Source organism: Podarcis pityusensis (genome assembly GCF_964106645.2).
Source record: "Podarcis pityusensis genome assembly, chromosome: 13".
In the NCBI taxonomy this organism is placed as follows: Eukaryota; Metazoa; Chordata; class Lepidosauria; order Squamata; family Lacertidae; genus Podarcis; species Podarcis pityusensis.
In genome coordinates, this window is record NC_138038.1 from 37,510,672 (window position 1) to 37,717,145 (window position 206,474).

The 206,474-nt window shown below is 46.7% G+C and overlaps 9 protein-coding genes and 3 long non-coding RNA genes across 26 annotated transcripts; 7 read left to right on the forward strand and 5 right to left on the reverse strand.

The window, feature by feature from the left end:
* Positions 1–3,642: 3,642 nt before the first annotated feature.
* Positions 3,643–16,262, forward strand: UBE2S (ubiquitin conjugating enzyme E2 S). Its single transcript, XM_080976372.1, has 4 exons — positions 3,643–4,072; positions 10,137–10,284; positions 13,608–13,798; positions 15,741–16,262. Exons 1-4 carry the CDS (start codon positions 4,070–4,072, stop codon positions 16,029–16,031), a joined length of 633 nt encoding a protein of 210 aa, XP_080832498.1. The 5' UTR covers positions 3,643–4,069; the 3' UTR covers positions 16,032–16,262.
* An 8,032-nt stretch (positions 16,263–24,294) lies between these two features.
* Positions 24,295–36,711, reverse strand: RCVRN (recoverin). The gene is made up of 3 exons (XM_080977511.1): positions 35,926–36,711; positions 27,940–28,051; positions 24,295–25,257 (listed from the first exon to the last, which is right to left on the reverse strand). The coding sequence occupies exons 1-3, from the start codon at positions 36,304–36,306 to the stop codon at positions 25,169–25,171; spliced, it is 582 nt and encodes a 193-aa protein (XP_080833637.1). The 5' UTR covers positions 36,307–36,711; the 3' UTR covers positions 24,295–25,168.
* Positions 36,712–42,533: 5,822 nt separating this feature from the next.
* Positions 42,534–47,708, forward strand: LOC308460973. Its single transcript, XR_013978768.1, has 2 exons — positions 42,534–42,959; positions 46,413–47,708. It is a non-coding gene; the product is annotated as an uncharacterized lncRNA (long non-coding RNA).
* Positions 47,709–51,422: 3,714 nt separating this feature from the next.
* RPL28 (ribosomal protein L28) lies at positions 51,423–56,392 on the reverse strand. Its single transcript, XM_080977512.1, has 5 exons — positions 56,242–56,392; positions 54,535–54,626; positions 54,160–54,283; positions 52,073–52,191; positions 51,423–51,552 (listed from the first exon to the last, which is right to left on the reverse strand). The coding sequence occupies exons 2-5, from the start codon at positions 54,613–54,615 to the stop codon at positions 51,463–51,465; spliced, it is 414 nt and encodes a 137-aa protein (XP_080833638.1). The 5' UTR covers positions 54,616–54,626; positions 56,242–56,392; the 3' UTR covers positions 51,423–51,462.
* Positions 56,393–69,703: 13,311 nt separating this feature from the next.
* Positions 69,704–82,702, forward strand: LOC308461676 (germ cell-specific gene 1-like protein). 3 transcript variants are annotated; one of them, XM_080978793.1, is made up of 6 exons: positions 69,704–69,982; positions 71,207–74,291; positions 74,931–74,978; positions 77,164–77,316; positions 78,795–78,906; positions 80,458–82,702. In XM_080978793.1, exons 2-6 carry the CDS (start codon positions 73,982–73,984, stop codon positions 80,804–80,806), a joined length of 972 nt encoding a protein of 323 aa, XP_080834919.1. In that variant the 5' UTR covers positions 69,704–69,982; positions 71,207–73,981; the 3' UTR covers positions 80,807–82,702. The 3 variants fall into 3 exon arrangements, with proteins under 3 accessions (XP_080834919.1, XP_080834920.1, XP_080834921.1); XM_080978794.1 differs by having other exon boundaries at positions 72,272–74,291; XM_080978795.1 differs by having other exon boundaries at positions 69,711–69,852; positions 72,272–74,291.
* Positions 82,703–83,608: 906 nt separating this feature from the next.
* IL11 (interleukin 11) lies at positions 83,609–153,933 on the reverse strand. Of its 11 annotated transcripts, XM_080977837.1 has the most exons (9): positions 153,910–153,933; positions 153,139–153,193; positions 149,193–149,399; positions 126,341–126,465; positions 118,684–118,882; positions 88,659–88,822; positions 88,042–88,128; positions 86,617–86,778; positions 83,609–86,213 (listed from the first exon to the last, which is right to left on the reverse strand). In XM_080977837.1, exons 6-9 carry the CDS (start codon positions 88,704–88,706, stop codon positions 86,049–86,051), a joined length of 462 nt encoding a protein of 153 aa, XP_080833963.1. In that variant the 5' UTR covers positions 88,707–88,822; positions 118,684–118,882; positions 126,341–126,465; positions 149,193–149,399; positions 153,139–153,193; positions 153,910–153,933; the 3' UTR covers positions 83,609–86,048. The 11 variants fall into 11 exon arrangements, 10 of the variants coding, with proteins under 10 accessions (XP_080833963.1, XP_080833969.1, XP_080833968.1 ...); XM_080977843.1 differs by lacking the exons at positions 149,193–149,399; positions 153,910–153,933 and adding an exon at positions 153,677–153,827; XM_080977842.1 differs by lacking the exons at positions 149,193–149,399; positions 153,910–153,933 and having other exon boundaries at positions 126,341–126,438; positions 153,139–153,827.
* On the forward strand, positions 116,426–122,658 carry LOC308461168. The gene is made up of 3 exons (XR_013978823.1): positions 116,426–116,879; positions 117,847–118,066; positions 121,731–122,658. It is a non-coding gene; the product is annotated as an uncharacterized lncRNA (long non-coding RNA).
* Positions 143,521–145,395, reverse strand: LOC308460964. Its single transcript, XR_013978767.1, has 2 exons — positions 145,183–145,395; positions 143,521–144,168 (listed from the first exon to the last, which is right to left on the reverse strand). It is a non-coding gene; the product is annotated as an uncharacterized lncRNA (long non-coding RNA).
* A 43-nt stretch (positions 153,934–153,976) lies between the features above and the next one.
* Positions 153,977–162,898, forward strand: LOC308461164 (uncharacterized protein). Of its 2 annotated transcripts, none has more exons than XM_080977835.1 (5): positions 153,977–154,131; positions 154,355–154,387; positions 155,797–155,922; positions 158,827–158,911; positions 162,270–162,898. In XM_080977835.1, the coding sequence occupies exons 1-5, from the start codon at positions 154,080–154,082 to the stop codon at positions 162,841–162,843; spliced, it is 870 nt and encodes a 289-aa protein (XP_080833961.1). In that variant the 5' UTR covers positions 153,977–154,079; the 3' UTR covers positions 162,844–162,898. The 2 variants fall into 2 exon arrangements, with proteins under 2 accessions (XP_080833961.1, XP_080833962.1); XM_080977836.1 differs by having other exon boundaries at positions 154,358–154,387.
* Positions 162,899–163,219: 321 nt separating this feature from the next.
* Positions 163,220–168,856, reverse strand: TMEM238 (transmembrane protein 238). Its single transcript, XM_080977849.1, has 2 exons — positions 167,881–168,856; positions 163,220–163,449 (listed from the first exon to the last, which is right to left on the reverse strand). The coding sequence occupies exon 1, from the start codon at positions 168,243–168,245 to the stop codon at positions 167,886–167,888; it is 360 nt and encodes a 119-aa protein (XP_080833975.1). The 5' UTR covers positions 168,246–168,856; the 3' UTR covers positions 163,220–163,449; positions 167,881–167,885.
* A 7,704-nt stretch (positions 168,857–176,560) lies between these two features.
* LOC308461628 (C-Jun-amino-terminal kinase-interacting protein 4-like) lies at positions 176,561–201,475 on the forward strand. 2 transcript variants are annotated; one of them, XM_080978691.1, is made up of 27 exons: positions 176,561–177,528; positions 179,590–179,710; positions 182,092–182,162; positions 182,265–182,353; positions 183,467–183,554; positions 183,721–183,829; positions 184,379–184,466; positions 185,002–185,108; positions 185,322–185,373; positions 185,957–186,109; positions 187,757–187,805; positions 188,010–188,143; positions 189,405–189,458; positions 190,105–190,272; positions 191,260–191,377; positions 192,035–192,118; positions 192,873–192,926; positions 194,609–194,759; positions 195,688–195,838; positions 196,720–196,800; positions 197,215–197,282; positions 197,373–197,521; positions 198,427–198,598; positions 199,367–199,477; positions 199,648–199,767; positions 200,080–200,196; positions 200,331–201,475. In XM_080978691.1, exons 1-27 carry the CDS (start codon positions 177,226–177,228, stop codon positions 200,429–200,431), a joined length of 3,063 nt encoding a protein of 1,020 aa, XP_080834817.1. In that variant the 5' UTR covers positions 176,561–177,225; the 3' UTR covers positions 200,432–201,475. The 2 variants fall into 2 exon arrangements, with proteins under 2 accessions (XP_080834817.1, XP_080834818.1); XM_080978692.1 differs by having other exon boundaries at positions 188,013–188,143.
* A 14-nt stretch (positions 201,476–201,489) lies between these two features.
* On the forward strand, positions 201,490–206,438 carry LOC308461629 (Golgi-associated RAB2 interactor protein 2-like). Its single transcript, XM_080978693.1, has 5 exons — positions 201,490–202,630; positions 203,307–203,461; positions 204,014–204,183; positions 204,297–204,564; positions 204,818–206,438. Exons 1-5 carry the CDS (start codon positions 202,612–202,614, stop codon positions 204,941–204,943), a joined length of 738 nt encoding a protein of 245 aa, XP_080834819.1. The 5' UTR covers positions 201,490–202,611; the 3' UTR covers positions 204,944–206,438.
* The last annotated feature ends 36 nt before the right edge of the window (positions 206,439–206,474 follow it).

The window sequence follows — 206,474 nt, forward strand, 5'->3', positions numbered from 1 at the left end:
TCTGTATTAAGCACCGTTAATATTTGAGATTATCTCCCCTGCTTCAAATATGACTGGTTGAGTTAATATCTATCTCCACACCTCATTCACATTCAAGATTATCTCCCTAAGCAAGCAATTTGCATATATCACCTCATTAGTATTCTTCAGCAGCTAATCTCAGCTCATGCTGTGCTGGGGATCACCCCCTCCCTAGTAATTCATTAACATTCAAGCTTACTTTATTATAGCAGGGCTGTCAGATAGAAGGCCAGGGATTGATTAGGCCTCATGGGGTCTCCAGCGTAGCCTGCAGCATCCTTCCACATTCCGCCCAATGCAATCACTTTCAAGGCCACAAGTGGATGCTCTTTCCGCTAGCTAAGCACAGGGACTCTTGGCAATGGCTGCTATTGCATCCCAGGGCATCAACCCCTCTTGAATTGCATTCATGACTATTAAGTAGTGAAGTGAGCATAGCACTGAGTAGCATTTGCTACAATCCGCAACCTAGTTCCTGCTTTCATTTATTTTTGTTCCTTTTTGTTCCAGTGCCCCACCCCCAACACTACTTGCTTTGAAAACATTTCTAGTTCACACATACAAAGGGCTTCACAGGAATCACTCACAAGGAAGTAGGCCAGCGGCAAGGAACTTGTGCGCCTTCAGATGTTGGTGGACTAGGTAAAGGTAAAAAGGCAAAGGACCCCTGGACGGTTAGTCCAGTCAAAGGCAACTATGGGGTTGCGGCGCTCATCTTGCTTTCAGGCTGAGGGCCCGTGTTTGTCCACAGACAGTTTTCCGGGTCATGTGGTAAGCATGACTAAACCACTACTGGCGCACGGAGGACTGTAATGAGTGCCAGAGCGCACAGAAACGCCATTTACCTTCCCGTCGCAGTGGTACCTATTTATCTACTTGCACTGGTGTGCTTTCAAACTGCTAGGTTGGCAGGAGATGGGACAGAGCAACTGGAGCTCACCTGTCATGGGGATTTGAACCACCAACCTTCCGATCAGCAAGCCCAAGAGGCTCAGTGGTTTAGACCACAGAGCCAACTCCCATCATCCCTGACTATTGGCCATGCTAGCTGATGAGAGTCAAGCAAAGGCTTGACATGTTTCCTGACATGTCCTAGTTTGGGGGCATAAAAATGGTGTCGGGAAATTTTTGCTGAATCAGCAAAATGTCAGGTGAAATGGATGTATGGCAATGTGATGGGAAAAGCAACAGAAACAGCTCAAAAAGCTTAACATCACTATTTTGGGGGGGAGAGATTTTCCTAAAACGGCTCCAGCAACACCTGGAGGACCAATGTGATGCATCCCTGAAGCAAACTACAGTATGTGCTTTTAAAATGCATATGGTGCAGGTGCCTCTCAAACTTGCCCCTTCAGCAGGACCATAGCATGGCGGAAAAGGGGTCTATCCCTTCTCCTCCTCCTCCATGGACCCCATTTGCTGTTAGCCATGGAAAAGCAAAATTTGCTAGCTAAGAAATGTAACAACTCAGGTTTTCTTCTCTGCAACTCATAGCAGCTCCCAATGAGCAATGTGGCTGCAGCTTAGGGGAATGTGGCTGCACCTCTTCACCTTCCATGGGTGCCCAGAAAAGGGCTTCTGATGTAGACCCCAGGGTCCAGGCGTGTTTGTATGGGAAGAGGTGGCCCGCCTGTGCTATTTCGGGGAAAAGGGCAGGCTATAAATTTAATAAGTAAACAAGGCTTTATAGATCAAAACCAGAACCTTGAACTGAGTCCGGAAATCTGATAATCCTGTATTCTACTGGTAAAAAGTGTCCTTATGCAGTGAAGGCAAAATGGTAGCTTTACATTTATGCACAAAAAAAAATGCAATCATCATCTAAGGCCTTTTTTCATGTGCCTCCTCCGCAAGAGGTCCAGAGGGTGGTAAAACAAGAACGGGCCTTTTCTGCAGTGTCTCCCTGTTTGTGGATTGCTGTCCCCAGGGAGGCTTGCCTGGCACCTTCATTATACACCTTTAAACACCAGGGGAAAACGTTCCTCTTCAACCATGCCTTGGGTGGATTAACATCCTATATTTTTCTAAATGTGTTTATGGGAGGTGAGGTTATTGTTCTGTTGTTGTTTTTATGTATTTTGTGTTAACACATTCAATAAATAACAATTAAACACACAAACAGTGGAATAATTAAAAGGGGGGGAGCCCAGCTCCCGAGGGGGAATTAAAGGATGCACAAGGGGTACACAATCCATAACATTCAGCAGTGTGGATGGGCACTAAGAAGACCCTTGTGGGAATCAGGTCAAAAGTGCACCTAGTCCATTCTGTTCTCATAGAGTCGCAACTATACACCTCTGGGAAGCCCACAAGCAGGATACTTAGTGTAAAAGCAACTATTCCCACTTGCAGGGGTGAAACTAGGCTTTATTTTACCCAGGTCAAAGACCCAGTTTGGCACACCCACCCATGTGCATTTGCATACACACTTCTTCCTCTTTGGCAATCACTCATAGCTGAGTAAGATTGTCTTCCATGAACATGGTCTTAACAATGAGTCCGTAAATGACTGTGGAGGCCAATTTTGGATCCACATGTCCTTCCACAGTGGGCACATAGGTTTCTGGGCAGGAGTTGATCATGGTGAGGGTTTGCCAAGCGTGCTTTCCTCTTAGCATGTTTCTCCCATTCATCCCACATTCAAGCTTCAAAGCCCACGACACCTTTGGTAAAGGCTGTTCTCCAACAGGAGCACTTGCAGGCCAGTGTTTCCCAGTTGTTGGTGTTTATACTACATTTTAAGAGATTTGCCTTGAGAGAGTCTTTAAACTTCTTTTGTCGACCACCAGCATTATGCTTTCCACTCAGGCTGGCAGCTCCTGTGGGGGCTTCACCCAGGGCAAAAAAGTTGTAGCTACTGCACTGCCCACAAACAAACCTTTGTGCCGATTCTCTGTCTACTCAGAAGTGAGCCCCATTACAATCACCGAGGCTTAACTCCCAAGTAAGTGAACATAGGTTTGCAGCCTTAATCACAAACGCCTTCAGAGAGCAGCTGCAACGATGTTTCCAGTGAGAAGGAAGTTCCTTCATAGATGGTGCTAATGGCAGCTGTCAAGTGTGCGTGTCCATGAACATTATTGAGAACAGGATGGTTGAGAACATCTCGAACTGGTCTCCCGAGCAGTCATTTCCCCTGTTAAGCCCCACCCGCTTCTTAGTGTATCCCGTCATTATGCATAATTATTAGACGAAATATATTTAACTTATTCAGCCCTAATTAGCTGCTTCCTGTCGTCAGTTGGGCGGGTTTACTTTTCTCATTTGGCCAATTAGGAACCTGCCCGCTTTGTTTGAATAAGGAAGAACCGGAGGCAGAGCTTTCCCCTCAGCCAGACACTTTTTCGTCGCCTATTGGCTACATCGCTACGTCAAGTTACTATTTCTCCGAGCCGCGTCTCTCGCGCACTCTCACATTCTATTGGCGAAACGGCGCGTCAATCGAAGGATTTGAAATTCGCCCCCACCCAGTTTCTTCCCGCAACCGTTAGCAGATAAACAAACTATCGTCCCTTTAAACGCCGCTTTCACCAAACGTTCGTATTCAAATCCGTCCAATCAGGCACTATAGCACCGCCTCTCCACTACGCCTCTCCTCATTGGCTGCCGGCCGTCGCGGACATTGGTTGTCAACGGCTCTCCGCGAGGAGAGCACCCGAGAAGGGAGGGGGGAGGAACGGACCCCCCTCCGTTCTAACGGGCCTGATTGGGCGGTTGGGGTTCCAAAGGGGTGTGGCTGGCTTTGGCCGAGGGTTATAAAAACGTTTGCTGGGCACCGGCCACCCTCATTAAAGTGAGGGTGGCATAAGCGAGTTGGTAACAGCGTGGAGAAGGAGGAGGGTGGGGGGAACATCTGGTTCCCCCCCGTAAATGCATGGGAAAGGTGGAACTTCTTAAACCCTAGTATCTAGCGTTTTCTCAATAGGGGTAGGGGGCTCCTGACCCAGGTTAGGAGTAGGCGCACGATATTTTAGGTGTAGACTAAGGTGCGTATGTGAGCCCTCTAAAGATTGTGCTATTCTACAATCCTCTGTGCAGACCCTACACAATGGTGAGTGGCTTTTGGCTCGTTTGCCCATGCCTAATTTGAAGTTTTCTCTTTGGTTCTGGGACCTACCAGAACTTGGTTGGGATTGGTGGCATGTGACTTTACTGCACAATACTGATCTAAGGTTCAAGGGATGGTTAACATGGGGATCTGTTCATATTTGTGTGGCTGTAGGCAAAATCCAGGAGTATGGAGTGAAACCTTTGGCTGCCTGTTTTCAGCTGGGTTCCAAGGTTATGGTTTTGTTTTGGGGAAGGGATCTGGGAGTGGGGTTCTGTGTAGGATTTGCTTGTAATAAGATACTTGGATTTAGCATTGGATATATGTCAGTGTTTGTGGCGCGAGTGGTGAGAAGCCTGTTGAAGTCCTGGTGTAGAGAAAGGGTGGAATTTCCTGATCTAGTGCCAGGCTTAGGGGTGTCATGATAGAGGAAGGATCCTAATAGAGGAGCTACTGATGAAATATGAAGAGAAAGTGAAACATTCAGAAGGAGCTTCTCAGTTCCTAAAGGAACTCATCTTATAATATGGTTAAAGAGGCCCATATTCTTTGGTGTGGAATGAGTACACTGGAAAGGCATTTAAAAATGGAGGTGCAAGTATAACAGATGTAGTGATGCCAGTTTCTCTGAGTATTTGTCTAAATTAAGCAGGGTGGGGAAGCTGTTATTGGACTCCTACTGCCACCATCTCTGACCATGTTGACTGGGGATGATGGGAGTTGGAGTCCAACAGCTGGAGGGCCGCAGGTTCTCCATCCCTGGTTTAAAATGTCCGACTTCATTAGGGTTTTATAAGTGTTTATGGGAGGAATAATTTTTGTATAGGAGGGGTGGGCAGTTACCCACACTGGAAGTCAAACTTGAAAAAAAACTTAATTCCCCACTTGCCACAATATTTTCCATCCTTTGTTACAACTTTGCTCCTCCTGTTTCCTTTCTTGGATGTGTGAGCTGTGGCATCCTTGATGCATGATCCATATGAAAAACACACATTATTGAGAGTATCAAGGTCTTTAAAAAATCCTCAGATATTTATTTGGGACAATAGATTCCTTACAGGGTAAATAATGCATTTTGATAATAGCCACCTTTTCTTTTTCTAGAATTTGATTACATTCCCTGTTTGGATCATATTTGTTGAGGCATATTTTATATTGTTTGATTTATAAGGGAAAGAAAGAATGTATTTCTTTCCAGTGCCTTCCAAAATACCTTGTATTTTGTTTGATTTCCAGGTGCAGGGCTAAAGGCCTATTCCTTGCTGCAAACACAGAAAGTAATCACTTGTACAAAATAATACATAATAGAAAAGGTGGATTGTTCTTTTTACATATGGGAAAACATATCTCAGACATTCTTTATTAAGGCTGGAATCCTGGGCATTGAACACCATGAGACTTGCTCCTGAATAAACATATAGGATTGTATTGGGAGGCATCTAGAGTTTGCTTTCTGAGTAGTTTTATTCTTTCGTAGTATGAGGATTTAGGAAGATACAGCAGTACTCTGAACAGTTTGTCTTCTCCTGCTCCCCCTTTCTCTCAAAGCAAAATCTTCCATGTTTGCAAACTCTTCTACTCAGTGGAGTTGTAAGAGTACTGCTTTAAGGTCTATAAAGTTGGTTAGCCTTTTAAAAACCTTTTGTCTTGATTTGTTCCAGTCTAGGCCTTTGGTTCCCTTGGGTATATGTTTCTATGTGCAGTGCTGCATACATGTTTTTAAATTTTCATTTTGTATTTGAGACCTGCGCAGTCCTTTGACCTCTTACATGCTTTCAGATGTGTTTAATTGTAAACTCTTTCTCATGGGACGAATCCTTGGCAAGCAGTGTTCTCTCCTCTTCCCCAACCCCACCCCCCAGCAGATGGTTTACACACAGGCAGCAGTTTTGTGTGCAGGGTAGGACTGAGCTTCCATGATAACTTTATTTTTTTGTAATCTATCAAAAACCATTAGTCGTTACTCAACACATAGTATATGTGTGTGTCAGTGAAGGTTAAGCACTTTGTAACTTAAGCAGAAGTGATGACTTTTATGGACGAAATGAAAATGTTCACGTAGAAAGCCATACATAAGTGGTGTGTAATATTTTTCTCCTTGTGAGTGTGTTCTTTATCTGTAAGCTCTTGAGTGTTGGTACTTTATTTTACAGTTACTCCAAAGAGATGCTAGGATGCCTCCTCTGATGTCTTCCTTTATAGCTAAGGGTGATGCATTTTTGCCATTTGGCATCCTTACTATTGGTTTACTCTTGAAATGCCCTTTTGGGGGCAGCATTCCCACTGTTGGTGCCTTTGTGTTTTAAGTTCCATTAGAATGAGCCTGGCATGGAATCTGATTTTTGTTAGCTTTGGAGGATTCCAAGAAAAAAACATCCAGCAACGTGGGACACATTGCTTTGATCCAGAAGGGATCAGAAATGGTATTGTGGAGTGTCCTGTTTAAGTGTGGCCTCCTCTGTACTTTTGGTAAAGGAGGCTGTGGATGTAGTTAACTAATGAGACTAGCCTTGCACAACTTTAGGTCCCCAGGTGTTGTTGGACTAAAATCATCCCTGGCCACTGGTCCTGCTAGCTAGTCCAACATAATCTGAGGATGCAAGATTGATAGAGAGTCTGAGTTAGACTGTGACCCAAATGGTTTATTTTTCAGTTTTGGGCTACATGCTTTTGTGTCCATGTACGCTACAGTAGTAAAACTTAGTTTCTATTGGAGTCAGAGAGAGAGATGGGAAAGAACTCCCCAGGGAGAGCTGGTACATGTTGGAGGCTAGGTCAGCTTGCTCCTTTTAAAATGGCAAGTGGGCAACCCCTTTAGCACTCTGAAAGACATATGTGGGCACCTTTAGGGTGTGTGCAGAATTGGTCTGAGAAGCAGAGGCTGCAAATAGCCACCCTAGGATATTGAACTGAGGTGGAGCGTTTGTAGAAATGACAATCAAGTAACAAAAATTGTACACCCACAAATACACATTGTGTCTGAGGGAAAAGTTAAGGCATACCTTGCCTAAAGACTTTGCATAACCTAAGTACAAAAGGTTTTCTTCCTTTGCAATTGTCCTGCTTTTGTATGTCAATGTTTGCTGGCAATGCAGGCCACTTAATTCCTTCTGACGGTGCAAATAAGGATCTACAGTTGACAGGTGTCAAAATATAAATAAATAGCAGTGGGGGGGGGCTGTTTAGATGAGGTGTTCTCAGGATTAGGGGGGGGTGAAAGGTGAGAGCAGACTCGCCTTCTCGTGTGTTTTCTTTCTCTCTATTTCACTCACTCACTCTCTATCTCTCTCACACACACACTGAAAAAGTGAATAACAGACCAAGAGATCCTGTGTTGTTTGAATGGGGAATCTCCCTTGCTTTGCCAGATTAAATCTCTGTTTTGAACAATTGTGGAATCCCTTGCCTTTGTCCATTGGCTTAGTAAGTGAGGAGAGTGAATTGGGAAACTGTAGGCCTGAGGCCTGCTCCCCATCTCTTTCTGGCTACCTCATGTGAGTTGGGGGTCACACACCATCTGAACAGCCCCAAAGAAAACTGTCATTCAGGTACCCGCTTAATTTGTGTGTGTCTCTGCTTGCTTTCACCCCCGTTTCTCACCTGAAATTAAAAACATACAAACCCGTGTGTGCAAAAGAGGGTTAGAAGAAGCCCAGCCACTCCAGATTTGCTGTGTTTGATAGCTGTGCTGCAATATTGGCAGCAGGCTTTTGAGAAGTCAGATTCAACTTTTGCTTTGAAAGCTACCTTGCTAGGGTATTTTCTCAATACATTATTACATTTTGCTCTTGCCTCTTCTCCAAGGAGTTCAAGGGCTGTGCCCATGATTCTTGTATTTCACTCTCCCCTGTTTTACCCTCACAATTAAACTGTGAAGTAGGTTGTTCTGAGAGTGTGTGATCGGCCCAAGGTCACGCAGTGGGCTTTGTGACTGAACTTGCCTCTCTGATCCTAATACAGCCCTCCCTGTCCTCTGTACCACACTCACCCACATTGGCTTTTCTCAAGTAGCAGCATTTGCCTTGGGGGTGGAAGGGTTTTACGTAGGATTTGACACTGTCCCCACCAATTAGTACTTTTGAATGCTGGGATTCTTGAGCCTACGTGACTTTGGCTCTTTGTAACATATCTAGCCTTGTTGTCTTGACAGTTATGAGAGTTTGTGCTCCACCAAAGGATTGCGAGCGCAGGGCTGCAAAATAGCTGCTTCCCATCCCTTCCTTCCTCAGCCCTGGAAGTTCCACTCAGGCAGTTTTGAGGAGGAATTGTCAAGAATTGCCGCTATGAGGGATGTAATATTGCTTTAAAATACCATTGGGCTTCTGATCCCTTTGGAAGCAATTGATAAATGAAACAAGATAAATCAATTTTTGCAAACAAGCTGTTCCTTTTTCTTTTACTCTGTCTAATTTGATGCGCCTTTGCTATTTGGGATGAGTGTGTTTTCATGTTACTCTTCCCATATGTGTTTATTTCTGCCTTGCAACGAAGACTCTGTATACAGTGTAGTTGCCCATGAGCTTTTGCGTGCATATATATATATATATATATATAGTGTTAATTTTAATTTTAAAAAGGGCTCTTCCAGTTTATAAAGCATCCCTGGTTCTTGCTTGCCATGTGCAGGCAGGTGAGTGGCTGTTCAAAAGTCCATTTTAATTTGTGCTGTTTTGCCTTGGATCTCTCTCTCTCTGAGTCTGTGTGTGGGTGTGTCTTTTCAGGCTAGAGGTACCGTATTTTTCACCCTATAGGACGCACTTTTTCCCCTCCAAAAATGAAGGGGAAATGTGTGTGCGTCCTATGGGGCGAATGCGGGCTTTCGCTGAAGCCTGGAGAGCGAGAGGGGTCGGTGCGCACCGACCCCTCTCTCTCCCCTGGCTTCAGGAAGCTATCCGCAAGCCTTGGGAGCCCGCGGGAGTTCCCGCCGGGCTCCCCTGGCTTGCGAAACGCTGCCTCTTATCCCGAAGCCCCGGCGCGCTGAGCAGTCGCGCAGGGGCTTCGGGTAGAACTGTGCAAGCAGCGGGAGCCCTCCCCCGGCTTGCGCAGCGCTGCCTTTTATCCCGAAGCCCCGGCGCGCTCAGCAGTCGCGCTGGGGCTTCGGGTAGCTCTGCGCAAGCCGCAGGAGGGCTTGCGGAGAGCAGCCTGTTCTGGGGGCTGGGGTTGGGGGAAGCTTGGGCTTCCCCCGCCCCAGCCTCGCGCCTTGGGGGGCGAAAATAATTTCCCCCCCTTTATTTCCCCCCCCAAAAAACTAGGTGCACCTTATGGGCCGGTGCGCCCTATGGGGCAAAAAATACGGTACATGGTTTTTAGTGGAGAGAAATTAGACTGTCTTTGGGTTTTGCAGTCGGGGGCTCATCAACAAAAAATTACTTTAAAAATAAGACACGCATAATTCTTGGTGAGTGAAGAGTTAATCAGAAGAAAGTGCATTTTGAAATGGATCCTATGTTTTGTCATCAACCTGCTGCATGAAATGGCTTTCAGGGAGCCTACTTGTGAGTAAACATAGGAAGCAGACCGCGTTGCTGCTTGAATTGGCAGGTTCTTGTGGGTTATGGGGAGATTACTTAGGAGTAAGCATTTCTAGTGGCATGCTGGCAGAAGACAGTGTTCCAGTGACATGCCTTGGAAAGCAAGTAGCTATTTAATGATTCACTGACTTTGCTGGGAGAAGACTAGGAAATGGAAGCTTATTTTGGATGGTGGTGTTTCTCCACAGGTGTGTGTGTGTGTGTGTGTTCCAAGGCATTGGAACATTGTTTGACCCAAGTAAGCACCTTTTACATGCACTATGCTTTCCTTCCCATTCCCTCCTCCAAGTAAATCTGAGTATTACTAGTGCCTAGAGCTGGCCTTCCTGTTCTGTGTTGCTGGAGGCTCTTGGGTAGATCTGTTGGTCACCCTCTATGCAACTTTTCGGGCATTCTGCAGCACATTGTCACTCCCAATTTTGGTCAGCCCTGCCCCCTTCAAGAGCAGTGGGTGGCAGATCCAGGCAGGGACCGTATTTCAGCTAAGAACCATATTCTTCTTTGCTTTCCCCTCTCCCACCCTTTCTGTCCTGCAGAATTCCAATGTAGAAAATTTGCCTCCCCACGTGATTCGGCTGGTCTACAGGGAAGTCTCCACTCTGACCTCAGACCCACCTGAAGGCATCAAAGTATTCCCTAATGAGGAGGACATCACAGATGTGCAAGTTACCATTGAAGGACCTGGTAAGAAGGGGCACATGGAGTTTGCTTTCCGAGACTCCTGTTTTAAAAAAGCATGTGGTTAGGAGGCAGAGGGCAGTCCCTGCATTAAGTACAGCAGAGCTCTAGCTTATGGGTTGTTGTGAAAAGGGCAACAGTGCCAGGTGGCATTGTCCAAGCAAGAATGGAAAGGTGACTCTTTTAAGGGGTTGTGGGGCTCTTCTCCACAGGCAGCCTAAATTTAGCTTCCCGTCAATATTCCTATGTTGTCCAGGAGAGCTTGTTCCCATCACCTGCTTCCAGGATGGGGAAAGGAGCTCTCTTCCGCACCTCCTGTGAGGGAATCCAGATACCTTTCTGCTGCTTATAGCGTGCAGGTATTTACAGTGGTACCTCTGGTTGCAAACGGGATCTGTTCCGGAGCCCAGTTCGCAACATGAGCAAAACGCAACCCGCGTGTGCATGGGTCATGATTTGCCGCTTCTGCGCATGCGCGTGACATCATTTTGAGCGTCTGCGTGAGTGGCGAAACCCGGAAGTAACCCTTTCCGGTACTTCCGGGTTGCCACAGGATGCAACCTGAAAAGATTTAACCTGAAGCAAACGTAACAAGAAGTATGACTGTATATTATATATATGTATGTATATATAATACATATATATATTTATATATTCATATATTCTAACCTTGTGGTTAGAAATAGGACAGTTGGGTGGGGTCTTGTAGGCGGGGGAAGCTCTGGAACCAAGCCTTGAGCCGTGGCTCAGTGCAGACATAACACTGAAGTGGAATACAGGAGGTCAGGACTATTGGGGTGTATCCAGTTAAATTATACTCTGAGTAGATGTGTTGAAATTAACGGGCCTGTGTTGATTATGCCCATCGATATCAATGGGTCTAGGGCTAACATTGGAGACAGCCCATTTGGCCAGTGTAATCTCTTTTAGCAGAAGAGAAGTTTCAATTCTCTAGGAATACCAAGTTCTCAGTTTCCACAGCCCGGCCATATACTTTCAGACTTCTAGCAATAAAACCAAATTAACCCCTTTCCCACCCTTGGTTCTAATAAATGTTCAGGAGGGTCCATATCTACCAAAGTTGAGGTCCACTGTTTTCAACTGGTGAATGAATCTTTGAGCCCCAAACTGGAAATTAAAAGGGAAAAGAAAAATCTAGCCCCTATTAAGCTTGTGCTGAGAGGAGTAAAAATATCTGCCTTGCAAGTAGACAAACTTGCCCTAGAAAAGGGCTTGAGGTGAAGGCTAAAAGAGAAAGAGAGGGGGGAAAACCAGACTTATTATTTAGCTCCTTTAAAAAAAGAAGTCAGCAAGCCTTCAGTATTCAGGAGAGTTGCTGGAGAAAAAGCAAAACTGGGCTAAATAATGCTAAAAAGGAAGCAAAATTAGGGTACACTTCAGTTTTTTTCCTTCAGTTACACACACGTGAATAATAATACTCCTTATTAAAAATTAGCCTTTCATTAATTTATAATGACAATCCCAAATTTCTGGATTGCTTCTTCTCTTTTTCCTCCTTGTACACTAAGAATCCTTCCTTATCACAGTTGGGTTGTAAATATTGTTGAGACCAAGAGGAACCTTGAAACTTTTTTGTATCTCTTTTGTACTCTGTCTATCTGATTTCTCAACCTCATTGCCCAAAGTGGAATCTTCTACAGTATCTCTAAACGTGGTGTTTCAGAGAGAGAAGAGTTCTCTAATGTAAAAGAGGTATGGTGGGCTTTATCTAACATTTGGGACATTCTCTCTTAACTGAAGAGAAGATTCAGTTTTCTTGAAATACCAAGTTCTCAGTTTCTACAGCAAGACCATATAATGTCTGTCTTCTAGCAATAAAACCACACCAGAAATAAAATGGGAAAACAGAAACGTTTTGCATTTTAATATAACAAACTCATAATTTTATCTGGGCTTATATAAACTTTAACTTTTAACTATTAACTTTTAAAATGTCATCTTTTTTTGTCTTGTGACCAACCAGAGCGTTCTAAAAGATAAACCTCTCTTCCCTGAGTTTATTCTGTGTATACTTAGGCAGCCACCAAATAGCATTGAAAGGCATCATTCACTTCACTCCTGCAGTGCCCATTTCATGTTTTATAACCCTCTTTCATCCCATATCCTATGGTTTATGATATTTGCTATGCTTTTCTATTAACCACTACATTCCAGTTTAATTAAAAATAAATAAATAAGGAACACAGAACATGCCAAGTCACAAATCACTGTATTAAGTTCTGGGACTTCAGATACAATACATGAAAAGAAGAACAGAGGTTTTCTCTGAATTTAAGCAGGGCTGAATCAGGAATAAAAGTTTATTCAACAGTAATAGGAGAAATTTCTGCTAATCTAGAGACGTGAGGATGATGATAATATCATCATCAACCATTGTTGCCTCAGAACACTGTCCAAGAAAATAATAATTCAGGATTCAAATTACGTTCCCCTTCTTTTCAGTGAAAATTCCACAGTCTTTGACAAGGCATATCATTTGTTGGGGGGTGTTATAATGCTGTGGTCTAAACCACTGAGCTTGCTGATCATAAGGTTGGCAGTTCGAATCCCCCCGATGTAGTCAGCTCCCGTTGCTCTGTCCCAGGTCCTGCCAACCTAGCAGTTCGAAAGCACACCAGTGCAAGTAGATAAATAGGTATCACTGCAGTGGGAACGTAAATGCGTTTCCATGCGCTCTGGCACTCATCACGGCCCTCCGTGCGCCAGTAGCGGTTTAGTCATGCTGGTCACATGACCTGGCATGCTGTCTGTAGAAAAACACCGGTTCCCTCGGCCTGAAAGCGGAGATGAGTGCCACACCCCATAATCTCCTTTGACTGAACTTACCTATAATGTGTTTGAGAGGGGGGAGCTATTGGATTGTTCTTGTTTTTATTTTGATTATGTATTCTGTGTTTTTATATCATCATTTTATCTTGTGAACCACCCTGAGACCTGCAGGTATAGGGTGGTATACAAATTTTTACAAAATAATTTGTTCCCAACGTGGTACAGAGCACCAACCACATCATAAAACAACACTCAGATACCAATAGCGTGGCCAGCATCTTTTTTAGCTCCCAAGGTCTTGTGGATCATCATGGCTGCTGTAGAAGATGAAATCTAGAGGAGGCCATATTGGCGTTCTCAAAAAATAGAGAAGGGGTAAAGGGAGCACTCCTTGGGATCAGGCAGACAAAAAAAGCAAAATAGTTAGCTGGACATCAGAGATAACTGAGCTGTGGTTTAAACCATGTGTGGGGTACAGTGAGTGGGAGATGCCATCCTGCGGTATTGCTGAGACAACCCTTCTCCTGTTCCTGCTGCAGAGGGTACCCCATATTCCGGTGGCCTCTTTCGCATGAAGCTCATCCTCGGCAAAGACTTTCCAGCCAGCCCACCCAAAGGCTACTTCCTGACCAAAATATTCCACCCCAACGTGGGGGCCAATGGCGAGATCTGCGTCAACGTCCTCAAGAAGGACTGGAAAGCGGAACTGGGCATCCGACATGTCCTGCTGGTGAGTGGTGGTTTTTACTGGGTTACATCCCAAAATGGTATGTTTGGGTCCTGAATTGGGTTGTAACCCAAAATTGTTAATATTGTTAATTCACCTGGTCAGACTTATTGTCCAGTACTTTTTATACTGAATGGCATTGGTGTGACAGGGTTTCAAGTAGGCAGATACATTTCTTTTGCCTGACGCCTAAGATCCTTTCAATGGGAAGTACCCGGGATTGAACTGCATGGGAAACGAGTCTCGCCTCTGAGCCGTGGTTTGCCCCTGTCATTGGGAATATGACCATTTTCTTATGGGTTCTTCCCCTGCAAGTGGATAGGTCTAGGCAACTCTCTTAATATTTTGGCAGTATGTTGAAGTATTTAAATTTAATGAATCAGTTAAAAGGGAGGTGATGAATAAGTTAAAAAATACCTTAGTCAGCGGCCATTAAAACTTGCTCCTTTCTAGGTTTTCTACCATCTTTCCAAGCTTTAAGTTAGGTAACTTTTGAAGCAACAGAGATAGGACTCTGTGGGAGCTTGGGATAGATGATGCCACAGTATTTAGGTGGTCCTGGGGCCCCAGAATATTGACTGCTTTTTCCTGGATTTGAATTGCAGCTCTCCATCATGGTGACTAAATAAAAAAACAGACTGCAATGCAGGACAGATCCTGTTGTCTGTTCCACCTCAGAATGTATGAGAGAAGAATCTTGCTTTGAAATCATCCACTTATAATATCCCTGCTAGTAAAACGCTTGCACGTCAGGAAGGTTGCTTGCTGCTTCCTTAGCTTTTTCTCTAATGCATTCACTTCCCACAAGCTTTGAGCTTTTGACAGGCACTTTCAAACCAGCAACGCTCCTTTTTCACAAGCACATATCTGTACCAAGGTGATAATAGAGTACCTTGTTCCTGGTTCCACTTTTTAATCTGAATCTGGTGTCGGGCTGAGAGTGAGAAGCTTCTGCAGGCAGAACTCTGAACTCTGCTTCAGAGTTATGCCCCATCTCTAGGACTGAATGATTTCCAAAGGGCAACTTACAACACATGAAAAGAGCCTTCCTCAGCTTGATGCCCTCCAGAAATTTTTGTCTACAATTTCCATCAGCCCCAACTGCTGGCCATGTCAGCTGGTGGGGCCAAAGGGAGCTGCAGTATGAAACATCAAGAGAGCACCACATTGGGGAAGGCAGCCAGTGTGGTATAATGGTTAGAGTGCTGGACTATGACCTGGGAGACCAGGGTTCAAATCCCCACTCAGCCATGAAGCTCTTAGCCTAACCTACCTCACGAGGTTGTTGTGAGAATGAAATGGGGAGAAGGAGAACCTTGTACACCACATTGACCTCCTTGGAAGACAAAGGTTGTATATATAAATGGAATAAATAAATAGAAATAAATCCAGGCAGTGTGTAAAAGGGTGCCTAGCAGCTTGTCACCCACTGACTGCTGACCGGAGTCAGTGCATCTTTCTCCTCACTTTAGCAGTCCAAAGACAACCGGTTTGTGAAGCAGATTTATTGCTGGGGTAGAGGGAAGCAGCAGCCAAGCAGTGGCTGAGACATTGCTGGTCTTCCTCCTGTCCTTCTACTCTTCCTGGGAGGGAGTGGGCACAACTTCCTGAGGCGCCCTTGTTTGGCTGGCCAATGGCAGAGCTCGCTGGATTCTTTCCTAATAATAATAATAATAATATATTACATCCTGCCCATCTGGCTGGGCCTCCCCAGCCATTCTGGGTGGCTTCTAACAGGATATAAAAAGCACAATAAAAATCAAACATTAAAAACTTCCCTAAACAGATGTCTTCTAAAAGTCAGATAGTTGTTTATTTCCTTGACAGCTGGTGGGAGGCTGTTCCGCAGGGTGGGCACCACTGCCAAGAAGGCCCTGTTCCTAACACTGATAATGTCTCTCCTTCCCCTGGTTCTGACTGCCCTCGCTCCTTGTTCCCCTTGTAGACCATCAAGTGTTTGCTGATCCATCCCAATCCAGAATCGGCCCTGAATGAGGAAGCAGGGCGCCTCCTGCTGGAGAACTATGAGGAATATGCCTCCCGGGCCCGCCTCCTGACGGAGATCCATGCCCAGCCTTCGTCCGGCCTGCGCACCAAGGACCCTGCCGAGCCTTGCTCTTCTTCGGCCGGTGCCTCGGGGGAAGGCCCCATGGCTAAGAAACATGCAGGCGACAGGGACAAGAAACTGGCCTCCAAGAAGAAGACCGACAAGAAGCGAGCTCTCCGGCGGCTTTAGGGGCCAGTGGGGACGGGGTGGGGTCTGGCGCACAGGGTGGGTGGGTGTGGTGGGCATTGGGGTTCCACAAGTACATTCTCCATTTCTCCTCTCTCTTCCTCTCCCACCTTCACGTTGAGGCTGCAGTCCAAGTCTGTCTCGCCCTTGTCAGATTTTTCTTCTTTTCCGTCTTTAAGTTATTTAAATTATAAAAGCAGGAAAATCTATTAAATGCCTTTTTTTTCTTAAGAAGGCTCTTAATGTTTGGTTGTGCCATCATCTAAAACCAGCGGCCCACGTTGAGAATGCTCTGCCCTTACCGTTAAAAAGGATGTTAATAGAAGCGCAGAGGAGCATCGAAATAAGAGGATCGGAAATGGGGAGCATCCTCCTTTTTGACGGAGGGCTTTAAAAAGAGGTTGCTGCTTTGCGGTTTGGGGGGGGAGATATCAAAGAAGAGACTTTATAGAGGTAGATAAGATTGTGAACTGTGAGGAGCAGGTAAAGGGAAAGAGGATTCTTTACTGTTGGACTTCAGGATTACTTTGCTGAAATTGGTTGATGAAGGATAACGAGAATGTTTCTCTGCACAACACATAATTAAGGAATTCATTGCTCCGAGTTGTGGTTTTGACCACTAACTTAGTTGTTTGTTTGTTTTCAAAAGGAAGCTGGGCAAATCTAAGCAAAGAAGGGTCTTTCTATGTGCGTGCTAGCCATGCAAGCTAAATGTGACCTCTGTTTAGAGGCAGTATGTTGGGGTGGCCATGGGCTTTCCTGGGAACATCTGGTTAGCTGCTTTTCAGGCCTTTGGTCTAATCCAGCAAGGACGTTCTTAAGGCAAGTCAGCAGAGCAGAGTGATCTCCCTCTATGTCCAAATGAATTCGCTCATTCAAAATACTGGCCTCTGCATCCCTTACCACCGCGACCCCTTAAACTGTCCTATGGCACCGGTGTTAAGCTACCTTGATGTGGGAAGAGGTGATGAATGCTGGGATTTGTTATGACACGAGGGGCATCTGAACTGTTCCACACATTAGCTGGCAAGTACTTAAATGATTTAATGGAACATGTGAATTTCTTCTCCCTCCATCAGTGTCCCAGTTGTATGCACTTGTGTCATAAAAATGCAGGTGCAGCTTGGGACAATACTAGTACGGTTGTCCTTACCCAGTTCTGTAGTTTACACACACACACACACACCCCTCAGCAGTACACAACATGCCAGCAGCATAAGGTAGCCCGCATGGTTTTTTAACGGCCTTGTGGTGCACCCTCTGGCTGGCACAGCCAAAGGTGTTTGACAGGTCAAGGGGCTGTTTGACAGGTCTCCACAGTTCCTTGTATGCTAATGTGCGCACACATTTCTCATGGGCTATACCGCATGGTGTGTGCTTCTTTGTGCACACAGAACTTTAACAACGGTCTTCCCTCCCACAACTGCCACCACAGGGCTAGGGGGGAAACAGATCTGGCTTTTTAGAAGTGTTTTACTTCCTCCATAGTTTTTCCTCTGTAGCTTATATTTACTATTTTATTAAATAATTTTTAATAATGTTTATTTGAAATATTTTCGTGTAAAGACATTTTGAGGTTCACCTGAAAAGCAGTATATAAATATTTTAAATATTTTTTGAATATACAGTACCGCTTTTCTAAAAGACATGGTGCAGAGTGGTGTACAAAATTAAAAACAGAAAAGCAATAAAGTTACAATTCAGTTGCAGTTCAACAATCTAAAACGATCGACAAACACCTGTTGCCAGGTAGGGGCTATGAAACGTCTTAAAACAGCACTAAAAGTATTTGTTAAGTCTTCAAGAGAAGGACAAGAACGATAAAGCCTGGCACCACCAACGGGAAGGCCCTGTTTCTGGCACTTGTCCTTTCAACTTTATGTGTTGGTGGGACAGCAAACAGGGTTCTTGAACCTGATCTTAATTGCGATGCAAGTTTATATAGGCATAGATAGTCCTTAAGGCAACTTGGTACCAGACAGGAATGTTTCAGTGTGAGTCGATGTCGTCCTTTTGGACTTGGGTTTAAACTTTTAGTTGGGAAAAGTCAAAGTGCTTGGTGAACTCTCTAAGTGGTTTGTCACCAAATGCAGGTCACAGATAAGTCATTCTGCCAATTCAAACTGGGTTCATCTGCTAACCTGCATAAACATTAGCTGAGCACATAAAGCTATATGGCAAATTAAGTAATCTGATGAACTCTTGGGTAAGCTTGATTTGGAGGTATGAATATAAAAAGTTCCTGAAATGAGGCTGAAAACCAGTCTTATAATGCAACACTGAAAGCTGAACAACTGAAATGGTCACTGGCTGGAGCACCTCTCCATGCGGAAAAGCAATATTGGGAGCTTTTCAGTTTGGTGTAATGGGCATTTATTTTTGGCATGCCTATGCTGCCCCCATTACCAGAGTCCTCTAGGTGGCTTGTTTTTTTTTATATAAAAAAGATGTAAACACAAAAAATAAGAATACAGCGTAAGAATAGCAGTGGGGACAAAATCTTAGTAAAGGTGGGCAGATGCTTTTCTCCAGGGAAATCCAGCAAAACTGAAAATCCAGGATGAGAGGAATACTTCAGATAGTCACATTTAACTGGCATTCATGGCCACAAGATATGAGTACCGCTAATTTAAGTGACTTAAAAGTGGATTAGAAAAATGCATGGTAGGTAAAGCTGATACTGAGATGACTAGCTATTCTACCTCCAGATTTGTAGTCTGAACCTCTGAATTTCCATTTGCTTTGGAGCAGTAATGGGAAGAGAGCTGTTGCCCCAGTGTCCTGCTTGTGGGCTTCTTAGAAACATACTTGGCCATTGTGGGAAGGATTCTGGGCAGGACTTTCCTTGCGTTATTACTGCATTTTGGATGCAGGAATATACTGAACCAGCGGAGGGCAGCACTGTCCTTGATTATCTTCCTGTTTTGTGTGTTTTAGCCAAGTTTCTTTGGATGAGCCGTACCCTAGAGGTGTAGGCTTCTCAACACATGAAGGAGAATTGCCTGGGGGTAGTGTGCCGTTCTCTCACCACACTTGGCAAGTTTCCTGTGTATAAATTTTGCTTTATGCGCAGATTTTCCAGAGCTGGCCCAGGACATTTTGCTGCCTGAAGACAGAGCAACAAACGGTTCCAACCCTGCTCCCCACTGTCACCCAAATCAAGGCACAGGGTCATCCAGGCCAGTCAAGTTAATTTTGGCATCTAAGGCCGAAAATCCAATATGAGCCTCTCCCCGCAGCTTGGCAGCAAAAATACAGTAATAAATAATGGACAATTTACTGTCCTTTTGAGATGCTCAAAAAATCTGCCTGAGGTGGCCACCCCAGTTGACCTAATGGTAGGACCGGCTCTGATTGGACGAATGGATAAAGGTGAAAACTTAACTTTGCACATATTTGGATCTGTCCTGAAATAGCTTGCTTCATTGGTTAGTTGGGTAAGGGCTGTTCTAGTTAATAGTTGTCTTAATTCAAAGCTGGAGAATATTCACACACTTATAAATTTCCCCATGATGAGAAATGTATCCTGCCCGTTCCCTCTCAGGCCCTGTCATCTATTCTCGCCACCTTGCTACATGGCACACAGTTAATAGGGGTCCCTGGTGGATAATTGTTTGGGAGAGGAATGGGCAAGGGAAGCTGTGGTTGCCTAGGGTCCTGCCTGCAGCAGGGGATTTAAAAGCATCCATGTTCTCTGACTTTGAACCTGACAGCCTTAATTCCCAGTTTCCCACCTCTTATCCCTCTTAGACTTGACTGCAAAGAACCACAAGTCTTGAATTCCTGGATCTTGGCCCCTTTTGCCCACCCCACCCCTTGTGTGTTTTCGTTAAATTCAGGTGGATAAATTAGGAATGATCACTGCAGATGGTGACAGCAGTCACGAAATTAAGACGCCTGCTCCTTGGGAGAAAGGCGATGGCAAACCTAGACAACATCTTAAAAAGCAGAAACATCACCTTGCCAACAAAGGTCCGTATAGTAAAAGCCATGGTTTTCCCAGTAGTGATGTATGGAAGTGAGAGCTGGACCATAAAGAAGGCTGATCGCCGAAGAATTGATGCTTTTGAACTGTGGTGCTGGAGGAGACTCTTGAGAGTCCCATGGACTGCAAGAAGATCAAACGTATCCATTCTTAAGGAAATCAGCCCTGAGTGCTCACTGGAAGGACAGATCGTGAAGCTGAGGCTCCAATACTTTGGCCACCTCATGAGAAGAGAAGACTCCCTGGAAAAGACCCTGATGTTGGGAAAGATGGAGGGCACAAGGAGAAGGGGATGACAGAGGACGAGATGGTCGGACAGTGTTCTCAAAGCTACAAACATGAGTCTGACCAAACTGCGGGAGGCAGTGGAAGACAGGAGTGCCTGGTGTGCTCTGGTCCATGGGGTCACGAAGAGTCGGACACGACTAAACGACTAAACAACAACAACAACAACAAAATTAGGAATTATGGAGAAGCATCCTTAAACAGAGTCAGACCATTGGTCTCTCTACACTGACTGGCAACAGCTTTCCACTGTATTGGGCAGAAGTCTCCAAAATCTACCTGGAGACGCTGGTGATTGAAGTTGGGATTTTCTGTGTACAAGGCAGATGCTCCACCACCCATCCTCTTCTGCCAGGAAGTTGGACACAACACTTGTTCTTTCTTTCTTTTCCCGACTCAGTTGAGCTAGTATTTAGCTTATTTTCAGCGATAGGCCTCAGGCCTTTGGCATGAGATAAGGCATAACGTGTATCTGAGCATGTGCAGAGTATGCTTTCCAGCACTGAGGAATCACGAAAAACTCTGAAATCTAGTTGCAGAGGCATAGTTTGGCCTGGCTTGAAGCTATATTTGAGCTTTGCTTGCCTTGATTTAGAAATTAAACTGCCACTTCAGATACAGGGATTGTTGGTGCCATTTTCCATTCTGCCCACCAGGTGGCACTACTTTGCCATGTTCAAAGCAAGAAGCGGGGGATTGAGTGCTGTTTTCATTGTACCAGTTTAGCTCTTTCTGTGTTTTCGTAATTGGTTTTGTGCTGATTCCTTGTAATTTTTAGCAAGGTCTTTACTGCCACCTGGTTGGTTTTGCACAATATGCTGGGGGTGGGGGAGAAGCGAAATTTCAGAGCTGGAGAGGGGCTCTTTCCAGCAGCAGCCGCTTCACCTGCTTCTAGTGTCCAGCTGATTATCACAAGCTCCTTACAACCATATTTACAGCATCCTTTCCACATGGGGATTAGTGCAGATCAGCACTAACTGGCTTGTGGTTAAAACTCCAGGGAGCAAGAGAGCGGGGAAAGAGACTGGTTATATAACCCCGCTTCCTCTCCCCAGCCCCAGCCCTCTTCCTAATCATTGGGCCAAAGTAAAGCTCTGGAAGGAACAAATTGAGTTAGAAGCACTGTTGTTGTAGTGGTAAATTCTGTCGGCAGGCACTCTTCACAGGCCACAACCCTCCTCTTAAGATTATACAACACAAATGAACTTGGGACCCATGCAGGCATTACAGCTGCAATAGCAAGCCAGCTGTTTTACCTCATCCCACTTTTGCCTTGCTAAACATCCAGCCTGATGAATTGTGTGGACGCAGAAGCTTCTCACTATTTTGTTATGTTTGGGTTGGTCGTCTTGAAGGGATTTTGGATTCCCACCCCCCAATAAAATTGGTAGTTGGACACATAGCTGTGGGGGCTATGTGACCTCCCCTTTCCCTCTGCTTACCTTATTTAGTGGATTTCTCTCTGAGGGGAAAAAGAAAAGCTTACTTGTCTGGCATCGGAAATAGTTTCTCAGGAGATGGTTTTCAATGTCCCTGTTGGAGTAAATGACGGTGCTTTGGCTTGGCCTTCTCCAAGAATGAAAGACAAGGAAAACCTGGACTTTTGCGTTTCCTAGGCCAGCATTGCTCCTAGACATCATCCCAAGGCTTTTAATGAGTGATTTAAGACAGAAATCCAACAGGCAAAGCTATATCCTGTGCGTTCAGCTAGGAGGGCTTAAAAAGAGAGAGGAGTCTAATGGCAACTTGATGGGTGTGCCTTGTTTTAGCGGCCTGCTCCTGCACGTTTAACAGAAGGCAGAAGAGAAGGTGGCATTTGCAGGTGAAAGTTGTCCTAGCACCTCCCTGCTAGGAAAAGCACAATGTACTAAATTCTGCTGTGTCGTGTATGGAAGGGCTTTTTCTTTTTTAAATGGCAACCTAAAGGGATCCTGGAAGCCAGTGTCTGCAGGGTTAAAGTGGGCAGGGGAGAAGATGGATGCCAAGACCTGAGTTCTCTGAAAATAGGAGTAAGGGGAGCTAGAGAATTGGGATTTGGTACTTTTCTGGTGTGCCTTTACCAGCTATGTGCCAAGTACAGTGGTACCTTGGTTTAAGAACAGCTTAGCTTATGAACAACTTGGATTAAGAACACTACAAACCCTGAAGTAGGTGTTTTGGTTTGTCAACTTTGCCTTGGAAGCACAACATGTTCCGCTTCCTGTGGAGTATGTTCCATTTGTAAATTGAGTCCCCCCGCTGCTATGGGAAAGCACACCTTGGTTTAAGAACGCTTTGGTTTTAAAACGGACTTCCGGAACAGATTAAGTTCGTAAACCAAGCTACTACTGTATATGTTTAGAAGGGGAAAATTTTCCTGCCCTCTGGTGTTGGCAATATTGGGGAACAGCTTCAGCTGCAGAATTGCTTGAGACAACTAATGCCTTATTGACGCTGGAGGCCTGTTCTGGGGTGGAGAAGCCCCTATAATGAAAATCCCTAGAATGTGCTGAGGAACGATTTCAAGTGTGTGGCCAGAGGCCTGTCAGCAATCCATGTACACAGGGAACATCAGGCTGTGAGGTTCAAGGAGCTTGTTGCGGACGGTTTTTTCTTCCTCTCTGCTAGAAGCTGGGGTAATCCAATGGTAGCTGAACCGTTGGGAGATTCAGGAGCGACAAAAAGAAGCAAGTCTCTGCAACAAGATGTAGCAGTCACCACTGCCAGTTTAGCTTTAAAGTTGATGGGATAAATTCATGCAGCATAAGGCTTTCAATAGCTACTAGTCATGATGACTATTTGTCTGTCTGTCTTTCAGTTATCAAAGGTAGGTGACCTCTGAGTTGCTGGGCTCTTAAGTAAAGTGGGGGCTATTGTCTTCCTGCCTGCTTGCCTGTGGGCTTCCAGAAACTTCTGGTTGGCCACTGTGTGATGGACTAGTTGGACTTTTGATCTGATCCAGAAAACCTATTCTTATCTTCTCATGTATCTTGTAAGACAGTTCTCAGGCCCGGTGATCTCCATTGCCCTCTGGAGAGCTTGGAACAGCACCATATGTTTTTCATTGATCCCGGTAAATCCCTGCTCCCCACAACTTAGATATATTTGAACATACTACTTGTGGCAAAGTATGTTTCACACAATGTCCTTTATTGAAAAACAGACACAGTACATAAATTTAAACACGTTCCCCCGTTAGTAAATTAACTACCTGCCACCCGCTCCCTAGAAAGTTACCCCCCCTTCTTTTGAAGAAATGAAATATTCTAGTGTCAGAGGAAGGAAATCAACAGAGATGCATAAAAGTCCACTTCTAGAAATGATGCCAACTCTAGATATCTCTGTTAGCCCACCCAGCCCTCTCCTCCGGAACAAGCAGAGGGGGAGGTGGGGGGCGGGATTTATAAGGTTTACATTTTAAATATACTTTTGGGAAAGGCGGGATATGGACTGAGAAAGTGTTAACCTTCAACAGGAGCAGAGGAAACAAGGGTGAATGTGCTGATTAAACGCTGTAGTAGCCATCCTGGGCTAACCTTTCAGACGACAAAAATGCAGGCTCAGTGACCCCAATCCAGGGAAACTGCAGTTCTAAGCCTGCTCACCTGGAAGCAAGTCCCATAGAGTTCAGTGTGGTATTTGCTTCCAAGTAAGTATGTTTATTATCAGGGCCTGCAAGTCACACCCCGCCCCCCGTCCTCTTGAAATATAGTGGGATATGTTAACAAACAGCTGTGAGCCAGGGGAAGCTGGCAGCTAAAGAGATACCTGTGCTACATGTTTAGCTGTTTTTACATTCTTTTCATCCGTCATGGCTTCCCCACAGAGAATCTTAGAAGTTGATTCTGGATGAGATTTACGAACTGGGAGCTAGTGAGCCAACTGACAGGCAGGACTCCTAAATGATGAGTAGCAGAGAGAACAGAGTGGTACTGGGTGATTACCCAGGATCCTTTGAGAGAGGGGAATGGGGTTTCATAGTACAGAAATCAGGGCACCTGTTTTGGTCTTCCTCCCTATTTTTCTTTTTAAAGGTGAGGGATGGGGAACTGAGGGCCAAATGTGGCCCTCCAACCCCCCCCCGGCCCTTAGGACTTTCCCTAGATCACACCCTCTTTCTCCAGGTCACACCCCCTCACCTGTCTCACGTCACACCCTCCTTGACTGTTTGCCTGACTCAGGTGTGTTTTTGAACCCTGACAATGCCTCTTCCTTGCCTGGATGGAAGATAGAGAGGGGTGTAAGTCTGTGTGGAAACTGCCCCACTGCACAAAGCCAAAATTCCCATTTCTTCCATCCATTTTTGCCATCGATATAATGCAGCCTTTGGGTTGGAAAACCTAGATTGCTTTTAACAGGTTATTTCTGGTCTCAAGAGGCCTCTACTGTCGATCCTTTTATTTATTAGCTTTGTATCTCAGCCCCCAGGGAGCACAGCGTGACCTCTGTAAGGTTTTCGCATTTTGTCACTGAGCTTCATGGCTAAGTGGAGATTTGAGCCTGGGTCTGTCTGCTCGAATCTAGGTCCTCATCCTTTTTCTCTTATTTCCCCCAGTTTCCTTTCCTTGTTTGTTTCTGTCCCTCCTCAACTCTTTACTACTACTACTTTTAAAAAAACAAAACAAAAATACCTGCTAAGGTAAATGGTTCTTATGGCTGCCAAGCCTACATCCCCCATTGGAAAAATCCCAGTAAATTAAAGAAGTGGGCTAGTAGGGATTGTATTGAAAGGGGCACAAACTTATTTTTGTAGTTGTACTTTTGCATGTTCACACACACACACACACACACACACACGGTTAGGGGTGTTCAGTGTCCCCATCTTCCCCATCATGCGTACATTTATTCTTACATCTCTGTGTTTTCTCCTCCTCCTCCAACCCCCAACCCCTTATTTTTTCTTTGGTTCGTACTGGATGAGCTTCATTATTGCATCGTTCTTCATCACCCCTTCAATAAACTCCTTTTCAGCAAGCTTGTCTGCAAAAGGAGAAGGAAAAACAACGCATGCATGTAAAATGTGAACGGTAGAATTACACACAAAAGAAGCAAACGGATGAGCCGAGGCGGCAAGGTAGTGGGGTGAACTGGGGGAGATTGTGAACCTCCCCCCCCCCCAGGGCTTTTCCCCAATTGGGGCGCCTGATTTTTGAGGAAGAGATGGGTACTGTGTGTGTGTGTGTGTGTGTGTGTGTGTGTGTGTGTGTGAAGTTCTTTAGCAGCACACTCATTTGTTTATATTATGGACATCCATGCAAAAATGGTAGTCCACAAAAGTTGTTAATAATGCTTTGGATTTGTATGGCACCTTGGTTTCCCTATCCTCAGAATTAAGAGCATTTGTAATCTGCAGGCAATCTTGTGCAGTAATCCTTGCAACAACTTGCAAGGGGAGTATACTTTTCCCCCATATGATGTGCATATATGTTAATGATGAGTGCTGTAATGCCTTTTGCGATTTATGTAGGAACTCACCGCAAGCTGAGTTAACAGTAAATCAAACTTTTATTCTTGATGAGGCCCTGCCACACCATAGTTCTGATTCAGCTCTCCAGGAGCTGGACTCCTGGGTTGTCGCTGTTTCTCTTAAAGGGGCCACAGGCCAGATATTTAATTGATAATAAATACATTACAGGTGCTATATTTCGAAGGTATGTCCCCACCCCACCCCTCTCTCTTTTGCAAGGCTGCTTAATTGCATAAGTAGTTAGAGATTTGTAGGCACACCAGAGGCCTGGAAGAAAATGTTTCCCTTCAAGTTTCTGAAATCTCCTTTTATGGTTGCCTTGAGGATTATTTCTCCTTTGTCAAAGGCCATCAGGCAAATGGCATTTATTTTTGTCTCCACAAGGTGGGCTATACTGTGTGGAAGGACCAGGTCTAAAGAGGAACACTGTGTGTGCGTGTGTGTGTGCGCGCGCGCACACACACACACACACACACACAACTAATATTCTTCTATTTATAGCACCGGTGAAGTAGTTGTCTATCTTTGTTCTGTGATATTTCTCCTTATTTTGTCATTCCCCCCCCCCAACTTGCGTGTGAATGCCTTGTTAAAAACTTTATGTGAGTTGATAGCTTTACTGCTTTTTAAAGTTTCAGCCTCGTCCCCGGTCTACAGAACATAAATCTCTATAAGTTTGCATGTGGCAGTGGATTCATCCTGTTTCTAATGCTCTCATGCACTGCACACAAATAGATGTGCGGACACATGAAAACAAAGGTGCCACATTCACTCCTCATTGAGCTGTTTTGGGTTTACACCCATTAGCTGTTTCCCCCTAAATATTTTTTGGTATTCTTGTAAATCTTGGGCTTCTTCAAGGTCAAACACCAGTGAAGGACTGAAGGTTCTGAGACATATATATATAATGCTAACTGAGAAAGAGGTCAATAACAGTGGGCTGGATCCAAGCAAAGTTAATTGCACAAGTTGGGACTAGCTTGTCCCACTGATTTCAATGGGACCCAAGTGTAACTCTTGCCAAAGACCACTGGGCCACCTCTCTCCATACTCAGTGGTGCTTCATGAAAGCCTGTGCTCTAGTGCTGAGCTACAGCCATTTAAAATCATTCTAGCCCACTGAGAGGCTCTGGATCCAACCCCATGTGTTCATATAGGCATAAAATACCGTATTTTTCACACCATAGGACGCACACACATTTTCCCTTGCTTTTTATGGAGCGAATGCAGGGGGGAGGCAGGCGGGAAAAGCCCCCAAGAGCCGCACACAAGCTCCGTGCGCTCTTGCGGGCTTTTCCACAGGAGGGAGAAGGGACTGACTGGCCGCATCAGTCCCTTCTCCCACCTCCCAGAAAAGCCAGGAGAAGCCGCAATCTCTTTAGAGGAGTTGCGCGGCTTCTGCGGGCTTTTGGAAGAGGTGAGGGAATCCCCCCACTTCCCAGGAAAGCCAGGAGAAGCCGCGATCTCTTTAAAGGGGTTGCACGGCTTCTGCGGGCTTTTGCGAGAGGTGAGGGAATCCCCCCACCTCCCAGTAAAGCCAGGAAAGCCCTGCGCAGCGTCTCCCGGCAAGGAGAGGCTGCACGGGGCTAAAGGGAAGCCAAAACAGCGAGCGGGATCTATCCCGCCCGCTGCCTTGGCTTCTTCCATAGCTGTGCGCAACCCCTCCGGCAAGGAGAGGCTGCACGGGGCTATGGATTCTTTAGCCCTGCGCAGCATTTCCCAGGAGGGAGAGGCTGCACGGGGCTAAAGGGGAAGCCAAAACAGCGAGCGGGATCCGTCCCACCCGCTGCCTTGGCTTCTTTCATAGCTGCACGCAACCCCTCCAGCAAGGAGAGGCTGCACTGGGCTATGACTTCTTTAGCCCTGCGCAGTGTCTCCCGGCAAGGAGAGGTGATGCGAGGCTAAAGAGGAAGCCAAAACAGCGAGTGGGATCCATCCTGCTCGCTGCCTTGGCTTGTGCCATAGCCGCGCGCAACCACTCCGGCAGGGAGAGGTTGTGTGCAGCCTGTACGCTGCTCTTTGGGGCTGGGGGGGGGAAAGATTTTTTTTCTTGATTTCCCCCCCTAAAAACTGGGTGCGCCCTATGGTCCAGTGCGCCCTATGGTGCGAAAAATACGGTAATCACCCCCCACCCTGTCCTCTTGTGGCAAGAAAAAGTGTGTTACAGACTTAGTTGCATGAAGGAAGGTCGCTACCTGTTTCTCCCTTGCCGAAATATGCCCACAGCTTGTTGGCCCGTTTCTGGGGGGTGTTTTCATCATCAGCCAGGGTTTTCTGCTCTTCTGGAGGAATCATCTTAAATATGGCCTGTTGGAACAAAAGGGGGGAAAGATCATAACGCAACCACTCGTTGGGCCTACTCTGAGCAGGACTTGGCTGGATACAACCCTTCTCGTGCAGGACAGGGTGCCATATATATATATATATATATATATATATATATATATATATATATAAAGCATCTTTACCCTTGCAAGCCAAAAAAGGTTCCCAGAACTCTTGGCTTAACAAAAACCAGAAGATGGTCCCTGGTCTTGGGTGTACAGTCTAAAAGACATTACACACAAGGTAAAAGAGATGGGGAGGGAAGAACTACGAGAGAAAGCAAGCTCAGGGGTTTAAAATAAACATCAGTTCAGGTATCCTCATTGAATGGTGATAGTTGACGAAGGGAGTTTCCGTTGCAAAGGTACTTGTCTGCTCGCGCAAAGTCTACACCCTTGTGCTTTGAGCAGGGTGTCAGGGATAACCAGGTAAGGCCCACTCCCTCAATCCACTTTGAGCCAAAGTTCCAGTTATCAGTTTCTGGAGCCTAAATGATGCACTTCATTTTTCTGTGGTTCATTCTGGTGGCTATTTCACCAGTGGGAAAGGAGGTGGAACATACTGTTATGAGTTTGTGGGTGCTAGCCACTTCTAATCCCTGGATACAGCAAGTGTTAAAAGTGAATTAAGGCAGGCTAGCCTCCTGGGTTGTTAAGAGAACAAGGGATGAAAGGGCTTGTGCTAGATGGCAAATGAATGGGGGTCCCCTCCAGCAACAGATAAAGGCAGGGTTTAGAGTAGAGAGGGAAGGAGTGATGTCACTGAGAAGGAAAGCAGCAAGCTGGAGAGAGAGGAGGAGAACAACATTAGAGAGCAACGTTTGATGTCTTTGTGAATTTAGGGCTTGCTTCTATGGAAGAAGCAAGACCCATTTGGCGTGTAAATGCTGTGAACCCCTCCATCCTAAATTCAGGTTCTGTATATAAGTAAATGAACCATATGTCATCAAGACACTGCCATCTCCACTGTGCTTCATTTCCAAAAGGAAACACAAACTCTGTGTGAGCGCCTGGAATCTTGCCCTGCTCAGAGATCAGGATGGCATGCAATACTACTGACTTGACATCCTTGACTTGCAGGCAAATATGTGAGTCTGCTGGTGGCATGAAGGAAATGTTATAAGCAGCAGCCTATCTGGAGTCTAGACATTTCCTGTTACATAATGGAAGCAGAGAATAAGGCTTCTAATGTAAAATCAGGCCACTTCGGGAGACAGCTGAGAATCCCAGCTTTAATTTCACAGTAGTAGTAGGTCTCTTGCACAGAAACTAATCTATTGATAACCCTGGGCAGTGCAATGTGTGCAGGGCTAAAACTGAATACACTAAGGCTGATCATTCTTTGTGGAGCCTTGGGTGGTATTCAACCAAATTTTACTGAGACTAGACCCATTGAAATGAATGGTCACAACTAAGTTAGGTCCATTAATTTCAAAGGGTCTACTCTAAGTAAAACTTCAATGAATACCACCCCTTATTTTCCCATCTGCAAAGTGGAAGTATCCCATGTGCCTGTTTCGCACACGTTTCTTGTAAAAGCAAACAAGGATTGTAAATCATATTGCACCTTTAAGAAGTTAATAGCAGCTACTATTTTATTTTTAACTCCATAACTCCATTCTCTTGGGGGTGTCTGGTGAGGTTAAATGTAGGATACTGTATATGTGTAGTGAATTAAAAAACCAAAATCAATCTACTGAATTGGACATATGTGAGAAGCTTTCTCCCCATGCATACCTTATTAAACAAAGCAAGTTTCTAAGTTTCTAGTCTTCCTGCTGAAAGAAACTGCCGGGAAATATTTCAGTGTGGCTAGTGAATGCTCCAAAGACAGAAAAGGACTGGCCAGAGCTGCTTCCAAGGGGTCAGAGAGAGTTTTCATTGCCCTTCACAGCCTCCTGTGGATTCCAAGGCTGCTATTGTCTATAAGAGCAATGAGGACTCCAGCTTTCATCAGCCCAGCTAGCATCACATTATTTTTTTATACTTATTAGTCGCTTTACTCACTAAAGTGACTCAAAGCGTTTTACAACACAGTATAAGCATTAAAACCAATTGCAGCAATAAGCAAACCAACAGAAGCCTAAAAGGTCACAAAACAGGGAGCAAGCTCTCCAGTCCCCCAGAAATGGCCATCAAGCTGGATGCCAAGGCAAAGCAGGAAAGGTGTGAGGGGGAAAAGCTGACTTCACATTGAAGCTACAAGGTTCGCACTGGTAAAAAACAGCAAGCCCATCTTTGTTATATGGTCCTAGAAGGGGCAGGGCTGAAGCGGCTGTCATGAAGAGTCCCTACAGGTAGAATTTCCCACATCACCAGTGAGTCCCATGTAGAATGAAAGAGCATTTTATAGTAACCGTCTCAGCATTATGGCAAAATATTGTCCAGTTTCCCTTCTTTCCCATAACTGTTAATCCATGCCTTTTCATTCTGAGGAAGTGTAAAACCCAGAACAGATCACAACCTGGCCTTTGAATGTTGCCTGTTTGTTTCCTTCCATTGCCTTCCTTGAGGACTAGACACCTGCCTTCAAAAAGCATGCCACAGCTTTCCCATCCCTGGTTTACAAACTTCCCCATCAGCCACCTTACCACCAAACCACATTTTTTTCCTTTTCTACCTAAGCCATTTGTCCTGCTAATTTTGCCAGCATCCTTTGATCAGCTGAGCGGGGGGTGGGGGGAGACGGTGCATAATAAACAAATTGCCTCGGCTTTATTTTGACATTGGCCTGCGGGCTGTTTCTTTCAGGAGGGATTCACGGGCATAGCATAACTTTTGGTTTCCACTATTAAAGTGGATTAAAGGGTTCTGTGGCCCTTGCCCACAAGAAATCCACTTAAAAAAAGAAAAAGAATCAAGCTTTTGGAGGTATGGAAAGTGACAGAAATGCATTGAAATGTATGAACAGGTGCCCAGTGGAAAGACAGATAAATGCCCTGCAAGCAAACAGATGAATGCTCACTGGCATATAACTGCCCTGCAGCCAAATCAGCATAAATGCTCAATAAAGACTGGATATAATCTAACCACCGTGTTAGCTTTGCACAAGCAAATCAGTATTGACTGCCCAGTAAAAATGAATGATTGATGTAAGATGCTGATTTCTGAGCATGGTGAATGTGCTGCCTTGTTTCTGATGTATGTTGAGCTAGACTCTCATCACCTCATCTCTCAACTGAATGCCTGGAAAGCCTGTTAGCTGCCATCGTGACACATGTCGAGACATGGCAGTGAGGAGTTGGCATTCCCCATAATGCTAAACGTTTGCATGGGTGAACCAGAAATTGGCGGACCACAGTGGCTGCTTGTGGGGAAGGAAAGGTCCCCTGCCCCTTTCAGTAACAGAATGGAGATTTGGCAGGCTTTGTCCAAAATTATAGCACTTATTACGAACAAAATTTGTCCATATTTTCTCATAGGAAGCTAAATTCCAGTGGAAGATGGTAAATTTCACACAAGTAACAAATCGTAGATGTATTCAGCACTTTGACTTGTACAACTTCTGTTGATATAGCACCATCTCTGGTAAGATTCAGACGCATATAATTTTAGCAGAAAGTTTGCTGTGGAAGTGACACAAGACAAACTACATTTAATTGAATAAATGTATTTTTGCTACTACTTCTTGTCTTTTCTTTTTTTAAGTGTATGGCTTGCCTAAAGTAAGGGAAATGGTGCACTGCCAGCCTCAGCCATGAGGTAAATGAGCAAATGGCAAACCTGCCCCCAAATCAAATGGTTTTTAGCACTTGAGGCAGAAAATCCCACATGTGCCTCTCGCTCTCCTTGGCGGTAAAAATACAACAACTATTTAAATAGCTAACAGTTTACTGTGCTTTCATTATACCCCAAATAAGCCTCCTCAGTCAGCCTGATGGTAGAGCCGGCCCTTCAGGCGACTGAATCCCTGATTTGTTTGCTATCTGATATGCCTGATAAATTGAGTGTAATGGTGGCAGTAGGGAATCCCTCAGGCTGAGGGAGAAAATAAAACACAATAAGCCCTAAGTTGCATGTACACCTCCTACTTTGCTTTCAATCTCCAGTCACTTTGATGACGTACAGCAAACAAAAAGGGTACCTGTCCCTTTTCAAGAATGGCTTTTCACACCTGCAGTCCATCTTACTCTGCAGTATATTTGGGTCTTCAGGAAGGGTGTGTGTGTGTCTGTCCATCTGTCTCTCCTTCCCTCCCCTTTCTAGTTTATTTTTTACCACCCCTGTTAAGTTGTGGGTGAACATATCAGATGACATAGCGATTCTTCAAACAGCTCTTGTTTATTCACAGGCCAGAACAGAAGTGAACTGAAGGGTTCAGCCAGCCTGCTTATATAGAGCTCAACTAGAACGCAACAGTAACCATTTTCTGTAACTATCCAATCACGGAACGTCACTTTCGATCCCTTATTTGCATATGTGGACCTGAACTATCTACAGTATCTCCCTGCAGGGCCAAAGTGGGAACTTCAGTACATAACAACCCCCTAAGAAGGATTTGGGCTAGTAACTAAGGGTTGCTTCCAGTCAACCCACTTTTCGAGTGTTCATTCATTTATTGAGTGGGGAGGTTACTTGACATTGCATCAAACCATTCCCCCCTCACTTTCCTTATGGCAAAAAGTCAGATCGTGGGGGTAGCCGTTCGTTGTACAAAACCTCCTAATCAACTATAATCAGACAACCCGAATCACACCTGAAGAAACAACGACAGCCCGCTAGGTCATATTCCAACTTCTCCTTTTCTCTCAGCCTCCGTTTACCCTACCTGTGCTATTCCAATAATCGTGACTTCCCTCACACAAGGTTGTTACAGGAATGACCAAACAAAGGAAGCCTTTCTTTACTAATCTATAAACGGAGGGACATACTTAGGACAGGAGACATGTTTATGTGGTGGCCCTTCTTCCTGGGAGACCTGTTTGCTAATGCTAGCTTACAAGGGGTCTGTGATCTGCTCACTGGATTTCAGTACGAAGTTTTGCTCAAGAGTGACAGATAGCGTTGAAGACCAAGAAGTCTAAGAGAGGCAACCCGAAGAAATAGGGAAATGAATTAATGTACCACAGAAATGGAGGGAAAACGAAGTTAGTGTACATGGATGGAACTCTTACTCTGTCTGGAAACAAAATGCAGATTTCTCTCTCCATCCATGCAGCACACATAGGAAAGGAAACTCCCGGTGTTTCACACAGCTGTTAATAACACAGGAGCCCGGCTAAGGAAAAACATGTGGCAACACTAATTTAGGGCCTCCACAGACTTCCTTTCTATTGAGTATTTATGTTTATCTGTGCTCCTGTTGGTATTGTGGCAGGTATGATGTGGCCCTGCTTTCAATATGCTTTGCGGCTGCAAAAGTTTCATGGTGGACATACTGCTTTGTATCCAATCATTGCATGTCCTGCTGAAATCCTGTAACTTATTTTACCGCAAATGCCCTGTTGTTGGGAGGGGCGTTTTCATTGTGCTACAGTGCGAAGGGGTGCTTCTCCAGACAGCAGTCATGAGCTAACCCTGCGGAGGCATTGCAGCAGTGCTGGATTTAGGGTGATGTGGGTGGTTCTCCCGCACAGGGCACCAAGACGAGGGGGCACAAAATAATAATAATAATAATAATAATAATAATAATGCCTATATTTCTACAGATACCTACTGAGAAGATCCATAAAAAGCTACTGTTACCGAAAGGAATTCATGTGAAAATAAGAAATATTTTGGGGAGGGTGCCAAATTTTGTCATCGCTCGGAATGCCGTATTACCAGAGTCCAACCCTGATTTCAGAACAATGAATAAAGCGGGATGGTGTGCAGAGTTGATCCAGTATAAATTCACCACCAATGTGCTATGGTTGCATCAATGACATGTTGCAAAATACATCCACACACAAAAACCCCACAGCCCAACCTGGAGAGGAAAGGGTTATGACAGTGTTTTTGGTACTCTGGAAGAGGAAAGGATCCATTCGCTGGTAATTTATTTATTTACTTTCCCCACAAAACGAGCTGGAATGTGGATGGATCTGGAGCACATAATTCTTGTGGAAAGGTCATTCAGAATTCCCTAAACAAGTAAGCCTCTGAAAACCAACACCAATACCCCATAGCGTTTACGAACCAGGACTTTTGGGTTCTTGGAGTGAGGAATGGGATATCTCTGCACCAGCTTCCCCAGCCAGCTGGTGGGATTTGTTGTACAAACATCTGCCCCGTTGCCATCCCTTTCAAATACCGTATGAATTTCTTCAGCCCTTGCTGAGATCTCCTCCAAACCTCTCCCCAGACAGACTTTTCTGCTCCTTGTCTCCCCTTTCCAAGGTCGGTGGAAGCTATTCCTCCGGACAAGACAGTTGAAGCGAGGCAAATACTGCACTGAGAGGGTCAGGGATTTAACTCTGCCTAATCCAACTTTAATCTCAGATTGCTCTGCCCTTCTTCCAAGGTTTGTGGCAAACACATCTGCAGGGGGAGCCTAGATCAGCGGAGGAAGGCTGGCAGCAAGGAATTATGGGTTACATATGGGTTACATACTGCGCACAGCTCTGTGAAATCTCAGAGGTGCCAAATTTGTATGGGCACCTTGGCATCTTCTAACGCAAGGCAGCCACTTTTCAGTTGGCTCTCAATTTAACAGTTTTTCTGAAAAAGGAATTTCCTCGCTATGGGAATAGCAGCATCCAAATACTTGCCTACACTCCAAATTTTATCCATTTCAGGCCTGTTTAACATGTTATGGATCCCACCACAAACTGAATAAAGGAAACTGTAATCCCCGCTCTGGTAAATACAGTATTGTTAACGCACCTGCAAAATTAGAATTCCCAGCCACCTTTGTGGGAAGCCATGATGGTTAAACTTGCTTCAAACTAGTTTATACAGTATTTTGTAATACAGATGTGTTTAGATTTGATTCTGGACCTGAGGGTGCAATTCTGGGGTTTTAAGAAATAGATATATATGTATTTCCCTCCCTGCTCAAAAAATATATATGTGAAAATGGCTTCCTATCTTCCTTAAAAGATGAACATTTGCTTGCAGGTATGAACCTGCTGAGGGCAGCTGAGGCCATGAGATAAAATTAGGAGAGGATTTGAACCTGTTTACTCTGCTGCCAATCCAGCTCATCCTGTTAAAGGAATGTAACAGGATTTCCCCTGCCACTGGGCAAGGCTAATTCTATTTTGACACAATGCAAAGCCTTCAGCTAAGGTAATCCGTTGTCATCCCATCACCTCAAGGTGGGTCAAGAGAAAGTCACATGACCAACCATTCCTGCTCCCCTCTTTAACTGGTGCAGCCATGAGTTTCAACATGTGAGGCACCTGCCATGGGAACACAGGATATGTTTCCATGTTGGGGGACAGGGCGAAGGAGGCTAGAGATGATTGAGGGAAGAGAGACCCTGGAGCTCAGCTAGATGGGTCCATGAATGGGTGGAAGAAGGGTAGACACTCTTATAAATTTCCATCGACTGCAGCAGGTTTGGGGTGAACAGAGTGCTGGGATAGGTAAGGCCCTGTTTTTCTGACCAAGAGTAGGCCTGATGCAAGGATAGACGGGACCAAAATGATCCAAGCAGGGGACCGGAAAAATAAAACCAAAACCTCAATAAGGATTTCAGTGCAGTGGTTCCTTCAGGTAGACTTCCGTGGCCTTGTCTCCAAACATATTATGTGTGAAAAGGGAATATTCCCCCCATGTAATTCCACAACCAATTTCAGTGCATCTGGTCTTGCAGTGGGGAAGCTCTCAGCCTGGGTCTTCCCTGTATTCCCTTGTTGTCGTCCCTACCCCCCACCTACAAGCCCCCTCCCAAAGTCCCCCCTATGTCTCGCCCCACACGCCTTCCTCACTCACCGTGACGATCTCAAGAACCTCGTTCTTGCTGATTTCTCCATTGCGGTCCACGTCAAAGAGCGAGAAAGCCCACTCTAGTTTAAGGTTGGTCTTGCCGGTGGAGGTGAGGTGGAGGGCAATGATGTACTCCCGGAAGTCGAGGGTCCCATCATCGTTGGTGTCGAAGCTTCGGAAGACGTGCCGGGCATACACCTTGGGGTCAGAGTTGGGGAAGAACTGGGCATAGATCTTCTCGAACTCGGACCTGCTGATGCGCCCGTCTGGGCACTGCTTCTGGAAGCTCTCGTACCATTTACACAGCTCGTCCTCCGAGTACTTGGTGTTCAGCTTGAGGTCTTCAAGGATCTCCTTGGAGAGGGCCCCACTCTTACTATTGCCCATGGTTTGGCTGTACGCTCACCCCGCACCGCCAATGCTCCGAGCTCGTCCGCCTCGTCCTGTTTCAACAGAGCTAGTGGAATGGCTGGTACCTCGGCACCTTCTTATATAGACTCCCTGAGGCGGGGGAAGAGGGTTGAGAGGACCACGGAGACCTGCGCTTGCCACACCTGGTGGCTGTGAGTGTGCATGCGTGCACACACACACACATTATACACACAAAGAGAGGGGCTATTTTGGTTGCACTGATCACATTTGCCCCCAAGCTCTTTAACGCAAGGCAAATCGGATTTAGGCATCATGGGCCTTTCTTGCTCCCTCCTTCTTGATTGCCCTCCTGGCCTCCCTCCTCTTAATGCCTTGCTCAGTGCTGTTTCCGACCATGTGCAAGCCTGGAGAGTGACTGGGGAGAGAGGATGCGGGAGGAGAGGGGTGTTGGGAAGAACAAAACCATGGCCAGAAGCAGCATACGGACTGGTGATTGACAGAAGGACAGAAGACACAGCCGTTGCTCTGTTGACACTTCCATCCTCCTGCAATATTCCCCACTGCTGGTGCTAAAACACACCATGTAGACTGATGGTATATAGATAGACTTTAGATAGACAGACAGACAGAGCATAGATCAATAAACCATCAACCAGACAGAAAGACACAAAGGCCAAATAATGGGAGGGAGCTAGGTTTCAATCATATGCAAATGTAGCTGGGAGTAGCCCCCCCCCCCAAAAAAAACCACACACAGTGGGACTAAAGTCAAAGCAAGCTTTTGCAAAGTAAGCCAGTGCATAGGGTTGCACTGTTAAGTATGTACCTAACTTTCCTATTATAATTATTGGGGAAGGAAGGAGTGGCTATTTGCAAGCCCAAGTTAAGCCACCTCTTCCCACCCTGATCATTTATTATATAGAAGAGCAGAGTGCTCTGTTTCTCTGCAAGGTGCTTCATCCTGATTTGTTTGCAGGAAGATTAGACGACGTCAGCTATTTAATGAGCATTTGTTCTGATTTGCTTGTGGGGAGGTTAGCTGAGGTTCCATCAATACAAACACCACCCCCACATTTTCCAGTGCATTTCCCCCTCACTTTTCTTACTGCAAAAAGTCCAGTCTTTCAGGCGAAGTGGGTTTGTTGTGTAAGACCTCCCAATCAATTGCACAACTTGAATTTGCTGGCATATGATCAAATTTATAATTGAGCAGCCTGGATTTGCTGGCATGTGATCAAATCCCACCTGGAAAAGGGGCAGTCTGGAAGTGCCCCTAGTTTCTTGGTTGAATAGCTTTCAAGCAGGTGGAGAGGAGAAAGGCAGCCATTATTATTATTATTATTATTATTATTATTATTATTATTATCTTCTCCATCAAGGCAAAGGCACACTCTGAACTGCAAAAAGGCACACCCAGATTTCAGACCCAAGCACTATCTGAAAGGCAGCGGGATAGACACTTATCATGATCTGGGTCCTGAACATCTCAGGGAACATCTCCCTTGTGAGTGTCCCTCTGCCCCCACCCCAAGCTTTACCTGCCACAGGCTAATGAGGCCCTAATCCAGGTACCATCTTTCAGCTCCCCTAGGAGCACAGCCTTTCCCACTGTGGCATCTGGGTTATAGAATTCTTGCCCTCGAGTGGGTGGTAAGAACACAACAGCCTGCTGGATCAGGCCAGTGGCCCATCTGTTCAAGCATCCTGGTCTCCCAGTGGTCAGCTACACAGGACCTGAGCACAAGAGCCCACTCCCCTCCTGTGGTTAGTAAATCCTTTGTCCCCTCCTTTCTGAAAGTCACTCAAGTTGGTGCCCATTGTGGCTCCTGTGGGAGGCAGCCCCACATCTTAGCTGGGAGGAAAACTTTTCTTGCTTAATTTTATAAAGTTCTACCATGTTGCCTTCTTGCTCGCCTTTTCTCTAAACTACATTGACCCATCTAGTTTAGTATTGTTTACACTAACTGGGACCTGCTCTCCAAGAATTCAGATTAAGGGGCATTCCCATCCCTACCTGGACATACTGGGAAATTGAACCCAGGACCTTCCGAACGTAAAGTAGATGTGCTGCTACTTGAGCCACAGCCCTTCCTTCCTAGTGTAGGGTTGCCTTAATTCAAAAAGTGAAGAGTTGTGGAGCTTTTTAAATTTTTAGTTCAATTTTGCTTTTTTGGCAAATTGCAAAGAACGACACTGCCAGACATGTTTTTGATTTCCGCCCAGACACTGCTTATGGCTGGCATATGGCAACCCTTTCCTAGTGTCTGCAAGCACTCCAGTTGGAGAACAGCCTTTACCAAAGGTGTCATGGGCTTTGAAGACACTCAAACTTAGGATGCAAGGGAGAAACGTGCTAAGAGGAAGGCACGCTTGGCAAATCCACACCGTGATCAACTCCCACCCTGAAACCAATGTCCCCACTGTGGAAAGACGTGTGGATCCAAAATTGGCCTCCACAGTCACTTATGGACTCATTGTTAAAACCATGTTTATGGAAGACAATCTTACTTGGCTATGAGTGATCGCCAAAGAAGAAGAAGAGGAAGAAGAAGCCATAGAGCCATAGATTCGCAGAGTTGGCAGGGACATTGCAGTTACTTTCAATTGCTAGGTTTAGTTGATTGCTATATGGTCTTAGACTTCTATGATTGTCAGCTTTTTAAATGCTATGTTAAAATTTCTAATTGTAAACTACCGTAGCATTAATCCAATACGATATAACATTATTATATTTCGCATAAGCTGTATATCCAGGGGGAAAGTTTGGATAGACTTTGGTGCTGAAGATGTCATACGCAACCCCTGGATAGGATGGGGGCAAGCATCAGAAGGAGTGTATATTTAAAAACAGAGCTCTAATAAATATAGACAAAAGTAGTGGGAGGGTGTGGAAAGGTTGACAAGAGCAAAAGGGGTGTGTGAATACAAACAAAAAGCAACGCAGGGGATGGACGGATAAGACAAAGCCAGGGTGGTATAGTGCTGTTTAGAATACAGAACAAAGTTCAGAGAGACCTGGATTCAAATTCCCTATCATTTGTGAAGCATATTAGGTGATAATCATCTCTACTTCTCCGCCTAACCTGGCTCATAGGGTTGCGGGGATAAAATGGCAGTGGGGAATGTTATTGCATGGAGCTCTTTGAAGGTAAGCTGGATGTAAATGGAATAAACATATTGGCAGACTATATGAGTAAGTGCAATGAAGAACTATTGGGTCCGACTGTTCATTGATGGATTGATGACATTTATATCCCACCTTTATTCTCCAAGGAGCTCAGAAATAATACCCACAGGTTCAGGTCCTGAAAATCAGATTTTTAATCTTATCAAAAGCTGCACACCACCAGCACAGGATAATGATGCCTGGCTGTCTCTTCCAGGTGAGGTGTTTTACTGAGCATTATTTGCCTGCTGGGAGGCTAGACAAAGTTGTGTTAGAGCAACTGTTATCTCACCACTGCATCCCCCCCCCCCCCTTATTGTAAGTGGGGAAGTGGTTCTGTTGCATAAGAGTGGGATCTTAATTCCACAATGTGGATCTGCTTATATGTGACCGAATCTCACTGGAAAGTAGAAACCGCCTGGAGATACCTTGGGATTCAATCACCTTTTTCTGTCAGGCTATTGATCTCAAGAGGACTACAAAAAGGCCTAGTGTTGGGCTCTCAGACTCTTGGTTTCCACTCAAGTCGTGGCTCCCTATGGCTCCTATCCCATAATGCCTCACCTGGAAAACCTTGGTGTTCCTTGTGGTCACTACCTGCTGTTTGTGTTCCCTCTTTCAAGAAGAGTCAGTCTTATGTTAATTTCTCTCATTCTTTAGGTCAAACTCCTCCCCAGGAATTCCTAGTTCCCAGCCTTCCCCCCCCTTCTCTAACCAGTAGGGAGCACTCCTTTCCCAATGGTGTTACATAGTCTCTGACCGCCTCATAACACCCACCCACCCCACTCTGGTGGCTAATTGCAATGGGCCATGGCTAATTTGTCTGTCCCTTGCTGTCCTCAGCCATATGTTCAATCCGCTTTGCCCATCCAGATCGGCCAGTAAAGCAGTATTAGTGTCAAAATTAATCTTGTCAGGATTCAATTGTGTGTGAGGGGAGGGAGAGACAGAGAGAGTGATCACCCCAAAACCTCAACCCCTCACAAAGGGAACGGGGAGAAGGCTTGCAGCATAAAAAAGATGGCCCCTTAGTGAATTTCTATTTCTGCTTTAGAGCAAGTGAGGTAGAACCACTAGGAAACAAAAGAGTGAATTGTCCTGCAAAGTAGCACCTGGAAACTGACTTAGGCTGTGTACCTTCAAAGCACATTCAATGCACAATCCCCCCCCTCAAAGAATTCTGGGTACTGTAGTTTGTTAAGGGTTTCTGGAAGTTGTACGGTAATTACTTGAGGGGCAAACTACAACACCCTAGTTCTTTAAGGGGAAGAATGTGCTTTAAAGGTATAGAGTGTGTGTGTTCTGCCTTGGGGCACTTCCTTAGGCTATCACTTTTCCCTGGCTCAGATTCGATCACATCCTGGGAAATTCAGGTTGTGTGGTTATAGTTGATTGGGAGGTCTTGTGCAACAAACTGGCTTCCCCGAAAGATCGGACTTTTTCAGATAAGGAAAGTGCAGGGTGGCACTTATTCTGATGCGACTGTCAGCTAATCTCCTCACAAACAGGTAAAAAGGAATGATAATTTAACAGCCAACATCATATGAGCTTTCTGTAAACAAATCAGGACAAACAACAATTTTTGGGGTGTCCTGGTCTTTACTTTTTAAAATATGGGAACCCTACAGATGTTCAAAAGCAGGTAGTCCAGAAGGGACCCATAAGTCCTCTTGGCCTTGTTATGACATGAGAGATGGAGACGGAGCCCAGGATGATGACCTGACTCTAGAACAGAGGGTACCCCTTCTCATATCAGCCTCTCCACAGTGTTGTGCAGTAAAGGTGGGCAGTCTTTAGCCTTGAGGTATGAGAGAGACCATGTACAGGAACTTGGGAAGCTACTGTATACGTGGTCAGACTCTTTGTCCATCTAGGGGCCCAGTATTGTCCACTCCAACTACTCTGTAGGTCCGGATCTCAGGCAGAGAGATAGGATTATGCCTTCACCTGTTGTCTCATCATCTTCCTTGCAGGGGCTCTGGAGCTCTTTCACATACTGTGTTCCACATACTAACCTACAGTCTTATGGCTGAGTCCTGGTTAGCGGGGCTGGAAGGATCTGTCAAATTTCTGTTGTCTCAGTTCTCTTTTTCCCGCCAACCTTAAATTCAGTACAGTGGTACCTCAGGTTACAGGCGCTTCAGGTTACAGACTCCGCTAACCCAGAAATAGTACCTTGGGTTAAGAACTTTGCTTCAGGATGAGAACAGAAATCGTGCGGCGGTGGCACGGCGGCAGCGGGAGGCCCCATTAGCTAAAGTGGTGCTTCAGGTTAAGAACAGTTTCAGGTTAAGAACAGACTTCCAGAACGAATTAAGTTCTTAACCCGAGGTACCACTGTACTCCAGTTTAGTGCAGCAATTTGTGATTTTTAAAAAATAATACTCATTAAAATCATTCAGATTTTAGTGCAACTCTATCCCGATAAGCACATCTTTGTATATGCAGTTTTGACTATTTGCAAGCAATTTCTCCCAGTATAATTCATTTTTGTTTGTTGTTTTCATGAATATATGCATTTTATGCACATTTCCCCCTAATACACGCGTTTCGGTAAGCATTGTTTGGTTTGGAGAACTACTGGTACATCGCAGAATTTGGATGAGTGCGAATTTTGGAGGGTGGCTATGTTTTGGTTCTCCTCTCGTTTCAGAAAGTGCAAATTGGATGAATTCGGCTTTAAATATGAACTGAATTAAAATTTCTCTCCCATCCAGCTCAGATTAAGCCTGGCTTGCATCATCAGAGCTCCATGGAACGAGGAATATAGGTCACATCTCCTTCATACGTTTAAACCACGCTGAAAGCACATAGCTTCGCACACACACATGCACAGAACCCTTGGAACTGTAGTTTTGTAAGGATGCCGGGAGCTGTCTCTCTGCGAAGGGTAAACTACAGTTCCCAGGAATTTGGGCAAGGGGAGTGAAGCCATGTGTTTTAAATGTATTGTGAGGATGTGGCTGTCTTCTAAAGCTGTGGTTTTCAAACTGTTTTTTCCCCCCTGGAGAATTCATGGAAGCTTATCAGGAGTTCCTTCCTAATAATGTGTGCCTGCGCGCACGCACACATATATAAATGACAGGTGACTGAATGGGTTCTGTTCATTTATTTATTTACAGCACATTCTGAATGGCTGGGTGTGTACCTGAGGCGTACAATGTGCTGTGTGCATGTCCCGTGTCCTGCATCCAAGTTTCTCCAGTGCCTACTAAGTTACAGGAACTCTCTAATTGCCTCCTTATCATTCCATCATCCGTGTCCCTGCATTGATAGACATTAAAATAAATGAGGGTGGGGGTGGGAACCAAATTTGAGGTCCTGAGCAGCCAGGCTGGCAGCAGAGGAGACAAACTGACCCCAAGAACACAGACTTGGGGTGGGGATTTTGCAGTGGAAGGAGGACAGAAACAAAGGATTGATCGTGAGCAGGCCTGGTACACTGAAGGAATGGGGAAATAATACTAAAAAAAGAACACTACCACCAAAACTCTTTTTTGAGGTAAGAAAGGGGTAACGGTTGAATTATCTTGAGGGGAGCAGAGTGAATGGCTCAGTCAGATCCATAGCTGTCAACTTTTCCCTTTTCTTGCGAGGAATCCTATTCGGAATAAGAGAATTTCGCTTACAAAAGGGAAACGTTGACAGCTATGGTCAGATCGCCCTGGAAGGAAGCATATTTTTAAGGGATGCTACTTTGGGGAAGCTCAATAGTTTTAAGGGTTGCCAACCTTTGAATCTCCCTCTGCAGCTACTGATGTGCATCAAGGTGATCAGGTTTATTCCATGTTATGAAAAAACCCTCCAGCTCATTTCTGCAGAAATGGGAGCAGTTTCCCCCCAGGTTCATTGGCAACCCTACAGAGTATACATTTGGAAATGAGTTGCTGTTTGCCAGACTTGTGCGTTGGGGTGCTGTGGGGTGGGAGGTTTGTGTGTGTGTGTGGTTGCGTGGGGCGTTGTTCATCTTGGGTTATTGGTTGCCAACTTACCACCAGTATCACACGGCAGCTCAGTCTGCATCAGTTGACCATTCTACACAGGGGTTGCCTGCCAATTTCAGCAGATCAGAAAAGGCTCAAGAGCAGGCCGAGCGAAGGGGATCTTTTAAACGTGCCAGTCTTATAGTCAACAAAGAAAACCTGTAATCAAACTGGAGAGTTTTTAGGAATATATGCAAGGTGCTTTAATCTATGCAAGGTGCCTCAGTGATCTTTTATGATTTCTGCTACCCTGACTGTGTTTTATTTCCTTACATTGTCAGTTTGTATTTAGAGATTTGATACGAATGTTAATACTATTTGTAGAGGAGCAGGGCAGGTTGTTGGGCTGGATTTTATGGTGTAGTAATGGTAACTCCACCTTTTGCCAAATAACTCAAGGCGGCTTTCCTCAAATGAAAGCTGTGTTGAATTCTTTGGCAATAGGTAAGGTCATAACTATAAGGAAACAAACCTCTATAGACTGGAGTGAGGCAGAGGGATGGAGGATGGGTGGGCGGACACAGAGATAAAAGAGCAATAACTGATGTCTCATTTTTGTTCATGGCACAAATAGATAATATATAGAAGTGTATTACATTCTGTATTCAGGTTCGGCAAATTTATAAAGGTTTAGATTAAACTTTATTTCCAGCTTTTCAGGGGACTCTGGTTTCAGATATTTGTAAATATCTGATTAGCAGGACTCAGGGGCTGGGCTTTGCTGATTGTGGCACTTGTGGATTCTACCCCCCAGGGAAATCCACCCAATTCCATCTCTGCTAAAACACTTTAAAAAAACCAAACACATCAGGCATTTACTGCTTTTATGCTGTCTCCTGGGCTTTAAACTTATAATGTCGCTGTGCTTTGTACTTTTGCCATTTGATTGACTTAAAATTAGTGTTTTTATTGTGGTTATACTGCCTGGTTCATTTTATAAAAAAAAAACACCTAGGAACTCTTTCAGCCAGAAGACAGGAATTCCCCAGGTGCCACAATTCCCCATCTCTGTATCTCATTGACACAAAGACGTTCCACCTATTGGTTCAGTCTGCTGGACAGCTGTTAAAGGCAGCTTTAAAAAGCTGGCCACTTTACGCAATTAATGATGCCAAGTGACCAATGAGGAACTGTCCTTTTACTTTGTGTTTTTAGTGGCTGTGGGATGTGTAGAACTTAGCAGAGGAGGTTTTGTGATGCATGGAAATAAAAATATACAGTCTGCTACAGCAGCAGCTTCAAAAACTGGCAACTACCAACTCATTGTTAGAAATCCTCAAGAATTTTACTCTCTCTGGACTGCAAACTCTTCAGCTGACCCCCAGAGCTGCTGGCTGTACATCAGCAGTTTGACTTGAAGCAGTTGTTGCCAGTTTAGATTTTAAAAAGCTTTGTCTTCTATAGCTCAAACTTATGTTAAAGGGAGAGGAGCATGGGCTAGGCTGTTGTTTTTCTGATCACTATGGCAACCCCTATTCCAGGGGTCAGCAAACTTTTTCAGCAGGGGGCCAGTCCACTGATCCTCAGACCTTTTGGGGGGGCAGACTATATTTTGAAAAAATATATATGAAGGAATTCCTATGCCCCACAAATAACCCAGGGATGCATTTTAAATAAAAGCACACATTCCACTCATGTAAAAACATGCTGATTCTCGGACCATCCATGGGCTGGATTGAGAAGGCGACTGGGCCGCATCCGGCCTCCGGGCCTTAGTTTGCCTACCCCTGCCCTATTCCTTTCCTAGCTCCTCCTGAAGTCCACCTTCTTTATATCTCTTTTTTTTAAAAAAGCACCTCGACACTTTCCCTTGAGAACGTGTTCCAGTCCTGGGCTCTTTGTCTCAGCTCAAAAGATTATCTTCATATGTAATCTAAAGCTGCTTTCTGGGCAGTGCAAAGCAATTCTGTCTCCTCTCATTCTCTCTCTCTCCACACATGCAACCTCCCAGATAGAGCCTGATAAGAATTCCTCTCTTCTTTTCCAAACCAACTGCTGACATACAGGACATCCTTTTCCACATGGCTTGGGGAATAAAACATTTCAATGATCAGCTAAACAAGAAGACGGGCATACGTGTCCTAAATGTGGTAGAAATGGTTTTGATGGTCTGGAAAACACACTCACAGCAGATGTGCATGGAAACCCAATCCACCTTAGAATGTTACATTTGTTTTCATCCTTGTGATGTAACATCTGTCTTCACCCTTACCAAATATCTTCAGACTGTTACCTCTCTCTTCATTCCTACCTAGTGTTGTATACAAGCACTGTGATAGAGAGCTGACACCTTTAAGTTAATGGACATGATGACGAAGGTCTATTAATTTCAGTGGCTGAGTAGAACTTGGTTAGATACAACCCCATATTTTTCTGTACAGTGGTACCTCAGGTTAAGAACTTAATTCATTCTGGAGGTCCGTTCTTAACCCGAAACTGTTCTTAACCTGAGGTACCACTTTAGCTAATGGAGCCTCCCGCTGCCACTGCCCCGCCAGAGCACGATTTCTGTTCTCATCCTGAAGCAAAGTTCTTAACCCAAGGTATTTCTGGGTTAGTGGAGTCTGTAACCGGAAGCGTATGTAACCCGAGGTACCACTGTACTTACAATAGTTTTCAGACTTGCTTCTCTACAGGCTATGTGTTTTTCACAGATATATCAGCACATTGCTGGATTATAGCAAGATCCATTCAGTCCAGCATTCTGTCTCCTAAATGGTTACCAGCCTCTCTCCGCCCCCTCTCTCCCCCTCCCTCTCTTCCCGTGTGTGTGTGTGTGTGTGTGTGTGTGTGTGTGTGTGTGCTTGTATGGGGATTTTCTGTCTGCTTTTCACCTTCAAGACTGGGGGTGCTCAAAGTGACCAACAAGGCAAAGCATATAAACTGAGAATAAAATAGTTAAAAAATTAAAATCCAAATCTAATCCACCAGGACTCTTATTATGCTCTTATTTCCCTGATTTTCCTCCCTAGGATGGATACTGCTGCCCCCCTCCCAACCGTGCCTTATGACCGTGTGAGGGTCAACATGGAGAGGGAAGAGGTTTTCCTGGAGCGCTCGGCCTTGCCCCTGGACCCCCGCCTCATAAGCACCATCACGGGAGGTGTGGAGGCCTCCTGCCGAGACTGCCTGCTTCCCTTTGGGCTGCTGATGAGCATCATTGGCCTGGCTGCCACTGGTGTGGCTGGTGTCCGTGACCCTCCTGGCTCTGTGTTGTCTGTCCTGGGGTGGGTCTTGCTGGGGTCCGGGGTCTTGGGGGTGGCTGTCAGCTGCTTGTGGCAGCAGTACAGGAGCCGGAAGAGGTGTGGCAGCTGGACTCTACTGATGGAGCCAGAAGCAAAGAAAGCTGTCATATGAAGACCTGAGACCAGATTTATCCTGTCAGCCAGAAGAACACTTCAGCATGGAGTGAGAATACAACCCAAAAGGCTGTTTTTCAAGGAAAACCCAATTTTGAACTGGTGACAGGTTCCAAAATCCATTGGAAAATCTCAATCCAAACCAGTCCAGGTTTTATAATCAGCCGGTTTCTACTTTGAACAAACGGCAACTGCATTCTGGGGTTTTCAACCTATATAAATTGGAAATCCATTCTGGGCCATTTCTTACCCACGTTTCCCTTCTAGTCTGGACACAGTTGGGGCTACTCCAACCATCCTTACCTGATTCTGACACGGTAAGACTGCAAGAAGTGACAATGTTTTGGAAACACTTCGGAATAATGTCTTACCTTTTACGCTGTGCCAGCACTTGGCAACAAAGTCCTAGGCCTGGGTGAAGAAAAGGATCCCTTTCCCAATCCTAATTCCTTGCAACTGACGAAGTGGAATGCAGTCTACAAAAGTTTACGTCTCTATAAGTTCCTAGTCCTTATGAGGCATGAAGAAAATCCATTGCCCTCCACCAAAACCTCATTCCTCACCATTATAAGGGCCAATAATTTGTTCACATCGGTAAGATGACTTATTCCTAGAAACCACACGCCTACCCCAAAATTGGACCTCTCTGCTTTCTTTTCTTTCTTTTTAAAGCACGTTTCTAGTTCCCAAGTTTGCAAATATTGGCTGAGGTGGATTTCCATGGGTAAGAGAGGGTGGTGTATTAGTATCTTGTGTAGCTCTTTGCACTTCTCTTACTTACTGGAAGCGGAGTATTGTATTTTAGAATTATTTCTGGTGCAGAACGAGTTGGTAGAATGCTTATCCAGCCCTACTTGTGCCATTCAAGACAAAGACAGAAAATATATATGCCTCTCTCTTTTCGTTGAACCCTGTTGGGTGCTCTCTGATAAAGAAGGGATAGCCTCCCTCCAAGTTTCCATCTTCTCAGGGCAAAGCACACAACTGTAAGCAACCAATTCCCTGCAATGGTGCTTCCACTTCTGAGCCATCTGCTCCTCCTGGCAGTATATTTTCCACACTGCAAATCTGGGGAGCTGGTCAAGGCTCCAAGGAAGACCAGGTGAGATGCAAAGGAATTCCTGCACATAGAAAATTAGCATATCAAGAAGAAAAGTAGGTTAGATCCTTTCCTTTCGCTATAGATTTCTATGTGCAGGGCATTCAGTCACGGGAGTCTTCATTCCCAGTCTGAAGTGGTATTGTCCAGTTTAGCATACAAATTACTGAAAACTGCATCTTTAGACCTCGTACAATCAATTTGGCCCAGACCCATCCAGCAAAGGCAAGGCCTCGAAGAGGAAAGGAAGGCCCCCGTTCCCAAACCCTGGACTGACTACGAGTGTAACTGCAGACAATATACTCTTGGTGGCTGGCTTGATCTCGGCCATCTCGGTGCCCATGTATAAACAGACCAAGCTTATCACTCCGGCCCACGGTGCCACTCCTAGGTCAGGACATTGTTCTGAGAGCAAGCCCCGGTTTCCTGCTAATGACACACCCCAGGCATAGTTGGGAGTTTGGTCTAGGAGCTGTCCGCTTTCAAATTGCATTAGGAAAGTCTCACACACACATCCTAGAGTTCACCAAGTCACAACATAGCATAGTACATTTTCATCCCCACATTATGCACTCAGTCTCAACCAAAGTCCATGTGCAGGTGAACATTGGTTAGCCCATGGCCAGTCTCACTGGAGTTTTGCCTAGACTTGCAAGATGGTCCTAAAGGGATGCCCTTTGCCCATGCGCAGATGCTAACTTTACAGAGATTAAGCGGCATTGCTACAACATGTCATTAATTTTATGCATCCTGCCACATTCCCTTCTATATTATATTTAGCTATGCGCCTTATTGCTTTTCCATAATCTAGTGATTCATTTATTTTCAATCAGCTTTATGTATTATCCTTGGAAAGACACAGTTAAAATACATTTTGCAGCCGAAAGCAAAGGACAAGATTTCTGTCACAACTACATCCCCACATGACACATACAGAAGCTGAGTAAAGGGGGCTGGGAGACAGAGACATTCATGTGGGGAGGAGGTTTTCTCTTCTCTGAGGGAAAAGGGCCAGAGGAGGGGTTGAAGGAAAAGGCTGTGGCAAATAACGCAGCCATTTCCAGAGACAGATTAGGTATCAAACACAAAGCAAAGTCAGTTCCTGCTAGTTGACTGATACAAGACCAAACTCTGCTTTCACCTGCTGCCATGTTGTGATTGGCTCTGTCCCTGCGGCACCATTTAGTGGCTGATGGGCCTCAGTAACTTTCAGCCTTCTCAAGTGGGCCCTGGGGGTAGAAAGTTTAAGAAGCCCTGACCTACAGGACATAGCTGCGGCCTTTGGCCCTTCACTGCTTCACCACCGGCCATGCAGTGCAAAACAGCCCACAGGGCGGTGGTCATGCAATAACTTCGGTTTGTTTGTTTTTGTCCGACAGAAACATGCCATGTCGATTGTCATGCCAATGAATATTGTGTATGAAGGTGCATCTAACATTTATACCCTCTGAAGATATTTACTTTGAGTTGTAAAGGTAAAGCTGCAAGGCTGTTGCATGGTTAAGCTGGGGGAAAAAAGAGTACCTATATATGGGTTTAGTGATGTAATGGTGGGATATTGAATGAAATAAAATATATGAATGAATTCCTAATACAGTGCTGCTGGGAAAAGGTCTTTTCCCCCTCCCAGAGGACTCTGTGCCAGAATTGGGACTTCTGGAGAGAAGGGGGAACCCTCCTCCCCCAACTCTGGCTGCCCGCTCAATTGTGGTGCCAGGAAGGGAGATGGCAGGGCAGGAAAGAGGTCAGGACATACGTCAGCCCAGGGCTTCAAATAGCTAGCTGGGGTTATTGGGAGGCCTGCCAATTGCCTGCTGGGCCTATTAGATCACCTTGCTTTGGCTCAGCAAGCACCACAGAGCTCTAACAAAGATAGCTAGAGCCACCTGTAAGGATAGGTGGATTTAGGGAAATGCACTCACACCTGGCCCTATGGCCATAGCCATCTCCTGAGATCCAATCACCTCAGTTGTGGACCTGCCAGAACCTCACAGCTTTCATGTGGAAGGCACATGCTATACAGAACAGTGAGGTGTTTTAAATCTGGACGCTTCGCCGCATTTCTCACCAGGGAATCAACGTTGCATGGACAGGTGAGGTTCATGAAGCATGCATGCGAATGCACATCCATTTCACACCAGGTCCGTCCTATTTCCTGTTCGGTCCCCTCCCTTCTGCAGCTTGTTTTCCCCAAACAAGCCTTCCATCAATCTCAAGCAGGTACTTTGGGATGTTCCTTTCTGATTGCCCCACTCCCTACCCCACCCCACCCTTTTAAAGCATGAGAATAGTAGCAGCAGTGCTTGGACTCCAGTCCCAGGTTCAAATCCCAGCAATGAAACCTGTCAGCCTAGTTTCCTCTCTCAGGATTGTTGTGGAGATAAAAGCATGACAAGGAAAGGAAGCCCTGGACCACCAGCACTTCTTGGGAGAAAAGAAATGCAGTAGAATTTTGTAAATATATATATATATAGGGCTAGTCTAGCCTCTTATCAAGTCTTTCTGCGGCTTCTCCAACCACTAAATGCAAGGGGAAAGGGAACAGAAATGTTTGTGAAAATATTTGATGCAACCCTGTGTCTACTTAGATGTAGGTCCTAGTGAATTCAGTTACTCTCAGGTAAGTGGAGCTAGAATTGCAGCTTATGCCTTCTCTCACCAGTGACTTTCCTAGCTTAACTACCGGATTCTGCAGGCAGCAGCCCATCATTGTTTTTGCCTGCATCGTTGCTCTCTCACACGACGACGCTCTGAACGAGCGCAAAGTGCAATGATCATTCAGCAGCCAGCTCTTATATTTGAGGCAGAGACATTAACACAAGAGCTGGTTTTCAAGTGCTTCTAAGCCTCACCTTAGAATAAAATTCATTGGTATTCATCTATCCCTTGGGACAAGAAAAAATGGATGTGTACTGGGTGGGAACAAGGAGTTTTCTTAGCTCTAAACTGCCATCTGTTGGTCATTGTCAAGGCAATTAAACAAGCATCTGTAAATCACCTCCATGACCCCCAATAGTGGACATGGAGACTTAAAAGACTGGCTCCTTTTATTTTCTCTCCCCACCCCATCCCATTTCCTCCTATGCCTTTCTTCTATTCCTTTTTTCCCCCACTACTGAATTTGTCTTGTAGCACCTTAAAGCCTACCACATGTATAGTGCTATATGCTTTTACAGAGGCCACTTCCATTATAGTCTCAGAGTGCTATTCTCAGCAGGAGTTATAAAAGAGTAAGCTTCCCAACAATTGGGACAAGAGAGTCCACAATGCAAAGTAGTTGTATGTGTATGAGAAACCAAGTTATCAAGCAAGGTAGGAGAGTATTTGGCCACTAATTTTTTGAATTGACTGGCCTATGATGTTCTCTTGGTGCAAAGGAATCTCTGCAGAACAGGGAGCAACACAGCCTCTTTTGCCTTTTGGGAGGAAATTCAGCAAAATGACAACTGCAGACCAGGGCTTGTATTCACTGGGGAAGAAACAAGCCAGGTTTCAATCTATTAACACCAATCAGCAACGCCATGTTCTGGTTCTAATCCTTTATTGGATAATCTGACAACTGTTTTATGTAGCCTTTGTAGCCCGAGTTCGCTTCTTCTTCACCACCACCGGCTTCTGGCTGCGCAGAATTGCACTGGCACGACGCAGAGCAGCCTGAGAGAGAGTTAAGAGGAGAAGTGAGCCAACAAGAGCCTCCGATGGAAAACTGAGGCTGCAAAGCACATCAGTTATTTCCAGGTTAAGCACCTCCAGCGGTTTCTTACAAAACCCAGATCCTGAAACACCTCATTTCTATACTGTTCCTCAAACTTGTAATACCCTCCTCTCCTCCCCGCCTCTTTTCAGATCTACCAACTTAAATGAGCAGAACCATCTTCACTCCTAAAGCAGGAGTGAAACAGAAACCCTTTGGCAATTTCTCAATGTCTTTTGCAATTCAAAACATGCTATCGTAACCCTGGTTTTACACAGAAGGGCGCTTTTCATTGACTGCACCACACTTTGAACATTCATAGCGTTAGATAGATTTCGTAAACATCTCAATTTTCACTCTAAAATGCCAGCTTACCATGCCATTTTGTTTCTGATGAATTGCCACCATATGCTCCATATGGAGACTAAATATATCCCAGTGCAAATCTACAGAGGGAGAAACCAAAGGGCCTCATCTTACCATGCGCAGGTCTTTGCGGTAGTTGTTCTTGCGGATGATGTGGCGGAGGCTGCTAAGAGTGGCACGGGCATTTTTGTTGATGGTGATCTTCTCGTAAGAGGTGGCTGGCTTCCGCTGGCCTGCAAGAGTGAAAGGTTAGGTCGCATGGATGGAACAAGAACCTAGAATCTCTAAGATGGAAGCAGCAATAGCAAATGACACACCAGTGCACTTAAGAGAAAAATGTAATAGTTTGGAAGTCCTTACCATCAGCCCCCGTCAGAATGGTCAATAATTAGAATAAAGGTAAAACGGTAAATGTCCCCTGGACAGTCAAGTCAGTCAAAGGCAACTATGGGGTGTGGGGCTCAGCTCACTTTCCAGGCCCAGGGAGCCGGCGTTTGTCCAGACAGCTTTCCGGGTCATGTGGCCAGCATGACTAAACCGCTTCTGGCACAACGGAACACCGTGATGGAAACCAGAATGCACAGAAATAACATTTACCTTCCTGCTGCAGCAGCACCTATTTATCTACTTGTACTGATGTGCTTTCGAACTGCTAGGTTGGCAGGAGCTGGGAAAGAGCAATGGGAGCCCACCCACTTGCACGGATTAGAACTGCCGACCTTCCTATCAGCAAGCCAAAGAGGCACAGTGGTTTAGACCACAGCGCCACCTGCGTCCCTTCAAAATAAGGAGAGATGTAGTCCAGCAACATCTGGAGATTCTCAGGTTCCCACATTATAGTCACCACGCGGGGTAGGCCAGTATTTTCACCCCATATTGCAGCTGAAGTTGAGAGACACAGTGGCCTGCCTAAGACCTACCCAGTAAGCTCAGCTTAATTTTTCAGCTCAAGACTTTCAGTCCAAATTCACGTTCTAGATGGCAGCACACACAAGTGAGGGACAATGGCTGATCTTAAAGGATGGGAAGATTCACAAAAGAGGAGATTGCCCTTCAGAGAAATTGGTCGCAGTCAGAATAGGGTTTTATATGTAATCAGCACCTTGAATTGCATGGGGAAACAGACTGAGAGCAAGTATACCCGGTGTTATTTATTTTCCGCCTTTTCCCTTGACAGGATTCAAGGTGGCTTACAGATAAAAACAAGAACCGCTAAAAACACAGAAATATTGATCATTAAAATACAATTAAACACTGAAAGAATTAATCCTATATACATCATAAAGGGGGGGGGGGTGGCCACACAATCGCAACAGCTTGCCCCAGTCAAGATTTCCGCAGCAGCCTTCTGCACCTATTGGTTTTTCTGTGGTTTTCAAAGGCAGCTCCACACAAATCGCATAGCAGTAGCAAAAGTGAGATATGCACGTAGGACCATACCCAGAACTGACTATCAGGTAAGGCACATCTGGCAAAGCAGCTGAACTTCGGCAAAAGTACTCCAAGCCACAGCAGATTTGTGAACATCCAACAAGCCGGATGCAGGAGATCTTGGGAAGCGCAACATCATCCAAAACAGGACAACCTCCTGTTCCTGAACCAATAGAACTCCTACCCAACAGCACTGTTGTCTTGTTCCGATTTAAATTTCAGTTTGTGTACCTTCATCCAGTCTGCCACTGGCTCCAGACACAGATTCAGAACTGTCTGGCCTCCCCAGAACAGGGTGGCATGGAACTAGAGAGATGAGTCTCATCAGCATATCAAAGTAAACCCACTCCCTGGCCCCAGATGATCTATCTCCAAGTGATATCATGTAGAGACGTTGAAGAGCACTGGTGATTTTATGACCCCACAGAGAAATATGCAGACCTTAATTTTTGATAACTTTTCCTGTTCCCCAAATCCGTATTTTCAAGGATTTAGAATTTCATTTTTAAACAATGGCTGGAATGAATATGGGCACTTGGGACAGCCAGGCAGTGTGGGCAAAAGGGGTAAGTCCCTCTCCCTCCAGCCACAAAACTGCATCCCTCTGGCACTCTACCAAATTTTCTATGGTCTGGTGGGACTGCTTCCACCACCCTATTGTAGTGCTTATTCACTAAACAGATCTTTTACACCCTGCTCACACTCTTCCCCCCAACCTCCGCCCCCTCACTCCATTCAGCATTATTTTGCTCTAAACTAGGCTAACCCACCTGCACGCTTCTTGAGGACCACAACAATGCCCTTTCCATCAGCTGCAGGTTCCACCCCAACAGTCTTGCGATGAATCAGTCCATTGTAGCGGAAAGAGTTGCGGGCTTTGAGGTTGTTTGGTTCCTTGGAAGAAACAAGAAAACATGTTACTAGGACTCCTGGGTTCCAAGAGGAAAAGAGGAGAGCTTAAGAATGTGTTTGAAAGTGAGGGATTCCTCCCCCCTTTTTTGCTTCAAAAAGGGAAACAGAATTGTTGGAAAATAAAACCTAGATCAGCAAAGTTCTTTAGGAAGGAAATAAGGACTAGAATTTTCAGCAAAGAGGGTAGAAGGTCAAGGCTCCCGATTTTTATTTTTAAATTGAGGGCAGCTCACCGTGCTATATATTTGCTTGTTCCTTTTGATAAGGAAACTCGAGCAGTTGCGCACTATCATCCATTGCAGATGGGCAGACATCGTGCAGAATCCTAGGGATGAGAAGACCAAGCAATGAGAAGAAAAAGAAATATGGCATTGTCAGAAGCCCAGTGAATATCCGTCTATGTCCTCACACTCTCCTGCTTTAGGTATTTCCCCTCTAATTTTATGCTCCTTTACACATTATTCCAGTCTTGACATCCTGGTACCTCTAAATGTCACACTCCTCTCCCAACACAATGAAAGAGACAATGTGCTGTTGTGGTTAGAATGCTGGACTAGGACCTGGCAGATTAGGCCCAAGTCCCCACTCAATGAAACTCAGTGGCTCACCTTCACTCACTCAATCATTCTTTCTCGCTCTCTCAGGCTAACCTCACTCACTTGTAAAGATGAACTGGAGGTGGGAGAAGTGTGTATGCCACCTTGATCTCCTTGGAGAAAAAGTGGGATATAAATGTAGTAACAAAGAGGGGGCTATGTTCATCAGATTCCTAATACAGCACACTACAATACAGTAGACAAAAGGCAATTATTAGGCCTCAAGAATAGGCTATTTGTTTAAATACTACTTCTTCTATCAGTGAGTGGTAGTAGTAGAATTCTGTTGTATCTTCTTCCCCCTGCTATGTCACAGCAAGTAGAGACACAGCCAATGATGGTAAGGGAAATATAAACTTAAAAGGAGGACAATAACATTGAGATCATGTGATTAGGAAGATGCCTGCAAATGAGTTGCTGTTTACCATAAGACATAATCTACCCTTATAACATTGTTAACCAGGGTTTCCCAAAGTGGTGGATACTGAGCACCCTGAGGTCAATGGGACTATGTAGAAGGTAAATAAAGACCTTGGGGTTGAAATGAAGTTTACAAGGGATAGTGCAAATGAACGAACAACAAATTACTTAGGAATCATGAACCTCAGATAAAAAGGGTGTGGGAATATAGAGTGCACCTCCCTCGCCATTGAGTTGCCTCTGTATTTAATAAGATATCTAATTTTTACATTTTGGGAATCCTAGAGATGGCAATTGATGGTTGCTAAATGTTGATTATATATCATTCATGCTTGATTTTATTTCATTTACATTTCTAAGAATTTGGGTTCGGGTGAATGACATATTTCAAAGCTCATCATTGGGTCAATGAACCCTGCATTAATTCTTACCACACACAGAGTCATATTATACCTTTGTAACATGCCACGCATTCATTCTAACCTCAAGCTAGCGAGGCACCAATGCACAGACTATTTCACACACACAAAAACCGGACTCAGGAGCTGACAAGCATCCTCAACACGGTAAGGGAAAGAGAGAGCCCCTTAACTGTTAAAAAATTAGCCCAATCTTAGCGCATACCAAAAGTAAAATGAACCTGCGCGCTGCCTCCGGGAATGAGGGTAGGAATTAGGCGACGCACAAGCCCTTTTTGTGCCCAGACAATTGAAATCAACCTACAAGACTGAAATGGAGGGACTGGCCACGTGACAGCCCCCTCCAACCCAACTTCCCCTCCCCACTATCTGGTAGGCCTCAGGCCCATACACTGCGGGAGAGGACCCCGAACCTGCCCTCACTGCCCCCAATTCTCTTCCCTCCCCTCCAACCGGGATAATCCCACTTCCCCCGTCCAGGACAAACACGAGGCCCACTCCTTACCCTCTTCTCGCGACGACAGCCGGAAACGGAAAAGGAGGTCCGGAGCCGGCGCGAGGGGGTTTTATACCAGCTCCCTCCCACCTCTCGGTGCTGCCCGCCTCTTCCGCTTTGCGGCGCAGGGAGTCTCGCGGGCACTTCCGGCCTACGTTCGAACAGCTTTTCCAACCCGACTGTAAAGCTATAGAGGGGCGGGGGGAGAGAGGGAGGTTTCGCCACAGAGATGTCGAGGGATAGAGCGGCACCATCATTGCCTTTCAGTTTTGAACGGCAGCCTTCCGAGGGCCTTTCGCGAAGCTTTCGGAAAATGGCGGCGTTCCTGTGAGGAGGGCTTCGGAAGAGCTCGGCGGCAGCTCGGAACCGCTCGGGTTTTCCTTCGGGCAGTTCTGCGTGACGTCAGGAGCGTTCCGAGAAGGCGGCAGTGGACGATCGAGCGAGAAGCCGGAGCCAATCGGAAAACGCCGGGAGCGCCTTTCGGAGGCTGTGCTCGGGCGGCTCAGTTCAGCGGCTGCTGCCTCTGGCGGAGGGTGGCGAGAGCCTGACTCACTTTTGCGCATTTTACACTAGCGTGGTGGGGGAAAGAGAGCGAGGGAAAAAAACCTGAATTGAGTTTTGAGGGACGCCGGTGCAGCTCCATTTGTTTTAAGCATTCATATACCACTTTTTAGATGTACAAAACTCCAAAGTGACGTAAAAAGGGTGAGTGGGAAGGGGATTTTTTAAAAAAAACACGCACACCATAGCTGAATAAACACAAATTGGGACAAAATAGAGACTTGCGGTACATCAGGAGATTAACAAATGTACTGTGGCATCATCTTTCCGGGGATCAGATGTGAAGTGACAAAATGGGTTGGGGTGTGTATATTTTTGCACATACCCTAGTAGCTGTAAATAAGCATAAGTACATGTACCTGAAATAACACAAAGGATCCCCCTTTTCTTCCCTACTTCTGCTTGCCCCCTTTTCTTCTGTTGTCTTACCTGTGATGAATTTTGTATTGCAAACTCCTTGCTGCGAGGACCTCTCCTCTTTTATCTTTTGAAAAGCAACGTGCATGAAGAAGGCAGGTTGTGTGTTGATAAAAAGCATCATATTTCTGGAGCCTGAGGCACCCACCATCTGAAAGTGCACACACTGAACTGAATGCATGAGTTGACGCTGAATCCCAGAAGATGGGAAGCCCTTTGGGTAGGCAGTTCCCAGGTTGGGGAACTGGGCAGTTTGCTTGTTCTGGACAGATGAGTAGTATTGGGCGGAGGGGGTGCTTATTGAGCCATTGTTGTCAATGGATGGTTCAATAAGTTTCTGCAGTGGCTCACTGCATCCCTTTTCCAGCTGAGGCTGGTGTGTGAGATACAGCCATCACCTGGACTGGGATGGCTTGATGACAGTGACCCATGTGTTGGTTAATCTCAAGATTTGACTCCTGGGTTGTGCACTGTGTAAGGCTGCCTTAAGGTTGGCTCAGAAGTTGCTGCTGTTGGACTTTCTTCGCCAACCGAGTTTGCGCAGCGACTGGGGCAATGGAATGAAAACTAGCCTGCAATATCTTTGCTTATTTTATTTTAAATAATAATCAAACACTTACAACTCACCACTCTACACCAGCGAGTACCACACAAAGCATTAAAGGTAAAGGGACCCCTGACCATTAGGTCCAGTCGCGGACGACTCTGTGGTTGCGGCGCTCATCTCGCTTTATTGGCCAAGAGAGCCGGCGTACAGCTTCCGGGTCATGTGGCCAGCATGACTAAGCCGCTTCTGGCGAACCAGAGCAGCGCACGGAAACACCGTTTACCTTCCCGCCGGAGCGGTACCTATTTATCTACTTGCACTCTGACGTGCTTTTGAACTGCTAGGTTGGCAGGAGTAGGGACCGAGCAACGGGAGCTCACCCCGTCACGGGGATTCAAACCACTGACCTTCTGATCGGCAAGCCCTAGGCTCTGTGGTTTAACCCACAGCGCCACCCGCGACCCTACACAAAGCATTAGGTCAACTTAAATACAGATTTCAAAATAATCAATTACCCATTCGATGCAGCAGATAAACTCCCCCCTGCTAATTAGCTAAATTGTTAAGATACTACAGGTGTGTTGAATTGTTAAGAGCTCACAGATGTGCTGCCATGCAGGTTATAATTACAAAGACATACCTCTGAGTAGCACCATTGACCACATCACTATTAAGCAAACCTAACAGCCACTTGTGCAAAACTCCGCTGTTTAGGTTGTTAACGGAACAGCCTCCTGTAATCACGAAACACTTCTGTCGATGGAGCAACATGATCTGCCAATTTATTTATTTAAGACATTTATATGCCGCTTAAATAGTTACATTTCTAAGCAGCTGTGCATAAAAACCCACAATCCACTGAAAACTGGGACAATAAAACAAACGAACAAAAAATCAGCATAAATCCATACACTTCTTTAAAGGTTCTGTTTGCTGACTTATAAAGCCCTGAACAATTTGGGACCTGGTTACCTGAGGTAACACCTGCACGGTCCTGGCTTTATCCTAAGCCCTCTTGGTTGATCTGATGGCAACCAGGGGAGGGCCTTCTCTGCTGTGGCCCCGAGTTGCAAGCGGTCTGATGACTTGTGTGTGTGTGACCACCCAGGTTTTTAGCAAAGGCTCATCCCCAGAGCCCAACAAATTCCACACTATCCAAGTTATGGCAGTTTGTGATGCGGGGCAGGGCAGGAAATGAGAGCCAATGTGGTGTAGTGCTTAGAGTGTTGGACTAGGACCTGGGAGACCAGGGTTCAAATCCCTACTTGGCCATGAAGCTCATTGGGCGACTTTGGGCCGGTCACTGCCACTCAGCCTAACCTACCCCACAGGGTTGTGGTGGGGATTAAATGAGGAGGAGGAAAACCATGTGCCCCACAAAGGGCAATTGAGCTCCTTGGAGAAAAAGGTGGGATTAGAAATGCAATAAATAAATGTTTGAAGCGCAAGCAAATAAACAGCAACATGTTCTTCATTAGCTGACTTAAGGTTCTGCTCCAACCTGTTAACTCATTGCTGTATCTCTTATTCTCTGAGAATGAAACAGCAACAACAGCCTATAACAGGATATTTTCATCCCTCCATACACCTTAGAAGTGACTGGTTACCCCCCCAGCTCACTTTGCAAAACGTCACCCCCCCCTTGCTTTGTTTCCCCCTCAGAACTCTCTGTGATTTATTTTCCTGCCTCTTGTGACTTTTGTTCTGCCATGGAGATGTTCTCCCCTTGTTTCTTTTATGCCACCTTGTGACTTCTTTTATCTCTCTCTTTCTGTGTAATCTTTCACACCTCCCAATGACTCTGTGTGTGCTTCCTTGCGGTCTCACGCCCTCCTCCTCTGTTTTCTATTTATTTTCTCCTCTCATGCAACCACTTCATGCTGCGATTTTTATTTTAAAACAAAATAAATCCCCCTCGCCCCCTAGAAACTAATTTCACACTTTCTTCTGCAATCCTTGCTGTGCAAATTGCTTATTTGCTGCACCTTTGAGACAGGTCCCGACAGGCACCCAGAAGCTGGCTCTGCGCCCTCTGCCGCAAGGGAAGCTCTGCAGCTGGCCCATGGACGGCTGCCCATTAGGGATAATGGGGCACTGCCTTACCAACCTTGCTTGCCATTGATGGGCCCCCACCTGCCTACCTTCTGACTTGCAGCCAGGTGGTAGTCCTATCTGTCAGCTTCCTGCTCCTTATTCCCAGTGCCTCCCAGAGTGGCTCCACCTACTGCTGCCCTCTCTGCCTTCTGCCCTGCCAGTCCCGCTGTGGCTTAGCAGATCCTGGAGGGAAGGAGAATGGCAGAGGGTCGGGTGTGTGTATATGGGCCAAACTGGCAGCAGGCAGAGTGGTGGGCTCTGGAGGTATAAGACTCTGCCCAGGGTATCCAAGGGTGCAGAGACATTCCCTAGTCATTGCACTCAGCTCAGCAGCTCTCAGCCAGCATGATGTAGAAGTCAGAGAGCTTAGACTAGCACCTAAGGGACCAGAGTTCAAATCCTCACTGGGCCATGAATTTCACAGGGTGACCTTGGTCCAGTCACAGTCTCAGCCTAACCAGAACAGGATTGTTCTGTGGATAAAATGGGGAGGAAGAGAACCATGTCTTGAGCTCGGAGGAAAGGCAGGATATAATTCGTTAAGTAAATGATTTTGGCATTAACCTCAGCAGAACTCCCAGCCGAAATGCTTGAAAGCCCTGTATCCAACCACTACCCCATCAATCAATTCATCCTTTGTGCTGGCAAGCCACTGCAGCATCACAGGGGCAGAGGACCATTTGACCCTTCCAGTATGTGGCTATGCCTGGTGATGTGGTGGCTGTAATTATTGTTATTTTCATTCATACCCTACCCATCTGGCTGGGATCCCCAGCTACTCTGGGCAGCTCCCAACAGAATATTAAAAACATGATAAAACATCAAACGTTAAAGACTTCCTGAAACAGGGTTGCCTTCAGATGTCTTCTAAAAGGCAGATAGTTCTTTATTTCCTTGACATCTGATGAGAGGGTGTCCCACAGGGCGGGTGCCACTACCGAGAAGGCCCTCTGCCTGGTTCCCTGTAACCTCACTTCTGGCAGTGAGGGAACTGCCAGAAGGCCCTCGGAGCTGGACCTCAGTGTCCGGGCAGAACGATGGGGGTGGAGATGCTCGTTCAGGTATACTGGGCCGAGGCTGTTTAGCCAGACCATCCTCCCTGCCAGGGAACAGATTAAAACTGCAAGTGAGGCATTAGCATGACCAGAACCATTTTGAATCAATTTATCCCACTTTGATACACACCCCGTTCTCTGAGTTTTGCGACATTCTAGGTGTGCACGAGGGCTTACCTATGTTTGGCTTCCTTTGGAAGGAAGCCACTGGGGGCTGACTGGTGTTATGTAATGTTTGAGTTTATTTACAAAAGTATAGGTTGAGCATAGGTGGTTTCATGGACTGCTTGGTCACAGAGGGATGCTGGGATGAACCATCTGGGGAACCACCAAGGGAAGAAGGTTCAGAGCCCAGGGAGTGGTGGTGAGACAACCATGAGTAGTCAGAGGGAGGACTGGGAAGAGGTGTCAGAAGCTGAAGAGGTACCAGGGCTTAGTGAGCTGGGAGAGTCTGTGGCAGAGAGGTCCAGAATCAGAGACAGAAGCTGAAGCAGGAGAGAAGGGAGGCCAAGAGGCAGAGATGAGTCAGGCTGGTGAAGAGTCATGGAGCAAGTCCCTCCCCATCTCCCAGAACCAGGAGAGGCGTGAAAAGAGCGGAGGAGAGGTTGGCTGCATGCAGACACAGTCTCTGATTGCTTGGGGAAAGCCCTGGAGAGGAGGGGACTTAGACGGATGTCGGGAGGCAGGGACTTTCAGTCTCAGCAACTGATCCATGGGGCAAGACCTACCAGGGATGAGCTGCTGTGCTCATTAAGCCTGTCACTCAGCCAAGTCTGTGCAGATCGTGTTCTTGCTAATAAAGAGTTAACTCCAACTGGCCTGGTGTGATTTACTGCTGGCTCGTGCCTGACAGATTGATCCTGACTGGTGGAGAGGCACACAGCTTAAAAAAGGGGTAACATGCCTATGGGCTGCATTTAGCTCCCCAATAGTTTTTTGTGATCCCCTCAACCCCTACCAATTTGTCATTTTATTTTTAAAAATGTGGCTGTCAGCTGCTTCTACCGTCGTGTGAACGTGGCCCCAGTTGCATTGGCCTGACTGGGGGACAGGAAGTTTCCCCAGTAAATGAATGCAGTTGATCCAACTTTGGGAGATCTGCTGGGCTAGCAGGCAGGACCACTCAGCTTCACCCTTTGATATCGGATCTGAATTCATCTGTGGTCCTCTTGAGACCACAGATTGTGCGCGTTTTTATTTTTATTTTAAGAGAGAGGGGGAGAGAGTTTGGTTCAGGGAGGACGGGGTAATTAACAAGCTATTGATTGCCCAGGCGGGCTGATCGATTGGGAAGGAAGCGAGGTTGCGCTGAGCACCGGCCGCACAGTGCGAGGTTGTTGGAGGGGGTGCAGATGGCATTGATGCTCTGGCTGCTGCTGCTGCCCCTTCTCTGGGGTGGGGGGCTCCCGTTTGAACTGCACGAGGCCATTGAGGAGCTGCAGAGCGAGAACACACAGCTCCAGGGCAAGATCCAGAATCTCACGGAAGCCCTAAGTGAACTCAGGCTCTTCGTATGGAACCGATCGCAGGGTGAGACCCCCCAAATCTGGATCATGACCCTTCCCTTTCCTGGCAGCACCAACACTCCTCTATTCCAACCTGTGTTCCCAGCGCTATCATCTCCTCTTTTATCTGATCCCATTCTTTTCAGTATAGGTAGATTTGTAGTAGCTCTCTGTTAGTTGCATGCAAAGCAAGTTACTAGTCCTTATCGGTATGTGGAAGAGCTTGGAAAACACTGAGCAGTTTCTGGTGAAAGATCGGAAGCTGGTACAGTGGGAGCAGATTGCGATATCTTGTGGTCAAGAGGACATGTACATGCTCCTTGTGACAAGCAGAAATATTTTGTCCGCTTAAGTGTGCCACATTTGGGGGGAATATCAGAAATGTGCTTCTTCAAATAGAACATTTTACTAGTGGCAAGAAAGCAACAACTTTGTGCTGTGTTTAGATCCCATGCTGAGCCGATGATGAATAAACTATGCGAAGTAAGGAGATATATATGCTAATTAATATGCTTTAAAAAAAAAAAAAGATTTATTGCAGAACTGGGGTGACCTTGAGATGGAAGCTCTGCTAACTGTGCTCATAATTAACAGCACTGATTTTGCTCACTAGGGAGGTGGGTTCACCTGCCTGCTGCAACTATCCAAAGGCCTCACCTTTGTTGACAGCAGATCTTAAGAATTCCAGGGTTTACAGTGATTTTGAAATCCTGAAAATGTTCCCGTTGGGGAGAGTGCTGCTGCATGTGATGATAAAGGCAAACCCAATGTATAAATATCAGAATGCAGCTCCTGTCAACTGCTATGATTAAGACTAGGTAATGACCAAGCTACGATGCCTTTCCTGGCTGATTGGAAAGCAATTTACTCTTTATTGAATAAGAGCAATCTATATGAAAATCTGTGCCCTCAAATATTTTCCATGTTGTTGATGTTTGAGTGATCCATATACATTAGGTCGCAGCGTGTGGGTACTGTAAATCAGTCCTTGGCTCTAGTAATGGGTTGGACGAGGGCCAACAAACAGAAGCTAAACCCAGATGCAGAGAGGAGGAGTGTGTGGGCATGTTATTGGTCTTCCCAAGGGAGTGGTGTTCACAGCACAGGGGGCTGGTGCACAATGGAACTGGTTGGGTGGGAGGCCCAACAGTAGGTGGCACCAGAGAACCAACAAGTTGTAGTTCTGCCCCATTCTCTTCCCTGCTGAGTCCTACTAGTGAGTGCAACACTGAGACTGAGGAGGAGGGAGCTGGCAGGCAGGGCTTGGGGGTTGGCTGTGAGCAGACTGAGTTTGGTGGAGCAGGGCCCCATCCACCCCTGAAATATACCCAGAGTCGAGAGTGGATTTCATGCTCTTTATTCAGCTCATAGTGGTGAGGAGGAATGAAAGTTCCCCCCAAATATCTGCTTTATATACATTATTTACACAATGGGCTGCACGTGATTGGCTAATTCCGGGATTCTCCTGTAGGCCAATCAGGTTGTGGATTCACTTCCACCTGGAGCTGGATTGGGTGGCTCTTGCGGACCAATCATACTGCTGCATTGTTCTAGGACCAATCAGACTGCTGCATTCTGAATCCTATTGTTCTAAGACCAATCAGACTGCTGCATTTTGGATCCTATTGTTCTAGGACCAATCAGACTGCTGCATTTTGGATCCTATTCAACTCAGTACATAACAGCCCCCATGGGCCAGCCTGCGCTGCGTTCTTCTTATTGATCCACAGCTGCACCTGTATGTAAACAGAGATAGCCTGGCCATGTTATCCCTGTGCTGGTAAACTCCAGTCTAGACTACTGTACATTGGGCTGCCATTGAAGGTTGTTCAGAATCTACACTTGGTGCAGAATGCAGATGCTACATTACTAACTGGGCATTGTTTTCATATTAAGTACAATGTTATGCCCACAACACTGCTCCTAGTCTATTTCCAGGCCCAATGTGACGTTAAGCTGTTCGACAGAGGGCTTCCTGTGAGGGTCTTCTTTGTGGTGGTGCCCCAGTTGTGGAATACACTCCCTGCAGAGGCCCACCTGGTCCTTTCAGCCCCAGACATACATTTTTTATTTTCCTGAGATTGTTTTCCTCAATCCTGCTTACTGTTTTATGATTATTTTGTGGCCTTTTAGCTTATCATCTTTAGTCATATTTTACTTTTTATGAACCATCCTGGGAATACAATGGAAGGGTGCTATTAAAATGCTTAAAAATAATTTATTTATTATGCCTTATTAGCAACTGACTGTTTCTAGTTCAGTTCACCATTAGCCATAAGAAACACCAAGGAAATTAAATGTTAAGTATCAAACAAGCGAGCGGCTTTAATATTAATAGTTATGTTCTTCTTAGTCAAATCTGTTCGTGACTCAGCTAGTGGTATTAAAAATGTAGCAGTGTTCCTCATATCTTTGAAATCATTATTTAAAGTATAAAAGCATAATTTAAAAGTATAAAATATCATTTGAAGGATAGATCGGATATAGAATTCCCTTAAAATATCTGTGAGGTATGCCTTTATCCTTACAGCCTGGGATTGTATATAATTGTCCAGTTATTTGGTATTTGTCTTTTTTCTTCTTTTTAAAGTATGCTAAAATAAATGATCAAAAAGAAAGAAAAGATCTGAGTCCCAGTTGTTGAGGAAGGAAGGAGATACACAGAGAATGGGAATGTGGCAAGCGAAACGCTTTGTACTCCAATGCCAGAAATGTACTTTTCCAAACTGAAGACCATTCACATCTCATCCACAGAAACTGGATACTCTGAAGTGATGTCTTAAAGACCTGGGCCAAACATAGTTTGATCTCAGTCAGCTCATACCCTCCAACATTTCTCTGGTGAAAATAGGGATGTCCCGTTCCACAATGATAATTTAACTATTTATACCCCACACATCTTCCTGGGTTTCCCCAGCGCTCTGGAGAGCTTCCAACATATATAGAAATGTAATAAAACAGTAAACATTTTTTTTAAAACTTCCCTATACAGGATTGATTGATTCAGATGGCTTGGGGGGGGGGTGCAGATCATACATTTCTCCAATGAAAAGAGGGACATCCTAAGGAAAATCGGGACATTCCGGGATCAAATCAGAAACTGGGACGGCTTCTCTAAATCAAGGATGTGCCCGGGAAATAGGGACACTTGGGGGGTCTGTCAGCTCCATAACCTCTTTCTCATGCCTCAGCCCTTGAAGTAGTTGTTATGTACTGAAGTTCTCACCCTGGGCCAGCAGGGGGATACTGTAGATAGTTATGCAAATGAGGGATCGAAAGTGACGTTCAGTGATTGGATAGTTTTAGAAAATTGTTACAGTTACATTGTACTGGAGCTCTACATAAGCAAGCTGACTGAACCCTTCAGTTCAGTTCTGTCCTGGCCTGTGAATAAACAAGAGCTGTTTGAAGAATCGCTGTGTCGTCTGATATGTTCACCCACAACATAACAGTAGTAATAAGAAAAGCAGCTTAATGGTATGTGTGTGTTGTGCATGCCTGAAGAATGGTTAATTTCACAACATGTCCTTTCCTTCAGGTTCTCATTCCACGGCTGAACACCTTCTCCGTGAGCACATGCCTTGCCGCCCAGATGCCCACTGGCGAAACATGGCTGTTCCCCGCCTTCCTGAGCCTTCCTCGTGGCTCCTTGCTGCTATGCTCTTGATGGCGATGTTGTCAAAAGTCATGGGCTGAAAAAAAACAACAACATTGGTGTGTGCGTATCTGTGCACAGTGCTCCTCTGCCTCTGCCGGGGGAGCTCGGGGCTTCCTTTCCCACCTTCTAGAAGGGAGATCATGCTTTCTGACCTTTTCTTGGACTTTGGCTCCTGCACCAGAGGGTTTTGGGTACAATTTTTATTTGTGCTATCTTGCCTGTTGATTCTGGATTGCTTCTAACCCAGCCAGGTGGGCGGGGTATAAATAATAAAAGTGTTGTTGTTGTTGTCGTTGTCATCATCAATGGACGACTTAATGTCTGTGAACAGGTAATTGAATGGGTGTACGCAAAAGCTCAATGGTTGCTGAGCAGTCCTAAGTGATCGGGGGTGGGGGCCTATGAAGGGTACTTTGAACAGTAAGTTTAAGATATTTCAGTGGATATTATCAATAAGTGCAGTCTTGAGTGTTGATCAAAATACTTTGGATACATTGACTTAGTTTTTGACCGAAAGGAGCTAACTTGGGGAGGGGATGATTAGAAAGGGGTTGGAGTCCTTGGTTTCTTGCAGTTTCTAAGCCTGGGGCTTAGATCGTAGATTTCTTGGCAATTATATTTTAATGCATCATTTCCCCCCCCCCCCCCGGTTAGCTCTCAGGATTTGCTATTTAAAGGGGAATTCTGTAGACGTCGCCCCACCAGACGTTGCTTTTTTCTTTCACGAGGAGGGCAATCACATTTGGGCAATTTCAGGTTAGCACAGTTCAAGTTGATTTGGAATGAAAATGCTTCCCTCTCTGTCACATTGGATTTATTTATTTTTTTACGCTAAGCAACTGGGTGTGAAAATGGGCCAGATTTCCTGATGCAACGTGGTAGGACCTGCCGACAAACAATTCAGAATGAACGCTCAGTAAACAGGCAGCATTCCATGCAAACCGATGAAGAGGAATGCTCCATGTAAGCTGTCTGGAAGCAACCTTACAGAACAGACACCGAAAGCAGCTTCAGGTTGCACTGGGGATAATTCTGGCACCTGACAATATGACTGAGATAAAGCAAGGCAGAAATGAAGATGCATACCCTTTTGCTAAAGTGGGCTTATTTGTGGTGTTCACAATTACTAAATTTATTGTGGAGGGGATTCATGGGTGGGTGGGTGGGTCTATCTATCTATCTATCTATCTCTATCTATCTATCTATCTATCTATCTATCTATCTATCTATCTATATCTATCCCCCTTTTCCAAGGAACTCAATACAGCATAAATCATTCTGCCCACCACCACCACTTTTTATCATTACAACAACCTTGCAAGGTAGGTTAGGATGGGAGACAGTGGCATGTCCAAAGCTTCATGACTGAGTGGGGATTTCAAGCTGGGGTGCTAAAGTCCTACACTGACACTCTAACCACTGCACCACTCTTCCCCCCTCTCTCCCTCAGATCTAATGGTAACCTTTTAAGAATACATGCTAATGCCTCTTGGAAGGAAGATTGTGGACTTTTAAAGCATGTCTTTAATAACAACCTGTTAACTGGAATTTTAGCAGCTCAAACTTTCTTCTTTATTTTATCTTCATTCCAGGAAAAGCATCATCCTGCTAAGTATTTGCCAGATGAAGCTGATCTTAAAAACGCTAGAGCAGTGCCAGGGGGAAAAGGTGGCAATCTTCCTAGAAGTCTCCCTCCTGGACAGTTCAGAGATGTATGTGGGAGCTTCTCAGTGCCATGGTAGAAATCCCCAGCTGGGAGGTCATGACTTGCCTGAGGATGGGCCTGAGCTTTGAAGTGGTGAATTTCTTACAGTGGATGTGATTTCCTTGGGAAATGGCTGCTGTGGTCACATCCATACCATACACAAAGCACAAATTTAAAGCTTCCCTCAAATAAGCTTGAGAACTGAAGTTTGTTATGGGTGCTGGGAATTATAGTACACTACAATTCCCAGGGTTCTTTTGGGGTGATGCAATGTGCTTTAAATGTCTGGTGTAGATGTCTATTTGAACTTTATTGACAAGCAGTTGTTAAAACTCTGAGGAATCTCCCATTGGAAACAGCTGGGCTCTCAGTACCTGAGAGCCAGCTGCATTACAGCAGCAAAGAAATGGATCCCTATATGAACAGCTCCTTGATCTCCCTCTCCATCACATATGAGTAGCACCATCAGGGCAGGATCCTCGCTCAGCAGAGGGAGCAGAAAGGCCCCTAGTACAACTGGGTCGGCTAAGCACATTTTGAAGTAATACACTTCACCAGCTGAAGAGGGTCTCTCTTCCCCCTCCATAACATTAAATCCAGAGCATACATGCCTCTGTCCTTGAAAAAATTTATTAGTGATTAGGAGCCTCATACCCAGAATTGCTTGGGAATTCTAATAATCCAAAAATCAGCGCTGTGAAACCAGTGGCTGAAATAAGTGCTATTTTGAAAGGTTCAGTCTGCTGTCTTGATTCAAAATGGCATCCAGTTGTATCCAGACCTATGCCTTGATTGACAGGAGCCAGAGTCAGGAGCAAGTCAGCAATAAAACACCCAGTGTCAGAGAAGCTAACTCTTTATTCAAAGAAATCAAAACAACACAGGCCTATCAATTGCAGCGACTCTTTGCAGTAGGTCTTGCCCCAATGAGGCAGTTGTGAAGACTGAAGGTCCCCACCTTATTATTATTATTATTTATTGAATTTATATACCCGGGGGTCTCAGGGCAGTACACAGAATAAAATCAAGATACAAAACCACAAAATACACCGCTCTCTAAGACTCCTCCCCAGATTCCTTCCCCAGCAGCCTAAGGCTCTGTTGTCTTGTCTCTCTTTGCTCTGCCCTCTTCATTCCTCTGTGTTCTGGGAGACCAGAGATGGGGAGGAGCTGGTCACAGACGGAGCAGGAAGATTCCCTGGCTTCTTCAGCAGCCTGCCTGCACTCTGCCTCTTGACCTGCCTCTGTTTCTGAACTGCTCTCTGCCACAGCTTCTTCCTGCCCACTAAACCCTGTTACCTCACCACGCATCGAGACCCATCACCAGTCCGCTGGCACAGAGCCTTCTTCTCATGGGGGCTCCTCAGCTGGTGCCTCCCACCACTCCTCTGCAACCAGTCAGTCCACATGACATTGATCTCAGGAACCATCATGCCAGATTTGGTTATGGTCTCTTAAGACGTGCACAGATGCATAGAGAACTGAGGACCAACTTTCCGAAATACATATAGTAGATGATTACTACTTGTGCCTTCCAAAGGGGAGAGGCTGAAGCTGCTGGTGGGGCATTCAGTGGGCTTCCCCCCATCATGTGGCACCTGTCTCCAAAACTGTTTGCCTACAGTTCCCTCCCTGCTCAACCCCAAAAAGCCTAGGGCAGGGAAGAAAAAGAAGAAGAATAGTGACCCATAAATCACAACAAGTAATGCCGTTAGACACTGGTGTTAACAGTAAGGAAGTGTCTTTTCCTGTGATAATTATAAGATGCCTGAGAACTTGAGGGTCCTCCTGGCCCCCAGCTTCTCCTTATTCTCTTAAACTCCCTCTCAATACAACAGCAACCCAGGAATCCAAAGGAACTTTAAATAGCTGTATAAAAAAGGGAATTCATGCAGGGGAGGGTCATAACCAATGAGACTGGTAGGGTGAAAGGCAAGGAGACAACCAGTAGAGGGAGCTAGAGCCAATGACAAGGGGAACCAGCTATTTTTGTCCCCACCCTCCTTCCTACTGGCCCATACCAGAGCAACACTGAAGAGAAAGAAGTTAAGAGTCGGGTGCTACCCTCTGGACTGGTTGTAAGTTGGTGGGTGACTGGGGGAGGGGGAGCAGTGCTCCAGTTACCCTAATGGACCAGTCTCCAGCGGCCATAACAGAGTGGATGCTTTGCAGGCAGAATGTCGCTGATCCAGTCCGCAGCGTCTCCAGGTAGATGTCTATCTGAAACACTGTGCAGGCAGTAACTGGACAGTAGATGGTCTGGCTTCTTAGAAGGCAGCTTTTTTACGCCGCAGATGTTTCTCAGCCTTGCTACACACACAGAACCACCTTCTTCACACAACACCATTAAAGATACAGAGGTGTCCGTCTGGTCATCCAATTGCTGCCTCTTCTAATCCTGGGACTAGATTCTATTCCCACCACAACCTTGGGCGCCCTCAGCCCACACATCCCTGTTTTCTGCTTGTTTTCTGCTGTTATTTCAGCAGGCGTACCCCTCCCCTCTCTCTGAGAACCCTGGAGACTGGAGTTCTGGCTCCCAGCCCATCCTGCTAGATCCTCTGTGTCCTAATTACTTTGCTGTGTTTTAAGTCCGTGCCGGCTGTGGTGCAAGTGGTTTGATTCTCTGTGTTGCTCTTAATGAAAGGGACACACAAAAAATCTCCTTATTGCCAGCTGGGAGTTAATCCCAAGAGACACAGGGTCCCAAATAGAAAGACTGTGAACCCGGGGCAGGGTGACACAGCAGGATGGGCGTGCGAGATGGGGCCACACAGGGCACAAAGGCGCACAGGAATTGTACGTGCAAAGGAGGAAATAGAATGTGCTGGGCAGACTGAAATTCTCTTTCGCTCTTCCCCTTTCCACGGGATCGCCATATCTCCTGCCTGTCAATTCACTAATCTACACCTCTTTCTCTCTCATATATAGACACCTGTAACATAAAGCATTTCTTTGTATTGGCCTGTCCACTGGTCAGTCTTTCTCTACCTTTCCACACCTTCCTCTCCACACCCACAATCCTTCCGTGCCAATAGATATTTTCTGTGGAGTGAAATATGACAGTGAAAAGCAAATTAATGAAAAGCTACAACTATGAACTTTTTTTGCATTTCTTTGGTACCATCTGCCCACAATATTTGTTTTGTTTGTTTACATACATTAATACACACATACAAGTGCTGAAGATCCAGATTTTGTTGTGGTGGTGGGGGAATATTTCACTTCTGAAATAATGATCTCTCTCTCTCTCTCTCTCTCTCTCTCTCTCTCTCTGTGTGTGTGTGTGTGTGTGTGTGTGACATCGATCAATCCACCCATTAACGTGCACGTCTTCCACTGTTGATCGATCCGTGCCCCATTATCCCCCCTCCATCTCCATACAATTTGCCTTCCTGTTGGCGTCCGTTCCCCTCTCTCCCCTCCAACAAGCCCTTGTCAGCCTTCCAGCCTCTTTGTCTCTCTCTGCCTCCGTGTCCACTCCATCCCCTCTGACCCCAGCTGCTCCTTCATCTCCGCATCCAATTTCTCATCCTCTCCTCCTGGCAGCCGGGCGATTGCAGAAAGGGAAGACCAAAGCGGAGATGCTCCCCCTCCCTCCCCCCTGCCCTCCCCCTTTATTAGATGCTAATCCCCACCACTTGGCACTGGTGCCCCCTTGGCACTAATGAAGAGGTTTTTTAATCAGCCGCCACCGCACTTCTCCGCCTGATTCCTATCCCCCGGGGACGGTGCCGCGCTGGAGGGTGCCGGAGCTCTCCGCCGCTTGCTCATTTATCACACTGCTTATGCCACCTCTCCACTCTGCACAGCCGGATTGGAGAGCACCTCCTGATTCTTCCCTCCTGAGCAGCATCTGGGGAGCATTTTCTCACAAGCTGCACACTGCGCCCTTGGGAGCGGCACTTTCCTTCGCCTGCAGAGGGGTCCTTGGCTCCTTTGAAACCTTTGGGGTGGACATGCGCTGGGTGCCGTCTCTTTGCTGAGGAAAGAACTCCAGACCTTCTCTCCAATGGCCGTGCAAGTGTGGGCCCCAAATCTGATGTTTGGGGGTTGATCTCCAGCCACCAGGTCAGCTGAAGAACTCGGGGCAACAACCTTACTCCAGCGAAACCTTCTTCGTGAATGATGTTCTTTTGAATCTGTTTGGCAGCCTATCCTGGGGGAAGAAAGAGGATCAAAATACTTGGGTGTTGAACATCAGGTCTTTTCTTCCACTTGGGTGATTTGGAACTGAAGTGGACACTTGTCTCCTTCTGTTGCTGCTGGATGGCATTTTGAGCTTTCCTCAGAACCCACTTTTTCAACTCCCTCTAGCAACAGACCGAAAGGCCCTGTTCTATTTGAACCCAGTGCTGCTTCCACGGGGGTTGAGATTCACCAGACAACTTTGACAAAAGTACCTCCAGAAAGAACCCTTTCTCTCTTCCTTTTCTTTTCTCAGCCTGTTATTCTTCAGCTTTGCACAAACTTTGGGTTTTTATCATCCTTTTCCAGGCAACTGTTTGGCCAGGCAGATCTCAAGACCCTGAAGAGAATCGGCACGGCAAACTTGTGTCTTCTTGCAATTGTAGTGTGTATTTGAACAATAATCACCCTGCAAACTTGCAAGCGTGAATTGGAGGATATTTTTGAAGGAAAGCGGCGATGGAGTCAGGACAGAAGGGAAGAGATTGGATTCCTTCGTGCCTGAGGGAAAGTGGATTAGAATATAATTCTTAAAGGAGGACGAACAAAAAGCCCTTGGAGCTGTCTGATCCCAAAAGGACACAGCTGACTGACTGGGTTTAGGGGGCAGAGACAGACAGGCCGCATCTGAAGACAGTTTCTAACAGAATTGGAGGGCCAGAAGGAAACTCTTAAATGGAGTGATCTGAATGAAAAATAGGGGGCATTTCAGAGGGCTAGTTGGATTTTTGAGTGAGCAGAACCTAGAACTCTAAGCATTGCCCCTTCACCACAAGTGACGGGCATTGTGGGTTGTGAAGACTGCGCCTTAATCTGGCTACTCCCAAAAATACCACTGAGGGGTACCAATCTAGAGGGAAAAGAGGGGTGCGCGAGATAACGGAACTTGCTAGTAGTAAGTCATTTTGGGGAGTCAGGGTTTCAGGCTGGGTTTTCCACTCCTTTCCTCCTTCTCAGGGGCTTGAATTTGAGGGGTGGACGAGGCCTTTGAAAGCTCACAGAGCTTTCCCCTCTTAGCAGACAAGCAGAACTGGCAAACCTCAAATCACTTCATGCCTCGTGACAAACTGTAGAGTTGTTTATACAGTCCCCTCTGAGCTGCTAGAAAAGGGGGAAGCTGGGTGTCCACATTTCTTGACACCCCAACCCTAATGGGGAGGTTTTCACTCTTTAAAACTATTTCAGAAGGGCTACTGTGCAGCATTTAGACTGCAGCAATTAGGCTAAAGTTTAGACTATTTCTACTCTGTCTGTTTGGAAGAGATGGTTTGCAATTCTTTGTGGACTCTAAAAGACTTTTTGCATTGACTTTAAACCCATCACTTTAAAAAACCAAACCAAACCTTAAGGGATTTAAGATTTTAATTTGGAAGATTGTTTAATCGGGGCAATGGCCTACAACAGCTTTTTAACAAGACTTTGAATGGGTGTTGTTAATAATTAATTAATATAGCTATAAAAAGGGGGAAGGTTAGCAGTGTGTGTGTTTTAAAGTTCTTTTTAAAGTACTCAGCATAAACTAGGCAACCTACTAATAATTACTTTTTACACAGATCATTAATCAAAATCTGGAAGGTCTAGGTAGGAATCATGCTGCCAAGCTCCTTTTGTGTTCATTAGTTCAAACTAATTTCTTTCTGAGACCTCAGGTATCTTGGGTCCCAGCACCCTCCTGGCTCTTAAGCACTCCTCAAGTAACTAGTCCCTAATAAGAACAGAACCCCAGGCTGAGTTCAAATTATGATTACACCATTTTGTGGTGTACTCCTTCATAGTGGGCATATTGGATGGGCCACAGCATATGAATAAGGAGGAGAAAATCATGATCAAAAGTGAGGCATTCTCTGTAAACGGAGGTTTGTTCAGAATTGGCTTCGCTCCACTGAAACAAGGAACCAGCAGATTTATCCAACAGTAGAACATAGTTTTCTGGGAATTGTGAGCGAATTCAAATTATTTGGGTGCAACTTCAGGCCGCAAAACAGACAGATCCTCACATCTCTTGGGAAAACAGGGACGATGATTAAACTGAGCCGAAGGTCCCGCTCAATGCTCTCCTTGGGCCTCAACTCTTTGGCCCTCTGCTTTTCCGTTTCGGCCTTCTGCACCAGCTATTGGTGTGAGGGGACCCACAAGGTGGTTAAGCCCCCCTGCCTCTCGGCCGTCAAGAAGGGGAACTGCGTGCCCATCAACAGCAACGAGACGATGGATGGGAACGTGACCATGGACCCCCACGTGGTCCAGTACATCTGGGAAACGGGCGAAGACAAGTACGCTTTCCGCTATTTCCACACGGGCTTCTGGCTCTCGTGTGAGGAGCATCACGGAGGTACGAAACCAGCCTACATCTCAGACGGAGCAGATTCTATGACGGCTGTTATTACTTTGACAGCTAGGTCACAAGCCCCTCTCCTGTTAGATAGACAAGAGAGGGAAAGGGAAAGAGTGTTGGCGGTGGGGATGTGGAAGGTGGCTGTCAAAGGGCAGCAGAGGAGCAGAATGAGATGAGGTCTCCATCTCTTGTGATCTAGGGCCAGTGGTCATGCAGAACAGACCGCATGCACACCATGCAGTTATAGCGCACAACTTCCCCTGAAGAATCCTGGGAACTGTAGCTTGCTCATGACACTTGGCATTGTAGCTCTGTGGATTCTTTGTAGGGGAAATGTGCTTTAAAATAGTGGTGTAGATCTGGATTCCTGATCCACCCCATATGTAGTTGGGTTTGTTCTACTCACCTCCCCCCACCCCCCGGTCCTGGGGCTGCATCCTGGCTCAAATGAAGCCACCTGCAGTTTAAAAGACAAGTGCGTTCCAAGCCTGGATGGGGAGTAAAGAGTGGGAAGCCCTCTTTTGCTGCGAGGGGAGAAGGAAATCTTGACAAACAGAAGAATGACATAATTGTTGCGATCAGCACCAGCCTTTGGATAAACTGACGCCGTCTTCTTTCATTGTTCCACCCTTTTAGAGGAGAAGTGCCGGAGCTTCATTGAGCTGCCCCCCGAGTCGGAGAAAGGTGAGATTTGGGGAGGGCAAAACAGGCCATCTTGTCTAAGGGTGCAAACACAAACGGGAAATGGCAGAATTAATAATGCTGTTTTATGTTGAGACATACCAGTGGCTCATCCGACTGAGTCCTGTCTGCTCCAGACATCCAAGCCTCCTCTTGTGGGAGCGGATGCCATAGTTTAACTGAAGTGTTTCTTCACAAAGGGCATAGTTAAACTATGGAATTCACTTCTACTAGAAGCAGAGATGGCTGCCAGCTCTGAACCTTTCCTCAGAGGAGAGGGCTAAACTTATGTACATGAAAGAGCTACCCACTTCCTGGACATGACTGGCTTTTGTAATAAAATTTGAACCCCCCCCATAAAACCCACCACCATAGTGGAAATGCATAGGGCAGAAACTGGACATTGGTAGTCAGCACAATATTTTTTAAACTTCTGTGCATTAGGTTTTCCTCTGGACCTCCTATTATTTATTTTAAATTATGTGCATCCCATAGTGCCTATAAAATATTATGATGTAGTATTGCATCTGTTGCCCACTGCTAGACGTATGTTTCACAAACACTCAGAAATCACAGATGGAACCTTTGACACGGGAGTGTTATTTAAAGCCTGGGAGCTAATTAAGTTATTGAAATTAATAACTCAGGCTGAACAATCCTATACTCCAGATACGGCAGGGGGCCACTTAGGTCATCATAATGACATGGGCATAACTCTCACCATACCCTGCAGTACTGGAGCAAAGGATGACATCTTTGAAATATCTTACAATATTGGCAACCAGTTTGCAGTTTTGGAATATGAGCTTAATGCTAAATACTTGCATTGGACCTATTTGTTGTGCATGAACGTTTTACTCCAGCATTGAATATTTTACATTAATTTCAATGACAAATAGGAAACCCAACCCCTGCTCTCTGTTTACCATACTTCTAATTGATATGCAGTGTTCCACAGCCCTTTAACTCACAGGGAAGGAGTACAGCTCAGTGGTAGAGCATCCATGGAGCAGAAGGCTCCAGGTTCAATCCCTGGTGTCCTCAGGTGGGGCTGGGAAGCCCTGCATAGCTACTGCCAATCAATTCAGCATAAGGCAGTTTTCTGTGTTCCTCTTGTTTCTCTTCTCTTCTACATCCCGGCTACAAAAGTTGGCTTTATACCAACCGTCATGTGTCCCCCACACCAAACAATCTTGTGAATCTAGTTGGTGAGGATTCCATTAGAGATCTTCCTCTATCCCCAAACTACAGCTTCCACGATTCAGCGGGGAGAAGGAACGACTATGAAATCAATTGAAGTCCGCAGTTTAAATGTGCCTACAAAACAGGTCACTGTGATACTCATTATTGCCGAACCAAGTAATGAGGCTGAGCACTATTTTTTCCTCCTTAGTTATTTATTATGTATGAACTGATTCATTGTAGAGTTAACTCCATCCCAAAGGCTTGCCATGTGTTATCAACATGTTAAAAACATCACAAGTGTTATAAACAGGAATTTAGGAAGCTGCTGCTGTTCGTCGAGCAGGTTTTCACAGGGAAAGCTCCAGGATGAAAACAAGAGTGCTTTGACATGGAGCGTTAATGCCCAGGCCTGTGCCTGGAGAAAGCGGGAAAGCCCTTATGCTGAGTTAAGCTGCTGGTCCGTCTAGCCCAGTTTTGTCTACATTGACTGGCAGTGGCCCTACCTGGAGATGCTGGGGGTTGAACCAGGGACCTTCTGCATGGGGAACAGGTGCTCTACCACTGAGCTACGGCCCTTCCCCAGACTCTGTGGGACATATAAAGGTAAAAGTAAAGGGACCCCTGACCATTAAGTCCAGTCATGGCCGACTCTGGGGTTGCGGCGCTCATCTCGCTTTATTGGCCGAGGGAGCCGGCGTACAGCTTCCGGGTCATGTGGCCAGCAGAACTAAGCTGCTTCTGGCGAACCAGAGCAGCGCACGGAAACGCCGTTTACCTTCCCGCCGGAGCGGTACCTATTTATCTACTTGCACTTTGATACACTTTCAAACTGCTAGGTTGGCAGGAGCAGGGACAGGAGCTCACCCCATCGCAGGGATTCAAACCACTGACCTTCTGATCGGCAAGTCCTAGGCTCTGTGGTTTAACCCACAGCTCCACTCGCGTCCTGTGAGACATATAGCTTGTTTATAATCTCCCACTCACCACCCATGTTACTTTCCAGGGGTGCTGTGGCTCTCTGTTGCCTCCGAATTCCTTTATATTATCCTGTTGACTGTGGGGTTCCTATTGATGTGTTTGGATGCCGTCTACTATGCCAACTTCATTGATGGGCTCAAGATCAATGCTTTTGCGGCTGTGATCACCGTTCTCTCAGGTATCTCGATCTACTCTGCACCTCCAGTAGTCAGCTACTTTCCCCACTAGGTTCCCACTAGCACTTAGACCTAACACTCATTTTGTATGGACTTCCTTTTTAAAAAAATCATTTTTATTAATTTTTCAATAAAAACACCCAATTAATATATCCAATCATAATCCAATTAAAATAAAATACTAAAATAAAAAAAGACCAAATTATAATTGTTGATTTTTCGGGGCTCCCCATAGTCTGGACCTCTGAAGCATATCTTCAAATCTCCGCCCTGCCTCTCCTCGTTTCCATATTTTCCACATCCCGATTTTAACGCTTTAAAGATCTCCGTCCCTGACTCTCCGATTCTCTCATTTTGTATGGACTTTCACCACTGACCCAAACCCCATCCATATAGTACTAGAGATCATGGTCCAGTCATTCCTGTATCATGTTCACATTATATCTAAATGTGTACAAGGAAGTCTCTCTTTTTAAATGAAAAGTATTTGGGGAGTGATTTTGAGTGGGGAAACAGGTGGCAGGCAAAGGTTGAAGCCCCAAAAATGAAAACAAAACCATGCAACCCCAAACTGTTCTAGTTTCTTTATACCCATTTGTGTGTAATGTGTCATCTTCCCCCCCTTGAAAAGGTTACTGCACATGCTTGGTGGGGCAAGCACTGGCCACTGCCTGCTTGATGCTTGTCCATGACAGGGCCTTCTCAGTGGTGGTGCCCTCCACCATTGTTGAGTTTGTGTCTGTCTCCCTCATTGTTGAGTTTCAAGAGGAATTTTAAAACATTCCTGTATACGCAAACATTTGATAGCTGAAAGATACGCTTCCTGGCAACCGTGAGATCACTGGCCGAAAGACTGTTTGCTACCCTGGGCTCTTTTGGGAGGAAGGATGGGATATAAATTAAAACCACCACAACATTTCTTATTCATATGTGGTGCCCAGCAAGGCACTCTGCCAGCTTTGTAAAGGGTAATCCGAGGTAGCTGGCCTCATTTCCCAGCATGTGATCAATAGTGTGTGTCCATTGCTAGAGGCAAACAATACAGTGAAATACTGAAGCCATGAGCTAAGCCGGGCCACAAATGCCTGTCAGTTCATGTATTCAGCAGGATCAAGCCTTGGTATAGCTTTCTCTAGAATGTACAATTTTAAGCTTTCAGGTAGGGATAGAATCTCAAGTTTGAGTGTTTTTCTCAAGGACACAGTTTCCCAAGCAAAGTAAAACAGCATTTCAGGGATTGGTCGGCCCTACCATTAGGCAAAGTGTGGTGACTGCCCGAGGCAGCAGACACCAGGATTCTGAAATGTACAGCCTTACACTTGTAAGTGAAATCTCTCAAGTCTGTCAAACTTGCTTTCTGTTGGGCTGCCATGGCTCTGCTCCTATTCAGCTCAGACCCCAGAAAGTGGTACCCAAGGGAAGTAAGCGCACAGTGGCTGGGCATATTCTGAGTATCTTTCTGACCACCCCTTCCCAACAGGGCTCCTGGGCATGGTAGCCCATATGATGTACATGACCGTCTTTCAGGTGGCTGTGAACCTGGGACCAAAAGACTGGAGACCTCAGACATGGTATTATGGCTGGTCATTTGGGTGAGTAAAGCCAGCATGGGAGAGGAGTGGGGTGTGGGTAGGGTAAATGCAACCCAGGACAGGGCTCCTACACCTTTAATTAAAGCATAGCATCAGGAATTTCACCAGCTGTAGCTTAAAGGTGCAGGAGCCCCCTTTCCTTTTGAATCCAGCCACTTTGGGTGTTGGCATTTGCATTTGAGAGTAGAGTTGTTGCTCTGTCCAAAGATGAAAGGAGGAGAGGATATGGGAAGGGAAGTGGAAAGAGGGGAGAAAGAGAGACAGAATGATGGACAAAGGTGGAAGAGAAGAAATATAAGATGGGAGAAGTTACTGGATGAGTGGACAGTAAATTATTGTGACTGAAAGCATTAGACCTGAGAACCATAGCTGTCAACTTCCAGATTTGAAAATAAGGGATCAGCAGCCTTGAAAACAAGGGATCAGCAGCCTCACCTGTCCCGGAGACAGTCTACGGGATATCTAACAATCCGGGATAGCAGCGGGAAGCAGTGGGAAACGGCGCTGAAATAAGGGAATTTCCTGCAAAAAAAGGGAAGGTTGACAGCTATGCTGAGAACCTGTGTTCGGGGTTCCATTCATATTAGGGTTATTTTGCAGTTCTGCTACTTCTTGCTTGCTGGTTGGGACTTGGGGCTCGACATGACACATGCCCCCATCAGTAGTAATGCTGCTCCTTCTGCCTCTTCATTCTGGGATTTTTCAGATTTTTTATGACAGCTGCTTGGGGGTCACCCAGCATGGAATCCAAGACTGAATCTCCCTTATTTATAACACCACCCCATGCTATATAGTAGCAATGTGCCCAATTTCCATTTTGTCCCCTCCCCCTGCCCCACTAAAACCCCTAAATTTGTTGCATTTGCATTTTTGCAAGCAAACCCGAATTTGAATCATTTGTTTGACACTCCCTCCTCCCACCCCAATTTTGTTTTAGCTCTGCTCTTTGGAGCAAATCTTTCAGCCTCTGTTTCCCCATCTGGTGTCCGACGTCATAAGCAAAGGAAGCCTATGGAACAAAAACCCATGGTTTGGAAATACCTAATCATATTTGGTTGGTTGGATTGTTGATGTCAAAAGGTTTCTGTGAGGGTGAAGAAGAGAGGGTTCGGAAGCACTGAACACACTGACTATGGGATGGCAGCCCATAACATCTCATTTATTGTTTGGTCTAGGCTGGTCCTCTTCCAGCTATCTAGACACCAACAGAAGGAGCGGTACATGAATGGGTACCTTTTTTTGCCTTTACCTTTCAGCGGTTCTCAACCTGTGGGTCCCCAGATGTTGTTGGACTACAACTCCCATCATCCCTGAGCTCTGGCCTTGCTAGCTAGGGGTGATGGGAGTTGTAGTTCAACAACATCTGGGGACCCACAGGTTGAGAAAGGCTGCATGACATGAATGGGTGAAGAATTGTGTAAGAACCGGTGTATACATGGAAAAGGAGTTTTGGGAAGTCAGTTATCATGGGGGAACTGGATAGATTTGGCAGTGCAAGAATGACCTTGAGACGCATCCCTTTGCACCCCCTCCCCAATTTCTCTCCCACAGCATGGCCTGGCTCTCATTCACCCTTTGCATGTCAGCCTCTGTGCTGACCCTCAATACCTACACCAAGACCATCCTGGAATTCAAGTACCGCCGGCGGATTTTTGAGAAGCACACGGCGTCAATGGGGAGCAGCAGAGGTCCCGGCTCACCCGCTCTGGCCCCTGACCTCGAACGCTTCCTCTGGGATAAATATATCTTCAGCGTTAGTGACTCTCTAGACTTCTCCCCTAGCCCTCCGGGCCCAATGGCTCCCTGCAGCGGGCGCAAGGCCTACGCGGGAGGGTATGCTGGGCTCGCAGGAGGTCACAGTGGAGATGCTGGTGACGAGGATGACGGGGAGCCATGCTAGAGAGAGAGAGAGAGAGAGAGAGAGAGAGGATGTTGGGTGGAGAACAAGACCTCCCACCATCACATCCCTTCTCTTCCATTTGCTCACCCATCCATCCGTTTGTCCCATCACAAATATGCCCTTCCCTCTGCTTAGGCAACCTATGGCCATTTCACAACCTGTGGAAACATTGGTTCTTTGAGGTTGCCATGACTTTTAGGTTGGGTAAAAGGGCGAGAGCAGACCTATGGATCAGGCCCATTTCAAACTGTACAAGCAGTTACTTTTTGGGGGGTAGGGCAGGGAAGACATCATTATTATTATTTTGGCAGCCCTACCAGGAGGCAAGAGGAGGCAGCTGCCTCATGTGTTGAGTTTGGGGCGGTAGAGTGGGAGGTGGGCAGGTCAAACGCAGAGGGTGAAATGTATTAGGAAGCCACTGTGGAGGAACCTCATAGGAATAAATGGAAGCTGTGAAATGATATTGTTGCATTCTTGTGGAGCGCTCCTTTGGTTCAACAAGGCAACACCAAGAGCTGGCCATGAGATTTTCCCCTCTAAGGCAAAGGACAAGATGGTCCCCGCCAATACACTGGCATTTGAATCATTCTTAAAAACTGAGGGGCAGCATCTGCCATGGCACCTGAGGAAGGCAACTTCAGGGATCACGATGAGGCCTGTCTCTTTACCTCTCAGAATCAGCTGCCCGAGGCGGCTGCCTCACTTTGCCCAATGACAAAATCCCAGAGGATTGTGTGTCCCGATTTTATTCCATAAATGCTGTTCGGATGTTTTCTTCTTTAGGCGCCAACATGCCTCTGGCATATGGCCACAGATCATGGGGGATACCTCTCAGATTGTGCATTGCAGTTGCTCGTGGGGAGTGTGGCAGGAGATCTTGGCCCAATCCCACTGTGACTCCGTGAATTTTGAGGCCCTCTTATGCTTTCTGGCATGTTCTGTGAGGGCTGTGGCTAGTTAGGAAATAGCCACTACGATAAACTTTCGGCCTTGTTATTTAGGTGCTGCGGCACCCACTTATGTTAGTAGAAACCAATAGGATTGCCTTCTGCTTGCGGCTGCAGTAGAATTGTGTGTATCCACCGTCAGTTGACACCAAGGGCTGTATATAACCATTTATTTATCCAAGGTTGTTTGCGGTGCATATTGGACTTGTTCCTCACTAATCCTGCATAGGGCCTGTCTATAAACAAGGTTACTAGTATATTAGTCAGCTTGCACTTCGCAAAGGTAGATACCGGGCTGCTTCAGTTCGTGTTTCATTCTTGAGAAGGAAAATTCCCACTCTCCTTCATTCCCATCAAATATTCCTATCTACAAATCCCAGGGTCAGCAGAAACTCCTGCAGCTCCCTGTTTTGTGGTGCATGTAGCTGGCTTATTCTCTCACTGCTGTTAGGAGGCGTTTTGAGCTAGTGTCATAAAGACTTCAGACTTTTCCCCAATAACCAAGGCCTGGAGCACACGTATACACTAAACCCCAGCTTTCTCTGTTGTGAAAGCGCCCTAACAACTCTGATAGCCTCCCCAACATCCTGAGGGGATGTCAGCGAGCGAGGCCCAAGTGTCTTTATGTATGTGGCGTGTACAATATGTTTGAGTAGTAAAATAGGTCTTGCCCTGCCCTGTTTTCACATTGCCCATTTCAACCAGGCACTGAACTGTTATGGCTCCTTTTCAAGGCTCTGGGCTCCTTCAGCGTCGTAGCCCTGGCCCCCCTGATGGCAGCCATGGCCCCTCAACACTGTCCCCACCCCACACGCCTTCCCCCCAAAACCCGTCTGCAGCTCTCCTGATTTATCTCATCGGCTTTGCTTCATATAATCTCCCCGTGTGTGGGGAATGAGAAGATCAAGAGTTGTTAATTTCTGGTTGATTAAATAAATTAAAGGATTAATCAGTGTCAGTCTGCTTCGTTTTATAAAGCTGGAGGGAAGAGGGGAGGGTAAATTCATCAAGCATCAAGCCCTGCTTTCTAGGCCCAGCAAAGCTGGAAAGGAGGACTTGGGAGGCGACGGTTTGAATCCCTGCTCAGCCATGAAGCTCAATTCACGGGCCAGTCACTGCCTCTTGGCCTAACCTACCTCACAGGGCTGTTGTGAGGAGGAGACAGGGAGAACCATGTACGCCACCTCGAGCTGCTTGGAAGATTAAACGTGGTATATAAATTGTAAATATAAATAAATAAAGTGTCACAGAGGGAGGGGAACCTGTGCTGCTGGACTATTCCACCCACAAAGAAAGTTGCAATTCCCAGATTGGTTTAATAATCGGTCTTCTCTGGGAATTGCAGTTCCCTTAACAAACAGCAGCAGACTGCATTCATTGGGGGAAGCCATGACTGTGGTACTTGAAATGTGTGGTGTGGACTGTGAGGAGCAAGCTCCAAATTTTATGGGGTTTTGGAGACAGGAATTGGCCCTTAAGATGAGCTGACTGGATGCAGGCTGGAAGTTCAGCCTAGAAGCCCAAAGCTCTGCGACTGCCAGGCTTGCTGAGGAAAACAACCCTGGTGGCATGGCAGGTAAAGTGCTATTGTAGCTGGGTGCTCTGCTTTGACACAGCTAGCCTCCCACTTGCAGCTCCAAAATGCCGGGTTCGGAAACCGTCGTTGGCTGTTTGTCTGAATAATAGTAGTTGTTGTATGAGCGACAATTGAATTATATGTTTTAGATCACTTCTCATATTAAAAACACAGCTCTTTTGTTTTTATCCATTTAATTTTTTTTATTTCAAATTTATTTCCCCCCATCTTTTTTAAAATCTTTTTTATTACAAAAAAGGGAAAAGAGGGAGGGAGAGAGATAGATAAAGAAAGAGAGAGGAGCCGGTCAATAAATACTTGGAAGATGCTCAAAATAAAATAACATTCATAAAATATAATAAAAATAATAATAAACACAATGATGATGACAATAATAATAATAATAATAATAATAATAATAATAATTAATAATAATAATAAAATGAACCAGACTTGTAACAGATAATAAATTAAAAAATAATAATAACTTACAAGGAAGAAACCTAATGGCTTTATAAATACTGTGGAGCAATGAAGGGCTCATGATAAATACCTGAAACAGGAGTGGGGAGGGTTAACTACAGCCGTGAAGGGGTATCAAGAATGGGATGAACTTCTCCATCAAAAATAGTACTACTCTATTCTGTTTTGGTCAGACCACACCTGGAGTTCTGAGTCCAATTCTGGGCACCACAATTTAAGGAGGATATTGACAAGCTGGAAGTTGTGCAGAGGAGGGGGACCAAGATGATGAAGGGTCTGGAAACCAAGCCTTACGAGGAACAGTTGAGGGAGTTGGATATGGAGTTGGATATGGAGCCTGGTAAAGAGGAGACTGAGTGGAGATATGATAGCCATTTACAAATATCTAAAAGGCTGTCATGAAGATGAAGCAAGCCTGTTTTCTCCTGCTCCGAAGGGTAGGACCCAAACCAATGGATTCAAGTTACAAGAAAGCAGATTCCGACTAAACATCAGGAAGAACTTTATGACAGTAAGAGCTATTTGGCTGTGGAACAGACTTCCTCAGGAGGTGATGGGACTCTCCATTCCTGGAGGTTTTTAAGCAGAGGTTTTAAGCAGATGGATCGCTATCTGTAATGCATTTTCTCGCTGATATTCCTGCATGACTGGGGGTTGCATGACCCTCTGTCCCTTCCAACTCTACAATTCCACGATTCTATGATCAATGCATTTTATAGAACTGTTTGGCCAAAATTCAAATGGGTACATTCAGAAGGATACGTATTGGGTTAATAGTCTTTATTCAAAAACTCTTTTGAAGGTGAAATTTGTTTTGTTTTGTTTTTTAACTGGTCCTTTTTGTATCCCACTGCGGCAACAGTATTGGCTGGGCTGACAAAAACGATCCAGCAGAGGGTGCTGCTGGTAAACAAATCTGCCTTGAACTTTTGATGATTAGTTGTTTTTTCAGGAGCATGAAAATTAATTTCACAATCTCGACTTTCTGACTTTCCTTCCCAATGAAATTATTTTTTAACAAAAACATGGCTTGTTTTATGTGTGATTTTTTTTGCCTATGGTTGAAACAAAAGGTAAGACTCATTACTGCCTAAAGCAACTACCAACTACAAGAACATCTCTTTTCAGAAAAGGTGCCTCAAACTTCTAAAAGCTTTTCTGTCTCTTGAGTTTTGATTGATCGTCCAGCTATAATTAACTGATGAAATCTGCATAAATCTGCATATGTGTAACAATAGTTTTGAAAGGGGATAAAAAGCAAACGTCATTTGCTTTTAGACAAGACATGCATGATATCGCATCTTAGAAGAAGAATTGCCTTGCAGTGTGAGAATGGGGAATGATGCCCCCTTTAAATGTTGTGTCCAACGCCCTTTATGCTATCTTATCTTTAAAATAGTTAGCGTCTTTAAAAAGACAACAGCAACCACCCTGACTTACCCTATTAACCCATATGCGTGTGTGTGGTGCAGTGACACCCTATATGAGGAATGCTGAAAACCATTGGTTCTGTGCTAGACTGTGGCCACACTTTTGGGGTGCTACTAGATTGCAGGTGGACAAGGGACAGAAACTGGCAAGGGCTATTGATGAAATCAGGATGGCTGCCAATGAGAGGTCAAGCCTCCCACCTTCAATGAATCCTCTCCTCCCCTCCGCGGCCTACAGAACTGCGGCATCTTCTCACACACACTGCTCAGTCCCCTGGGGCACAAGCTGAGAGGGCGCCCTAGACTGCAGCACAAAATCTAGTGCTGGGGAAAGAACAATCATGGTGGGCAAGGTGCTTTTCGGGCAGATTATCCACCACGACTATACCTATAAGGGGTCTCTGATACTTGACACAGATCAATGCTTATCATACAGATTATAGTGTTCCCTTAACAGGGAGCAGGAGAGGGCAAAAATGTCCTTGGAAGAAGGGGAAGCCCCCATTTCCCCATTCCATTTCCCCAAGCCTTGAGGGAGAATGAGTCCTTCCAAGGGCAAGGGAAGTCGCTTTTTGTTTCACGATGCACCCCCCACAGAGTAGGAAGGGTGTGTGAGTGGGCCCTAGATCTCAGCATCCCCCCCTTGCAGCACCCCACAGAAGAGGAATCCAGGGGTGCCCTGTTTCATAGACTTTCTTTCCTTCCTTGCACCCTCCTCCACCGGTATTGCTGAAGCAGCATCTAAGAGTTCCAGGTCCGTGAGAAGGCTTTCCAAAATACCCATGGTGGTTCAGTTTCTTTGCCGTTCACAGCTTGTTCCGGATCAGAACCAGCACGCGAGATGCCCAGTCCAGGTAGAGGTGAAATGAGTGGACGATGGCGTGTCCTGCCTGAACCACAGACCAGTGGGTGCCGTGGGCTGGCAGGGTTGGCAGGGGGTCGTTGGGCCGTGAGAGGCTGAGCTTGGTCATCTGGGGTAGAAGCAGACAAGCGGGTGAGTTGTGACATTGTGGAGCAAGGAAAGAAGCTCACAGGTAGCCCATATTAACCCCTCCCTATTTCTGATGATGGGCGACTTCCTATGTTCCTAAGGTGACAATGCAAGGATCACCCCAGGCTTCCCAGTGCATTTCCCCCATCACTTTCCTTACAGCAAAAAGTCCAATCTTTTGGGGAAGCCATTTTGCTGTGCAAGACCTCCCAACCAATTATAACCCCACAATCTGATTTTGCTGGTATGGACTGAATCCCACCCCAAAGCATCACAGCCTGGAAGCACTCATAGAGCCAGAAGGGGCCTTGCAGGTGCATCTAGCCAACCCCACACAATTGGGACCACCCCCCAGGATTTGTTCCTTCCTCTCAAAGCCTTACCAGGTGCTCCAGTCTTTTGAGGAGGCGTTCCAGCCGGCTGTGCACTGTGGTGATGTCGTGCTCCATGGGCCTCAGCAGCAGTGGGGCTGCCCTCCGCAGCCACTCAAAATGGCGTTGGTAGCACTGCAAGTCGGAGCTGAGCCGAGCCAGACCCACAGAGACCTGCAGGAGGAGGAGGAGAGAGGAACATGACAGAGAGGGGCTGTATGAGAAAGAACTTTGGTGGGGCAGGAAAGCAGGCCACCTGTAGAGGCTGCCTTGTCTGCATATACAGTGGTACCTCGGGTTACATACGCTTCAGGTTACAGACTCCGCTAACCCAGAAATACTACCTCGGGTTAAGAACTTTGCTTCAGGATGAGAACAGAAATCGTGCCCCGGCGGTGCGGTGGCAGCAGGAGGCCCCATTAGCTAAAGTGGTGCTTCAGGTTAAGAACAGTTTCAGGTTAAGAACGGACCTCCAGAATGAATTAAGTACTTAAGCCGAGGTACCACTGTATTCTGGAAATATACCGTATTAGGGAAAGGGCCTGTGGCTTAGTGGTTACAGCATGGGGAAGATCCCATGTTAAATCATCAGCCTCTCCAGGTAGGGCAGGAGAGATTTCTTATCTTGAAACCCTGGGAGCCACTGCCAATCAGTGCAGACAGTACCAAAGATCTGATAAGGCAAGTTTCTTCCCCTCCTCTGCCCACATAGAAAATCTGGGTGCACCATTGGGGCCAGGGAGCCATTTTGGAGTGAGTGGAGCTGCAGAGGGGAACCAAGAAACAGCTCTGTTAAATGGGGGTCATGCCAAGAGAAGTTGGACGCCACACAGTTAATGCACCCGGCTTCCCCTGGGAACTATAGTTAACAGAGCAATGCTTCCCAGCACCCTGAGCAAACTACAGTCCCCAGGGTTCTTTGGGACAGGCCACATGCTTTAAATGTACAGCGTGTACAAAGCGTGGCTGTAAGATGTGTACGCAGCCTGGGAGTCATCTCAGGCTGTCTGTGTGAGGGAGCCGGAGCCACAAAACCTGGCAGAAACCTAGAACCTACAAAGAGTGGGAGAACTGCAGCTACTGCGAGGGGCCAGTGAGACCAGCCATGGGAAGCCTGTATTCCCTAAAGCAGCCACTTTGAGAGATTTTGCTTAAGGCAACTAGCTGTGGTGCAAAGGAGAACCTACTGGTTTTCCAGTGGGCGGGGGCATAGCTGTCAACTTTCAGGTTTGAAAATAAGGGATCAGCAGCCTCGAAAATAAGGGATCAGCAGCCTCACCTGTCCCAGGTACAGTCTATGGGATATCTAACAATCCGGGACAGCAGCGGGAAGCAGTGGGAAACGGCGCTAAATTAGGGAATTTCCCACAAAAAAGGGAAGGTTGACAGCTATAGGCAGGGGCGATGGGAGAAGAGGGAAGAGGAGGCCTCTTTTACCTGGATGTTGGCAAGTTCCACCGCAGTCATGGACAACACAGGTAGTGTTTCTAGCTTGTGTTCTCCTTCTGCTGGGTAGCGGTTTTTCTGTACAGGGAAGAGGAATGGCGAGAATCAGACTACAAAATAGTGCAAATGAACAGGAACATCAACCAATAAATAATAAACTGAGGGCCCTCCTATTAATTTTATTTTCAAAACAAGAAGACAAAATATCATATTTTTTCCTAAGATCTCTTAGGAGGATTCCCCCCCCCCAAGTGGGAATTTGTGCTTCTTAAAAGGAAAAGGAAACAGAAGGAAGGCTCCCAATTAGCCATTTTCTGAATCTGTCTCATTTGGGCCAGGAGGCAAAAAAGTCAATGTACTGCCACTTCATTTAGAAGCCACCCAAAGCTCACATCTTTGGCAGGCCATAGCCCAGCAGCAGAACATCTGCTTTTTGTGTGGAAGGTCAATCTCTGGCATTTCCAGCTCACGGGAAACACTGGTGGCAGATTTTTGGCGAGCCTTTCCCGGGCAGAGCAGACAGCGCTGGAGTTAAGTGGACCAATAGTCTGAGTTAAGTAGACCAATAGTTTGTTTTAAAGCAGCTTCAAGCTGGCCGCTTGACTTACAAAGTGGTTGAAGAGGTTCTTGGTGTCGCTCAGCAGGTTCCTCGCCATATGGACAATGGAATCGAATTCGGCTCGGAAGTCTGTAGGCTTTGGACGGGGGCCCGGAGCTGCCCACAGGGCCTCACACAGACTCAGCAGCACCACTAAGACCTGACACAAGCATGCTGCAGAGAAAGTGAGGAAGCAACAAAGATCATGGTTAGAAGGAGGACGAACTGGGCACCACAGTTCAAGAAGGACACTGACAAACTGGAACGTGTCCAGAGGAGGGCAACCAAAATGGTCAAAGGCCTGGAAACGATGCCTTATGAGGAACGGCTAAGGGAGCTGGGCATGTTTAGCCTGGAGAAGAGGAGGTTAAGGGGTGATATGATAGCCATGTTCAAATATATAAAAGGATGTCACATAGAGGAGGGAGAAAGGTTGTTTTCTGCTGCTCCAGAGAAGCGGACACGGAGCAATGGATCCAAACTACAAGAAAGAAGATTCCACCTAAACATTAGGAAGAACTTCCTGACAGTAAGAGCTGTTCGACAGTGGAATTTGCTGCCAAGGAGTGTGGTGGAGTCTCCTTCTTTGGAGGTCTTTAAGCAGAGGCTTGACAACCATATGTCAGGAGTGCTTTGATGGTGTTTCCTGCTTGGCAGGGGGTTGGACTCGATGGCCCTTGTGGTCTCTTCCAACTCTATGATTCTATGATTCTATGAAGGCCTGGCCTTTAAACTTGGGGAAGAGAGGAAGATACAACACTTGCAAGTGGAAAGAAGTTCAGTCAGGAACAGCCTTTCACCATCATCATCATCATCATCATCTAGCTGCATTTTTGAAACTTAAGCAATAAAAATAGAAATAATACAGAAAGCAGTAAAGTGCTTTGTGTGTTTATTTACAATGGGTTAATAAACATTCTCCCCAGCTGCAGCCCGAGGTGGTACAGTCCAGTCTCCCACCTCAGGACTCTACCACCTCATCCTGTTGCATGTGTAGACCAGGTGTCCTATTATCTTAAAGTGGGAGATTAAGAGCCAAGGTGTCTGGGATCTATCAGCGAAGGAGAAGTCTGGTGGTTCGAGGAACAGGTGTGTGTCTGGAAAATATTGGGTGGGTTTGCTGGAAGAATTTGGAACACTGTGTCCCCGAAATCTTGATTCTGTTAGCAAGTACACCCTTCTCTCTTCTTTTCCTCAGAAGCCACTTTCAACTCCAAAGGTTATGGATTCAAATTATGCCCTACCCTGCCTGCTATCCAGCCTTGACCTCTTGCCCACTTCCTTAAAATATTCGTGGAGCTGAATGTTGGACAGATGGACTTTCTGGCTGTGGGATAAAATGTATTTTTGTACACATTCTTTCTTCTGTAATTCAACCACCCACTCCTTCTTCCCTTTTTTTCACTGGGCGAGAGAGAGGAAGCGTCGGGAAATATGTGCTGCTTAATACTTGAATAATATTTTCTTGCAATGCTTTCTTTTCCGTTTTTTTAAACTGCTTTGTCTCCAGGGCTTTGGGTGGTCTGATCCCTGTGGCTAAGAGCACAGACAACCCTCCGTCCAAAAACCTTCATGTTCTCAGTTGTGTTCATTCATCCTCAGAACAAGCCCTATGATGCAGTAGTACTAAATTAGTCCCATTTCACAGAGGTGTCTCTGTGTGGACAATAAAGGTGATTCTAAGGGGCTAAGTACTGCAAAAACGTCATTGAGGTATTGCAAATGGGACCTCGGCAACAGGTTCCCCACCTGTGTGTTTTAGATGTTCCAAGTGGTCACATTCACACCATATATTTAAAACTTCTCCCCAAGAATCCTGGCACCTGTAGTTCACCCCTGGGGAAGGCTATGTTAAATTGAAGGATTTGTTGCTACCTCAGCCTACCTCATGGTAGGGCCGGCCTGACTTCTGACCACCCCCATTGCTAATTATCCACATGCAATGGTGGACCTACATTTTGGGGGCCCTGAAGCTTGGACTGTTATGGGGCCCTCTTCTCAAACAGCAACAAGGTCTGGGTAACCACTGTTATTTTCTCCAGTGGGGTTGTTCGATGATAGATCACCAAAAAACAACAACAACAAAACCACTACCCCTCAGATTTTGCTTCAAATTGCTGTACTGCAACACTCTACCTTTACGACATCTCAAATTTTGGGACTGGTGAAATATAAACAACAAAAAATTAAACCATTTGAGTTGTGTGCCTCAAATTGGTTCTACTAGACCCCCAAATTTTAAGCAATGTGGGCCAAATTTGCTTCTGGGATTAGTTTCATAGTAGATCATTAGTTTCATAGTAGATCTGCCCCCTGCCCACATGTGCAGATGTAGTTTCTGCAGGGCAGACGAAATAAAATAAAAACAAAAACAAAATGTGCAGTTTGGTCAATGTAGGTTTCATGCCTGCAGGGTGGGCATGGGTGGTGTGGGGCAGGGGAAGAGAGAGATGGTGCTGCAACTTTTCAGCGTCGTGTGTGTGGAAATGCCTTGGCTTGGCTGCAGAGGGAATTCGGAGGGGAACAAGGAATGGCCCAGAGGTGCCCCTGGAAGGCTCCTGGCAAGAGTTCTGAGCATACAGCTGGTTGGCAGGCAGGATGGGGAAGGAGGGGTTGGTTGGGTTAGGGAATTCCTGCCCTGCGACAGAGTCATCCCGGCGCCTTTGCCGTGAGGTAAGGAAAAAAGAAGCCGTCGGTATTCGGAAATAGTGATGCTGTTGCAGGAGGGAGGGGTAAAGGAGGGGGTGAGTCAAGGTGTTTTCATGGAAAAGCCATCCTGTGTTGTCTTAGAGAGCAAACTGCATATTTTCCCTTTGCCAGGAGCTGGGGAATCAAGTCTGGATTTCAAAGGGTTCCCCCTCGCCTCCCAGAACCGAAACCATCTACCAGTTTGCCAGTGCAACCAAGTAGGTCAATTTGTTAGGAGTGTGGCTATAAAATCATGGATCCTTCGCTGGGTTTTCACAGAAGCCGACTCTTTACGGAGACATGTAGGGTTGGTAGCCAACTCTTTTCTTTTTTCTTTTTCTTTTACTGGGCCCTATTCCCCCTACTACTGTGTTTCTAACAGAGCAAGGATCAAGGGCTAACACTTATCCCTATGCTGCAAAAAGCTTCACCTGCCGATTGCTGTGTATCAAGCGGGTGTGAAAAGAATAGGATCGGGCCAAGTAGGCAGTTCCTGTTTAGTTGGCAGCCCTGGTTTCATGCCATTCTTCAGCAAAACCTCTGAATGTTGCTTCATTCTGGCAGTGGGTTTATGCCCAGCTTCACACCGGAAGCCTAAAATGCCATTGTTACAATACCAACATGGGCAGAACGGACTATTCTGATTTCAAAATAGCTATTTCATTCTGCCCCACATCCCGCTAAAATGATTTGAAGGGGGCTGAAAGCAAAGCCCCCGGCCTGCTTCTTTGGGTATAAGCCCTACTGAACTAATGGGGTTTACTTGTGAGTAGATGTGCACAGCTTGGCACTGCGAGGTGCCTTGACTGGAATTGCTCTGCAGTGCTCCTCTATTCATGCTTGGTCAGTTCATCCCTTCAGTAATAGAGAAAAAAACAGCCTACCCTCCTTTTTAACATGTTGGCAAGAATCCCACCATGTAACTTTCCCCATTGCGTTTGATTGGAGAGGTCATACCTGGCATAATTCCCCCTTCTGTTGACACAGGGCTGCAGGACCTCAGGCCTGGGGGCTTCTCTCTATGTGGCCTGTGAGCCTCTCCCCCAGCCACAGCCCCATCTCCCCAGCCCTGCCTTGCAATCCACCCACCCCCTTTGCCTAACTGGGGCATGTCCTGAACTCCAAACATGTCTCTGGTCTCCCTGGATGGCCCTGGATCTAGATCCCTGGATCTAGGGAGGAACCAGCCTGATGAAAAAGGCACCCCACCCCAGGAGCTAACCCTTAAAGGTACCAGAGGCTATACAAGGTGGCCATTTTGAAAGCCAGCCTGGGCAAAGAGATAGGGCAGGCCAGAATTTAACCGGTGAAGCTCTTCCTAGCACACAAGGGTCCTTCCGGAGAAAAGCTGGCAACCTCACACCTATGCACGTAGAGCCCTATTTCTTCTGACACTGAGGAACAGGAGGCAAGCTCTCATTCAGCCGGCATTAGGAAAGGGTGTGGTTCCAGGAAGGCTTAAAGCACCTTTCTTTTTATAAATAAAACCCGGCTGCTGCCTGCCTGAATTCCCATCCATCCATTCAGCCTGTCTGCCCCTTAACAGCCTGCATTGTATGACCTTCAATTTCAAGGTAAGCCAGGGGTAGGCAACCTAAGGTCCATGGGCCGGGTGCGCCCCAATCGCCTTCTCAATCCGGCCCATGGACGGTCCAGGAATCAGCGTGTTTTTACATGCGTAGAATGTGTCCTTTTATTTAAAATGCATCTCTGGGTTATTTGTGGGGCATAGGAATTCGTTCATTCACCCCCCCTCGAAAATATAGTCTGGCCCCCCACATGGTCTAAGGGACACATGGCTGAAAAAGGTTGCTGACCCCTGAGCTAAGCGGTAGAGCACAGTTTCTGCATGCACAAGGTGTCCCGGGGCATCTCCACTTAAAAGGGCTTTCAGGCAGCTGGGCTGAGGGGAAGACTTTCCTCCCAGAATTAGACAACAAGTATTGGAAGGGGCCCAGTACCAAGTTAGGCTTTTGTCCCTCTAGGCCAGGATCGCCTCCTCTCACTGGTAGCAGCTTTTTCCGGGCAGAGTCTCAGGCAGAAAAAGACCTTTCACATTATTTGTTCCCTGCTGGGTTTTGTTAATAGGAGATGCCACAGATTGAACCTGGAACCTTCTGCACACCAAGCAAGTGCTCTGCCACTGAGCTATGGTTGGGCACTAGATGGCCTGGTGAACAAGGCAGGTGTGTGTATGTCCATTTCCTCCTGCAAAGGCTTGCTTTCTTGGCCTCAATATATGGCCAACAGACTTTGCAGAAGACGAAGAAACAGAGGCAAAATGGGAAGTAAATACATCAGGATCATTTAAAGATGGAACGAAAGCAACATAGATAGCATTGGTCATTATAACAAGGGTAGAATCCTTGATTATACGCTGAGGCCGGTTCACATAATCCAGTTCCAGAGGTACTGAATGTGTCTGTGGGTCCACATGCAGCCTCCCTCCATGAAGGGAAGAATATATCTTGGACCAGAGGGGCCTTGGACTGATTGCCAGCCAAGGCAGCCCCTCTTTCCTGATGTCACTGTGTTTTCCTATGTCATCATATTGACAGCATGTGCTGTAATTGTTTTCCTTCATATTTTACGGCTGTGCTAGCTGCTCGATTGGAGTATTTGGCTTTATTGTGATGAAAGGTGCAATAGAAAGAACTTGAAAACAAACAAGATACCGGAGAGAAAAGAGGCCATTGGGTAAACTCGCCCAAGGACCTGGTCAGGTTTCGTGTTTACTCTGCAAACTCAGAAGCCAGCGGCTGGAGAAGGCTCCGCTTCTCCCACCACCCACTGCCTCGTAAAGCACCGAGACTGGAACTCTGTTAAACAGCCTTTCCTCAACCGACTCGGCCATTAAAACCACTGACCCTTGAACCCGCTCCAGCTCCTCTTGTTGCGAGTGAGCGAAGCCGAAAGATCAATGAAGGTGACACACGGTGCTAAACCCACTGGGTGATACATTTCTGGGCCCGCCACGGAGACTCATGCATAAATATTGCGGTAGATGTCTCTGATGATCAATAGGCAGGAGGGCACACGCAAGGAGGGGGGGAACGATGGGAGAGAGATGAAGTTATAGAGCAGGTTGAGGGGACCAGCAGGTAAGTGTGCATGAAAATGGATGCCACGCAAGGGGTAGACAGCTGAGCAAGTTGCACATGGGCTGGGATGGGTTGATGGGCAGATCAACAGACGGTGCTGTTTTGCGTGGCACATGGTGGCAAAGGCAGCAAGCCCCCACTTCTCAGAGTGCATGGTTGAAAAGACGTTTCTGTTGCGTGCAATGTTTTTGCTTTTGTAGCTGAGCCCCTAAAACATGCTACTGGTACAGGTTAACAATGTAAAGACTGGCAATGCTTGAACAGGCACTTGGATAACGGAAAGGATGGGTAATCGCGAGTTTTATATCTCAGCTGCCTTTTGGCCAAAGAGACCCTCGGTGCTGATCTACCTGGGAGATTTCCCCATTAAGTGCCACACTGGAAGTTCTGAGCAAGTTCCCAGGAAAACAAGATATAAAGTGGACATTGGACAGTCCTTGTGCTTCACGGAGCTATGGTTCCCAGAACCATTAACATACTACAGTTCCCATGATTCTTTTTTGGGGGGGGAGGGGGAGTCATGTGCTTTAAATGCATGGTGTGCAAGCAGCCTTAGATTCTGCTGGAAATTCTGCCCTGAAATTCTTCCCAGCCAGAACAGAGACAAGGATTGAGCTACAGCAGACTGAACAAGCCGGTGTCACGTGGCGCACCATGTAGTCCCCCAGGTGGCGGTTGGTTTCACAGCTCTGGGATTTACAGCCCTAGCTTGGCAGGAAGAAGCCTCGTAAACTGGCTCAAAGAAGGAGCGAAGGGGAGGCGTGAAAGGTGTAGCTAGTTAGGAGAGCTATACTGGCGGTTGCAGCAGCAGCAGGCAACCCAACACAAACACACCCCACGCACACAACCGTGTGTGCAGTTGCTCACACACCTCACCTCGAGGGATGCTCATGTGGCTGCATGCGCAAGTGTGCACCAGATGCATAGACACAGCCGTGCATTTTGGGTGCATGTCCAAACAAACACACAAGAGCAGGAAAGCCTATTAGCCAAAAATAAAGACAGGGAGGCTTCCAGAAGGCAGCTTATTGTAGAATTGCACTCAAGTTTTGAGCAGCGTCCACCTGACATTGTTAGCATCAAAATAAAAATCTAGCACATTTCCTTTTGTTTCTTTGCATTTAATTTGGATTTCTCCATATCGTGGAAAATCTGATAAACAAAAACAACCCATTATAAATCTGCATTGGCTGCTGCCGTTGAAGCTCATTGGTGCATTTTTGGCAGGGTGGTTGGTTTGTCACGTGTGGTGGTATTTCAGTGGACAGGCCTCTAATGCCACACCCCTACGACTTCTGTTTGCTCCTCACCTGAGAACAACCTAGCAATTTTGTTTGCTGCAGCCCAAACACCAGCAGTGTACCTATTTGCACCAACTGCCGTATGCAGAATCTTCACAACTGTAAAGGTGAGCTGTTCTCTCAAGATCTCCACATAGGGCATGGGAGACTGAAACTGCAATACACAGATGGGGCTTCTTCTTCAAGTTTTAATACATAGATCTTGCGCAAGGCCTCTTCATCACTCTTGTGCAAGTCTTAGTCAGGTAAATGCCACTCTTGCACAAGCTCAGTGTTAAAAAAACCAAACCAAACCAGAAATGAATACAGTATTGTGTACCTCCCGCCCCAAAGCACAAGCCTCTATTTTGCCAATTGTGAAACATGATAACTAAGGGTGGTAACATTTGTTCTTGATCACTTCCTAGGAAAATTTTGCTGTAGAAAGGCCTGCATGCCCAGGACAGAAGAAGGCAGCGAGAGGAGAAAGTAGTGGAGGGGAGAAGTGGTAGACAGGCAGGACAAGAAACAACTCCAGGCACCTTTGGTAAAGAGCCATCTACTGGTGTGGATGGCGAACAGCAGAAAAGCAACGAGTATTCATGACAGATGCTGTGTACACCTTACTGGTCTAAAATGCAGCCAGGTCGTTCCTTTCCTCAATTTTGATTGAAGTTGGTTTGGAGGGGAAATGCATCAAAACATGGCATTTTATGACAGGACAGATACGGATTTTGGCTAACACCATGTGTACACCACTTCTCAAATCAGCAGTGCACTGAATGCAGAGTATGCAAGAGTGTCTCTGCAACCCCACATTTAAAGCACATTATAGCCCTCCAAGAATCCTGGGAACTGTAGTTCACTCATCACAGAGCTAAAATCCCAGCTCCCTGAATGAACTACAGCTCCCAGGATTCTTTGGAGAAGTCATGTACTTTCAAGGTATGGCATGTACAGTGGGCTAAAATATGGGAATGTGGGGAGGCTAGCATGCCAAACACTGACACACAAAAACAGATCTGAGCAACCTGTTTGTGATATAAGACACCCCCTCCCCCCCAAAAAAATAAAAGCTGAAAGCACCCATATAGGGGCATAGAGAAACATGTGTCTAAGATCTTACACACAGATAAACAGCTATACAATAACAGCAGCTATACAATAACAATAAACAAAGACATCCAACTGTCACTAAGAAGCTACACACAGCTGCCTACCTGTAGCTCAGCTGCCACAATGCTGAGGTACACACAACTCGACTAAACCAGCACATGGAGAATTGGCAACATTGCTCACAAGCAGTTATGCCCACTCATGTTTTGCACACCCAAAATTTCAAAATTAAACTACATATGGGTATCAGATATGTAAACACACGGCTACAGAGACATGTGTCTCTTTCAAACATGCAGTCCGTAACATCAGGAGTTAAGCTCCTCATTCTCCCCCGTGCAGGGGGCTGCTGTTAACACAATGTAGGTAGGTCAACTCAGCTCAAAGGCACTTTAAAGTCTGCAACTGTTTGCCAAAAACACACACGGAAAGGGCAGATCCTAAAACTATCTGGCAGAAAGAGAGGAAGTCAGGCAGAGAAAGAGTGATATCTTTTATCGGACTGGCTCTCATTGCTATAAAATGCACTTGGGCTTTTGATCTTTTCATGGAATTGAATGTTGCCATTTCATAATATCTGACCCAAATACAGAAGGCTTTTGGGTAACTTGTTAAATTCATGGATTTTGCTCACGGGACAGACACTTGAGCCGTGTACACATCCCCATTCACTCTGCATCCAGGGAGCTCCCACTGCTGGTTTGTGATGCTTTATATACATGACATCACCCACAATCCACTTTCATCCTGTACTTTATTGAGACTACTGTCCCCTCGTCCAATCTGAAAATGTAAACCTGCATTCATGTTACCAGCTTAAAGCACACCTAGGTTGCTTTCCCCCCCAATTTGGGTGCCTTTTTAAGGCGAAAATGCATTCAAAATGCAGTACAACATCCTAAGAAATAACAGGAGAGAGGTGGATTGTGGCTAACATCATGTGCGCACCACTACTCAGACCTGCGGTGAAAGCGCACTGGGTGTAGGATAAATGGGAGTGTGGACGTAAACTACAAAGCTATATGGAGACATTTGCACCTGTTCTCCGTCCACTGGTGTGGACAGACAGTGACCTGGAAACATACCTAAGCATACCGATTTGTACGACCACATGCAAATATGATCTGAAACGAAGCGGGGAAGAGATGGCCTTGTTGCATTTTAAGCTGACAGTGGGTAAACAGCCAGAGTGAGATGGATGTTTCAGAGTACAGATCATAGCATCACACAGGAAGGGACCTTGGCGGTTATCTAGTCAACCCCCCTTCCTACTCATGTAGCATTCATGATAAGTGGTCCATCAAAAGGCAGGAGATTTTGCACAGGTTTTCTCCCCCATTTTTTTGAACTTTAAAAAAGAAATCTGCCCACAGGATGGTAATACCGCATGCGCATCTTGGACACATGTGACTGCCCTCTTGCAATCGCTCTAGGAAGCTTATGCATGTGGTGAACATGCCCAGAACCATCTAGGAGGAACCCTGCTCCCCACTGGTGCTGGAAGGAGAGGACAATGTGTGCATGTGCAATGCAACCTGACTTCTACTAAGTCAGAGCACTGGCCCATCTGGCTCCATGGATGGCTCCTCTAGCTGCATGCCAGGAATAGGGAACCTGTGGCTTCTGCTCCAAATCTTGTCAGGACTCCAACTCCCATCAGCCCCACACAGCATGGTCAATGGCCAGGAACAATGGGAGTTGCAGTCCAGCCATATCTGGAGCACAACAAGTCCGCCCTCCTGGCCTACCCTAACTGGCAATGACTCTCTAGGGTTTCAGAGAGGGATATTTATCCCAGCCCTCCTAGGAGAAGCCAGGGATTGAACCTGGAACCTCCTGCATGCAAAATGTGTCCAGTCCAGGCCGACGGGGTGGGGGCAGAGGTGAAGAAGACAGGCCCAGAAAAGAACCATTAAAGTCAGCCCCGAGCAGACAACTGAATTTATGAAAAAGCACTCCAAGGAATTTGGAGACTCTTGTTCTCTTATCACACATATTTCTAGGGCTGGTCTACACATGCAGCAGAGCCAGGCGAGGCTGAGGTGGTGGTAGAATGCTGAGGTGGCAGAATGGACTTGACCACTTCAGGTTGCAGGCAGGAAGTCACATTTCCAAATGCTCCCATGTGAGGGGGGTGGGGAGAAACGCTTTCCTCGTAAGCAGGAAACAGGGTACAGCAGGGAGATGCCTGAGACAGAACGTTTATCTTCCGGTTTTGGGAAGATTGCAAACATTTGCAGTGAGTTTTCATATGGAGGGGCAGTTGAAAATGGCATTCTGCTGCCATGTGTAGACCAGGACAGGAATACAACACAGGGCAGGGGGTGGGAGGGGTGGGGGTGGGTAGAGAATCAAGCAAATCAGACTAAGGCAGATTACAGTAAGTGGGTTTGGGGGGTGTTGTTGAAGGATGCATCTTTTGAGATCCCCCAACTCATACAAATTAGCCCATGTGTACGACACAGGTGGCGCTGTGGGTTAAACCACAGAGCCTAGGACTTGCCGATCAGAAGGTTGGTGGTTCGAATCCCCGCGACGGGGTGAGCTCCCGTTGCTCGGTCCCTGCTCCTGCCCACCTAGCAGTTCGAAAGCATGTCAAAGTGCAAGTAGATAAATAGGTACCACTGCGGCAGGAAGGTAAACGGCGTTTCCATGCACTGCTCTGGTTTGCCAGAAGCGGCTTTGTCATGCTGGCCACATGACCCGGAAGCTGTACGCCAGCTCCCTCGGCCAATAAAGCGAGATGAGTGCTGCAACCCCAGAGTCGGTCACGACTGAACCTAATGGTCAGGGGTCCCTTTACCTTTACCTAGGCAAACTAAGGCCTGGGGGCCAGATCCGGCCCAATCGCCTTCTAAATCCGGCCCGTGGACCGGCAGCGTGTTTTTACATGAGTAGAATGTGTCCTTTTATTTAAAATGCATCTCTGGGTTATTTGTGGGGCATAGGAATTCGTTCATTTTTTTCTTTCAAAATATAGTCCGGCCCCCCACAAGGTCTGAGGGTCAGTGGACCGACCCCCTGCTGAAAAAGGATGCCCTAACTAGATAGCCTAGAGAGGCTGCATGGTCCACTGTGTGAACACTTCCTAGCCACCCAGAATGTGAAACTGCTTTCACTTTTTCCCTAGATCTACTCTTAACAGTTTCCTTTTTATTCTGGACCTGATGGGGAGCCTGCCCCATGCCCACCCACTCTTTGGGTAGCCTGTTGCAGGGCCACTATGGTGCCTCAGGCAGAAAATCCAAATCTCTCTCTCTCTCTCTCTCTCTCTCTCTCACACACACACACACACACACACACAGAGTCATCTCACAAACCAATGATAAAACACAAATCCATATATTATATTATGACCAAGCATTCACTTCGTTGCGTTGACCCCCATACTCAGTTTTATATCCTGCAAACCTGTTGCCTGAGGCAACCACCTCATTCCACGGCCATTTAATTACTTCATTTTCGTCCCTGCTATTAAATTTAAAAAGTATCGTCCTGTTTCTCATCTTAGTCTGCTTGGCTATGGCTGTTCTTCATTTGCCTCACTCTGCAAAATTTGATGTCTGCTGACACTGTCTCCCCATAAAGTAAGGTTTGCCCTTCATCTTGAATATTGCTTAATGTTTATAGAGCACTTGTAATGCACAAATCGCTTAACGGTCCTGAGCTCATTCGTTGGTAAACAACCTTCTGAGGCAGCCATCATCTTACCTACCTCCCAGGGTTGTTGTGAGGCTAAATGAGATAAGGATTGTAAAAACACTGTGCCCACTAAAAATGTCCATAAATGTTCAATAACAATAGCTAGATGCAGACAGCTGGTGCCAGAAAATAAATAAACAAATAAACGACTTAAGTGTGACTTAAAAAAAAATAAAAAATCAGGATTGGATGTTTTTCCGTCTGCATGGCAGGAATGAGGAACCTGTGGCCCTCCAGGTGTTGCTGGACTCAAAACTCCCATCACCTCAGCCAAAATGGGCTTAAGACTGTAGGAAGGTAGATCTAAGGTTTATTATTAGGAAACACTGGGTCACAGGTGATCAAGTATAAAATACGTATACCACCACACACATGCATCTACTATATGTATTTTGGAAAGTTGATTATCTGTTCTTTGTGCATTCAGACACCTCTTAAAATATTGTAACTAAAGTTTATATGAGGGTTCCTGAGATCAAGGGGTAGGATACAACTGTGTATATTTAGATACAATCAGATGCCATTTTGAATCAAAATGGTGCATCCAAACTGCAGGGATTTCTGGCGGGGTGTCTGACTATTCCTAGGAAATGCTGGGTTCAAGGTTGTTAGTGCTGTGTTTTCTAAAGGAGGTGGGGAAAGAATAGGGAGAAACCCCAGGGTGTGTGTGAGGAAATAAAGGGTTGTCATTTGCACATCTCTTTTCAAACATCCATGCTTTTCTATGAACACAAATCATCATGCATGCAAAATGAAAAGGAATTCTGGGGAGGTCAAAATAAAAGAGGGTTTGGGCTAGTCTGATTATTTCTGCCCAAGAGGACAGAAGTAGCTGAACTCTCTTTTGAGGACTATTTGCCACTTTCTCTTTCAAACTGCTTAGTAACCTACAGCAAACTCCATGTTCTTCACCCATTGGTAGCAAGATGTTGGACTACAACTCCCATCTATGTTAGCCAATGGCCAGCGATGATGGGAGCCGTAGTCTGACAACATCTGGAGACTCAAGAGTGAAGAATGCTGATGATCACTGAGCAATAGTTTGACTGAAGCAACACTGGTTGAGCACAAGCATGGTAATATGGGCACATCCAACATTTAATTCCAATAAAAATAATGTGCCAATAGCAAACCCACTTTTTGAAATAGCAGGGTACATTTGTGACTTTTCAAAACGGCACTGGTACTGGGAAGAGACACCTAGCGCTGTCATACAACCATGGGCAACTGTTAACTGCAACTGGTTGCAGGGCAAGAATGTCCATTCAGCTGCAATGTCCAAACCCATTTACCAGGAAGTAAGCCCCACTGAAGGCAGTGAGATTTATTTCCAAGTAAACATATGTAGGATTATGCCGCTGCAAGTCCAGCATTTTCAACATTCCAGTGTTACCAGGAATGCCGTTTACCAGGAATGAAGACTGAAGGATACTCGGGTCTGCACAACCAATGTGCAAAAACAGTGTCATTTTCAGAACAATGAAGCACTGTTATGAGATTCGATCTAATGTCAGTCCTGCTCAAAGTTGACATCAATGGAGAAGACAAACTTAGGCACATAAATTAATGAGTCTTAATTGAACGCAGCCCATAGATATGGGTGTAAGTTGTGCTTGGGGGTTCTCTGCAAGAAAAGGTGGTTGGAAGCAGTCCACCTAGCCTAGTTTGCTCTCATTGGCTGTGGTTCCCCAAGGTCTCAGGCAGAGAGGTTTTTCATGCCATCTGTTGCCCGAGGTCCTTTGAACTGGAGGTCCGAGGGGCTGGGGCATTCTGCCTGCACTAAGCTATGCTTCCTGGACCACTAGGCTATGCTTCCTGTCTACCTACAGCCAAACAGATTGCTTTGAATGAAATAGAATTTCATCACAACAGTTGGGGTTCCTGGCTGGTTCACACATGCACACCCACCATTTGACCACCTGTACCATGCTAATGGTCAGGGGTCCCTTTACCTTTACCTTTACCGTGGCTCAAACAGCCACAACAGGGGATGCTCGTTGGGCCCAGCACAGTGTTTTTCCATGGAGCCTGTTCACACAATTCAGCTGCATGTCACTCCGGGTTGAACAAACAAGTGATGACATATTGAGCAATGCATTTAGGTCATAGCTGTCAACGTTTCCCTTTTTTTTAAGGGAAATTCCCTTATTCCGAATAGGATTCCTCGCAAGAAAAGGGAAAAGTTGACAGCTATGATTTAGGTGCATGTATGTATGAATGAGTCAGCTTTTTTCCCAGGTTAATGAGGAAAGCACTTATGCCTTTCTTCAAGAGGAAGATGATGGATGACTCCTTGTGTGTATAAAAGGAACATCACAGATCACAGTTATATAGCAGCAGATAGACCTTTCATGCCACCTGAGCCAATGCTTTTCAATGGAGGCAGTTCAGCCACCAAGTATATAGTAATCAAGCAAAATAAATGCATGTGAGAACGAGTCCAGTGCGCTTAGAATCGGGGAGCTACAGTGTTTATCCCAAGCAGATGTTTATAAGATCTAGGGTTGCTGCATTAGAAATCTCCCTTAAAAAAGATATAAACATCTAGGATTCTCTAAGAAGCAGCTTGTCCAATACAGTTGATATGTAACAGTCCAGAAAAGTAATCTGAAAAGCCCTATAGCTGGAAACAACTTTATATGCCTAAACAATAAGGCCTGCCAGGGTCTTGGGAAGGTCAAAGGAGGGGGAAACTAAGGTAGCAAGGGACAACCAGGTTCCGATGAGAGGTGTCCCTACCAATCAGGGTCAAAGTGGAAAGAGACAATTCCAAAATCCAGTTGGGCAATACCTTTATTTGATTTAGGACCAAACAAAATGTCACAAAATGAATTGGTCCTAATAAAGGTATTGACCAACCATGGGATTGTTATTTTCCTTATGGACCAATGCAGCTCCTTTTGTCTTTTTTTGGAAGACTATTTTATTCCCTAGCACCACATCCTCATTTCTAGTTTAGGGAAGTGGCAAAAGGATGAGCAAGTTTTAGTTGCCAGCTCAAATCCTACCGTATGCATGAACGTACTAGGTGGTTTTTGGAAAAAGTGGTGTATTGGCCTACCTTACCAGATTGTTAGACAAATTATGGGGGGTGGGAATCGACATGAAGCAGTTTAAAGCACTCCAAAAGGATATCATCATCATCATCATGGTATAATAATACATTCATACCATCTAAGATAAAAGCCTCTGCATTCTGCCTCTGCTCAGGAGCAGTTCCTGCCATTTCAGGAATTTCTGACCTGGCCAGATCTCATGGCAAGTCCCAGCGTCAACACAACAACTACCTGACAGCATTGGCACAGGCACTTATCCTTAAATCTAGCTGATCCACCTAGGAAGCCGATTCAGATATTTTTGCAGTTGCATGGATCCCTAATTCGGGGGGTGCAGGGCGGAATTTAAGAACAAAACAGCACATTTGGCAGCAATTATGGCAGCTTGTCTATGTCTAATTCAGATCTGGTTTTCTTCGCAACTGGACCACTGCTTTGCTGGTGGCGGTGGAGGGGGGTCGATTCACTTCACACAGGAAATGCATGGTACTGTGATGAAGTTCTTTGCAGGCTGTTGCTTTTACAGTGTTCAAATTCACACTTCTGCTTGCTGCAGCACTCAAAAGAATAAGGTTAAGAGCCCTGCTGGAGGACACCAAAGGCCCGTTCAGTCAGCATTCTGTTCTCAGAGTGGCCAACCAGTGGTTTATGGGAATCCATAGGCAGGGTATAACAGCAATAGTATGCATTCCCTTGCTTGTGATCCTCCAATCGGCACCCGGAAGCATCCTGCCTCTGATACTGGAGAGGATGCAATGCCCTCATGGGTTGCAGCCAGCAAAATCCTTATCCTCCATCCATTTGTCTAAACCCATCCAAGCTGCTGGCCATCGCCACATCCTGTGAGAGCCAATTTCATGGTTTAACTATGTGCTGCTGTGTATGAAAAACTACTTCCCTTTGTCTGTCCCGAATCATCAAGCTTAATGGATGTGGCATGTGAAAATAGGTCCTGGCCCCATATTTGAATGAAGAGCCAGTAAAGGAAGTGCTGCTGCGAACTAGGCAGTTAGCTCAGTGGTTAGAGCATCGCAGGGGGTTTGACTAGATGACCCTCAGGATCCCTTTCAACTCTATGATTCTCTGATGCTAAGCAGCTGGCTCAGGTAATGCACAGGGGTGGGGGGAGACAGAGGTCACCTGAGAGAAGGGGGTAAAATGCATGGGGAAAATCTCCTGTTAGTGGGGAGATGAGTTCATAGAGAATGCAATTAGAGGGTAGAAGGACCTTATCTCATCATCTTACCCTACTTCCAATATATGGGATTATTCCCATTTTGTCTTTACAATAGGTGAGGCTAGGTTTGCCTGGCACATGACTGGACAAAGCTTTAGCATTAATGAGGGATTTGAACAAGGTTCTCTCACCAGTCCAAATCATCCTGCTAGAGCCCATTGGTTTGAGAGGCTGCTCAGCCATACAAAAAACGGGGTTTAGAATGAACTACGTTTGTGATGCGGGGGACTGCATAGACGCCACACACACTGAAAGCACACACCTACACACAAAAAGGAATCCTGGGAACTTCGTCCATCCCTCGCCAAACTACATTTCCCAGCGCCCTTAACATATTACTTGTTGGTTCCCTCCTTTTGCCTTTTCGGTCTTTTGTTTCTCTGTTCTCTCTTGCACTTGCACCTTGGTCTTAAAAGCCCTTTCCTTGGAAATCACTTTGTTTTTTCCAGGTTAAATGTTTTATTAGGACTGCAATCCTAGGCATGCTCACCTTGGACTTAGTTCTGATCAAACTTCCATGGAATCGGACTGCAAGATCGTGATGCTGACTATGTATTTTGGGTGGGTGGGAGAGAGAGGGGAGAGAAAGAAAGAAAGAAAGAAAGAAAGAAAGAAAGAAAGAAAGAAAGAAAGAAAGAAAGAAAAAAAATGTGGAGGAATCTACCTAAGAAGTACCCATCTACCCATCTACCCAAGAAGTAACAGACCTACTCAAAAGAAAAGAGTACACAGTAGCTCCAACAGTAGAGCATGAGACTTGTGCTCTCAGGTTCAAAGGTTCGAGCCCCACAAAGATTCCTGCATTGCAGGGGGTTGGACTAGATGACCCTTGAGGTCCCTCCTACAATATGATTCTCTAATAAGTGAGATCTGTGCATAAAGACAAATGGACACACAGTTCAGCCAATGTTAAGATGAATCGGCGAGAGTGCTGAATTCTCCCCCCTTGGCTATCAAGGCTAGTCCTACTCAGAGTAGACACATTAAAATTAATGGATAACTTGGGTTCAGTAGTTTCAGTTCTAAGTATTGGAGCACAACCCACTGACTTTGCCTAGATTGCCTCCAGGATGTTTTAAGGCTACAGAAGGCTAAGCAGAAGAGCATGTGGAAGGAGGCTGAAGAAAGTGGCTGATCTTCCCAGCAGAGAAGATACACAGCTTCGTGGGATACGCAAGCATGTAGATCTGCAAGCCACAGATTGATTCATACTTAGCTAGCTAGACTTAGAATTGTATCCCTCTTCCCCCAAACCTCCCAACCCCACAAAGAGATATTTGTACATCCTAAGGAACAAGGACTCAGAAAGTTCTGGCTGTAAGCAAAGGTTAAGGGAAACATCTGCGTATCTAAGACAAAAATCGACCGCCCCACGAAAAGCAATAACCTTGAATTTATGGGATCATAAATCATGTGAAGTGAACGAGGAACATACATTATCTGTCAATATGTACATTTCAAGATAGATGGTGCTGTTAAGACAGACGTCTTCAACAGCTCAGTGGGAAATTGTTTTAAACAGCATAATATACATATTATATATTTAATTTGTTGTAACATTGGGTGGGAAGGAGAGAGAGAGAGAGAGAGAGAGAGAGAGAGAGAGAGAGAGAGAGAAACTTACTTTTCATGTTTTGGAGACGATGTGAGGGTCTCTTTTCCCTGAGTTAAAATTCCCTCTTCTTGGAAAGGAAGGGAAAAAAAGTCCTCCTTTGGTTTTTAGTTTGGTATTATTCTTGTAAGGTTTAATTTGGAAGTTGCTTGTTTTGTGGGATTTTTCCTTAAAAAAAAAAGTTTTCTTTGGGTTGCAAATTTCTTCCACACCACACCTGTTCTCTGCCTTTTGCAGGAGGTTCGGTCCTTTGAGGTAGATGAGTTCACACGTACACACACAAAAAAGGTGCAAGATGGCAAAAGCCTCTCCAACAGATAAATAAATAAATAGATAAATAAATAAATAATAACAAAAAAGGCACAACTAATATATATATATATATATTAAATGTAAACTCTCCCAGATTGCCCCTTGTTCAGTTTTTTCTTTTTTAAAAAAAAATCTTTAAAAAAAAAAAAGGGTAAAAGGAGAACAGAAAATTAATTTTGTAAAACGTTGCCCAGACCAGCTTTTAACTGTTCAGTATTTGTATATGTGCATGTGTGTGTTTTACATCACTTACAAATTGGTCTTTATATACACCCCGGCTCTTGTCTAGGCGCGTGTTTTTTTTTCTCAAATGGTGACACATCTTGACTCACACACTTTTCCATTCAAAAAAAAAAAAAATCCAAGAAAGGGAGAAAGAAGAGAAAAAAAACCCCATAGGGCACAGGAAAAACTCTCTGAGTTAACCTTGCGTTTTGAAGTGGGCGGCCCAGGATGACACATATTCTCTGCAATGCTGTGCGCTGTCCCTTTAAGAGGGATTTTTAAGGTGTGTGTGTGTCTGTGTGTGTGTGTGTCTGTGTGTGTGTGTGAAAGAGAGAGAGAGAGAGAGAGAGAGAGAGAGAGAGACTGGATGGGGGGGGGATGCGAGTTGGGTGTTTGATGAGGTCATGCTCCAATCCCCCCCCCTCCAAAACTCCACAGGTTCTACACTGTCTCTCACTTTTTTATTTTTTAAAAAGAGAAGCCCCTTACCCACCAAAAAAACTCACAGCGCTCAGTAACTTTAACTGAGAGGGAAAGACAGATAAGGAAAGTAGAGCTTGCAAAAGCTGGAGATCAAGAAAGGAAAGGATGCGAAGAGTAAACTCATTGAGGACCCCTCACAACCATCTGCATGCAGACACTCCCATGCTTGAGAGATTTATCAACAGAAGGACCTAGCCCAATCAGAGGTGTCTTCTTCTTCATACTACCAAACCCAAGAGAGCAAAAATTGGGAGCTCTTTTGGAGGTCTGACGCTGGAGATCTTTTCAGAACTAAGGGGAAGGAGGGGTTGAACCCGGACCCACATAGATCTGAAAGCGTAACACACGTCATATTGCCCCAGGTCACCACAAAGGTGCATTCACTGGAAGTAGTAATAACCATTTGCTGCTGTTCCTCCCCACCGTCTGGCTGTCAAAGATGGGCTGCTTGTGAACATGGAGGCTTGATCTCTGCCTAATTGACACTGACCAAGGATCTTCTCTATAAATATGCTAGCCCCTTTCAAAGTTTCTCAGCCCAGCTGCAATGGCAACATCTGGTAGCAGCGAGTTCCATAGGTTATCAGAGACTTCCATGCATTGCACAAAGAAACTCCTCATCTGCCAGCCAATTTGCTTCACGATATGACTAAATTTCTAGTGTTTTGACAGGAAGGGCAAGATCCAGAAAAAGTGAAGCATGTTTACTTGGAAGGAACTCCCACTTGACATTAAATTCCTCTGTGGATTTCAATGAGGAATGCTAACTACATGCTTAAATCCTTCCTCCTAAACTCAATGGGACTTTAAACATTGTCTGGATTGTACTCACAAGTAAATGCTTTAAAAAAAGAAAAAAAGAAACTGCATATTGAATAAGGACAAGTCATAATTTCTATAGCACCATTACAATACTTTTTGTTGATCGCTCCCTTTTTAAAGTTTACCTTAAGTCTTACCTTTGAGTTAAATTTCACAGAACCCTTTGGCCTTTCTGCATGACACAAACTCCTCTTTTACTCAAGAGTATTATAAATACCTAATTTATCAACTTCGTCTTTCCAGAGAGTCATTGTGGATGGACAGAAATACATATTTATGAAAGCAGCATAGACAGAAAATGAAATTGAGACAATTTCAGAGAAGAGACCAAAGAAGATTCTCAGATACAACACATGTATTCCTTTATTACGCTATTAAAATCCCTGAGAGGGCCCACGATAGCATACACGGTCCCATCCTTTTATTACAACAAGCCTGTAAGGTAGATTATGCCCTAGTAAATTTCATGATAAGGCCAGGAGTCTGAACCTGTGTCCCCCAGGTCTAAATCAAACCACTACCACTTTTTCCAAAGCAAATTCAAATGCTAACAGGTGGTGGCAATATTAATGGTATGATAGGCTACATCATAAAAAGGGACGCGGGTGGCGCTGTGGGTTAAACCACAGAGCCTAGGACTTGCTGATCAGAAGGTCGCAGTTCGAATCCCTGCGATGGGGTGAGCTCCTGTTGCTCGGTCCCTGCTCCTGCCAACCTAGCAGTTCGAAAGCACGCCAAAGTGCAAGTAGATAAATAGGTACCGCTCTGGCAGGAAGGTAAACGGCGTTTCCATGCGCTGCTCTGGTTTGCCAGAAGTGGCTTAGTCATGCTGGCCACATGACCCGGAAGCGAGATGAGCGCTGCAACCCCAGAGTCGGTCACGACTGGACCTAATGGTCAGGGGTCCCTTTACCTTTACAGTGGTGCCTCGCAAGACGAAATTAATTCGTTCCGCGAGTTTTGTTGTCTTGCGATTTTTTTCGTCTTGCGAAGCACGGTGTCGGGAAAGTTTTGGAAAAGCTTCAAAAATCACCAAAGTCTTTAAAAACCTCAAAAAAGGCTACCACACCGCGTTCTATGAGTTGCTCCTCGAAGTCAAGTTGCAACTGTATTAACGGTGTTAAGAAAAAGGAAACAAACTTGCAAGACGTTTCCGTCTTGCGAAGCAAGCCCATAGGGAAAATCGTCTTGCGAAGCAGCTCAAAAAACAAAAAACCCTTTCGCCTAGCGAGTTTTTTGTCTTGCGAGGCATTCGTCTTGCGAGGTACCACTGTACTAGGCTACATCATACTATTAACCAAGCTGAGGCTCCTGAGAATATAAAATGTCCTGCCCACAGGAGCAAACTAGACCCTTGCACTTGGCCACAATGGTGGTTCAGGAAAGTATTAATGCAAAGTTGACTCTTAGGAAACACTTTTTTTATATTCAGCATCCGGCCAGTGGACCTTACAATAAAATGTTGTGGCGTGGACTGCTCTTGTTCACGGTTCTTTCCTTCCTTCCTTCCTTCCTTCCTTCCTTCCTTCCTTCCTTCCTTCCTTCCTTCTTGCTTGCCAGCCATCAATGACCCCTTCCAAGACACTCCATTCCCTTCCCACCATTTCCCCACCCCTCCTTAACATTCTGTGGCCACTGAGAGTGCCCAGTTTTCATTGGACTGCCCCCCATTCCTGACCCCAAGGGTGAAAGCCTGTATAATATTCAGCGTTGCCGTTTAAAAGATTTTCAAGCGGGGCCTTGATTATTTCTCCGGGCACTGAGTGCACCTTTCCTAATGAATAATGGTCCTCAAGTCCCAAATGCACCATTAAGAAGATTCCCTCATCGAGGTCAAGAAAGCAAGGCAGTGCAAAGCTTGATTTAGCGAAAAACGGGAGCAAATCCCTTGTCCTAAGCTGGTCAGTAGCCAAGTCTGCGCACACACCAAACATTTAAAGCAGCCCCCCCCCCCAAGATTCCTGTGAACTAGTTTGTTAAGGGTGCTGGGAACTGTGATTGGTAGACTACAGTTCCTATGATTCTCAGGGAGCTGGTGGCAAGAGATGTGGCTAAAATGTATGGTGTGCCAGCAGACACCAAGAAAAGCCTGTTCATCCCAGGCTCCAAAGCTTAGTGACCTGAGCAGCCCGCCCCTTCGTCCTTCCTCAAACTTTCGCCTCCACTTCAAGGAATTTCATAGGGGGGGAAAGGTTCTTCCTTGTTTGTGTTGCCTCAGGCAAGAGCTGGGCCCAGCCTCTCTCGCATAAGGCCAAACCTGACCGACAAGGTCCCACTGTCAGTTTCCCCATGTGGGGCGTGTGCCAGGGTCAAAGGGTCACTTGCACCCTTCTGCTGATTTCCAAACCAAATCAACTGCACCTCCCCACAAACTTGCACATTCCAGGACAGGCTTCCTTTCCAGGGAAAGGGCAGGCCTGGCAGGGACACAGCTGCCCTTGGGGTGGCTGTTTACACAGGAATCCCTCGCCTGGGCCCTGAGCTGCAGCGAACTCTGGGGTGGAGGCGGCAATCTAAACAGCAGCCCCCTTGTCTGAGCTTGACGCTGGCAGGAATCGAGTCCTAGAGAAGGGTGGCTCAAAGTCCACCTTGGAACCTGTGCAGAGGGTGAGCCAATAAAGGACAGCAGAGCGGTAATTAGTGCTAATTGAGCTGTTGAGCTAGCTGACCATCATTGACAAAAATTCCACATTCAGGGTACCTGGTGGTGAGTCATCGGGCTGTCTTCCTTTCTAGCAAAGGATCCTTGGAAGGTTTTCGTGAACTCTCATGGAGTTTTCAGACTTTGAAATCCTCATTACTGCTTGCATAATTACACAACCGCCAACAGCCAATCAGAAAACAGAGGAGAGGTCCTTCTAATTATATCAAGAGGTGAGGGACCTTTCTCAGCTGAAGAAACTCATTCTCAGTATCCTGTTTGGCAGGGGGTTGGACTCGATGGCCCCTGTGGTCTCTTCCAACTCTATGATTCTATGATTCCCTTCTTGGCAAACCTCTGTCTCGTGGTCAGCATTCCTATAGGATAGCTGTGACTCCAACCTTAGCAATCACAGAATCGTAGAGTTGGAAGGGACTATGAGGGTCATCTAGTCCAACCCCCCTGCAATGCAGGAATCTTTCTGCCCAACGTGGGGCTTGCACCCATGACCGTGAGATTAAGAGTCTAATGCTTTACTGAGCTATTTTAAAAAATGCAAATTTATTACTATTAATCTGGAATACTGGTCATGATGCTACTTCACTTGGCTATTCATTGAAAGAGGAGCTAACAGCACATGTGAATTCAGCCTACTGGTTCCAGCATGTTGTGATCCACGGATCTCGGGGGGCATTTCCAAAGCACCTTTTTTTTTTTGCATCATGTTAACTAATAGCTTAGAACATAAAGTTGCCACATTATTTATTTATTTATACTTCTATCCCGCCTTCACTGAAGTTGGCATATGGAGTTCCTAGGAGAGTCTCTCATCGACCACCCAAAAACCTGCCTAGCTTTAGTGCAGTTGCCACATCACACACCTTCAGAACAGGGCATGGGCAAAACAACAGGGAAAGAAGACAGAAGATAAACAGGGAAAATAGAAGGCAGGTAACATATTCAGGCTGGGGGCAATTTGGATGCCTCATCTTGAATCTTGGAAGCCTCCCTTCCCTGATCTCAGCTCTCTCTGTGTGGGCTGACTATTGGTAATCAGCAGTAAGAGAAATGTACTTGGCACATGCTCAGAAGCACTCTCATCCTGATTACAGTTTCCTATGTTGTTGCATTATACTGAGTCAGTCGACTGGACCATTTAGCCCAATGCTGTGCACTTTGGCTGGAAGGGGTCCAGAGCCTCAGGCATTTCCCAATACTTACTACCTGAATCTTTTAGTCTGCAATGCTCTGGCCACTTTCCTGGGAGTAAGTTCCACTGAGTTTAACGGGGCTTATGTCTGAGTAGACATCAGTAAGATCGCGTTGGCTAGCAGGAGATTCCAGAGATTGAAGATGGGACATTCTGCACACACTATTCAGTGTGCTACAACTGAGGTATGGCCCCTTCTCATCATATACTTCCTCCACCTACCCACTACCCAAGGGTTAAAGTGGATTGAATACTGGGTCTGGGATATGGAGATCTGGTCTGACACTGCCCCCCCCCCCAGCCCTGTCAGCTACCGTATTAACTTTCAGAGGCTACATTTCAGTGCAGCTATATTGGAAGATCTGGTATGGAAACAGCACATCTCTGCACCAGAAGAGGTCAGGGGAACAGTTTCCCCAGCAGATCTTCAGCAGATCCTGCTGATGCCTCACCTAGCAGATCAAGACCAATATGGGTGCCCCAGGTGAAGGTTAGTGGGTCATATTTTAGGTCGTCTGGGTGTGTGGTTTATTTCCTCTCTGGGGTTACATAATTGAACCAGGAATTAAAGGAAGATCCACAGAGACACGCCCCCAAGTCACCATTTTTTAAAGGCATCTGTTGTAAGAAACGAGATAACTTTGCTGCCCTTTGAAAAGTGCTGTTTAAATGAGTGTTACAGGCAACAGTTCTATGTACATTGACTTGTTCCACTGGACGAAGTGGGACTTATTCAAACGTTGGTATCTCCAGGTAGCGATGGGATAGACTTCTGTCTAAAATCCTGGAGAGCTGTTGCCAGTCACTGCAAGCAATACTGAGCTCAATGGACCAATGCCTTGATTTAGCATAAGTTAGCTACCTATGTTTCTCTTTCCGAATAAATGTTTAGGGAGCAGAGAAGGAGTTGTGTTTTGGGAGGAGGCAACTATGAAGCAAGAGCAGGCAGGAAGATGATACCAGAAGGGTCGGATGCAGAGAGGAGGAGCCACTGGAAAGATTTTAGGATACATATTAGCACAGTCTCTTCTTGCAGAGTCAGCAGCAAAAAAATGCACTGGCTACGGCCCAACATATAAAGAAGGACAAGAAAGCTTCCCAGACCTCTACCCTCACTACTTACACACTAGTGTTCTCAGTTGGACAACCTTGCACCCTGCAGATGTTCAGGAAAATGAGAAAATGGCAAATGGTCTAATAACAGAATGGAGCTCTCTCTCTCTGCTTCCGTCTGGAGCAGAAACAGTCAGGTAGAATAGACCTTTATTTTGAACCCCCCAGAAGTCCTTTTAATGTGCATTCATGACGATTTGTGTTCATGATTGTATTGGGGCAGTTATACGTGATCCTGATTTCAATTGCTTGAGCCTGTAAAAGTTTTTTGGGGGCAGACATACTGCTTAATTTCCAATTCATGCATGTCCCATAACTTCCTGCTGAAGTTCTGCAACTTTTCACACCTGACAGCAACAATTCAACAACTGGGGAAGCATCGTAGAACAACCAATGAAGCTCAGTGATGTGTGGACAGTCCAAAATATACCCACCCACCAGTCTGTAACACAATAATCATCCCAGGTCACTGATGGGGCTGATGGGAGCTCTGGTTCAACATTTTGTGGCACAAGGTTAGCACTCTCTCAACTCCAACATGGGACCCACTTTTAATTTCTGACAACGATTAGAATCTAGACAGGCAGGCAGCAGGGCTGAATTGAAAGTGTTTGATTGAACCTATCACTGCAAAACTGAGGAAGGAAATTTGAGGGGCACAATAACTGGTAGGGCTGGCGAAGGGAATAGTTTGCAAGCTTTAAGTAAATTTGTTTTTCCTTCCTTTTAATGTTTGCTTTGACACCTGGTTTCTGGAATTCTTTGGGGACAAAGGAGCCTAATCTCCACCTAATTTTTAAAAGGAAAAGCACCGCCTCTTAAATCTTCCTGGGTACCACTGTGCCATGAAATAATCCATTCCTTTCTCCTAGATGCATGGAAATGTCTTTTTACTTGTTTATACGAAAATACTGCATTCTGCACATGCTCAGAGGCACTCCTCCAGCCACACAGGACAAGTAGTTTTAGGAAGGAAGCCTCAGATGACACCAACACTGTTAGCAGGTATGTTGTAAATAAGGAACCTTGACTTTGGAAACAGGTTCTGGGGGTTTCTATCTCAGGCAAAACACAGTTCAAATTAAGTCTTGAATCTGACGAGAAAGTTAGCACTTTTAGGGAGGTAGCATGCCTCATACCTTGAGGGAAAGGACTGGGATAAAAAGGGAGGAAGTCTCGGAGCCAGGATTTCTCTAGGTGCCATCCTGTCCCTGAGTCAGTCCCGGATAGCCCGAGGATTTGAGACGAGGTAGCTGGGTCAGTCACCTATCCCAATGGCTAAATTGTGGTTTTGAGGCTAGGAGATGAAAGTTTGTGATCGGAGACTCTGAATCTGCAGCTCTGACTCTCTTCGGGTCAGTTGCACAAGATCACAGAAAAATGCCCCCCTCCTCCTGTGTCCAGCTCTCTGAGTCAAGGCAGGGTGCCCTTTTAACACTCTCATTAAGTGGAGTCACTAGCCACTCGTCAAAAATCATTGACTCCTCTTAAAACACACGCAAACGCACAACGCCCGGGGACCACTGGTCTTCCGGACCTAGCAAAGTCGATGTGTCAGCTTGACAGAAGAACCCACAAATCACTGATTGTGTCACAGGTTGGGGGGGGTGGACCATGTCACACTGCTGACATAACATTCGGGGGCTGATGGGATGAGGAAGGACGCCGTGTTCTCTAGGAAGAGAGAAAAAGGGTGTCAGAGGAAATAAAGAGCCAGCTTACTGGGGGTTTCTGAGAAATTTTCTGGGGCTAAGGATTAATATCCATACAGAGAGAGAGAGAGTTACAGGTGCCTTTTCACTTCCTCTGTGCCTGGCAGAGATGAGAAGATGTGGGGAGGGAGCCAGCCAGGCTGGCTGGGAGGGGATGGGGGGAGCGGGAGAAGAGGGTCGTAATTGGGAGAGACAGTGACACAAACTCCACACAAAAACTGTGCGGTCATCGCCCGGTGCGGTCCGTCTGGGAAAGCAGTATACGGTGGATGGGAAATCTTGCCTCTTCCCACAATCCTCTGCTCTAACCCACAGAGGCGTAGTCCCCTCACGAGAGAACCCAGGAGTCCTGGCTCCTTCAAAGCTCTTTTTACAATTGCATCCATGCGCACGCACTGACCCTGCTTAGACAATTAGTCTTCATTTTTCTTCCCAAAATGTCCTGGCTTCAGCTTCTTTCCCTTGCCTCTGGTATGGGGGGGGAGGAGTTTGATGGATCTCCCTCCCTTTTATGTTTCCTAGCAACCCACGGGCCTTGTTGTGAACCTGCAAGGGGGTGGGTGGGTATCATTACAAATCTTTCTCTTCAGCAAGTGATTGGAAAGGGTCCTTTGGGGTGATGGGAGAGGCAAGGTAACCTAGTAGATACAGTGTTGGATTTGGACACAGGTTTAAATCACTGTTCACACACAGAGCGTACTTTGGGCTAGCTGCTGTCTCTCAGCCTAACCCACCTCACAGGATTGTTAAAACGATGAGGAGAAACCATGTTCGCCAATTTAAGTTCCTTGAAGTTAGGAAGGGTGGGATTGACAAAGAGTAATACATAAATAAGGTCCACAGATGAGGCCCAGGTGTGGGGAACATTTGGTCCTCTAGATGTTGCTGAACTACAAGTCTGATCAGCCCCAGCAAGCAAAGTTAATGACCAGGGATGATGGGAGTTGTAGTTCAGTCCTCATATGGAGAACCAAAGGCTCCCCACACCTAATCTATGGGAAGGTCCCATAGATGTTGCTGCTGAGTTTATGAGCCCATAGCAGTTCGAAAGAGGACTTTCACAAGACTGCAACAGCCATGGTTGTTTTTAGGCCTTCATTAACCTGTTGTGGGGGATGTGGGTGGCGCTGTGGGTTAAACCACAGAGCCTAGGACTTGCCGATCAGAAGGTCGGCAGTTTGAATCCCCACGACGGGATGAGCTCCTGTTGCTCGGTCCCTGCTCCTGCCAACCTAGCAGTTCAAAAGCACATCAGAGTGCAAGTAGATAAATAGGTACCGCTCCGGCGGGAAGGTAAACGGCGTTTCCGTGCACTGCTCTGGTTCGCCAGAAGCGGCTTAGTCATGCTGGCCACATGACGTGGAAGCTTTACTACGGCTCCTTTGGCCAATAAAGCGAGATGAGTGCCGCAACCCCAGAGTCGGTCTCACCTGGACCTAATGTTCAGGGGCCCCTTTACCTTTAACCTGCTGTGGAGCCACTTTTTGCACATAACCACTGCTGTAGCTTTCCAAGTTCTTAAAGTTCAGTGCAGAATTCAATCTGTCTCAGTGCATGGCAGAGCACCCTCCACATAGACTGCAATCAGGTGGCTAGAATTCAGTGTGGACTCAAAATAAACCTATAAGTGAGCCCTAACCAGAGTGTGAGAATCAAAGCACTTTGGGGTTCAACACTCGGGCCCACCAAGCAGAATCCTTTTGCGAAATGCAGCCCACTGCAGCAAGCAGAAGCAGACAAGGTGCACTGAACTTACAGAGCAAGGTAGATTTTGATGGCTCAAGAAAGCAAGCCAAGCAACGTGCTAGGAGGAGTTGTGGGTAGAGGAGACACTCTCAGCCCGAAGTTCAGCAAATCAGAATGATGTCAGATCCTTTCACTCCCAAAATGGGGTGCTGAACGAAATTCTACCTTTGCAACAGTAGATGTTTGCGACATCTATGAGGAACAGATAAGGTCCCCACAACTGCTGCTCCTGCTGTTGGGGCAATTTGGCAATAGTTGCTCTGGAACTAACAGCTCACTTTCCACCACATCTTGCCTGTGAAACGCTTATCACTCAGATTTGTAGCCTCTGTTCATTTTATCCCTTTGACTCAAGGAGAGTAAGTGCTTCTTAAATTCATTTATATTCGCAACAATTCTGTAAAACAGGTTGCTATTATCCCCATTGAACAGGTTGGGCAACTGAGGCTGGGAGTCAAGTAATTCTCTAAAGAGCGTCCAGAGACTTCAGGCCTGAATGTACCCTTGAACCTAGGCATCCAAGCTTCAGATACAACCTTCGATCCTTGAGGCTGGGGGGGAACGCAGGCCTCAGGCCACACCTGCCCTGGCCCTTTCCACCTCTGTTAACCCCACACTGCCACCATGTGGCAACTCGCCCATGAGCCATTTACTCCAGGGAGAAAGTGGGTTATTATTATGATGTTTATTATATATTTTTATATCCCGCCTTTCCCCCCCAGACCGGGGCCCAAGGCAGTTTATACAAATTAAAACAATACAGATTAAATACAAAAAGCTGGAGATCTTCCATGGGACAAAACAAAAACTGCCATCAAACCAGACGGTAACATTACCTAGGAATATGGGTGCCCCTTTTAAAATTATATTTTGCTAAGGTCTCTGGTGCCTATGAGATGGGTTGCTATATGCAACTAACAATACATTCCCCATTTGGGCATCTCCATACTGGGAAAATCTGCATCGGTTGAATGGCCGCCTGAATCTCTGACATGTTAAAGACAGGTGAGTCCTGCTAGGGGTGAGGCGGGATTTGGGGGATGTGTCAAAACATTATAGGGAGGGGTGTGTAGATGGGAGACAATTCCTGGAGGATCTTAATTCCCATCAGGAGTGACTTCCAGGTTCTCCTTCACACCCAGCGGGAGGTGCTGCCGAAACATAGCTGTGGTGCCCCCAAAATGGAAGAAACGGCAGTTTCACGGGGGAGCCTGAAACCCCCTCCCCAATGGTCTCCAAAGGAAAGAGAGCCTAAATGCCAGGTCCTTGGAAGTAGCTTCGGCGCCGTGAATGGGGCCTGTGTGAGATGACAGCGTCGTAAACGCTCTCCATAACAACGCAGGGAAGCAACGGAAAACACAGGTCAGATACGACTCCGGCAGGGGAGGTGGTGGGGAAGGGCAGGTGTGTGGCAGGCAGAAAGGAGAGACCCACACATGCATGCCCCAAAGCTGTATGGGGTGGGAGGGAGACATTTCTGCCCGTTGCCCTATGTCAGGGGTCAGCAACCTTTTTCAGCTGTGGGCTGGTCCATCGTCCCTCAGAACTTGTGGTGGGCCAGACCATATTTTGAAGGGGGGGGGAAAATGAACGAATTCCAATGCCCCACAAATAACCCAGAGATGCATTTTAAATTAAAAGCAACAGTCTACTCATGTAAAAACACCAGGCAGGCCCCACAAATAACCCAGAGATGTATTTTAAATAAAAGGACACATTCTACTCATGTAAAAACATGCTGATTCCCAGACCATCCGTGGGCCGGACTGAGAAGGCGATTGGGCCGCATCTGGCCCACGGGCCTTAGGTTGCCTACCCCTGCCTTATGTGGTCTTCTAAATGCTCAGCCAAGCCAGGTACACCTTTGCTATCCCTAGAAAAGCATCCCTATCCATGACACTTTCGTAAAACAAATTACCCCTGCCTGCCCCAGGGATGCTTAATTTTTTTCCCCTGTACCAAAATGGACAGTGTCTTACCTCACAGAGTTACACGCCATTGTGCAAAAGTATCAGGTTTCAGCCGGATTTCCCAGTGCCTGAAGGCAAGGTGGTTCTCCATCCTACTTGAAATCTTGCTTACAAGTCCAGCTCAAAGGTACCTTAGGCCCCGAGGAAGAAAATGCATCCCCTTTCACACATGGTCAGGAAATGAGGGGTGCCGGCTGAGGGGTGGGGCCTGCAATGAAAACAAACGCAACCCTTTTAGGTTCCTTCAAAATTTGAAGAGCCTGGTTTGAATTTCACATGGGATGAGATCTGGCAGAAATCTAGAGATGTGCAGGACCCCAAATCAAACACACAAAAATCCCCCTGTTTGATCTTATCAAGGCTTTCCTCAGAATTCCTCAGATGTTTTCCTGAGGTGTTCACTGGAGGCAAAAATTTTGTGGCCACTCTATGGGATGCCCTCTTTCCTGCGCCAGCAGGGATTATCCACACTTAACTCTTGCCCCAGTTCTTCAAATGCCCGCGCTATAACACTCCATGTCCAAGTGGGGGGTTGGTTGTGGGGTTTTTTGCCCTGAGTTTTCCCTGCGAAAACCTGCTCTTTAAAGCTAAATCTGGTTCAATTTTCTACGTTCATAGAATCACAGAATCATAGAGTTGGAAGGGACCCCGAGGGTCATCTAGTCCAACCTCCTGCATTGCAGGGATCTCAGCTAAACATCCATGACAGATGGCCATCCAACCTCTGCTTAAAAACCTCCAAGGAAGGAGAGTCCTCCACCTTTCATGAGAGTCTGTTCCAGCTGTTACTGTCAGAAAGTTCTTCCTGATGTTTAGTCAAAATTTCCTTTCTTGTAACTTGAATCCACTAGTTTGGGCCCTAGCCTCCAGAGCAGGAAGAAACAAGTTTGCTCCATCTTCCGTGTGACAGCCCTTGGGATATCTGAAGATGGCTATCACATCTCTTCTCAAGTCTACTCTTTACTCTACTCTAAAGATGCCCAGCTTCCTCAATCATTCCTCATAAGGCCTGGTTTCCAGAACCTTTATCATCTTGGTCACCCTCCTCTGCACACCTTCCAGCTTGTCAATATCCTTCTTAAATTGTGGTGCCTAGAACTGGACACAGTTCTAACAGAATAGAGTGGTACTATTACTTCATTTGATTGGGACACTATACTTCTTCTAATGCAGCCTAGAAGCCAGTGTGGTGTAGTGAGCCAGTGTGGTGTAGTGGTTAAGAGCGGTAGTCTCGTAATCTGGGGAACCGGGTTTGCGTCTCCGCTCCTCCACATGCAGCTGCTGGGTGACCTTGGGCCAGTCACACTTCTCTGAAGTCTCTCAGCCCCACTCACCTCACAGAGTGTTTGTTGTGGGGGAGGAAGGGAAAGGAGAATGTTAGCCGCTTTGAGACTCCTTAAAAGGAGTGAAAGGCGGGATATCAAATCCAAACTCTTCTTCTTCTTCTTCTTCTTCTTCTTCTTCTTCTTCTTCTTCTTCTTCGAATAGCATTAGGTTTTCTTCTGCTCCTACATCACACTGTTGACTCATGTTAAGCTTGTGGTCCGCCAAGACCCCTAGATCCTTTTCATATCTACTACTGGCAAGTCAGGTGTTCCCCATCTTATATTGGTGCAGCTGGTTCTTCCCACCTAAGTGTAGGGCCTTACGTTTGCCCCTATTGAAATTCATTTTGTTAGTTTTGGCCCAGTTCTGCAACCTGCTATTGTCATATTGAATCCCAATTCCATCTTCAGTGGCACCCCTCCCATTTCGGTGCCATCTGCAAATTTGATAAGCATCCCCTCAATTCTCTCATCCAATTCCTTTATAAAGACATTGAACGACAATGGACCCAGCACAGAACCCTCAGATCTTGCCACTTTTTTCTAGGATGACAAGGAACCATTAGAGAGTACTCTTTGGGTTTAGTCAGTCAACCAACTACAAATCCACTGAATAGTTACCTCGTCTAACTCACATGTTATTGCTCCATCTGAACGCCACTTGTTGCTAAGAGAAGTTGGACGCTAACTGCTTGGAGGTCACATACTATAGCTAGTTAACATGCCAGAGTCTCAATCGTTATTCAGGTGAGGCCACACAGACACATTTATTCTAGAACCTTCTGGAGGGACTACAAAAGCCACCACAGTGTAGGCCCTGCTCCTTACACTGATCAATGACTCTTAAGTGAGGGATTTTAATGGACGGGGGGCCACAGAACCAGAGAAAACCAGGACAGATTTTGCAAGCAAAGAAATGCCATGAAGACTTTCAGTCTTCAGTGGTAGCATGCTCACTACATTGGCCAGAATCCAAATTCCTTGGCCTAGAAAGCTCACTGGGTAGCTTCGCTATCACTTTCCCATGAGTAAAAATGTGAGCTAAAGTGAGATGTCTCAAGGGCTGACACAAGGACATGTAAGCACTTTGTTTTAAAGGACAGCCACAGAAATAATTTTTAGCAGCCTACCTTCATTCAATGCCTTGCTACAGTCTAGTGGGAATCAGAGGGCCACTTACTGAGTTTTTCTGAAAGCAGCCTCAGGAGTCTGGAAATAAGGCTGGAGGGGTTGTGGGCAACTGTGATGAGGTGCTTACAAACAAATTTTTAAGAAAAATTGCCCTCCAAAAGCTGTTTTTTGTTTTTGTTTTTTTGCCCAGCAAGGGTGGAGATTATACGGAAGCAAAACAAACAAACAAAACAACTGAGGGTTTTTTGGGGGGATTTTAATTGCTTCCCTTCCCACCTACCATTTCTCTGCTCCCGAAAACAGCCTCCTAAGGCTGCTTTTCAAAAACATAAAGAAAAAGTTACACACAGCTACATATAACAGCTAGCACAGACCAGAGACTTGAGGCTTGAAACACTGGCTGACGGGAGGTATATGGAATTGTATACTGTATGCTCAAATCTCCCAAGCCTGGAGCTGGAAGACACACATTCCAAATCTGGAGGTATGCTGTCAGGTATTTGACCTTGACCTGGCTCTGACAGCAGGATCAAAACCCATAATAAGTTGCTTCCTGTGGAGAAGTGGGGGCTGAGCAATCTCCTATATCTCCCATTTCAGACCGACCGACCATTTCGCCCATACTGGGGATGGAGGAAGGTGAGTTGCCAGAGTGATATAACCTTGCTATCAACTTCTCAACCAACTTCGAGACCAGGGAAGGAGGAAGTTTCATGAGGGAAGAACAACAAAACCTTGGGGGAAATGGAGTCTAGGTTTCTTTCCATGTGCCTTTTAGATGGCATTGAATGGAAGCTCCTGTTCTCCTTTGTCATCGCATAAGAAACACAGCCTTCTGCAAGGAAGCCGAGACCAGGAATTGGTGCAATCTGGGCTTTTCAAGGGGCTGTCCCAAACCAGGCTCTGAGAAATGTCAGTGAATCAGTGAGAATGACCAAGTGCTTCGCTGCAGTTTACAAACAAACAGTTTGGAAATCCTGAACCTCGGCCAAGGAATGAAAATCCCAGCTCACGTCAACGCTGCACAGTAAACGGAAGTATCGTCTGAGTTCGCAGTGACCACAAGGTGCAGAGCTAATGAGTGTTCATTGCTCGCTTCCCCTAAGTGCCCTCTGATGGGAACGGAGGCTGGGATTTCTGGCCCTTGTCAACATTCCTAACTTTTGCTCCTTCCAGCACCCCTGCTGGGGTGAAGTGTCAGATTAACAGTCTTTTTGGACCAATTTTTGGGGTAAAGTTCAGCCGGGAAGCTTCTTTGGTGAAGACAGCCTCTTAGATTCATTCTTTCATATATTTATTTTTTAAATGATTATACAGTGGTACCTCGGGTTAAGTACTTAATTTGTTCTGGAGGTCCGTTCTTAACCTGAAACTGTTCTTAACCTGAAGCACCACTTTAGCTAATGGGGCCTCCCACTGCCGCTGCGCCGCAATTTCTGTTCTCATCCTGAAGCAAAGTTCTTAACCTGAGGTACTATTTCTGGGTTAGCGGAGTCTGTAACCTGAAGCGTATGTAACCCGAGGTACCACTCTATACAACTCTACATCCTGTTCAGTGTACAACCAATGTATACAGTCAGTGCTATTTTTCTAGAAAAAGAGGTGCTGGAACTCACCATGAACACTTCCCTCTTTCTCTTACTGAGAATGGCAATGGCACCCACCTGAGAGGCGCCTGAACTGAGTTCCAGTGAGTTCCCCCTGAAAAAAGCCCTGTATAGTAATGCAGAACCAACAATAAAACAAATAAAATGCTTGAACCACACTAATACTTTGTTAGGTGACCCAGGGACCCCTATTCCCTCCAGGGAGCTACAATTCCCAGAGTTCCCTAGGAAGAAGGAATTGAGTGTTAAACCACCCTGGGAACTGTAGTTCTCTGACGGGAACAACAGGCTCCTAACAACTCTCAGGACTCTTAACAATCTACAGCTCCCTGAATATTTTACAGGAAACTAGGAGTGATGATTGGCACGATACTGCTTTAAATGCATAGTGCAGATTGAGCCTATGTTACATTGTCAGCTCCCCTTGCCAGTTCTCTCTTCTCATCTTCTTGCCTCATGCTTATGTCTAATTCCCTTTTTCTGTGTCCACCCGGCAGCAGCGTCATGCATTGGCTCAGGGAAGCAGCAGAGATAGCAACATAGAGTGGTACTTCGGGTTAAGAACTTAATTCGTTCTGGATGTCCGTTCTTAACCTGAAACTGTTCTTAACCTGAGGTACCACTTTAGCTAATGGGGCCTCCCGCTACCGCTGCGCCACAATTTCTGTTCTCATCCTGAAGCAAAGTTCTCAACCTGAGGTTCTATCTGGGTTAGCACAATCTGTAACCTGAAGCGCCTGTAACCTGAAGTGTCTGTAACCTGAGGTACCACTGTACTTTATTTGAAAACTTACCTTTGGAGCTGTGCAGAAGCACAGGTGTGCATTGGGAAGTAACATCCACATATATATTAAATATGGCGATCATTAACATAACTGTTCAGTCAATGGGAATAAAATTTTATTTATTTGTTTCTTTATTAATAAAAATTATTGGTCTTTTTTTTTACGAAGGAAACTCAAAGTGATTTATAATACAGTATATAAACAAGTGCAAACATTAAAACCAGCATAAAATAAAGGAAAAAGAAAATATAACACACAATCTTTTAAAAGACAGGATTTTAACATCCCACCCACTCAAGGAGGCCTCAGGTAATTAAAAGCCAAAGGCCTAGTGAAAACGAAATATTTTTGCCCCGCGCCTAAAGCTATGGAACGATGATGCCAGGTAAGTCTTCCTTGGGAGAGCATTCCACAAGTGGGGAGTCACCATTGAAAACTGAGGATAAAACATCCTTTTCACACAGCCATTGTATGGTCAAAGATGGGGAGGAGGAGGAAGATGTGGAAAAGGGGGGACCAAATCAATTTTGCAGGATCAAAGCCACTCGGGCAATCCAGTAAGAATAGCGGAAGTAAAATGCAGTTACTAAAAGAAAAAAGAAAAAAAGTCAGCATTAAAACTAGTCTGGGAAATCCTGTCATGAAGGATCAGAAATAGCACCATCAACACAAGTGTTGGGGTGTCATGTGTATTGTGAGGAGGTGAGGTGTAATAACACAAATAGTTTTTTTAAAGCCTGATGTGGAACCCCTCTTTGTCCGGCACAGAAAAGATTACAACGTCAGCACCAGGTGAGCCACTTTAGGGAAGGCATTCCATAACTGGGGCACAACTGCTGAGGAAGTCCTCTCCCTTGTGAGTGAAGAGCCTACCTCTGACACAAGGAGGCCGTCAGAGAAGAGCCTGAGCAGAAAAACCTAACAAACAGGGAGGGTTATCTGAGGATCCTCATACAATTCTTATGGATTTTCCTTTGAGGAGCTCAGTGGGTGTGAACCCCTTGCTACCTACCAATGCAAAGTCTTGCCTGCTGGTCTCTAAGTTTGTGGGAGCTTTTGGTTTACACAGAACAATTACAACTAGCTCTGGGTAGATTTTGGAGGCAAGAAGGTTATACAGCTGAATACTCTCCTTCTTCACACTTTTAGGGGCCAGGAAGTCAGTATTGGCACTGGGCTCAAATGCACCAAAGTCTCTTTTTGGGAGTGGGGGGCAAAAAGGAAGCCAAAGTGGAGGACTGGAGAATACAGTCTTACAAAAGCAGGCACACAGGTCCTTGCTCTCTCATGTCTTGCCAAACACACACACAGAGGGAGGGAGGGACAGCCTTCTCAGGTAGACAGTTTCTGTCTGTCCATTGGAAGGCTTGTCTGTCCAGCCCTCCAGCCGGGCGGGCCCCAGACGTACAGTTTCCCCCAGTGTGACTCAGGCATAAACACAGCCCCAGGCCAAGGTGTGTGTGCTGTGAGGTGGCGTGAGGGGGTGTGTAAGTGTGTGTGCAATCGGAACTTTACCATCAGCTCAACGGAGCGAGTGGCGCGTTCCGTATGTGTGTGTGTGAGAGAGAGACAAACGTTTAAACTGATGTCTCATATGCTCCCCTGTTTTTCTTGGTTGGGGGGTAGAGGAGGCACTATGAACCATCTTCTGGCCTGTAGTAATTTTAGCCTGCATGTCCTAATGGGCATGGGGGGGGGTTGGTCTCACTCCCCTCAAGTGGTCTGTCTGTCTGTCTGTCTCTTATGATGTTTCCGAAGAAGGCACCTTGGAATTTCTCTTCACCTCTCTTTCACCTTGGAAATATCTCTTCCTCTCCCCCCCCCCACATACAAGTAAAAAAAATTCTATTTAAGAATTGGCCATATATGGAGCCAGACTTCATGGCTAGGTCCTTTCATTCCCAATGTGGAAATGCAGGCCTTACAAGGTCCCCAAAAATCCCCCAAGGGGAACAGAATCCAGAGAAGTACCCCCAGATACTTCAGTGGCTACTCTGAAAGGTCTCGTGAGAATTAACCTTCCTGAAGCATCTTCTGCTGATTTCCCATGTTCTGGTTGCTCCCAGTTCAGCCATATAAGTGGCAAGCTTGGTGCCTTATAAAACCTATTACAGATCAGGTTTTTCTCCATCTTGGATAAGCTGTCTGACTTCCGAATCATGTTCAAAATAAAGGATGCCACCAGTGCAAGAGGTTAGCAGAAACCCGGCTTGCTGAATCGTACCACTTCAGCATGTAATATCTAAGCAGTCCTTTATTGCTAGTATTTGGGAAATGTGATTTGTGTATATATACCTCAGGGTACCTCCAGACATCCTTTTTATCGTGCATTTGTGCATCAGGGTGGTCATAAGCTTGCAAAATACTGTTTGTGCCTGCTAAAGTTTTGGGGTTGATGCGCTGCTTCATTTTCAATGACCCGTAACTTCCTGCTGAACTCCTGTGACTTTTTACACTGCAAATATTCTGGATTGTTGCTTTCTGCCCCACTTCCATTGTGCTATAGAGCAAGAGGGCCCCTCCAGGTGGCAAAAATGCAATAACATTGGGGAAGCATTGCAGAACGAGTAAAGCAGATTGATGTGCGGACAATCCAGTATCAATTCACCATTAATGCACTATTATAGTGTCAGTGACAATAAAAATATTTAGCAAAAAAGTGGGTGGGAATCACATGTAATCACATGTTGCAAAAAAACAACAACCCACCAGCTCTAATATGAGAAGTAGTGGTGCAATTAGGCGATTTTGGACTCTGGGTGGAATGGTCTTATTTGGGGAGTGCTCTTTACATTGTAATAATCACGGTTTTACTTACTTTAAAATGTAGTAACCAAGCTTTGCTGCATTTAAGGGCTCTCCCGTTCATTCTGCTGTGGGGCCTGTCTAGGGCACTGCTGATGAGAAGATGATAGGCTGATAGGCGGAGAGGAGAAAAGGAATCTGGTGAGAAATCAGAATGTAGTCTTGTTATTCAAACACAGTTCAAGACTTGATCTTGAATCTGCTGCAAGCAAGCATGGAGGGTTGTTGTAAGCCCCTCCCCCCCCAGTTCCCTTGTACCTTGGGCAGTTGTCCTTGATTTGGTGTGTCACAGCGGAGAGTAAAAGCTGCATGAAAGCCATTTGATCTAGAAGTTGTGGGCACAATGCCTGGCATTCGGGGAAGGGATGTATCTCATATCATAATACGTCCCTGCCGGGTGAGACCAAAGGCCTATCTAGTCCAACATTCTGCTCTCACGGTGGTCAAGCACATGCCTGTGGGAAGCTCACAAGCAGCACATGAGCGCAAGAGTACACTTTCATTCATGATTCCCAGCATCTGGTATTCAGAGGCATATGGCCTCTGATTCTGGAAGCAAGACACAGCCATTGTGACTAATCTCATTTTAAAGCCAGCTAAATCGGCAGCCATCGCAACATCTTGTGGGGACAATTCTATAGTTTAATTACGTGTACACATAAGTACTTCTTTTTGTCTGTCCTACTCGCGTTAAATTGGATGGCTCTGGGTTCTAGCATCACCAGAGCGGGAGAAAAACCTGTCTCTCAACTATCCGCTTTCTCCAGGCATAGTTTTATCAACTTTGTTCCCCTTTATTTGCTCTTCCCCACGTAAAAGCCCCAAATACCATTACCCATTTGCGTGCATTGGGGCAGGGATACTCAAGATGCTCAGAGGCAAACATCCGTATCACTTCACATTCCAAGAGTGTGCTGTCATTTAAATAATTTCTAAAATAACTTGAGGTGAGAAAAGTTCCACCCTCGCAACAACCTTATAACCAAAGTTATGCTCAGTGCATTTTTCTGGGGGGTACTCAAAGGTACATAGTGCCGGCACCCCCCCATGTTAAAAGTGTGGCACTTACTGTAACAACATGGTGAATACCAGCACCTTTTTTTTCTTTAAAAAAAGAGCACTGGTTATGCTTATTCTATAACTATGCACAAATGCAAGCAAGGCACAGAACTGAAACAGAATTCAGCTCCCCAAGAACCCTAGCTTCCCTTTTTAAAATGTTTCTATCCCTCTTGAGGGCAAAGCTAGACTTGAAACTGTGTTGGCAATGCCTTGTGTCATCACGGATCACCTTGCAATTTTCTTAGGCCGCTCGTTGGGTTGAGAACACTCTGTGCATGGAAGACATATAACAGCAAAACCCGGGATGGAATGTCAAGGAACAGGGTTGGTGCCAAGGAAAACACAAGCCGGATGGGCAAATATTTGGCCATGAGGTGATGGGGGAAACCTTCTCTCCGCCTTTGGCTTGGCGCCCATGGGGGCTTTTCCAATGGCACACAAACTCGGTGGAGTGACTGTCAGAGCAGGGTGCCCAGATTAAGCAACTCGGAATGGATCCAGCCCCCTGCGCAAGGGAAGGGGACCCGGCAGAGGTCATATACATGTTCTTGCCCGCACACAGGTTAACCAAATTTTTGAGGCCTTTGAGGCTTTGCAAAGAGTCACATGTACCATCTGCCTGAATCATTAGCAAAAACAGTGCACTGCTTGTGGCAAAAAGGTTCCTGTTGACTATTTGGTATGCAGTGTGGGCCATACATAAGGGGAGATAGGTGGAAATATATGCAACCAGGTCAATGTAGGATTTATCACTAATAACCCCTAACATTATAACCACAAAGCCCCCAATTCTGTAACCAGAATAAATTATGAAAATGATTTCATTCATTGAGATTAAAAACCCACTTTGTCCTACAGATGTTGTCCAACGTCTTTAAAACATTTCCTCCTATTACCTTGCTCCCTACATTTAGAAATGGAAATATTTATTTATTTTTATTTAGTCAATCTTATAAATATCTCTCAAAAGGGTTTAAAATAAGGAATCAAAGAGTCTGCCCCCCCGACAACCTTTTAATTATGCACCCATGATTATTTGTGCTGATTATTGTATTGGGGTAAAAGGTAAAGGTACCCCTGCCCCTACGGGCCAGTCTTGACAGACTCTAGGGTTGTGCGCTCATCTCACTCTAGAGGCCGGGAGCCAGCGCTGTCCGCAGACACTTCCGGGTCACGTGGCCAGCATGACGAAGCTGCTCTGGCGAGCCAGCACAGCACACGGAACGCCATTTACCTTCCCGCTAGTAAGCGGTCCCTATTTATCTACTTGCACCCGGGGGTGCTTTCGAACTGCTAGGTTGGCAGGCGCTGGGACCGAGCGACGGGAGCACACCCCGCCGCGGGGATTTGAACCGCCGACCTTTTGATCGGCAAGTCCTAGGCGCTGAGGCTTTTACCCACAGCGCCACCCGCGTCCCTATTGTATTGGGGTAGTAATACACAATCCCACTTCCAATAGCGTTTGCAGGTACAAACATTTCTGCGGCAGACACACTGTTTCATTTCCAATCAGCACATGTCCCACATCTTCCAGCTGAAATCATGTGACCTTTCATCCAAGAAATGCTTTTGTTTACTTTTGTTTTGGTATCACTTTTCTTGTGCTATAGTGCAAAAGTGCCCCTTAAGTGGGCAGTAATGCAAAACACTGGGGAAGCATCACAGAACAATTAATAAAGCATAAAAATGTGTAGTACTGTATAAATCTGCAACTAATATAATATTATGGGTTCTGTAACATGGTGCAGAATATCCCTGCAAACACTTCTGCCCCCCCCCCCCCCGGTCTGGAGGGGCTCTCTGAAATAACAAAAAATCAAAAGCACACAGCAAAACAACAAACCTATATAGGTAATATGAACAACATGCAAATTCTTCAAACCATCAGGCTGCAGAATATTAAAAATAATAAGCAGTAAGTACAATTCAGCAACCAACAGCTGGGGAATGCCCAGACAATGAAGGATACTTTCAGTAAACATCTAAAATGTACTCAGACCTGCAGAATGATTATACCGCTCAGAATGCAGGTGCTTGAGGGCTGGTTTGCAGCACGTAAATGGGACAAGAATTGGGGTGCGCAAACCCGGATGTGCCCTTACTTTGCGCAAGGAGAAGTGGAAGGCCACACAAAATCAGGACAGGGATCAGGTGGCTGGCTATCAGTGTGCCAGGTACATGGAAACCCCAGAGAATATTCACACATTGAACCTTCAGGCCTATGCTTAAGCTGTTCTAAGGATACCCCTAATGTGTTGATGTGATACTAGGGACTCAGCTACACTGGCAAAGAAAAAGCGCTTTATAAGCGTTGTTGATGCATCCTGTGTCACCAGATGGCGCTGTGAAGTTCCATTTTTGCCAACCCGATTTCTCATACAAAGTTTAAAATGCGTTTAAATGAAACGCTTCTTTGATGTGTCTAGATCCAGCCTAGCTTGCAAACACTGACGTCCTACAGGTATATTTGTCAGAATCTGCTAGAATCAGCTGCAGGTCCCTGTTGGGTATGTCTGGATAAACTACGTCTGCCCCCAGAAATCCTTGTAAGAAATATTGAAACATCAGTTGCCTTAACTGCCAGTCATTAATTCAGTTTCATTTATTAGAAATTCTACAACTCTCTATGCCTTTTCATATAACAGGAAAATAAAACAGAACTGTAAAACGAAATACAATTAAGTGAGACATAAAGCAATTCTAAGTGGATATAATATATCACTAGCTACCAGGGCTTCCTCAGTTACATATAGCCACTTGCTAAAATGCAAAATGGATTTAGCATGCTTAACAGGTTCTTAAAACCGATGGGATTAAAAAACGGAACTGTTTCTTCAGAAATACACAATTAAAAAATGCTAGGAAGCCATAAACCATCTGATATGCAGATACAAAATTAAAATAAAAGCATATCACAAACACGTGAGGTAAAATGTGTTACTCTGCAAATCACCATGGCACACTATGAAATAAATAATAATGATTAAAACTGCAAATAATTGATGCTATTTTAATTTGTCAGCCAATTTGCTATCTGTTCCAGAAACTGGCTCCCAACTCACATTCTTTGCCCTTTCCTGTCTATGATACAGAGCTTGTAGGACAAATGTTACTACTGGTTTCAACACTTTATAAGAATGGGTGGCTAGAAGGAATTTTATACTCTGAGGTAAAAGATAATGAGTCTTTTCCTATCAGCAGGGGTTCCAACCGCTGCAGTCTTAAAAGCTACCAAAAGGAATAATAAAACAAGCAATGGAGAAAGAAAACCTTTCATGTTTCCAAAGTTACACGGTCAGAATTGACTAAGGTCTTGTCCACATTATGGTGGTAAAACCTGGGTCTGAAGAGGACAACTGCAAACCGCAGGTGGGGGTGGCTTTATAGGACGGACAACTCCTCCATTAAAAAGAAATAAACAAATCTTAACCTCACATATTGGAGATGGCTAGCCCAGAACCCTTTTTCCATGACATGTTTGATTTCCATGGAGATTGAATGCTTTTCCGTACAAAATAAATTCAGTCACGTCAGCTTTCACCTAAAGGGTTGAAACGCATTTGTTCTTAACATTCGTCATACTAGTTAGTGGATAAAGCATTTGATTGGCTATAATACTACATTTATTATTGTATTAAAACAATTACCACCATTATTTTATTGTATCTCAATTTGATATTTCTCATGTATTGTGGTATTAGTAAAGTTTGTATAGCCATCTCTTTACAATATTTTAGAAGCAGTAAGTTCCAATTTTTATTCCCACCCAATTTTTTCATTTTTAATCATCTGCTTTTGGAGACTGGGGCCCTACACCTCTTGCTGTGGATCTGGTATGAAATACTACAGCCAAACACAGGCTTACCTCCTCTGTGAGAGCCAAAACTAAAAAGCAGCAGTGTTCTCCATCTTCTTCTTTCATGGCCATTACACTTATTATTTAAACTTATATCCCACCCTTCCTCCCCAAGGAGCCCAGGGCAGCAAACTATAACACTGACAAAATTAAAGCATCTCAAAACAATTCCTATGCAGATGCAAACTTTGAACAACAACATAAACTTAGCACAGGGTGCTTCATCTCAGCAATCCTCTAAGCAGGTTAGACCTTATGGATAAGGTGGGTTATAAATCTAGCCTGTACAGTACTAAGCTGGGTCCAGACGCAGGTTAGTAATACTTAGTTCCCCCTGAAATCAATGGGATACAAATCATGCCTAACTTGTCCCACTGATTTTAATAGAAGTGCAATTAGAGTTGTGCCAACTAAGTTATACTCAAAGCAGACTCACTGAAACTAATGGACCTAAGTTAGTCGCATCTATTAACTTCAATGGATCGACTCTGGATATGATTAACAACAGCTACAACCCTCAGTCTGCATCCAACCTTTTCTTGTTGCCCATGGGAAGCTATGAGCTTCAGCATTGAGCCTGGCTATGTGTGAGTTCTTGTATACGTAACTGTGCATTCAGTTGTCTGCTGAAATGCAAAGAGCAGTACAGGATTATGTTTCATGCAACTTGGGTTGGTTTGTGGATTAAAGTAATTTTGTGTATGCTTTCCTTCATGAGGTTTGGTTGGCTGCGCATTCTTGTTTTCATTGGTAGAAATATGGGAGTGGGTAACCGTGGAACTGGAATTTATGAATCTGTATATTCTTCTATGTGGGGATGCGTGTGGTTCTTTGCTTTGCTGCCTCTGTGTGTCTGTGTGGTTGCGGTTTTTTCCTCCTCAGGCAGAACTTTCACATGCCATGAATGTATGTATAAAGGCATAACGGGATCGGTTAGTGGATCTGTGCATATGTGTGTGGTACTTTGCTTCTGTCTTCACGTATGCATAATTATGAATGTTTGCAGGTACGTGCTTTTGGCTAGCCTGCATGCACCCATCTGCATGGTAGCAGAAGCACCCAACTGCCACAGCATGTAGATAAGTGTGCAATTGCATCATTCTGTGGGTCTTTCATGGGTGTGCGGGTCCCTCGCTCCCTTTGCCATGCCTGAAAAACTGAATTCCTTGGTGTGTAGCTGTGCATTTTCTACGACGAAGTACATGTGTGGTTCTTCCCTTCACTCTCTGTGTATGCATATTTGTGGATGTGTACATGGAAATGGAAAGTCTGTGTATTTTCCCATATGAGGGACGTGGATACCATAACTCTGCGTAAGCACATTTCTATTATTTATCACAACATGTATATCCTGCCTTTCCTCCAAGGAGCTCAAGGTGGCGTCCATAGTTCTCTCCCCCTCCATTTTGTCCGCACAACAACCCTGCGAGGTAGGCCAGGTTAAGAGACAGTGGTTGTGTACACACCATACATTCAAAGCAGCCACTCATAAATCACAGGGAAGTGCTGTTTACCCCTCACAGAGCTACGATTCCCGGCACCTGTAATAAACTACAGTTCTCAGGGGTTTTTTGGTGAAGGGGAACTGCGTGTCCAAAGTAAGGTGTGTCCACAGCCAATGACTGGTCCAAGCTTCATGGGTGACTGGAGATTTGCACCCTGGTCTCCCAGGTCCTAGTCCAACCCTGTAGACACCCTGGGAATCTATAGAAGCGGGTCCATGACTGTGTGTCGTTTCTGCTGCCTCCCCCAGCCCCATGAACCACCGTCTTGAGGAAGAACTGAGTCCATGCCTGTTTCATATTATATGCATTTCACTTATGCATACCCAACCGGCTAGCAGACGAGGAGTTCCTCTTGCGTAGGTGTGGGGGCTTGCAATGTCGAGTGTGCGATATTGGATCCATCTCCCCATGTACGCCACTAGGTATATCCTTTTGCTTGTGTACTTTTTGATTGTTATCTTCTTTCGTTTGGAGGCAGCTGCCAAAAAGCCGAGGCGGGGGATCCGATGAATCTGGAATGGCTAAGGGAGCTGGGGGGGAGGCAGGGGGCGGTAGGGTAAAAGTGAAGAGGGAACCCCCGAGCTGGGATATATCAGGGGAGGGGCGAAGCCCCCCGTGGGTCTTCTGGGCTGCCTGACGTCCTCTGCGTCAGTTGCCCAAAAGGTCACTGTGGTCAGCGTCTGCTGGCTTTTATTGTTTGCATTTTCCTCAGACACTGCCACAGCAAAAGGCTATGATGAGTCTCCGTCCCGGCGTCGTTTGCCCCCACCCTGGCTCTGACCCCCACCTTGGGGGGAAATGGACTCACTATGAAAATATCAAACCCGAGGAAAAGAAACAGCCCCTGAGCAAGAGACAGAGAAGGGAAAAAAAGACCACAAGGCTTTAAACAGGAGGTGGGGGTGGATGGGAATATTCATCATGCAGCCCCCCTTTCCTCCCAGACTCTCTCCCCCCCTCCCCGCTTTAAAAATTTGCCGAAGGCTCTGCCAGATCAAGGGAACGCTTTCCGAAATCCATGGTTTCATTTATGGCTCTTACCTCCAATACCACATTATGCTACTGCAGAAATTTAGGTGCGGGTTCTTTCTGAGGGAGAAGGCCTATCATCAAAACGCATGCTCTAAAACGTCCCCGGGAGCTAGTCTGCCACCATCCAAATCTCTGGGTGTTTAAAATGTTTTATTTCCCACCTTTTTCAGCAATACCGCTCCCCAAAGGGGACTCTTAATAACTAATTACAAAGCAAGGCATAATAAAAACGTAACAACAAAAACAGCCTAATAATAAAAAAATTGTCCAGTAGCACCTTAGAGACTGGACAATTTTTTATTTATTTCGACTGCTTCAGTCCAACACGCCTACCCACCTGAGCCTAATAAATAATAATAATAATAATAATCGCAAATTAAATGCCACCAAATGTTTAGGCCAGAGGTGGCAAACTTGTTTTGGTCAAAGAACCAAAACAAATCCAAGCTACAGGTCAGTTTACCTGTTTTAAAAAATATTTTTCTTCCAAAATTATTGGCGTTTTGAGGGACTGGATCAAGCCCCCAAATGTCTGGCTTAGCTCAGCAGAAAAGCTTAAAATTGACGCAATGTGGATGTCAAAACAGAAGTGTCTGCAGAAGGTATTTCAGAGTCTGGGGTCTACTATAGAAAAGGGCTTGTATCCCCGTTGCTTGCACCTCAATTTGCAAGGTGTGAGACCCTGGAGCAAGTGGTTCTTCAAGATATCATTGGTCTCAAAGCATTTATGGCTTAAACCATAACGACAAAACCAATTCCAAGCTGCACCTAGAAACAAATCTGGTTAGTAACCCGACCAGTGTAGTTTTGAACCCGTTGGTGATTGCAAACCGCTCGTCAGAAGCAGCCCCATGTACAACACACTGCAGTCGCCTGAACTCAACGGCTCTTGTTAAAGGTAAAGGGACCCCTTGACCATTAGGTCCAGTCGTGGCCGACTCTGGGGTTGCGGCGCTCATCTCGCTTTATTGGCCAAGGGAGCCGGCACACAGCATACGGGTCATGTGGCCAGCATGACTAAGCCGCTTCTGGCGAACCAGAGCAGCGCACGGAAACACCGTTTACCTTCCCGCCGGAGCGGTACCTATTTATCTACTTGCACTTTGACGTGCTTTCGAACTGCTAGGTGGGCAGGAGCAAGGACCAAGCAACGGGAGCTCACCCCGTCGTGGGGATTCAAACCGCCGACCTTCTGATCGGCAAGTCCTAGGCTCTGTGGTTTAACCCACAGCGCCACCCGCGTCCCTTGTTATGTACGGCTCTTGTTATGTACATGTAAATACTCTTCCACACGCTACAAAACCCCTATGTTGAAATCACTCCTCTGTAGGAAATATCCAGTACGTAGTAGACAGGCATAGGGGCAAGAATTCAGAGCAGTGTGTGAAACAGAATTTTGGAAGAGGAATTGAGGCCAGCACCAGCCGCCTCAAGCAGGCCCAGAGCTCAAGCAGCCCAGCTGCAGCCCATCAAAACATGGGATGGGATGGGAAACACAGTCCTCTTCTAGGCTGTTGCAATCTAGAAGGCATGATTTAATAATATACTGTGAAATTTAGGTTGAGCAACTAAAGCAGACTTATTGTTTTTGCGCAGCTAACCTGCTTCCAAATAAATCCCGGAAATTTTTGTGTCAAGAAAATGCCCTGGGAAGGGTGGGGTAATGTTGATGCTGGATGATGCCCTGTAACCTCTGTGCAAGCAAATAATAATTCTTCAGAGGTTCTGTTTAAATTTGTGGTTATTAAAAAGACAGGGGGTGGGGAACACAAATGCTTGGGAAGCAGTGATGCTGTATTATCTCCACGCAAATTTTGCGCACGCTAATCAGAATGAGTGTTCAATAAACAGGCCCCTCTGGAAGAGCTCAGCGTCTCTGTCACTTTGCACAGGGTCTGCTCTGCAGGGGTGTTTGTGAAGCAACTGCTGTTGGGGGTGGCGGGGATCCAACCCCATGCAGGAGACCCATTTGCTCAGGTTATTTCCTATAGGGAAATGGGCTTTTCCCCCTCCCCAGCCCTCCAATGGCTACCAGCCACTGTGGCTATGTTTTACCTTCACTGTCAGAGGCGTTGTACCTCTGAATACCGGTTTGGAAGAGTCGCTGTTGCAGTCATGTCTAGCTTGCAGGCTTCCCACAGGTATCTGGTCGGCCCGCAACTTTTCATACCACTTAGGGTCCCTCCAGACTGGAGTTTTACTGCAGGCATATTTTAAAACATGCTCTTGACAGAATAACAGTGCGCTAGTTGTGGATTTATTATGCTTCCCCAATGCTATCACATTATTCCTGTCCGGTGCAACAAAAAATAAGAACATTTGTGGTTCAAAATTATTTTAGAGTACTTGAAAAAGCCACTGAGGTTTTGAAGGCACTAGAAGGGAATGGGGGGGGGGGGAGAGAACTGATTGTTTCTAAGATGAACATCCATAGAATAAGTTGGCTTAGCCTGGGGAGCCAAACTAAGGCCTGAGGGCCGGATCCGGTCCAATCGCCTTCTAAATCTGGCCCACGGACGGTCCGGGAATCAGCGTGTTTTTACACGAGTAGAATGTGTCCTTTTATTTAAAATGCATCTCTGGGTAATTTGTGGGATGTAGGAATTCATATTTTTTTCTTTTCAAAATATAGTCCAGCCCCCCACTAGGTCTGAGGGACGGTGGCCAGGCCCCCTGCTGAAAAAGTTTGCTGACCCCTGGCTTAGGGCAATTTTCTGTCCTTTCTGGGAGGCGGCTTTGCGGGGAGGGTTGGACCCTCTGAATTGAGCAGTGGCATCAGCCCCTATGTTGTTTGTATATACTGTATAGCAACATTTTTATGCTACTTTAGTGTTCAAGGTGCTTCACATACATGATCTCAGTACCTTGTACGGAAGTCCTGTAAGGTGGGTCAGTATTATTATTATTCCCCTCACATGGCAGATGGAGGAGCTGAGCTTTCATAAGACCACCTGGTAAGTTTATGGTAGAGGTGAGACTTGAATGTCCTGTTTCACAATTGAGTAGTTGATCCCAAGTATAGTCCCTTTTACTGAAGTGTGTTCTTAGCCACTAGTCATCATTGTTGCCATAAACGTATTTGTACACCAAAAAGTTCACAATTGAAAATGTGGAAACAGTTAAAATATGGTCAGTAAGTTGTTATTATGCACACACATACACACCTAAATTGTGAAAGGGGCTGTTACAATGTAATGTAAATGCCAGAGAGAAACCACTAAACTTCTCTAGAAATAATCACAATTGTCTTACCACATATTGGACATATAACAAACAGCACATCTATGCGCTAGGCCCTTACATGCATGCTATGAACAGAAATGCACATAGCAGACTAGAGTAAGGGAGAAGGCCTAGGTGTGGGTGGGTGCATGTATGTGTAGATGAGGCAAATATTTCCCTGTAAGGGCGACACTTAGCGCAAAAATGATTCTATACTTGGTACAGCAGATACACAACACTTAAGAACTTGCCATACACACATTCATTGCGGCAGGAGTGGAATTTTCTGTGCTATAAGACACCACACACCGAACACAAGAAAACAGCAATGGGTGCTATCCAACTGAATAGATCCATTGCACAAGGATTTCAGCTTGTACAACGAAACTTCCCCTCCCTCTTCTTTCCCTGCACCCCTCCGCCCCCACCAACACCCTTCCCAAATCTGTTCTGGAGGGTTGTGGGAAAACCCTGAACAGATTTGGGGGGTGGCATGAGGGCCGCAAGGAAAGGACGGGGGTGAGTGGGTGGGGAACGTTCCTTTGTGCAGCCAAACATACTTGCGCTAGCAGATGTATTCAGATGGGTGAATATACCTGCAACAGAAATGCTACTCTGAGGAAAGACATCTGGGTCCTGTGCAACAAACACTACAGTTATTCCATGACACAAATAACTGTGTGGGACGGCACAGAAATATGCATGTTAGCACGCAACAATGCATACTCCCACCTACTTATCTCCAAGCTCGCATTGTATGGGTGTGCTTGTGTACATTTGTGTGTATTCATAGTGCATTTCCTGCGTGACATTTGTGTCTGTGTGTAGGTATGAGCGTTTGTGAGTGGGCAGTTATATACAAACACTGCGATGAGCATGTATTGTGAGTGGAGCGTGTGTGTGTCTGTCTATGCATATTTTCCTAGATCTCCTTTCCCCTTTCCAGCCACTGACTGTGCACACTCTGGTGTGAATCCCATCTCTCTCACTGTCCCGATGACACAAGAGCCTGGATTACAGTGTGCGCTGCTGACGGCAGAGTTTGGTCCTATCTAAACATCCCCCTTGACGCTTCCTGCCACGTCAGAGCTACTGGGGTGGGGGGGGGGGGAGAGCTGGCATGTCCAACCGCAAAGTTATGACTCTCCTGGGGGCTGGACAGGGGAGCTATAACCACAAGGAGCAGCAGTTCACAGACAACAGGCAGCCTAACCTTAGGCGATCTGATCGCTAGGTAGGTCAATGACGGGTAGACAAATATGAGCAGATGGATGTGCAGAAAGGCAACTCTTTTCAACATCTATTATACCACGCATGGAGTATATTCTAAAAAATGCATTTGAGAAGTGTTTTTAAGACCACACACAGCACATTAAATGAAGTTCTGAGAGTCGTACATATCGGCACACTCAACTACAGACAGAAAACAGGTTAAAAAACAGACAATCTGGAGATTTTAATTGTTGTTATTTCAAAACAAAAGTTAATGACTGTTAATCGATTAAAGTTAAATATTACATTGCCCTTCCTACAAGGAGCTCACACGCATACCTTCATCCTCACGACAATCCTGTGAGGGAGGATCGGCTGATAGGCAGGGGACTGGCCCCAAATCACAAATACATGGGGAATTTAACACGGACCTCTACGGTCATATCCCACGATACATTTCAAACACAGAAGCATCAATGAACACATTTATAATACGGGGGTGTGGGGGGGTGTGGGTGTGTGCACGCACGCTATTGTAATGGAGAAGGCACAGGAGAACTTTCCACTGGATTGCATTCGATGTAAAAAGAAATGCCGAAACTCTCACCATGTTTGTGGTTATTTGATAAACCACACTGTAAAGCCTTTTTTACCTGAACTAGGTTTTGGTGGCTCATTAAAATGTAGGATAGAGGTGGATGCTGAGATACTTTATCTGGTTAGGTGGTTTTTGATGTACTGACACCCACATGTGGGATTGCAGAGGGTGGGGGTGTTAAATACATAAAGTGGGTATAGTTATGAAACTGAGTAAACTGAGGTAAACTGAGTATTGGTATTACCCCCTCCCAATACCTATATTCAGTTTAAAAATACATATAAAATGGAAAAATGGAAAGGAGAGCCATAGGAGGAGGGACATGTGTATTCCACAATCAGAAGGAAACAAGAACAGCCCTGCTGCTGGATCAGGCCAGCGGCCCACCTAGTCTACCACTCGGTTCTCTCCGTGTCCAACCAGGGGGGAGGCTTGAAAGAAGCACCTGAGGCCAACAGCAACACTCTTCCCTTGAGATTCCTAGCAAGTGATATTCAGAGGCACACTGCCTCTGACACAACCATCATGGCCACCGAAAGCCTTATCCTCTGAGAATTTCTCTAATCCGGTCCCACTTAACGATGCAACCACATTGCTGTTGTTTTTCTCTCCCAGGATGTTAACTACAGGCCCCGTCCACACTTGTTGTTTGCTCCAGTTCAGCAGCAAAGATCGAGTTTTCCTGGGGGGAAGCGACGGGGGAAGCAGAAGTCTGGCTGAGCCCTAACTCACAAGAGAGAAAGGCTTAGCCTAGCCATCTCCCTGAGCTAACATTTTATGTGAGTGAGCAGGTGGGAGGGGGTGAATTACAAACAAAAAAACACATGACCCTACCCTGTACCTGGAACCCAAAGTGTTCCGCTACCTCATCCTGCCTCATGCTCAGAATCCGTAGCCTTTGGTTGAGTGCATGGGCAGCCGAGTGCCAGGTTCCAGGACGGGGATAAGAGAGGCAGTCGGGCGAAAAGCCGCTGATGCAAAAGCAGGAATGTGCAGTATGTCAACAGCTCCGGGAATCCGGGCTGAGCGCACCCTCCAGGAAGGGCACACGCTGGGAAAGCAACGGCAGGTGTTGTCCCATAAGCGCCGTCTGGGAAGCAGGATGAGTCAGTAGAATTGTTCGCAAATACACCTCAAGCATGACTTCCACCTGGGCTCTCTTGGTAAAAAAAGGTAAAGGACCCTGGATGGTTAGGTCCAGTCAAAGGCTTTTCAAGCCGAGGGAGCTGGTGTTTGTCCATAGACAGCTCTTTCCCAGGTCATGTGGCCAACATGACTAAACCGCTTCTGGCGCAATGGAACACCGTTAAGGAAACCAGAGCGCACAGAAATGCTGTTTACCTTCCCACCACAGCGGTACCTATTTATCTACTTGCGCTGGTGTGCTTTCGAAATGCTAGGTTGGCAGGAGCTGGGACAGAGCAATGGGAGCTCACCCCATCGCAGGGATTCAAACTGCCGACCTTCTGATCAGCAAGCCCAAGAGGCTCAGTGGTTTAGACCACAGTGCCACCGGGGTCTTCTCTTGGTAGCCAAGTATTGCTGCCCCCTAGAAACCCAGGAAGTTGCCTTGTGTTGGGTCAGGTTACCTGTCCATCTACCCCAGTATTGTCCGCTTTGGCTGCCAGGGTGTGAGACAGGGAAGGGTCTCCCCCCATCTTCTGCTACCTGATCATTTCAAAACCTTCCAGCTGGGGGATGAACCTGGGACTTTCTGCAAGCAAAGTGGCTTCCCTATCTGGACCCTCCCCACCTGCATGCTGCTGAGATATGTCAGTCCTAGCCTACAGATGCCTTCTGTATCCCAACTTGAATTCCTTCCTCCTCTCATCTCCACCAAGGCATCCAATCTCCAATTTGCACCTCTCCGCCCACACATCCTGCCATGAATTCTGGGCTTTCCCCAGTCCTACCAACATCCTTCAATCTTGACTCCCAACACACAAAGTTCAGCATATCAGGTTAAAGTCTGTGGATCCTGTTCATCTCTCTCTCCCACCCCCCACGGCCCCTCACCCCCCAGCCCTTGCCTTGAACATGGTCCAAGTACAAACAACAGAGAAACAGTGTTCCTGGCTAGAGAGAATTCCTGGGTTATGTGTGGAAAATCTGCTGAATCAGCAGCTGGGATTAAAGAAAATGTGCAGCAGACACACAACTCTCTCTCTCTCTCTCTCTCTCTCCCCCCCCTTCCCCATTTGCTCTACCTATTTGTGCCAGGAGGCCTGCAGGATCCTCACAAACACCCTTACGCAAAAGTGCCAAGTGTCCCCACCCTTCAGAGACAGAGACCCAGCTCTTGTCCAAATCTTTTCGTGATGCAGGCAAAGGAGGGGGTGCAGGGAGGGGGACTGCCGTGTGGTTTGGCTACAGAGTTGGGGATTTGCATTGGTTTAGAGGGGAGGCTGGGGGGGGGGACAGAGAAGGAGGACAGGGAGGGAGAGCATCTTGTACTCCATGCAAGTAATAGGACACACGTATACATTTGCAGCCACACACGTTAACGTATTCAAGCCCAAGCACACAACGCTTCCAGCAGATCTATGCACAAAGGAACACCAGCCAGGGCATCTATATGGGCTGAAGGCTGAAGTTCTGTGAGGGTTTCAGAACAAGCAAATTCTGAATTGCACCCTGTGTTTGGAAATACATGGGAACTGAGCTGTGTGTTCCACTGTGTCTAGGGGCCAGTGGAACACCGGCCATCATTAAGGCAGTGTGACTGGTGCAGCTGCCCAGAGCACAGGTCTCTTGTGTGTCTACCCACATTTGCCTGTGCAAAGCAGGGGAATGGAAGAAAATCTGTTCGTACATTGGACTGTCTGGCCCAGTTCAGACATCGTACCAAAGCATTAAACCGTGGTTTAGCATAACAAGAACAAGCCACAGCAAACCATGGGCTTGTGCACTCCCATATACCAGTCTAGCAGAGCTGTGAGAAGCAGCAAGGAGGAGTGTAAAAGTTTTTGGCACTGATTTAGGTGAACCACAGCTTCTTGTGCTAACCAAACAAAAAAAAACAAAACCCCATGATTAGTCTTCTTTCACACAAGTGAACTTCAAACCATGGGTTATGAACTGACTTATTTAGGCAAGTCGCAGTTACCATTAACCACAGTTTAGAGTTCAAACACAGCAGCAAAATCAGCAGCAAAACTTCCTGAACTCTTCAGAGGAGAGGGAAATAGGAGAGGGAATTGTGCAAGGCTCACCCTGGCTTATTCTCATCACACCAAGCTATTGTTTAGGCCCATGACATCTGAATATAGACACTGTGGGGCAAATCGGCTATGCCTTGTTTTTACCACTTGGAATGGAGTGGATCAATTACTGCTTGCTTTTGCAGCTTCCTGCATGTTGCCTGAAATAACAGTATTTTCAAAGTGTCTTAAAGTTCATGTAAGGGACAAAACCAAAAGGCAACAATCTTGAACTGTGATTGTCATTTTTGCTGGAAGATTGAAAAGGTGTGGGGGTGTGGAGTTACAGATATGTAAGTCTGTGCAGGGTGCAGAAATGTCTAATTATCTAAACCGGGGGGGGGGGGAGGAGCCTTTTTCAGACAAAGAGACACATGTCCTCATGGTGATCTTCCAGGGGACCACATGCCAATGTAGGTGGTGGAGGCAGGGACAAAAGCTACATTCCAGCCACATAAAAGACTGATGTTTACATACCTCTTTTCACCATCCATATGGGCAAGAAAGAGGCGTTATCCCAGTCAGGTAAATGTACAGAAGGATGGTGCAGAGCAGAACTGGCCAGGGGACAATGGATGTGGCCTGGGGAGAAGGTCTGGGACAGTCCTTATTTTGTAACACTCAAAAGTTACCTGAACTGTATGGGGAGCAGCTTCAAATAAACATGTACAGCCATGTACAGCTGCCTCCTCACTTTGCTTCAAGGGCTCCCCTGTGGTTGCTCAGATCCATCCATCCATCCATCCATCCATCCATAATTATACAGTATTTGCATGCCTCCTTGCCATAGTTAAACCATGCTCAAGGTGGCTTACAGCATGAAACAAAAATACAATTACAAACTTAGCAAAACTAGTCATAAACAATAAACGAAACATCAAAAAGTACACAGCCAAATTAAACCATTTTCACATAAACCATAAAATCTAAAGATAGATAGATATATCCATAACAGCAACAACCCCACCACCACCCAACAGAACCCCCTCTAAACAACATCCCAACCCCAAAGTCTGTTCAGCAGTCTCTGCTTTTGTGGTTGGAGTCAGACAGGGATCCGGCCTCCCAGGCCAGGTGGGAAAAGGTCTGCAAAGCAGAGAGCAGGTCTTCCAGGACTCACAGCCAAGAATGGTCAGCCTGGAGGCCTTCAGATGTGCCTGTGGGAGCCAGTATTGACCTAGCAGTCAAGGAAAGCACGCTCTGCATATGTTCTGATGCTATTTCTTATCAATTCCCAGCATATTTCCGGAATGAAGCACAGCACTGCAAACAGAAGCTGGCCCAGTGTCCTGAATCTGGCACAACTCTAGTATCTCCTTTGGCGCAATTCCTATTTTTCACATCTTACGGTAACCAACTGTAACCTGCCACCAAACCTCAGGTGCATACAACTTTCCCTGTTTACCCTTGCCACAGTTTCCTTCCCCACCTCTGCGCTGAATTTTAGACTGTAAGCTCCTTCGTGCCCTCTGCAAAGAGTACTTCATGGTTCTATATTAATAGTAATTATTACGGTTGTCGTTGTTATTGATGACACTATTGCATCTTCTTGAGTTGTGTACTAGAGCCCAGGGGAAGAAGCCACAGCACGGAAGCCTGACAGTGTGCATGACTTTTGAGCCAGCCTCAAAGGACGTGACTTCATTCCTTTTGCTTTATAGCAGCCTTCAGGGAATCCCCCGGCCAAAAAGGAAAAAAAACAAAACAGAATAGCAACCCCTTCTGCCATGTTCCAAGTCCCCATTGCCAGCCTGGTTTTGGCTCCTGCGCGACAGGGAATCCCGTGCAAAAGGAAGGCTGGCTTCTTGTCCGGACTGGCGTCTAGACATTCCAGGGGAATCCGGGACGCGTTGCCAGGGGTGGGGTCACTTTTTGGGCACGGCGGTTAGACTCTTGAGGTTGCTGCGCTCATGGGGCGGATGAGTCGTTCCAGCGAGTCCGTGTCATTTTTTGCGCTGAGACGGAAAAGTTCTTAGCTAGCAGGTGACGGAGCTGAAACAGCCATGGTGGGAGGCTCCCGTGTGTGTGTGTGTGTGTGTGTGTGTGTGTCAACTCTCCCTATTCTTCAGCAAGACGAGGTATTCAGCAGCAGATGCTGCCAGATGGCTAGTAAAAGACCCTTCCGCATTTTGACAGATGAAAATAAGCTCTGCGCTGCACGAAGCAAAAAAAAAAAAGTCTTAAAACAGAATTAGGAGTGGGTGGGTGGGTGGGGAGCAGCTTCTTGGGGGAGGCAGGCGTACAGAGACGTGCCAACACACCCCAGGAACAACCCGGACTGTTAACATCAAAAGCCAGCCAGAATCCTGCAATGCTGAAGGCAAGCTCTAAACTTTTGGATGCCACAAACATTCCGTCAGTTTAGGATTTCAAACAGAAGGCTCCGAAGGAATTAATTTCTGTCTCAAAGGAGGGAAGGGGAGGGGGATATCTGTACCCACAAGGCCAGCCCCTAGTCATTGCATTCATTCCCTCCTGCAAGGTCACGTATCCACGCACCCTGCTCTTCTTTGATACACTGAGCTTGTTCCCTTTGTGCTCTAAGCTCGTCCTGCTCCCTCTTCCATCCTCCCCTTCTCCTAACTCCAAAGAAGGGGGATTGTCAATCACTCAGGGCTGGTTCTAGGCTTTTGTGGGTCCTCCTCCTCACCGCAGCTTGCCTCCACCACCCCATATTGGCGGCTTGGGCCCAGAAACAGAAAAGAGGGAGGTTGAATGGCTCCTCCTGCTTGCTATCGCCTCATGGTGGAGATGGGCCCAGAGGGTGAGCAAATTGTTGCTTCCCTTCCTTGCTGCCAAGGCAATTGCAGAGGCTCCAGTTGGTGCTGGGCCCTAGCAGACGCTTGCCTAATGCCAAGCACTGAGGCCGGGCCTGCCGTCAGTCACTGTTACTACGACTACACACACCCGCAAAGCAGCATGGTCCCAGCCGAAAAGTGGTTGGGGAGTAGGCCCATTGGTTGTTAGGCAACCCACAAAGAGCTGCCTTTTGGCTTCTGGCGCTAGGGGAATAGAGGTTCTTTGCTGTTGCCTAGCAACTGAAGGGCCCCGACCTCCACTTCATATCAAAGAGGTGGCTTCTTCCAGCAGTTCCTGGAACCCCAGAGAGATATCCATGCAGTGAAGGCACTGTCCCACTAGTCTTCGGCCAGCCAGCCCACAACTTACCACTAGCCTGGAGGGTGCCACTGGCCCCTAGCTGCCCTTTCCTCAGCCTCAGTGCCACCCTTGCAGAATTCAGCCAACAGGAGGACAGGGAGAAAATGTGAATTAGTTGGCTCTGCTTGCCATTGACTTTGGCTTCACCAAATGTTGGCCTCCTTGTCTCTCGCCCAATAGGTATAATCACATCAGCCCCCAGTGTAGCCATGTGACCCAACAGTAAGCCAAGTCCTGAATGCATATCACAAAGGAGATAAACCCTCCCTAAGGCCATGGTGCTAAAAGCTACTGGGTGACAAGAGAGCCAGAGCGGGCATGGTGGTCCTGGGTTCAAATCCCACGGAGGGTCTCTCCACAATTCTCTGCAGAAATAAACATGCATCAACCTGGCACATAGGTTTTTGCTCCACATACTTGTGCTGGAAAACTACCACTGGTTCCCTGCTGCATACTCACAGAGTAAGAAACCTGCTCTGATGGAAGCAGCTGCAAAAAAGTGCCAATTGTGCCCCATCTGTAAAATAGGCATAATAGTGGCATAGCTCAAGAGGCTGCAATGAAGACAAGTAGCGTATTTTTGAAAAGGAGGAAGAGGTGGATGCAATATGACAGATAAGTGTGCAGCAGCAAGGATTATATTCTGAAACAGAGAAGTTTGGAAATTTAGCTCATCAGCTGTTGCAGAACCCTGGGATCATTTCCCCTACTTCCTCATTGACTTCTGCCAGGAGCTGCAAATTATTTGGTGCAAGACTCTGACAGGTGCCAGTAGGCTTTGCCTAATTCCGTCATTTCCGCTGCTCCGAAGTTTCACACTACATTTCTCAGCAGCACCAGCCCAGCTCAACCTACAAACCTCACTACTCCTGGAAAAGCCAGGAACCCCAGCTCCCAGAATCCCTTGCTCCCACTTTTTGGCCACAGAATCCCAAGAACCTTCTTTGCAAGCCTTGAAGGAAGGTCTGAGGGGTGGCTGGAGGAAGTGAAGTGGGGAAGAAAGAGAGTAAAAGAGTCAGACGGCTCCTAACAAAAGGGTGTATCCTTCTGCACTCTGTAGGTCCCTTTTCAGAGAATTTGGCCCAAGCCAGCACATTCCGACTTTGAACCAGCTGCCTCCGTGAGCTCTCCGAGGCATCCCCCCTACAAAGGGCTCCAGGCTTTTCCCTCCCTTGGAGCTGGCCAGCCATACCTCCAGCACCATCAGACAAGCTAAGCCTCCGCTGTTCCATTCCTCGCTCACTCTGAACTCTTGCCCAGTCTGAGGTTTGGGAGGCAGCCTACTTGAGGGGGAAGCAGAGCCAATTCCTGTCCTACTCCCTACCATCCTCTCCTCCCTCCCTCAGACAGAGCCGTGATCCTACTCCCCTTCGGCAGCTTCTCAACCACCACCACCACCACTCCCGGCTCTCCAGAGGACCCAGGAGTCCTGGCTCCCGGCCACCTTCATTCTGGCCCATTAGGCTGAGATTGAACCAGCCCTTTTCCCCCTCCTGCTTTGGCCAGCAAGCCAAGGGTGTATGTGTGTGTTTTAAATGTTAGCCTGCTTCTAGACAATGGCAAACTTTACATTTGCGTGAATGCCGGTTAACGTAACTCTGACGGTTCAGCCGCAGGACTATCTCACTCCCCACAACAACAACAACAACAACAACACAGTTGCTTCACAACAAGTAGCGCTCCGCTCCCGTTCTGCTCCGCTCCCCTTGGGTTGGAACGGCATCTGTCAACCACCCAATCCACAATGGTTTTGTTTGCATTTTCCCCATCCTCCTGGGCCGGTGCCTGGTGCGCAGGGTGTTCCCTCTTTGCTGTGACTCTACTTAGAGGGCCCCGGTGGGTTTGTGGTTGATTCAGACAGGACGATCGTGGCCGCGACCTCCTGTTTTCATCACAGCGGCTTGTCGTCTGTCCCAACCGGAGGGTGTGAGGCCATCACGGCGGGAGCAAAAAGCCAAGTCCCGGCCGCAAGGAACGATAGGGAGTTCAGCCCTCGAGGCCTGGAGGACCCAGGCACAGGGAAGATGCCCCCTTTTAAGCCTTAAGCATGGGTGGCATCAGCAGTGGGTAAGTGTAGGCTGAAAGACATAGCTCCCCACCTGCTAGGGAGGGCTAGGACTTCCCATGCACACTAGCTACAGAAAATGTTGGTGTGGTTATAGGATGCTGCTTCGTAGCCACTGTTGTCTACTCTGAAAGGGGGAGCCGCTCTCCAGCTTCTCAAGCAAAGAGACCTGCTCACTGAATTTTGTTTTTCATCTGGAGATGCCGGGGATTTTCTGCGTGCAAAGGATGTGCTCTACCCCCGAGCTTCAGTTCCAGGCATAGCCACAGATTTCATAAGGTGCTGGTTTCGACCTATAAAACCTTATGGGGCTCAGGACTCCAATACTTCAAGGACCACCTCTCTCCACATGAACCAACTCAGACACTGCATTCATTATCCAAGGCCCCTCTCTGTGCGCCCCCTCCAAGGAAGCTGTAGAGGGTGCTGACACAAGAACGGGCCTTCTCAGTGGTGGCTCACCACGTGAAGAACACTCTCTCCAGGGAAGCATACCTGGCACCTTCACTGTTTATTTTTAAGTGCCAAACAAAAGCATGTGTCTTCCACCAGACCTTTATTTGGCCTTTAATTGTGTATGGTCTCTTTTAGTGGGTAGGTGGGATGTGTTAGTCCCGCCTTTTTATAAATGTGAATATGTTTTTAGTTTTTCGTTGGTTTTAATGTATGCACCATTTTTAAAAGTTGCTCTTGGTTACTTTTTGTAAAGCAACCCAACTAATAAGTGCAACAAACAAACAAACAAACAACAACTACCACATGAAGTATTTGGAAAAAGAACCACCTTTGCTTTGGAAACCCTATTCCTAGGACTAACTTATTCCTGCAAGTGAATGAGTTGGCACAGTGCTGATGTAGCAGAATGAACTGCAGCACTCCAGACCTCACGAAGGCATTTCTGAACGCTCCCCTATGTTAAAAACTATCTGCCAATTAGAAAATGACCACAGGCTGACAAAGGACTGCGATATATACTTTCTCCCTGATGTGCTAGATTTCGATTTGCAGTGAGATTGTGTTGATTTTGATTCCTCCCCCCCCCCCCATGGTCTGTAATTAGATCTGTAATTCTGCACTGCAATGCAGTGTGTAAGGGTGCACTGCAGAGCAGTGTCAGATGTTGCTGGCATCTCAATGGTGAAAGTCCTGTGACTTCGATGCAGACTAATAACACACTCATAAATGTCTACTCATGAGTAAGTGCCACTTAATTCAGCCAGACTTAAAGGTAAAGGTAAAGGGACCCCTGACTGTTAAGTCCAGTTTTGGACGACTCTGGGGTTGCGGTGCTCATCTGGCTTTACTGGCCGAGGGAGCCAGCACTTGTCCGCAGACAGCTTTCCGGGCCATGTGGCCAACATGACTAAGTCGCTTCTGGCGAACCAGAGCAGCACACAAAAACACCGTTCACCTTCCCGCCGGAGCGGTACCTATTTATCTACTTGCACTTTGATGTGCTTTTGAACTGCTAGGTGGGCAGGAGCTTGCAGGTAAATGCGTACAGGACTCTAAGTCAGTCACACTTTTGTCCCATTGAAACAAATGGGGCTAAAGCATGGGCAACTCACAGAGCAAGTCGTCATGTCTACTCAGAAGTAAATCCTACTTTACTCCAAGGTAAGTGGGTTAAGGAATGCAGCCTGAGGTTACGATCCAATACTCTTTGGATTTGTCTAGGAGGCAGCCCCATTAAACTGAATGAGTCTTACTTCTGAGTAGAAGTGTGTACTGGAAGTCTGATTCCAATTGTCTATATTTTGCACTGACAGACAGAAAGTGAGAAAAGTTGAGTTTATTACCAGTATAACCCCACTGAGGCAGAACTGGACCTTCCTGTTGCTGAGAGCCCTTTCTCTCTCTCTTTTAAGCCTTACCCAAAGAAATGATCATGAGGTAGTCTTTTAAAACACATTGCTTTTTCAGAGGTTTTTTAGGAAACGGAGCTACTACTTACCCTGAAAAACAGAGGAGGGTGCTTGAGGTTTTCAGGGCAACGTGGAGCAACCCTTACATAACTCAATGGCAAAGGCTGGAGCTCTTTATATTGCTTCTTCTTTGCTGAGTGTTCTGCAGAGATCCTTCCCTCTAGGCAACAACCAGCCAAACACTTTGGTTCCCACAGTGAGTAGGCCATTATTCTTCCACTTTAAGGATTGTAGCTCTGCAAAGGGAATGAATGGGGGCCTCCTAACAACTCTCAGAGCCCTTTGAAGAACTGCAGCTCCCAGAATCCTTTGGGGGACGCCATGACTTTTTAAAGAAGCAGTATCAAAATGTATTGTGTCAATGCGGCCTTAATTATATGTTGAAGGCTATGCCACAAACAACAACACCCAGCCAGGCTGGAGGGTCCCTTCTGTCTTTCATAAGAGTAGCCTAAAGTCGTGGTTTATCTCCAACCAATGAGAGAGATGCTGCAAATTGCCAAATTTCTGTGCATCTAAGAAAGATGTGGGGCTGGGAGAGGTGCCCATGTTTAATCTGGTTAACATCAGGTAAACTGAGGGATCTCAATTTTAGAAATAACTGCTCATCTTTTTCTTCCAAAAAGGGGTTGGCGACCTCTAGTGCCCAAAACCTGTGACTGCACCAGTTTAAAAGAGGGCAAAAGCTAATAAATACATAAATTGAGTGCAAAAGCAAATAAATAAGTAAATATAAAGTTGTCGTTTGCCAAAGCAATGGTCAGCACAAGTTGGGCTCCAGCTGTCAATAACCCCAGGCAGCATGGCCAGTGGTCGGGGATGATGGAAGCTGGAATCCAAAAACATCTGGAGGGTCACAGGTTCCCCAGCCCTGACTAAACCCACAGTTCTGTTTCCCACAGTAGCCAATCAGATGCTTCCAGGAAGCCAACAAGCAAGGCATGGGGGCAATATTCCTTCCTGGCTGTTGCCTCCCTCCAGCAACTTACATTTTCAGCTATACTACTGTTGAACATGGAATTTCCATGTATTTATTGTGGTGAATTACCACTGACATACCCGTCTATTCTCAAGGTATTTGTCTATCCCCCTTCTAAGTCTTCTAAAGTAGGGGGCACCACTGCAGATTCCTTAATTTAATTATGTACTGTGTGAAGAGGCACTGGTTTTTGCCCTTCCTGAGTGTTGTTGTTGTTGTTTAGTCATTTAGTCGTGTCCGACTCTTCGTGACCCCATGGACCAGAGCGTGCCAGGCACTTCTGTCTTCCACTGCCTCCCACAGTTTGGTTAAACTCATGCTTCGAGAACACTATCCAACGATCTCGTTCTCTGTCGTCCCCTTCTCCTTGTGCCCTCCATCTTTCCCAACATCAGGGTCTTTTCCAGGGAGTCTTCTCTTCTCATGAGGTGGCCAAAGTATTGGAGCCTCAGCTTCACGATCTGTCCTTCCAGTGGGCACTCAGAGCTGATTTCCTTAAGACTGGATAGGTTTGATCTTCTTGCAGTCCATGGGACTCTCAAGAGTCTCCTCCAGCACCATAATTGAAAAGCATAAATTCTTCGGCGATCAGCCTTCTTTATGGTCCAGCTTTCACTTCCATACATCACTACTGGGAAAACCATAGCTTTAACTATACGGACCTTTGTTGGCAAGGTGATGTCTCTGCTTTTTAATATGCTGTCTAGGTTTATCATTGCTTTTCTTCCTGAGTCTACTGTTCCTCAATTTCATTGAGTGCCCTCACTTCTTAGTATCTTGGGAGAGGACAAAGGCTCAATCCATTTTTTCCACACCATGCTTAATTATATAACCCCCCCTTAACTATTCCCACCCCCCAAACAAAACATTTTTGCTAAACTGTTAGCATTATAATGATGCAGCATTTTTAGTTTCCTAAATCTCATTCAGTTGCTCAACAAGTATCTGTAATTCCATGTTGCAGAAGAAAGTACTGAGGTTGAAGTAACCTCTAATCCCACCGCGAGTGGGGCTCATCTGTACCTCCATTTGCCCTGCAGCTTTCCCCTAGGTGGGAAAACCAGCAGTTTTCCAAGGGAAAGCTGTGGGGCAAATGCAAAACCGCTTGGATCCTCCTTGCTTTCTGGGCGCAGGACGAGCAGAAAAGTGTGTCTGAGCCCCAAATCTTGATGCCACCTCTACTCCATCTACTCTAATCCCAGGACCATGGGCAGATCCACGCCATACATTTAAAGCACACGACCCCTGCCCAAAGAATCCTGGGAACTGTAGTTTCCCACTCGCAGAGCTACAACCCACAGCACCCTTAACAAACTACATTTCCTAGGATTCTCTGGGGGAAATCACGTGCTTTTAAATGTGGGGCATGGGGAGTTGCAAGGGATACTGGAGCATTTCAGGATAGGATGTGGGAGAGCATCTGCAAAGAACAGCAGGGTAGGAAATCGCTGTTTCCCATCATTTCCCCTGGGGCAGCACAGCCATGACCTCAGTTCCCAATAAACGTGAAGGCTCCAGATTTTATAGCCTGAGCCTGGGTGGGGGGGTTGTATCTGCATTTAATAACCCTTGATTAGATTGTCCTTCCACGCTGCTGGGCGCCAGGAACGGCGGAGCCACGAGTGGCCGGGAATTTGTAAGATGGCTTCCCGCTAGGGTGGGGAGCAAGGACAGTTCCCCCTCAGTCCCAGCCCATGAATGCAACAATTGGCTTGTCTGTTGATGAAAAGCCACGAGCAAGAGGGTGTGTGTGTGTGTGTAACTGAAGATAGCAGGACAAAGTAATGAAAGCATCAAAGGACACATTTCAAGAAAGACCGGGTTGCGGGGGGACGACACACAAGCCAAACTGCTAATCAAGTTTTAAAATGCTGGTTTTCAAACCACTTATGAGTGCAGTTTAACTGGTCTTTTTGCCAGCAAAAGTCAAGGTGTATGTAGCCAGCACAATCATTTTTTTATTTGCAATCAGATTTAATCATTTTTATTTACAGCGGCAATCAAGGTGATTCAGAATGGAGGCTCTCCCACCCGTCCCTTCCAGAGCACCACTTATTGGCAAATCCGCATCCAGGCAGCTAATAGAGGCTGGCATAGTTTGAGTCGATCTGGAGTTAACTGAGTGACCTTGCCCCTGAATCAATAAAACCTGGTCATTTCACATGCAAAAGATCCCAACATCCATCTCTCATCTTCTCCAGAGAAAAGCTCCCACCTGACACCCTGGAGAGCAGCTGCCAGTCAGAGTCAACAATACTGAACTACATGGACCAGTGGGCAAGGACACACTGCATGCCCAGGTAAAAGAAGAACAGACTTGAATAATGTCCAGGAAAGGAGACAAAAATCTAGGTTTTGCAGCTGACTAGATGGAGGGTCTAATTTACTATTAGGGAGGCAGGGGGCAGGATATTGCCGCATTCCAGAACCGGTGCTGTCTCGCTAGGTGCTTGCCTACGTCCCACTGCTCAACACAAACAGATGTCCCCTAAAACGCTTCCCACTTTCCAGAGTGGTGGCATGTTTTGGTGAAGTACTAGAAGGTTGTTTCCTTTGGATGAGCTTGCAATGGGGATGGCTGCTGCTCAGTGGCAGAGCTGTGCTCCTTGAATTCTGCTGCCCTCTGCTGGGCAAACGTCTCCTGCTTCCTTAAACAGCTCACCCATTCTCCACTATTGTTTCCTTGTCTATTGAACTCACTTCCTGAGCATATACAGTGGTACCTTGGGTTACATACGCTTCAGGTTACAGACGCTTCAGGTTACAGACTCCACTAACCCAGAAATAGTACCTCAGGTTACGAACTTTGCTTCAGGATGAGAACAGAAATCGTGTGGCGGCAGCAGGAGGCCCTATTAGCTAAAGTGGTGCTTCAGGTTAAGAACAGTTTCAGGTTAAGAATGGACCTCCGGAACAAATTAAGTTTTTAACCCAAGGTACCACTGTATGTGGTTCTGTTTCTCTCCTTTCTCTTTCAATCCCCCCTCAAAACCCACCTTGCCTTCATGTCTTTGCTTTATCCTCTTGCTCCTTTTATGAACATAGGGCGCCCTAGAAGAAGAAGAAGAAGAAGAAGAAGAAGAAGAAGAAGAAGAAGAGTTTGGATTTGATATCCCGCCTTTCACTCCCTTTAAGGAGTCTCAAAGCGGCTAACATTCTCCTTTCCCTTCCTCCCCCACAACAAACACTCTGTGAGGTGAGTGGGGCTGAGAGACTTCAGAGAAGTGTGACTAGCCCAAGATCACCCAGCAGCTGCATGTGGAGGAGCGGAGACTCGAACCCTAAAGTGAATCAAAACTTTGGCTCATCTGCCCCAGCATTACCTGCTACACTAAAGCTGTGCACACACCGTACATTTAAAGCACCTGACTTCTCCCAAGGGATACTGGGAACCATAGCTTGTTTAGGGTGCTGGGAATTGTAGCTCTGTGAGGAGGGGTGGCACCGTTCCATTTTGCTGCTGGAGGCGAAATGGGAAGTGCCTGCCTGCCTTGCCACTGCTGCCTGCCTCACCCACCCTATTGCCTCCGCCACTGGCAGAGAAGCGGCGCTAGCATTGGCACCCATTGTGGGCGAGATCTCCCCAATTTCAGGGGTGCTCTCGCGTGCTCTTCCTCAGGATTCTATTATTGGGAGGGCTGCATAGGAACACAAAAAGAGCCTGCAGGATCAGGCCAGTGGCCCATCTAGCCCAGCATCTTGTTCTCCCGGTGGCCAACCAGATGTTTTTAGGAAACAAACGGGCAGGATCTTGATCCTCCTCCTACTCCAGACCCCCAGCTTCCTGGTTGCTAGGTGTACGAATACTCTAGAACTCCCAGGTTCTATGACACTTCTCTGCAATTCTGACACCGTTCATGTCGCAGGCAGCCTCATGGCTCACGCCCACCCCCTGCCACATGGAACTGGCGTCCCCAAAAGGAGAGAGATATGAGATATGAGCCAGCCTGGTCTGGCTTTTCTTCTTTGTCTAGTGCTGGTCCTAGAAGGTATGTAGAGGAACCCGTCTCCCTCAGTCCCCCAGGCTGGGATCAATGCTAGTTTCTTTTGCCATTCATTTGTTAATTTCTGTACCGCTTCATGCCAAAGTTTTAGGCTTCTAAGTGGGAGGTTGCAAGAGGATCTGGCAGGTGGTGGTGGTGGGGTCATTGGTGGTGGTTGTGTTTGCCGTTGCCTTCCATTCAAACTCTGATTTTGCCCCTTGCCTTCCAGCAGGTACTAGTGGGAATTTCCTCAAGCCTCTCAGTGAGTAAAAGTGCTTCTTCTTTTGATTCCTCCCCTATCTCTCCTCCTTTCTTCTGACCCTGAAGTGCTGCTCTCAAAAAAGAGAGAGATCAAGGGGCTCCCTCCTGAGGCAACAACAAGAACCACAGCCTCAAGAAGTCCAACACTTAAAAGCAAGTGCTGGAAGAATTTGTGTCCCTCCAAATGTGTCCCATCGTCCCCTGGACAATTGACCAGGCTGGCAGGGGCTGATGGGAGCTGGAGTCCAACAGCATCAGGAAAGCCACAGGTCCCGTCCCCCCCCCCGGCTTACAATGCCCCCCCCTTTGTCTTGCCTGCACTTTCCCAAGTTTCCCTTCACAGCCATAAGAACTAAAGCAGGGATAGGCAACCTAAGGCCCGGGGGCCAGGCTCAATCGCCTTCTCAATCCACCCCACGGACCGTCCGGGAATCAGTGTGTTTTTACATGAGTAGAATGTGTCCTTTTATTTAAAATGCATCTCTGGGTTATTTGTGGGGCCTACCTGGTGTTTTTTACATGAGTAGAATGTGTGCTTTTATTTAAAATGCATCTCTGGGTTATCTGTGGGGCATAGGAATTCGTTCATTTTCCCCCTTCAAAATATAGTCCGGCCCCCCACATGGTCTGAGGGACGGTGGACCGGCCCACGGCTGGAAAAGGTTGCTGACGCCTGAACGAAAGGCTTGGCACCGATTCAGTTTGTTCCAGTTGTAGCCAAGCCTGATGCTTTCAGGATACTCAAATTTCACATTCAATACCAATTTTGTGTGGTGTGATTGTAAAAGCCCTGCTTGGCAGCTAAGTGTTTTTTGATAAAATATGAGGACTACAACTCTCATCATCCCTACCCACTGGCTGTACTTACTGGGGCCGATGGGAGGGCCAAAGATTCCCTACTCCTGACTGAGGAGGCTGAATGCCTTCTTTCTGCATATCCAGCAGGGCTGGCCCTCTCAATAGACACAGAGTGAGGCAATCACCTCAGGCAGCTGACGCTGGGTGTCAGGAAAGGAACTGGCAAATTATTTAACATATTATTATTGTGGGATCCTCCGGGTGATTCATTTATTGAGCGTTCATCCTGATTTGCCCACACTGTGTGAACATGTGTATTGAATGCTGAACTTGGTGCATTTTTGGTGTGTTGCACACATGACATTCGTAGAATTGTAGAATTGTAGAGTTGGAAAGGACCAACTCACTGCAATGCAGGATTCATCCATGACCCAACCTCTGCTTAAAAACTTCCAGTGAAGGAGATTTATTGTTTATTTATTGTCATGGGAATTATGGGGGAGTCCCAACGTACCAGTGCGGTGGAGCTGTAGGTCATTTATTTGTGAGAGGTGGCAGGACAGAAGCAACCTTAAAAGGGGTTGCTTGAACGAATCTCTGTCTCTTTTCTAGCATGCCAACAGGACTCTTCCTTTCAGAAAAAATGTGGTGGCGAAGCAGAAAGTTTCTACCCTCACCAGTGCCAGCAGAAGAAATGCTGTTATAATAACCACACCTGCTACTACCATGCTGTTGATGGTAAGGACGAGCAAAGTTTCGTGGCAATTAGCTTACATAGCATAAGTAAAGGCAACTCCCGCTCACTGGTTGCACGTTTTTCTTCAAAGTGAACATGTCTCTTTTCAGGGAGGGCCTGTATCACAAGGGCAGCATCTGCACTACAAACCATTCCTGTATAATTGTCATGGTTTCCCTCTGCCCCCGCCCCAAAAGGACTTTGGGAACTGGAATTGGATGGAGGTGTTGGCAGTGCTCTTTCATTAGCCCCTCTTGCAGAACCAGGGCGTCCTGGGGAGAGAGAATGACTGTCGAGCCAGTGTGAGTCTGTGGCATAAATCATATTCTCCTTCCCTTGGCAAGCAGAGACTTCTTGTCGCAGGCACCTGTTGGACAGCGCCTGGGACATCACGGATGACAGGAACAAATGTCTTTCCTCACACATGTCTGTGCCACGTTGCGCCTGATATGAGCGCTCAGTCTGCTGAATCCGTGCTTGGTTGCAATAATGGACTGGATGAGGGCCAATACACTGAAGCTTAATCCAGACAAGACTGAGATACTGTTGGTGGTGACCAGTTGAGTGGTGTGCAGATTGCTCTAGATGGAGTCACACTCCTTCTGAAGGGGCCAATTTGTGGTTTGGGGGTTCTCCTGGGCTCACTGCTTTCACTTGAGGTAACAGGTGGACTCAGTGGGACAGAATGCCTTCTGTCAGCTTAGGCCAGTGGCCCATTTACAACTTTTATCAGGACAGGGATAACTGTTTTTGAGCTTTAAAGCCCTTTCTGGCTCAGGATCCCAATGCCTTCTGCAACACTCCTTGCCCCATTATGAACCTATTTGGACCCTTAAAACTACATCTCAGATGCCTCTCCAGGTCCCCCCTCTGAGGGAGGCTCCCTTTTCAGCTGTGGCTCCCTATCTGAGGGATGAGCTCCCCAGCAAAGTCCACCTGATGCCTTCACTGACATCTTTACAATGGCATGTGAGGTAAAGACTTATCTTGCCCCCTCCCAAGGCTCTTGATAGACTAAGACTATATTGTTTGTTATTAGTATGCTGCCAAAGCCACAGTGGCTGTTACAGGGGTTGTTGTTTTTTGTTCTGTTTTATGGTGCAATATATCTATTTGTTTCTAACAGTGCCGTAAGTCCTTTGAAAACTAGAGTGAAGCTTATGCTGACAACTGTCAGGGCAAATTGCATTTTAACGGCTGCTTCTGTGTAAATGTGTTTATTGTTTTTTACTAGTTTGTCATTATTACTGTACTTTCTTCACATCATGATGTTTTTAAATGTCTGAAGCCACCTTGAATCCCATCTTGGAAGAAAGGTGGGATATAAATACATATAATAATAATAATAATAATAATAATAATAATGTCATTTGGAGACCTTTGGGTAACAAGCGACTAACAAATATTTTATTATAATTGTAATTAATATATTTTTTTCTGGGGAGACACACAGGCAAGCTAAAACTAACAGCACAATCCTATCCATGTTTACTCAAAATAAGACTCATGGTGTCCAGTTTGCTTAGGACTGCTGCCAGCAAAGCTCTTTTCATTCAGGCTGAGTACATTTTACTGGCTTACAACGCTGTATGTACACGGCTTCACATACCAATGGCGGGAGTGGACTGACTGCAGAGCACACAGCCTCGTTCTAAGTGGATACAATGAATGTCTGAGGGAATATCCGGCTGTGCCCCCAAGCTGTGCCCATTTGTTTTAACATCTGCCGATAACAGCAGCTGCAATCGTTTTGGGATGGGAGCATCTCCCTAGAACAGGGATTCCCAAACTGTGACACCTGGCCCCCTGTGTTTCCATGGCCTTTGTTCAGGAGGTCTGCAGCCTGTCTGTAAAAATACTAGTGAAAACCATACAGCATTTAACACAGCACATCACAATGGCTGCAACAGGCAGGGGGGAAAAACATTAAGTGTTCCACCAAGACGCTCGAAAAATTTCAAGCGGTCCAGTCCGTGAGGCAGGGAAGCTTGGGAACCAGCTCTCTAGAAGATGTTCTAACATCATGTGTAGGTAAACCATTTAGAGGTCTTTTTGCTTCAGTAAGCATTTTATAGATTTTGATAAGTAGCCTGTGGGGTATGGTGCAAAAAACTAACCACAAAACTGGGAAAGCCCCACCCACCTGGAGAAAAGAAGGGGGAACTCCAGATGCTTGGAATAGGATTTGTTTATTATTATGATTATTTTACTATTAGACCGTCTGCCATTATGTTTTCTGTTATGTTTTGATCATTGATGTTCTGTAATGTGTTTTTAATGTTGTACACCGCCCTGGGATCTTCTGATAAAGGGCTGTATATAAACAGAAATAATAATAATAATAATAATAATAATAATAATAATAATATTCAGGCCCTAACTGCCAGTTTCAACACTCTGTGTCCTCCATCCAGGCAAGCGAGAAGCTTAATTAGAGTTCAAGGGCACATCCCAGACAAGCAAAACCACCTGAGGGGGTGCAAAGGAGGGTGAATGAGTGAGGGGGGAGAATCCTGAGGGCCACATTTGCTCTCCCCCCGGTCTGAGGTTGCCCAGCCTCACTCTGCATGTTTCAGAACGTATCCTTCCTCAGAAGCGCATTTTTAGCAGCAATCCGGGAGGATAGCAGTGACCGCTAGCCATGATGGTGATTTGCCACAAGTATTGCAGGCGGTATGTCCATGATACTGTTTGCTGGGAATTGCAAATGAAAAGAGTGGCTGTTGTGCTCATGTCCTTCTCGTGGGCTTCCTGCGGGCATTTGGTTGGCCACTGCAGATGCTGGACTAGGTGGGTCTGTGCCCTAGGGCGCCCTCTAACTCGGCCTGGATCAAGCCATGCCATCACCCATTACATCTCAGCCTCTGGGTGAGGGAATCACTAACAACTGCCTTTCCACCCAACAGCTGCCAGACAACGCCGGAACGCAGGGATTCTTGGTGGGATCTCTGTCATTGTGGCCATCCTCAGCATGTGTCTTTATTTCAGCTGGTAGGTGGCTCCATTTTGGCTTCTTTTGTGTACCTAGGTGGGGATCGAAGAAGGATGGGAACGTGCAGAAAAGGAAATGCACATAAAAACCTGTGATTTTAAAAAATGCTACTGCTTTACCCAGCCCACCTTTAGCATACCCAGGAATCAAATGTTCTGCGTCCCTTTTGCAGAAAATGTTATACTTTGTGCCTTCAAAACCTGGTCATTGCATTTGCTCACAGTGCGTTAGGACAGCCGTTTGTGAATTCTCTGCGTGGATTTTTTAAAATCCTAAACACTCAATCACAGAACTGTGGAGGTGGAACAGGACCCCAAGGGTACTATTTAGTCCAGCCCCCTGAAGTTCAGGAAGCTCAGCTTAAGCATCCATGACAGATGGCCTTCCAACCTCTGCTTAAAAACCTCCAAGGAAGAAGAGTCCACAACTTCTCTTGTGGGTCTGTTCCACTGTCAAACAGCTCTTACCATCAGAAAGTACTTCCTGGTGTTTAGCAGGAATCTCCTTTCTTGTGATTTGAATCCATTGGTTCTGGCCCTACCCTCTGGAGCAGGAAAAAACAAGCTTGCTCTGTTCTCCATGTGACAACCCTTTAGATGTTTTGCTAAAAGCCCAGCCAGCTTTAGCTGCTTTATTTTGTTATGATTGATTTGATCAGCGAGGGAACTTTGGTGCTTGTATGTGGGATCAAGATGGCAAAGAACTGGTGTGAAAAGTGTGAGTCTTTAGCTTTATTACCATTGTATTTGGGGAATGGAGCATTGGGGGGTTGGAGTGCCTACGGCTCCTTTTGAAATATCATGCTTCTGCCTTTTTTATGAGAGTGAAAGTTCTCAAGGGTTAATGCCTGATTGAGAACAGTTTTTTAAAAAATGCTTTTCTCATGGTAGTGATATTATGGGGTGGCTGCGGGGGTGAGATCTGTTCCAACCGCTCCTGAGATCTTGTTTTCAAATGTATGGCACTTACTATTTTTATTTGGGTAAGATCTCAGGCTCCCCCCCCCCCCCAAGCCTGTGGTTTTGTTAAAAGTGAAAATATCGTTCTTTGTGTTTTGCTAGAATTGTACTGTGGCCTGCTTTGCAAGGCGAGGGTGAAAAATTATAAAGCACTTCCGCAAATTTAAAATGCTATTACAAAAAGTTGGAAGCTGCAGAGATGGTTCAGATGAGAACGCAGTGGGCGCAGCCTGTGTATCGTAAAAGAGCATGGATTACTCTCTCCCTCCACGACCCTAGCAGACACCCGCTCACTGGATTTGCTGAGCACATGCATGTAAAGTCTAATGTTTATAGGCCAGAAGGACCTGGTTGTGTCCCATGTTTTTTTTATTTCATTTTTAGGTTTGCTTGGTTTTGCATTATTTCAAACGCTGCCTTCCCCACCCCTTTCAGAAGGCCCCACCTAGTTGCCCTAAAAGGTCCAGAGTCCGCCAGCCGCCACTAGTCAGATGTTTCCCCACCCCCATACTAAAAACTGCCCTTTTCCTGATATTGGTTATGAGTTTGAAATGTAAGAGGGAAGATAAGAAATGCATACTGAGAGATTAGATTGGAAAATTTTCAGACAGGATTGATGGAAGTCAAAAATTTGAATAAGATGTAAAAGTATGTTTAATTACTGTTGAAAATGATATGTTAAAAAAACTAATAAAAAATTATATTAAAAAAAACTGCCCTCTTCCACAATAATATGGGAGTTCCATAGTACTTCTAGTCTAAACCCATAGGAGGTCCAGCTCCCTTTAAGAGAAAGAAACCCAGAAAACTGGATCTGCCAAACCTCATCTCACCTTCCCAATCACCAATGACTTCACCTTTTCATTCTTGGGGCCCACCTCCAATACCCACCTGTAACAAAGTACCTAATTATTATTTCTTTACATGACAGGGGGTGCCTCTTCCCGCTTGCTCTATTTGCCACCACCCCTTGCCTTGCCTCAGTTTCCATCCTACAGTGTTTCCCTTTTTACAACCACATCTCCCCTCGCCATGCCTGTTTCCTCCTCGAGACCACCATTTGTTGTCTCTTCCTCAGCTTCTGAACCCACAAAAAGGCGGCAAGATCTCCTGCAATATTGCAGCTCCCCACACCCCACCGTCTTGCTCACCAAAAGGGCAACATCTCTCTTCTTCCTCCCTCCCTCCCTCTTTTCTTTTATTCTTTTCTCTCCCTCTCCTGCCAGAAAAAGCCTCCCTCAGTGTAAGGGAGAAAAGTACGTGTCACCCGCCCCCCCAAGTCATGGTAGTGAAGCCTCCTCCCCCATGTGACCCATTCAGGCTCTGGGGTGATCCTTTCAGGGGCCAGCTTCCAAGTTGTGCCTCAGTCCGTGTGCCTATTGTACAAAGGTGAGCATCTCACCTGTTTCTCTGCGAAATTTTGCCACTGCTCCCCCCACTGGCCTGCAGCCACCAGAAGGCTGCCCCATAATGGAATGTGGCCCCCAGGCTTTTAAAGGCCTGTTTGCCCCTCCCCATTTGGGCTTAGCTGTATACAACTGATGATAATTTGTTCTAAACTAGTAAATAACCAGCAAACCAGAAATGAGTGAAGATTTGTAGTGAGGACGTACCCTTTTTCCTCCTTCTCTTCACCATCTTTTGTGATTTCTCTCTAGAAAAGCAGATCCCTTAACTCTACTGGTGCAGCCTTCCTCGGGTTAGGCCGAGACCCTCTTGACTCACCAGTAACACTACTCCACACGGGTTCCTGGCATGCTTAGGAACACAACTGTTGTTAAAGTAGCTACCTTTTTTCCTGCAAAAGGTCCTGGGCCTTGTCCATGACCCAGTGTGGCAGTGGGATTAGCGGAGCTGTCAGAAACATGATAGAAATATACCACCAGTGGACTCATATTTTAGCCAAAGTTATTAGAAAGGCTCACTGTCAGAAAGAACTAGGGTACATGCAGAATAACGTGATTTCAGGGAGCAGCCTGCCGTGGAAGAGCAGATTCGTATCTCAGTCGTGAAGCATCATCATCTCTCATTCACCCCTTTGTGGGCCTGTGCTGATTGCCAAGTCAAAAGCCACCTCCCTCATCCCATTAGAGCTGTTTTCAAAGGGTAAAAACACTGTGAGAAGAACCGATAGATAATGAAGCAGTCCCCAAACACTCCTCTCCCTGAGATCAAGAATCTCATGCTCCAGATAAGGGGGGGGAGAAGCAGCCAACTTGAATAATAGAAGCCAGGTGTATTTATCAGTAGAGGAGGGAATGTTGTGGCAGAGGGGTAGGGGAAGCAGAGCTCACTCCATAGAAAACCCTACATGCATGCACCCACTCCTGCATGCCATAGGAAATCCACCTCTCCCTCCCTCCCTCCCCATGTTCTGATGTGCTTCTCTCCCACACAGGAAGTTTAAGGAGTTCCAAGTAAAGGAAAGAGAGCTGGAGAGGCCGCGGAGCGAGGGAGAAATGGCCGATTATCTGGTCAAGCTCCTGGACGAAGAAAGCGAAGTGGACGACGCCCTAGATCACAGGAACCCCTGGATGCAAGGAAATTATGTGGAACAGCCGCGCTGGAGCACAGAAGCGAGGATGGGAAGTATGGAGGAGCCGCCGTGGAGTGCAGAAATCACCCCGGAACCGAGCCCAGGGCCAATGCAGCCAGCGGAAACTCTGGCGCTGCCCCCGGCGGCGCCCCCAGAACCCCCACCAGCACCGCCTCCAGCCCCTCCGCCAGCGCCAGCCGGGGAACCTCCACCCCCGGCCCCTCCACCACCTCCGCCACCTGGGGCACCAGCCCCAGCGGCATCTGGGGAACCACCCCCAGCTCCACCCCCCCCACCACCACCTCCGCCACCTGGGGAACCAGCCCCGGCGCCATCTGGGGAACCACCCCCAGCACCTCCACCACCACCACCACCACCTCCGCCACCTGGGGAACCACCCCCGGGACCACCCCCACCAGCTCCTCCACCAGCATAACCACCCCATATAGCACATATATATTTATTATCAATAAAAGAGTTTAGTTTCCCCAGCCTCTGGTTATTGCTGTGGTATCTAGACCCAATCCCCCTAGAATCCTTGGTCCCCTGGGAGAGAAATCAGGACTCCCAGTTCCTGGCCACCTTTGACAATCCTCCCATCCACCCCAGCTATACTTTTCGGTCCCATTTTTCTGCCTTTGCAACTTCAAAAGCTCTGAGACAAGAAGAAAGGAGGCCACTTTCTCAGCCATGGCCCTGCCACTGAGTAGAAAGCCAGAATTTCTGTCTGTTGTGCCTTTGTTATGGGCCCTGATTCAGAAGAGTTGTCCACCCACATTGCAGCAAAAAGAAAAGAACAGAGACCTTGGGGATGGGGTGGGGGGAGGAATGCATTATTGAAATGTATGTAAAGCAAAATCCACACAGAAACTACTGGATGAAGGTGGGGACAGCTGGCGAAGAGATGAGTCTAATATCCCTTTCCTGGGATATGGTCAAAGGTCAGGTCCAGTCCCAGGAGAACATCATCCAACCTGGTGAGTCCATTCATTCATCCCGCAAGTGGGCCAGAAGATCCTCCAGTTAATGGCAAGCAGGACACCTGCAAGAAAATTAGAATTGGGGGTTGGAGCAGGAATGGAAATAGTGGCAACAGCTCCCAAGTCAAATAGGGGGAAGGGGAGAGGCACTTAAGAGGGTGGGAATGAAATTCAGGCGGTGGCATGTCGGAGTCCCCTGCCCCGGGCAAGGATGAGAAGCGCCTGGCACTTGCACAAGGTTTTGTAGCTGTTAAATTTTTCCACCAAATGGTGCTCAAGGCAGCCAGTGACAAAAATGCAAACACAGTAAGATGCAATAAAACACAACAGAACACAAAAGAGAAAAGGAAACACCACAAGGCCAGTGAAACAGAACTAAAAACAACCAGGTACAATGGTTTTTCAGCGTATTTGCAAGTCAGTTGGTGGGCCAAAGGCCTGTCTAAATAAAAATGCTATTGCCTGCCAAATGAAGGGCATCAGAGGGTTCCAGAGCCAAGAAGGCTGCTCCCTGAAATTGCTGCCCAATATGCGTCAGATGTTGGTGGGACAGGCGGGAAGGCATCTGAGGCCTTTAGCATCTGTGCAGGCTCACAATTTAGTACGATTTTTAAAAGCCTTGCTAAAAAATGGAAAACAGGTGGCAAGCCTAGACGCCTGGACATTGCGAGGCTGCCACAGGAAGCAAAGCCCACAGCTTAGTGGTAGGAAATGTGCAGACAAAGCCCAACCCCCCAGCACCTCTAGGGTAAGGCTGTCTGAATCCCTAGAGAGGATGTGTGGCTTGCTGGTGGACAATATGGTGGCAAGGCTTCATGCCTCCCACGCTCAGTGAGGATGTTTATATGGCAGTAGTGCTGCTGATCCCCAAGCCAATCTTCCCCTAAAGAATCCTGGGAAGTGTAGTTTGTTAAAGAGGGGCTGACAGCCATTAGGGTTCCCCTTGCAGAGATACAATTCCCAGAGTGGTTTAACAATCAACCCCTCTTCTTCCAAGGGCACTCTGGGAATTGTAGCTGTGTGAGAGGGACAGGGGTCTCTTAATAGCTCTCAGCCACCTTAACAAACTACAGTTCCCAGGATCCTCTGGGGGAAGCCGTGACTGTCAAAGTGGTATAACAGTGCTGGTGTGGATGCCGCCCAGTGGTCTGTCGTCACCAATGGCTTTTTAGAGTTTTGGAGAGGAGACATTCCCAGCCATAGTTGCAGATACGCCAGAGATTGAACCTGGAACCTTCTGTGCGCAAGACAGATGCTCTACCACTGCGCTATGAGCTCTTCCTTTTCAAGCAGAGGCTTCTGCAAAGCCATCTTAATGGCAGCAGGGGTTCAGGTGCTTGGTAGGCAAAGAAAAAAGCGAGAAATGGCTAGCTGGGCAGAGGGGGCGGGAGGAGGCTGTGTATGCCGCTGTAAGCCCCTTGAAGGAAGGGTGCGATAGAAACAAACTAAATAAATAGAAGTAAAATCATAGAATGGTAGTCCAACCCATCTAGTCCAACCCTCTGCAACGCAGGAATCTCTTGCCTAACGTGGGGCTCGAACCCACAAGCCTGAGATTAAGAGTCTCCTGCTCTACTGACTGAGCCACATTAGCAAGTTTTAGAAAGTAGAGGGTGGGGAGATGCAGGTTTAGAAAGCTCAAGAAACAGGGCTGTGAAGAACTTGAAGAATAGCTGAATGCAACCCAGCGAGGAGACTTTTATGTGCCCCCATCCATCTCTCAAGCAGACGGAAAACAAAACTGAGCTTGTCACATATATAGCAGGAATGATGCTGTGTTCAGCATAGAAGGCGGTCACCCTCGCAGTCCGCCTGAGATGCCAGGATGGGTGTGTGTGTGCTTGTACGTGTGTGTGTGTGTGAATGTCAGAATTGTCTCTTGTTTCATCCAGATTAAAAAAACCAACACCCAACAACACCTGCTGTCTCTGGTTTCAGGCCATGTTGTGTTAAATGTTTAATGATGATACTGAAAGAGGAACAAAAGTGAAAAGGGAAGTTAAAAGGCAGAAGAGAGAGCAGGGCTGTGGTCTGCAAAGGATGTGGAAGGACAGAAGCTGGCCTCTGCCGGATTAGACCAAGGCTCTACCTGGGCCATCCTTGATTTTGGTCTCCTGGGCCATTTTGGCCAGGTCACCCCCTCCTGCCTTGCACCTGGTATCATGTCTATGGTGTCAGGTGTGGGATAGATTGGCATAGCAGCAGGGTCAAACGGGGTTTTTCAGGCACAGACGATGGACAGCACCTGTAAAGCCCTTTGCAAGGAGGCTGAAGCGCCGACTATCAGCTGAATCAAGTTCTTAAGATTCTAGAGTCTAGACCAGGCATCTCCAAACTCGGCCCTCCAGATGTTTTGGGACTACAATTCCCTTCATCCCTGACCATTGGTGCTGTTAGCTAGGGATGATGGGAGTTGTAGTCCCAAAACATCAGGAGGACAGAGTTTGGGGATGCCTGGTCTAGACTAAGTGCCCTGTTTCCAAGGCTGCCTTGGGGAAGATCCCAGCAAGGCGTCTGGCCTCCCCCCCTCCCCTCACTGTGTCTTCCAGATTCTGGTATATATTGCCTCTGAACACGGATGATTCATTTAGCAAACACGGCCAATAGACCTGCTCTCCATGAATGTGTCCAATCCTTCTTAAAAGTCATCTCAGCTGTTGTCACATCCAAAAAATCCGCACAGCAGGCAGAAATCTATCAGGTGCAACTTCTTCTGGCAGAGAGATAGTGATGATGAGCAAAGTTTTGCTAGCTGAATTTTTGTTTGCTGCTCAACGTGAAAGAACACACACACAAAAAACACACACACACACACACACTTGCAGCTGAGCTGGTCCATAAGGGTGACTGGGGCTCTTTCTCAGCTCTCCAGGGAAACGTAAGTGAACAGGTAATAATGCTAAGCATCTGCTCTGCCATTGAGCTGCAGCCCATTCACAAGATGCTCCGGGTCAACAAGGCTCCCCTTCCATTAAGGCTGTGGTTCCCAAACATTTCCTTGCCATGGACCACTTGAAATTTGCTGAGGGTCTTGGCGGACCACTAAACGAGTTTCTGCCTGTTGTAGCGTTTGCAACGTGCTGTTGCTAGAGGCTGGATGATTTTTTAATCGTAGTTTTATTGCATCTTTTATTTCTTACATAATGTATTCTATTGTACTGCAATTTGATTTCTATAGAATCCAAGTGGTAATGAAATAAAAAGTAAAAGGAGCAATAAAGATATGATTAAAAATCAATATATTTAACTCAATGGATGTGCCATCTTCTGTCTTCAAATTCAGAGACACACCACGCGGCCCACCTGAATGAAGCTTCTGGACCACCAGGGATCTGTGTTGGTTTGGGAATCCTCGCCTTAAATGATCTGCAGCAGAGGGGTGCTGGGGTTGGCAGAAGCAGCCCATCGAGGGAAAGTGTGGCTGCTCACCCTACAAATCCAATCTGTCCCAGAATAGCTGCTGGTTCGATTCTCACACAGTCACAAATGCCTTGGGGGACAGCCTGGTTTAACTCCACCTCTTTTGTGCTAATTGTAGATCAAAAGGATGCCAAGGGAGCAACTGGTCCAGGTTAAAGCATGCACATCCCACAATATTAAAGGATTATGACCGATTGGGACAGACATTGCCTCAACCAAATCATCCAGATGGCCAAGAAAATAAAACTTCAAAAACACATAACTCCTAACGCCTTTTATCAGCAAGCTGGTGTGCAGAAATCAGCAGGGGGAGGTTTTCACGGCATGAAAGCGAAACATAATCTTGCCCACCTGATGTCAAGCAAGCTATTAAAGGCAGTGGGTTAGAAAGTCTGCAGCTCTTGTGGCTGTAGAGACTTGGCCAAGAAAATCAGGGCAGGACACAGGAAGGTAATTTATACCAAGGCTGGGTTCACACTTACTAGGTTTCCAGTGCTGGTTTTTTAAACAGAATAATAGAATCTGGAAATAATAGAATTGTAGAGTTGGATGGGAGCCTGAGAGTCATCTAGTCCAACCCCTTGCAATGCAGAGATTTCAACTAAAGCATCCATGACAGATGGCCATTCAAACTCTGCCTTAAGACCTCCAAGAAAGGAGAGTCCACTACCTCCAAAGGGACTCTGTTCCACTGTCAAACTGTTTACACATGTATCTTTGATGGATCGCTTCTCAAGCCACCTTCACACCAACTGGTTCTCTAGCCAATTTGTGAACCCTTTGCATCGTGCAAAGGCATCCCGCCCCGCCAACGCCTCCTGGTGTGAACACAAACAGAAGCGAATCTGACACTAAGGAAGCGGCGCTGATGTGAACAGTTGGACGGCGGGGAAGAGCCACGCAAGGCGTTGAAAAGGACGGCGACAACTCCACTGCGCCCTGAGCCTAGTAACGTCAACACACCCCGAGCAGGAAGGACCACGGGACCGGTCCATCTAGTCCAATACTGCCGACCCTGACTGGCAGCAGCCGTCCATCGGGAGACGGGGCGGGCGGGCAGGGCTGGGCATTACCTCGTCTAGGCGGCTTCCCGGCTGCTCTGCACCGTCCTCATGGCCAGCCGAGTGTCCTGGCGCCGGGACCACGTCCTCGAGATCTTCCTGGCCAGGCGGGCCAGCGTGCCGCCCTTGGCGCCGTAGTCCCTGGCCAGCTCTTCGGGGGCGATCTCGATGTTGCCCGTGTACCACATGATCCAGCCCAGCAGGCTCAGGAAGACCAGCACGGCGCCCGAGTAGATCAGCAGGTCGCCGAAGTCGCGGCCCCGAAGGCGCAGCCGCGCGAAGATGCCCGTCAGCAGCGCCCCGGTGCCCGCGGCGTCCATGAGCACCGCGAAGGCCAAGGCCAGCCGGCAGCGGCCCAGCCCCGAGGGGGAGCCCATGATGGCCGGGGATCGGCGGCGCCCGTCGTCCAGGGGGGCCGCGCGGCACGTCGGGGCTGCTTCCCAAGAGGGAGGAGCGGGGCGAGCTTCAGGATCGGGAAGGGCGCTGCAAAAGTGTGGGGTGGTGGGTGGGAGTTTTTGGACGGCGCAAAAGCTCCCGAGTCACAGCGAGGCAACCCGAGAGGGCAGGAAGAGGAGGGGAGCCGGGACGGTGCCCTTCCAGGCAAAACCCCGTCCGGGGAAAGGGAGGGAGGAAGAGGGCGAGGAAGGACAGCGGGGAAGGCGGCCCGGGCAGGAAGGAGGAGTGGCTCAGGTGAGAGAGACCCGGGAAAGCGGCCCGACCAGTTTCATAAGGGGAGGGACCGGCAAACAGGTAGTAGACGTATCGGCTTGGCTTTGCACTCACGATCCGGGAATCCAGGCTCTCCAAGCCCCCTGCCAACCTTGAGCTAACCTGTCTCCCCGCCTAATTTGGAAGTCCACGATGCTTGCTCGTTTTCTCTCACTGCCCCACCTCCTCCCCAAGAATCTGTCTCTCACTTGGCTTGCAGGGGACCCAGGAGTCCCCGTCTTGTCGTCTGAACCCCGTTCCCTTTTCACCATGTACAGAATTAGTCATCAACTCATGCACGCACTACAATGAGCCCAATCATAAAGGCGCAAGAGAAGCTTCCTGCTCCCTTTTGTGCGGACAGCCAACCAAGTTGGAAGGGGTGTGGCGGGTGGCGGTGCTATTTACAGCCCTGGATGTGCAGGAATGCATTGTGTTTCTGAAGCCGCCTTTTGTCAATGATGCAGCCCTGCAGGAATAACTGCAGTCAAGGCTGCATTCCTAAGCGCACCGGCAAGGGCCTAACGCCCACTGAACTCAATGGGACTTGCTTAGGTAACATATAGGAAACAGCCCGCCATCTTTCGCCTCCCTAAAGTAGGCATTTCACACTTGCCCTTGTGGGTGCAGGTGTCCTCTCTTGACTACACACACCTGTCGTGCAAAGTTACGTGGTTTCAGCAGGAAGTTATGGGACATGCGAGGATTGGAAACGAATCAGTATGTCCCTCCTGTAACTTTGCCGGCACAAACAATAGTATTGAAGGCAGGATGACATGTAACTGCCCCAATAGCGCCATGAGCACAAATCATCATGAGTGCACAATAAAAAGAATTCTGGAAGGATTAAGGTAACCATTTTTTCCTCTTTATTTATTTATTTATTTATTTAACATAATTATTACAAAATATAAGCAATATATTGCAAATACATACATACCGGTACATACATACGTATATATTTCAGATAAGCACACATATATAAAAAAAGAACAAAAGATAAAAAACTAGAAAAGAAAAAAGAATAGAGAAAGGAAGAAGAAAAGTTGGAAGAATTTCTTCCAAATTTATTCTACAAATATCTCAGTATGAAAATATTAATAAAATTTCATTGATTGACTTCCATCGCTTACTCTGCACTTCTTATATCCTATATCTTTTAAACAAGATTGTATCTGTTATTCCGTATTTTTCCCATACAATCTCACACAAATATTCTAATCAATAAGTTTTCTAAATCTTCCACAAATCTATTCTAAGCACAACCAATACTTTAGACTAAGGTAACCATTATATTGTATTTGAAATCAGGGAAGTAAAGAGCATTGAAATGAGAGCAACAATAATCTTCTCCAATTATTAAAAGACCAGACAAATTAATGGCGCATATACAGCTATCAGTGGCTACAAGCCACAGTGGCAATGCTCAGAGGCAGTAAAGCATTACTTCTGAAGCTTCTGAATATCAGCTGCTGGAAACTACAGGAGGGGAGGGGGCGCTTGTGCTTGCAACCTGCTGCAACCAGATGCTGGACTGGATTGGCCATTGGCCTGATCCATGCGTGATGATGACTGCAGATGACATTAACAGGTAAGGCATTATGGGTGTGCATACCACTATAAGCTTTGGGTCACCCCAAATGATACACCTGCAGCTCCAGGAGATTGTCTTTTATTAAAAGGTATTGGGTGATGTTTTAAACTCTCATGCAAATAAGAAGCTGGGAACATGTAGCCGGCTTCAACATTACCCATTTCTGCCATCTGGTTAACATCTGAGAGACAGTGTGGTGTAGTGGTTAAGAGCGGTAGACTCGTAATCTGGTGAACCGGGTTCGCGTCTCCGCTCCTCCACATGCAGCTGCTGGGTGACCTTGGGCCAGTCACACTTCTCTGAAGTGTCTCAGCCTCACTCACCTCACAGAGTGTTTGTTGTGGGGGAGGAAGGGAAAGGAGAATGTTAGCTGCTTTGAGACTCCTTCAGGTAGTGATTAGGCAGGATATGAAATCCAAACTCTTCTTCTTCTAACACGAGAGATCTCAGACTGATCTCAGGTGGTGGTGCAATGGGTCAGTAGAAGGTTGATGGTTTGAATCCACCCAGGGACAGCGGTAGACAGAAATCCTGCATTGCAGGGGGTTGGACTAGATGACCCTCGGGGCCCCTCTCAACTCTACAGTTTTATTATTCCCTGAAATGTAAGGCCATTGTGCCAGAAGCTACACAGAGCCCCTTAAATGCTTTCTGTACGTTGCCTCTAAATGGTGGCCACATATAGCCCCTGACCATGTGGTGGAAACCCAGGATTGCTGCCTCTCAGCAGCTTCTTGGGAATTCAAGGAAGTGGAACTATGTGTTTGGCTATGCTACAAAAGCTTGGTTCGTGTTTCCTGCTTAGCAGGACAGTTGCTTCCTGGTGGGAGGATCAAACACACTTTGTTTGAACAGCAGAGTCATGCGAGACCAACAGGTCACATGCGAAGTGCTGGCCTGGCACTGGTGTGGGAATTCTTCACATGATCTTCCTGTCTCATGGGATTCTTTCATTTATTCCTGCATCGCCAGAGCTGCATGGGGAAAGCAACCTCGATACCATGCTGGTGACATGTGAATCAGATCTCTGGCACATCGGATAAGACGGCTAAGGACCCTGTGACTAGCTCCAAATGGCCAAGATCCCCCCCTTTCCCACAGAACATAATAAATTTGCACTCTTCCAAGACACTGCACTGCCATTTCTGAACACGCTTTGATCTTTGCAACTGTTTGATGTAGGAAAAGCTTCATGGCAAGCCCCACCCCCAAGGCAATAAAATGATTTGCATTTTTATCATGCTTTGTTCTCCACTCCACTTCTCCCTCTGGCTGGAATTAGCTGTTTTTCCATTCTGCCTGATTAAAGTACAGGTATCTGTGTAACTCAAAAGCTTGCAAGCTTCTCTCCCAGGCAAACCTTAAAACAAATCAAAAACCTAGTTCTTTTTTTGGGTGGGGGGATGTATTGGAGTGTCTTGTGCGATGGGTTTGGTCACTTGGGTGGTGGGATTCAAGCCCTGCCTCAACCAGAGACACACCAGGAGGTGGTTTTGGCCTCAGTATCCCTATCTTTAAAATGGGGATGTTATCACCAGGTGGTTTATGAGAGCACTATTTATCCCAAGCAAATAGGAACAACAACAGAATGTTACAGTGTATTTTCACCTTCTACCAGGAGTGCTCCTGTTCAGGGTTCTAGCAAGCTGGCCACATCCTCTTCCAAAATACTGTTATCTAAAACATTTCCTCTTGCTGCAACTCCATTTTCATTTTTCTTTTTCAAGTGACACTCAACATTCCATGGCTACTGAGCTTGATAAGTGCTCATTGGGCTGTCCTTTTGGGGGCAGTATTGTCTCTAATTCACACACACACACACATATATATATATATATATATATATATATATATATATATATATTCTTTTTGTACATCTGCAAAACTTGGGGTTTTCCCAACCATGCTAATACCATCCCTCTTGTTTCTCAGTGACTCTGCTTTTACTGCAAGCCTGTCTGAGCTTCCCACCTACATAAGGATTTAGAGAGAATGATTTATAGCCCAGTTTTCCTTTGCAACGAAGCCCAAGGCAGCTCTCCCCACAGCAGTCACAAAAATAAGAACATCACAATCACTTAGCAAAACGAGACACAACCCAGGCAATATTATTCAGCTAACTGCCTGAGCCTGTGCACATTTATTCAATTACGTCCCAGTGGCCTAGATTGTATGCAGAGCACTGTAAACTGTCGTTAATGGTTTACTTTGAAGGTCCAGGTGGCTCCTTATATTACTGCACTCCTGGTGTGAGCAGAAATAACAAATCATAATTTCTATGGTTACATTTGAACCAGGGATTTTGGTTTGCTTCAGTCAAACAAGCCAGAGCTGGGAGTAACATTGTATTCACATTATGGTTTTGTTTGGAATGAAGCAAGCCAGTGTCCCTGGTTTGGACACTAACCTGGGGATTATAGTTTGTGGCTCCTGCGTGTGCTGTGGGAGGGACAAAGTTAGAGCCATCTGCATATTCATGGCAAACCATTAACAATAGTTTTCCATGGTATGCAAACATAGCTAATGAGTTTAATGGAGTTTATATCCAAGTAAGCATGTAGAGGAACGCAGATTGAGAAGGCAATCCCCAGTGAAAAATGTGGGAATCAGTAAAAGTCTATGGTCAATAATTCATAAACGCTGGCTTTGGAGTATGTCCTGTACAACTCAGTGTGACACTCCAGAGAAGACAGAGGGCCGAGCTGGAAGACCCCCTTTCAGGATAATTTTCATGACAAATGTCCCTTGTATTGGTCCCATTATACAGATCTGAAGGGGTAAATGGGAGATAGAAAGATAGTGGGGGAGGAGGGAGAGAAAAGAATGAGTTGTTTAAATTTTCCCAGTAAAAATGTTTTTAAAAAACCCCTCTTACAAACCATTTTTCTTTTAGAATAATGTAAAAAAATAATAATGCAGGGTTGCAAAGTACTGTGTTAGCTGCATTTCTCTCTCTCAAAATAGTTTCTAATTGTACAAGACAAGCAACAGTAAAAGATACAGTAGGGACACGGGATACAGTAATTATAATAATTGTTGTTTATTGTATGCATCAAACCTTTCTCTTTTTTTAAAAAAAAGAGTTGGAATCTTTTTGAAATTCTTGCTTACATTTTCCATGTCTGAATGGCATGCCAAACCATAATCTAAAGCTTAGCGGGGATGAACAGAGGACGAGTGTACTGTGCTGAATTGCTTGTTTTGCTCCTCTTCGTTAAGCAGGGAGGAACAAACCACAGGCCTTAGCTTAGTGTAAACTTGCAAACCAGCGCTTATGGGTTATTTCTCCCAAACAAACCATGACCAGCAAGACAAGGGCAAACCTTGGCTGTCATTGTGGGGGTGTGGGAAGAAGCATACCATGAGTGCTGGTGTACCTTTTGCTAAGCGCCAAAGGGATGTGGGTGGCGCTGTGGTCCAAACCACTGAGCTTCTTGGGCTTGTTGATTGGAAGGTCAGTGGTTTGAATCCGCACAATAGAGGGAGCTCCCGTTGCTCTGTCCCACCTTTTACTAACCTAGCATTTTGAAAGCACGCCAGTGCGAGTAGATAAATAGGTACCACTGTGGCGGGAAGGTAAACGGTGTTTCCGTGCGCTCTGGCTTCCGTCACGGTGTCTCGTTGCGCCAGAAGCGGTTTAGTCATGCTGGCCACATGACCTGGAAAGCTGTCTGTGGATAAACGCTGGTTCCCTCAGCCTGAAAGCGAGATGAGCGCCGCAACCCCACAGTCGCCTTTGACTGGACTTAACCGTCCAGGGGTCCTTTACCTTTTTACCTTTATGCTAAGCCAAGGCTTATGGTCAATTGCTCCCTGCTTGACAAAAGGGAGGAGTGCAACAGGAGCAATTCAGCAGCATGCACTACCATCCCTAATCTATACATTACGGCTTAACCTGAGACACACGAAGCCAGTGTGTAGTGTCATCATGAATTCACAGGAAGGGGTTAAGTTTTCTTCCCACATTTTCTGATAATGCTAACTGTAGAGACTGTTGTAAATGAGAAAGTAAGGACCCAGAGCAGTTCTTGTATTCCTTTTCAAGAGCCATCCTCTAAGCTCAAATAATAAGAACACCCTCTTGTTTATTACAATGCTGATTGAGTCTGTTTTAAACTATCTTTCTTTCCCCTTTCCCCCCAACTGGCAAAAACCGAGGTGTGTTTGGTACATTAGCGATGGAGCCGCAAGGTGCTGCATCTGTCCCAATTTTGCAATGTTCGGTTGAATTAAGGCACTCACATTTTTAAACAGAGCTGAACATTCAATTTGATGTGCTAAGTTAGACAATGCATAGGTTTAAAACCGACAATAAAAATAATGACTACACATATTTCTGTTTCCTAAAAAGTTCAATTTGAAGGGGGTTTTTTTTGGGGGGGGGGTGTTTTTCACATATTGTGTCAGAATTTCCAAAAACATGTGCACCTCTAGTCCCGTTCTAGAAGGAGAGAGAGAGAAACAAGCACACTGCCAAGCAGAGGCAATTGAGCTGTGCTGTACAGTACTTTCACAGTTAAGTCATTAGTAATATTAGCTCAGTGGCAGAGGACATGATTTGCCTACAGACGAGTCCCAGCATCAATCCTTGGCATCTACAGTTGGTTTTTTTTAAGGGCTGGGAAAAACCTTTAAAGAACAGCTGCCTGTTTGATTACCAGCCAGTAGCTTAGTTACTTCCAATTCATTATTTATATCCCGCTTTTCTGTGAAAGCACAAAATGTACAAACATGGATTTACACTAAAAAATAATAATAATTAAATTTTATTAATCTAGATTTTCAAGACAGCCTTCAAGAGAGAACCATGAAACAAGTATAAAACAGATAAAAAAAAAAGCATCAGAAAAAAGCAATTATCATAGCAACATTAAAAGTACAAAGAGCAGTAGATATAAAATCCGTTAAAATCCCAATAAAAATACAGTATAAATAATACAAGATAAAAAGCAAAATTAAAATGATTATTATTGGTTTATTAAATTTTTTTGCAAAAACACAGAAACAATGAGTAAAAAAACAGCTGAAAATATTTAAAACATTAAAAAATAATTAAAATCAACAATAAGCTAAAAACCAGATTAAAACATATGTTTACATTCTGTATTGCTGGATAGGCTTACCTAAACAAAATGTTTTCAGCAGGTGCTGAAATGAGTAACATGAATAATTATATTAGCACTTTAAAAACATCAAAGACAAGAGTTCTAAAACACCCAGCAACTAACAACATATGCAGTGGGTGAAGCTGTAACCCTGGGAGGAAGCCCCTTCGGACCCCAGCACCTCCACAAAGGCGGCCCTGACTCTTGTATCTGCCCACCAGATGTTACACGCAGATGGGACAGAGAGCAGCCCATTTTTAAGGTCAGGCAGGTTCATATAGGAGCAGGACAGGAACAGCCAGAATATTCATTTAGCCCAGGATTCTGCTTTCCATAAAGGCAAACCAGGTATCTCTGTGAAACCAAGTTCCAAAGGTCTGAGTCAGGACCAGAAAGATAAATCTGTTGATACACAAACAAAACCACTTCATTTCAGGAAACAACACAGCAACAAGTACATTAAAAACTGTCTTAAGGCAGGCTGGTACAGTGGACGGGGGGGGGGGGGAGTGCGGGGAACCACCCTCCAGAGTAGCAGGAGGCAGGGGTTCCAACTTGAATAAAATATTGGGGAGGCCCAGCTAAGCCCCCTCAACAACTGATCACATGATACAGTGCACACACATCATTTGAATGGCAACTTTTTTTGGGGGGGAGCAGCCCCTCAAATATTTTATGGGGGGAGGCGAAGATCCCTCGGCCCCTAGGAGTTGGCTCCTATGGCAGGAGGGTGAAATCTTTCAAGGTAGGGTTGATTAGGCTTTTTGGCCCCTGAGGCAAACCACAAAACGGCACCCCACTTCCCGCCAGGGAAGAGGGGATGAGAAGATCTGCATCAAGAACAAGGCGGGAAATAAAAGATCTACACCAGGATCTTGTGGATCCTGCCATCCTTGGGGTTGATCTGCTACTTCAGCAACAAGTGACTCTGAAGGGAAGCTGAACTGAAAACTGATCAAATAATCCAAAGTGCGGGAAGAAAGACCATCAACCTCAGACGCGAAACGTGCATCTATCTACCTACAGGCAGGAACGCCCAACCAGCTTTAACATGTCATATGACCCGGTGTCACGTGAGTGCAGAAAGTTAATACTTCTTCTCCCTCGGCTGCTGTTGCTTCTTCATTGCCCCCCCTCCCCGCGTCTCCTGCCGGCCCTTTTGCAGGAAGACTCCCACCCCCCGCGCGCCATTGGCCATCGGAGCCTGTCTCGTCGCGCTATTGGCCGCCGGCGGGGCTTCCCTCACGAAAGCCGCGTTCCCATTGGTCGCCTTACGGGCTTCTGGCTCCGCCTCTCTTCCCTCTTGGAAAGTGACATGAAGTTAGGATCGCAGCTGTCGACGGCGCCGGGCGGAGGATTCGAGGTTCCCTGTGCGCGGGGTGGGGAGGCGTAAGGAAGGGGAGCCCAAAACACGAGGCAGGAATCGAGAGATCCCCCCGCGATCCCTCGGTACGGGGCGGGTGGGAGGGAGAGGCAGGACTCCTGGGATCCTAGTGGTTCGAGCACAGAGCCTGGAAGTCAAAGTCCTGGCAGAGGGAAATGGGCATATTGAGACAGGGTGTAAGGGGAGTGCTGCCTAGTGGCTATAGCAAGGGAGTTGTATATGCGTGCATGTGCCTGGCGCTGGAAGGGACTGGGAAGGGAGTTAGGGTGTAACTGGGTGGATAGATTTGCGGGGGGGGGGGGGTAGATAATCCTGTGTACTCTAGAGAAAATTTAGGGACAGGAAGAATCGGGTCCTGGTTGCTCAGAGAGAGCGCTGAGTAGTGTCAGTAGTAGCTTAGAACAGTGGCTGGACTCCTGGGTTCTGGGATCAGGGAGCCGAAGTGGGGCAAGAGATTTTGTGCTTAATAAGGTGGGATCTGGTGGGTTAGAGGAGGAGGAGGATCAAGGAGCCAGGAAACCCCTGGGGTGTCTGGAGGCTGGAGAGGGCAGTGGTTAGAGCAGGTTATGATGGATGACCCTGAGGAGATATTTGGAGGAGATGGAGACCCCAACCCTGCTCCTTATGAGGAGCTGGTGTCTGCGATGGCCGGCGGATTGTATGGGGAACTGGAGCGGCTTGTAGGGGCCCATGGGCCTGGTGCGGTTTCAGGACTCCTGCCGCAACTGGTTTCTGTCCTGGAGTCGCTGCAAGGGGCTTGTGGACAAGTGCGAGAGCGGGACCAGGCGCTGGAACGCTTGCGGGATGACCGGCTGAGGCTGCTGGAGCAGTATGAGCGGGAGCGATCTGGGCGCAAGCGGGCAGAGGAGGTTGGTATCGCTTTCTTTCTACTTGTTTTGCTACCACTATTCTTTTTAAATGTTTGTTTAGGCTGTGTACACCCTATACAGTGGTACCTCAGGTTAAGTACTTAATTCGTTCCAGAGGTCCGTACTTAACCTGAAACTGTTCTTAACCTGAAGCACCACTTTAGCTAATGGGGGGTCCTGCTGCCGCCGCGCCGCCAGAGCACGATTTCTGTTCTCATCCTGAAGCAAAGTTCTTAACTAGAAGCACTATTTCTGGGTTAGCGGACTCTGTAACCTGAAGCGTATGTAACCTGAAGCGTATGTAACCCAAGGTACCACTGTACATTTAATGCGCATTCCAGACCCCCCCCCAAAAAACACACTGGGAACTGTAGTTTGTTAAGAATGCTGGGAACTGTAGCTCTGTGGTGGGTAAACTACAGTTCCCAGGAGTCTTTGGGGGGGAGGGAGATGCTTTAAATATATGTTGTGTATGCAGCCTTAGTCTCGGCTGTGTGTTGTGCATGTCAGAGATGGGTGACAGTCTTGGGCCAAAGGTTTTACAACACTGGTTGGCAACTACCAGATTTGGCTGGCACACCAATCTGAGCCAAAACACGGTGAGTGAAGGCAGGGGTCATATTCCCTACCTTCTCACGCTTAGCAAATCTAGTATTAGTTTCTCCAATATCGTGCTTGACCAGGCTGGTGCTTTTTAGCAGACAGCACTTTTGCTACAGAACTAGCAGCAACGGAGAAGGATTTTCTCTCTATGTGGTGCCACTCTTGTGAATGTACTTTTCTCTAGAGGTCTTGGTGTTATATGGAACCAAGAAACATCCAGCTAACAGAAATAGAAAGAAATAATCTAGGCTCAAGTTGCAAGCAGGGGAGGTTGGCAGTTTCTGTCCCCGGTTGCTAATCCCCGGCATCCGCTAATGGAAGGGCAATTGTATTATGAAACTGAAAGTGTTCTTCTGTGTATCACGGGCAGTAGGTACCAATGGGCCCCATCCTTCATGTAGTCATCTAAACTATATATATATTTACCATTGTTTATGCGAGCTGCCATTGCAGTATCTTGTGGCAAGGCATTCCATGGGCTGGTTATGGTTGCTATCAGGAAGTACTTATTTTGCTTCTTCTTAAGCCTGTGGCCTGTCAGTTTCAGGGGATGCCCCTGAGCTTTCATGCTCTAATAGAGAAGGAACAGGAGGAAATTATTCATCCTTTGTGCATCAGTTAAGATTGTACATTACCACCACCTTTCCATTTAGCCTCTGCAAAGTGTCAAAGTATTACCAGTCTGCAAGCTTTCTTGATAAGGAAAATGATCCTTGTGCCTTCCGTCTATTTCATTCTGAGTGTAAGGAATGGGTGCATTGCAGGGGTCTGATGATTCTTAGGGTCCCTCCCCACGCTACAATTCTACGACTCTATGAGCTCAACTGCCCATTTTAGCATGTTGAGACTTGGAGTGGATAGCACAGGGCTGATGAAGCTGCCAATGAAAGAGACCTAAGGCTGTATATACACACACCACACATTCAAAGCAACCCCCCCCCCCATAAAGAATAATGAAAACTGCTTTCTTAAGGGTGCTGGGAATTGTAGGGATGCGGGTGGTGCTGTGGGTCAAAGGACTTGCCGATCAGAAGCTCGGCAGTTCAAATCCCCGCAACGGGGTGAGCTCCCGTTGCTCGGTCCCTGCTCCTGCCCACCTAGCAGTTCGAAAGAACGTCAAAGTGCAAGTAGATAAATAGGTACCGCTCTGGCGGGAAGGTAAACGGCGTTTCCGTGCGCTGCTCTGGTTCGCCAGAAGCGGCTTAGTCCTGCTGGCCACATGACCCGGAAGCTGTACGCCGGCTCCCTCGGCCTGTAAAGCGAGATGAGCGCCGCAACCCCAGAGTCGTCCGCGACTGAACTTAACGGTCAGGGGTCCCTTTACCTTTAAGGGGTAAACTGCAATTCCTAGGATTCTTTTACACAGCCCTCTATGGGTTTGGGAGAAAGTGCTGGGACTGGGGGTGGGTGGGAGAGGTTGTTGGGATCTCCTGGACTCTCGGGGTTCTCTTCCTGCAGAGGTTTATGGAGCTGGAGGACGCGATGGAGCAGGAGCGCAAGGCGCATGCAGCGGCTGTGAGCCGGCTGGAGGGCCAGAGCCGTGCCCTGGAAGGGAAAGCACGCAGCTACGCAGACCAGGGTGAGAGGGGCGGGTTCCTTCGCATCCTATGCCTTTAAAATCAGAAGTGCTGAATGTTCTCCCGTGCAGATTGTTTGAAGAACTTGCGTTTGATACGGACACTCTAAGAAATTATCTCTCTGCCTAGGAGGAAGCCAGTTAGCCAGGCCAGACAAAGTGTGGCCTTGGAATTCTGTTTCCCCATCTTCCCGCAGACGGGATGGCTTCCCCGCCCACCCATGCCCTTCCCACTGACAGGCATGCCCTATCCTGCACCCTCCCATCTTTTTCCCACTCTCCTTTTTGGAAGTTCTGGCTAAGCTGGTCTATCGAGTTTGATGAGATTGGGGTGTAAGGCAGCGGGGAGCAGAACAATCTCATCGTATATCTTTTGGGCTCTTTGCAAAATGGGGCAACTGTTGGTCACAATTGCGATTGTTTCCAGTATATGTTTATGTGTGTGCATACACACATATATGTCTGGCTCTCTTTAGTTTCAGGTTTGTGGGGGGGGGAATACAATATGGGACATGATGGAGGATTATAAAATTATACGAGAAGTAAAGAAAAGAGAGGGAGGTGTTATATTTTTTCCACTCCCATAACATTAGGATTGGCAATGCTCCACATAAACCGCTGGGCAGCAGATGTAGGGTAGACAGAAGGAAATACTATTTCACACAATGCATAATTCAATCTTGGAACTCCCTGCCGGCAAATGAGGCTGTAGCCACCAGCCTAGGTGGGTTTTTTAAAAAAAGGAATTAGACAAATTCACAGGTAGGGATAGTACCTGTCAATACCTGAGTGTCTTAGGCTGCAGTTCTGCACACAGTTATTTGGGAATAAATCCCATTGAGCTCAGTGGGGCTTGATTCCAAGTAAACACATACGGAATCAGGGCTTGTAGGTGCTTTAGCAAAAGCTGAGACAAAACTATATGTGACTTTAGGTGCATCTTTGACTCTAATGTGCAGGTTTTATAAACTGGCAAATTATGTCAGTTTCAATAATCTCTTAATTCTTGGAGTCTGATAAGATTTGGAGAGCGAATGTATCCCTTTCTTTAGAACCACTGAAGGGAAGGGAATTTCCTGTTCTGAAGCTGAGATTTGCTGGTGGTGGGAGGCAGGGGAATTACTCATTGACACGAACAGAGGACTTCCTCCCCTTGCAAATACCAGCTTCAAAAGAGAGATTTTCCTCAACACTGCAGCAGGCGAGGAAAAGGTTAAATTCCTTCTCCACGTCTTCTCTACTCAGCATCACAGGGCATATTGCCATGCTAACACCCATAAGGTTACACTGTTCTATTTCTTTGAAAGGGTCTTAGTTATAATTACCTCATGTTGGATTTTGCCCTCCAACCAGCAGCTCTCAGCTGCTTTGCAGAGTCCGCAACCTAATTCTGTGACCTGCTATTATCTAGACTGGGTTATATTTAATGATGCTCTTAGATCCTGACCACATACCACCCAGGGCTGACTGTTACCACTAGCTCTGAAGAGCTAATTTAATATCCCTTGCCAGTGATCCACTCCACAACCACCACCATCACCTTTATCAGGGCTGCTTCTCTTTTAGCTTAATTATGCCCACCTATTCACAAGTCATCATAAAAAAGTTATGCTCAGTGCTTGTTAAAAAGGTCCCAGCCCAATATACACAATGACATTTTTTTGCAACCAGACAGGATTATTTCCCCCTCATCCTTTTAAAAAAGAAAAAAAAAGAAGAATTGTATACCCCATCAAAGTGTATCTCTAACAAAATTCTCCATACCCTCACAAAATGAAAATGTGGGTAACATTGCATTTATCGGGACTTATTTTCTGGTAAGTATCAGATTGCAGCTTCAGTGTTCTTTGTGTGAATCTAAGACATTAGGATATTCTTACCCATGAGGCTTGAATCTTTTCTTATTATTATTCATTTGGCCTATTTTGCCACTGCAAAGCTTGCAAATTTGTCTTTATTTAAAGATGGCTCTTTCTGGCCCTTTCATTAGGCAGAGTGAAGAAACTGCCTTGGGCTATAGATGCTCAGGAGCAGCTGTGGTTATTCCTCTTGAGCCTCCAGCCATTCCCTTCTGTTGCCACATGGAGTTTCCTGGGCCCCCTAGTCTGTTATTGATTCTACTGCCAGTCCAGCTGGCTGCAGTGCATGGATTTGGGAGGGGGACGCCATCTTGTCCTTCGCCTCAGGCAGCAAAATGTCTTGAGCCGGCCCTGCCTCCTCTCTTTCCTGCTTTCGCTGTACACAACACAAATAGCGCACAAGATGCATTTTTAGCACCATTTTGAAAATGCCCTTAAGACTAATGTAAAGCTGGTTTAGGTTTCTTGTCTGTACATCAAAATCACACCGCCATGCCTCCCTGTCCCCCTGCTCTCTCTTCACAGTGGCGGGTCTGGAAGAACAGAAATCTTCACTCCTAAAGGAGCTTTCAACTCTCAGCCAGAGCCACACAAAGGTACCGTCAGCCTGCAGCTGCCATCCCTCGTTTGCTCTTTTCTTTTCTCCACTCTTAAGCCAAGCTGGGTCACAATCTCATTTTGTCTTCTGCCTTTTACAGATTGTGCAAAACTACAAGGAATTGAAATCGCAAAGGGTGGCGTTGGCTGCTACAAGTCAAGCTGGATCTCTGACTACAGAAACGAAAAGGTTTGGAAGAGGAAGCTGGCCTGTGGGGTGGCAGCGGGGTTTGTGTGTGTCAGGGGTTCACTTAGGGGCACTGTGCTACCAATAATGATATTTTTGCCCAAGCTGCTGAGGTTGCGGAGTGTGCTGTATGGCCAGTTTGCTTTGTACTCCAGCTTATTCTGTTCCTTACCACAGTGAGCAGCTGTCAAACCACAAACTGTTTTCACTCATTTCATGGGGAAAGGTAGAAGTCATCTATGGTTACCTAGCAACAGCCAGACCTACTGCAAGTACCACATCTGGATTAAGGCAGGAATGGATGGGACTCCGACTGGCAATCCACCAAGGGCTGCGTGTGACAGAATAGTTAGTTGGGGTGGCACTGGGTTCAAATCTAATCTCCCCCTGCCCCAAGGCGAAGAAAGGTTGACAAGGACAAGCTGCTCCAAGGCAAACCTGGTGGAAATGGGGTGGGGGTGGGGCCATGGGCGAGGAAACATGAACCCTTTCTCCAATTGTCTTCAGGGGTTTGATGGGTTTCTTGGAAGAAGAGGGCCTTTTTAGTGGTGGTGCCCCTGTTACAGAATTCCTTCACTCCTCAGAAATGTGTGGCTCAAATATAGCACCACATGATACTTTTTGAATGTTGGCCATAGGCCTTGGTGAAACACACGTTTTTGATTCAGGAGGTACCGGGTTCCGTTCCCGGCATTTTTAGGTATGCCAGGGAAGAAGAGTCCTGTCTGAGAGCTGCTGCCAGTCAGTGCAGGCACTTCTGAGCAAGGACTAATGGACTGCTCCGGCTCTGCAAGGCAGCTTCTGAGATTGCCATGTTTCAAGCTTTTGACAACAATGGAACTCTACTGGCTATCTTCCGACATTTTTTGTAGTGATTTCTTTTCTGTGTAATGTTGGTGATTGGCTTTGGCAGCCACGTTGAGGGCTTTATTGCCTGTTGAGGCAGGGAAGAAAGGTGAGTAAGAATCCTTTTGAGAGAAGGAGACGTTGAAGGGGTCGAAGGCAAGATGCAGGAGGTTACAGGCATGCCTTTTCCAGGGCAGCCGATCAGCCAGCCTTGTACAGTAACAAGGAACTAAAAATAGATATTTTTCTCTCCCTCCTCCCCCTGCTCAGGTTGAAGCCCCCACCAATCCAGGCACCCCCAAAGTTCCTCCCAAGCACCTCGGACCCTGGGTCTCCTGAATTGCCTCAATCCCCAGGGGTAAGTGGCTTTGTGTTGTGGGGCTCAAGCCCCTGAACTGTTCCTTGGCCCGTGGCAAACAGCAGCAGCGGTGGACGGGGAGGCTGGAGGGGGGAAGCAGAGGCATTAAGAGGAGCCAGGAATGAATGGCCTTTTATGTTCTCCCCACCACCACCCGTCTCTTCAGAAGACTGCAGAGTTTCAGGAGCTTCCCAGCACGGAGAAGGCTCCGCAGAGGGACACAGAAAGAAACAATTTCCCCTTGGCACAAGAAATGGTGCAGCCGGAACAGGATGGTATGAAGGGGGAGCCTCTGTTTTGTCTTGGTGGGGCTAAGCCAGGAAAAATAACTTGAGGAGGGTATGGGGGGGGCAGTGAGGGGGTGTGAGCGTGGCCAAAGGAAAGCCCTGAGGGCCAAGTGAAGAGGACTGGTGGGCCATATTTGGCCTCTGGGCCTCAGGTTCTCTGCTGCAGCCTAATGAGTTAGTAGCGTGCCGGTTCTTGAGCTGTGCTATATATTTTGCATTTTTACTGGGCTTCTGTTCCTTGTAAGCTGTGCCTCTTCCACACCCCTGCCAGAGTCGTTTCCACCACTGCCAACATTTAGATTTTAAGCTCTTGTGGGGCAGGGACCTGCCTGACCCTCTTTATTCTTACAACAATAGGAATTTTCTCCGCATGCAGACAACAAAATGCCAGATAGGTCCTTGCCCAAAGGAGCAATGCTTTTCTAGATTATTTTCAGTATGGAAAGGACTGTGTAGAGGTTAACAAACACAGGATAATAATCTAGAAAAAATAATGTGCTTTGCGTTTGCACCCCCACAACCTTCTTCTCTTGTCAGCCTCTCCTACTCTGCAGCGGCGCTTGGACTTGGACGATCTCCTGAGCTCCACTCCAGAACTGGGACTGGACCAAAAGCAGCCAAGCAGGTGAGAGGGATGTGTCTACTTATTAAGCCTCTGAGCAGAAAGCGCAGGTGGGCAGAGCCTGAGTGGTTTGTGCTTGAACATGGATGCTCCTTCACTGGAGTGAAGAAACAGCTAGGCTCTTCTTTCCTGTGTCCTCCGACCACAGCATGCCCACACTGTCCTCTAATCCTCCATTGTCCCATCTATTCCCTCCCTGCTTCCCCACAGGTGTTTTAATTTCGGGAGAGTTAGCTCTTCTGGTTATCCTGCTCACTGCTTTGAAGGGCCACACATCCCTGAGTTTCCCAGCCAGATAGCCAACTTCTTTTTCTCCTCACACCCGCATTTGAAACTGCCGTTTCAAAAGCACCGCAGCCGTAGGATGGCAAACGAGGCTGAGGAGGACTTCTCTGTGTTCATTGTCTCCTTAGAAAAAAAAAAAGTCCCGCCCCTGGTTTCTGTCTACTGTGACGTCAGATGTGGGTGGGTGTTGTTGCCAGGTTAGGAGCGGGTGGGTACTCCTGTCTGTCTATTTGTCTGTCTGTCTGTCTCTCAGCCCCCTGAGTAACACCCTCGAGCGCAACACGGTGTCCCTTTTCGCTGAGGTCTCGGGCCTGAGTCCTGAACTCCTCAGCGATATGGACGGCGGTGCCGATTTGCAGGGTAGGTAAAACTCCCACCTTCCCCCTCCCTCTGCCTCCTTGTCCTGCTGGGACCTTATTCCTTTCCTAGAGAACCCAGGAGTCCTAGCTCCCCACCCCACCCCAATTTTAATCCAGAAAACCTGCCTCCCATAGTTCCCCAGCCTATGGGGAGTTAAGGTTTCTACCTGTGTCCTAGTAGCTTAGCAGTGTCCATGCTTGACCATCTTTTCAGGGGATGCCTTGGAAACCCTGGTGGCAGAAAACACTCAGTTACAGGAGGCACGGTAAGAGCGACCAGCCTAAAGCGATAACGTTTGTTTGTTTGTTTGTTTTGATTTATGAATCTCCTTTTACGTGTGTGCCAAGGCGCCTTCCAAACCAGCTGAAAATAGTTATAAAAACAGTACAAAAATGCCCCCAACCACTCAAGGCAGGTGTTGGTTTTGTATTGTTTCTGAAACCTAAGGCATCCAACTGGAAAAGCTTGCCAAAAGAAAATGAAAAAAAAATGCATTCATTTGGTTCCAGAAAGTACAGATAGGGGCAGCTTCTGATCTCTTCGGAAGTTGAGGGAGAAACTGTCCTGTAGTGACCCTGCTTGAGTGTATAAGGGATAAAGCCACCTCTCAATTTACCTGGTCCTGAACTGTTTATGGGTCTTTATATCTTGATGGGAGCTGGAGCTTCTTAGAAAGGCAGGTCCTTGTCAAGGGTGCTTGGCAGGCAGAGAAATGGGCCGAGGCCTGGCCTGCTTCTCTCCGCTGGCCCGCCTGCTTTCCCTCTTGGATCTGGCCCTCCACCTCCTCCTGGGCCATCGCAGCCAGTCCTGGGCTGAAGTCTTGCTGTTCCTCATGGTCCCACCTCTAGAACTGCTCTGGATACAGCCCGTCGCCATCTTATCGCCCGCGTAGAGGAGCTCACCGAAGAGCGCGAGTCGCTACGGGCGGAGCGTGAAGGAACACTGGGGGCCCTGAGCCGCTGCCAAGCCCAGCTGAAGGAGGCTGAGCTGGAACTGATCAGGTAAGGGCTTGTAAACTGCCTTCCCTGGTGTTTGGCAGCCATCTTGATTCCACCACTTGCTGACTGCGCTGGCAAAAAAAGGAGAGGGGCACCTCAAAATTAGTAGTACACAGGAACAACTCCCCCCCAGCAAAGTCACCAAGGCAATGCAGACAAATCCCAATGTGTTTTGAGTTAGCTATTCTTTCAGAGGTCACATGCCTGTCCCACTTATCCTCACAACAACCTTGTGAGGTAGGTTAGACCGTGTGTGTGTGTGTGTGTGAGAGAGAGAGAGAGAGAGAGAGAGAGAGAGAATTTATGGTCCAATTTCAACCAGTAAGCTTTGTGGCGGGTGTGGATTTGATCCTGATCCTCCCCAGCACTCTGGACATTTCCGCTCACTCACAGTCTCTGACAAAGAGCATCATTTAAATGAAATCATTATATGCGAGCCATTATGAGAGCCAAATCCTAAGAGGTGTATTATAAATGCTCTAAGCCAATACACAGCTAATGTAGGAAGATACTGTCCAGTTTTCTTCAGGTTATGCTATATGCTTTAACAGCCTGTGTTGTTCGTATTCTTAGGATTATACTGTAGTGTTTTTATCCTGATGCTGTGAATCATGTGTTCCCAAACTTGGGTCTTCAGCTCTTGTTGGACTACAACTCCCACCATCTCTAGCTCGCAGGACCAGGGATGATGGGAATTGTAGTTCAAAAACAGCTGAAGAAACACTGCTGTTAAGTAGCTACAGTAAGCTACAATAATAAGAGCAGCATATCTGACAGCAACAATAACTATAGCAATACTGCTAATAATGATTAATAATACTACAGTGGTACCTCGGGTTACATACACTTCGGGTTACATATGCTTCAGGTTACAGACTCCGCTAACCCAGAAATAGTGCTTCAGGTTAAGAACTTTGCTTCAGGATGAGAGCAGAAATTGGGCTCCGGCAGCGCGGCGGCAGCAGGAGGCCCCATTAGCTAAAGTGGTGCTTCAGGTTAAGAACAGTTTCAGGTTAAGAACAGACCTCTGGAACAAATTAAGTACTTAACCCGAGGTACCACTGTGTAATAAAGGTAGTCTATGGATTTGTGTGTTTCTGCCTAAGCACTTCAGACAAACCCAAATCTTTCTACGCTAGCCTATTCCTCTGAACAAGTGCAGCTTAGCTCAAGAAGTGATAGGGCTTTATTGGAACTACTTAACAAATCATTGTGTACCTATCAGGCGTTGGTTACTGCAGCCTAACCATTGTTTGGCATGCATTAAAAGAAACCCGTGTGTGTGTGTTCTGCTGTGCTTGTATTGAGCTGGTCAGAGGATAAGGCCATCAGCAACCACTAGCCACAATGGCTATGCTCTGCCTCTACTTCTGAATGCCAGTTTCTGGAAACTGCCATGTGTGTGTGGAGATTGCTGTTGTGCTCAGCTTCCCACCCGGTTGGCCACTGCGAGAACAGGATATGGGACCAGATGGGCCATTAGCCTGAACCGGCAGGCTTTTCCTATGTTCTTATGTGTGACCAACAACATGAGCATTTATTAGAAGGGAAGATGGAATCCACTTTCCCTGAGACACTGGCCTACAATTAATTATTTTAAAAAATAAATGAGTGAGCCCAAATTCCAGTCGTTCGTCTTTCTCTTTCCAGGATACGGCAGGAGTTTCAGGAATCAAGACGTTCTAGTGAGGACGGGGAGGTAACCAGAGCATCTTCTGCAGAGCACCCTCCGCAAGGATGTTGTGACAGGCCGGAGGGGGCCAGCTTTCCCTTGAAGGCTGAGGGATGGGGGTGTGGAAAGGGTCTTCTACCGGGCTGTAACTAGACAGGGGTGGGGTGGGCGGTCAGGATTCTGGGAGTGGCATTTGTGTGCGTTTGAGGCAGAATCTGCCCTCTTCCTCAGCAGGCTGAAGGAGGCCTGTCCCGGCCTCAGCGGTTCACCCGGGCCGAGATGGCTCGTGTGGTGATGGAGCGCAACCTCTATAAGGAGCGGCTGATGGAGCTGCAGGAAGCTGTTCGGCGCACGGAGCTGCTAAGGTCAGTGGCGCCGAGGTTTATGGCTTGGGGCTGGGGGGGGGAGGCAGATGGGTCTGTGACCCCATAACCTAAGTTATGACTCTTTTTGACAAGCCGCCCTCTACCTCAGCTTGACGTGAGGTTGGGTTTTTCCCGCTGAGCCGTTTTCTTTTTGAATTGTCTGAAAGCAGCTCAGTGACTGTGACCCTTGTTGGAGCTTGCCATGTGGCACCAGGGGCATGATGGGAAGTCGAAATCCCTCCCCCAACCCTCCTTGCTTCGCTCTAGCAGCAGAGCAGCTAGAGGCTTCTCTTCCTTTCTGGCGATCCTTCCCAACCAAACAGCATCCCAAGTGCCAGGGAGTTCGGACTGGAGAAGAAGGGAGAGGACTCTCTCCCTGATGCCAGTGCAGCAGTAAGGAAGGGAATTAGTACTTCTGAGGGGTCCCCTTAATGTTGGAGGTGAGCAGTGGCTAATTTTCTAGAAAAAGAGGTGCCGGAACTCACCATGAACGCCTGCCTTGTTCTCTTAGAATGGCAATGGCACCCACCTGAGAGTTCCTGTGAGTTCCAGCTTTTAAAAAAAGCCCTGGAGGTGAGAAGGACGAGTCATGGAGGCTTGTGTTGTGAGGCAGGGAATTAGGAGACTCAGCAGCATCACGAATGACACCATATTATCCATTAAGTCCCACCCCACTACTGCTAGTAGAATCTTTTCCCTCTCGGGAGAAATCAGCAACTGCAGGCAACCTGCTCATTCCATTCCCTAGGAACCAGGAATGGGGAATCTGTGTCCCTCCATATGTTGTTGAACTCCAGCTCCCATCAGCCCCAAGCTCAGAGATGATGGGAGCTGTGATCCATCGGTGTTCAGAGGGCCAGAGGTTCCTTATCCCAATTCTTGAAGCTGCTCAGGGCAATCAATCACTCTGTGGCTGCCCAGCCAATAATTATTTTCCCATAGTACAAACTGGGCGGGAGGGAAGCAGGTCAGAATGGAAGCCAGGAGAGAATTGGCTTATAGAAATACACTCTGGAGAGGTGAGATTTAAACGGAGGATTATAGACTCAGAACACAGGTTTGTCACTCAGACAAGAGGAGGCAAATGGCTCTTAGGTGTAGCAAGTGAAGGGCTGACCTGAGTATTAACAGAGGATCAGGGAGCCAGTCGTGCAAATGGTTTGGGTTGCCTGTTTCCCCTTTTTCCAGCCTTGAACTAATGGCTAATGGAGGGAGTCACTGCATGGTGGCAGCCTTAAAGCAATTGTTTCTCTCTTCTCAGGGCTTCGCGGGAGGAACAAGCTGTTCAGATGAAAAAATCCTCTTTCTGGAAAATGTAGGTGCCGTCTAAGATCTGCCCCTGAAGCTGTAGCTGTGCACCCTCTGCCTTGACATACTCTGCTTTGACATTTGATATTGGGCATACAACTTTGCATCCTGAGAAATTTCGTTCTCCCTTAGCAAGATGTTATGGCTGCATGGATTAGTTTGAAAGCGTGCAAGGGAGCAATGCCTAGTGAAGGCTACTAGTTTGCAGATGCTGGGCATAATGGCTGTGTTCTGTCTCCATTGTCAGAGGCAGTTGCTGTGAATCAATAGTGGGGAGAGTGGCAGTTGCACTTAACTCCTGCTTGCAGGCTTCCCATAGACACCCAATTGGCCATTGTGAGAATAGGATGCTGAACTAGATGCGCCACTGACCTGATCCATCAGAGCTCTCCTTATGTCCTTGTGAGAGAACCTTCCTTGCCATTCATAACAATGGCCCTGCCTTGGACCAAAGTCAAACAGAACTCTGCAAGCAAACAATCCGTGGGCTCCTTTTAGTCTGGTTCCAACAGATCACAGTTCCATCATTCTTGGTGCAAAACCCCCTTTTCTTTCTGTTGAATTTTGATTTACTTTTCAAAACCGAGTACTGACAGTGCCCCCTGCCATTCCCTCCTCATTTCCCCTGAACGCATTGTATTTTCCTCCTGCAGTTTCGATCGCTTATTTAGCCCCTCGGACTCCCCAGAGAGGGCTCCTGCGTCCCCGCTGCCACCCGGGAGGGCCCGGTCCAGCCCCAGCGGCCGCAATGAATTGGGAAGGAATGGGGGGCAGCTGTCTCCAGCCTTGAGATACATCCCACGAGCTACCTCGCCCAACGAGTAAGTTGTGTGGCAGTTGCTTGGCAGGGGGAGAGGTAGGAGCCAGAGAGTGCATAAGCTGATTTTGCAATCCCATCATCGGCACCTCTTGGGAACCTGTTGCTCCCTTTATATGGGGTTGGGCTGCTAGTGGATCCATCTAGTCCAGCACAGGCTGACATCAGCTCCCTGATGCCAGGTTAGACCATTGGTTTGTCCAGCTCAGTATTGTCTCCTCCAGGCATGGTAAAATATACTTGGAGTCCGGTAGTGATTTCATGCTCTTTATTGCAGCTTGTAAAATAGTGATTGAATTGCCCCCCCCCACCTCAGGCTTTTATATACATTATTTACACAATGAGTCCCGTCTGATTGCCTGATTCTGCTTCCCTCCTGGAGCCTGATTGGTCTTTTCCTACAGGCCAGTCAGTTGTTGCATTCTAGGATCCTACTTCCCTATTGCTCTAGGATCCAAGCTTAGTACATAACACATGGGGAACCCTTTGGCCCTCCAGATGTTGCCAAACTACAGCAATCATCACCCCTGGCCATTGGCCATACATACAGGGCCTGATGGGAGTTGTAGTTCAGCAGCATCTGGAGGGCCAATGGGTTCCCATGCCTGGTCTACTCTGACTGGCAACAACCCTCCAGTGTCTTGGGCAGAGATGTTGCCCGACCCCAAGACCTTAGATCCCTTTTATTAACTGGAGACGCCCTGGCTTGAACCCTGGAGCCTTCTGCTTTCAGAGTGTGCCTTGTGGGCTCACTCTACATAAAATGAAGAGGCTTTATACGGAGTCTGCTAACTGGATCCATCTAGCCCATCAGAGGCCGACAGCAGCTCTTCAGGGTCTCTGGCAAAAGTCCGCCTTGGGCAACAATTGCATGCAGGCCCATCTGGGTAAATCCAGCTGAAACCTGAGCATTTCCCCTGGTTGCAACTGGACGCAGGGTTGTCACTGGAAGCTCTCTGCTTCCTACTATATCTGGCTTTTATATCCGCAGAGCCGACGCCTCCCCTCAGCAGAAGCGGAGAGAGCTGTACCGTGAGATCCGCTCCCACATCTGGCAGGAGCATGGTCGGGCGCAGATCCATGGGTGGAGCCAGCCGCCTGCGCTCCAGGTGAGCATTCTAGCAGGGGCAGCAAGGTATCTGACCCTATGGAAATCCCATGCCAAGGGCTAGGTCCTCAAGTACTGTCTTTTCAAAGCAGGTCAGGAAAAAGGTAAATGCAGCATTTTGTGTGTGTGTGTGTGTTTTATCATACCAGACAGTGTGCAACAATTTCCCCACATTTGACAATGGAATGATTGTCTAAAATTAATAAATAACAATTGCCATCAGCATTGGCATCCTGCCGGCTCCTGAAGACACACCTGTTTGGGCAAGCATTTCCCAAAACTGAACTCCTGATGTTATTGCTTGAACTGTTTTTTCATTGTTAGACTTTCGATTGTTCATTTGTTTTTATTGTATATTTTTTATTAAGGATGTTTTACTGCCCCCAATGGATCTGTTGTTGGGTATTTCGATTCACACACTGATTTTCATAGTTGTGAACTGCTTAGAAACCGTTTTTGGCATATAACAAATAAACAAATTCCATCTAGGAAATGGGGTCCACTGAATTCGGCCCTATTGAGTCACCCAACAAGGTGGTGCTTTAGACTATACATTTGCCTTGTTCTATCCCAGTCATGGGATCTGACCTTAGTTTTGAACTGGCCACTCTTGCAGTGAGTCTCCACACATTAAAATCCAGCCACCTTTTCTCTGCAGGGCTCTGACCCCCTTTCAGGGGCTGCCGACGTACCTGTGCTCGCACAATTACGGATGCTGGACCAGAAGGACCCCAATACAAAGGTAACAAAGCAGTGGGTTTCCAAATGCTGAATAGCTAGGGATGTTTCCCCCCCTCCCCCTGAGTTATTATTATTACTATTATTGCATTTCTATCCCATCTTTCTTCCAAGAAGCTCAAGGTGACATACATGCTTCTCCACCTGCCCCTATTTTATCCTTACAACAACCCTGTGAGGTAGCTTATGGCTGAGGGACCGTGACTGGCCCAAGGTCACCCAGTGGATTTCATGTGGTTGAGTGGGGATTTGAGCCCTGGTCTCCCAGTGGCACTCTAACCACTGCACCACTGAATTGAAATCTGCGGCCACTCTAGGAAAATGGTGCGGTTTTCCTGCTGTAAAGTGCTAAAAAGGGGTTAGTTTGAGTAGGTGTTGGCTGAGTTCAGAGCAGGGACTCGTCCAGAGAGGTAGCAAGCAGTCTCCTCTGAGGATAGGCCACTCAGCTGCATGTCTGCTTTGGGAGTGATTCACGTGATCCATTGGCGTTGGCATCAGCTGAGTTATCAGGCCCTCTGAAGGGTGAGTGGAAGGAGACCAAACCCTGCAGAGACTCTGGGCAGTTCCTGTGTGGGCAAGTACAGTGGCAGGCTCAGAAAAAGCTTAAGGCTTATTAAAGTGGCACATTTGCAGTTCCTGTGGCAAAGGTTTCTGGCTGCAATTGGGAAGGGTGGGGTGTCATTCTTGTATGGAAAGCGACTCCTTTTACCAGGGGGCCAGCAGGTCTCAATGTCGTGCCTGCCTCTCTCTCATTGTAGCTCTGGTGTGCTGCAGCATCAGTTGGCACTGAGACTCAAGAAGAAGCAGAAACCGTAAGTATCACCATCATCATCTCCATCATCATTATTGGTTTTACCCTTGCTTCAGAATTCTCACTTAAGGTTCCCTTTTCAGGGGTTTTTTTTTGGGGGGGGTGTTGTTATGGTGTGTGTGAAGTGAAAACTGCTCATTTAGGCTGACCTTCAGTTCAGAGAGAGGGACGTGGGTGACACTGTGGTCTAAACCACTGAGCCTCTTGGGCTTGCACATCAGAAGGTCGGTGGTTCGAATCCCTGTGACAGAGTGAGCTCCCGTTGCTCAGTCCCAGCTCCTGCCAACCTAGCAGTTCGAAAGCATACCAGTGCAAGTAGATAAATAGTTACCGCTCCGGCAGGAAGTTAAATGGCGTTTCCATGCTCTGGTTTCGGTGCTCTTTTGCGCCAGAAGTGGCTTAGTCATGCTGGCCACATGACCCAGAAAAACTGTCTGCGGACAGACGCCAGCTCCCTCGGCCTGTAAAGCAAGATGAGCGCCACAACCCCAGAGTCATCTGCAACTGGACTTAACTGTCGGAGGTCCTTTACCTTTTTCCTTTTTTCAGTTCAGAGAGATGTTTGTCTCCTGCAGCAAGAGTCTTTTAGCACTTTAAAGACTAACAAATTTATTATGAGATGAGCTTTTGTGGACTTGAGGCGTCTTCATCAGATGTGTTAAGTGGCAAGTATATAGATTGCCATTCAAGAATTACAGTCGGTGATCATTGGAGCTTAAATATATACTAAATCGGCACATTTTTATAGCAGCAAGTTGATGATAATGGGCTGGGATTATTGCATTAATGCATTTAGAGGGGCAGGGAACCGTTAGCAAGAAAGAAGTAGTGACTAGAACAGATATCCAGCACTGGTAACACATGAGAAAAGATGTATATCCCCTTCAATAAGTTAGTGGTTTTTCCTCTGACTTTTCTCAGCATTTTGTTTTTGTTCTGATGCTGCTTTCAATTTATTTCATGTTTTTATTGTTGTTATAATCACGCACACATAAAATTGTAAGACACTTCAGCGGCTTGTTTTGTTCTGTCTTTGTAATTTATATACAGTGGTACCTCAGGTTAAGTACTTAATTAGTTCCAGAGGTCTGTACTTAACCTGAAACTGTTCTTAACCTGAAGATCACTTTAGCTAATGGGGCCTCCTCCTGCTGCCGCGCCGCCGGAGCACGATTTCTGTTCTCATGCTGAAGCAAAGTTCCTAACCTGAAGCACTATTTCTGGGTTAGCGGAGTCTGTAACCTGAAGCGTATGTAACCTGAAGTGTATGTAACCTGAGGTACCACTGTATTGGCAAACAAGACATGGTTGCAGTTTGGGGTTCTTAACTCAGCCGTTCTATGGTGCCCCTTCAGATTTAAGACCAGAAACATTCCTTGCCCACCCACATGCTTAACCTGCTGCCGTGCATGGAGAACTTGAACACAGGATGGGAGGGGGGCGGGGAGGAAGGAGACACACTTCCCCAGGTTGTGTAAATGTCCTTGCCTGGCTGCCTGGAAAGCCTAGGCATGTGTGTGCTTGTCAACTGAAGTGACAAAACAGGTACAAAGACTGAAGTTTAGGGATTGTCAAGGGCGTGTGTGTGTGTATGTGTGTGTGTGTGTGCGCGCGCGCCCGTCAGCATAAAAGGGAGGGAGGCCCACAATGTCTTGCTGATCCCTCTGCTTCTTTCTCTCCCAGGGCACCTCTCATCACTGCTCTCGATTGTGGGTGGCCTCAGGGACCCACTCTGCAAGCGAAGTGACTCTATTTGATGCCCAGAACCCAAACCAGCTCCTGGAACATTTCGTGCTGCCTGGAGTTCATGTCCTCTCCATCGCATGCGTGCCTGGTCAGTGCAAGGAAGGAGAATCTATCATTGTATACTGTCTCTTAATACACACACATGCACACTTAGGCCCTTAGACTGATTGGCTTGTTCTTTAGTCCTGTGCTTTGGTTCTGCCTTTTGGTCCTCACTGCTGTCTTGTCTCATGGCTCCTGATACCCTCACAACCCAGCCCTGGCAATGACTCTTGTCTCTCTTGCTGCTCCTACATGTGGAGCTCCCTCCTTGAGATTTGCACCTGGTGCCACCTCTCTTTTTTCCTTCTACCGCATCTCAAAACACACCTTTTCCACTTGGCCCTTGACTTTATCCTATTAACCCTTATTCCTAGCTGTAGCCAAGCCTCAAGTACACAAAACTTTACCAACTTTACATATTTTAGACTGCAAGCACCATAGATTTTGGACTGAAGTTTTGTGTCCATTGAGATTTTATAGCATGGGTGGGTAAACTTTGGCCTGGTGGAGGGCAAAACCTGCCCTTCCAGGGGATCCCATTTGGCTTTTTTCCAAAACCACTACGATGGGTGGGCGACATCAGCTGACGGGTGTGGGCAGGGCTCAATCCTGTATTGTCTGCACCCACCAGTTCCCTAAAGGGACCAGGGATACACAAGATAAAGCAGCAGAATTTAAGCAACCTCTCACTCAACAGCTGATGAGTGGAGACTTCAGTCCTGCTTGGTTCAGCTTTATTGGTTAGTATCTCCCCGCAATCCTACAGGCCAACCTTGAAAGCTGGGCAGGACTCCTCATTATCACTCCAGATGATTGGCAGGTTGATAGGTTATGTGCAACTAGATAAAGATTTCACCTGCTGTGCCAAAAAGGTTCTCCCCAGCCCTGCCTTGTAGGATTCCTAAGCAGGGACTCCAGCTGTTTCTGTGCTCCCTGAGGAAGGCCGCTTTGCCTTCTCCGTTCTTCCTCCATAGGCCTCGCTGTGCCTGGCGGCGAGAGTCCCGAGCGAGAGCCAGAGATCCTCGAAGACCCCCTGGCGCCCGGATCCGACAGCGAGGATGAAGTGCTGGAGATGGAGGCGGTTGGCACAGAGCCCACCGTGTGGTTTGGCACCCAGGAGGGCTGGTAATTGACACCCAGCAAGGTTGAAGGGAGAAGAAATGGGAGGTGGGGGTAAACCCCCGTTCCTGAATGGATTGCCATTGTTGAGCTTCTCTGGCCAACCTCTGCCTCTTCCTGCTCCCACCAGCTCCAACCACCAGGAGCAGCATCCTGCCCTTTTGCTGCTGCTGCCACCATCGCTTCGGCTGCCATATTTGACAATCCCATGGGCTTCCACCAGGTTTATTTACACTGAGGGTGCCCAGCATCCTCAGGAGATGCAACAGTTGGAACTGAAATGCTGGTGGCTGATGAGAGCAGTTAATAATAATAATAATAATAATAATAATAATAATAATAATAATAATAAATTTATTTGTACCTTGCCCATCTGGCTGGGTTTCCCCAGCCACTCTGGGCAGCTTCCAACAAAGATTAAAAATAGAGCAAAATGTCACACTTTAAAAACTTCCCTGAACAGGGCTGCCTTCAGATGTTTTCTAAATGTCAGGTAGTTGTTGTTCTCTTTGACATCTGATGGGAGGGCGTTCCACAGGGCAGGCACCACTACCGAGAAGGCCCTCTGCCTGGTTCCCTGTAGCTTTGCTTCTCGCAGTGAGGGAACCACCAGAAGGCCCTCGACGCTGGACCTCAATGTCCGGGCAGAAGGATGGGGGTGGAGACGCTCCTTCAGGTATACTGGACCAAGGCCGTTTAGGGCCTTAAAGGTCAACACCAACACTTTGAATTGTGCTCAGAAACGTACTGGGAGCCACTGTAGGTCTTTCAAGGGAGGGATGGGGGAGCAGGCCTGGAGCTGTGCCGGGGGTTGGGCTGGTCATCAGGAGGGCTCAGGGGGTGTCACCTTTGGAGGCTGACCGCATCTTTCCCCCTCCCCCCCGTAGCATCTATATTCACTCCGCCAAGACTGATTGGCGCCGCTGCCAGGGCAAAGTGCAGCTGAAGGATGCCGTCCACTGTATTGTGTGAGTATGTGGACTTCCATCACCCTCTCTGAATGCTATGGAGCCCCACTGCCTACCCCTCGTGGATGTCGCCTGCCTCCCCATGCTGGTGCTGTTGCGACTTTCCTTAGTTTTAGGCCCCCATCTACGCTAAAGCAATGTCACATCGTTGTAAGCAGCCATAGTTTCCCCCCTAAGCTTAAGGGTGCTGAGAGGAAGCTAAAGTTCCCAGAGTTCCCTGGGAAGAGGGACTGACAGTTCAACCACTCTGGGAACTGTGAAGGATCTGTGAGGGGAATAGGCCATCTCCTAACAACTCTCAGCATCCTCAACAAGCTACACTTCCCAAGATTCTCTGGGGGAAGCCATGTCTGTTTAAAGCGGTATGATACAGTGCAGTGCAGATGAGGCCTTACTCTGCTGTTTTTGTCTCAGCCACGCTCAGGGCCGTGTAGCAGCTGCTCTAGGGGACGGATCTCTGGCCATTTTCCACCGAGACACAGGTACGTCCTGCTCCTTTCATTCCTCCCTGCCCTGCCCTGCCTTCCCCACAGCTCAGGTCCTCGGTTTCACCTAATCCCTGTCTTCCTCAGTCCGGAACTGGGACCTGCGCTCCCCACGCCTGCTTGACTTGGGGCGGCCACGGCGCTCCATTCGTTGTGCCATCCCCGTGCTTGACCGGTTGTGGTGTGGATATGGGAACAGAGTCTACGTGCTGGATCCTCGCACTGCTCGCATCCAGGTGAGTGTGCCCCTTACTGCAGCTTGAGGCGGTGGCTGAAACCCACAGAGACTTGCATGGCTGGTTTTATGGTGTAAAAACGGTAGTTCGAAATGGCCAGGATCATTCTGTGTATCAGTGTTAGAACAGTATTGCTACAAGAACTAGCCGGTGAATTCATTTTGGCTGTTCTCTCTCTTTTTTTTATTAATGTTTTTATTGGGTTTTAGGACAAATGCAAGAAGCAAAAGCATATAAACTCTACACAGTGGACAAAAAGAAACTGAACAAAGAATTGAAACATAAGACAGATAAAACTGAAATTAATTGGAACAAGCCTGTCAGGCAAAAGTACCAATGCATTACAAAATCTGGAATTTTGGCCATTCCTATTGAAATGGGCGCGGGTGGCGCTGTGGGTAAAACCTCAGTGCCTAGGACTTGCCAATCGTATGGTCGGTGGTTCGAATCCCCGCGGCGGGGTGAGCTCCCGTCTTTCGGTCCCAACTCCTGCCCACCTAGCAGTTCGAAAGCACCCCTAAGTGCAAGTAGATAAATAGGTACCGCTTTATAGCGGGAAGGTAAACGGTGTGTCCGTGTGCTGCGCTGGTGCCAGCTCACCAGAGCAGCTTCGTCACGCTGGCCACATGACCCGGAAGTGTCTCCGGACAGCGCTGGCCCCCGGCCTCTTAAGCAAGATGAGCGCACCACCCTAGAGTCGGACACGACTTGCCCGTACGGGCAGGGGTACCTTTACCTTTACCTTTATTGAAATGGGTAGATCCCGAGGAACAACTGCTAGCTGGCACAACTTGGAGAAGTGTTGAGATCCAAAATCTAGATGTAAATGTTGTGGATGTGGGTCTGGGGTCGGGGTCTTGAATCCAGGCTGCCTGTTGCAACCCACTTTCTCTTCCTCCCCCCAGAGGTACTTTGAGGTGACTTCACACCCTGAAAGCCAGGTGCGGCACATGGCAGCCGCCGGCAACGGCATCTGGGTCTCGGTTCGCCTGGAGTCCACCCTGCGCCTCCTCCATGCCGAGACTGGCCAGCCGCTGCAGGAAGTGGAGCTGGGGCCCTACGTCAGCCGCATGCTTGGTGAGTGTCAACGGCCACCATGACTTGGGGGCTTTGGGTGGGACTCTGAGCAGAATGCAGGGACACTGCAGCATCCGGGAAGGAGTTGGCAAGGCAAAGCTGTTGGATTAGCCACAAACAAGCCTTGGCAGAGGAGAGCAAAGAAGCAGACTGCAGGGAGAACGTCCAGGACAGGAGGGTTTTATGAGGGCAGGAAGCTTTTAATAGAAGGCTCTCAGGCCTGAGAGGGGCATCCTGCTGCTTCCTCCTGTGCATCAGTATCTGGGCTGGGTCATGGGCAGTAGTCCGAGGTGAGTCAGGAGCTGGGAACCAGCCATTAGTCCCAAGCGGGACCAAAGAGGAAGGCTGTGTCTATTTTATGATTTACTCCGGTTCCAGTGCACTCCCACCACAGTAGTCGTGTGCAAGTGACAAAAGCAAGCCAGAAATCAGCGCCAAAGAATAACCAAGGATACAGAAACAGGCCAGAGTGCAGGCAGACCTTGGAACAGGAAGGCCTCACATGCTTCTTCCTGCCTGGAAGGAGCCAATGGCCAGCCCTAGGCTTTGGGGGTGCCTCACTGTGAAGCTGCCACTTGCAGTTCAATGGCTTACCAAATGGGGCAGCTGGGCTCTCCTTCATGGGAGATCAGATGGCCATCTGCTTTAGTTGAGATGCCTCCATTGCAGAGGGTTGGACTAGATGACTAGGATCCAGGTACCCTAGTTTTGGAATCTCCTGCCTGTTTAATGGAAAATTCCTCCTTTTTTTTCCTCCTCACTCTCCAGGGCCGAACAGTCTTAGTTTAGCCATGAACATCTCAGCACTTGGCGCTTTTGGGAAACGGCTGTGGGTTGGCACCTCTGGTGGCACCATCATTTCCCTGCCCTTCATCTCAGGTGAGCACCTGTGTGTGTGTGTGTGTGTGTGTGTGTGAGTGAGGGAGAGGGAGAGGGAGAGGGAGAGGGAGAGGGAGAGGGAGAGGGAGAGGGAGTGCAGCTGCAAGTGTATACATAGCAGAGTTCCCTGGTGGCTATTTCTGTGAATTTTCTCTCTTGGTTTCTCATAGAATTTGCTGGGAGCTCGGAAACGTCTTCTCCCACTGGCATCCCTTACTGTGCTCTGGAGCAAGCCCAGATCAGCTACCACGCGCACCGCGATGCTGTTCGCTTCTTTGTCTCAGTCCCAGGTAACCAGCACGGAGGAATCGATGCCCATTCCTTGGTTCTTTGGGGGAAATAGAATTCAGTGGCTTAAAAGAACTTAAGAGCATGGAATCCAAAGCTGCTGCTGCTGCTGCTACCATTCTTTAGATAATGCCAAAGATGTGCAGTTAATAGAGTACTAGAGGACAGGTCCTCGCCCCGAGGAACTTACAGTAGTCCAAATGGGATGTTACTGGAGCAAGGATCACTGTAGCCAGACTATCGCTGTCCACAAGAGGAGAATGGTGGATATATAAATGCAAACTTCAGCTCTGTCTGTTCTTTGCTTACTTTAGGGTGTATGAACCCATCCTCTTCTGAGAGCACCAAGGAATCGCACGGCCAAGAGGCACCAAGCAAACCTTGCAGCTTGGTGCTAAGTGGAGGGGAGGGGTATATCAACTTCCGGATAGGTAAGCATCTTACTTTACAGGTGTGAGGGAATGACGTGGGTACGGGATATAGGCATCCAGCCCCATTATCCCAGCACCAGGTACAATGTCTTCTTGACTCCTTTTGGCCCTCTGTTTTTTTCCTCCTTACCCAGGCGATGACACTGACGACCGCTACGGCGACCTGCTCCTCCCGAACCCACGCTTACGCCGAGCCGAGCGAAGCCACCTCATTGTCTGGCAGGTGCAGGCCTGAGGCTCTGGTGATGGGCACAGTCACTACTTCAGGGTGGTGTGGCACAGCTCCAGCCTAGGAGGGAATTGCACTGTGGACAGATAAGACGCTGGTGGTTGTGGGCTTCCCATCTCACTCTCCTGCCCTCTTTCCCCACGTGTTTAACCCTCTGGTGTCTGAGGGTTGGGGCAATGACTTTTTGCAATGTTCTCAGGCCGAGGATTGTAGCAGAAGCCATCTGGATGCCAGGATCTGTTTTTTGTGAATCTGCACATTGAGGGGATCTGCAGCGGGTGGTTCCTTACCCCCAACCCCTTTCTAAATAAGCACTTCCACTGCTAAGGAACTGGAGCACTGTGCTGCTTTGCAGTAAGTCAACCTGCTCTGATACGGACTACACCCTTGTCGAATCCTGCTATGTTCATGCCTCCCTGGGTTATACAGCACCAGCAACTTCCCTCTTAGTGGCCAGATGGTTGGGAGCCAGAATGCAGCTATCTGGGTCATGTAGAAGGGAAGAGGCCTCTGTTCCAGTTGGGAATGAAGGAAGCAGATCTGGTGAGTTAGAGCACACAAGGCCAAGAACCAGGACTCCTAGGTTTATCTGGAAAAGGAGCAGCATCCAAGCGCATTGGAGCTACAACCACCACCACCACCATCCCGTCCTCCTTTCACGTGTGATTCTTTGATGCACTTTTGAGTCTACGGGTTGAGACATGAGGAGAAGACATGGAAAATCTTGAACTACAGGCATGGATTTGTTGAAGGCTGTGAGGCAGCACTACTCAGAGAGGCCTGAAGGGGGAGCCCTCTCCCTGCTGTGCTGCCTTTGATCTGGAAGCGGAATATTGATTGAATTGGTTCCCGGTGCTATTGAGCTGATCAGATCCTGGCTGCAGTTTTGGAGTGATGCTAGGGCCGGCCGGGACACACAACTCACTGTTAAGTTTCTCAGGGTTGCTGTTCCTTGTTTGTCTGTCTCACCCAAGGGTGAGGGTCTCCGGCGGCCTCTCAGGGTCTATTTCTGTGGGTTGGTTTCTAATAAAGCTTTAATTATTATTATTATTATTATTATTATTATTATTATTATTATTACTATCATCATCGTCATTGTCATCAGGTCATCCTCTTGTTTGCACACGAACTGGATTTATTGTTGGCTTCTCCCACCACAAGTTCCCCATCTGTTGTAAAAGACGTCCTACTCTCTCACACACCTTTTTGTGTGTGTATCTGCTCCTTTCTCAATAGATGTTCAGACATTACTAAAATGAGGGCTTTCCTTCCTATGGGATGACCAGAAACACAACTCACATAGTAGAACCGGCAAGGGGCATGGACATCGACACTGATAAAACCAGCACGCCTTTTAGCAGGCGAGTCCTACAGAGAAATGGGAGGGTTGTGATAATCACAACTACCGCCATTAAGCACCGACAAGGCCTCAAAGTGCATCACTGACTGGAGGAGTTTTCAAAAACTGGATGTGCTCACTGCGGGGGCTGTCCTCACTGCTGCTCTTTTCCACTGGGGAAAACCATTCTTTCATGCTTAGTCGAAGCAAACGAGTTTTCAGCTACAGTTCCCATGATTCTTTGGGGGAGACGTCGCGGGCTTTAAATGTGCACTGGGTGTGCTTTAAATGTGTGGTGTGGATCTCATACTAGAGAGGGAGCGGAACTTTTCCTTGTCCACTTTCTGCACATAATTTTATACACTTCTACGGTGCTGCCTTCTGTCAAGCTGCTAAAGGGATAGAGCAGGATGCACAACTATCACACTCTCGCTCCACTACATTTTGATCCCATGGGCGTAGCCAAGGGGGGAGGCGGGGAGCATCTGCCCACCTAAATCAAGTAAATAAATAAATAAACTAACTGACCAACCAACCGTGTTGCAATAAGCTCGCTTCTGTCCCCCCCCCCCCCATAATTCCTGCCCTCCATCATAAATCCTGGCTATGCCCATGCTTGTCCCTTTCCCTTTTTACTATTCATTCAGCTGCCTGACAACAATTGAGCAGCCTGGCCCCGGTTGGACAGCTGATGTCACAATGTGGAGGCTTGCAAGCCAACATTATATTACATTGGGAGAGGGGTGCATATCAGTTTCTGGTGAACCTGTTGCAGAGACGAGGTGTTCTTGAACACTGATCCTTTAAGTCACAAAAGACAGCATTTTGTGATCCTAGGAACGCAGCTATGAACAAACACCCTCAAGGTAGGAGGAGCTAAGATACTGAGTTGTTGAGCTGGGTGGGGTGTGTAAAATCGCAATAAGAATTAAGCATTCAAACTTCCTGAGGCATACTTCTTGATTATTTTTGTAGGGAAGATCCAGCCAGTTAACAAACAATTGGAGTTCAAATAATGTTACCTAAAACACAAAAGATGATGTCACCACAGAATTACCCCCACAGTTAAAGCAACACACCCTCCTGAAAAATCCTGGAAGCTGTATTTACAGAGCTATACAGTGGTACCTCGGGTTAAGTACTTAATTCGTTCTGGAGGTCTGTTCTTAACCTGAAACTGTTCTTAACCTGAGGTACCACTCTAGCTAATGGGGCCTCCTGCCGCCGCTGTGCCGCCGAAGCACGATTTCTGTTCTCATCCTGAAGCAAAATTCTTAACCTGAAGTACTATTTCTGGGTTAGCGGAGTCTGTAACCTGAAGTGTATGTAACCTGAAGCGTATGTAACCCGAGGTACCACTGTAGTTTCCAGCCCCTTAACAAACTGCAGTACCCGGGATTCTTTGGAGGAATTCAATTTGAACATACGGTGTGTGCATGCAGTCTGTGATTTTAAGGGAGAGGCCTCTAGTCTGGGGGAGGGGTTAGGGTGGGATTTATTTTTTTATTTTTGTTTGTTTTTATTTCCCAATCTGTCTCCTAGAACGTCAGTGGAGGAGGGCTCCACGTAAAACCCGCAGAGGCAGACGGGTTGCGCAGGGCCGGTCCTCAGCAACAGGGAGACTCAAGCAGCTGCTGCGGAGGCCGGAGTATTCTCCATTAGGAGAAGGGGAGATCTTTGAGGGGACCTTTCTACAGGTGATGGACCATTGGTCATGGCCGGGCAGTGGGGTTTTTTTTCATACAGAAGGGAGAGATTTCTCTTGCATGGCTCCCTGTCGGAGGAGGGGTCCCAACTCCTAAGGGCTGAGGTGACTTCAGCCCCCGCCCAAAAAAAATGCAGTTGATGGGGCTGAGCCCACCCAAGGAATGCCACAACTACGATTTAGAAATGGAGTATGAGAGGTGGGGTGCACCAAATTTTGGGCACCGCTGAAGTGTGAGACCCCAAGATCTGCCACTGCTGGTGCCCATTGGAACTGATAGGGCAGAGAGTCAGGGAGCCCAAACAGGAGGAGGAGCCAGAGGCAGTGACCATTTTCTGCCTCCTTCCACCCAGTTTTGATAGCGAGTTGAAGAGACTCCAGGCCTGCAGAAGGCCATCCTTTGAGGAACAGCTGGGGAAATGTCCTGTTAGTTACTCCCTGCAGCGCCCGGTCAGTTCCAGGTGCTCTAGCTTGTTTGAGGTGCCCAACACCCGTGCATTTGTTCCGTTCTTAGCAGACTCCTTACCCTCCTCTCTCCATGCAGTTAACCAAGACGGGTGAATATGCCGTGATCCACAACCAACCCAATTTAGTTATGGTTGGCATTTTGTCCAGCAGTCCAGGTTTGCTGCTTCCAGACATGATGGTCATTGCCCGGGTGAGAAAAGGCATCAGAGATATAGAGGCAAAGGCTAAAGACCTGGAAGTCACTAGGTGAGACTAGCACAGCCACCCAGCTCCTGCTCTCCATCGCCCCAAAACCTTCCCAGAGAAACCACCACCACCACCTCAGAGGTTCCTAGGCTGAGTCTTTCCTCTGCCCGCAGGCTGATCTCTTTAAACCTGGTGGCGTTTCAAGTACATAGCATGAATGAACGGCAGCTGAGAGTGAAGATGGCAAATGGCCGGAAATATTATCTGCAACTCTGTGCCCCTGCAGGGCAAGAGGACATCATCTTTCAGCGCTGGCTGCGTCTCATTTATGTCTTGAATGTGGCCAGTGGCAGGATCAGTGATCCAATCAGCTTTACGTCAAAGCAATCCGGGCTCCACACGATATGGAAGAGCGCTAGCTTTCGTGCTACGCCCGAGAAGGTCAGTCTCATGAAACAAAGCCCCCTCAAAGTCTACCACCTTTGCCCGTCACATTGGCCAACCCATCAGTCTCTCTGTTTCAGATGCATACATGCACCATACATTTAAAAACCTGCCTTTCCCCCAAAGAATCCTGGGAAGTGTAGTTTGTTATGGGTGCCTAACCCTCACCCTTGCCCCACATCCCAGTCCCTGGCTGCCATCCTTACTGTATCCTTATACGTGTGCATGACTCGCTGTCTTTCTCCATCAGCATTGGCTTGCAATTGTCATGGCTGAAGAAGACTCCAATGAAATAGTGAAGGAGCAGCTGCGTGAAGCCAACCTGGTCAAGAGCACGTCAGGATCCCTGTATGTGTTTCATCTGTATTGGGATTAACAACCCTTAACTTGATATCATTGCATGCAGTCCTAGTCTCCAAGTGGCAAGAGACTCCAGGGTTGCCTGTGCTTACCCAGAGTTCATTGCCTCAAAATGATGGCCAGCGGAGACACTGCTGTCTTTAGGATATACAACCTGAGCATAGGATGGAGGGACTTACATTATTAGCATCCTAACAGGTCTTGCTTCCCTACTTGGTTTCAAATGTTAGTGTGTTGGCTGCAGTGTGTAGGTGTGTCGCATGAACCCTCCCTGTGCTCCTCCCCAGCTGGAAAGGGGTTAGTTTTAACCTTCAGTTTGCTGGTAAAACTGAATTATGGTACTGTGTCGCAAAATGATACATGTCTAAAAAGTGTGTCACCAACATGAAATGTTTGGAAAGCTCTGCATTAGTCCATTGAGGCAGTACTTTTTCTGATTCAGCTTGCGTGCCCAATGCAGCTGCCCTGGAGTGTAGAAGGAGTTGCATTTCATTTATTCATTATGCTTTGCACCATGGTATTGTGCCTGGCCAGCAACACTAGCTGTTCACATCAGCCCAGCTTCATTACTGTCAGATTAGCTTCTGCTTGTGAACACAGCAGGGGGCACTGATGGGGTGGCAATGTCTTTACCCTATGGAAAGGTGTTCTTATCTTGGCTAGAAATTAGAAATGGTTTAAGCACTCCAATCAGTGTGAAGTTGGCTTGAGAAACATTTCACCCAAACAGTATTATAACAAAACCCAGGAGACACAGGCATTTTGGATAATGTCATGTGAACATGGATTAACGACCCAACTCTGGAAATGCAATGAGTTGACAATCAAGGGGTATCTGGAAGTATATTTTGTAGAGAGAACACATTGTCAGGCACCTGTGTTTTGCTCTTTAACCAAAAGGACAAACACAATTGTTGCTTTTAAGCTGGTGGTCAGGCCACTCCAGTCTATGGGGTGGGGGGAGGACTGAGTCTTCAACAATATGCAATGGGGTGGTGAGGGGTAGTGGCAGAGGAGAGGCCCTTGCTAGCAAACTTTACAATGAGAATGCAGGTAGCACAAGTGTGTCCCTGTTCCCATCTCTGTGAGTAAATCTGCTTTCCCCAGTGTGCTGCCTTCCAGATGTTTTGGATTACAACTCCCACCATTCCTGACCTTTGACCATGCTGGCTAAGGGTGATGGGAGATGAGGCACAGTGAGGCAGTTGCCTCAGGTAGCAGATCAGGACCGAGGAGTGCACTGCTCTTGCCACTGCTTCTGTGGCTGTGCTGCCTCCACGCTGCCTCATCTGCCACTTCGTCTACAACCATGTCCTTCCCACACCACAGCTGCGTCTGCGTGACATACTCCCACTGCCGCACAGGCAGAGTAGCAGGGAGTTGAGGTGGAATGCCTCAAGTGGCAAGGTGTCCTGGGCCCAGCCCTGGTTAGAGTCCCAAAACATCTGGAAGGCACCAAGTTGGGGAATGCTGGAGTCAATGATTCAGCTCTGGTCAAACTGTGGTAGGTTTTTTTTTTTGGTGTTGTTTTGTTGTTGTTTTTTTGG

Coding starts and splice junctions, on each gene's coding strand:
- IL11 (XM_080977837.1), bottom strand. CDS start 88,706: ATGGCGAGGAACCTGCTGAGCGACACCAAGAACCTCTTCAACCACTTT. Junction 88,129..88,658: donor AGAACCTCTTCAACCACTTT/GTAAGTCAAGCG, acceptor TTCCCTGTACAG/AAAAACCGCTACCCAGCAGA. Junction 86,779..88,041: donor TGGAACTTGCCAACATCCAG/GTAAAAGAGGCC, acceptor CTCCTCCTGCAG/GTCTCTGTGGGTCTGGCTCG.
- LOC308461164 (XM_080977835.1), top strand. CDS start 154,080: ATGAGCCAGCCTGGTCTGGCTTTTCTTCTTTGTCTAGTGCTGGTCCTA. Junction 154,132..154,354: donor TCTAGTGCTGGTCCTAGAAG/GTATGTAGAGGA, acceptor CTTGCCTTCCAG/CAGGTACTAGTGGGAATTTC. Junction 154,388..155,796: donor GAATTTCCTCAAGCCTCTCA/GTGAGTAAAAGT, acceptor TCTCTTTTCTAG/CATGCCAACAGGACTCTTCC.
- LOC308461629 (XM_080978693.1), top strand. Junction 204,184..204,296: donor AAAGACCTGGAAGTCACTAG/GTGAGACTAGCA, acceptor CTCTGCCCGCAG/GCTGATCTCTTTAAACCTGG. Junction 204,565..204,817: donor TTCGTGCTACGCCCGAGAAG/GTCAGTCTCATG, acceptor TTTCTCCATCAG/CATTGGCTTGCAATTGTCAT.
- RPL28 (XM_080977512.1), bottom strand. CDS start 54,615: ATGTCTGCCCATCTGCAATGGATGATAGTGCGCAACTGCTCGAGTTTC. Junction 54,284..54,534: donor ACAAGCAAATATATAGCACG/GTGAGCTGCCCT, acceptor GTTTCTTCCAAG/GAACCAAACAACCTCAAAGC. Junction 51,553..52,072: donor ACCGCAAAGACCTGCGCATG/GTAAGATGAGGC, acceptor ACTCTCTCTCAG/GCTGCTCTGCGTCGTGCCAG.
- LOC308461628 (XM_080978691.1), top strand. CDS start 177,226: ATGATGGATGACCCTGAGGAGATATTTGGAGGAGATGGAGACCCCAAC. Junction 183,555..183,720: donor AATTGCCTCAATCCCCAGGG/GTAAGTGGCTTT, acceptor CCGTCTCTTCAG/AAGACTGCAGAGTTTCAGGA. Junction 187,806..188,009: donor GTTCTAGTGAGGACGGGGAG/GTAACCAGAGCA, acceptor CCTCTTCCTCAG/CAGGCTGAAGGAGGCCTGTC.
- RCVRN (XM_080977511.1), bottom strand. CDS start 36,306: ATGGGCAATAGTAAGAGTGGGGCCCTCTCCAAGGAGATCCTTGAAGAC. Junction 28,052..35,925: donor AGGTTCTTGAGATCGTCACG/GTGAGTGAGGAA, acceptor TTGTTCCAACAG/GCCATATTTAAGATGATTCC. Junction 25,258..27,939: donor TTTCGGCAAGGGAGAAACAG/GTAGCGACCTTC, acceptor CTCCTTTTGCAG/ACAAGCTTGCTGAAAAGGAG.
- TMEM238 (XM_080977849.1), bottom strand. CDS start 168,245: ATGGGCTCCCCCTCGGGGCTGGGCCGCTGCCGGCTGGCCTTGGCCTTC.
- UBE2S (XM_080976372.1), top strand. Junction 10,285..13,607: donor AGTTACCATTGAAGGACCTG/GTAAGAAGGGGC, acceptor TTCCTGCTGCAG/AGGGTACCCCATATTCCGGT. Junction 13,799..15,740: donor GCATCCGACATGTCCTGCTG/GTGAGTGGTGGT, acceptor TTCCCCTTGTAG/ACCATCAAGTGTTTGCTGAT.
- LOC308461676 (XM_080978793.1), top strand. CDS start 73,982: ATGATTAAACTGAGCCGAAGGTCCCGCTCAATGCTCTCCTTGGGCCTC. Junction 74,292..74,930: donor GTGTGAGGAGCATCACGGAG/GTACGAAACCAG, acceptor CCACCCTTTTAG/AGGAGAAGTGCCGGAGCTTC. Junction 78,907..80,457: donor TATTATGGCTGGTCATTTGG/GTGAGTAAAGCC, acceptor TCTCTCCCACAG/CATGGCCTGGCTCTCATTCA.